The sequence below is a fragment of the Rhinolophus ferrumequinum genome, chromosome 21 (genome assembly GCF_004115265.2).
Source record: "Rhinolophus ferrumequinum isolate MPI-CBG mRhiFer1 chromosome 21, mRhiFer1_v1.p, whole genome shotgun sequence".
In the NCBI taxonomy this organism is placed as follows: domain Eukaryota; kingdom Metazoa; phylum Chordata; class Mammalia; order Chiroptera; family Rhinolophidae; genus Rhinolophus; species Rhinolophus ferrumequinum.
Genome location: NC_046304.1, coordinates 512,414 through 756,206, shown reverse-complemented (window position 1 = coordinate 756,206; position 243,793 = coordinate 512,414). Strand labels below are relative to the sequence as shown.

The window sequence follows — 243,793 nt, the reverse complement described above, 5'->3', positions numbered from 1 at the left end:
AGCCAGCACCTTTCCACGTGAGGCCGAGAGCCTGGAAACTGCACTCCTGGCTCTGTCCCCACACTCCACCCCTACAGGCTCTTGCCTCACAATCTATGTGACAAGCGTCTTCCGCGAGGGGCCCTGTGTGAGGAGCCTGGAGGTGAATGCAATATCCTAGACACAGCCAGGCTCTCTGGACACAGCCAGGGTTTCTCAGGGCACCACCAGTGCTTCTGGGCACAGCCTGTCTTCCTGGACACAGCCAGGGCCTCTCAGGGCACTACCACTCTCTCTGGACACAGCCAGACTTCCTGGACTCAGCCAGGGCCTCTCAGGGCACTACAACTCTCTCTGGACACAGCCAGACTTCCTGGACTCAGCCAGGGCTTCTCAGGGCACTGCCACTCTCTCTGGACACAGCCAGACTTCCTGGACTCAGCCAGGGCCTCTCACGTGTTCTCGATGGCGACCACTCGAGACATAAAAGCAAACATCCGCCAGTTCCACTACATGGTGGTAAGTTCCCAAGCAAACAGTCAAGCAGTCCATTAAATTAGGGATGGAAGGCAATTCCCCATAGTCCATAGTCATTCTCCAGGGCTGTCCTGGGGGTGAGGGACGACCTCGACCTCACCTGCATCTCCCACGGAGGACTCAGCAAGCGTTTCCTCCTGGGACTACAAGTCCTGTATCCGGGCTGCCTCAGCAAGCACTTCCCAGCTCACAGAGCCGCAACGACCTTCACTTTCTCCAGCCTGGGCTGGTTGGGGAACTGTCCATGTCTTCCCACCCCTCCACAGGGGTCCAGCTCTCCGGCAGCTGCTCCTCCTGGTCTTCCTGGGACTGAGTGTTCGTACCCACAAACTGCTCCACTGCCCTTCAGAGAGCTTTGGCCGGCACCATACCCTGCTCGCTGAGCCATGTGTTGTGCGGAGTGGCAGATGGGGTCTCCTGTCCCGCTCCCCACATAGTAATGCAGGACATGGTGAGGCCAAAAAGGAACACCCACGGAGCCATAGATAGGGGAGTCACACCACTATAGTCTCGCTGGCGGCTGGGTTGGAGACACAGGAAGCAGGAGCCACACTATCCACAACCTGCTGTCCACTTCTCTCTGCCAACCCACCTCACTTGCTAGCTGCAATCCGCGCTTGCTAGCTCAGCCACCATCTTCCTGCCAGCCTGCATTTGCTGCTAGTGAAGCCACAGCAGTTATATTAGTGCCCAATGGCTCCCTGGTTACAGCTGACGGCCAACTAGCCACAGCTGATGGCCATCCAATCACAGTTGATGGCCATTTACCACCCGAGTGAGCACCTTTCCACGTGAGGCCGAGAGCCTGGAAATGGCACTCTTGGCTCTGTCCCCACACACACACAGTCACAAATGTCAATTTTAAACATATAGTATAATTTTCAAGGACCTACTCCCCCTTGAACATTTTTTTTTAAAGATTTTATTGGGAAAGGGGAACAGGACTTTATTGGGGAACAACGTGTATTTCCATGACTTTTTATTGGGGAACAGTGGTGTATTTTTCCCAGGACTCTCATCAGCTCCACCCAAGTCAAGTTGCCCTTGTAATTTTAGCTGTGGACGGCGCAGCTCAGCTTCAGGTCCAGTTGCCGTTACTAGTTGCAGGGGGCGCAGCCCACCATCCCTTGCAGGAATTGAACCAGCAACCTTGTGGTTGAGAGCCTGGGCTCCAACCAACTGAGCCATCTGGCCACCTGGGAGCTCAGCGGCAGCTCATTGACTTCATTCGAGTTGCGGAGGGCGCAGCTCGCTGACCCCTGTGGGAATCGAACCGGCAGTCCTGTTGCCCAGAGCCCGTGCAGAGCCCGCGCTCTAACCAACTGAGCCACCCGTCTGCCCCGCCTTCAACTTTTTATTAAAAACATATAGAAGAGTTGAAAGAATAATTCAATACATATCCACATACCCCTCCTCCAGGTTCAACAACTGTGAACATATTGCTACATTTACTTTAGCTTGCTTTCTCCAAATGTATATATACTATTTTGAACTAATTGAAAGTAAGACATAGACATCATGAACTTTCTTTCACTCCCTTTATGGACTGAATATTTGTGTCTCCCCTCCACCCAAATTCCTATATTGAAGCCGTAACTCCCAATGTGACCGTATCTGGAGCTGGGTCTTTGAGGGTCAGATGAGGTCGTGGGGTAGTGTTCTCATAATGGGACCAGTACCCTTACAAGAAGGGACACCAGAGATTCTCTTTCTCTGTCTCTCTCTTCCTGCACACACTCACAGGGGGAAGGCCACGGAAGGACATGCAGTAAGAAAGTGGCAGTCTGCAAGCCAGGAAGAGAGCTCCCACCAGAACCCAACCACACCAAGCACCTCCATCTTGGGCTTCTAGCCTCTAGAACTGTGAGAATATTATTGGTGTTGTTTAAGCCACCCACTGCGTGGCGTTTTATCATGGCAGACTAAGACAACCTCTAAATACGGCAGCATGCATCTGCTAAGAATAAAGACATTCTCCTACATCACCCTCCCAGGAAAATTAGCAATTACTCCATAATACCTAATACTCTATCCAAAGTCAAATTTTCACCAATTATCCTAAGAATATCTTTTTACAGCTGCTTTAAATTTTTCAGCCAGAATCTAAGCAAGGTCCACCCATTATATTTAACACCTTTTTATCTAGAACAGTCCCCTTGCTTCCCCCCCCCCCAGCCCATTTACAATTTTGAAGAGCCCAGGCCATTTGTCTTATAAAATGTACTACTTTCTAGATTTCTCCTCGTGTCTAAACTCAGATACAGTATTTTGGGGCAAGACTTGCTCATAAGAGATGTTGTCTCCTTTACACTGCCTCCTATCAGGAAGTATCTGAGGGCAGAGAGTAAAATTTAAACTGGAACACTCGGTGAATGCGGTAATGGGGACCCGCTTTTAACCTCTACACAAAGAAGAGCCACCAAGCTCAGCGCCTTCTCCTCACGCCCGCAAAGTCAACTACGCTCTCGACCCGCAGTTCAGGGTCCATCACCTAGGATTCCCTGGCTGCCTCGTACGCCCTACTCCTGCCATCTGAGCCTCGATCCAGCGTAGCTCCACCCCGCCCCAGCCCCGCCTGCCCACAGGCAGGAACCAATTGTGTCGGGCACTCCGCTCGGCGTCTCCCGCCCGGACTCTGAATGCCGGAGCGCTAGGCGCCCGGGGACGCTATTATCCGTGGGCTTCCGGACGCAGGTTGTTCCGCCGCCGCCGACAGGCCGGAACTCCTGGGGCTCTCGTGTCTGTCGGTGCGCCGAGCTCAGTCGCGACCATGGGGATCCTGGAGAAGATATCCGAGATCGAGAAGGAGATCGCTCGGACGCAGAAGAACAAGGGTGAGGGCCGGCTCGGCGGGGCCTTCCTTTGTGCCCGCCTCAGTTTTCCTGTCTGTTAAATGGGTGATGTTCTGCAGCGGTAGAGCGAGCCGGCTCGAAAGCCGCAGAGTCGTGCCCTATTAGTTGTGCCGAGGCAGGCAGGACCGGGCAGGATCCCGGTCCCATGTCCCTGTCTGATGGCAAACGACCCCTGAGACATCTGATGGGTGCCAGATCAGGCGACCGAATAGAGAAATCCCAGCTCACAGCGCAAGCATCAGACCCAGAGAAAGGCAGGGTCAGGGCTCGAACGCGGGTCTCCTGGTGGCCAGGCTTGAGGAGCTGGTGCCCTCCCTTTGTGTGTCCGGGCGGAGACTTCTCACAGATACAGCCTCGCTCAGCAGCCGGGGAGACTGGGGGAGCAGTGGAGGCAGTCAGGACTCTGGCGGCTGGCGGACCCAACTTTGAACCCCAACTCCACCACTTACCTGCTGTGAAACCTTGGAAAGTCACTTTACCTCTCTGAGCCTCATTGTCCTCATCTGCAAATGGGGTTACTACCCCCCTGCCCCATCTTAGCTCACAGCTAAGTTAACCTAGATGTCATATGCAGAGCGCTAGGCACATAGCGAACACTCGGTGTTTAAAGTAAACCTCCCAGCGTACATAGCACATAAGAGTAATGAAGCATCAAATCAGGACGTCGGCTTGTAAGGGCTGGAAGAGATCAGGGGAGAGGAGAGGAGAGAAGAATGGTGACACCTAAGAAGGCTTCCAGGAGGAGGTGGGACTTGAGCTGGTAGAGAGTATTCCAGGTGAGGGGCACTGCTGAGGCAAAGACATGGGAGTCGAGGTGAGCATGCTGTGTTCATGGGACAGTGAGGAGAACAATCTAGATCAGATGGAGGGTCTGGAGTAATGGCGGATGCGATTGGCCAAGGTGGGTGAGGCCCCGTGCTTGGTCAGACCTGCTGTGGGCTTATAGGAGCAAGAAGCAAGGAATGCTAGATGTCCGGTCTCAGTGTCTGTTCTGCTTGCCTCCGTTCAGTTCTGAAAGCTGAGGTGTTGAGGGGCTTCTATCATTCACGCATTCCGTAAATCTTTATTGAGCCCTTACTATGTGCTAGGCTCAGTGGTTAAAGCAGCGTACACAGCAGGCACATCCCTGCTCCAATGGAGCTGACCTTCCAGTGGACAGTCTGTAAATTAGTAACCAAATAAACAAGAGAGCAAAAACTTCTGTGAAGACAAACCAGGGTGATACAGCAGAGTGTTAGGGGTGGGGCTGGACCCACTAAGGTGCAATGATCGTAAGAGACCTCCATTTGAGCCGAGATCAGAAGAAGATGGAACCAGCCATGCAAAAATCTGGGGGAAGACCGTTCCTGGCAGAAGGAACAGCTGGTGCAAAGGCCCTGAGGCAGGAACAAACTTGGTATGTTTAAGGATCAAAAGGTCTAGGCCTGGAGTGCAGTGATAGGAAAGGAGAGGACCAATCATGTAGGACCTTGTAGGTTATGGGAAAGAGTCTGAGTCGTGTTCTAAGGGCAGTAGGAGCTAGTAGTGGAGGGTGTTAAGCAGAAGAGATGTAGTCTGATTTCTGTTTTATAAGTTCCCTCTGGCTGCCCTGTGGAGTGTCATCTGCAGGACTCAAGGAAAGTAGTAGGGAGGCTTAGGGGAGGCTAGAGCTGCTGCCACTTCGACAGTGGCAGAAGAGGTGATTAAGATGTAGTCCTTCCTTTCAGAGAAGCTCAGAATCTCCTGAGCTGGGATGACAGGAAGCACCATGCGAACCTGACTGTTGCTGAATCCATTCCTGACAATTTCTCACTGCCACCAATCCACTCATTCACTTGCCCAAACATTTCCTGAGCACCTGCCCTGTGCCGGAAGCTGGGGAGTACAAGTATGACAGTCCCAGGTCCTACCCTATGAGAGGGAGGGGACTAAAGAAACAAGATAGATTCACATAGTGATAAGAACCCTGAAAACAAAACTCAGGACCGTGATGCAGAGAAGGGCCTCGGGAGGGTCGCGCTGACTGTAGAGAGCAATAACAACCAGCCTTGTTGGGTGCTTACTGTGTGCCCGTCGTTATTTTTAGTGCTTTCCTTAAGCCTCACAGAAATCCAGTGAAGTAGTTAATGTTGTTAACGTCCCTATTTTGCAGGTTAAGAAACTGACGCACAAGAAAATTAAGTACCTTACCCAAAGTGAAACGGCCAGTGATGGCAGGGTGGGATTCCAACACGGGCTCTTAACCTCTGCATGATGCTGTCCCCCAAGGACAGTCAGGGGAGGCCTCTTGGAAGAGGGTATGGTTGAGTTGAGCCTCAAGTGTTGAGAAGGAGCGAGCCCTGGGAAGATAAGATCGAAACGGAAGGAATAGCAAACGCAAAGTTTCTGAGGCAGGAATGGGGTCAGCATGTTCTGAAGAAACAAAAAGAAAGCCACTGTAGCTGGAATGTAGTAAAGAAAAGCAAAAGTGGTAAGAGATATTGTCGGGGAAGTAGCCAGGGTCCAGGTCACCTAGGGCCTTCTCACGCCTTTTATAGCGAAGATTCTGTGATACCCTCTTTACTGTCCTGAAATACAATCCCCCATCAATAGTATAACTGTTGTACACATAGAATTTGAAAAATATCAATAGAATGCCCTAACAGTAATATAAAGGTGGAGAAAAAGGAAAGTAATTTGTAATAAAAATAGTGTGTATTTCAATATGCAAATGTGGGGCCACAGCCAAGATAGAATGAAGTTACAGGGAAGCAGTGAGGTGCTTGTAGCTCTGGGTAGAATCACAGCGGAGTGGCAGCCACCATGAACACCAGTGTGCGTGTACTGCGCTGGTGCCTCGGGCACTGCTCAAGGGGTATCACTGTTGTCGGCCTGGGATCCCAAGACGGTCAGCAGCTCTGGGGAGTTTCAAACAGAACATGCTATAGTCTTCCCTGAACATACACAGGAGTTGCATTCCTAGGAATTTCAGCATTTATTCACACTGCAAAAAATACCCTGCATGTTTATGTGGAACAGATTCTCAGCCCCCGCGATCCTAACCCAGGTTTCCCCTCTGGGTGTCTCAGGGATGTGAAAAGTCAGGTGGGACATCGGACGATTCCAGCCTGTGCAGGATGACGGTACCTTGTGGGGCAGTTGGCTTCCCTGGCCCCTGCCTACAAATGCCAATGCGGCCTTCACAGTCAGAGGGACAGTGGAAAACATCCCTGGGAATTTCCAGAATGCCCCCCGGGAGTGGTGCTGCCCCCGCTGAGAACCACTGACTTGGGGTCTCGAGGTCTCTCAGTAAGGAGACTCGCTTTTATTCTAGACGAAATGAGAAGCCAATGGGACATTTTAAGCAGAGGGCTGGTCATTTCTTTCCTGACCTTGACAATGATTGCCGTCTAGTTCTGATAGTCCCGGCCAGCATCTGGTTGTATGTGGGGCCCCACCTGACCCATGAGCTTGGATACTTTGGACACTGACCTTCCATCTTGCTTTTTGTCCTTTAGCCACTGAGTATCACCTGGGCTTGCTGAAAGCAAAACTCGCCAAGTATCGGGCCCAGCTCCTGGAACCATCCAAGTCGGCCTCATCCAAAGGAGAGGGCTTCGATGTCATGAAGTCAGGCGATGCCCGTGTGGCACTGATTGGATTTCCCTCTGTGGGTAAGGTCAGTGATGGTCGGTGTGGGCCTGGGGAGGAAGGCAGCTTGTCTCCTTTCAAACACGACTGCGCACTGGCCCTCTGGCTTAGCTCCAGGAATGGAGAAGACGGCGGGCCAAGTCCCACTCCTGCATCATCCTAACAGAACATTCTGCTCCAGCAGAATTAGCACCACTCAGTCTCAGGCTCATCCACATCTATTGCATGTGCACCATGTGCCCTGCAGGTGCTGGAGCTACGGCAGGGAATGAGTCAGTTCTGTCCCTGCCCACACAGAACCCCATTCTCGGGGGACAAAAGACAGTAATGGAGTATCAGGTGTATCCAGTGGTGAGGACCGCTATGCAGGGGTGTGCAGGGTGGGGGCTGACGTCACGCCATTAACATCGGGAGTCGGGGGAGGCTGCTCAGGTGAGCAGATAATTGAGCAGAGGCCTGAAGAAAGTGTGGAAGCTTGCCGAGCCCCGGGAAGGCACAGCCCAGGCCGAGGGGACAGTGAGTGCAAGGGCCCATAGATGGGAGTTGGCTTGGCGCGTTCAAGGGGGCCATGGGGGCCGGGACTGAATGAGCAGCAGTGGGAGACGAATTTTAGAGCGCCATGACCTTGGGGTGGGGGAGGGGGGCACCACACAGCTTTGGCCTTGAGTGAAGAAAAGTGAATTGAGAACCACTGCAGAGTTTTCTAGAAGGCTTCCTCTGTAAGCTTCTTAGTTTAGTGTAAAAACCATATTTAATTTTTATGGGGGGAGCAAGATACATATCATTGAAGGGTTTTGAGCTGAAAAGGGACTGAGCTGACTGGCTTTTCTTTTTTATAATAAATTTTAAATTTTAGAAGTCTTGCATTTACAGAAAAATTAGCAAGCCAGTACCGAGAATTCCTGTATACCTCACTCCCGCTTTGCCCTGTTATAAGCATCTTGCACTAGGACGGACACTCGGCACACTAATGACAATAGTGATCTGTTATTATTAACTACAGTCCATAGGTTGCAGATTTCCTTAGTTTTTCCTGTCTCAGGAGAGCACGTTATACTCAGTTGTCATGTATCCTCAGGTTCCTCTTACTAGACTTGCCTTGATTTGATGACATTGATAGATTTGAGAAGTGCGAGTCAGGTAACATGTAGAAAGGCCCTCAGTGGGGGTTTGTCGGACGTTTTTCTCATGATTAGACTGGAGTTGGGGGGTTTGGGGGAGGAAGGCCGCAGAGGTAAACCGCCATTCTGATCACATCATGTCCTGGGTACATACGATCAGCGTGACTAATGACAGTGGGTGCTGGCTTTGGCCACCTGGCTAAGGCAGCGTTTGTCAGGTTTCTTCGCTGTAAACTCAGTTTCCTCCCCTGTTCACACTGTCCTCTGAGGGGGAAGTGTAGCCACACAAATTATTCAGAATTCTTCTGCATAGGGAGATTTGTGTCTGCACTTTATTTTAATCATTTGTTCGTATCAGTAACGACTCATGGGAATTTATTTTTTACTTTGGCTTCTAATCCCATACTGTCTTACTTTGTTACTCAGATTGTTCTACCTTTGGAGCTATTTCATTTGGCTCTTTGACATACTGTCGTGTTTCTTCAGCACTTCCATACTTTCTGACACAGCAAGGTGCTTCAGGCTCATCGTGGATGTTGTCTGCCCGAGCCCTGTTATCGGTCATTTTTCCACGGGGCCTTGGCTCCTCTCATTGAAGAGGGGTGTTTGGAAGCACGGTCTGGGCGCTGACTGACTGTAACAGAATCACTGGCTGGGGGCTGGTGAACAGGCTTCTCAGATAAAGGCCAAGGGAGCAATTGCCAGGTGGCTTGGGCCTGGTGCTGTGGAGAAGAATTTTAAATCAATTCAGCTAAAAAATGTGCCGAACCCATCACTCTCGGCCAGCCATAGGGGGAGTTGGTAACAGCTGCCATTTCTCGAGTGCTTGCTACAGACCAGGGAGTATACTCTGTGCTTATATGATTTCGTTTTGTTTATTTTTCACTCTGCCTGTACAATGGGGATGTGTGTGTCATGGGGGGCAGAGTTTGATCTGCTCTCTGACCACACACACACAGACACACACACACACACACACACACACACACACACTGCCAATGGGAGCATACCTCCATTTGCCACTGGCGTTTTCACTTCACTGTGGACATCTGTCATGCTCATACATTAGAGTTACCTTATGTCCTAACAGCTGCCTAGAAGGCCATGCTGTGGTCACAGGAACATCCACAGTCCGTTACGTCCCCTCCCCCACCTCCCGATGGTACTAGGTTGTCCAGGCGACGACCACGCTGCAGGTGCTTGGAGCTCTGCGCACTGGAGCTTGTGTGTCTCGGGGAAGCTTCCTAGACACAGGCACAGTGGCTCGGGGGCTTTTGGGTTTTTTAAGTGGCCATCAACCCTGCAATTACCCACCAAATAAGCTCTAGCTGACTCCATCTGGGGACAGTTGGGGACGTTTCCTTGTGCACCCCCTGCACACAGTGCCGTGTCGGCTGGGTTGTGTGTGCTGGGGCAGGTGCAGATTGGACTGAAACTGGGCTCCTTCCTGATGGCATCTAAGTGCTTCTTTGTCTTCAGGAACATTCTCATCCTGTTTTATTGTAAGTAGCCAACTGCATTTATTTTCTCCTTGTTCTCCAGCGTTGCGGGCTCGGGAAGTACAGTGTCATTTTCATAATCATTGCATCCACGTCGGATGAGGCGGGGAAGTTCATGTAGATGAAAGTTGTAAAATACGCGGGAAAGCAGCTGCTGAGGCCCCTGCTGCTCCTACCCTCCCAGCCCTTTGCAGTTCGTCCAAGATACCCCTTTCAGCTCGCCCATAAAAGGCTAGCCCCCCTTTTACATATAGTTTTCTGGTCTGTGCTCAAATTCCTTTAGAGACAGGGTGCTCATGACTCCCCAACTTCACAAAAGCTAGTCATGGAGTGGCTCAGCGGCCTCCTGCTTCAGCTCCTCAGAAGGAGCCGCCCCGCCCGCCCCCCCCCCCCATCCCTCCAGCTGAAGCGGGTGGGCCCGTTCCCAAGTGGGCGGGCCTCCCCCCAAGTGTGCCCTCTGGCGGCTGAATACCCTCACAGTCTTCAATCCTGCCATGGTTTCCAAGTCCCTCTGTTTTTTTGGTCCTTTCTCATTTTTCCCAATTTTGTATAATAAAAATTTCCAAACATGCAGAAAAGGTGAAAGGACAGGTACAATATGGCCTCTTATCTAGCTGCATCGCTGACTGACGTTTTGCCATACTGCTCTATCTCTGTATTTATGTGAATGTGTGTGTGTGGTTTTGTTTTTTGGGGTTTTTTTGTTTGTTTTTTTTGAAGGGGAACAGGACTTTATTGGGGAACAGTGTGTACTTCCAGGACTTTTTTCCAAGTCCACTTGTTGTCCTTTCAATCTTAGTTGTGGAGGGTGCCGTTCAGCTTCAAGTTGTTGTCCTTTCAGTCTTAGTTGTGGAGGGTACGGCTCAGCTCCAGGTCCAGTCGCCGTTTCTAGTTGCAGGGGACGCAGCCCACCATCCCTTGTGGGACTCAAGGAATTGAACCTGCAACCTTGTGGTTGAGAACCACTGGCCCATGTGGAAATCGAACCAGCAGCCTTCGGAGTTAGGAGCATGGAGCTCTAACCACCTGAGCCACCGGGCCGCCCCTGGTTTTGGTTTTGTTTTGACTGAACCATTTGGGAGTAAATTACAGGTGTCTTGCTTCATGACCTGATACAAATTGTTAAGCTTGTACCTCCAAAGAATAAGGACATTTTCCTACTCAGCCACACGCTGTTACATCGCAGCAAACAAATGAGCAGTAATCCAGTGTTCATGCCCAGACTGTTCTGATTTCAGTGGTTACCCTCACATGGCCTTTGCAGCTAGTCTGTCCAAACCAGGGTCCATTGTGGGACCACATGTAGCCCCTGTGTGTGTGGTCCCTACATCTGCTTTAATCTGGAACAGTCCCTTTTGTCATAACCCTGACTTGTCATTGTCCTACAGAAAGTTCGTGCTCTGTCTGACATGGTCTGCTTGCTTCCTCGTGCTGTGCTTTAGCTTATTGGTCTATTCACTGTATTTCTGTGACCTGGAAGCTGGGATTGGTTGGCCAGGTTCCATGTGGGAGAGGGTGTGTACCTCATTTTGACCCATTCCAGAAAATCCCTGAGCATTGCCAAGACTAGTGGGTTAAGGAGGGGTGTCCCCTCCTTATAGTTACAGTCCCCCGTGCAGACACACTGGCAAGTCACTGCGGGTCACTACTGAGGTTGTCAGGCCCTGTCAACATCCTTTCAGTGGCTTTGGCACCACTGAATTGTCCTTGCCAGGGGATTTCTATTAGTGGTTGTAAAACGGCAGTTTTCTGGTTCTCTCACTCCTTCCTCACTTACTAGCTGACGTTCCCCAGTGAAGTAGGACTTCCTGTCATCGGTGTGGGCTGTTTGACTATTCTGAAAAGTCCTACCTGGAAAGGCAGAACAAATGCTGACCTGTTGGCCTTAAATGGTCAGGGAAGATATTGGGCTCACAGCTGCCCCACGGGTGACAGGTGACGATTTCCAGGCTTTCACTCTTCGGGTGTTATTATGGGCTCATTAGTTTTAGTCTTTTCATTTGATTTGCCAAGGACTTCTTTCCCAGGTGAGAAGCCCAGGCTGGAAGAAGCCACTCTAGTTCCCAAGGTCTGTGCCCCTTGGGGTCCGGGCCCTGTGGCTGGCCTGCTCCCACCGCCCTGTTGGGAATCCAGGCTCCAGCCACGGGAGAGCCCAGGCCTCTCCAGCAACCACTGCTCAGGGTCTCGGCAGCCTTTGTTTCCACCCACCCTGCCTTCCAAGAGGTCCCCAAGGCGGAGTATTTCTGGTTTTGAGCCTGTGTTTCCTTCACATGCTCCATTCTGGGTTTCAGAAGCCTGAGGGTACGTGAGTGAGGTCTCCCCAGCCTTCCAGCCCACCCACCAGGGAGGGGCAGGGTCTCTGCAGCACCGTCCATGTCGCAAGTACACCGCAGGCTTCTTATTCCAGGTGCCCTGCTGAGTAGACGGCGCAGGAGGCCAGGGCGGTGCTATGCTCACCCTCTGGGCCACAGCCTCCAGCACTGGGGGCTTGCCGTGCCCGGCCTCGGTGTGCCACGTGCCGTAGCGTCTCCGTTAATCCCTACGCAGCCCGTCAGGGTAGAGACTAGATGGATGGCCACCCCACGCTGAGGACTCTGAAGCTGAGAGGATGAAGCGTCTTGCCCAGAGCCCCCAGCAGAGGCAGGAATCCAGGACCAGATCTCTCTGTCTCCTAGCCCAGCCGCAGCCCCATTCCTACAGCGAAGCGTGACATTAGTGTCCCCATGTGGGTCCTTCCTGTCCCATGCCTCCCTTCCTCTCAGCACCGCTCCCACCATCTGGCTTTGTCTCAGATCAGAAGGTCGTATCCCCTTGCACATCTCACCTCTCCTGAGTGAGCAGCAACTTCAGGTGCCACGTGGCTGTCGCCCGTTTGAAGTTCTCTGGGGCCTGGGAGCGTCCGCAGGAAAGGGCCCCTGATTAAGTGGGGAACCCACTTAGAAACCAGGTCCCTGTGTCCACCGGAGACAGGCCTTAAGGCCTCCGGAATGGAAGGGTCCTCTGGTGCCCCACACCTCCTGGCGGGGCCGGAAGCAGCTTTTCCAGCTGTTGTCCTCTTCCCCCCCCCCACCCCTATCACCAAGCTGAGGGTAAGTAGGGGACCCCCTCTGCCTGACCCCACTGGGACTCTGAGGAGGCCAGGACAAGACTTCTCAGTGTAATGACTCCCTTTTCCTCCTAGTCGACCTTCCTGAGCCTAATGACCTCCACCGCCAGTGAAGCTGCATCCTACGAATTCACAACCCTGACGTGCATCCCCGGCGTCATTGAAGTAAGTTGGGGTTTGCTGGAACCCAGGAGGGGAAAGGTGTGTGCTTGTGTTTGCGATTGTGTGTATGTGTGTCATGCACGTCTGTGTGTGTGTCTGAGGGGTGGGTGGGGCTTCTGGCCGCTAAGACCCCAGAGATGCCTGGCCCGTCCTGCAGTCCTGACTGGTTTCAGGAGTCAGGCCAGTAAATGGCGCATCTCCTGGTACTCTTTGTGCCCCCCACACACACCATGCCAGCGCAGGTCGCTCATTGCTACTTGGCTGGGTGCTGCTTCCTGTGAAGCTTCAGAGCCGTGGGCAGCCAGTCCTATGGCCTGAGCCTCTCACGGTGAAGCTGTTACCGTGAGCGATGAATGTTGTGAGATTGTAAAACCTGTAGCGCCCTCCCCAGTGGCGTGTCAGCTCACAGTGAGTGACGGCTCAGACTGGCCGTGGAGGCTGAGCCCGGTTTCCTCCAGCCCCTCGCTGCAGGCCAGTGTCGGTGTCCTGGCTTCGGGCGGGCTCTGCGCAGTGGTGGCGCCTCCTCACCTGCCTGTCTTCTCTTCTGCATCCTAGTACAAAGGGGCCAACATCCAGCTCCTGGACCTTCCTGGAATCATTGAAGGCGCAGCACAAGGTACGAGCCTTCTCCCTCGAGAGGCAGGAAGCCTCACTGCTGAGATTGGCTGTGGCTGGTGAGGGTTGGCCGTGGGGCTCACAACACCTCACGCTGCTCAGTGCTCTCCTCCGAAGGGACTCTGGCCAAGTCTGCGAAAGCCATCTTAAAGTTGAGGAAACTGAGGCAGTGAAATGACTTGCCAAAGGTTGCCCAGCTCACCAGACAGGCTTGAGTCCCCCCTTCCAGTCCGTGTGTTCCACTCGTGCCCTGTGAGGAGTGGGCACTTGTTAGCTGGCGAGCTCAGACCACGGCCTAGAGCCCTGTCCCTTGTTCTGGGCTGTGGTTTTGTTTTGTTGTTTTGAGATAGGAACATGCCTGTGACTTCTGGTGGCAGGTGGCTGCGTCCAGCACTTGCAGAGATGGTGCCCAACTGCTAGTTACCCAGCGCTTGCTAAGTGCCGGCTCTGTGCGGAGCATTGCTTCACCGAATCCTCAGGTCGCCCTGTGACTTAGGGAGTGGCGTCATTTCCTTTTCAGAGCCAGGAGGAACCCTGGGGACACTCAGGTGAAGGGTCTTCCTTAAGACTGTTCAGCTGTTAAGTGGCAGAGCTAGGACGGGAGCTGCCTCTCTAGCTCTATGGCCACCCTGTCCAGGCAGCGAGACCTCCTCTCGAGGTGCCCAGTGCCCTCACTGCCAGGCACCCTCCCACGCCCCACCGCCCTCCTTGTAGCCTATGAATTGGGTGAGGGCAGTGGTGATGGTTTCCCTGCCATCCCAGCCAGCGTATTGGGCCTGGAGCTGGTGTGGCCACCTGTGGGAAAGTGCACAGACCGGAGGCTGGAGGCAGCGGCCGTGCGGATCAGCTTGTCCAGCCCCTCGTTAGAAGAGGACACAGGTCATAGTTGGAACGCACACTATATGGATCCTGGTGCTGCGATTTCGGGCCCCGACTTTGTGTGACGTTGGCCAGGTGCCTGACTTCTCTGGTCGTCTGACAATAGTGGTCTGGCCTTTGTATGATGGTCCCTAAAGCACCTTCTTCGCCTGTGTCATCTCCGGTGCTCCTTCTGTAGCCCCATATGTGTTCTATCAGCCTGTTTTCTAGAAAGGCCAGACAAGTTCAAATCCTGGCTCCACACTAGCTTTGTGTTCATGGGCAAGTAATTAAGTATCTCTATGCCAAGCCTCAGTTTTCTCATCTGTAAGGTGCACGTGGTAACACTGACCTCGTGGGATAGTTCCAAGCATTACGTGAGGAAATGTTCATGAAGCACTTAGCACAGGGCCCTCCGCACGGTGGGGGGAGGGGGCGGACGTCACTGCTCCGAAGGTGATGTCGGAAACCTTCCTAAAACAAGTCTCCACGAGTAAGACAGCATCTGGATTAAAGAAGTCACAGCCCGACAAGCGGCACGTGGCAGACAGCAGCATAGCGGGTCTGTAAAGGACCCGAGTCCGGGCGCTCTGGGCTGGGTGGGGTCGCACGGGTCTTACCTATGTCACTGTGTCACATGCCTTCTGTTATACCTGTCCAGGGAAAGGCCGTGGCCGGCAGGTGATCGCTGTGGCACGCACAGCTGATGTCGTCATCATGATGCTGGACGCCACCAAGGGAGAGGTGCAGAGGTCTGCATGGTGGGGTAGGGGCAGGCTGACACGTCTGGGGAGGCCCCCCAGGGCATGGCACTGGGACACCTTGGCTCCAGCAGATGTGTCCCGGAGCTCACGGAGGGCGGTCTGAGGGATGCATGGCCCTGTCACATGGCAGTAGTGGCAGGACCATCCACAGGCCAAGCCCAGTGCACTTGGCCTAGTGTGTTCTCTCCACGAAGCTTGCGTGAAGCACAGAGGCTGGCCGACGCTCGTAGCCCGAGCCCCCTGGCAGCGCAGGCTGGCCAGGGCCCAAGGACGCGGCCTGGCTCCGGTTCCTACCTGTGGGGACCTAGTGCCCCAGTCCCTGCCCAGAACCTGCTAGGAGCTCAGCCCCAAGCGACAGACGCCTGTTCATGGCCCAGCCTGCCGGCCAAGGGGCACAGCAGGCCTGCCTATGCCTGCTGACCACAGACCCGGCCGGTCTGCCCTGGCCTCGGCGGAGGGTGCAGACACTCCTCTGTAGCTCTGGGTTGTTGGGAAGGGACGTCCCAGGTTGCCGGGGGGAGTAGAGGAGGGTGACGGTCCGGGTGGGCGAGGGCTTCTGTGTAAGATGGACACCGCGCAGCCTGCCTCCGGGCTCCTGTGAAGGCTTGTGGGGGCTCTGCCAGGTCTCTGCTGGAGAAGGAGCTGGAGTCGGTGGGCATCCGCCTCAACAAGCACAAGCCCAACATCTACTTCAAGGTGAGGCTGCCGTGCGGGAGGTGTGGCACTGCGCCAGCCAGTGGCCGAGGCGCAGGGGGCAGTCGCGGCTGCCCCTCCTCGGCAGCTGTCTTCCCCTTCTGCCTCCAGCCCAAGAAAGGCGGTGGCATCTCCTTTAACTCGACAGTCACGCTGACCCAGTGCTCAGAAAAGCTGGTGCAACTGATCCTGCACGAGTACAGTATCCTTCCCAAAGGGCAGGGGCGGGCCAGCCGGGCCAGGAGGCCCCGTGGCCAGGGTGACAGCACCACCGCAAGCAGGCCCCAGGAGAGCTGCAGCCACGGACGCAAGGCGCTTCCTGTCTCCTTTGCCTCTGTGTTCACTGAGTTCCAGCCGGCTGAGTCACAGCCATGCGGTCAGTGGTGGCTTCCTTGTTCCTCGCTGACTACGAGGTGTTATGGCAGCCAGTCCCATCTGGAAGGAAGACGAGGTGTTGAGGGAAACTGCCCCTGAGGACCAGGGCCTCGGCCTAGAGAGGCCTCGGAGAGAACCAGAGGCCTGGGCCCACACCGCTTAAGTATTGTTGGGGGGAGCTGCGTGGGTGCTGGAGCTCCGGGGGACAGGGCAGGGCCCCAGAGGCAGAATGGAGCTCAGCGTAGGGAGAACTTAGGTGGGGCAGGCCACTGAGCAAGGGGGGAGGCCCTCATCACTGGAGGTATACAAGTAGAGGAGAGTTCTGCATGGGGGGAGCTGAGCCAGACCAGAGCTTGCAGATGGCGCTCCCAGCCCTGAAACCTGGGTTTCCACTGACGTGCTTTGAGGATTCTGACCAGTAGGTTTTCTTGCCTAACAGCAAAGATGTAAATTATTGGTCAAAACTTTTACATATTGTGGTTCCTTTTGAAAAGAAAAGTGAGGGGCTCCCCACACTTGAAAATCTTGTAAAACCTTGCAAGCAGATGACCACGCAGGTCCCTGTCAGCCGGCTCTTCAGGCCCTCATCTGACTGGGCACGAGAGGCTCTGGCACAGTTTGCCCTTAATCTGAGCTCCTCAGAGATCTTCAATGCAGAGGTGCTCTTCCGGGAGGACTGTTCCCCAGATGAGTTCATCGACGTGATCGTGGGCAACCGAGTGTACATGCCCTGCTTGTATGTAAGTGGCACCAGACCCCTGCCCCCGGGTGTCCTGGGGGAGGGGAGCCCTTGTCCCAGGCCACGTTTCCTGAGCCCCCTTGACCCTGATAGGAGACAGGCTTCTGCAAGGAGCAGAAAGAGCCCGGAGCTGTCTCCACCCTCAGTGGCTCCCGCTACCCTGGTGGCTCCTTGAGTCTTGCACACACCTGCATGTCTAGCCCAGGCTGGCCCAGGCCCCTTCAGCCGTTCCCCGTTGTTGAGACAACAGGGGAGAAGGACACTTAGCGTCAGCATCCTGTGCAACCGCGTGCAGAAGGAACCACAGGCAGCACTGTGGCTGCTTGAGGGCCCTTGTCCTGTGATCCTTTGTTCCTTTCCTTCCCCAACACTCACCTCCACCTTTCAATCCCAGGTTTATAACAAAATTGACCAGATCTCGATGGAGGAAGTAGACCGCCTGGCCCGGAAACCCAACAGTGTGGTCATCAGGTGAGTCTCTGCCGTCATTTCTGTGAGCCCATCAAGGAGGCCTCCCAGGCGCCTCGGGGCAGAGGAGACCCTCCCAGGTGCTGCTGACCTTGCTCAGTCCCGCGCTGAATTGACATGGACAGTTTGGGTGATGTGGGGTGGGCTCTGGTAAGAAAACAGAAGGATTTTGTCCATCCAGGTAAATGGTGAGGAATAGTTACAAGGCTTCACGACTTAGTAGTTAACTCCGGTCCCCCAGAAAGCGCCATGGTGTGCGCCAGTGTTCTCGATATTCTGGAAGATGTGGCTCTGTCACCACAAAGCAGGGGGAAAAGGGAACTGAAGGCCTTGGACTGGCAGAGCCATCCTTGGCCCCATGGTCTCTGCCCTTCGGGGGTAGGGCCTGGGGGTGCTCCCTGCACCCTGAATGATAGCTGTTCATCCACTTCCCGTCATCGCTGCGGGCTTCCTCCTTTAGGGCAGACTGACTTGTGTGCTCCATCTTGCTGGTTTCCCAGTTCAGACAAGGTGCCCTGGAGCTTCTGAGGTGTGGCTTATAGGGAAGGAGATGCTCAGGGACCACGTGGGGGTGACAGGTGCAGATGATGCGTGAGGGGCCTGGATCGAAGCATGAGGACCGTTTCACAGTCGGGGGGCAGCAGACAGCCAGCACCCCTTCCTCAGCCCCTCGCCTCCTGCTGCATCCCAGGCTCCCTTCAGGGGCGGCCTGAGGACATGCCTGCGTGCAGGGTGTGAGAGCACCTTTACCTGCTCGTGCTGACAACAGCTCCGTGGAGGTCAGGCCACCCGCTCGGTTCCCCCATCGATGATACCCTGCTGGGCAGCCCCTCACCTCGCAGGAGGGGTGAGCTCTAGATTGCCATCCTCTGGCCACATCCAGTCACAGCCTGCCCCCCCGCAGCCTCCACGCAGCAGGTACCAGGAGGAAAGCCAAACTCCCAGGCACCCGTGTCAATTACAGATGCCATGTGCCCTCCACAGGGAGCTCCTGGGACCCACAGGAGAGAAGGCTGAGCTCTATTGGGCATGACGTGATTACTGACTGAGGCATTGGCAGCTGAGGCTGTCATCAGACCCCCACAGGTGCCAGCCGGGCCATACGGGCCTGGGTACCTGTGCCCAGCCAGATGGAGGTTGTCCTCTGCACCAGTGAGGAAGCAGGAACCCCTGGCCTCTGAGCCCTTGGGCTTCCTCTGACTGGCCACCTCCCTTCCCTGCAGCTGTGGCATGAAGCTAAACCTGGACTACTTGCTTGAAATGCTTTGGGAGTACTTGGCCCTGACCTGCATCTACACCAAGAAGAGAGGACGTGAGTCGGGCAGCATGCAGCCCTAGAAACAGCCGAGCTTCACCCTCCCTCAGCTGCCACGCTGTGCAGGCGACACCCAGAGGGCCCAGTGCCCCTGGCCCAGCTGTGCACACGTCCGCTTTTCTCCCACCTCAGAACCGGCACCGCCCCTACCCCAGGCTGCTAGAGACCTCAGCCTGCGCCCTTACGGCAAAGACTGCCAAGGGCTCGAGGGTACCCTGGCGGGGTGGGGGGCAGTGAATTCAAGACTGCTCTGGAGTCCCCACTGCCTTCAGCAGTCACCATCCCCCCGCCCCCCGTCTACCCCAGCAGTGGCAGGCCCCACGTCAGGACGTTAGGCAGCTGAATGCACAAGAGCCTTTTCCGTGTACACGCACCTTACAGACTCGGGGACCTAGCCACTGGGTTGTGGCAGTTTCATTGACCTTGACCTTGTAAGCAAGGGAGAGCCATGGACGCCCGGAGCTACCACATCTTGCCAGTTTGGTCCGGATGCTCCCAGGCTCGTCTCGTCAGGCCTCATGGCTGACTGGGTTGCATGCAGTTTGAATCCTGGACTTGGATTTATTTTGATTTTTCTGTGTTAAGGTCAAGGTTGTAGAAGACCTCATGGAGGGGGGGACCTGTAGTGAGGGTGTGCCAAGTAAGGGGGGAAACGGTCAGCCCGAGGCTGGAGACGGGAAGGGCCTCTGTTTCCTGTGGGGCCCTGACTGGGGCTGACCTCCGCCCCCAATCTTTACCTGTGCAGAGAGGCCAGACTTCACAGATGCCATAATCCTCCGGAAAGGGGCCTCCGTGGAGCATGTGGTGAGTTAACGAGACCTGCCTACACGAGGGGCTCGGGGAACTCGCCGTCTACTTTGAGGGTGTGTGTAGGGGGGTGCGGGGGTCCTGCCTTAAGTTCTCCCGGCCCTCGGCTGACTCCTGGATGTCACATGCTGCCGTGGCAGAGTTGGCGTTAGACCTGGGATGTGTCCTGACCACGCTTCCTAGCTGAACGTCGAGCCTCCATCCTTCTGTAAGCAGGAATGGTGCTGCCCACCCACTGTAGTTAGGGGTGGATGAGGCCAAGCGTCTGAGGCATCCAGCACGCTGCCTGGTACGTGGCAGATGTCCAGGAAGCAGTGATCCCCGCTGTCCTGTCACAGCCCAGCACTGCGGGCTCCCCAGGGCCATTGAGGTGTTCTGTCAAGGAGACTCCTGTCCAGGAGATGCCTCTGTCCCTGCCAGTGCCGGCCTAGCGTTCGGAGATGCTACTTCCCTTGCCCCGGGCCGGCCCCTGCCTGCTCCCAAATCCCACCCCAGCCTGGGGATGGCTTTGAATGTTTCCCGCACTTCTCTGAGCATTGACAAAGTAGCCCCAGTTCCCACCAGAACTAGGGTCCTTTGGGGTCAACAGATGCCAGACCCCCAATCCCAGAGTTAAGCAGTCGCACATAAAAGTGAGTGCAGGGAAGGAGGACAGTGGGTAGGGGGCGGGTGTCAACAAGTACACAGAGAGGCCAGGAGTCTCGGAGGAGGTGACCTTAGTGGCCTGGAGACCAAGCAAGACCTGACTGAAGAGTTGGGGGGACGGGGAGCCCTCCAGGCAGGGGAACCAGGGGAGCAAAGGCCCTGAGCCGGGGGCTCTGGGCTGAGCTGGGGGAGGAAGGTGCACTTCTGTGTCTGGAGCTCTGTCAGAGGCACGGGTTCCCCTTTCCCCTGAATGTGTCCTGCGCCATCTGCAGAAGGCGCCTTGGGCCCTGCAGGAGCAGTGACAGCCCGAGAGCCCAGGACGATGCTCCAGCTCATGCAGCCGTCTTCTTGGGCTTTTGTTTTCCTCTGGCTCACTCCTCAGGGTCTGTACTGTCAGCAGGGGTGGGTCTCAGGCGTTCCTCCGTTCGTTCAGTTGCCCAGCCTGAGGCCTCTGCCAGCCTGGAGATGTTGATACAAACAGGGCAAGGCTTGGCCTGCTGACCGTGTAGAAGCCAAGGAAACCGGAGATTACCCTTCCACGTCCCTTAACTCACTCCAGAGAGCTCTGCGTGAGTCCCTGGCCCCTCGGGACCGCAGTGTCTCCTGGGGGGTCCAGCAGGCTGTAACACAGGTGCCCACATATGCTGGCCCTCCCTAGGGTTACCCTGCACCTTTTGTGGGGTTTCAGCACTCAGACCCTCTGCTGCTTACCCAAGAGGTGTGGGGCTTCAGCCACACGTGGGAAGAAGAGCAGGAGATGCCAGGGGCAGGAGGGTACTCCAGGCACTGGGATAACGTGCATAGGCCCAGAGGCGGGAGCAAATGTGAGGCGTGCTGGCTGCTTGCTCTCAGCTGGCAGAGGGGGCCACAAGCAGGAAGTGAGGAGAGGCTGGCAGGGTGGAGAGGAGCTTCGCAGGCCTCGTTCCAGAGCCTGGACTCTGTCCCAGGGAGACCTACTCTTCAGAGCCCTCCCCATGAGCCCTCCCTCCCAGGGTGCCCACCTGTCCCAGGTGGCACGGAATGGATGTAAAGGCCTGCCTGGATGCTGACAACAGACCCAAAGTCGAGAAACCAGGTAGACGCTGGAGCCAGGCAGACCTGGGGTAATACCCTAGCTGCCCATACTGTCAGCCTCCCCCTACCTTAGGGTTCTTATCTGGGGTAACCCACCTCCCAAGGCCATTGCGATACACCCAGCCCACGCCCTGGTACGTCTTCAGTCAGAGCTAACACAGGCTTTGCCTGCAAGAGGGTCAGGGGCCATGAGCCCCAGGGGCAGAGAGGACCATTCAGGGATCTCAGGAGTGAGAGCACAGTGTTCTCTGGGGAGCAGGCGGCTCCCACCCCCAAACAATATGCTCTCCCATATTGAAAAGATGGCATTGGATGCCCTTCCATTCTCCCCGTTGCTAGAGACACAAGTACAGAGAACGACTCTCGCGTGAGAAGCACAGAGCACGCTCAGTCAGTGGTAAATGACCACTGATAACACGGGGGGGGGAGTGCTGTGATGAAGGGAGAGCACGTGCTCAGTCTGCCTTAAGGCTGTGAGCGCCAGCCCACTGCTCCCAAAGTGCTCCATCCCAGGAGAATCCCAGAGACTGAGTGACCCTGCTTTGCAACTTTGCCAGTGGGTTTAATTTTTTTAAAAAACACTTTGTTAAAAAAATTTTATTGGGGAATAGTGTTTCTCCAGGGCCCATCAACTCTAAGTAATTGTCCTTCAGTCTAGTTGTGGAGGGTGCAGCTCAGCTCCAAGTCCAGTTGCCATTTTCAATCTTTAGTTGCAGGGGGTGCAGCCCACCATCCCATGCGGGAATTGAACCGGCAATGTTATTATTGAGAGCTCGTGCTCTAACCAGCTGAGCCATCCGGCCGCCCCTCTGGCAGCTCAGGTTTAATTTTGTTGTTGGGCATGCTGAATAAAACTTAAAGCCCATTTGCAGGCCAGAGCTGACCTCTGGGCCATCAGATTCCGTTCTCTGGTCTGGAAGACAGCGCGTGTGGGAACCGATTGTGTGGGTGTGCGCTTGTCACTGGCAGCACCCTCTGCCACGGCTCTGGCGTCCTTGGTCGCCCCCAGGAGGTTCACATCAAGTTGGCTCCTCGGGAAATGTTCTTGCAGGCCCGACATCTGTCTCTGTCCCCACAGGAGCTGAGCCATCTGGTCTCTGAAAGGGGAGGAGAGGCACCACTGCACCGTCTTCTCCCTGCCCCACGTCTGCTGTGCCTATGCAGCGCCGTGCACCCAGGGTCCCCGTCCTCGGGGGAAGAGCTGGCTGTCCCTCCAGGACTGCCCCCTCTGGCTCCCGACAGCACGGGGATCCCATGATCTCCAGCCCCACGCAGGAGTGCTAAAGCATATAGGCTGTCCTGGGGTGGGGGGTGGACCATGTGAAGCGTGGGAGGCTCCAGGTCACAGCCGGGAACAGGTGTGGGAGACGGTGACCACGCATGGTGACTCCAGCGGAGGCGGTGTCCATCTGAAGGAGCATCTGTCAGGGCCGTTACTCAGGCACGGTGGGCAGAGGGCTGCCGACAGCCAGGGGCCAGACCCTCCTCCCGTGGCTGTGGGAACCTTCCTAACGGCCCCACCGCCCTTGGGCAGCCCCGGAAGTGGGAGCGCCCGGACAACCTGCAGCCGTGACCGTGAGGCTGTGTGGCTTGCGTAGATGGCATTCTTTGACAAGAGGCCCTGCTGTTTGAGCACCCTCCTCGGGAGTTACTGCTTGGCATGTGCCCAGGGCTTGGTGGTGTGGGTGGCTGGAGCCTCAGCTCACTTTCTCACTCTCTCCCGTTAGTGCCACCGCATCCACCGGTCGCTCGCCAGCCAGTTCAAGTACGCACTGGTGTGGGTGAGTCTGGGCGGGAGGCGGGCCGAGGTCATACCCAACAGCCCCTGGGTTAGGCAGGAGGGAGGCGTCTGCACTGCGCTGGGTGGTGTCCCTGTCCTTCCATAGGGGGCCTGGAGTGTGTCCCGCTGCACACGGCATGCATACTGCCCTTAACTGGGCACAGGCCTCCATCTGTGGGATCCAGGCATGGTCAGAACGCTGGGGAGTCCTGCCGTCTGAGGCCTGTGGGGTTTGCCGGCGCTGGGACCCCCACTTTAGACTGTGGCCTTCACACCCCCCCACCTTGCTCCAGTGATAGCTCCATCAGCCTCGGCCCTGCTCAGTGCTGAGACTGAAGCGGCCCCTCTGCCCTATTTCCCCCCCAGGGCACCAGCACCAAGTACAGCCCTCAGCGGGTGGGCCTGACCCACACCATGGAGCACGAGGACGTCATCCAGATCGTTAAGAAGTAGTGGCCTGGGCCCGGCCACCACCCACCCACCCTGTCTCCATGCGGAGTTGAAGCCAGTGGGACACACTAAAGCCCAAACGGGAAAAATACAAATACACGTACTCCAGGAAGGGGTCTCTCAAGTCTGCTTTTTCCAGAAGTTTCTTCAGTAGGCAAATGATGAAGAGTTTATAGGACAGAGGGACACGGTTGGGGGATTTGGGCTGTGCTGAGAGCATTTCCCATGAGACTGGAACCCGGGGCCTGTACCCTACCTCCAACCCCCTTCGGGCATTGAGGGAGCAAGTTGCCCCCTTCCTCCCCAGCCAGGCCCAGGTGCAGTTGGCTTGCTTGGTGCTGTGGTGGGGAGCTGGGCCAGCTGGCGTCCCTGGGGGTGGTAGTTAACTGCTGGGGCATGTTGGCTCAGTTCCTGCAGCTTCTAGGTACTCAGGGGCCTCCCGGAACAAAAACCCCTACCCCCCTCCCTGCCCAGGGCTGCCTGTAGTGGCCCAGCTCATGCCCTCCACAGCCTGACGGGTCCTGGAGTGCCACCCCTCCCAGGGCAGCCCCTGCCCAGCTTACAGCCCCCCCCCCCCAGGGCCCTGTGCAGACTCTGGGGTCGGGACTTTGGAGTTTGGGTTCTATATTTTCTCTTTAAGTCCCCCATCTCAGCTCTCTCTGAAATAAAGAATGAAAACAATTCCTGTTCAAACTGAGGTCAATTTTGTAAATTTGCTGAATTTTGTTGGCAGGTTTGGTCAGGAGGCAGCAATGAGCCTGGTGACGAGTCGCTGGAGCCTGGGCTGTAGGGGACGAGGTCCAAGCCTGGGGTGCAACAGAGAGTGGGGACGTTCAGGAAGGGCTCTGCCTTGTAGATCCCAGACAGGACACATCCTGAGACCGGGCCTGGCTGCCACAATGGGCAGCCTCACGAGAAGGCCCCTGTACAGGAGTGGTAGAGAGGCTCCCCCATGAGAGCAGGGCAACCAGTACATTCCCTGGGGCCTCAGAAGGGCATAGGGGAGGGGCCGAGCAGTGGTGCCTACTGCGTGCCAGGGGCAGAGTGGGGCCACCTCCACAGCAGCCTGTTCTCCAGGGGCAGCGACTTGTCCTGGGCTACACGGCTTGGAAGTGCAGACCTGTGTTTGAACCCCAGCCTGCAATGTCCGAGCCATAGTGAAGGCTTCCCAGAGGAAGTGTGCCTTTTGGGGGTGAATGTTAACAGGTGTGAGGCTGGCAAGCACTGGGCGGGCAGGAGGGGTAGAGAGTTCCCCTGGGGGGGGTTCTCTGGGCCAGGCTGGAGTGTGGAGCAGGCCCACTGCACACCTCTCCACGCTGTTCTTGGCTCCTCTGTCAGCTGCTCAGGCCGCTTTCCAGAGACAAAACAGGAATAATAGACATCATTAAATATAGATGGGGCCCCAGGCGGTTAGCGTGGTGGGCTGGGCCTCCCTTCCCTGCAACACTGAGCTGTTACGCTGGGCCAGCCTTGCTTCTGGGGCCAGCCACAGGACCCCCATTAGGCGGCATGCAGGCAGGGAGCAGACCACGGGACCCAGGTAAGGAGACCCTGGTCCTGGGCCCTGGGGGTCTGCCACCGACGCTCCCCAGGTTGCAGGTGGGAAGAGGGGAGGGCGCAGAGCTGGGGGCTTGCCCCTAACAGAGTGAGGTCCTTCTCTGGGTCTCGCTTTCTTTATAAGGTGGGTAAGACGATGCGCACGCGGGTCCCCTCTTAGCATCACAGCCATGCGCCCAGGGGCTTAGCTCAGCCCCGTCCCAGCTGCCACAGGCCTAGGCACGAGGTCCTACATGCGGGTGTTTGCGGTAATGGTCACGGCCACTTCCTGCCTACAGGTAGGGAGGGCCCTGGGTTCACAGGGCAGCAGATCCTGTCCCCCAAGCTGGGACAGAGGGCGATGACGCCAAGCGGTCTGGGCATCCTCGGACACTGGGCTTGTGGCCCGGAGTGTCAGTGGCTCTGGCCACTGGGCCACCATGTTCCTCACCGTGGATGGGCTTGTTTCCTGGGCAGGGTCTGTGTGCCGTGGATCGGGGCCATCACTGCATCTCTGTGTCAAGTCCTTGGCCTTGGATCTGAGGCCAGCATGGCTATGCCATCTTAGCCTCAGTGACAGCCACAGGCTCTGCATGCTGTGCTCACCCAGGCTGGTGCGAGCTGGCAGCTCCCAGGCCCTTGTGCTCGGGGAGGCATCCTTAGGCCTGGAGAAGCCTCTCCTGACACCTCCCAAGTGTTCCCCGTCCCACCAGCATCAACTGCAAGGGTCGGGCCCTGCGCTAGGCAGCCACCCTGTTCCATCCCTCACCAGAAAGGGTCCTGTGGGCAGGCCCTGCTGCCCGCAGCCACCCAGATCACCTTCCCAGAGCAGAGGGCAGCAACGGCCGGCAGTACTGCGATCAGCAATAAGGACAGCACTTTGTGCCTGGCTCCCTACTTCTCTCTGAATGCTTCCGTCAGCCCCAGGAGTAGGAGGCTCTATTAGCACTCACACGTACAGATGACAACCAAGTGTAGAGGCTGTATGACTTGCTGCGGTCAGATCCAGGACAGGAACTGGACCTGACCCAGAGCTCTGAGACACCCGGCCCCACATCCCCTGGGCTCCACTCCCACAGCTGGGCTCGCCTCTCTGAGCTTCAGTCTCTTCATCTGTACAGTGGTGCTTCGGGACCCAGGGACCTGCTTGAAGTTTGCTGTAGGCCCTGGTCAAGCCTGCTGGCCTCTCAGTTCTCCTGGGCAAACTCCAGGAGGCCAAGGAGCCCCGAGTGGGGGCGCAGAGGGCGTGGCTGTGGGAGGTGTCCTGGAGCCCAAATAGCCCTGCCCCTCTCCCCTCCTGTTTCCTCAAATGTCACATGGAACCGAGGGGTGGCGTTGGACACTGTAGCCCTGACGTTCTTCTGGGAGCTCCTCTGAAGGGCTGTTTCTACTCCGTGTCCAACTCCTTTTTTCCCCATTTTCAGTTTTTCTCTTTTTAAATGTTATTTGTTTGTTCGTTTGAATTAGAAATGTATCCACGTTTTGAAACTCAAACCACAAAAATGATTACAGTGAGATAACCACTGTCATCAATTTCTTGTGTATCTTTTCCAATATTTCTACATGTAAATAAAAGCAAATGGGAAATCATATTCTTACACACTTCTTACAAAAAGACAGCCCTCGCTATATATTACAGACAACACACTGTTTCCGCACCATGCTCCACTCATCAGCAGATCTGGAGATGTCCCTTCGCACACAAAATCGTCTGCATTTTTATTACAGCTGTGCAGTCATCCCTGTGGGATGTACACGGCGTATTGTAGAAAAGAGTAGTTCGGTACGCAGGCTATTCCGTGCGCAGGAGCCTCTGTAGGACGCATACCCAGCAATGGCCTCTTCCTCCCTCCTTCCCTCCTTTTTTTTTTGAGATGTAATCCACACACCACACAATTCACGCACTAAAGCGTGTACGATGGCGTGGGTTTTGGTGTGTTCACAGGGACACACCCTGCGACCACCACAGGCCTTTCTTCCTTGAACCTTTTGTCGTCAGACTGTAAACCCCTTGCCCCCACCATTCCACTGGGACCACCCTTGTCACTCTGTATAGCTGCTTCCAGTGGTTGGCTCTCTGTCCTCAACTAACCTGACCCATGTGCCCATTTGCCACAGCAGCTGCCCTGCCCTCCGTTTCAGCCACTCACCACTTCTTTGGCCCCAAACAGTGCAGCTCCAGGACTCGTTCCTTGGGCCTCTACTCCACCCGCACTCATGCCCTACTGTCATCCTCCAGAGCTGTGGCTTCGACACCACTAGGTGCCAGTGACTCCCTAAGTGATGTTATCAGCCCTGAGCTCTGTGATGCCCCCCACCTCCTTGGCAGTGCCCAGCAGACATCTGAAACCAACAGGTCCAAAGCTGACGTCCGGTCTTTCCTCCTCTACCTGCTCTGCCTATAGCCTTCCTCCTCCAGCTGTGGCCTCTCCATCCTCCCTTTGTTGAGTAAGGAAGTCTCGGCAGGTACTGTGACTCCCCTGTAAATCCTGTTGGCTCTCTTTGCAAGATACACCAGCATCCCACCACTTCTCTCCACCCCCACCGCCCGCAGACTGTTCCAGTCCCCCTGCAGCAGCCAGGGGAATCCTGTGAAGACCGAGGCCCAATTCCATGCCTTCTCTGCCAAGTCCTTCCTGTGGCCTGCAGGGCCCTGCACACCTAGCCCCAGCCTCTGGCCTCATCTCCCATCTGTGCCTGACTGCACTGCTGTCACCCTGACCTCGCTGTTCCTCCATCACATCAGGAGCATTGTGCATCCCCCAGAGCCCCTTCCCTCTCCTCCTGTAGCTCTTGGCCCGTGTCACTTCCCAGACGGGCCATCCCCCACCCCCAGACAATGTTGCACACACACACACTTCTGCATGCCCCTTCCCTGCTTAGCACATTTCAATTCCAGCATTTATTAACCACCTGACCAATCACATCTTTTGCTTATGGTTCCTTGTTTGTTGATAACTCCCTATATGTTAATTCCACGAGGGTAGGGTTTTTATCTGTTTTGTTCTCAGCTGTATCCCCAGCGCTTATACAGAGCCTGGTGCATAGCAGGCTTTCAACAGATACTTCTGAATGAACAAATGAACAACCAAGCAAATGTGTGCTGGCTACAGGACCCTGAGGGTCAGGGTCTAGGCTGACTGGGGAGTCCAGCTCCCATTCCACATGATGGCCCAAGTACCCACCCGGTCCTAGGTCCGAGCCCGGGTCTACCCTCCCAAGCGCGGTGACCTTGAACAAGTCACTTTCTCTCTCTGAGACAGTTTTCTTATCTGGAGAATAGAGATGATAGTTCTCATCCCAGGTGCCTGTGAGAATCTCATAAGATAATAGTGACTGGGGCCTCAATTTGGAAACTCGTTCCAGGAGGGACAAGATGTTAGCATCTTGGCTCAGATAGAACGATTCCCCCATCCCCCAATTTTTCCTCAAGTGGGCAGCAGCCACAGCCCAAGAGGCAGAATAGGCAGCATAGGAGGTGATGGGAAGAGTGGATGCCCCCTCAAAATCCCACAATGCAGGAGGCCCAGTTCTTACATGAGCCCCACCCGCACCCCGGAAGCTGCCTAATTGCTCGCGTTTCCTTCAAGTTCCCTTTCTGCTACCTGGGGGTTGCCTGTAGCAGGCACCACCAGCACCTGGCACGACCCCCTCCTGAATTGCTGGGCACCTGACTATCTCTCAGTGAATCTTGGGGGAGAAACAACAGAGATAAGAGGAGAAAAGTGAAAAGGCAGAGGAAGTGAGGAGATGGGGAGAAAGAGACCTTGCTCGCTTGCAGATTCACCTCTCAGTTCCTCCCCCCTTGTCTGAGAAGGGCTTCTCACTGTCCCCATTTTATAGCTGAGCAAGCTGAGGCTCCGAAGCCACCTGAAGGCATGGAGTCAGCAAGTGACAGAACCAGGGCCAGAACCTCTCTGCTCTGGGGTCTCCTACACAAAACCTTAAAGGACCAATTTGCTTTGGGACTAAACAGAAGTTCAGTGAGTAGGGAGCCTGATATTAGCTGGTGGTCTGTCTTCAGACACGCTGTGCCCTGTATGTCCTGATCCTTGATCCTTGGGAAAAGAGAGGAAGAAGGGGAGTGGGGAGGAACGAAGCCTCGGGTCCCAGAGTTGCCACCCAAGTTCTCCTCCCCACCCCCGTCATCTAACAAGCCACAGCTCCTACCTCTTATAGTGCAGATTCTCAAAAGTGGACTGGTCACCAGCCAGACAGTGGGCATATGGCCTTGGGTCAAGTGTCCAGTCTGGAACAATCAGCTGCACCCAGAGAGGGTAGGAGTCAAATGGCCACTGCCTTCTCAGCAAGGGCAGTGACTGAGAGACCAGGGACCTCAGATATGAACGACACATGTGGCATCCCCAGCCATTTATGCTACCCAGCAGCTCCAGCAGGTCTTGCTTCCTCCTCGTGAAAAAGGCAGGGCATGACTTATCACTCCCATTCGACAGATGAAGAAACTGAGGCCCAGAGAGGGCAAAGGGCTTTCCTTAGACCACATAGCCAGTCAGTGGCAGAACTGGGGATCAGGGCCAGGCTTGACCCATCCCCAGGTTCTGCTCCTCCAGCTCCCTGGCATGTGGCCTCACAAGGCTCTGCCGGAGTTGTACTGAGATGGTCTCGCTTTGCCCTGCCTTCTGAGCTGGCAGCCGAGTTCTCCCCAATGCATTATTTACACTCCCAAGAGCCAGCCAGCTCCTATTACACTGACCGCAGCCCTGGGCACTTGCCCTGCCCACTCCCTCCTCCTTTTCCCAGAACCTGGAGGGTCCAAGGTTCCCCTCCAAGGCACCTTGGTGGGTTTTGAACATCCCACCCTGGCTCAGGAGACACAGCTCCACTTCCAGCCCAGCACACATGTACTGGGCAGTTTAGGGCAGGTGGCTTCCCCCTCTCGGTGCTGTGTCTTCTTCCGAAAAGTGGCAGTGACCCAAGCACTCACTTTGGTGGGCTGAATGGGCTGAGGCACTGGGAGGGCTTGACCCCATCAGTACAGTGGTCCTGAAGGCCAAGATGGTCGGCCCCAGCACGGGCCTCTCAGCCAGGCTTCCCCTGCTCTGGGGTAAACAACACCCACGCACTTTCCACCACCGCTTGAAGGTGAAACCCAAGGCGGCGTTTGGAGGAAATAAATTATGGATCCGCCCTCTCGGAATCCAGGTCCTGGCCAGAAGCAGCTTAGCTGTCCCTCCCCAGGCCACCCACGCCAGTCCTGGCGACTCAGAACCAGAGGCCGCCTGTGCAGCTACAAGCAGGAGACCCAGCAGGTCCCCTTGTCTCCAAGTCCCTAACCTCGTGACACCGGCCCCAACCCGGTGGGGAGCAGACAGCCACCATGGCGGAGGAAGAGAAGAAACCCAAGAAGAAGAAGGGGAAGAAGCAGGAGCCGGAGAAGCCCAAACGGAGCCTGAAGGGGACGTCGCGGCTGTTCATGGGCTTCCGAGACCGCACGCCCAAGATCTCCAAGAAGGGTCAGTTCCGGAGTGCGTCAGCCTTCTTCTGGGGCCTCCACACCGGCCCCCAGAAGACCAAACGCAAGAAGAAGGCGCGCACCGTGCTGCAGTCGACGTCGAAGCTCATGACACAGATGCGCATGGGTAAGAAGAAGCGCGCGATGAAGGGCAAGAAGCCGTCCTTCATGGTTATCCGCTTTCCCGGCCGGCGTGGTTACGGCCGCCTCCGGCCGCGCGCCCAGTCCATCAGCAAGGCGTCCACAGCCATCAACTGGCTCACCAAAAGGTTCCTCATCAAGAAGGCCGAGGAGTCCGGCAGCGAACACACCACAATGGACGCCTGGCTCCATCGCTCCGGCTCCCACGTGGGCTCCCGCAAGCTGCCCTTTCCGTCGGGCGCCGAGATCCTGCAGCCCGGAGGCCGCCTGCGGAGGTTTCCCCGTAGCCGCAGCATCTACGCATCAGGCGAGCCGGTGGGCTTCCTGCCCTTCGAGGACGAGGCGCCCTTCCGGCACTCGGGCTCCCGCAAGTCCTTGTACGGGCTAGAAGGCTTCCAAGACCTCGGCGAGTACTACGACTACCACCGCGAGGGCGACGACTATTACGACCAGCAGTCGTTCTACCAGTATGAGGAGCAAGACCCCTACCTGGCCGCCTATGGCGCCTACGGCCCAGCCTGGCCACCCTACGGAGACCAACCCTACGGGTACCCTCCCGAGGACCCCTACGACTACTACCACCCTGACTATTACGGTGGCTCCTACTACCCCACGTCCGGCTACGGCTACGGCTATGGCTACGACGATTACGAGCCCCCCTACGCGCCCCCAGGAGGGTACGCGTCTCCCTACAGCTACTACGATGCCTACGAGGGCGAGCTGTACCCACACGGCTACTACCTGGACCCCTTCGCACCTTACCAGGCACCATACCCGCCCTACGACCTCCCGTACGACCTCCCGTACGATGTCCCTGCCTTTGATCCCTACGCGCTGCCCTATGCTGCGCCCTACGGTGTCCCCTACACCGAAGGCATCTACGGTGGTGGGAACCAGGCCATCTACGCCCCCGATGTGCCCTACCTCTACCCGGAGGAGTCAGCCTTCGCATACCCGTGGGTGCCGCCGCCCTTCCTGTCACCAGTCCACAACCCTTACGCCCACCCCATGGACGACATTTCGGAGCTAGAGGAGCTGGAGGAACCCGAGGAGGCGGCCCGGGAGCGGCAGGGCACCTCTTTCCGCCTGCCCAGCTCAGCCTTCTTCGAGCAGCAGGGCATGGACAAGCCCGCCAGGTCCAAGCTCTCCCTTATCCGCAGGTTCCGCCTCTTCCCGCGGCCCCAGGTGAAGCTGTTTGGGAAGGAGAAGCTGGAGGTGCCCCTGCCCCCCTCCCTGGACATCCCCCTGCCCTTGGGAGATGCGGATGAGGACGAGGAAGAGGTGCCTCCGATGCCCACGCGGCCCTACACGCACCCCTTCTGGGGCTTCCTCACGCCGCGCCAGCGCAACTTCCAGCGCGCTCTGTCGGCCTTCGGCGCCCACCGCATCCACCACGGCCTGGGCTTCGGCCCTCAGTTCGGCCTCCCCCAACCGCGCCCGACCACTTCGGCCACTTCGCTGGCGCGCTTCCTCAAAAAGACACTGTCGGAGAAGAAGCCGGTCCAGCGGCTCAGGGGCAGCCAGAAGGCCCGGCTGGGAAGCCCGGTAGTCAGGGAGGCGGCCTACAAGCGCTTCGGCTACAAGCTGGCGGGTATGGACCCCGACCGGCCCAACACGCCCATCATGCTGAGGAGGGCCGAGGCGCGCACGCGCAACAACAACAACTCGCACCACGTGCCCGCGCCCGCGCCGCCCGCCCACTGGAGCGCGCTGCTCCCGCCGCCGGCGCCCCAGCGGCCCCCCAGCCCCGCGCCCCCGCCCGACGCCCCCTTCTCCCCGGCCCTCTCGGGCCTGCCGCGGCCAGTGTCACCCTATGGCTCGCTCCGCCGCCACCCGCCGCCCTGGGCTGCCCCGGCCCATGTGCCGCTCACACCGCAGGCCAACTGGTGGGCGTTCCTGGAGCCCCCGAGCGTGAGCCCCGAGGTGCCCCCCGACCTGCTGGCCTTTCCCGTACCCCGACCTTCCTTCCGTGGCTCCCGCCGGCGAGGGGCAGCCTTTGACTTCCCCAGCCCGTCCCCACGGGCCTCGCAGAGGCAGGCCTGGCCGCCCCTGCCCTCGCCCCAGCCCTCGCTGAGGAGCCTGCCGGGCCTGGGCTACCGTTCGCCCGTGGGGCCGGCGTCCCCTCAGCCTTCCATCCGCGCCGGCCCCTTCCAGCCGCCCTTGTCCCCGCCGCCCCGCCGTCCCCACTCGTTGCGGGAGCCCTTGTTCCCACGCCACCGAGTCTCTGGGCGCCGGGGCCCACCCCGCTCGCCCACGCTGGGCTCGCGGCGGCAGCCCTCCCCGCCCCCTCTGCTGGGCCCTAGCCCGCGGCGCTACTCGCTCAACCTGCCCTCGCGCCTCCCACACACGTGGCGCCGCCTCAGCGCGCCGCCCACCAGGGCCGTGAAGCCCCGGGTGCGCCAATCCTTCCACCGGCCAAAGAGTCCTGGGTCTTGGCGGGCAGCAGTGGCTGAGGCTGCGGCTACCCCGGAGCTCTCGGAGAGCCAGCGCGAGTCCGAGGACTCGGGAATGCCCTGGACTGTGCCCCCACTGGCCCCCAGCTGGGACGTGGACATGCCTCCCACCCAGCGCCCATCCTCACCCTGGTCAGGAGGTGCTAGGAGCCGCAAGGGCTTTTCCAGGCCACCCCCTATACCTGAAAACCCCTTCCTCCAGCATGTGGGCCCTGTGCCGTCCCCTGACTCCCAGCCCGAAGACTCAGCGACTGACTTGACCGGTGTCTTCCTGAGTAGACACCATGACCTGGGGCCTGGACAGCTGGCCCAGTCGGCTGGCCCCAGCCCTGAGAAACCCGACGAAGAGGCCCCCCCAGGGGATCCCCAGCCACCAACAGAGGCTGAACCCCCCACCTCAATGCCTCCCAAGGACTCCCCCCCAGAGCGGAAGGCACTAAAGCTAAGCTTCTCCCACCCACTGTCTGCACGTGACCAGATGAGGGCCACGTGGCCACCATGGCGCCGCTGGGGGACGCTGCCCAGTGTCCCAGCCCCCGTGGCGCCCACTGGGGTGCTGGGGCCCCTATCCAAGGTGGGTGGGCAGCACCAGGCAGGTCCGGGGCGTTTTGCGGTGGTCATGCCTCAGCAAAAGCTGAGCTCTTCCCAGACAGTTGGTCCTGCCACTCTGCAGCCCCCCACCCAGCTGACCCAGGACCCAAAACCGGGTCCCAAACCAAGAGCGTGGAGTCTGGTCTGGTCCTGCTTCTGGCTGTCAGCGCAGACCCACCAACCCTGGCCACAAGCACAGGACCGCCCCCCATCCTGCCGCCTGGACCCTGGAGCTGCCTGTCTATCCCATGGGGGCCCCTGGGAAGAGGTTGGCCCCAAGAGCTGGTGGAACAAGGTATGGGGGCACAGCTCAGAGGGAGGGCTTGGGGGTTCTGTCCTGGGACACAGGGCAGGAGACAGCCTCAGGAGCCGGGTGGACTGCTGCCTGCTCGGGCCTCACAGTCTTCCCGTCTGTAACTTGGGAAGACCAGCCCCAGGCTCCCCAAGCCTCTCTCTGGAGGGTGGAACAAGGGGATGGCCCGCCCAGACAGGCACTGGACAGAGGCACCAGAAACTCCTCTCAGGTCACTTTGGGAAAGGGATCTTGTCCCAGCTGGGCTCTGAGCAGCTTTGTCCTGGTCCAGTCTGGACGGCACGTCCATCCTGTCGCCCTTCAGAGATGCTGGCTGAGTACAGAACTGCAGTACTTGCCTGTCTACCCTGTCCCACCCCCACGTTTATATCCATGCTGTTTCTCTTGCCTCCTCCTGACCCTCCCCCCCAGTTGGAGCCTTCTCTCTCTCTGAGGTTCCTGCTTAAGGGCAGTTCCCTGGGCTGCAGGATTCTGAACTACCTGAGGGATGGGCTTCAGGAACCAAACTTTCAGCCTCTTCATTGAACAGTGGGGAAACTGAAGCCCAGAAGGTCACACAGTAGATCAGAGCTGAGCCAGGAGTCTGGCCACCTGTGGAATGCAGGGCAAGCAACTTGCCTGAGGGGTGCCAAGCCCGTGCCTGGCTGCCACGCGGGTGGTGGAATGCGAGTCGGACTCCGAGTGGCCTGGCCGTCAGGGAAGGGGGGTGGTCACCGGAGCCTCCCCCGGGACGCCTGGGGTGGGCGGGGCATGCAGGGGCGGCAGGAGTTTCTCAGCCTTATGCAGACGGTGCCGGTGCCCCGTGGAGCGGGCAGCCAGCTGGCCCCACGATGGCGACGGGGGCAGCCTGGCTGTTGGGGGGCCCCTGGCCTCGGCGGCGGGTGCCCCAGGCTGTGTGGGCCGCAGCGTTGCGGGAGCGGGCCACGGGGCGCCCTGGGGTGAGGGGCAAGGATGCCTGGGCCCTCCTCACCCTGGAATACGTGAGTGGCTGAATTATTCAGGGTTTGTGGCCACTGGTGCACTGGGGCAGGCGGGTGGGCGGGAGGCCAGGGCCTCAGGGTGATACTTGCCGTGGCCTCCTTAGCACGCAGTAGTATCCCCTTTCCTCACCTGCTCGGGGAGGGTTCAGGACGGATCTGAGAGGCTGGAAAGGTGAAGCTCACACGTGTGCTCAGTCGTGTACATCACATGCCGGCCTGCGTGCCTGGGGTGTGTGCTCGGGTGTACCAGAGCCAAACAAGGAGAGTGTGTGTGTGCACGCTCAAGGTCTGAGCAGCTGTGACATCTGGGGGGTTATGTATGTACATAGTGAGGCACAGAGGAGAGCCTGTAGCCCAAAGGTGGAATCGGGACTTTCGTCGTAAGATCCCCAAAGGTGAGGACAGCTCCAGGTATCCGTGCACGTGAGAACATGTCACATGGACGCTGGGATCATGTGCCTCCAGCACCACAGGCCTTCACCCATGTCCTCAGGCGTCTTGCAAGACACAGCTGTGCATGGGAGTGGGATGAGCTACAAACGCCATTGCCTGAGGGTCTGTGCGTGTGGGCCTGCACGTTTGTCCCACAGGGGTATGGCATGCAGTGGGACAGTGTCAGTCTTGGCCTTTCTGGAGGCCCCATGCACCAAGATACGAATGTTCATCAAGTTGTCACATAAACAAAGACTTGGAGCCCACCCTGGAGAAGGGTGTCAGCACTGGGAAAGCATGAGGTTAGGAGGGCTTCCAGCAAGGCTCTGGGAGCAGTGCCCATGTGCAGTGCTCACCCCCCGCGGCAGGACACGTAGAGCACATGGGAACACACGGGCAGCGGGCAGCTGTGTGTCCCTGTGAGGGCCGCATGCAGGCTCCACCGGCCATGTCACTTCAAGGCCAGGAGGCCCACCGGACCCACCTGGCCTGGACTTAGGGTTCCCTCTTCTACAACAGGAGCAGGTCCCAAGCCAGGGGCCATGCGTGGGTGCCCTCCAACTAGGTGACCACAGACTCTCTCTTTGACAGATGCACTCCATCCGCAACCTGCCATCCACGCGGTTCCGTGAGCAGCAGCGGGAGGATGGTGTGGAGGACATGACACAGCTGGAGTGAGTGGGCAGGATGGCAGGGTCAGTGCGGGGTCACAGTGCAGGTGCCACACTCCCAGCCAGAGCGCCTTCTCCCACCAGGGTGCCTCTCACCTCCTGGAACATTTTCAGAGTCTCAGTTTCCTTATCTGCGAACTGAGGCTCATGTGATATCGCAAACGCCACACGTGTGCACAGAATAGCTCTGCGAGTCAGACAGGCCTGGGCTCAGCCAGCCCCACCACTTACCCGCTGGGGAATCTCGGGCAAATCACTTGGCCTCTATGTACCTCAGTTTCTCATCTCCAAGATGGGAGTCACATGACTGTCGTGACGGTGCTGGCACGTTGGAGGTACCTGAAATGTGAGCGTTGTGCTGCTCAACATTGTTATTCCTCTGTCCTCACATCCACAACCCAGTGAGGAAGGGACAGTGATTGTATCCACGGGACAGATAAAGAAACTGAGGCACAGAGAGGTTAAGTAACTTCCCAAGGCCTCATGGTTTGTTGGGGTCAGAGACAGGACTTGAACTCAGGCCCTTCTGACCAGGGCCCTGCACTGAGGGAACGCTGGCCCTGACTGCCCTTCTCCCTGCCCTCCCAGGGACCTCCAGGAGACCACCGTGCTGTCCAACCTCAAGACCAGATTTGAACGGAACCTTATCTACGTGAGTCATGGGGCTGGCCCTGCCCTGGGCTCAGGTGTGGCACGCATCTGTCTCCTTGCCTCCCGGGGCTCCAGTGGGAAGCATGGTTCTCCTGCTGGAACCCAGACTGGAGACCTCTGGTTTCAACTCTGGGGTTTCTACTATTTGAGCACAACACACTAGAGCTTGGAGCTCTGAAATCCACTTTTCTGAACATAGAGTCTTAGAGTGGTGGATGCCAGGGGCAGAGCCCTACAGATAGGGAACCCCTTGGGTAAAGCTTCCGGAGTCCTAGAATCCACAGATGTGGGTCCCAGGAGTGGGGCGGCTGGGAGAGGAAGGGTGCTGTTGTCCCCAGAATGGCAGAGCGGAGGCCCAGAACCACGTGGGGGGGGGCAGGGCCACCGAGAAAGGCTCCGGCTGCCTCTGAATCCCCTGCGACCCCGCCCCCCACCCGCTCTGGGCAGTACAGGTTTGACTTCACTATGAGGCAGAAGCTGCTGGAGCCTGGCCCTGACTATGAATAAATGAAGTAGGTAGCAGCTGACACAGCCACCTTTGCAGAATCATGGCTGCGCGGCATTGCTCACTCCAAACTCCTCCCAGCCTCAGCCTGGCCCGGTACCTGAAATCCCACTACCAGAACAGAGGACCCATCAAGCTGTTAGAGGGCCCAAGGTTCAAACACCAAGGCCAGGCAGCCAGATGTGTGTCCCCATGGAAACAGGGATCCAGGCTCCCAGGAGAGGGAGAGGGAGGGGCACACAGGGCTGCAAGGAGCCATGGGCACTGAGGCCACTGTCTGCCCAGCAGACATATATCGGTAGCATCCTGGTGTCGGTGAACCCGTACCGAATGTTTGGAATCTATGGGCCGGAGCAGGTGCAGCAGTACAGTGGGCGGGCCCTGGGAGAGAATCCCCCGTGAGTGTTTCTCAGGCTGGGGGAGGGAACTGTCCTGGGCTCTCCTGGGTCCCTGTCTGAACTTGGTGAGTCCCTGGCTGCCTGTCAGCCGTGACTCAGGGCTGATGGTGGTGGGCAGCCCTCCTGCTCAGCCCGACGGTCTTTCCCCAAGCCTGGCCACAGCCCCTACTGGGTGGGAGGCCATTGTGGCTCAGACCACGGTGGGGAGCATTGGAGGGAGCATTGCCCCAAGGGTTGGGGGGGTAAGAGCAGAATTGGCTGGACAGAGATGCCCCCCACCCACCCCCTGGGAGGTTTGGAAGCATGAAGACAGGCCCTCCCCAGTGCCCCCTGTGGCCTGTCTCTCCAGGCATCTCTTTGCAATTGCAAATCTTGCCTTCGCCAAAATGCTCGATGCCAAACAGAACCAGTGCATAATCATCAGGTGAGCAGCCGCTCAGGCTGGGGACCTTGGTGCATGGGGGAGGGGATAGATGGGGGGACCTCAGGCAACGGGTTTTCATCGGGACAGACCTGCTGTGGGACCTGGGGCAATCACTCGACATCTCTGGGCCAGCCTGCCTGCTCATGTCTTCTTGCATTATGGTGTGGTTGGGGGAGCCCAGAAGAGGCAGTGAACTGGTTGAAGCTCACTCTGCCCCTTTGCTCGGTCAGTGGAGAGAGCGGCTCTGGAAAAACTGAGGCCACAAAGCTGATTCTACGCTACCTGGCTGCCATGAACCAGAAACGGGGCATCATGCAGCAGGTAAGTCTGTCTGTCCCCAGGGCCCTCAGCACCCCTTGTGCTCCCCAAGAGGCAAGACTTCTAATGGCTCACTTGGGTGGGAAGGCTGAGCCCAGGGTTGCACCAAGAGGGCTCTTAGGACTTGGGACTCTCTCTGCCAGCCCTCCCAGGGAGCGTCTCCCAGGGTTCCCTCCGCCTGTGTCTGTGCAGCTCTGGGTTCCAGCTCTCATGGGCCTGGCCAGAGTAGAGGCGACATGAGCAAGGGGAGTCACTCCACTTCTCCCACCTGGCCTCACCTTTCTTGTTATGGCCCTATTAGTCGTCAAAGAAGCAGGACAAGCCTGAATGTGGGGGAGGCCCATGGAAGGGGGGGTCAGTAGATGCCGGGGCACTGAGGAGGCCAGGCCAGGGTCTGCAGGATTGAGGTCTGCTGAGAATCCTCTGAATCTGAGAACGTTAGAGGTTTCCCAAGAACCTATTGTGTGCTGGGCCTGGGCTAGGCTCTGGGAAGGCAGGCAACAGCAATGCAGACCGACTAATGTTCCCACCCTTATGGGAATTCCATTCTAGTAGAGGAGAAAGAAAGAAAAATAATACCCAAGTAAATTATGTCTATGTGAAAGGGTGGTAAGTTGTGGAGAAAAAAAAGTAGGGAGGAGGATGGGGAGTGTCAGGGGTTGTAATTTGAAATGTGGTGGTCAGGGTATGCCCTACGGAGAGGCGAGGGCATGGGCCCTGAGGGCGTCTGGGGGAAGAGCAGGCAGGCAAAGGGAAGAGCACACGCAAAAGCCCTGGGGTGCAAACAGGTCTGGTGTGCTCGGTGCAGAGTGGCAGCATGGAGTCCAGGTGAGGGAGGACGGTGGCTCCGGCCAAGGAGCTGGACCCCAGTGCGGTTCAGAGGACAGCCAGCGACTTGTTGAGGGACCAGAGAGGGTTATAAAAGAGAGCCAGTCCAGGAGGCATTGAGCCTAGGCCACAGGCAGCACGAAGCTGCCACCAGCTGGGCGAGAAGAGCTGCAGAGAGAAGACAGATGCCCTTGAGGTGTCTTCTGGGCATCCACACAGAGATGGTGGGGAGGTGTGGATGCACCACGAGCCTGGAGCTCAGGGAAGGTGGGGCTGGAGGCAAAGGCCCATCAGCTCAGAACCTGACTCTCAGAATCCCCGCCCTGGGCCCACAAAGGTTTACAAGGGGCCACAGTGACCCAGCCAATGGCAATCTCAGCAGGTGATCTTGGGGGCATTTGGTGGGGGCTGCTCAGCCCTCAGTGGGGAGTGGGTCAGCCCAGGCTTTGCAGTCAGCAGGGTTACTTCCTGGCAGGCACCTTGGCCTGGCAGCCCCTCCCATCCGCCTGAGTCTCCTGGCAGGCAGCCAACCAGACCACCCCTTGGCTCCAGGCAGGGTTTTTAAATCCTCCAAGGTTAGACTTCTGGAGGGACTGGCTAGGTAGGCAGTAAAAGTGTGCATGGAGCCCTTCCTTGCAAGTGTGGAGGTGCCTTCAGTCACATCACTCCAGAGCCTCACAGCAGCCTGGGGCAGGGACGTTGGTGTCCATTCACGGATGGCGAAACTGAGCACGTGATGACTTACGCAGGGTCCCAGAGTGAGCAGGTGAGGAGATGGGACATGAAGCTCACAGCAGAGCACTGTCTGGCAGGGGTGAGGGAGGACGGTTGGAGCTGCGGGACATGGCAGGTGTGCAAGTTTCTGTGCCAGGCACACGGTAGGTGTGAGAATGTGCCAGCCAGCTAGGATAACCATGGGCTCATTTCCTAGCTGCTCTCCGCCCTGCTCATGTACGAGGTGTGATCAAAAAGCATGGTGAATGTTTAAATTGAAAAAACTTATTACAGGAAAAGACACACTGCCATTAGTCCCCCTCAAAACACCCCCCCTCGCTTCAAGCACACTGATCCCATCGTTCTGGCCACTTTCTGAAGCAGTTCTGGAAGTCCTCTTTTGTGAGTGTCTTAGTTGCGCTGTCGTGGCTGCCTCCATGTCCTGAATCATTTTGACTTTGGGAAGAGGCAGAAGTCGCATGGTGCCAGATCCGGTGAATAAGGTGGATGAGGACACACCGTAATGTTTTTATTTGATAGAAATTGCCATACACCAGAAGCGATGTGTGACATGGAACCTTTCCATTGTGATCACAAAATACAGTGAATGCTGCTGCCGAGTGCCATCCAACGGAAAGGCAGGGATCTTCAATACGGGAAGTGGTGCATCGAACATTAGTAACAGTGTGTGACAAGTTTCAGCTTGTTCGGTGCAGTCAGTCGGGTGTGAGCTACGGTTGAGAGAAGATGTATTTTAAAGTGTGCTGTAAATCCTCCTCCATCGTGACAGTGCTCCGTGTCACACATCGCTTCTGGTATACGGCATTTTCTGTCAAATAACGACATTAGGGTGTGTCCTCATCTACCTTAGTCACCGGATCTGGCACTGTGCGACTTCTGGCTCTTCCCCAAAGTCAAAATGATTCAGGACATGGAGGCAGCCACGATCGCACAACTAAGACACTCCCAGAACTGCTTCAGAAAGTGGCCAGAACAGTGGGATCAGTGTGTTCGAGGCGAGGGGGGGTGTTTTGAGGGGGACTAATGGCAGTATGTCTTTCACTGTAATAAGTTTTCATTTAAGCATTCACCGTATGTTTTGATCGCACCTCATACGGACAGGCCAGATCTAGGACCCCTGTCAGGCAGGTCTGGATTCAGTGTTGTAAACAGTGTCCCTCATCTTGGCCCCTCCCTCCCCAGGTATGGGCACCATCCCCAACCAGTCTCCCATTGGTCAGCAAGATGGTGCCACTAACGCACAATGAGCACCTCCCAACGTGCCAGAAAAAGTCTCAGGGCTCCCTCTCGTTGAACTGGTTTTGGCCACGTGTCCTCACTGGACCCAGTCATGCCTTGACTACCTGAGGCTTGGGCCACTGAGCTGGGAATGTGACAAGGGCTCCCCAGGGGGTGGATGCTGTTCACCCCAAACCACAGGCACCACCCCACCTGGGGTCTGGGCTGATGGCCCCACAGGGCCAGATGTTCACCTGCCTGGCTCGTCTGTCCTTGCCCCAGCCCTGCGGTGGGCACTAGGCCCAGACAGCAGCTGATCCACCCTCAGGGAACTCCCAGACTAAGGGATAGTATAGGCCACACCAGGCAGACCCCGACTCACTGAGCAGCCCCAGGCTAGCCCCTGCTCCTCTCTAGGCCTCAGTCTGTCCCTCTGTACAATGGACACAGGATTTCCTGATAAACAGGACTGTGGGGTGACCAGATGGAGGAAACTGGCACTGTCCCCAAGGTAACAGGTATTATTTCTGCAGAGACCAGGCCTCCAGGCCTCCCCTGCTGCTCCCCTCAGAATTTATCCTGAGGAAATGAAGTCAGCCAGCGAGAACACTGCACACCCAGCTACGCACATGGTGTTGTGCTCTCACTCTTACAGACGCTGGCGTCCAGGGCACATTACCTCACCTCTCCGAGCCTCAGTCTCCTAATCTGTAAAATAAGGGCGATATTAGTGCCTGCTTCATAGGATTGTCCACTATGATATAATTAGGCCAAAGAGTCCGGCGCATAGTAGGTGCTTAATAACTGCAAGCTGTGATTAGCTGTGCTCTGGGTGGCTCCGCTCTCATAAAATACTATTCCTCATTTCTTCTGTTTAGCAGATGTTTGTTCAGGGTCCTAGGCACCAGGTCCTATGTAGCTGCTGGGGATCCAGAGGTGGGCAGACAGATTCCTGCCTGTGGAGGCTGACATTCCAGAGGAGAGACAAGATACAAAGAAATGAGAGCATTTGCCAGTGGTACTGAGGGCTACAGAGGGAGAGAATTCTGAGGCTCACAGACAGGCGGTGCCTGAGGGTCCCGGGCACAGCCGAGAGGCCACGGTGCCGGGCGGAGTGAGGGAGACAAGCAGGCGGTGAGGCCAGCAGGGGCGGGGCTGAGCAGGGCCTTGGACGTCGCTGGAAGGACTTGGCTTTGAGCCTGAGTGCAGTGGGAGAACATGACCTGGAGGGAGCACGGGCAGGATCAGGCAGGAGGCTCCTGCAGGAGCCCAGGTGAGCCGTGTGGAGGGGAGAGGATGTCCCCAGAACCTGTGGCAGGTGGACCCGGCACTCCCACACCTAGGGCCTCACTGCAGTCCCCAAGCTCGTGCACCTGGGGTCTCTGAGGCTAGTGGCTTTCCTCTCACCTGGTGGCTCTCTGCCCACCTCAGGACCCCAAGGGGTCAGCCAGTCCCCCTCCGTGGTCGGAGGCCCCTGGTGTTGTGGGGGACAGGGGGCAGTCCTACAGGTGACCTGCTTCTGTTCTGTGCTTCTCTCCTTCTCTCTCCTGGCTGCTCATGAAGATAAAGGTACGTGGAGTGTGTGAGTGCGTGTACGTGTGCATGCTCGTGCCCCTGTGAAATGCATGTCTGGGTGTGCATGTGTGCGCACACTCGTGTGTGACAGCAGATGGACAGGAAGCAGTGTCTAAAGGCCTGTCCTGACGTGGCTGCCTTGTGAAGGGCCCGAGCTGGGAGAGGGGGGGCAGGGGTCTGCGTGTAGGGATTGAGCAGCATGATGTCAGGGCATTGGGGGACACTATGGAGACCTGGGGTTCTATAGGGAGCCCACTTCTGGTTGCCCCTCACAAACGGGGTCCTTGGGGAGGTCTGTGTCTGGGGAAGCCTGGGGTGGCCCTAGTCACGCTCCCCACTCTAGGCTCCCAGAATAATTCCCACGTCTTCTGGGGTCCAGATCCTGGAGGCAACACCCTTGCTGGAGTCCTTCGGGAATGCCAAAACGGTCAGGAACGACAACTCCAGCCGCTTCGGGAAGTTTGTGGAAATCTTTCTGGAAGGGTGAGTGGGGCCGTGGAGGAACCCCCAAAGTCCCTGCAGCACACTCCATGTCCTGGCACAGCCCCCGGAGCAACATCGGCCATCATCACCCCCACCCTGCCCACTGGCTGCCCAGGCCAGTAACTGTGCTCCCCCATTTCCAGGGGTGTGATCTCTGGTGCCATAACCTCCCAGTACCTGCTTGAGAAATCCAGGATTGTGTTTCAGGTGGGCCAGGCTCTCCCAGGCCGTTGTGTGCTGGGACGTGGGATGGGTCGGGGGTGTCTCTGTGTGTGTGTGTCTGTGTGTGTGTGTGTGTGTGTGTGTGTGGATACACAGAGAGCCTGGACCCCCCGGGGGGGGCGGCGGTAAATGTTGAATTAATGAACAAATGTATTGTGAGCATGTGACTGAGCCCCCTCCCCGCCTCCACGCCCTGCAGCCGCGTTGGCTCTTCCCTGTCCCTGAAGCACACCAGGCACGATCCTGCCTCAGGGCCTTTGCACCTACTAGTCCTTCTACCTGGAGCGCTCTTCCCGTAGACACCCGCATGGCCAAACCCCTCACCTCCGGCAGGTCTCCCCTGACACGTCATCTACCCAGGGGAGCTATCCCATTAAAAATGCTGCCCCTCTGCCCCACGCGGGAACTCCCCACCTCCTTTACTGCTTTATTTCTTACCACCTGACATGTTTTGTGTTTTCACCGGTGATTTGCTGTCTGTCTCCGCAGCTAGGAGGTGGGCTCCCTGAGGCCAGGGGCTTCTGTCTGCCTCATTCCCCATTATGTCCCGAGGGCCTAGAACAGGGCCCTGCCCACAGTGGGTGCTTAGCCACCCTGGCTGAGCCATGAGGAGGCCTGCGTGTGGTGTCTGCTCTGTGGGCTCCCGTAGATGTCGGTGTGTGTAGCTGGTACACGTGCGAGAAGGGCCACTTTTATTTCTCCAAACAAATTAAATCCTGCCCAGAGCCCCCTCCCCACCATATCAGGGCTTCTCCATTCCCTGCCACTGTCCCCCCAACGGGTGCCAGGCTGGGAGCTCACTCCGCACAGAGCTGCCCAGTCTCATTTGCAGGCCCATGTGTGTATTTATATTTGTGGCCACACCTGGGCCTATATGTGTGTCGGGGGGTCACCTAGGTGGGCGGCTCTCTCTCTGCACCCCCCCCCACCCACTCTGCAGGCCAAAAATGAGAGGAACTACCACATCTTCTACGAGCTACTGGCCGGGCTGCCCGCGCAGCTCCGGCAGGCCTTCAGCCTGCAGGAAGCTGAGACCTACTACTACCTGAACCAGGTAAGCACCAGCAAGGATCTGAGGGTCTCCAGCCCTGGCCCCCTGTCCCATCACCCCAGTGGGCTGAGAGAGCCAAGTCATGGTGTCCTGATGACAGCGAAGGCGATGGAGGTTTGGAAGGGCAAATTGGGATTTGAGGTGTCTCATTACAGCAAGCAGACAAAGCTGGGGCAGGGGAGGCCCACCTGACTCTTCATTTTTCTGGAGCCTAGAACAGAATTAAGCGGCCTTGAGCTACTACACATCCCCTCTAGTGCCTCAGCTTCCACATCTGTAAAGTGGGGATAGCACAGTACCACTTTCCAGGAATGTGTGAGGATTAGACGAAGGAAATGTATGTAAAACACTTACCACAGTACCTGCTCAGAGCCTCCCGGCCTATGGGAACGGAGCGAGAGCTGAGTGACCAGCTCTGGCCACACAGTGGGGTTGGGGCAGAGCAGAGGCCTGGAGGGCTCCCGGCCCTCATGCAGGGTCCCTGACCCCTCGCCCTGCCCTTGCCCAGGGTGGGAATTGTGAGATTTCGGGGAAGAGTGACGCGGACGACTTCCGCCGGCTCCTGGCTGCCATGGAGGTGCTGGGTTTCAGCCGGGAAGACCAGGACAGTATTTTCCGCATCCTGGCCTCCATCCTGCACCTGGGCAATGTCTACTTTGAGAAGTATGAGGTGAGAGAACGCCACAGCCTGCCGTGGGACTGCAGCACTCTCAGGACACAGGCGCCTTCTCAGAGGCATAGAATTATTTATATTTGCCTCTCAGGTTACACCATGCACACACGTATCATTAGTTCTCCCCCACCCTCTTTGGGGTTGTGCGTGGTTTTCTTATTGATATATGAGAGCTCTTCATATATGTTAAGGAAATCAGCCCTGTGTCTCTGATATGAATTGCAAATATGTTTCTTGGTTTATCATTTCTATTTTGACTTTAGAGGGTGTTTGGTGTTTGGGTTTGGTTTTTTGTTTTAGCCTTGCAGGCTTTTAAAATTATTTTCAGGCATTTCATTTATCAAGCTTTCCTTGCATAAATTTTAGACGTTTTATCATTTTTTAGAGAGATTTATCCCTCTAAAATTATAGCAGCCTTCTCCCATAATTTTTCAAGACCTTTAATGATTTTTGTGTCCCTTTTTTAACATTTAAATCTTTGGTTCATCAGAAATGTGCTCTAGTGAGGTGTGAGGTAGGGATCCAATTCCTTTATTTCCAGGCAGTGACTCAGTTATGCTAATCCTCCGTCTTGAGAAATACATATTTATCATATATTAAATTCCTATGTACATTTACGTCTAATTCCAGAATTTCATTGTGCATCATTAATCTATTTGCAAGCTCTGTCTTTCCCCATACTGTTTTAATTATTTTACCTTTATGTTTTACCATCTCGTAGGACTCCCTGCACACCTATTTCAGAATTTTCCTGGCTCTTTCTTCTAGCTAGTTTATATTTTTTATATGAACTTTAAAGTCAGCTTCTCTAGCTGAAAACACACTCCTGTTGGTATTTTGCATAGACGGATGCACAGGAGGTGGCCTCGGTGGTGAGCGCCCGGGAGATCCAGGCTGTGGCCGAGCTGCTGCGGATCTCGCCCGAGGGCCTGCAGAAAGCCATCACCTTCAAAGTGACCGTGAGTCACTGGGCGCTGGACTCTTGCAGAGCCTCCTGCCAGTGTCTGCACAGAGCTGCTTTGTGGGGGCCCTCTGTCCCCCTTCCGTCTCCTCCTGTCCCATCCATCTTCTGGGTCGGGCCCAGAGCGGGGTAACCTCAGACCCCAAAGGCGTTAGGCACCCAATCTCTAGGCCTTTGCATAGGCTGTTCCCTCTGGCTGAAATGCTCTTCTCTTTTCATACCTACTCCTCCTTCAAGAGCCCACATAGGCATTCCCACCTGCAGGGAGCTGTCCCTGCCCTTCCTCCCTTCCCAGGGCTCATCTCGTTGTGTTAGTCTGCTATGCCTCTGTCTCCCTGTTAGACCGGCAGCCCCCACCCCCACCAGCATAGCCAGGCAGAGGAGGGGACAAGGCTGTCCTGTTCCAGTCCTGGCTGACTGTGTACCTGAGACCTAAGTCTTAGGTGGACCGAAGTCACCCCGTCTCCTCGCCCCCCCACCACACACACGCACCTCCATCCCCTGGGGAGGTGGTGGTCAGCCTACTGCCACTCAGGGCCACGTCCTTCCCCAGGAGACAATGCGAGAGAAGATCTTTAGCCCCCTGACTGTGGAAAGTGCCGTGGATGCCAGGTGAGCGCACACGCCTGTCTGCCCACGCCTCCAGATGCCTGGCCCCCACTGTGCACACCCACCCCCACGCCACCTCTTCTCCAGGGATGCCATCGCCAAGGTCTTGTACGCGCTGCTGTTCAGCTGGCTCATCAACAGGGTCAACGCGCTGGTCTCCCCACGTCAGGACACACTGTCTATCGCCATCCTGGACATCTATGGCTTCGAGGTGGGCTTCCGGGGTGGCTGAGGGTGGGGCACGGAAGGCTTCGTCTCTGCCTGCAGCAGAACCATTATCTATCGGCTTCCCTCCCTTACTGTTCCCCCGTTGTCGTCCACCGGTTCCCTCACTCCCCACGGGCACTCCCTGAGGCCTCTGCATGCCGGGCCCTGTGCTGGGCCACATAGGGGACCCTGGAAAGGACCAGACCTGGGCCCTGCCCTGGGGGGGATGGGGGACAGACACTGACAAACACATATGGTCAGAGCCATGACAGAGGCAGCCTGGTGCTAGAGGAGCCTAGAGAAAGCCCTTCGCCAGGCAGGGAGCAGGGAGCCTTTCTAGAAGGGGAGGAGACACCCCTGAGCTAATTCCTTAAGAACTAGGAAAGGTGGAGGGAATGGCATGCGCAAAGGCTGCATGTGTGGCGGGACATGGCATGTGGGGAGCTGGAAGTCGGGGGGTGGGGTGCAACTACTGTGTTGAGGCCACGACGGAGCGGGGGAACGGTGAGAGACACAGCAAGATCGTCATAGTAAAGAGTAGCTAAGACTCACGGCACCTGTCATGTGCCAGGTACTATTCTAAGTACTTTGTTTATGAATTTACTAATCCTAACAGGCACCTTGTGAAGTGGTATTGTCATCCCTGTTTTATAGATGGAGAAACAGGCACAGAAGGGTTGTCCAAGGTCATATAGTTAGAAACATTGGAACCCTGGAAGAAGGTTCCAGAGCCTGGGCCTTTAAGCAATGCCTAAGCTGCCTCTCACTGGGACCTAGGCTGTCAGGCTCAGGGTGTGTAGTGGGAGCCACAGAGCGTTCTGAGCGGGGGTCTGTGGTCAGGACTCCAGCTTTCTGCAGCTGCGGCCATGGAAGGCGGGGGGCACTGAGCCTGAGCTGGGGTGTCGGGGGTGGGCGGGGGCTGATGGGCTGCTGCCAAGGAGGGACCAGGCTCAGCCTCACCACCTGCCTGGCAGGACCTGAGTTTCAACAGTTTCGAGCAGCTGTGCATCAACTATGCAAACGAAAACCTTCAATACCTTTTCAATAAGATCATCTTCCAGGAGGAACAGGTGTGCACCCCCACCCCGTCCTCACTGACCATAGGACCTCTTTGGTGACAGACGGGATATGCTGGTCCTTTCAGGGCAAATCAGAGGTTGTCAGTAGGCCAAATGGAGGGAAAGGCATTGTAAGCTGGGGACCAGCACATGTCAAGGCCTGTGTTCTGGGGGGGAAGGTGCTTGGGTGCTGAGCCCAGAGAAGAGCCCTCTTGGAGGGCTGTCCCAGGCGGAGAGAGGAGCAGGGCCCAGAGATGCTTTATGTTGCCCTGCTAGGGAGTGAGCTCCCTGTGCTAGGAGGCATGCAAGCAGAGGTGCCCCTGGCGAAGTCCCTTCAGAAGGATTCAGCCTGGGAGGCCAGGTGGGTGGGACCTGGGCAGGGCTAGAAGGCTGAGCTTCTGCTGCCTGCAGGAGGAGTACATCCGTGAACAGATCAACTGGCGGGAGATCACCTTCGCTGACAATCAGCCCTGCATCAACCTCATCTCACTGAAGCCCTATGGCATTCTGCGCATCCTCGACGACCAGTGTTGCTTTCCCCAGGTGGGCCATGGGTGCTGTGTGAGCCTAGTCAGGTTGCTCAACGTCTCTGAGCCTCATTTCCTCATCAGGCCTGAGTCCTGCCTTCCTCTCTGCTCTGGCCAGGAGGTGGGGCCTCAGGACACCCAACATGCCATTCACAACCTGGGGTGATTGAGGCTGGATAGGGGGCTGCAGGTGTCCAGAGGAGGAGCTACACCAGCCTAGGAAGTCATAGAAGGCTTCCTGGAGGAGGTGACCTTGGAGTTGCGCCTCAAATTCTGATTGGAAAACACAAGGGTAGGATGGGTGCTCTAGGCAGTGGGACTAAAAAGTGCAAAGGCAGCTGGGAGCTAATCAGACACACTTATGTGCAGAGGTCCACTTGGGCCTCCTCACCTAGGGCAATGGGCAACCAGGGGAAGCTGTGACTTGTTCTCCTGCCCAGTGCTCACTGGGAACCAGTCAGGGCTGGAGAATTTGCTACTAGGCCAGGAACAGGGTGCCCAGGCTCCCTGCCCACCCACCGACCCCCACCTGCCCCCAGGCCACAGACCACACCTTTCTGCAGAAGTGCCATTACCACCACGGCGCCAACCCACTCTACTCCAAACCCAAGATGCCACTGCCCGAGTTCACCATCAAGCACTACGCAGGCAAAGTCACCTACCAGGTGAGACCCAAGACGGCCCGCGCGGCCTCCAGTGCCACAGCTCTTGGCTGTTGGAGGCATAGAAGCACAACACGGGCTCCAGACACTCCCACCTGATGCCCGTTCTGGTCCTGCTGATCCTCAGCTGTGTGACCTTGGACAAATCGCTTTACCTCTGTGAGCCTCAGTTTCCTCATCTGGAGAATGGGGATAATAATAGTGCCCATCTCCTGGGTGAGTGTGAGAAATCTAGGGCTGAGAGTGGTTTTGATAAAGAGTAGCTATTATCAGTAGTGATACTGTATCGCTGTGCTCACTCTCATCACTTATCTCAGACACATTCCTGCCCTGGAGTGGTCTCAGGCCAGGAGTCTAAGCCTCCGTCGCCATCTGCGCCTCATTTGTACCATGGGCACAGGATAATGTCCTCCACTGAAGATGGGGCCGAGACCCAGACTGGTCGTGTGAAGGGGGCTAGTGCCGCCTCTCCTGGGAGCGGGCAGGATAGTAGGGCAGGAGGAGAGGGGACCATAGCAGGGGCAAGGGTCCAGTCCTTCCTAGGACAGACAGGGAGACAGGCCTGGCGGGCAGGACCAAGATCACCCAAGGGCTGCAGAGAGGAAGGGAAGAGGAGGGCAGCAGGCAGGCTGAGGTGCACTGGGGCGGGTTAACCCTCTACCCTGTCCCCGGACTGCATGGGGCGGGGGTGGGGGCCAGTCCAAGCTGCCCCACATCCCCCTTTCAGGTGCACAAGTTCTTGGACAAGAACCACGACCAGGTGCGCCAGGACGTGCTGGATCTATTCGTTCGGAGCCGGACACGGGTGAACAAGCCTGACCTCCTCCTGCTCTGCCCCTGTCCCTGAGCACCCAGCCCACCCGCAGGCCACTCTCCCAGTCCGAGAAATGGGGTCCTGCCTGGTCCTGCCTCTGGCTCACCCTAGCCCTGGCCAGGCCCTGGCTCCATCCCGACCCTAACCCCATACCCATCCAGCTTTGCCTTGCTCTGTACTTTCTCCCATCCCTGGACCCGCCCCTGGCTGGCCCCAGTGAATTGCCCTGTCTCTCCGCTGGCCCATCATGGCCACGCCTACCCAGCCCATCCCCTCATCGAGTGGTTCTCCATCCCGCCCCATATTTCATCCACCTGCCTCTCTTTCCTCCTCTGGGAGGAAAAGGGCCTCCATTTCCTCCTCTGTGAAATGGGCACCCTCCTCCTGCGAATATTGCCAGAGTTCATGACCATGTCTGCAATAGGCTACCTCGGGCCCAGGCACAGTCAGTGCCTGTGTGTCCCCCAGACTGAAGAAAAAAGTCATGCCAACCACGGGACGGATCCCTTGGAAGGTGCTGAGCACCCTGACTTGAAATATATGCAAGCAAGGAGGACAGTGACCTTGTAGAGGGGCGAGGGTTCAGTCGGTTAGTTTTCTGGTCCCTCTGGCCTGGAGCTGATTCCTTTTGTTCTCTCTCTCTCTCTCTCTCTCTCTCTCTCTCTCTCTCTCTCTCTCTCTCTCCCCTGTCTCTGTCTCTCCGTGCCTTGACCACTGCCCTGGGCCTGCTATCCACCCTTGTCCAGGTGGTGGCACACCTCTTCTCCAGCCAAGCCCCGCAGGCTGCCCCTCAGCGTCTGGGCAAGACCAGCTCCGTCACCCGGCTCTACAAGGCACACACAGTGGCAGCTAAGTTCCAGCAGTCGCTCCTAGATCTGGTGGAAAAGATGGAGAGGTGGGCGTGGCAGGTGTGCGGGATGTAGCCTCACCTATGACTCCGAGGGGTAACCACCATCCTTCTCTGGGGCCTCACACCGCCCTCCTCCCCGCTGCCTAGGTGTAACCCCTTGTTCGTGCGCTGCCTGAAGCCCAATCATAAGAAGGTATGTGGTGGCTGCGGTCCCTGGGAGAGCCAAATGCTCTTCCCCATGCTGTGTGACCTTGGGTACATGGCTTTGCCTCTCTGGACCTCCATTGGCCCAGGCTACTGTGGGGACTGTTTGCCGTAGATAGTGCCCTTTGCCATGGGTGGGCCCATGTGCAGACTCCCTTTTGTGCCCTCCCCACAGGAGCCAGGCCTCTTTGAGCCGGATGTGGTAATGGCACAGTTACGCTATTCGGGAGTGCTGGAGACGGTGCGGATCCGCAAGGAGGGCTTTCCAGTGCGGCTGCCTTTCCAGGTGTTCATCGACAGGTACCTCCGTCAGCATGGGTCCTGAGCTCCACAGACCCCTACGCAGCCCCCCCGTGGTCCCAGAAATACACAACCCAGATAGAACAGAGCTGTGCAGTTGCTCGGGTTGTACACTACACAAGACTACCACATGCTGGCTGTTATATGGCAGATATACTTATTGTTTTGCATTTTTTCATAGTTCTTTGTGTTGATTCCAAAGAGGAATATTTTTAATAGCTATTATGACGTTTCCAGCAGATGGCAGTAAGGTTTCTTATTCTACTGAAACCATTTTTCCAATTATCTGACTCCAAGAAGTAGTCTTGTGGATGGAGTGGCTTTTTCTGATTAGAAGACACTGAGTAGAGCCACTCCTGGGACCCAGGCCTCCTGGAGACGGGGATAGAGGTGGTGACTCTGACCTGGTGGGCAACTGGGGTAGGTTCCCTAGCCCCAGGCTGAGTTGGACCCTGCAGGTACCGCTGTCTGGTGGACCTCCAGCACGACCTGCCGGCGAGTGGAGACATGTGTGTGTCGGTGCTGAGCCGCCTGTGCACGGTCATGCCAAATATGTACCGCGTTGGCGTCAGCAAGGTGAGTGCCACCCCACACTCAGGCCCTAGAGGCCCAAGTTCAAGGGCCCCGGAACTGGAGCCTGAATCAGAAATGCCCAAGCTAAAGCTTCCTGTCCCAGAGGCGGTCCAGCTGAGCTTGGTAAATGGATCACTAATTAGACCTCCAGACCTTTGCTCAGGCAATTCCCCCTGCCTAATGGACCTTCCCCCTTTCTTCCACCTCTCCAAACACAACCCATCCTTCAGCCTCTCCAGGAGGCTGCCCTGTCTCTTCTGTCTCCATGGACTTCTGGAGAGGGAGGGGTCCCCAGTCCAGTCACATGGCCCTTCCCTCCCTCAGTCCTTGTCTCCTGTCCTCAGCTGTTCCTTAAAGAACACCTCCACCAGCTGCTGGAGAGCATGCGGGAGCATGTCCTGAATATGGCAGCCCTCACTCTGCAGCGCTGCCTCCGAGGCTACATCATCCAGCGGCGTTTCCGCTCCTTGCGCAGAAAGGTCATCCTGCTTCAAAGCCGGGCTCGAGGCTACCTGGCCAGGTGCAGCCCAGATAGGGCAGGACTCCCTGGGGCCCTATGGCTAGGTTTGGGAGAGGCCATGCCTGAACTTGGGTAGTAAGCTCCCTGTCCCTGGGGGCATGCAAGCGGAGAGTAGGGGCCTCTGCAGGAAGGATGATCAGGTTCTCTGCGTCTCTGCTTTTGGATGTCCTTCTGTCCCAACCCCTGTCCCTCGCGACTGGTGGGTGGGAATCCATCCAGCCAAGAGGGACCCTGGGAGTCCGACCTGACGGGAAATACATGGTTCAGGCTGTTTAATCCAGGCCCTGCCACTTAATTTGCTATGTGACCTTAGCTAAGTGCTTCCCTCCTCTGAGCTCCAGTTTTTGTTTGTGCCAAAGGGTCCCAGAGTAAAGTGTGGGCACTGGCACCCAGGCCAAGCTAGCATGGGCATCTCTGATCCTTGTTCCCCTGTGACCCCAACCCCTAAGCTCCCACCGAGACATTGCTTTCCCCTCCACCCCCAGGCAGCGGTATCAGCAGATGAGGAGGAGGATGGTGAAGTTCCGGTCCCTGGTGCACACGTACATGAGCCATCGGCGTCACCTCAAGGTGCAGGCCTCCCCCTTGCCCTGTCCCAGGAGCCAGACCTGCCCGTCTGGGTCCAGGGCGCGGCAGGGATGGGGAAGAGGCACTTAGCTCCTAGGAGGAGACTGTCTTGGGTTCGAATCCCCACTCTGCCACTCACTAGCTGTGTGACCTCAGCCCCTCTCTTGCCTTGCTTCCCCATCTTCCCCTTGGGGTTGGAGAGGGTTAAATGAATATCACACGTGGAGGATTTGGCCTGGTGCTGGGTTCACAGTGGGGTCTTCAGTAAGTGGGTACGATTAGAATTTGGCAACTGGACCAGCACTGGATATGGTTTTGCTCTTACCTTGACGCCAGTTTTGGCCTACTGTCATATAAACCAACACCAGCAAGACAAATGTCATCCCCAAATCATTGGAAAACTCTGTGGCTTTTACTGAAGGTTTTGTGGAGCGCCGGGAGAGGGTTCCGTCACACGTCTCTCAGCTACTTCCCAGAATTCCTCTTGTGCCTCTGTCTCCCTTTTCCCACAGTGTTACTCCATCTGCCCGCTACACCGACCTCTCTCTCTTGCTCTTTCTCCCTTCTCCTCCCTGTTTCTCTGGCCACACCTCTACCTCCCTCGTCTGTGAGGTGGGGGAGTCATCTCCAGACATCAGGCAAACTGACCCCTTGTTTCTTGTGCTGGCCACCTTGTGTGAGCTGGCTTGGCCTGCCCGGGCCTGTGGCCTGCCATCGCCTCTGCCTGCCATTCTCCGCCTTGACCATCTGCTCTCCTGCAGCTGAGGGCAGAGCGGAGGCTCCAGGTGGAGGAGGTGCGGCTCCGGGAGCAGGAGGTGGGTGCGGGGGTCTGGGTGGCAGCAGGGGACAGGAAGGGAGGCCTGTCCCCTCACCATGCACTGTCCCTGCAGGAGCTGAGCAAGCGGGAGGTGGTAGCTGTGGGACACCTGGAGGTCCCAGCAGAGCTGGCTGGGCTCTTGCGAGCAGCGGCAGGTATGTCAGCACTGGACGGTGGGGTGGGGTGGGCACGGGCAAGGGAGCTAGGCCCGTCATGCCCTTCTCTCTCCACAGGCCTCAGGCCCGCCCAGCTGCCCCGGGTGGCCCCCGTGCGGGCTCCCCGGCTCCAGGCTGAGCCCCGTGTCACACTGCCCCTGGATATCAACAACTACCCCATGGCTAAGTTTGTCCGGTGCCACTTCAAGGTAAGGGCTGGCATGGGCCCTGGCCAATGGGCACTGGCCAATTAAAATTGCTGCTGTCCTCAGCCTGGGCAGGCTCCTGGCTGTACCCTGCAGGATCTGGTCTGAGCCCTTTAGTTGCTGGATTATAAGGAGTCTAAGAGCTCCACAGGGGGGCTGCATAGCAGTGGAGGGCCCGCAGGGACTCATGAAGTAGCTGTTTGCCAACCAGTCTGGAAATATTTGAGAAAGTTTACAATAAGTGGAGCCATGGCTGCTAATTTCCTGCCCTCCAGAAAGAGCCCAGATGGGGGCTCAGACTGTCTCTACCACTGACTCACTGAAAGCCAGTGTCTGCCCCTCTCCAAGCCCCAGGTTCCCCATTACACATTGGGGAGAGGAGCCCTTGCTTCCTAGGCTGTTGTGCCCCCAGCTGGCACAGAGCGGTGGCTCCAGATGTGCCTGTCAGTCCCGGCTCTGTCCCCATGGGTCTGCCCTGTGCCCGCAGGAACCTGCCTTTGGGATGCTGACAGTACCCCTGAGGATGCCCCTCACGCGGCTGCCAGTAGAGCACCACGCAGAAGCCGTGAGCATCTTCAAGCTGGTACGGGACTGTCCAGACGACCTTTGAATATGTAGCCCCTGCCCCTAAGGCCAGGCCACTAGGCCCCTCGGTCCTGCCTCCTGGACCCTCCAGTAGCCAAAGCCATGAGCCCAGACCTCTTCCTTGGAGGAGAGACTTCCGTTGGGGGTCGGGGTGGGGGTCTGGCCTTTTTTCTGGGCTGGAATCTGGGGATTAGGGGTTTTTCTTCTCCCAGCCTGCTCCCTGGCAGTGAGGCTCCCTCTCTGGGTTTCCATGGACACCAAGAATAGACCCAGGTCCTTCCCTCCAGAACTTCCTAAGAAAAGCAGAGCATGCCTGACTAGTGAGCAGCAGCATGGACAGAGCAGGGCACAGAGGCTGCTAATCCAGCCCTGGGCAGGGTTCCAGAGGGCTTCCTGGAGGAGGGGGCATTTGAACTAGGGTAGAAGGAGGTGTCAGAATCTCCCAGCCAAGGCAAGGCACAGAGAGAAGAGGAAATTGATGTGGTTAGAACAGAGAATCAAGAGAGCAAAGGCGAGAGGGGGCACGAGTCCTTGATTGACAGACTGGGAGCTCAGATTTCATCCCAAGAGCCCTAGGGAGCCAAGGAATGTGCCTCCTCTGGGGCCAGAATGGAGCAGGAGGTGCGGAGCAGGCTGGAAGCCAGGGGTGCAGAGCAGGGCTGAGGCTGCATGGGAGCTATGGAAGGTTCATGAGCACAAGAGAAAAAGCATGGATGTTGGATCTTGACTTTTCTCATGGTTGGGTGAACTGCTGTTCGTTTGACATTGGATATGGCTATTATATTGTAATGTAGGGGACTTCTTTATGGGCAGGGGGACACATGGGAAGGACACATTGAGGGTGGGGACCTGGCAGGAACCACTTTTCGAGAGGCTCAGGAGAGTGTTTGTGGCCCAGATCCTGCGTTTCATGGGTGACCCCCACCTGCATGGTACCCAGGAGAATGTCTTCGGGAACTACGTTGTGCACAAAGGGCTGGCAGTGCCTGAACTGCGGGATGAGATTCTGGCACAACTGGCCAACCAGGTGTGGCGCAACCCCAGCGCCCACAACGCCGAGCGGGGCTGGCTCTTGCTGGCCGCCTGCCTCAGCGGCTTTGCACCTTCCTCGCGCCTCAACAAGTACCTGCTCAAGTGAGTGGAACCGGGTGGGACTGGGGTGAGGACGGTGACACTGGCACAGGCCCAGGCCCAGGGTGCCATGCGAAAGGTCAGGCCAGGAGTGAGGTCTCTGAGCGGAAGCTCAGGCACAGAGGTCAGCCAGGGGCTGCTCTCTGTTTCCACTGGACTCACTGCGGGGCCTAGGAGTCGGGTGAGACTGGATAAAGGACTTCCAGAACTCAGCAGGAGGCAAGAGCAGCGTGTGGGGAATTTGGAATTGAGGCATTGACATCATGGGGGTATAGCAGAGTGGTTAGGAGTGTAGACTCTAACAGTCTGTGTTCAAGTCCCAGCTCAACCCCATTGGAGCTGTGTGACCTTGGGCAAGTTACTTAACCTTGCTGAGCCTCAGTTTCCTCAATCTAAAATGAAAATAATAAGAGTGCCATCTCTTACTGAACCCTCTGAACCCTCACACTGAACCCTCACAGCCATCTCTTGTATAGGTGAGAACTTGGTGGCAGGCTCAGAGAGGGCAGACAAGCACTCAGGTTGCCTGGTAAAAGAATGGAGGGCAGTCCTCCAGAGTCCAGGCTCGTATTCACACCGTGTCGCAGACCCCACTCTGCCAATGACGTTTTGCTCCAACAAGCTTAGGTGGGTCAGCCTGGAACCTCTTTGGCCTATCCTGGGAGCTTCATGCTTCACGCTGCCTTGAAATACTTCTAGGCTAGCTTGGGACCCTTTCAGTTTAGCCCTGGAACTCTAGGCTCGTCTGAGATCTTTTGTAGCCTAGCCTCAGAACTCTGGGGCTTTTTCAGCCTTACCTTAAAGCTCTGGGCTGGCCTGGGCCTCCCTTAAACTAGCCTCCGAATCTTTCCCCACCCTGAGCTAGCCTCTTCATCCTGGCTCCAACTCCTACCTATTAGGTTTGTGTCTGATTACGGGCGGAATGGCTTCCAGGCCGTGTGTCAACATCGCCTCATGCAGGCCATGAGCCGAGCCCAACAGCAGGGCCCTGGGGCTGCCCGCACCTTCCCTCCAACCCACCTCGAGTGGATAGCAACCCAGGAGAGGGCTGGCATGGCGCTGGACGTGGGCTGCTTCAATGGTGAGCCACCCTCCCCCACTGTGCACTGCCTCTTCTCCCTCCCTCCCTCATGGAGGGGCAGCTGGAGTCAGCAAGCCCCAGCATGCCCTGGGGTCAGGAGAAGCCAGAGCTGGTTCTAGAGCTGGAGAAGGACCTGCTGGATATGGCCCTGGAAAGAGGGCTTCGTGTGGCTGTGGGGCTGGACCTGGATTGGGGACGGGGACCGGGGGAGAAGATGCAGACCCAGGGTCCTGGACGAGAAGGGCAGGCCTCGGTGCAGGAAGCGGGTGGGGAAGCCGCAGAACTGGGCTGTCGGCAGATGCCCCACACTGAGCCCAGCACCTGCTGTCGTCCCAGGTGACCAGTTCTCCTGCCCGGTGCACTCCTGGAGCACGGGGGAAGAGGTGGCTGGAGACATTCTGAGGCACAGGTTGGCTCCTGGAATGCCCTGCCCAGCACGCCCCTGTGCCCATGGGAAGGAGGGAAGGAGGGGAAGAGGCCAGATCCCTCGAAGGGCCCCATGGGGTCCACTCTGGTCATGTTGGGGTCTGGCTCACCCCAGAGGTCTTCCTAGGCAGTTCCTCTTGGCTCCGTCCCTCATTTCTGTCTCTTCACATGCTGTCCCCAGGGGACTGGCAGAAGGCTGGCGAGGCTGGACAGTTGCCATGAAGAATGGGGTCCAGTGGGCAGAGCTGGCAGGCCACGACTACGTGCTGGACCTGGTGTCAGACCTAGAGCTGCTCAGGGACTTCCCACGACAGAAGTCCTACTTCGTTGTGGGTGCAGAAGGACCCATGGCCAGCAGGGGAGGCCCAAGAGCGTAGGTGGCTACCTGGGCCCCTCACACAGATGGCCTTCCCAGCACGAGGCTCCCTCTCCCAGCTGCTGGGAGAGGCTGAGTTTTGAACTTAAGTCTCAAGGAGGTGGGGCTCACCAAAAGGTTCTTCCTCTAAAGGGAGAGAGTCACCCAATTCCAGGGTACAGAGGAAATGGGGAAGTGGTTTGGGAGGGCCGTGCATCTCTTGGTCTCTTCGGGAGTCAGCTGCTCCATGTTGCCCTCCCCCACAGGGTGTTTGGGAACAGCTGGGACTCGGACGACGATGCACCCACGAGGCCCCAGCCGCACGGGCACGTGCCCAAAGCAGCTAACTCTGATGGGTACTGCAGCCACAATGAGGACAGTACAAATGGGGAGACTGAGGCCCAGAGAGGGACAGCGACCCACCAAGGTCAAACAGCAGTGGCCGCTGTCTCTGGTGGGGAGGGAGCTTGGGGGCTATGGGAGGTGGCAGCAGGAGAACAGAAGTTGACTTTTGTGTGTTCCCCCACTGCCAGACTCGGACAGCCTTGGGGAGCCCACTGCACCACACAAGGGACTGGACTGCTACCTGGACAGCCTCTTTGACCCTGTGTTGTCCTACGGGGATGCGGTAAGGATGGCTGGGGCGTTTGCAGACCGCAGGTACAACACATACATACCAGAGCCATCGGGTGGTGTGACTCCTGGGTGTCGGCTGGGGACGGGGCAGAGGATGAGGGTATCCTTGCAGCTAGAGATGCAACTAGCTGCCTCTAGAAGGAGCCACAGCTACAGGCCCACCTCCTGTGGGAGCCAGCAAGGCACCCTTGCTCACTCTGGGAACTCCCACGAGACCCTCCAGGGCACGATAAGCAGCCCTGAGCAGGGCACAGCCCCTCTCTGAGCCTCAGTTTACTCCTCTGTGAATGGAGGGGGTGAGTTGGAAGCTCGCACGATTGTAGGAGGACCAAATGGAATGCACGGGGACAGAGGCTGGGCGTACAGCAGCCACTTGGCGGGTGGGACGCCCCTGGATGGAGGAGGTGGCTGGTGTCAGGTGCCCGTTGCCTTGGAACCTCGGGAGGACAGCATTGAGGAGGTCACTCGAGCCACTGCTGCCCCCAGGACCTGGAGAAGCCAACAGCCATTGCCTACCGCATGAAAGGGGGGGGCCAGCCTGGTGGAGGCGGTACCGAAGACACCCCCAGGAGACCTCCAGAGCCAAAGCCGAGTCAGTGCCTGCCCCCAGGTTGGTTTCAAGGTTGGGCAAGGCCGGGGCTGCCGCTGGTTGTTTGGGCTCCTTCACGTGCAGAATGGAGGCAGCTATGAGCATGGCGGGGGTGAGATGACTGGGAGGGCCGTGGTAGGGAAGTCCTGTTACCCTCAGCTTCTGCACCTTGGGATGCACGTCCTCTGACCCGGCTTTCCTTAGTCCCAGGTCTGGATGCCTCCACGTTGGCTCTGCAGCAAGCCTTCATCCACAAACAGGCTGTGCTTCTGGTAAGTGCCAGACAGGCTACGGGGCGTCCCACGAGCATGGGCCTGCCTGCTCACCACCACCACCTCTCCCCAGGCCAGGGAGATGACCCTGCAGGCCATGGCGCTCCAGCATCATCCCCTGAGCCCCACCCCAAGGCCCTTGCCCCCAGAGGTGAGCCTGGCCCGCCCAGGTGAGTGCTGTGCTGCTCCAAAGCATCATTGCACCTCTCTGAGCCACGACCCTACAGCCCATCCTGGGCAGACACAGGGTCCCTGAAGGCAAGCTGCTGTGTCCCAAGAAACCCACCTCACACTCTGCTCTCCACAGAAACCCCTAGTACCAGAGGCACGGCCGAAGTTGGTAGGCACTGGACCCCCGGCCAAGCCCGTGCTCCTGCGCTCCACACCGAAACCCTTGACCCCAGCCCCTGTGGCCAAGGCCCCACGGCCTCCCACCAAGCCCGTGGCTGCCCCCATTCTAGCTCAGGACCGGGCTTCTCCAGAAACCAGTGAGTGTCGTGTCCCAGCTGAGGGGGGCTTCCCAGCACAGGACTGGGAGCGTGGCCTCACCCTGTCCCCCACTCTCACCCCTTGCCCACAGCTTCGCCGTCCCCAGAGCTGGTCCGGTACTCGACCCTCAACTCGGAGCACTTCCCACAGCCCACGCAGCAGATCAAGAACATCGTGAGGCAGTACCAGCAGCCACCGGGCGGAGGACGGTCTGAGGCCCTCAGGTCAGCTCTGCCCCCTCACCGGTCCTCCAGACAGGTGGCCTCCTCACCAGGTCTCAGTGCTCAGCGACATTTAGGGAGTGAGTCTGTTTATGCAGATGGTCCCCGAGGCAGATGGGAGCCCAGGCTGCTCTCTAGGTTGTGCTGTGTGACCTCAGGCCAGTCTCTGATCCTCTCTGGGTTCTCATTTATGATGGGGGGGCGGAGGAAGAGGTTCCCTGTTGTAGGAATTTGTGGCTGGGAAGAGGAGACTCAGTGTCCAACCCACCAGGAAGGACGGCGGGAGGGTGTTTGTGAAGCGGCCGGACCCCCACGAGGAGGCCCTGCTGATCCTGAAGGGGCAGATGAGCCAGGCGGTAGCAGCACCCGGGACCCAGGTAAGGCCCAGGTAGAAGGGCAGACAAAGTGGGGCCTCCAGGGGAGCCTTAGAAGCCATGGCCCTGCTGCTGCCCCCCTCCACGGGGCCCACTTGTTACCCCCTGAGCACTCTCTTTGGGGTGGGGACAGGTACCCAGAGAGGCCGTGGCCCTGGTGAAGCCAGTGACCAGCGCACCGAGGCCATCCACAGGGCCCACTCCAGGTGAGGGGCCAGGAGAGAGGGAGGGCGGGGCAAGAGAGCAGGCGACCCAGGGTATGAGTAAGTGTCTGTGAGCACAGATGAGTCTCGGTCTGTGTGTCCGTGCCCTGAGCCTGTGTGAAGCTGCTGTGTACACATTGTGTAATTACATCAGCACTTAAGTACCTGACTTCCGGTCAGGCCCACCCTGGACTCTGAAACCTTTTGACACAGTACCATTTGTACCTGTAGATGTTACAGATGGGAAACAGGCACAGAGAGGTTAAATGACTTACTCAAGATCACACAGCTCAAAAGTGTCAGGCCAGAGATCTAAATCTAGGCCTCCTGACATCCCAATCGGAGCTCTAATCTCTATGTCCTTTGCCTCATGGCAGCCACAGTCATTTGAAGCGACATAAATAAGCCCCCATTATGTCCCTGGCAAAAACGCTCCAATGGCCCCTACTGGGTACAGGCCATACTCCTCACTGTCGCCCACGAGACCCTGCATGGCCGGCCCGCCTCCCCAATCTTGTCTCCTCCCCTTGTCCCCTCGGCACACTGTTCCTCAGGGTTCCTGGAACACACCAAGCCCACTCCTGATCTTTGCATGCCTGGCCCCTTCTTACCAGTCAGGTCTCAAGTGTCACCTCCTCAGAGAGGTCTGCCAGACCGCCCAGACTGAAGGACCCTTACAAACCAGCCCCCACCCTAGACTCTGTCTAAATCATCCAGTTTTATTTCCACCCCATAGCTCCTAGCGCTGAGCTTTGGCACTTTCGAATAATCTGTTCCACCCACACCTGCCAGGAAACTTTGAACTCAAGGCAGGTGCCTTGTCTGTTTACCGTGGCATCCCCTGCCCCCAGAATTAGCCCGCATCCACTAGGTGCTCTCTGTATGTGTCGTATGAAGAAGGGTCGGGCTGTATAAGCGTTCGTGGCGCACAGGATCAGATGTGTCTGCAGCCAAGGATGTGGGTGGGAGACCAGTCTGCCCCAGCCCCTGCCCCAATATGGGGTCGCTCCAGTCACCTCCTCGACCGACCCTGCCTCCCCTGACTCATGCCCCTCCGACTCGCTGCGCTCCCCAGCGCAGCCTTCCAGGTCGCTGGAACCTGCGGAGGAACCGGTGCAGACGCGGCTACACCGCCTCCTCAACCCTAACTTCTACGGCTACCAGGACGCCCCCTGGCGGATCTTCCTGCGCAAAGAGGTGCCTGAAACCAGGGGCGGGGCTGAATGGGGCCGGGGTGACCTACCCGGATCGGATCAGAGGGGTGGGGCCAGGAGAACTGGGTCTGAGCAGAGCTGAGCTAGGGGACCAGCGGCTCGTGTAGAGCGGGGTGGGGCAGGGTGTGAAGCAAGGTGAGGGAGCCTTCAGGGTCCTCATGGAAGCCCCGCCCCCCATAGGTGTTCTACCCTAAAGACAGCTACAGCCACCCTGTACAACTAGACCTCCTGTTCCGGCAGGTAAAGTCCTGTCTTCCCTCTCTGCCTCCGTGTGTACTCGGCGGGGTAGTGGGCACAAACACTGGCAGTCTGCAGATTCTGCTTCTGCTTCTTGGAGTTGGGTCCTTGACCATGTTAAGGATGGGAAGCTGTTCTCCTGCATCCCCCACCCCAGAGACAGGGTCAAGAAGCCCACGGTCCCATCTAACCAGACTCACAGTTTGTATGAGCCAGACAGGGCCCAGAGGGCAAATCCAGGTCCCACTGCATAGATTAGGAAACCAACCTGGGATGGGTGCTCTGGCTTGCGGAGGTGAGGAGAAAGGAGAGGGTCCTTGTAAGTGGGATCTGTTTACCGAGATGACCCCACTGCTGCGTATATGGAACCCCCCACACACATCCCCACTGGTCCTGCAGCAGCCCAGCCTGGGCTCTCTGTGGGGGAAGTCCCACGGGCTGCCTGCATCACGACTTATTCCCACAGATCCTGCATGACACCCTCTCCAAGGCCTGCCTGCGCATCTCTGAGGATGAGAGGCTCAAGATGAAAGCCCTATTTGGTACCACAGTGGGAGGGAAGGGAAGGGATAGGCCTAGTCCTCCTTGCCTCCCAGACACCTCCTTGCTCTGCTTGCTGCTGGTCTCTCCCATGGCCAGGTGACAAGTTCGAGGTTAGCTCTGCCTAACAGGCTGGGTGGTCCCAGCCATCCCATCTGTGTCTGGATATCATTTCCCAGTCTGGACACTGAGAATACAATGGCCCCGTACCTTCTTGCTGAGTGTCAGCCTCCCTCCCTGCAATGTGGGCCAGCAGGGGAGGGAGGAGAGGGCCCTGACCCCACCTGGTTTCCCCTTAGCCCAGAACCAGCTGGACACACAGCGGCCCTTGGTGACGGAGAGTGTGAAGCGGGCTGTGGTCAGCACTGCGCGTGACAGCTGGGAGGTCTACTTCTCCCGCCTCTTCCCCGCCACGGTCTGAGCCCCTGCTGCCCCCCTCCCACCTAGGGGCTTTAGGGATGGGGCGAGAGGACCCTCACATGCCCTTATCCCCACCGCAGGGCAGCGTGGGCACTGGCGTGCAGATCCTAGCCGTGTCTCACACGGGCATCAAACTCTTGCGGATGGACAGGGGCAGCAGGGAGGCTGGCGGGCAGCTGCGGGTCCTGCGCACCTACAGGTGACTGGGAGGTGGGCGAGAATGGCGCTATCTGGACATTGGGGCACAGACTGGCATCAGCATTTCCTCACTGACTTTCCACCGCCAATTACTGAGCACTTACAATGTGCCAGGCTTTGTGCCAAGCTGTTTGGTCCAGCCCGTTTTAGAGCTGGGGAAACGGGTTCAGGGAGAGGGTGCTCGTCTCAGGACACACAACCCGGAAGTGGAGGAGCCAGGAACGCGTTCTGCCGGCCCGCCTCGCAGACCACAACCCAGCCCTGCCCTCCCGGAGCGCTCTGCAGTGGGGCGACAGTGTGGCCAACAGCCCAGCCCAGAAGGGACAGGGAGCTGTAGCATGAGACCTTACTGACTCCTCTGGCCCCTGGCTGGCATCAGCCCCGTTTGTCTATCTCACAGGACAGGGGCAGAGCCTGGCTCACTGGGTGGGGGAAAGCTCCTTGCTTGGAAAGATGGAGAGAATTTGGTCAATGAAAGAAAGATAGATGTGTGTGGGCAAAACCTGGGAGATTGGCTCAAGGGGCAAATAGATAGATAGATGATAGATAGATGATAGGTAGATAGATGATAAATGGCAGAGGGTGGGGAGGACTGGAAGGTTGGTGGTAGGCAATGAGCTGGAGCCACGTTGGGACCAGGGAAGGACATGCCGGGGAAGTTCCTGGGCCCTTGCGTGGGGGCTGGTGTAATGGAGCTGAGTGTGGCTGGGCTTCAGGAATGGGACAGGGCAGGGGCAGAAGGAGCAGGATGGGTGGGGTAGAGGGTGTCTCTCTGGTCACGGGGTCCTGTCCTCATGCCACCATCCCATCCTCCAGCTTTGCAGACATCCTGTTTGTGACCATCCCCTCCCAGAACATGTTGGAATTCAACTTAGCCAGCGAGAAGGTCATCCTCTTCTCAGCCCGAGCTCATCAGGTCAAGACGCTGGTGGACGACTTCATCCTGGAGCTGAAGAAGGTCAGATGGCCCCCCGCCAGCGGTCGGGGCCTAAAAACAGGCATCTCCCACCCCAGATACATACCAGCCACGCCTGCCTGGGAAGTACCCATGTGTATGTGGGGAGGGGGCGGGGGGGCAGTAGCTGTGTCCGTCGACTTTCGTAGGCCTTCAGGCCTTTGCACAGGCTGTGCCTTCCACCTGTGACGCCCTTTCGCCTCTTGCCTACTCCTTCAAAAACGTTTTCTTACAACCTCAGCTGCTCTGAGTCGCACAGCAATTGCATCCCTCACCCTCCTGCAGTGACTGTACTGCCCAGCACTGCTCACTGCAATGGCACTGTCCACCCCCCACCTTCCCTCCAGACTGGGCATCCCCCAGGCTAAGAGCAGGTCATCTCTGCCTCAGGCTCAGCAGCTGGCCTCAATGGGGCAGCTTTGGGAAGGGGTGGAGGGTGAGACATGCACGTGCGTTCCTCAGACTCAGGCCTCTCGCCCTCTGCAAAGCCGTCCCTTCTGCCTGGAATGCCCCACCCTCCTTCACCTAGAAAAGGTTCCCTGATGGCTGGGGAGGAATGCCGTGGATGTGAGGAGCAGGGGAGTGGCCCCTGGGAGGAGGGGGATGGGCCTGTGACCCCTCACCCTGGCCGGCTGTCGCAGGACTCTGACTACGTGGTTGCCGTGAGGAATTTCCTGCCTGAGGACCCCTCCCTGCTGGCCTTCCACAAGGGCGACATCATCCACCTGCAGCGCTTGGAGCCACCTCGGATGGGTCAGCTGCCTTGGGAGGGGGAGGCTGGGCGAGGGGGCCTCCCTGGCGGGGGCTGACAGAAGCCTGGGCCACAGGCTACAGCGCCGGCTGTGTCGTCCGCAAGAAGGTCGTGTACCTGGAGGAGCTGCGACCGAGAGGCCCAGACTTCGGTGGGTACCCAGGGGTCCTGCGTCCAGACTCCAGTGCTCCAAAACCTGGAAACCCCAAATAGCTCACCCTGGTTTCATGCACTCACACAGCAGATGCATGATGGGGGTTTCCCAGTGCCCCAAAGGGGTCTGCCCTGGCTGGGTCTGCTAGTGAGTCCTGGTGGCCGTCCAGCCCAGCCCTCTGCCCACATAACTGGCTGAGGGGTCTCTGTGGGCATTAGTGTTGCCATGTTTGTAGCGAGTCTCTCTGTGCCACACGTGCTGCTCCACCTCCCACTGAGGGAATGCGTTGCCTTCCAGAGCCTCCAGTTTCCTCATCTGTAAATAGGCTCCCAGGCAGGAGGGGCCAAGCTACTAACTCGATCCCTAGAAGGCCCCTTAGTTCCAAGAGGAGACACTCCTTTTTGCCTCAGACCCCTTCCCCGCCCTCTAGGCTGGAGGTTCGGGACCATCCACGGGCGCGTGGGACGCTTCCCTTCCGAACTGGTGCAGCCCGCGGCTGCCCCCGACTTCCTGCAGCTGCCCGCCGAGCCGGGCAGGGGTCGCGCCGCTGCCGTGGCCGCCGCCGTGGCCTCCACCGCAGCTGCACGGGAAGTGGGCCGCAGGAGGGAGGTGAGACTGGTGGGGCGAGGCCAGTGGGGCGAAGACAACAAGGGGGTCAGGTCAGCCTGGTTGTGGACATGGATGAGAGCAAGGTTAGCCTAGGTTGTGGCCGGTTCTGGGAGAGGGCGAAGCTGGCAGGGCTGGCCAGACGTGTGACCCGTGGGATGTGCCCAGAGATGGTAGGACATGGGGCCAAATAGGGTAGAAAAGAGTGGAGTCCGCGGAAGGGTTGTAACCAGATCGATAGGGCAGGACTAGCCCTGGGATGGGGTGTGGCCAAGTGAGTGGGCGGGGCGGGCGCGTGAAGTGGTGAGAGCAAGGGGTGGAGTGAGCCAACACTAAGTGGTAGTGAGGGCCAAGGTCCGCTCGACCACGCCGCGGAAATGGGGCGTGGCCTCGTGGGGCAGGGGCGGGATCAGCTGGGCGTGTGGAGGGTGTGACTGAGCCGAGGGGCAAGGCCAACTGCACCGGGGTGGGTCTACGGGGGGTGGGGGGAGGGGCAACCTGGAACAGGGGGCAGGGTCAGCCGCGGGATGCCTTGTCGGCTTTCGTAGTGGGTGCGGGGTGTGGCGGCGGGTGTGGTGGACAGGCCCTCCCAGTTCCTGCCCCCCTGCAGGGTCCCCCAGTCAGGACTGGCTCAGCTGACCGTGGAGAGGATGGCCTGGCTCTCCCACCTTACACAATGCTGGAGTTTGCCCAGAAGTATTTCCGAGACCCTCGGAGGAGACCCCAGTGAGTGGTGGCCCCACCCCTCATCCCGACCATGAGGAGGGTCCTTCTGGGACTTCTTGGAGCTGTCCAAGTGGGAAGGCCCCACTTCTGGTGGAGGGCTGAGAAATCATCCAAGTGTGAGGCCCACCTACAGCCTCAGCTCCTGGGAGCCTTCCAGCCTGGTGGACTGACATTGGATCAAGAATATTCCTGTGTGGGAAAAGGATGTAGCCACAGGCTGGGAGGCAAGACTGGTCAGCAGTGTCCACTTCCTTTTGCAGGGATGGCCTCAGGCTGAAATCCAAGGAGGGCCGGGAGTCCAGAACCTTGGAGGACATGCTTTGCTTCACCAAGGTGTGCAGCCCTGGACCTCAGTTTCCCCATCTGTAAAATGGTGATGCAGGAGCCTTCTCCCAGGCCCCTGGAGCAAACAGCCTTGTTCCCAGAGGAACCCCAGCTCTCACACCCTGAGGGCCTGAGTCTTCCCAGGGGTGGTATCTGTCTGTAGTGTCTACCTGGTGCCCTTCTCATGAATTGGATCCTCCTGTCATGAGACAGGACATACCGTGTGGCCCTCCTCTCTTCTGACTTGTCCCTCCCCCATCATGACACAGCGCCCCCCTCCCTTCACAGACCCCACTCCAGGAATCACTCATCGAACTCAGCGACAGCAGCCTCAACAAGATGGCCACTGACATGTTCCTAGGTGTGGGGGGTGGGACTGTGCCCAGGGCCCTGGGCCAGGGGGGATCTAGCAGTGTGTGACCCCTGCTCATCACCACTCCTCTGGTCCTCACGTACTTCCCCTCCCCTAACTCAGACTTGGGCCCTTTAAGAGGAGAAAAGCCCCCAGCTGCCCTGACCACCCTCTCAGGGAGGGGCCTGATGCTGGGGTCCCCTGAGGTGGGTGGGCAGCTGGGGGTCTGGTGGCCTGAGTGGTGTTCCCCACAGCTGTGATGCGGTTCATGGGCGACGCCCCCCTGAAGGGCCAGAGTGAGCTGGACGTGCTTTGCACCCTCTTGAAGGTCAGTCCAGCTGGCTGCCAGATGCTCTCTTCCCTGCCCTGTGGCTCACTTTCCCCTCTGCCAGGCAGAGTGGCAGGACTTTGGGGTGGGCAGTTTCTTGCATGGCCCAAAGAGGAGTGCATCCCACTGGTGGGAAGGGATTGGGGACAGGCCATCAGGCCTGTCTCCAAGTGCCCACTCTGTTCTTATGTGCCTGGTATGTGGCGTGTGACCTGGCCTGCCCTCCTACAGCTGTGTGGGGACCATGAGGTCATGCGGGACGAGTGTTACTGCCAAGTTGTGAAGCAGATCACAGATAACACCAGCACCAAGCAGTGAGTGAGCTGGGCCTTTACTTCTGTCGCTTCCCCCGCCGTGTCCATGTCTAGGAGGGGCAGTCGAGCCTCCCACTTCCGGATTCTTTCCTCAGTCCTCTTCCTCAGTCAATAGAGCACATGTGTTTGGAATTGCTTGGTCTGAGCAATCCTGCTCTCAGGGCTTCAGTTTCCTTATCTGTAAAATGGCCGTGGTAATATATGAGTCCACTTGGTGGCAAGTGACGAAACCCAATTCAAGCTGGTTTAAGCAAAAGAGGGTTTCGCTAACTGGAAAGTCCAGCACATGACTTTAGGCATCGCTAGATCCAGGTGTCACCAGGAAGCAGGCTTTCTCTGTATCCCGGCCTTGCTTTCCTCTGTGTTGATATTCCCACGCGACACCTTCCATCGATTGGCAAAATGGTTGCTCTGGGGACACATTTCCCAGCTCAGCAATCCCAGGGAAAGCAAGATTGACCAATATTTGCAGCAAAAATTCCCAAATCCAGTCTTATTGGCCTGACTTGGTCACATGCCCATCCCTGAACCAACTACAATGGCTGGAGGATACAGAGCTGTGATTGGCTAGACCTGGGTCACATTCTGCCGCTCTCCACACCTCACAGATCTAGGGAAGGGTGGGTGGTTTCCCAAGCGCTGTCCCAGACACTAGGTCCCCACAAGTGAAATTCTCACACCAGGGCAGTGTAAAGGTGAACTGCTGTGTCTCACGCAGGAGCAGCACACAGCAGGTGCCCCAAGTGTGCGCTGCTCTTGTTACCACTGGGCCCACTGTCCTGTCCCCAGCTCCTCCACTTCCTCCTCTTGCTCTCCACCCCCCTGGGAATTTTAGAACCACTCAGCCCGTCCTCCGGCCCCCATCCCCACCCTAGGCCTCACCTGCCTTTACCTTTGCACAGCCCCAGCAGGTTCCCCTTGCCTTGCTTCAAGGACCTTCACCCAGAAGCCTCTCCAGAGAGATTCTAGCCAGGGAAGGCTTGTTTCTTTGTGCATGTCGGGGCCTCATCCCCTCCTTCCTTGCCTCCCACCCTGGCTTCCCAAGCAGAACATACCTTCTGCAGCACTTTGGGGCCACCCTCCCTGCTCTCACCAGGCAGGGAGGCATGTCCTCAGAACACAGGAGCTGCCTGAGAACGAGAGACCTCCAGCGCTATCCCAGGAGACTCCTAGCATGGCTCTCTAGTGATGTGGCCCTATGTGTGTGTCCTCGCAGGGACAGCTGCCAGCGAGGCTGGAGGCTGCTGTACATTGTAGCTGCCTACCACAGCTGCTCTGAGGTCCTCCAGCCACACCTCATTCGCTTCCTCCAAGATGTGAGTCGGACCCGAGGCCTGCCCTTCCATGGTGAGGGACCAGCAAGTGGGAACCCAGGGCTGAGGGCCTGTCTGCATGGGGACGGGCTGGGCTGCCAGCAGGAGAGGAAACCCAGAGGGCCTGGCCCTCTACAGGTGCCCAGGCAGTGTTTACTAAAATTAATTCACTCCCCAGACACTTGTGGAGGTCCCACAGGGGCTGATGCAAGGGGTTTGCTGATCTAATGGGAGGGTGGCATATCAGGGAAAGCTTCCCAGAGGAGGCAGTACTCTGGTAGAGCACATGGGAGGGGTTTGTAGGTGGACTGAGTGGTGGAAGCAAAGGCTTGGAGGTGGAAAAGTGTGGCATCTGTAAGAAGAAGAGAAGGAGGTGGCAAAGCCTGGAGTCCTGGGGGGAGGTCTTGCTCCTCTGGCGTTTGGCAAGGGTCTTGAGTGGGTCCAGGTGGGGGTGGGCCCAAGGCTGCCTGCAGGGTCTCAGCCTTTCCCCCCTTGGAGTATGGATAAAAAGGGTCATTCCTCAGCCTCACCTCCAGTCTATTTCCATGGCAACTCCTGGGTCCCCGGAAGAAGGAGGCCAGGGCCCCTGTGGTCACCACAGCAGCCATGAAAGAGATAGGGTGCTCCCTGTCTCTGCCTCTGAATCCTCCTTTCTGATTCGATTACCAAACACTCCCAGGCTCAGAGGTGAATAGGCCCAGCTCTGGGGAAGGGCTCCCAGAGTCCTGCTACTCTGGATCGGACCCCTCCCCTGAGCAGGGTGAGAGCACTGCTTACCCAGAGAAATGGAGAGGCAGACAGTGGGTGGGGTCTTCTGCACTGGGACTCTGGGTGAGAGAGGGTGGTTGGCAAGGGGGTCCCAGCCGGCAGGGGCGTAGCTGCATCACCTGTCACAGCCTGTCGGGGGCAAGCTCCCTAGTCAACAGCTCAAGGTGACAGCTATTTCCAGGTCTCATAGGTAGCCCAGGGGACTGTGGTCTAGACAAAAGGCCTTAACCACGTGGGATGTGCGTGCGTTCAAAATCAGCTCCTATACTCCAGCCCTTGAACTTGGGCAAATCACTGCTCCTCTCTGAACTGTTTACTCAACTATCCAATCAGAGAGTAAAAGCCCGTCCCACAGGTTGTGGGGGGAACCCAGCAGGCTGGTGGCTGGTGGCACGGGGAGCCCCTTGCTCTTCCTGCTTAACCTGAGCAAGCCCTTACTCCTGTGTCTGTAGGGATTGCCAAGGCCTGTGAGCAGAACCTGCAGAAAACCCTGCGCTTCGGTGGTCGTCTGGAGCTCCCTAGCAGCATGGAGCTTCGGGCCATGTTGGTGCGTGTACAGCGGGCGGGGGTCAGGATGAGCGAGAGAACGTGAGCCCTGCCCAGTGACCTGTCGTGTGCTCAGATACATGCAGATGGGCCCTGTCAGGCCCAGGTGCACAAGTGTCGCTGCGTGTGCCTGCCCAGAACCTCTGGGCTGGGGGTGCCCCTGGTGTGGACAGTGGCCGGTCCAGATCCCAGGACGCAGCCTCTCCATCTTCTTACCCTTCCTTGTCCCAGGCGGGCCGCAGTTCCAAGAGGCAGCTCTTTCTTCTCCCCGGAGGCCTCGAACGCCATCTCAAAATCAAAACGTGTACTGTAAGTGAGGGAATGTCTCTAGCAGGCAGCCGTTGGAGGGGCAGGGACACCCCAGTCTTCGGAGTGGGTTCCCAAGGGTACTGAGCCCCTCCCAGGCTCTTGCACAGCCCCACAAGGCAGGACTTAGTTCTCAGAAGAGCAGACTGAGCCTTGGAGAGGTGGAACCTCCAGCTCAGGATCATACTACAGATAAGGGACCAGCCTGTCAGACTCCAAAAGCTGTGCTCCTCCTCAGTGAAGCTGAATCTCAGAGACCTTAGAGGACCGTCGCCACTATGCAAAGGGCCTGAGCAATGCTGCACTTGGCCTCCTACGGCCTGGGCAGCTGGAAGGACACAGGTCAGCCTGGCTGGCACAGCCTGACTCTTACCTCCCCCAGGTGGCCCTGGACGTGGTGGAGGAGATCTGTGCTGAGATGGCTCTGACACGCCCTGAGGCCTTCCATGAGTACGTCATCTTTGTTGTCACCAACCAAGGTGAGTATCCAGGAAGACCGAGCATGCTGGGCTCATGCCTGCCACCCTGGCCTGTAGGGTCCAGGTCACATGCCACGTCCTCCCTGGACCCCCTGAACCCCCATGTGGAAGGACCTCTCTGTGCCCTGAGCATCCCTTCTGCCCTTTGTCCTCATCTGCTCCATGGGGGTTCATGGCGGGCAGGGCCCTCTCTGATTCCTTCCTCTGCCCTCAGGGCTTGCTCAATGGGCAGGTTTCCTTTCATGGGTCCCCACTCCTAGAACCCACAAGTGCAAGCATTTTTCCTGCCACTTACGCCTTAATGTTGGCCATACAGCCCCCACCCTCGGTCTCACCAGGCCCTTTTCATGTGGCCCAAAGCCCTTCCAGCTACTGTCCACCCACTCTAGACCATGGTCTGGCCTGCCACCAGTGGGTCGGCTCCATCTACTTCAACGAGCTCTCCCTACTGCCTCTACGTTGCTGAACCATGCCTGTGTCTGTCCTCAGCCCTGCTTGCCCCAAGTCAGGCCAAACATGTGGGGGAGGGGAAGGCGGTAACAAAACGTTCCTAATAACTGACATTTATGGAGCAGATACTATATCCCAGGCATAGTTCAAAGCATTTAATTCTATCAGCTTTTTAAATTCCCACAATAACCCTATGAAATGAAAACTGTTGTCATCCCCATTTACAGATGGGGAAACCGAGGCCCACAGAGGCTATAGTAGTTTCCTATTGCTGCTGTAACAAATCACCACATACTTAGGGGCTTAAAACAACACTCATTTATTATCTTATTCTGAAGGTCAGAAGTCCTGAAATCAGAGTGTCATCTGAGCTGGTTCCTTCTGGGGGTTCTAGGGGAGAAACTGTTTTCTTGCCTTTTCCAGCTTGTAGAGGCTGCCCGCATTCCTTGGCTCCCGGCCCTCCCTCCATCTTCAAAGCCAGCAGTGTAGCATCTTCATATGTCTCTTTCTCTCTCGCTCATCCTCCCACCTCCTCCTTATAAGGATCCTTGAGATTACAGCGGGTCCACTTGGGTGACGCAGGATAATTTCCCCATCCCAAGGTCCTTACCTTAATCACATTTGCAAAATCCCTTTTGCCATGAAGGTAACATATTCACAGGTTCCAGGGATTAAAATATGGACGTCTTCGGGGCAGGGTCATTATTCAGCCTGCCACGGAGGTTAAGGGACTTACCCAAGGTCACATAGTTGGGATTTGAACCCAGGCAGTCGGGGCTCAAGAGTCTGGACTTTATAATCATGGCACACCCTGTCTCTTTGGTAAAATTTTACTGAAGATGTGGGACAGGGAGCAGAAATGACAGTGTGGGGAAGAGAAACGTAAGCTTCTCCTACAGGCTCAGACCCACTCAGGGGCAGACCCCAGTCCTCCCACCCCCACGCGTCCAGGAGCCCGGCAGGGGTCTCTCTTAAAGGAGCTCTGCAGACAGGCAGCCCCTGGTCTCATGACCTGAGACCCGCTGTGCTTCTTGTCTGCAGCCTCCTCTGGAAAGGGACGAGGCTTTCTCTGAGCCTAACCCGAGACACTTTCCTAGACCTCGGGGGGCTGTAGCTTTGAATTGGAGGTATTCCCATCTCCGGGCATCAACGGTCCACAAACACAGGGCACCCTGTTGCATAACATGCTCTCCTTTACTAAGGACATTGTGTCCCAAAGTAGGGAGGGGACCTTGCCCGAGGTGATGCCTCGCCTGGGTGGCAGGTTGGGGTCTGCACGTGTGCCTTGCACGGCACCCATGTGCCCATGAATGCCCCCACCCAGCTGCCCTGGCTCTCTGCAGGCCAGCACGTGTGCCCGCTCAGCCGCAGCGCTTACATCCTGGATGTGGCCTCAGAGATGGAGCAGGTGGACGGCGGCTACATGCTCTGGTTCCGGCGCGTGCTCTGGGATCAGCCACTCAAGTTTGAGAATGAGCTATACGTGACCATGCACTACAACCAGGTCAGCACATACGGGCCACTCTGATGCTCTGGAAACGTCCAGGCTCCCCCAGGCCTGTGAGACCAGACTCCATGGTCAAACGCCTTGGCGTTTGGGGCCTTCATGCTTTGAGTGGGTCCTGCTGGTGTTTCTAGCCCTGGTGCCTCTACTCCCATGTGTGGTCTTCTCAGAGCAGTCAAATGACCTCACCCTCACTGCCCAATTCTCAGGGTTTTGCAGGCGCCGTCACTCCGCCTGGCCTGCTCTTCCTGCGTCTCTGCTTTTCTAAGCCTACCCAGCAAGGCTGCCTCACACAGCACCTCTTCCACGAGGATCCCTCTGACTTCACCTTTCCTCCTGACTTTCTCCTTCTCCAAGCGCTTGGCCTGGTTCTTGCTCAAAGGCCTGCGCAGGCTTTGGCTGGCATTGTTATTTTTATCTTTGTGTTATTCCCCTTTGATACTTGGTCCTCTAAGTCAGGATCCTGGAATTTACAAAATCTGGTTCTCCCCTCCTGTGCTAACATTTGTGGAAGTGCTTGGACAGAGCATGCGTGTTTTTGTGGAACGGCTGCCAAAGCTTCCGCAATTCCGAGTACAAAATACGGTCACTGGGCTTTTGTGGCCACGTGGGGTCGCTGTTGCCAACTACCCAGAGCAGTCCCGAACAGTGTTGGTCAAGGTGTGGCCTGGAGGCCAGCAGCATCCCTTGGGAACTTGTTAAAATGCAAATCCTCAAGTCCTGCCCCACATCGAGTGAATCAGATTCTGGGGGTGCAGCGCATGGGTCTGTTTTAGTGACTCGAGCATGTTCAGCTTTCAGTAACCCCAGCCCAGCAGACACTCCCACACACTGCAGTGTGGATGCCCACACGCTTCCCAGGTCACTGTGGAGACTGCCACGTGGGCTTCAAGGCCACAGCCCTCACAGCTCACCCTCCATGCCTGTCATCTTTCCCCAAAACCCAGGAAAGGGACACGCCCCCCACCCCCAGAAGCGAATGAGATTGGAACCATTAGAATGTGTCTGCACAGCCCTGTGATTGGATGCCCGAGTGCGTGCGTGCGAGCGTGCGAGCGTGCGTGCGTGCCCCTCAGCGGAGTGCTCTCCTACAGGCCCTGCCCGACTATCTGAAGGGCCTCTTCAGCAGCGTGCCGGCCAGCCGACCCAGCGAGCAGGAGCTGCAGCAAGTGTCCAAGCTGGCTTCCCTGCAGCACCGGGTCAAGGACCACTTCTACCTGCCCAGCCTGTGAGCACCTGCCCACCTGGTAGCCCTTCCCCCACCCCCGCGCTCCCCAGGCTGGCCTCCCTGGGCCCCCATGTGGCCCTCTTGCGCCAGCAGGCAGACTGGAAAGGGGCTGTGTGGCCATGGGCCTGAAGTCCTCCAACTCCCCATGTGAGCCCGGACCCGCCTCCTCCCATAACAGGTTGCTTCCATTTGGTGCTCAGAGCTCAGAGCAAATTTAATGATTCGAAGGCTTTCGGGACACACACACCCTGTGGTCCAGGAAATATACATGGCCATGCACAAAGATTTGGCCACAGAAACGTTCACCGGCTGTCACCTACAGCAGCAACCCTTGTCCAACAACAGGGGGTTCCTTAAATTAATCCTGGGTGCTCCGCAGCCTTTAAACTGATGTTCCCAAAGGGGTGATAAAACAGTCCTTCTCAGACTTGGTCCAGGACCTTTTTACTCTCTAAAAGTAGAACCCCAAAGAGCTTTTGTTTATGTGGGTTATAGCTATATAACTATATATATGAATATATAGAGAGATATATAAATATATCTCTCTATATATATCTATATATGTTTACCATATTCAAAATGAAAACGAAGAAACGGGTGGCCGGTTGGCTCAGCTGTTTAGAGCATGGTGCTGTTAACACCAAAGGTGCTGGTTTAATCCCCGCATGGGACGCTGGGAGCTGCGCCCTCCTTAAAAACAAACAAACAAACAAAAAACTGAAAAACAACATAAAATATTGATTTGTTAGTTAATTTAAGGATAATATGTTACAAGTTAATGGAAATAACTAATAATTTAAAATATATAAGGAATAATTATAATACAAATAATATAAATTAATATTACATGTTAATATAAATAACTTATGAAAAAAACAACTGTAGTTTCCCAAAAAATTTAGTGAGAAGAGTGGCACTGTTTTACATTTTACAAGTCTTTTTACCGTCTGGCTCAATAGAAGAGAGCTGGATTCTGAGCTGCTTCTGCAGTCAGTCTGTTGTAACAGCCTTGGGCAAACTCCACTGTCCACTCGTGGGAGTAAGCGGGAAAAAAGCAAATAACATCTCGGTGTCATTATGGAAGTGGCTTTGACCTCCCAGACCCTCGGCCATACTTTGAGAATCACTGGTGTGATGAATAGTAAGATAATGTATGTACACCGTATGTCCTAGTGCTTGTAATGCAGTAAGGGCTCGATATGTGAAGCTCTTTTATGTTATAGTTTTATGCAAAAAGCACAGGAAGCACATAAAGGTATAATCCTAATCCTGGATAAAAATAATCACTGAGTTCTTAATTTTTGCAAGGCACTCTTACTTTTTGCATTGTCTTACCATATTTCCACGAAAATAACAGCCAGACCATCAGCTCTAACGTGTCTTTTGGAGCAAAAATTAATACAACACCTGGTCTTATTTTACTGTAATATAAGACCGGGTCTTATAATACAATAATATAATATAATAAATATAATACCGGGGTTTGTATTAATTTTTGCTCCAAAAGATACATTAGAGCTGATGGTCTGTCTGGCATGGTCTTATTTTTGGGGAAACATGGCAGCTAATCTTCCCAAATGCACTTTATTTTCAACCTCATACGGATGAGGCAACTGAGGCCCTGAGAGGTTACATAGGTCACTGAAGCTTAGCCAGCTAATAGGTGTGTGTGGGGGGACCAGGATGCAGATCGGGGGGGCCGGGTCCAGATGCCAAGCTCTTACCCCAGCAGTGCAAAGAAGAAAAGATATGCCTGGACAGGGGCAGCTCTTGGGGCAAGGGTGCTTCCCTGATTTTCTCCCAATCCTTTCCCAATTCTCAGCCCAGGGCAGCTGGGACAGACTAGAGCTGTTGGTATTTTCTAGCTATCCTGAGAGGAGGAGGAGGAGTTGCCCTGAGCTAGCCAACATGTGTCAGAGAGAAGGGACTGGAGTGGGGTGGGGGGCTGGTGGCCCCTCGAGGGGCAAGAGGGGTCGCAGCATTCCTCTCCCGTGCTCTGACCAGCGATGGTGGTGGCTCTGCCTGCCCCGGTATTCGCCCCCCACCCCGAGTGCTGCTCACGCTCTGGCCTGGGCTTCTCCTTGGGGGCAGGGGCTACAAGGCTCAGCCCTCACTTGGTGACTGTGTGACTTGGACTAGCCAGTGAACTTCTCCGAGCCTCAGGCCCCTTGTCTTCAAACAGGGAGCCGCGTGGTGTCGGCATGCCGTTATTCAGCACCTATTGTGTGCCAGACTACTGTATGGGCACTTTACACCCACCTTCACGCCTTCCAGCGAGGTGCGAAGATCGCGTCCATTTGGCACAACACGGGCATTGAAGTGCGGCTTGAATGAGCCATTGTGCAGAGCTCCTGTGGTGATGGTGACAAGCATTCAGGACCGTTTTTCCCCCCATCTAGGCGGGAGGTCCAGGAGTACATCCCGGCCCTGCTCTACCACACCATGGCCGGCTCGGCCTGGCTCAACCTGGTCAGCCAGCACCGGCAGCAGACACAGGCGCTCAGCCCCCACCAGGCCCGTGCCCAGTTTCTGGGTAAGAGTCCGAGGCTGGGAGAGATAGTCATGGGGGGCCTTCTAAGGAGGGGATCCTGGACGGTGAGCATGGAGGCGCCGTTTTCTTTGTACAAAGGCATTCGGTGCTAGCCAAGCTGAGCTGCCTCAAGAGAACACCTTTCTAAAATTTTCCCCGTGGCACCACCTGGGCTATGGGTGGCCCTGGGCAGAGAGAGCTGGCAATTGGGGAGAATTGCTGGGAGTGGGGGGAGAGGAAAGTGCCGAGACAGGAGGCTGAAGAGGCAGCGGGAGACCCAGGCATGGGCAGCAGGTGGCCGTGTGGTTGAGGGATGTCGCTGCGGAGCCCCCACGCTGACCACCCCTCTCCCGCTCCAGGCCTCCTCAGCGCCGCCCCCATGTTCGGCTCCTCCTTCTTCTTCATCCAGAGCTGCAGCAATGTGGCTGTGCTGGCCCCCTGCATCCTTGCCGTCAACCAGAATGGCCTCAACTTCCTCAGCATTGAGACCCACGTGAGTGGCCTCAGCCTGGCACTGCCTCTCGCCCCCTCTCCTCTGAGCCACACCCTCGGAGGGGCTGAGATCTCCAGCTGGGAAGCCTCGCTCTACCACTTACACCTGTGTGACCCTGGGCGCGTCTTCACCCCTCTCTGAGTCTCATTTCCTCACCGGGAACATGGGGATAAGAGAACCCCCCCCCCCATGAGGTAAAATACGTGCCAAGTCCTCACACAGTGTCTTAGTCAGCTCTGCTGCCCTAACACAGCACCAGACGGGGGCTTCGGGGCAGAAGTTTATTTCTCACAGTTCTGGAGGCTGGACGTCCAAGACCCCGCTGCCTGGGGGTTGGTTTGCTCTGAGGCCGCTCTCCTTGGCTGGTAGACGGCCGCCTCCTCCCTGTGTCCTCATGTGGCCTGTTCTCTGCATGCACATTCCGGTGTCTCTGTCCGAATGTCCTCTTCTCATGAGGACACCAGTCAGATTGCATTCAAGCCCACGTTTACCGGCTCATTTTAACTCAATCACCTCTTTAAACGCCTATTCTCCAAATAGAGTCCCATTCTGATATGGGAGATTAGGGCTTCAACATATGGAGGGCGGGGGGGGGGCACGATTCCGTAACTAATAGGACCTGTTGTCTCCGTTTTTACTTCTTCTTCCAGAAGTGGACTCTGAGATGAGTTACCTAGGGCCAGTGGTTTATTTAGAGGTGATTCTAGGAAACACTGAGTGAGGAAGTGAGCCCAGGAAGGGACGTGTCACACACCTTGGAAAGGTATTCCCCAGCAAGGCAAGCAAGCTGGTGCTGTGGCAACTGGCGCTCAGTCCAGCTGGAGCCTGGGAGACAGCATGAAACACACCCTTCAGATGTCCCCTAGCCTGGGAGGATGGAGCTAAGTGTCTGGCATCAGCTCTCATTGCTCTGGTTTTCCGTGCACGTGCTCCGAGTTTGCTCCTGGGGCTAAGACCGAGGCGTAGGTGTGAAGGGGCAGCTTTGCTGTGAAGGTCAGGGCACCACTGGCGTCTCCAGCACCCCTGGGTCCCAAGCACTGAGCAGACATGTGCATCATTATTCGTTGAATCAGTTTCATAAGTGAGGCCAGAGAGGTAAAGCGATGACTTGCTCCGGATCACACAGCAAGTCACTGGGGAACAGGTACTCACACTGGGGTATCTGCATTCTACTGATCTAGTCTGCAGGGGAGGGGTAAGGGTGAGTGAGGCTGTCCCACCTGTCCCACCTGTCCCGCCTGTCTGCTCCCCTCCCCCGCCCTCCAGGAGCTGATGGTGAAGTTCCCCCTGAAAGAGATCCAGTCCACGCGGACCCAGCGGCCCACGGCCAGCTCTAGCTACCCGTATGTGGAGCTCACACTGGGGGACGTGGCGGCCCAGTGTACCATGCAGCTACAGCTGGAGCAGGTGGGTCCCACCCTGGCCCCCAGCCTTGTCACCCAGCCCATCTCTCCATTATTCCGCTCACCAGCCTCTTCTCTGGGCCTGGCTCCAAGACAGGTGAGCTCCCGGCCCCGCCCCAGGGAGCATCCAGCCCCGTGCAGGGGACAGAACTAACCCAACACGGCACAGAATTGCAGGTCATTCGCGTGGTCTCCCAGGGAAGCATCTTGGTGGTGGGGTCATGGGAAAGGGCCCAGGCTGTTCGCAGAATGGTGAAGACTTTGATGGGGAACAGCAGGGGGGAGAGCTCTTGAAGGTCCTTGAATGTCAAGCTAAGAATCGGGGACTTTTGTCCTGAGGGCACTAGGAAGCCATAGAGGTTGGTGAGAGGACAGGGACACACCAAGTCGAGGGCATTCATCTGGGCTGAGGCTTGGAAGATGGATTGTAGGGCCTGGGATTGAGGGTGGGGAGAATGAGTCCCCACGTGACAGACAGGGAAACCGAGGCCCACCTGCCCTGTCCCTTCTCATATTTGTAGCAACTGTGGCCGCCCCTTAAAAGGCGTGGCAGACCTCTAGGCTCCTGTCCAAGTATCACAGCCCCTTGGGGGTGGGGCAGGACCAGAGTTCTCGCCCCACTGGGAAGAGGATTGAGGCTCACAGAAGGGGCAGAATTGGGCCCTTGCCAGCCTACCACATCCCTCCTGAAGACGTGGGTCCAGGACCACCCCTCCATGACGGGCTCTGCTTTGAATTTCTCCAATGAACCATAATCAGTGCAGAGAAGGTGTATTTGAGCTATCTGGGAGGTAATCAGGAAGGCTTCCAGGAAGAACTGCTATCTGAGTACAGCAGCGTATGCAGCCAACAGATATGGGTCGCTATCCCACCTACCTCTGACAGGCTGTGTGGTAGGATCTCGAGGCAACCCCACTTCCACACCTGTCAAATGGGGCAATAATCCCAGTGAGGCCTGGAGCACTGCAGCATGTGGGTGGGAGGATTGGCTGGGGGGGAGAACCCCCATCGTGCACTCTGATCTCATGAGCTGAGGTGGCAACCAGGGCAGGGCAGCCACGGCTAACCTCAGCAGAGCACTTCAGAGTGTGCCCTTGGGCCTCCTAACCGGTTCCCCGAAACTAAGACCTAGCGGGACCATCAGCTTGTGTCTTTTGAAGCAAAAGTTAATATAAAAAGTGGTATTATATTATATTATGTTACATTATGTTATGTTATATCATATTATATATATATCATATATCATATATTATTACTATTATTATAGTAAAGTAAGACCGGGTCTTATATTAATTTTTGCTCCAAAAGATGCATTAGAGCTGATGGTCTGGCTAGGTCTTATTTTCAGGGAAACACGGTACCAACTGTGAGGTCTGGGGCAAGTGGCTTCTGGGCTCTGGCCTCAGTTTCCTCACCTGTGGAATGGGATCTAAGAGCATCTGCCTCATGGGAACACCGCCTGACTGTAAACTGAGGGTCCAGTCAGTCCTTAGTGTGGGCACTGGAAGGGGTAGGACACAGGAAGCTCTCAGGACAATGCCAGGCACATAGTTGCCACTCAGTAAGTGCTGCCCTCATTATTTCTACCCTCTCTCCGAGCAGTCCTGCTGGCCCTCCGGACATTCCCGGGGATTCCAATTGGCTGTGGTCTGAGAACCACACTCACACATGCATCCTCCACAGTTCTCTGCTTCCTCCCTGCGTCAGTTGGGAGCCCTGAGGCTGTGGGTGCCAGGTGGTAACCATGGCAACATAGTTAGAAATGGTTACCATTTATTGACTGGACTAGTATGTTTAAGATCTAAAGGATTCACACATAATAAAATCCCATGAACTCCTCACCATAGCCCTGTGAGGCAAGCCCTGGTAATCTGACACCCTGCAGATGAGGCCACTGAGGCTCAGAGAGGTGAAGTAACTGGCCCCAGGTCACACAGTTCACATGCAGCAAAGCTGACATGATCTTTAAACCCCTTCCAGCCTGTAGCCCAGCATTCCCCCTTCCCCTTCTTCCTCTCCTCCCAGGGGCCTGGGAAAGGTGTGGAGGCTGGCCTCTGCCTCACTCCCAACTCACCTCGCGGTACCAAGGTGAGAGCTGGGGAAGTGTTGGGTGGGCACGGACTCTCACTGTCTCTCCTGCAGGGCCTGGAGCTGTGTCGTGTGGTGGCTGTGCACGTGGAGAACCTGCTCAGTGCCCGGGAGAAGCGGCTGACACTGCCCCCCAGTGAGATAACGCTGCTCTGACCCAGCCCCCAGCCCTGAAGCTGTCCTCTGCCAGAAGGCTTGCTGTGTGGCCCCAGGGGAGTTACTCGGCCTCTCTGGGCCAGTGATTCCTGTAAGGAGCCGGAATTTTAAAGGAGACCAAGAGGTGGTAGGAGGAGTGACCCAAGTCCCCAAGAACCCTAGAAGACCCATCCAGAGTTTGGATAGAATCACAGAATGTAATCCTGGAGGAGATAGCAGGAGGAACTTCCGAAGGCTGGCTCCTGGGGCCTCCTGCCACGTACCCGATGCTGACCCTGCCCGACTCCCACCTGTGGCAGGAAAGCCCCACACCAGTGGCCTGGATGGATGAGACTTCGCCTTTGGGCTACCTTGGGTCTGACGTTCGAATCTGCTGCACATCCCAGCCCCTCACGTGTACTCCTCCTTGGGTGCCTCCCCACCCCGCACTGCCGCTCAGCTTGGATTCATGACCCTTGGTTATTTCTGTGCAAATAAAAGGTGCGCCTGGCAGCCACCATTCCTCCATGGAGTGGCTGAGTGGCTGGAAAACAAATCTGAGGGAGGAGGCAGGAGTTGAAAGCCTACTTGTGCCCCTGACTCACTGTCCATGCACAGAGCTTCCCGAAGAGACATCTGTCCTTACCTCTCCCTGCAGACGTCTCCCTGCACTCCGTGCTGCTTGGGCAGCCTCAGCCCCCATCACTGGATGGCCCACACAAGGTTCAAGAGTGGTACAGCTGAGGGAGAAAGAAGTTTCACGGTAGGGGCTGGCGCAGGAGAGGTCTGGGGAAGAGCTTCCCAGAGAATAGTACTTCGTGGTTAGGTTTCGAAGGATGAGTAGGAGTTTACTAGGCAGAGACGGAGGGGAGCGGAATGAACATTCCCGAGAAAATGGTGTTTGTTCCTTACGATATCCACCAGAGCCGAGGACAATGCCTAACAAAGCAGGCGCTCAAAAAATACTTGTCACATGAATAAAAGAATAAATGAATGAATGTTTTGTTTTGTTTTATTGGGGAATATTGCGGAACAGTGTGTTTCTTCCGGGCCCATCAGCTCCAAGTCGTTGTCCTTCAATGTAGTTGTGGAGGGCACAGCTCAGCTCGAAGTCCAGTCGCCGTTTTTTCAACCTTTAGTTGCAGGGGGCGCAGCCCACCATCCCATGTGGGAATTGAACCGGCAACCTTGTTGTTGAGAGCTTGCGCTCTAACCAACTGAGCCATCTAGCTACCTCAATAAATGAATGAATGTTCGTGGAAAGTGCTAGTGCTTTGGGGGGAGCCGTGAGGGAGGGGAGCAGTAGGCTTGGGAAAGGAAATCTGGATAGACATGTGGGGTCACAATCGGCTGGAACCATGGTGTCAGAGAAGAAATTTACTTATTCAGTATCTATTAAGCACCTACTGTGTGCTGGCCACTGCCAGGCACTGGGAGTTGCTCAGTTAAGGTATAAACCAGGACAAGGCCTGTAAAGGAATTAGCTAGGTGGAGAGGGGAGGAAAACAGCACGTGGGAGCCCAGAAGTGGACCTTACTAGTGCAAGGTCTTGAGACTGAAGAGGCTGGCAGAGGTGGACTGGGTATGGCTTTGCAGGCTGCACTATGGATTTAGGATTTCATCCCAAGAGCCATGAAGAACCTTCAAAAGGTTTTCCAGTGGGGGAGGGACAATCTGCTCAGATTGTACTTTGGAAAGGTCATTCTAACCCCAAAGCAGAGTGCATTGTAGGAGGCAGGGAGACCAGAGAGGAGGCTGCTGCAGCATCAGCTGGGAAACTGTGGCGTGAACACTGGTGGTGGAGCCAAGGGTGGGGAGAGATTTAGGAGGGCCAATGGGCAGGATTGGGGGATCAGTCACTGTCCTGAGACAGGGAGGGAAGAGATGCCACAGGGCTGTTCCGTTTTCACCACTGCCTTGGGCTGGCTTCCCCCAGAAGCAGCCCTGAGAGGAGTCCAATGCATTAGCAGATTTAGGAGGTGAGGGATCTGGGGAAAGAGCTACAAAGAGCTACGCCTGCTGCAGTAGCTCTGCCCGGGTGAGAGGTGAGAAGCCTTCTGGGTTTCAGAATAGGAGCAGGCCGTGTGAGTGAGGCCACGTGAAGGTGAGGCTTCCAGGTGGGCCGTCCAGCTGATGCACACGGAACTGAGAAGAGCCTCCTGGGCACACTCTGGCCAGACTGCAGACTTGTGAACTGGGTAAGTGACTGAGGTCTCAGTTTTGGGGTGCTTTGTTACAGAGGATTGCGTAACCCAAACACCAGGGTTTTTGGATTTCAGGACCTGGTCCTCAAGGCATAAGGCTCATGTTTTAACAGCTATTCTGGTGACTGGTGGCGTCAGTGCGTTGAGCCCTCAGAAGAGGACGTAATAATCTCCACGAGGCCGGATGGAAAGAGAGGTGGCAGGAGAGTCAGACCCTGCCTTGTCCCCCAGACACCCTAGGGGTACCACACTGGGTCCCCCTACCTGGGCCAAGGCCCAGAAAGAACTGCAGATAGATGTGGGGAGATCCAGAGCAGAGGGGACCAAGCCCCAGGGTTTCCAGTCTAGCATGGGGTGAGAACAAATACAGGAGAAATGTCTGGGTGGCTTGGGAACCTGAGATAGTCAACTAGTAAAGGCTTGTAATCCCAGATGGGTGTAACAGGATGCGCCGGATTTGCACTCTGCAAAGGAATCGGAAGGACCTCAGTGCTGCCTGTGTGGGACCGGGGACCGGACTTGGCCAGGTTCCAGTGCCCACATCTTCACAGCTCTGGTCTCCCTCTGCCCAGGGGTGCCTCCTCCTGCCCAGGACCCACAGTACTGTTCCGAAAATCTTGGCTTGGTAATTAAAGGCCAGACTATGGAGCCAGGAAGGCCTGTGTTCAAATTCCATATCTGTACGCTGATTAGATGTGGGGCCTTTTGCAAGTTGCTCGCCCTCTCAGAGCCTCTGCTTCCTTCTTTGTAAACTGGAAGCACTGACAGCTTTAGGGCAAGTGCTTTCTAAGTGGCCATTATGTCCCCCCATTATGGGGTGGGGAAGACTTCTTTCAAAGAAAGCTAATTCTTACCAAGTTTTTACTTTGCAATAACAGGCACTGTACTAACCCATTTAATCCTCAAAATACCCCAACAAGATGGGTACTATTATTATCGCCATTTTGTCATATGGGGAAACTGAGGCCCACAGAAGTGAGGCAAATGACCACCAAGTGGCCTAGCCAAGATTCAATGCAGGCAGCTGGTTTCAGTCTGTGCTGTCTCACTGAGGCTCGGGGCCGGGGGGGGGGGGGCGGGGGGGGGCCCTGGCTCCAGAAGAGTCACACAGGCGGGAGGACATGGATGCTTCCAATGGGGTGTCTGGGGTGGGAGCTGTTGAGATCTAGAGAAGAGGCGATTCACATTTTTGCCCGAGTGAGCAGAGCCGGGCTCCACTGGGGAGTCTCTAAGACGACTTTCTGATTGCTCCCTGTCAAGCAGGTGTGTGAGCAGTCCAATGCCCCCGTTGGAGGGCAGTACAGAGGTGGGCGCCAGGCTTCTGATGGGCCTGAGCCCTCCCAGCCAAACTTCCCAGCATGCAGACAAGGGGGCCCTGCCCAGGTGTTCACACAGTGAGGCCCAGGGAGGACTGGGCCACCCCAGAGGCTGCACTGCCCACTGGCCACCTTCTCACTACCTGCGGCTGCCTTCCTACCAGCAGCAGCAGCACCCCTCCACTAGGCTGTGTCAAAAAAAGGCAGGAGCCAAATTTACTAAAAGCTTCATGCCTGCTCCGTTTTTCCCCCTGCACCTGCTGCTTCTGGGGAAGGCGAGCTGGCAGGAAGCTTGGGGACAGTGTTCAGGGGCCCAAGTGTCCAGGGTACCCCATCCTACAGACCCTACTGCGTGGCCTTGCCAAATCACTACACAACCCCCACCTCCCAACAGGGACTGACAGGACCCTCAGTTTACAGATGCAGAAACTAAAGGCCACATTCAAGGTCAGCAATCCCGTGCTTAACATACATAGCTTCATTCCATGCTCACAAGTACCATATGAAGTGGACACGAATATTATTCCCATTTTACAGACCAGAAGACTGAGGGTCAGAAAGGGGAAGTCACTTGCCCAGGGTTATAACAGCCATACAGTCTGTCAGGAGGTCAAGATTCAAACCCATGTCTGTCAGATTCTAGAGTCCAGTGCTCGCGCCCTGACAAGCTGCGGGGTAAGGCGGCGGTGGAGAGGGCGCAGAGACACACTGGCAGGGAGCAATGGCCAGGGAGTTGAGTCTGACGGCAGACGCCGGGGCCAGATCGTGAAACCTGAGACCCATTTCATTTCAGTGAGAATCTAGGAAGGTTGCTAGAAAGAAGTGAGCTGAGCGTCAAAATATCAAAATGAAGATGGATGGAAGGGAACTGGTATTCCAGGTGGAAGAAACAGCGTGGATAACGGCCAGGATGTGTAACAGGTGATGTATGCAGGCCAGGCAGTGTCAGCGCGAGGCTGGGGCTGTGCTCACGGAGAACGGTAGGAAGGGTCTTCAACAGAGGCCTTGGACGCCGAGCAAAGCAGATGACCTTTGTCCTGGGAGGTTGAGCAGAAACCCCTATCTGTGGACCCGCCTCTGCGCACCCCGAATCGCCACGACTCTGTTCACGCCGACCATCCCGTCCGACCGCACTGCTGCAAAACTTTCGAACTGTCTCTAGTAATCATCCGTGAGCCTACTCGTTTTCTTCTGTCGTTCCCGGAAGAGGTGCTCCATACCCACTTCCAAGCAAATGCTAAGCCGAGCCCCGCGCGTCCCGCGGCTGAGCATGCGCCCGCCGCCACCCGGACGTGACTCTTGGAACGTCCGCTCCGGGCGGCGGCGGCGGCCACGGCCGCGGCGGCGGCGGCGGCGGCGGGGTGGAGGAAAGGTGGGCAGGGAGATGCCTCCTCAGTGCGTCCAGGTTCTGCGAACGTCGCCATCTGGGTTTGGAGCTGGGATGCGCGGTGCTCTCGGCCTCCCAATTTCAGAAGTTTCCGCTGGTTTCAGAAGTTTCCTTAAGCGCCTGAGGGCTTTCTTCCTGTGGGTTCTACATTCAGGCACTTACTTGGCCACCCATTCACCATTCAAGGGTCCTCGCCGCCCTCCCGCCGCTAATTAAGTGACGGACGCAGTAGCCAAGGCGACCTCCTGATTGACAGGAATAATTACCAACCAACTCCCGGGAGCTTCCGTCCGGACCCGCCCGGCGCGTGGCCGGTGGCCCAATGAAAGAAGTGAAAGCGCCAAAGGGGACGGTAGCGGAGCAGCCTAGGTTGTGGCGGTTTCTCGGTGATTGCGCGCTGTGGGCTGAGGCGTTTACAGTGGTCGGACGAGGCTGTGACATAACATAGCGACAGCGTTGGCAGTCTGAGCGCACCCCTGTGGAGGGAGCCCTTGGTCACGGAGGTGTCGCGGCGCGGAGACAGGTTGCTATTTGAGGGCGCTCCCTCGGAGCCCTTCACGAGTGGGGGAGGGGCAGCGGACGACGAGCGTCCCCGGTCTGCGCTTGCGCCGGCACCCCTGCTGAGCCGGCCCGCACGCACGCGCATGCCCGCTGCGCGCGGAGCCGCGGTGACCGGCAGCACTGCGCGTGCGCAGTGAGGAGCCCGCTGAGGAGTGGCGCTGGCGGACGTCGGGCGGGCGGCGCGTGACGTCGTGAGGAGCGCTTTAAAGTGCGGGTCGGGCCGGGCATCCGGAGGTCTGGCCCGGAGTCAGACGGATCCTCCGCAGCGGCCCTCCGCGGCATGAGGCGCTGCCGGCGCCCCTGCCCCCTGGGACGCGGAGAAGGTGGAGGAGGAGGAAGCCCGGTTGCCGCCACCGCTGCATGACCCGCTGCCCCTGAGGTTCGATCCTGCCTAGCCCCTCGACTGCCCCCGCCAGCCCCTCCGGCCTCGCATGGGGGCCTGGCGTTGAGGACCTTCTTTCCTCCGGGGGCCCCGGGGCACGTCCCCCGAGAGCCATGCCCGGCCGCCCTGCCCGCCCCGGAGGACCCTAGAACAGCGTCGCCGGGCCATGGCGGCCGCCAGCGGTTACACGGACCTGCGTGAAAAGCTCAAGTCCATGACGTCCCGGGACAATTATAAGGCGGGCAGCCGGGAGGCAGCGGCGGCCGCGGCCGCCGCTGTGGCCGCCGCCGCCGCCGCCGCCGCGGCCGCCGAGCCTTACCCGATGTCCGGGGCCAAGCGCAAGTACCAGGAAGATTCGGACCCCGAGCGCAGCGACTACGAGGAGCAGCAGCTGCAGAAGGAGGAGGAGGCGCGCAAGGTGAAGAGCGGCATCCGCCAGATGCGCCTGTTTAGCCAGGACGAGTGCGCCAAGATCGAGGCCCGCATCGACGAGGTGGTGGCCCGCGCCGAGAAGGGTCTGTACAACGAGCACACGGTGGACCGGGCCCCACTGCGCAACAAGTACTTCTTCGGCGAGGGCTACACGTACGGCGCCCAGCTGCAGAAGCGCGGGCCCGGCCAGGAGCGCCTCTACCCGCCGGGCGACGTGGACGAGATCCCCGAGTGGGTGCACCAGCTTGTGATCCAGAAGCTGGTGGAGCACCGCGTCATCCCCGAGGGCTTCGTCAACAGCGCCGTAATCAACGACTACCAGCCCGGCGGCTGCATCGTGTCCCACGTGGACCCCATCCACATCTTTGAGCGCCCCATCGTGTCTGTGTCCTTCTTTAGCGATTCCGCGCTCTGCTTCGGCTGCAAGTTCCAGTTCAAGCCTATCCGGGTGTCGGAACCTGTGCTTTCCCTGCCAGTGCGCAGGGGGAGCGTGACTGTGCTCAGGTAACCACCTGGGAGGTGGGGACGGCCCTGCTGCTTTAGCTGCCCACCCCGACCCGGGAGGCAGCAGCGAATAGGAGCCTGCGCTTTACGGTTCTGACCCGTTCTTCTGTTTTGAGGGTGTGGTGAGGGGAACGGAAAGGATCTGCCTTTAAAACATGTACCAAGAAAGCAGGCAGGGACGGCTCTAGAATTTGTATCGGGAGGGTAGGTTTGACAAGATTAGGGACCTGACTGAGAATTAATCTAAAGGCATTTTTCCAGAAGGCTAAGATTTTAGGAGTCTGCCCCTTTGTGGTTTTTAGCAAGTCTCTTCTCTATTCTTGGCCTCCATTTTCAAATTCATGTTTTTAAAAAAAAAAAAGTTGAATTTACTATTTTAAAGTGTTTCCAACTCTGCCATTCATGGTTGCCTTAACAAGAGAAAGTGTTCATGGATTCCCTAACAGAGAAAATACTCACAGAGGAAGGCCCCTGACCATATTGAATTGGTAGACATTCTCCATTCCCAAGAGGGGGAGTGACTTCCCTGGAATTGAACAGAGTTGTGGCTGGGCCAGGAATCCAGTGCAGCGCACTCTTAAAACCCAGCCCCTGCTGGCTGTACAAGAGCCCATTGGTCCTTTGTAAGAATGTGTTATCTGTTATCAGGACTAAGTGAAACAAAGTAAAGCTGGTTTCTTTGCCTGGAGTTTGGTCTAGTAGTTATGTCAGCAGCAGAACTTAGGTTCTTGGCCTATTTTGTATCCCAGACCCTGCTGAGAATTAGTCAGTACCCTGGTTTCTAGAGACTTCCTGCTGGAACACCTTTGCTGTTTATATGAAGCAGAACATTTACTTGGAAGCTAAGCTGCCTCCTTCTAGCCCCGAAACAAGTACAGCTAGCAATGGATTCAGTAATCCGCAAACCTCTTCATGAGGTCTAGACTCCAGTTGTTGTGAGTGGCTCGGTTGACCCCCAAATTCTAGTACGGGATCAGGGCACACTGATTTTGTTGTGAGTAGTCTAACCTCTGAAGTGCAGTCATGCCATAGCCTGTGGTTATGGGGAGAAGCAGGGTCCCTGGAGCCCTCTTAATAGCATGAGCAGGTCATCTAATTTGAGTTGAACAGCTGAGGCTGCTCTCATATCTGGGGATGGCTGCAGATAGCCAAGGTCTCCTGATGGGGAGGTGTGGGAAGTCAGAGCAGAAGCAGGACTTTGGCTTCCGTACGCATCACTTGCCGCTCTGTCATTTGGGCTTTGGAGCTTCCCTCAGACCTGGACGTGGTGCTCCTAGATTGATGGATTAGCGAAGCCCTTTAAGGTGGGATTTCTAGGGCAGATCCTCCCAAGTGGCGTGGAGACAGCTTGGTGTGTGGACTTGGTGGAAGGGCGCTAGGTGCTGACAGGAACTAACGCACGGCCGTTTGGCCTCTTCCAGGGTTGTTACTTTGCCCCAGTCACAGGCCTTCCGGGTGGTGCTTAGGTCTAACAGTAGTCAGGAGTGGAACGGGGAGATCACGAGAGGCAGCTTGTGACTGAGACACCCTCCACCCTGTATGGAAGAGCAGAAGTTTCACGTTCTGAAAATGCAGGTCTGTTAGTGATCAGCAACAGGATTGCGTCACCAGGAAAATTCTCCTCATCTTTTCCTTAGAAGAGTCCTAACGCTCCCCCAGTCCCTCCAACCCCTCCTGGACCCTGGCTTGGCTGTGGAGCTTGTGTGGGAGGCTCAGCCATGTCCTGAAAAGTGCTGCCCCGAGCGTCAAAGCCTCCCGTTTGCTTTGGGATTTTGTGGGTGTTCTCTGAGCTGGCTTTCCCGGCTGTAAAGTGGGGCTGAGGCCAACTGCAAAGCCTGTGAGAATTCAGTGTGATGTGGTGTGTGATACGGGGCCTGGCATAGGGTGGGTGGCTGCTTTCGGGCACAGCCATTTAATGGTTCCCTGCTCGCTCTCTGGGGAAGGGGCCAGGGCTGTGGTGGAGCCTAAAACAGGGCTCTTCCCTTCGTGGAATTCATAGCGCAGTGAGGGCCGCAGACAGTTACAGCCCAGGAGGGTAACTGCAGGAGTACATTGAGGGGGCACATCTTAACCCGTTCTGGAATGCTGGCAGTTTCGGGGAGGAAGTAAGCTGGAACTTGAAGGGTAGCGAGGCGTCAGCCAAGCAAAGAAGGCGTTGGCAGCTGTGGCAGGGAATAGCCTCGCAAGGGGCCGGGGGGTGGCAACTCGAGGCAGACGAAGTTCATTGTTAGTGCTCACATCCGCCCTGGACCTGAAGTGGAGACTTGGGTGAGCCTGCCTTGGGGAAGCCCTCCTAGATCAGAGCCTCTCAGCTGTGCTGTGGACGTTTTGGGGTGGCTCATTCTTTGCCGCACGAGGGCTGTCCTGTGCATTGCAGGATGTTTGCAGTATCCTGGTCTCTATGCGTGAGATGCCAGGAATACCTTCTGCGACAACCACAAGTCTCCAGACGTTGCCAGGCGTGCCTTGCGGGGCAAAATCCCCGTAGTTGAGAGCCACGGCTCCAGGGTTCTAACACCCCACTAATTTGAATCTTCCAGCACCTGCTAACTCAGCACTGCCAGCTGACTTGGTGTACAGGTGAGTGAGCACCTGCCTGTTAGCGGCGCTTCCCTTCAAAGCGCGCTTGGGCTCTTCCCCACGCCGGTCCCAGGGAACCCTGGTTTTCAGTCCCTGGTGGTACGGACCCCAGCCCAGGGCTGAGCGCTGGGGTGCGAGGCTGCGTTTCGGAAGGGCGCGCTGGGGAGCGCGCTGGGGATTCTCCTGACTCCGGCTCCAGTTGTCGGTGGCGGTGGTGTGTGCAGCCTCCCACGGCACCGTGGCAGGACTACAGTGTTACATTTCCTGGCTGTCAGCGTGACGGCGGTGTGTGGCACACGTGGACTCAGCCGTGTGCAGGCGCGGGCCTTGAGAGCAAGGCCTCACGCCTCCCCCTGGAAGTGCTGCAGACTTCTCGCCAAACCCACTTGGCAGGTGTTTTTCTTTTTTGTCACCTTCCCATCTCAGGCCTGGTTCGATCCCCTGTTAATGCTGTTTTCTAGGAAAATAAGTATATTTTACCACCTCTTCATACCAATTCATCCCCCATTCTTTCTCCTGTTCCCTGTGGGGTGAATGGGCAGATTAAAACAGATTTCAACTGCATTAATTAGAATAATTACCTCAAGGCTAATTGCTTACTTGCTGCTACCTTTCATCATTGCTGAGTGGTCTGTGCTTGTGGTGGCCATGTACCAAGACCCAGGCCTTAGCCACCTGTCTGGAAATTTCTGTGTCACCGGCCGTGGGATACACAGAGGCGAGCTCAGCCTGTGAGTCCGAGTTAGCAGTTGATACTGGGTGCAGTGCGCGCCCCTGTTAGTTCTGGGCGAAGGGCTGATCTTCTTCGGCTGCTGAAAGGAAAATTTAGCTTTCTGGCTTAAAATAGTTGGGAAAGTAGGGCAGATAGGTCTGGGCCACATCTCCTGTGTGGAATCTTCTGGTTCCATGGGAGGGGGAGGAACTCGAGGATGAAGTCAGGGCTGTGCATTTTCAGGAGCAGCTCTGGGCCGGGGGGTTGGCTGACCTTGGTTCTGCCGGACCTGACCAGCGGGCAGGCGGCGGCAGAGGAAAGGAGCTAGCAGGCGAGCCACGTCTCACTCATGCAGCTCCGCGCAAGCGGGAAGTGAATAGGGTGGCCGTTTCCGGCTGGGCAGTGGGTGTGCAGCCGTCGCTGAGGTGCGCTGCTTGCTCTTGGGGGCCTCTTTGCAGACTTCTTCCGTGGGAGCGGGTGCTCTGTGTGTGTCCTCTGCTGAGGTCTGTGAAGCTCCCAGGACAGAGTGGATCTTGTCACTGGGAAACACAGATGGGCTTTTCTTCCTACCCCTCATTACCTACTCCCCCACCCAAAACCAAAAAACAACCACCAGTGTAGCACCGACACTGAAACCAACAGTTAAATTGGAGTTCCAGTGTCACCACTTTAGGTGTTTGACCTTGGGCAAGTTATATAATCTCTCTGGGCCTTAGTTTTGCTCTGCAAAATGGAGCTATGAGTATCCTAGAGTTGTTCCTGAAGATTGAATCTCTCACGCTCCTGAAGTTCAGGTGAAGGGTCTCGAGATCAGCTGCCTTCCGGACTCAGCTGCTCTCTCTCTACCTCAGTGTGTACAGAACTGGGACTTGCAGCAGGTTTACCTTGTTCCTTCTGCATTCAGAAAGCCTCAGGACTCTTACAGAGTTAGGCCATGTGCCTTGGAGGTGTGGTCTGGTTACAACTTGAACCTGAGCTCACGGTTGCAGCCCTGTGTACGAGTGGTTGGCCTGCTGCCTCCAAAAGCCTGAGCTGCTCAGTAGTGCAGGCCTGTCCCTGATGACAGGCTTGGGGGGCTGCCCAGAGCAGGTCGCCCCTGCCGGAGGGGGGCTGTCACAGGCTGGTGTGTTCGCCAGTCCTTCCATCTCGGTTCTGCCCTGTGCCCCGTAGGGCAGAGTCGAGTCGATGGGAACCGGTGGCCATCGGGAGATGCGCCTTAACAGCTCAAGTCCCCCAGACTGTCCCCTGCAGGAGAGACGCACATCCCTGTACTGAGTTCTCAGGTTCCTCATTGAACCTGCACCCAAGCCTCCGAGGAATGACTCGTCGGGATTTCTGTTTTACAGGTGTAGACGTGGAGGCTTCACAGCAGTAGAGCAGTTGAGCTCAACACGTATTTCATTGTGTCCACCGTGTGCATAGATGAGTAAGAGCTTTGCAGAGCTTTGTCTTGTAGGGAAGACAGTCTCCACCAGGCCAGATGTAGTAGTAGAGAGGCGTGGGTGGGCAGCGTGGGGAAACCCAGCCCCGGGAATTGAGGAAAGCTTCCCAGGGGAGGAGACTCAAGAGTCGAAGGCGCAGAGCTCGTGGCTGACGGAGCCAGGTGCTGTCCGTCGTGATGCTTGCGGCATACTAGTCACTGGTGCGTGCGGTGCGGGGGCTCGGGGGCTCAGCCAGGCAGGCTGACCAGCTCCAGATATTTCCTCCTTTCCTTTCCCTGTGAAAACAAAAGAGCAGGAAGCGCTGGAACTTTTCATCATGCTAAAGGTAAGGCTGGACCCAGGGCGTATTAAGTTTCAAGCTGGCAGACTGGGACTTGTAGCAAGTAGGTTCCTTAGCAGTAAATAAGCCTCTGCTGGACACTTTCTGCTGAAGCTTGGCCAGAAGAGGGTTCCTGGGTCAGGACATTGAGCCTCCCGCCCCAGAGGAGCCTGATACTTTGAGGAGGGTTCAGTAGGCTGTGGCACAGCTGCCAGGGAGGCTAAGAAGACCGTGCTCATGAACGCGTCAGGTGGAGCCAGTGCCACGGGCACCTCCGTGGGCTCCTGCAGTCCTCCCTCCTCATGAGTTCTTCTGCGGCCTGGGCTCTGGCAGGAACCTGGCAGGGCTTGGTGTTTGTTCTAGAGCCCTTTGGGGGTGAGAACAGTTAAGGTTTGACAAACACCTGGGTTTGCTCCAGAACAGCGTTAAGGGCAGAGGTTCCTTGTTGGAGATGGGAAGGCAGGCCCCTTGGTAGTCGAGTGAGGCCAATGGGTACCACTTGCTAACAGTGGGGAAGATGCCCGCATCTAGCGCTGCACACCTGGCTTTAGGAAGGTGCCTCGCAGCACCTTTGGGGAATTGGACTCAACATTTGAGGAAGTCCTGTGTGTGTATGGCTCTGTCTTGCAGCCCAGACCTGACCCCTCGATGTGGAGTGACGAGAGCATAGGAGAGCTAGAGCCCCTAACCCTGGGCATAGGGCCCAGGTGGCCTCTGCTGCTGGCAGGTGTCCGCGGGGGGCGGGGGGGTCTGGAGCGCATCTCTTGGGCAGGTGCTGAACCCAAGGCTCTGGCTTGTGTCAGGTGTCTAGAGAGTGGGAGGGGGGTACCAGGCACCCTGCATTGTCTAACTTAATTCTCCCACTGCCCCCTTCCAGGGGTGTCAACCATGTTGTCATATAACTCTGTAATCCTGCCTGGAAGGGAGGAGGCAGTGTCCCCCTTTAAAAATTTTATAATCATTAATGGCCACAAAAGAATACCTAAGTTACAAAGTACAACAAAATGCATGCCCAAGAACCTACTGTTGTCCATATTACAGATGAAGAAACTGAGGTGTAGGCCCAGCCTATGACTTAACCAAGGTCACAAAGCTAGCAGGTGACAAAGCTCAGGTGCAAACCCAGGTCTGCTCAGCGCCTCAGTCCCTGTGTGGCGTTGCTCACTGAGGGCCTCCAGGTAGTGAGAGGGGTAACTTAAGAGCAAGTCTTCGGTCACTGCTCAGTGAAGGGCAGTGGGTTCATCTGCTATCGTTACTCTAACGTCCTTTAACATACTAATGCTCTTTTAAACTCTTCAGTATTTTCCAAATTGATTTGGAAATTAATTTTCGTGTGACTGATGTTCACAGAGAAAACTGAAAAACTCTGATCTAGGAGCAACTCGGAGGGGAAATTTCTAAGACAAAGGTTCTTTCCTCTACCCCTAGTATGGCCTCGAATCAGATCCCAAACCAGAGCGCTTCCCTCTCAGACTCAGTTTCCATTGGGTCAGGGGAGCCGGGCCATTTTAAGGAGAACTTGCCTGGCCTAGTTTCCCTGACAGTTAAGCGTGTGTCTTTAAACATGTGTCCCTTGAGAAGGGAGCCGAGTAGCAGCCAGGTGGAGGCAGATTTGTGGTGGAGGGTGGTCCGTGGAATCCTGAGCAGGAACAGGAGGTTGAGCAAGGCCTGTGGCCAAGTGTGGTTCAAGTGTGTAGCACGGCCTCAGCTCAGTGGAGGAACTTGGGGCTGGGGTGATCCTGGGGTACAAAGCTCCCATGCATGTGAAGGGGCTCGGGAAGCTGAGTTTGCTTCCACAGTTTCAAATTGAAAAGACATTAGCTGTGAACAGTCATCTACATTCAGTGGCCTGGGAGCACTTTTAAAAATCATATAACTTGATGAAAATAGGTATTTGTGATGGAAATTCTTAAAATATCCCAAACACAGCTGTCTTGAAGATTTTGGATTCCCCCCGAATCCAAACCCCCCAAATGGAGGTTTTTGAAAGCTTTTTTCCAAGTAGACAAATTCTCTTTTCTAACATTGCAGTCTTCGTTCTCTTAAGTGACAGTGCGGTCAGCGTCTGCCTGGGTTTCTTCAGCAAGGCCAAGGGTGGGGACAGGGAGGGGAGTGTTACCAAGCTCTGGCCTCAGTCACTCCAGCCGCCTCCACAGTGACTGAAAGTGTGCCCTGCTGGAGGTCCTTTAAAAGAAGGGCTCCTGGCCTGTGCAGGGACATGCCTGCTTCCGCTTGTGTCCCAAGCCCTCCTCTGCCCAGCCCAGGTCTTCCTTGCATAGTTTCGGGGTACCAGTGTGGTGGAGCTTCACGCGTTATCTCTCTTCCATGGAGATCTCTGAACCTCTGAAATAATGGGGCAGAGGGTGGCCATAGGACCTGGGCTGTATTTTTTCTCTGTCCCCCCCGCCCCGCCCCCGGAACTTGGGTTGTCCGCCTACTCTCCGTGCTCACAGGCTCTGTGTTTCCTTTCAGTGGATATGCTGCTGACGAAATCACTCACTGCATACGGCCTCAGGACATCAAGGAGCGCAGAGCCGTCATCATCCTCCGAAAGTAAGTGTCCTGGTGCCGGCAGACAGGCCTGTCGGAGGCGCGCTGAGAACTGCGCTGCTCTGTGTCAGCCGCGTGGCCGCGTGAAGCCTGCAAGGGGACAACGGTGGGAAGGGCTCTTTGCTTTGAATTCTGTGAGGGTAAAGCTGTTTTATCTTTTCTTCATCAGAAACTGAGGTTCTGTGGCTGTTTAACCAGGAAGTTTAAGACTGAACCAAAGCATGTGCTCCCGGTGTTTATGGGAACAAACAGCCTTAAAACAAGATTTGGGGAACAGTTTTCCAAACCCCCCCTCCCCTTTTTCCACCTTCTTGATTCTTATTTGTCACGTGCTGTTGCTGATTATTTTTAAACTGTGCCTTAGCGGCCTGCTTTACAAATGCCTGGCTTTCTGCTTGTGGGAGGAGCAGGGAGTGAGAAGAGGCAAGGAGGGCGGCAGGTTACGCTGCCGTGCTCAGCAGGCACGTAGCTCGTGTCTGTCCCTCCTCCTGGCCAGGGAGTCGGGAAGGACTGCCTGCCAAAGCCGGCCGCTCTCTTCTTTCTGCTCATGGGGTGAATGGACTGACCTAAGCAGACTCAGGGTCAGGACAAGTCCGCCTTCCGAGGGGACTCCTTAGAGGTGGGGCGATCGCCCGGGTGGGAACCTCTGTGAGGAGGGCGCGGGGTCTGTCCCGGAGCTTGCCTTTTCTTCTTCTTTTTTTTAATTTAAATAAACTTTGTTTATTAGAACAGTTTTAGATGTGCAGAAAATGGTGAAGATGGTACCGGGAATTCCCGTGTGCCCCACACCCGTGTCCCCTGGTAACACCGTGTGTCGCTTTGGCATGTTTGTCACTATCAAGAGCCGGTATTGATCCATGAGTGTTAAGTAAAGTCCACACTTGACTCAGATTTGTACACAAGTGCGTTAGTTTTTTCCTGATGTACTGGTTTTGTTTCAGGATCTCACGTTTAGTTCTCATGCCCCCTTAGTCTCCTCGTGGCTGGAACAGTCTCACAGACGTGCTTTATTTATGTTGACACCGACTGGGCCGGTATTTTGTAGAACTTCTCTCAGGTGGGCTGTGTCGTGTCTGTCTCACGATTAGACGGGGGTGGAGGTTTGGTGAGGAAACCCACAGAGGGTGCAGCACCCTTTTTATGTCCTGACCTGTCCGGGGCCTGGGACTCACCTGTGTTGACGTTGACCTTGATCGCCCGGCTGAGGCTCGTGCATCAGACCGCTGCCCCCTACAGTTACCCTGTTTCTCCCTCCTGTGCTCCTCTTGGGGGGGAAGTCATTGTGTGCGGCCCACACGCGAGGACTGGGGAGCGAGCTCCACCTCTTCAGGGGGAGGAGCCGCACAAATTACGTGGGATTCTACACAGGAATCGTTCTTCTCCCCCATTTGTGTATTTCTTATTCAGCCATTTCTTTACAGCAGCGTGGACTCGGGGGTTATTCAGGCTCTCCTGTTCCAGGTGTGGCTCTCTTTAAGTAGTCCTCATTTTCTGGCGTGGGTGTCTTTGTAACTTCGGTCGCTAACTTGGGTCCTTGGCCCTTTGGGCCTTGAACCCCAGAATAATGTGGTGGTAAAAAGTCTCTTTGGCATGGCTCTGCCATTTGGTCAAGTCAAAACTTGAAGTCTCTGTTTTATCACCTGTAGCCTGGAGGTGATTCAAACCTGTGGGACGGCACCATGGTGCAGGCAGAGCGCTGGGCACATCTGAGGGCTCCACACACGCACGGGCCAGCGTCTCTCTTCTAGCCTACGTGTGTTCCCAGAATTCATCGGAGAAGGGTTTTTATCTGCCTTTCCCCTTTCTTTTCCTGTGATTCCCCTCACAGGCCAAAACCCAGAACCTGGAAGTGGTGAAGCCCAGGGTGTAGCTCCCTACTGGACATCCTGCCCACCCATTTCTTCTCGGGCTCTACTGGCACCTCCAGCCACAGCCAGGGACAGCTGGCCCACCCAGGCCAGGAGCCTGGCAAGGAACTCCCAGGGGGACCGAGAACCAGAGCAGCACCTTCCAGGTGTTGCCTCCAAGCCTCTCCCAGTAGGTGATGTCAGGGAGGTCGGCACTGCAGGTGCAGATGGAGGTCGGCTGCTCTCCCCGCGCTTTCCTTGCCCTGGAATGGCAGCTCCCCAGCCTGGCCGCCTGGCCTGGTGGGCTCAGATGCTCCTGGTAGCGCTGAGTATCTACAGTTGATGAGCTCCCCCGAGAGGCTCTTCAGCCACCTGGGCCCCTGACAGTGGTCTGACCTCAGAATGGCAGTTGTGGGTGCCGGAGGCTCTTTGACCTTCTGACTTGAGTGGTCCCAGGAGCCAGCCAGGGACTAGGCTGGAGGGCAGACACGCAGCTTCGGTGTGAGAGGGCTGAAGAGGTGCGTGGGAAGGCCCCCCAACCCCCGCAACAGCTGGGGCACAGGCTGTTGCGTCATATCCAAGCCACTTGTTGGGCTCTGCCTGTTCATCCAGCCTTGTCTCTTCTCACTTACGTTAAAGTACGTGCAGTCCCTAGTGTGCTCCGTGGGCTTGGGTCCTGGGCTCTTGGAACAGTGTGGACTGTTTGGAATTCTTTCCCATCTTAGGATGTCCATGTCGGATCCACAGCCTACCCCCCGGATGACCCACGTACACACACTGAAAGCTGGTTAACCTAGCCATCCTTCAAAGCTCAGGGGTTGACTGTTTTTTTTAAACTTTTTTTTTTTTAAAGTGTGTTTTTCCAGGACCCATCAGCTCCAAGCCAAGTAGTAGTTTCACACTAGTTGTGGAGGGCACAGCGACAGTGGCCCATGTGGGGATCCAACCGGCAACCTTATTGTTAAGAGCACCGCGCTCTGACCAACTGAGCTAACCGGCCGCCCCGGGTGTTGACTGCCATGCAGGGGCATCCTATACATGCCTGTGGTCCTCTCAGCACAGCGCCCCCCATACACTTGCCATTGTGAGTTTCCAAATCTGCATTCTGGGGGCAGAGAGGTCCTTTTTCATCTAGGGCTCAGCACGAGGCCTGGCCCAGAGGAGGAGCAGCTCCAGAGTAGCTTAGGGGCTGGTCTTAGAAAAGGACAAGCTGGTGATGGGATGAAAAGGGGAGCATCCTGGCCCAGATGTTGCCCAGGTATCGGGTATGGCCTTGGGGGCTACCTGGCTGATTTGATGTCTTCTGGTGAAGTCGTGTGCAGATGGGTGGAATTTGGGCATTGAGCCTGGCCCTGCTCGTCATAGGCAGAGGGGTACAGCCAGTCCGTCTTCCCTTAAACAGGCTGCTGAGGGCGGGCCTTGCGCTGTCACTGTCTCAGGTCTGGCAGAGCTGGGATGGTCTTTCTCCGTGTCATGGGGGGAAGTGGGTGGGTGGCTGGCAAGTGCTGTCTGGCTCAGCACAGTGCAGCTCCGCTGACTGTGGCTAATGCTGTCGTCGTGCGTGTGGTGCTGTCACTTCTCACAGGGAGGCCGGGGAGACTGGGGGTGACGTGAGCGCTTCTGGAGGAGTGGGATCCTCGGGTTGCCGCTTAGCGTAACAAGCTCTGGGGGGGCATGACCAGTGAGGGCGGAATGAGGTCTAAACCCGGGGGCGCCTGGCACTGGGTATTGTGGTCCCTTGGTGGTTGGCACAGAGGCACACTCCAGGCACCTGCTGCTGCCCGTGTCACTGGTGTGGGTGCTGAGCTCAAGAAACAAAGCGACATCCACAGGGCTTTCTAGCCCCTGCTGTGCACGTTGAGAGCTGGTGAGCTAGAGCGTTTTCAGGGGCAAGGGGGCTACTCTGGAGAGCGGGGTGAGGCAGTAGCTGCAGGCTGGTCACCCCTCGGCGCCCTTCAGCGTCCCTGAATGTCACTCCCCGCCCACCGAGGGCAGGCTGCGCAGCATGCCTCTCCGTTAGTCCTTGGTTCTCTGGCGGGGAAGCTGGGCCTAAGCTTTTTGAAGATGTGCTTAAAGTTTTAAATTACTGGTTAGAGAAGGCAGGGCCTGACCAGTTTCTGGGGTGTAGCAGTTCATCGGGCAGGGGGTGGGGACGTCTGTGTTTTCCACAGTCCCTGATGTGCGGCCTTCTGAAGGCCCTTGCGAGCTGCCCCATGCCTAACACTCAGCTGCTGGGCGCTGCGCGCTGGGCGCAGTGCTGCGTGCACGTGAATCCTCAGAGCAGGCAGTGTGAACTCGGGGAAGGGGCTTCGGTGGGAGGGGAGCTGCCTCAGGGGACCGGGCTGGTTTGGAATGATCTGTGAGCAGTGATTCCTGAATTGGAACATGAAGCATGGACCGTGCACAAGCACCGGAGGCAGGCCTGCAGGGAACGCGGCTCCCGTGGTACTTGGTGTGCGATAGGTGGGCGACACAAGCAGAGGGAGCACTTCCGAGAAGCACGGTGTGTTCCCTGGGGCCCAGCAGAAAAGAAACAAAAACAAAAAGTTACGTCCAGCTTGTGGGGGCACATGTGTAAGTTAGGGTGCGCTGTCTGGCTCCCGAGCCCGGCCTGGCTGCGAGGCGGGACCGGTCAGCACAACGGCCGGAGGCAGGAGGTGGGGAGGACCTCTGTGGTTGAGGGGTGACGGGGAAGGGGGCCTGGGGTCGGCATTTGATCGTTAGGAGACGGCTCTGGCCCTCGGAGCCGTCTAGTTGGTGGCCACGCACCCAGTCCCAGGGTCTTCAGGAGGCCCCCGGCTGCACCGGGTCCGCGTACACTATTTCGGCACGGTTAGCCTCTCCGGTTACGTCGCTGGAGTGGTCCAGGTGGTGTGAGTACACTTCCTGGTCAGCTGAGGCCCAGCTCACAGGAGGCGGACGCTGGCACAAGCAGCGGAGGTTCATTTGCCGAGTGTTAACCACGGCTGGTGTGAACTGGACTCTGCTCATGCCAGGGACGTGGCTAGTGTGGTCTCTTACTCCCTTCGTCCTCTGGGGGAAGGGCAGACAGCTCCTCGCCAGGGAGGGCTCTCCAGAGAAGTGCCACCTGAAGTGAGTCAATATGTGGGCTCCAGGCAGGCACAGAAGAGGCTTAGGGGCAGACAGTTCAGGCAGAAGAGAGGCTCTTTATAGAGGCTTGCAGTCTGGGGACTCTTAGGTAGTCCTTTCTAGAACACAGTAGAGATGGGGTGGAGCAAGCTATACATTCAAAGCGAGTCAGAAAAGACTTTGTGCTGTGCCAGCAAAACCTGCTCGGCGCTGGGGAGGCAGTGGCGTGAGAGCTGTGCAGGGAAGAGACTGTACGAGAAGCTAAGTGGCTGGTGTGGTCATTCAGCCCAAGGGGAGCCCCTGCCTGAAAGCAGGGCAGCGCAGATGCGAGGCTGTGCGTGTGGATGAGCCGAGGGTGGGAATGGAGGCTGTGCTCTGGCCTCCGTCCCTCAGGGGTGGCCAGCTCTTGGTGTCCCTGACCCTGGCCACGCCTGAGACATCACCCTCACGGAGACCCCAGCCACTGCTTCTGTTTGCACGATTCTTCTCCCTGTGCCAAGGGGTCGCCCACCTTCGTGTGCTGGTCCGGTGAGTGTGCCCACGTGCATGTACCCTGCCCACGTGGCAGCCTGACCAGCCTGTCGTGTCCACACCTGTATAAGGAATAAGGGAGCAGTGAGACCATCGGGGTGTGACTGGCTCGGGCTCCTGGCCTGGCTCTGCCCCTTTCTCGCTGACTACAGGTCAGTTACCTGCGCCCTGTGCTCTCACCTGTGACTGGGGCAGTTGTGCCGGGGATGATCCCACTGAAGAGCGCCGAGCGAGTGTCTCCTGCCCCTTCCTCCCCACAGCCCCGTGGGCCTGCTCAGCGAGGGGTTGAGGAAGGCTGTCCGGTCCACACCCAGCGTGAGCAGATGCATGTGCCGCGGGAGGAGAGGGACACCGGTGGCCCAGGTGGGGGGGAAGCAAGCCTGGTGTCGGGCCTCCTGCTTCTTAGACCCTACCAAGCCCGAACTAGGGGATCCCTGGGCACTCCTGACGCGGGCCCTGTTACCTGGCTGGCATTAGTGGAACCCGGGCTCTTGGAGCTCTGCCTTATGCCTGTGTGTACGACGTGCTGCCAACCAGGCTGAATGATTCGGAAAGGCTGTCCTTGGGGCCTGGGTTTCTTTCAGGCCGCGTATAGGAGGAGGTCTGGACCGTGTGCTTGGACCTCCCTTTGGGTAACGCCTTCCTGTGCCTTTCAGGTCTGCTGACCACAGCAGGCTTCTGCACCTGCCAGAACAGCCTCGTGGGGCGCAGGGTGATGTTGGAGGAAGATGGGGGTGGGACAGAGTGGCCCAGCTCTGGCCTTTGGGGAGTCTGATACTCAGGGGTGCTGGACCTTAGACCTAGGGGCCCAGGTCAGTCAGACAAGGGGTTGCTCAGAGGTGCCTGCCACCCCACCTCCTGCCTCCTCACGCCCTTGGGAAAGGCAGGCTTCGTAGTGCAAGGCTGCGGGGTGGGGGTGGGGGTGGGGCCAGAAGTTGGGAGAGTGGTTGGCAGCGGGGCCTGAAGTGCAGACTGGGTCGCCGTTCCCAGCGGCGGTCGTGGGCCCGGGCAGCAAGCCCGCCTGGGCTTCCGACACCATCGTCAGGTCGCAGCTGTGTGGCTTAGGCCAGCGACTTGCTCTCTGAGTTGGCATTGCTTCTCAGCAGCTTCTCTGGAGGACTCCATGGGTGATAAAGCAGACGAAGGGGGCACCTGGGGCAGAGTCAACTGCCTCCTTCCCCTCAGGTCCCAGGGTAACGTGTTACATTAGTGCCGGCTGGCGCATCGTCCCTTTATTGTGGCTTCCCCCGTACCTTGGCCCAATCCCTGCTCAGTCCTGGGGGCTGTCCTGCCACCCTGGGTGGCCTTCCTGGGTATGGCAGTCTGCCTGGGTCGCCCTCACCTCCCCTGCCTGGCAGCCTCGCTGTGACCCCTGGCTCACAGGTAACTCAGGTCTGGAACGCTGCTCTTCGTTCCTGTTGCCACTCGAGGAGGCCCAGGCCCGGCCCAGGCCGCCGCTGGAACGGGGCATCCGTACTCCAGACTCGGGGCTGTGTGCACCGAACCTCGACACGCCTGGCCTGTACCCTGGGAAGGCCGCGCTCTGACGTTAAGCTGCCGGTGGGCTCTGGGCCGGGGACCCGGCTCCAGCCTGGCTGCCTGCGGCTCGGTGGCCGTTTGGAAGTGGAAGGAGGGCAGGAGCTTCTCCTGCTGTCTGAGATGTGCGTCTGACAGCCCTGGGGGATGTGTCAGGAGCCCTTTGGGGCCCCAGAGCTTATACTGTCCCCAAAGGAGGCTGCAGGGCCACTTCTGATCCTTCCTCCTCTGAGAGCTGCCCCTTGACGGCCACAGAGCTGTCATGTGGGGAGGGGGCGCCAACCCCCTTAGGCAGGCAGAGAGCAGCAGAGCCAGCCCGTGTCCCTGGCCTGTCCCCCCAGCCTCTCCAGCAGTCCTGGACCCATAACGAGGGGCTTGCCACCACGGCCCCCTGGCTGCCCAGGCAGGCCGCCGAGCAGTAAGTAACTCAGGAAGGGCAGGGCTTGGCCCGGCAGCTGTGCCTGTGTGGCAGGATGTGCTTGTGTCTTCCAGCCCCAGCCCAGAGGTGTGTAGGCCTGGCTTGGAGTCTCACCTGGGCTTAAACCTTTCTCCCATGACTTCCAGCACATGTGACTTCCTGTCTTTCTGACCGTTTCCCCCGTCTGTGTATCGCAGGCCAAGCCAGTAGGGGTGGGGGCGCTGGGAGGACTGCTCGCGGCTGTTACCAAGAACGCCAGGGGGCCTAGGGCAAGGCGGCGCTCGGATTCCCCACCATTCTCTTCCCTAGTGTGCCTCTGAGGGTGTCCTTTGAGTCCTGCCCTGACCCCAGACCCTTTTTCCTCAGAAGCAAATTGCTGCTTTGTGCCCAGCAGCCTGTGGGAAAGGTGCCTTCAGGCCTTCTGCCAGCTGTGCCCCCAGCACCCTCATCGTAGGCCTCTGTCCTGCCCTTGCTGTACTGGCCCGACTTGCCCGCCTTCTCTATACCGTACAACGTACTTCGGGTTTCTTTGAGGTTTCCCTGGCTGGGCTCAGGTCACGGCCCTCACACCGTCCTGCCCAGCTTCTTCAGCCCCTCTCCCCTGTCCACAGTTGCGTGTTCTCTCTTCACTGGGCAGTGTATTCCTTGAAACGCACAGCCGGTGATAGGTGGAGACTGTGCCTTCAAGAGCCCAGGCCTCGGTCAGTGTCGTGGAATGGGCAGGAGCCGCCAGGTGGCTGTGGTGGGACCAGAGCCCGGGGCGTAAGTGTGGAGCTGGGTGTGGGCTCTCGTGCTGACACAGCCTCGTCCCCTGTGTGAGGCAGCGGGGCAGCTCTTCACAGGCCTGGGCCAGGGCAAGCTTCTGTCTTGGGGTTGCAGGCCAGGAGGCGGTCCGCTGGAGTGTGTGGTGCCCACCAGTGGGCCTTCAGTCCTCTGGCAGGTGGACTGGACGCCCCTGGACAACCTCGCCTGAGTGGGGGGAGGTGGGGCTGCCTCATCCGGCCGAAGGAGTGCCCTGGGGTCTTTCCCCTGGGGCGGCAGATCCTTGTGGAAGTCTCCAAACACTAGTATTCTCGATCCCTGCCCTTGAGCCTGAATCTAAGAAGCGTCTGGAAGTCAGCCGTGCCACTCGCTACGCAGCACCAGGAGATGGGGGCACGAGCGGAGCTGCCGGCCTCCCGTTCAGCCTGGCTACAGAGAGCCTGGGTCTGCAGGGTGCGCACCCCACGAGAGTCCCCCTGCTGATCCCACGCCTGTTTCCTTTGCAGGACGAGATTAGATGCGCCCCGGTTGGAAACAAAGTCCCTGAGCAGCTCCGTGTTGCCACCCAGCTACGCTTCAGATCGCCTGTCGGGAAGCATCAGGGACCCCGCTCTGAAACCCAAGCGGTCCCACCGCAAGGCAGCCCCGGATGCTGCCCACAGGTACAGCTTAGGAGCCGCAGGGCGACGTGGGAGTGGTTAGGGGCCTGGCATTGCCCACCTCTCGGGAGCCTTGTGTGTGGTTCCCTGGGTTGGGGGCATTCACACGTCACCCCTGACTCATTGCCTGTATCCCCAGAGAGAAGGGGTGGGGCCGAGACTGGTAAGTGGGAACGCTTCGTGGGCTGCCCATGGTTCCCCTTTTTTCAGTCCACTCCGCCGACAAACGCTCCTGTGGGTTGTACGTAAATGTTAGGAGGGAAACGCGAACTTGGAAGGTAGCGGCCTAGGGACCCCTTTCAGGGGCTGGGACGGTTTCTGAGGACGTGCTGTCCCGGAGGAAGCCCTGTGGGGCGGGCAGCGCAGGCAGGAGGTCCCGTGTGGCCTGCAAGTCGGAGGAGGCAGGAGGGGCGAGCTGGTTTCAGGGCTGGAGGGCTGGGGGCAGAGAAGCCTGCGCGGTAGGGGCTGCCGTGGGACCGCGCAGGGCCCGGAGGCTGTCATGGGGCAGGTCTGTGTCCGGCGGCCGTGGAGCCCAGCCGGCCCCACGTGCGCGGTCACGGCTCAAAGCCTGGGGGCCGCGGGCACTCGGGACAGGCACCGCGCTGCCCGCCGCTGCCGGCACCACCCCGCGAGGGCTGCGGGCGGGACTGAGCAGGCCGCCCGCCGACCTGGGCGGCCCTCAGCCTCTCGGGCGCCCCCACAGGCCCCGCGTCCTGGAGATGGACAAGGAGGAGAACCGGCGCTCCGTGCTGCTGCCCGCCCCGCGGCGCAGGGGCGGCCTCCGCGCCGACAGCTACTGGCGCCAGTCGGACGAGGCGGGCGAGGACTGCTCGGCGGCGGCAGGCGGCCCCGCTCGCAAGGTGAAGATGCGGAGGCACTGAGGCCCCTCCGGGACCACCTCCTTCCTCCTCACCCAGCGCACGCCCTCCTCTGCCTCGTTTGGAGCGGGTGGTTGGTTGGTTTCTTTGTTTTGATCCTTACATTATTTTCCTCGATTCGTTGCCTGGTAAGGCTGAAGAGCAGAATTGGCTGGGACCTGGTTCTCATGATCTTGGTATTCCTGCTGGATGGAAAGGCTGCCAGATGCTTATGCTGGAGTGGCCAGAAGAGCACGGGGGCAGCCGACCTCACGTGGGGCTGTGTCAGGCTGGTTTTATTTAAAAGCATCAAAATGTTTCGGTTAAGAAAATTCTTGTTTTGCTTTCAGTGTAAATCTTTGTTGTAAATGAAATTCACTCTTCTGCCCACCTGCCCTGTGTCTGCTGGGTTGAGGTCTCCTGGCCTTGCTGGCCCCACAGGGGTCCTGCTGTCGTCCCACCTCCCACCTGTTCTCCAGGCCCCGGAAACTCACGCAAACACCCTCTTCTTCCTGTGGCGGAGTCATTCATTCAGGATGACAGGGCAGGGGCTTACCCAGTGCCAGCCCCTGCAGCCACCCAGAGCTATTGGCGGCGCTCTGGCAGCTTCCATGCCACGGACCGCTCTGCCCACAGGCCCCTGGCTGCGGCCGTCCTGACCTCTTACCAAGAGCATATGCGTGTGATTGTATGGGGCAGTTAGACTTACCATGTTGGGGCAGTTTTAGGAATTGTTTCTAGCTACAGGGACTGGTGTCCTTCCAAGTCTAGCATTTGGGGTATGGAAAATTGTGGCGTGTGGTAGGGTTTTTGTTTCGTTTTGAGTTTTTATTTTTTCCTTTGGTCTCTCGGCTTTTTCCTTTCCCTTTCCTTTCTCCTGCATTGGCCAATTTGGGCCGCCTTCCCACGTCATCCCCGTAGGAAGGGGCCTGCCTCCTGTGTCCGCCTGCAGCACACATCCAAGGCCGGGGCTCAGGCCTGCAGACTGTCCTCTGCCTCGGGTGTGAGAGCAGGGGAAGGGGCTCATAAAAAATAGTAATGAAAGGGGGGAAAAAGTGAAGTCTTTGGCAGTTTCTGCCTACTCAGATCCTCAAAGGTTGCAAGGTTTTGCTGATCTAGATTCATTAGAAATGTCTCCTTGCCAGCCAGGGCCAAAGCCAGGCCTGCTGAGAGCAGAGGCCCGCCCAGTCCCCAGGCTGCCACCACCCCAGGGGGACCTTGTCTTACAGAAGCCCAGGGCCAAGGCTGCAGAAATCTGGGGCAGCCACCACCCAGGAGCCCCTCTCAGGGGCCAGGACTCCTTTGCCGGTGTGGATTCCTCAAGTTGGAACTGCGTAACTAAAACAGTTGCAGTTTTATTTTTTTTTTACAGCTTTTTTCCCAAAAATGATTTGTAGTTGTGTGTGTCCAGCACTTTGCCCTGATGTGTGTGCTCTACAATAAAAACCAAATCTAATATATTTTGAAACAGTTGTCTGATGTTATTCGTAAGCGAGGGCTTGCCGTGGTGCCTCCTTCCTCCCAGGATTTGCTCCTCACACTGAGCGGGTTGCGAGTGGGCAGAGCGCACTGCCCACTAGGGCTCCGGAGGGACCAGTCGCTGACGCAGGGCTGAGGCCTGAAGGGGGACCTGCTCCTGCCTGCTGCCTTCTCTCGTGCTCCAGGAGCATGGACTTCACAAACCGTGTGTCCACGTGCTGGGCCCACAGGGGCCAGGACTTCTGGAAGGGTGACCAGAGGGCCTGTGTGCCAGTGAAGGAGGGACAGCAGGAGCAAAGCAGAGGAGAAGATACGCAAGTGGTTTTGCACACGAAACAAACTCTTGAGTTCTTAGTATCTGCCATCCAAGTCCACACTGGCCCCAGTAGTGAGCCAAGCACTGGTGGTCCCTGCTTTCCACGTGTGTGCGGTAGACCTGTGGCATACGGATCCACACATGAGGCAGACGTTCTGGGGTGGTCTGGGATCGGGTCCCAAGGGCTTCTGGTCCTTCCACATTCCGGACCTGGCTCTCGGCTTCCGGGCAAGGCCTTTGGTCTAGAGTCTCCCTCAGTCGCTTGCCCAGAGCCAGTCTGCTTGGCCAAATTCTTGCTGTGGAAACCTCGTAAGCCCATTTAACAGAGGAGAACAGAGTCTAGAGGAAGCAAGTGAGTGACAGGGGCTCAGTCCTGCAAATTGGTGACATGACATAAAGGGGGGACCAGAGCCTCCGTCTGGCCAGACTGGGCCCTGGATGCCACAGACAGCAGACATCGGAGCTGAGAGGCAGAGTGACTTGCAAAAGGTCATGCAGATTGTGTGGTAGAGGTGGGCACCCCACCCTGTGCCTGGGCCCCTGCCGAGCGGGGAGCTGGGGAGGGACTCTTGCGTAGCGGGGACAAAGCCAGACGGGACCTCTTCCTAGTCCCTGGGTGAGAGGCCCTTTGCCCTACAGGATGACGGACGGGAGAGGCGAGAGGGAGGGGCTCCAGCCCTAGCAGGTCTTGTTGTGTCGTTGGCTTCACTGGCTGCACCCCATCTCTGCACCCCATCTCTGCGGCTGTGATAATCTGAGCCGTCCTCAAGCCTGTGGCGGCCTCAAAGAAATGGGTCCCCTAACTGACTCCCAGAATCTGACTTCCCAGCCATTGCCTGGGGCCCAGCTCTTTGGGCCAGGTGCTGAGTCTCATCAGTCTCTGACCCCAGTCCAGTCTTGCACATAGTAGGTGCTCTAACAACATCCAGTCCCAGTATGTCCATCTGGAAGCCTATTCCTCCAAGCCTGTGTTGTGGTGGGGGGAACTTCGGTCCAAAGTCGTGTTCATTCATTCAAAAACTACTTGTCCTGTGTGCCAAGCTCTGAGCTGCGTGCCGAGGATGCAAGACCTGGTATATAATACACACACACACATACAAGCTTATAAATTGTACTGCTATAAAAGATGCGTAGCACATAAATGGCAGATAATAAAATATACAACATTATAAATTCTGTATCGACAATTGTTCCTCATAGGATGCTTTTGTTGATTTGTTTGCTCAGTTCTTGTACTTGTAGCTTAACCTGTGGTTGTAAATGAAGCACGATATGGCAAATGGAGTTGCATCCCATCAGCTTGTATTACTTTCCTGTGGCCGCTGTAATAAATTACCACAGACATGGTTTAAAAGAACAGAAGTTTATTTTCTCACAGTTACAGAGGTCAGAAATCCAAAACCGCTACTATCACTGGGCTGAAATGGTGTCGGCAGGGCTGTGCTCCTTCCGGAGGCTCTAGTCCTGGCGCTCGGTGGCTGTTGACATTCTTGGACCTGTGACCACGTGGCCTTTTGTGTGTATCCAGTCTCCCTCTGCCTCTCTCGTTAGGACACCTGGGCCCAGCTGGATAATCAGACGATCTCCTCATGTAAAGATCTTTAATCACATCTACAAGGGTAAAAAAAGTATAAATAAGTTCCAGGGATTAGGACCTATTATCTTTGGGGGCCACTGTTCATCCTACCAACTGCTTTTTTACCGGTAAATTTATTGTCATTAATTCTGTTACATGACATTGATTTCTCATCGTTGAACCAACTGCGTATGTTTATTGGATTAGAATTTCTCAGCCTCAGCACTACTTTTAAATTTAATCTGCATCGTTAATATTTTCTCCATCTGTTTCTTAAATCTAGACCTGTGCTGTCCAATACAGCAGCCACTGGACAATTTGGCTGTTGAGCACTTGAAATGTGGCTGGTTTGCATTGAGATGTGATTTATGTGTAAAATATACACCAGAATTTGAAGAATTAGTATGAAAAAAGAATGTAAAAAAGTTACTTTATATTGATTACATGTTGAAATAATATTTTGGAGTTAAATAAAATGCTATTTAAGTAAATTTCACCTGTTTCCTGTTACTGTTTTCAATCTGGCTACTCAAGTATTAAAATTACATGTGTGGCTTGCTTTATATTTCTATTGGATGGCACTGGTCTAGAAAATCAACAATTAATCAAATCTGATTTGTAGTGTCTGCCAATTTCCATGGTGTAAATACTCTCATCATGGCTGATTTCAAGCTACTCATGCAATATAACTGGAGTGGTGAAGAGATAGCAGAAGCATACCATTATACAGTGTTTCCACCATACAGATACAACAGAAAAAGAGCACAGACAATAGTAAAATATGGTAAAAAAGGAAGTGCTTAGTTTTGAACATTACCTTTGTTTTTAATATAATTAAATTTCATATAATTTAATTTTTAATAATGGCTGTGTTTTAACAACTGACTCAAAATTCTTAAAATTTGACAGTTGATTCTTGCGAGTGGCTTCTCGTGAAGAACAGAGGAGGTCATGATCAGACTTAGAATCCCTCGTGCTGCTGTGTCAAGGACAGCCAATCGTCAATAAGGAAGCCATTGCACCGAAAGGACGGGCTGGGGGCCAGGCTGGGCGGGGTTGGAGCCAGTGTTGGGCACTGTGGGGCTGGTGTCCCCCTGTTAGGTTCCAGGGTGCTCATTGGTGCAGTTCTCCCCGGTGCCCACAGGGGGGCAGCAGAATCGGAGCGATGGTGCTTCCGAATGGTGCAGGGGACCCCTGTCCTTTGGTTTAAATGGGGAGCTGAGGCCCCAGAAGCAAGAATTTAGGTCCCCCACTGCCTCTGCCCTGCTTATCCAGGACCCTCAGGGTTAGTTAGGCAGAGGGGCCACCGCTCCCCGGGACATTCTCGCCTCATCCTTGAGCGTGCCAGTGCCTTCTGCCTTAGGCTCCTGCTGGAAGCCACCTCGGTTCACCCAGTTTCCTCAGGGCTGCCTTGATGCTTCCCAAACCCCAGCTTCCCTCAGCACAGAATGTACTGCGTGGTCCCAGTGCTTCTCCAGGCTGAGCTACTAGGACCTAAGCCCCACCCTCTCCTGGACTCGCATTGTGAGGGAGGCCCTTTACAAATGGTCTCATTGAATTCTCTCTGCACCCTCTAATACCGTTCCTCACTTTGGGGCTTGGGTTCAAATCCTGACTCTGCCACATACTAGCTGTGTGACTTGGGACAAATTACTTAACCTCTCTGACCTTGGTTTCTTCCGTGGTAAAATGGGCATAGGATTAAAGGAATGACCAGGTGCCTGGCACCGACTAAGTGCTTAGTGTCGTTAAATGGTAGCAATTACTATTCACCCCCTTTTTGCAGATGAGTAAACTGAGGCCCTGAAAGATGAAGTGGCAGAGGCAGGATTAGAACTTGAGACCACGGAGAGGAATGAAGCCCAGAACCCCACCTTCCAACAGGCTTGTGACAATGCCCACCTGCTCAGCCCCTGTAGCCTCAAACCTGACACTCCCTGTGGGGGGCAGGTGCACCCGAATCCCCAGGTCCTTGTGCCAGCGTGAGCCAAGGAAAGCACAGCACAGATCCCAGCTCAGGGCGAGTGTCAGGGGTGAGACTCCTGGCACCCAGAGAAGGACCACTGGGCTGGAGGTCTAGAGACCGTTGTATTATCCCCCATGTCACTTCTCTCTGAGCCTCAGTTTCCTCCCTTATAACATGAGGACAGGCGGTATCTGCCAAACACTCCTGCTACCTGTTTGGCTTTTCTTTCACTGAGGCCAGCACACTGTTCACCCTGTGGACTGAGGGCCCCAGGTCCACTGCCACCTCCCCTCTCTGGGCCCTAAAGAGCGCCCTTAGATCCAGCTTCACTTAGCACACCACACAGGATGAGGGGCTCACCCCTTGCCACTGGCTCGGGCTCCCTAGTGGTCTTCCAGCCAGTCCCCAAACACCCCGCTTCTTTCTGCCTCATTTCCTCCCATCCCAGGCTCTGCCTGCTCCCGCCCTGCCTCCAGTCTGCCAGGCCCCTGGGGAGGCACCCGGAAGAAGCTGCTTGTGTGGTTCGGGCATCAGAGGAGGGCTGCGGCCTCAGCGCGGATCTGGGCCAGGTCCTGGGAGGCAGGGCCCAGCTTCCTCAGCCAGGCTCTCCTGGTTCTTGCACTCCCTTGCTGCCCCCACTCTGCCTCCATTTGGGGCTTTCCCCTTGTCTCCCCTTCTCCTCTCCTTCCCTTCACAGGTGACTTTGGGCAAGTCACTTCTCTGCTCTTAGCTTCCATTTACTGTCTGTAAAGTGGGATCATCCTTGTATCTACTTCCAGTGCCGTTGCAAGGACTCAGAGAGAAAGCACAGATACCACATTTCCTGGGGTGCCTGCCTCTGAGGTTACCCTCGATGCATGCCAGCCTGGCTCAGGGACACCCCTACTCACCCACCTGCTCCCTGCCACATCCCTTCAACCACCACTTCCTGTGGACTTGTTTCCTAAACTGTGTGGATTATTTGTGTGTGTATGGGGTGGGGGGGGCAGTTAATGAAATACTTCAAAGGCACTGAAAAATACTTAAAGTAACATAGAAGCCACCAAGCACTCACCATCTGCCCACATTAACATTTTATCATATTTGCTTCAGATGTTTTTTAAAAATTCTATATGTATATTTTTTCAAACTGTGTTGAGTACCTACTATGTCCCAGACACTGTTCTAAGCACTGGGACACTGCAATGAACAGTATTAAAAACCTAAACCCAGGGAGTTCATTCTCAGGCTGGAGAAAAAAGAGGAAGTCAGAGAGAACCAGGCAGAGGAGAGCATCCAGAATGGGGGAAATAGGTCAGGGAGGCTTCTGGGAGCAAGTGTCATTTAAGCCAGGACCAAAAGGGATTCGGCTATGTGAAAACCTGGGGACAAAGCGTTCCAGGGAAGGGAACGGCATGTGCAAAGGTCCTGAGGCAGAAGAAGCTTATCTGGTACATTTGAAGAATGATGAGGCAGCCTGCATGTCCTAGAGCAAGAGTCCTGAAAGTTGGCTTACTAGGTACAGACCCTGCAGGGCCCTGTGCTCAACTCCTGTTTTGAATCATCTCCTTTAGTTCTTACTACATTTTACAGATGAGAAAACTGAGGCCCACGGTGGACAACTGGCTTAGCTGAAGTCACCCAGCCAGCATGGGGATGTCTTGGGATTTGAAGTCAGACCTGGTCCCACCTCAGAGCTAGGTGAGGACGCTGGGGTGGCCTAGGAGGAAGGGGGAGGGAGAGGCCATCCCAGCCAGGAAATGCTGAAAAGGCAGCAGTTCCTCCCTGGCCCAAGGTTGACCTGAGTCTGAAGGAGGGACCAGCTTTCCTTCCAGTGCTACTGACTCAGGTGCCCTCCTGTCTGACTCCATCTCCCAGGATAGGTGTGGGGCGCCTGAAAGCACTGAAGACCCTGCGTCCACACCCTTGCTTGGGCTCCCCTGAGCCTTAGTGTCCTGCTTCGAGCAATGAGCAGACTTGGCTTGGCGGTCTGACCCTGCTGCCTTGGGCTACCCTAGTAATCATAGGCCTGGGCTGCCCCAGCTCCAGGGCAAGGGGAGGCGGTCATTAGTGCCCCAGACCCTCCAGGCTGGGAGACGGTCCCCTCCCCAGTGCCATTCCTAAACCCTGCCTGGCTGTGTGGATGGGCTGGGCCTGTCTGCCCAGGTCTCAGGTTACCCATTGGTGCCTCAGTGTACCCGTTTAGCCCCCTTCAGTTGGACTGGGTTGGGGCAAGCTGGGCCTCAGAGTCACCTGGGAAATGCCTGGTTTAAAATCCAGATTCTGGGGCTCCACAGGCATTCACATTTGGTGAACGTAGAACTATCTTGTTAACAAGTGTGTGGGTTGGGGGGTGGAGTTCTGCCAATTTGAGAACGCCTGCCTGCCAGGGACCCTTGTCTGTCTGCCTTCCAGCCCTCTCTACCTGTTACAGCCTAGCTTGAATTGTGCCCTCTCCCTGCAGGACACCTGCCCGGGGTCAGATGCCTCTGCTGGGCTCCCACAGCCCCCATACGTTGCCCCATCACAGCACAGTGCACCCCTGGTGCTTGTGGTCTCCACCCAGCTCTGTCTCACCCCCTAGACTGTGCGCTGGGTGTACATGGGTTGGGGGTGGGGTGGGGATGGCATGGTTGCTTACTGACTGATGACTAAGTCCCATTTCAAAGAATGGAGACTGGGGAAAGGCTGGGACTGGCCCCGGATGATAGAGGAGAAGAACTCAAATAGCGAGTAGTAAGAACTCTAATAACAGCTAACACGTAGCTCTTCCTGTTTGCCCGACACATTCTGAGGGCTTTACAAGTAGTAATTAATTTCATCTTCACAATAACCCTTTGAGGTAGGTACTAGTATTATCCACATTTTTACAGATGAGGCACAGAGAGCTTAAGTAACTTGCTCCAGGCTGCACAGCTTCTAAGTGGTGAATTGGGATATGAATTAACAAATTCCTAACGCTTCTCTGTGTGAGGCCGTCATTTTGTGGAAGAAGCAACTGGGGCTCAGGCCTTGTCACTCAGCCAGTGGATGTCAGGACAGGGACCAGAACCCAGGTGTCAGAGCTGCCTGAGCTGCCGGTGCTGGGTGTGGGATGGGCACTGGCCCAAGGAGTTTGACGCCGCTGTCCAGCCAGCTCTGCCCACAACTCAGGTCAAAGCTGCTCTTGCTTTTGCCCATTTATCTCAGCTTCCTCATCTGTAGCACTGGGATAATATTGTTTCCCTCACAGAACTGTTGAGAGCATTAAATCAGTTGAAATCAGGAAAGGGTTTTGAATAGTGCCTGCCACACATTAGGCACTCAAGCTTTGTTGTTTCTAACATTTTCCCCTCCTCTCACCATCCTTACCCCCACCCACCCCTCTTCCAGATCCAGCTCCAATCGGGGAGGGGCTGAGCAGGGCTGACGTGGGTGGAGAGGGCAGCCAGGCCCCTGTTGGTTGGCAGCTGTCTCTGGGAGTCAAAAATCAGGCTTGCCTCCCTTGACACAGCTGGTTGGGTTGGGGACGGGTCCACCTGCCCCACCTAAGCTTCTGGGACCACAGACTTGCCCAGCCCTGAGCCCAGGGCAGCTTATCCTCATCCTGGAAGGAAAGGTTCAGCCTGGAGGCCATTGTCCAGATGAGAAAAGGAGGTCTGAGAGATGGGTGGGGACAAGTTGATTCTCCCTCAGAGAGGGGAGGCCGAGTACAGCTTTGTTTATACACTGTTCCCTGCACAGGAGAGGCCCTTCCCCTTTCTTGGAAAAGGCACAATCCAATCTCAGGACCTTTCCAACTGCCACCTCCTGAGTAAGGGCCTCTCCTCTCTGCTGGGTCTCTGTACCTCACTTTGGCTGATGGCACTCCCAAGAACCCCCTGTGCGGCCACACAGAGCCTTTTATGTCGGGTCCTGAAGGCTGTGTAGGAGTTCCCCAGGGGCTGGGGGCTGAGAAGGGCCTTCCCGGGGGCTGACCACACAGCCAGGGCAAAAAACATGTCAAAAACATGTCGGTGAAGGAGTTTTGGCACACTGGGGAACAGTCAAAGTGTTGTCCCACGAAACTGGTAAAATATTGAGCCAATGGCATCTATGGGGAAAACTGAGGCTGAAGGACCAGAAAGTTGCACCAGTCAGAACTCTCGTGGCTTTCGAGACAGAGCTGTCTCATTACCTGAATATGCACGTCGCTCGCTCGTTGGAGGAGGGAAGAAACGTCCTCCAAATTCGGGAACGCGCGGGGACCCGCTCCAAACTCGTCCCCCAGTTGCCCGCGCTGGAGCCCTGGCTCGCAGACTACAAGTCCCGGCAGGCTCCGCGCCTCAGCGCATGCTCAGCGGGTGTTCCTTCGCGAGTTTGGAGGAGCACCGGGGCCCTGTCTTCCCCCATTGTCTGGCCCGCAGGGGCGGGGCGGGAGGCTCTCGGACGCGCCCATTGGTCGGGCAGTGCGTCAATTGCGACCGGCGCCCACCCCCGTGAAGGCCCCGCCCCGCTCCCGAGCCTGGGCCGCCTGGCGCCCCGCCCGCGCCCCAGGACCGGCGGGGCCGCGCGGCGCATCCTGCAGGCGGCAGCGGCGGCGGCGGGCGCGGCGCCGGCAGCTGGACGCAAGATGATGAAGTTTAGGTTCCGGCGGCAGGGCGCCGACCCGCAGCGCGAGAAGCTCAAACAGGAGCTCTTCGCCTTCAACAAGGTGCGGCGGCGGCGGCGCCCGGGGCTGGGCGGGAGGGGGCGGGCCGGGGACTGGGGCTGGGGGCCCGGGAGCCGGAGCCACGTCGGGCCCGGGGGGAGGGGGCGCCGGGCTGGGGCGCGGCGCGGGGGCCCGGCGCCCCCTCGACTGGCCCCACTTCCCGCCTCCGCCCCTGCTCCGCTCACTGGGTGGGTCTGGGTCTCTCGCCGACTTTCCGTGTCTGCGTCTCCGGGTCTCTGGGCCTCGGTGGCCCTGTCTCTGCGTCTCTCTCTGTGCTCTGACTCTGCATGTCTCCGGGTTTCTGCCCCTGACTGTGGCCGCCTTCCTGTCCTCAGTGTATGCCCGTGTGTCTGCCTCTGTCCCTGTGTGTCTCCTCTGTTTCCCTTCACCTCTCTGCCTCTGCATTTCTGTCTTAGCATCTTTGAGTCTTTGCCTGTCTTTTCCTGCCGGCCTCTCTCCCCCTCGATATGTCTGTGGGGTCTCTGGAACTCTCACTCTGTCTCACCCTCTGTCTCTTTATCCCTCTTTCTTTGGGGGTTCTTCCATAGCCCTGGCAGCCCTTGGGGCAGCCAGGTTCAGGGTTTGTTTTGCTTTCGCACCCGGGCGGGGCAGGAGGGATGAGGAGAGGAGGCAGAGGTTGGGGGTGGGGTGGGGCTGGGAAATCCCTTCCATGCTCCTCTCCTCCCTCCCCCACAGCTTTAGACTCTGCCCTGCCCTGCCGAGGCCTGTGTGCCCAACTGCACTGCAAATCATGGGGCCTCGGTTTCCCTTACTGTGAAATGGGGCCATTTTCCTCCCTGCTGTGAGCCTTGGCTCTGTGTCACATGGGCCCGGGTAGGAGCAGCGGGTCAGTCCCTGCCGCCCTCTGCACTGATGTGCGGCAGCGTGAACCCCCAGCCTGCCCCTGGCTAACTCCTCCCAGAGTGCCGGATCTGGTCTCGAAGCCCTCTGATTGCACAGGTCCTCACTGCTCTTGGGGATCTGAGTTGTTCTCCCCATCATGCAGGTGAGGAAACTGAGGCTCAGAGAGGGGTGATGACTTGCCCAAAGTCCCAGATGGAGCTGGGGCACTTTTTCCTTATGTCCTTTTGTTGGTTGGTTTGGACTTTAACTTTGAGGGGCTGCTGTGGTCCCCGAGGAGACCTGTCCAGGAGGGAGCTCTGGGACAGCTGGACCTGGAGTGGCTGAGGCACCCGGACATCTCTTGGGGCAGGTGGGGGGCTCCTAGGAGCCTCAGACTTGGTGGCCGAGAACCTGTCAGAGGCCTCCGGGGCCGAGAGGGAGGGCCGGTGCCCAGGTGCTCCCAGACGCCCCCCTTCCTGTGCCGGGTGGCCATGAGGGTGAGCCCCTGCGAGGTGAGAGAAGAGTGATGGGGCAGGCACTGAGCTAAGGTGTCACTTCCTCGGCCAGTGAGTGGGGGTGTGAAGTGGGGACCTGAGACAGATGGTGGGGAGGTTCTGTCTCCCTGGCTGGCCCTGGGTTGGCAGAAGGCGAGGGTTCCCCCTAAGGAGAGTGAGGTCCCAATCTGAGTGGGCAGCAGTGCTGGGAGAGGGTGGTCTGGGCAAGGGGCTTGCTCGCCAGAGGGGGTGGTGGGAGACCACTAGAGAATAGGCCCCAGGTTCCCTAGTGGGGGAGGCAGGTCAGGGGCAAGCGTGGACTTTGTCCACACCCAGCCCTGCCTACAAATCGTCTGTGGGACGTCCACAAATACTGTTCCTACCGGGTGTGAGTTCTTCTAGGTGCTGGGGACACCAAAGTGACCAAAAGGGACACATACCTCTTCACTCAGGGGGCTGATGTCCTAGTGGGGGAGACAGAGAAAAGGCAAAACCACAGAGTAAAAGATGCAGCAGTTTGGATGGTAGCCAGTGCTATGGATAAAATAAAGTAGGGTGATGGCCTGGAGCATGTGGATGCGGACGGTGCTGTGGCCAGGGTGGCTTCTGGGGGCCTCTGAGGAGTTGAGTGAACTCGGACCTGAGTGATGGGCAGAAGCCTGCCATGGGGAGTGCGGGTGAAGTGCGTTCCAGGTAGAGGGACAGTAGATGCAAAGGCCCTGAGGCAGGGGCCTGCCTAGTAAATTGGAGGAGAGCCAAAGGCCAGTGAGCCTGGAGTCGTGAGCTGGAGGAGAGTGGCGGGAGGGAAGGGTCAGATGTGAGAGCCCAAGGCCAAGCCAGCTGTCCAGAGGGCTCAGTCCCTGCCTGGATGGGCTGAGGCAGGAGGGAGGCTGGGGCCACAGGCCCAGGAAGCAGGGTTTCTTACAAAATGTGCGTCTTGGTGAGGCAGTGGTCGGGAGGTTCCAGTGGTCCACAGGTGGTACCCCACATTGGCATTCAGAATGGGGCTGGGGGTGCAGACTTCCCATGGAGGGGCCCCCCCAGCTTGGCTTCAGGGCATGAGTGGGAGCACCTTGGGTGGGTGGGCAACGGAGGAAAGCCTACGTCAGGTTGGTGGGTCAGGGCCGGTCTGTGCTGGGACTGGCCCAGCCGGGAGCAGAGGACGGGTGGGAGCTGTTCCACTGACACCCCCAGTGCTCAGGCCCCCTTCACACTCTTCCCACCACAGACGGGGTGGGGATCATGTTCCTCAGTCCCTGCTGTGGAACCCAAGTCTTGGAGGTGGGTGACACCTTCCGGGTCCGGGCAGGACGCTCCCTGGTCCTCAGTCTCCCTGTTGCTGAGTCTGAGGGCTGGGGTGGCTTCTGGACGTTGTCTAGAACCTCTGTCTAGATGACTTTAGGGGTTGGCCTCTGACCTCCACACAGGGCCGCTGTTTGGGGAGCACCACGGACTTCACGGGGGACCCCAGGCAGCATGGGGCCTCACCAAGCTTCAGTCTGTGCCTGTAGGAATGGGGTGCAGAACCCCACCTCCTGAGGCAGATGGGGTCCTCTTCTGTGCCTGCACCTCCTTGAACCTTGTCTTTCCTTTTTGTTGCCAGGGCCCTGTGCACAGTGGGGTGGAAACAGGTGTTGAGAGGGACGGCGGCTTGGCCTGGGGTGGGGCCCAGGGGCTCGGACCCTCCATACCAGCTGGAGGGTGACTGCCCGTTTCGGGGTTCACGACGCAGGCACAGCACAGGTGGACCCGGCTTGAGTCCCAGTGTGCAGCCGCGGCAGAACCTGAGGCTGCCGTGGGTGGGCTGGGCCAGGCCGGGGCGCAGCGGTGCCTGGACAGATGCCCTCCCCTCTCCCGCAGACTGTGGAGCATGGCTTCCCTAACCAGCCCAGCGCCCTGGCCTTTGACCCCGAGCTTCGCATCATGGCCATTGGCACCAGGTCTGGGGCCGTCAAGATGTATCCTTTGCGGACCGTGCCTTCGGGCTGTAAGGACCCCCTGCCTGCAGCTCCCTGGGTGCTGTTTAGGGCCCAGGCTGGGAGGCTGTGGTAGGTGCCTGGATCCTGGTAGAGGCTGCCAGAGCTTCTGCCCTGGGGTACCTCCTCCCAGAGATGGAGGGGGCAGCTTGCAGTGGCCACAGCTGTCCCTTGCTGCATTTCAGCCAGCCAGTTTCCTCGGCGACCCTGTGATCCATCGTCCCAGCAACTGACTAGGGAGGCCAGGCCTGGGCTAGCTGATCACGGCACCTGTTGAGGGTGGTGGGTGGGCCAGGGTCACACAGCCAGCCTTGCCCTGAGGACGGTACTCGTACGTGTGTGACTGTGAAGGCACGTGTGTTCATCAGAGGGGCTGGGGGCAGTGCCAGGCTCTGCATGGTGAGCGCAGCTCAGCCCCCACCTGGATGCTGGCGGCCGCACAATGGGCCATGTGAGCTGCACAAAGCGGGCATTTTCCCTGCGAGCGCAGGGTGGGGGTGGGGTGGGGGCACGCAGACAGCTGATGCCTCCCTGCCTGCCACGCAGCATCCCACCCCCACTGCCCGAAGCGAAGCCTCTCACTCAGGGCAGCCGGGTGCGGTGTGTCTGGCGGCTCCCTGGACAGGGACGGCCACCTCCACCCCTCCCTGTGTGACCGACCCTCTGGGTCTCAGTGTCCCCGTTGGGGGTATCAGTTGACACAAAGTGAGTCAATGCCTATAAAGCGGAGGGGCGGGGGAGGGGTGGGGGTCTCCCCACCCCTGTCTGGGGGCACTGGCCAGGCAGAAGTGGGCATCTGGGCCTGCAGGTGCTGACCTTACCTGCTTTAGGGGCTGTGGCTTGGCCGGATGCCCCCTTCTCCCGTGGGCACCCACTTCCTGGCCTGCTGCTCCTGCCCCTCGAGGTGCTGTTCTGCCCACACGTGTGTCGTGTCCTTGCAGTCGGTGTGTCACTGTGCCCCAGGCCACGCGTCTCAGCCTCTTGAGCTGGCCCTCCTGGTGTGCTGGTCTGTCTTGGGCACTGGCGGCTCGCGCTCACAAAGAGCCTCTTGTACAGACTGGGAGACAGCTTCCGAGGAGGCCAGAGCTCTCCCAGCCCTTCCCTCCTTCCCCCAAACCACCGCGGCCTGGAGCCATGGGTTGGGAAACTGAGGCTGAAGAAGAAGGCCCTGGACACAGAAGCCACCCCTCCCCCTTGAGGCTAGCCTGTCTCCTAGGTGACCCTGGTTCCCGCCCAGCCATCTTGCCCTCTCTTTTGTCCCCTCTTCTGTGTTCTCCCAGCTCCTGCAGGGAATCCCAGCTCCATCTCCAGGCAACGGCTTGGCTCCTGCGTTATCCCCAGGCAGCACCGCTGACCCCTCCCTGCCCTCCCTTCTGGGGCCCCATAGGCCCCGCCCGTCCCCTGTCAGACCTGGAGTTGCCGGGACCCGGGCAGTGACGCCAGGCACTTGAAGCGGGTTACCCAACCTCGACAAGCCTCTGTGTGCCGGCGTGTTTCATGGGCCTGCTCTGGACGGAAGTAGGTTCCTCACCGATGGCTGCAGTTGGGCCTGGAGCTGTGGGAAGCGGCACCTGCACCCTGCTCGGCCTTGGGCTCCCCTGCCCAGGCCTGGCCTGGCATCCGTGCCTGTGTGATACGGCCTGCAGGGCTGACCCTCGTGCGCACAGACACCTGTGAGGCTGACAGAGCGGAGCCCTGGCCGTGTGCCAGGCCTGGGCCAAGCGAGCTGGCCACGTTTTCATTCTCACGCGCCCCATGTCAGCCCTACGAGGTAGACGTCAGTGCCCCTCTCCCAGATGAGGAAGTGACGGTTGTACTGCAGCACGGCTCGTAGGAGCGGAGTGGAGCCTGCACTCTGAGCCTGGGGATGGATACCTTGGTGCAGGATGGTGCTTCTTCAAAGAGGGGGCCCACCTGGACTTTGGAGGGCTCCTGGTGACGCAGGCCTGGCTGGGGCCCAGCGGAATGGTCCTAGAAAAGGAGGAGGCTTGGGTACCTGCTTCTTTCTGCCCTTAACCCATCACCCTCAGCTACGGGGCTCCCGGCGTGGAGTTCACGGGCCTGCACCGAGACATGGCCACGGTCACCCAGATGCACTTCCTGCCTGGCCAGGTAAAGCTCCACCCCCGCCAGCTGGCTCGTGGCCCCCAGGTGCCCCCTCCCAGTGGCCACCAGCCCGGTCTTGGTCTCTGCTCACCCACCAGGGCCGCCTGCTGACGCTGCTGGATGACAGCAGCCTGCATCTCTGGGAGATCATTCACCATAATGGCTGCGCCCACCTGGAGGAAGCACTCAGCTTCCAGCCGCCCAGTCGGCTGGGCTTGGACGGTGCCAGGTACGAGTGAACTTGGCCGGGGACCAGCCGCGGGCATGGTGGAGATGGGAAGCTGCCTGGGGGCTGGGCTTTAGGGTGGTGGGGTGCGGTGAGCTGAGCCTGGGTCCCGGAAGGCAGCATTTGGACTCCTTTTCACTGAGTTGTGCTAATGGACTTGGCGGGTCTCAGAAGGGGCGTTCCGGCTGAGCCCGAGGTGAGTAGGTGGGGTCCATGGTGCGAGACCGCTGGAGCACCAGGAGATGCAGGGGGACAGGGTGTGCATTGGGTCCCAGACGTCTCTCACCTGGTACACGGGCTGCACAGTGATGGAGGCGTCTGGGGCGGGGGCAGGTCTAAGCTGAGCTGACATCAGCAGGGATCCCCTGCTGTCGCAAGTTGGGGGTGAGGCGACAGGTCATAGTGTACACAGGTGAAAGGGCAGGTTGGTGGCATGCAGGGTCCTGTTGGGCTGTGCTGTTGGAGGTGCTGACAGGATGCCCAGCAGGGCGCCCGGAACGGCCTGGACCCCGTACATGAGACAGTAAGGGCCTCCCAGCCCCTGGTCCTGCGGGCCTCGCTAAAATGGCCAGAGTGGGTGAGTGCTTCACGCTGCCAAACGTGAGGCGTGGACTGCTCCTGCTGGGGGCCGCGTGGCAGCCTCATCCAGCCCTAGCCCGGGGTGGATTCCTGGGGTCTTCCGGCCTCTTCAGGTGTGGGTGACCTGGGGCCTGCCTGCAAAGTCAGGGGCTACCCAGAGGGCTGGTGACGGGGTTCTGGGTGGGTCTCAGGAGAGCAGTGTGTCCTGGATCTCCTGGTCCTGGCCCAGGCGGTGGCCTGCTTCCTGCCTTTGCCTCCTGGTGGGTGGGAGGAGTTCAGGAGCCCGTCTCCAAGACCTGGGGAACCTATTTTTATCCCTTCCCTGCCGACAGTGATGAATAATTGAGTGAGCGAATGATGGCCACAGCCACCACCGTTGCCTTCCTGGCTCAGCAGCCACTCCATGGTCAGGCCCTAGTGAGCACGGAGGGGCCATCGTGGACTGACCGTAGTGGCTCAGCACCCCCTGCGCCCTCCTCGGCAGGGCGCTGGGCCAACACCCTCACCCCCGCCCCTCGTCTCCTGCAGCGGCCCCCCCAGCCTCGCCCGCATCACAGTGGTCCTGCTAGTGGGTGCTGGTGACATGGCAGCCCTGGGCACCGAGGGTGGCAGCGTCTTCTTCCTGGATGTTCCCACCCTGATGCTGCTTGAGGGGCAGACCCTTGGCCCTGAGGAGGTCCTGCGAAGGTGAGAGGCAGGTGGATTCCCACGGCTGCTCTTGCCTGGGCCGTGCTGCTGGCTCACCTGTGCTCCCTCTGCAGTGTGCCAGATGACTACCGGTGCGGGAAGGCGCTCGGCCCCGTGGAGTCCCTCCAGGGACACGTGCGGGACCCCACCAAGATCCTCATTGGCTACAGCCGGGGCCTGCTGGTCATCTGGAACCAGGCTGCGCAGTGCGCCGACCGCATCTTCCTGGGGACACAGGTGTGTGCGGGGGGCCGGCGCCCGCGGCGGGGCCCTCTGCTCGAGCCGCCTTGCTCACGCCCGTCCGCCTTGCCCTATAGCAGCTGGAGAGCCTGTGCTGGGAGCGCACTGGCAGCACGCTGGTCAGCTCACACAGCGATGGCAGCTATGCCATCTGGTCTGTGGACACTGGCAGCTCCCCGGTAACGCAGCCTGTGGTAGCCACCATGCCGTACGGTGAGTGCTGGGCGGGCCGAGGCCAGCCCCGCCGCCTGAGCACAAGGTCAGGCATGCGGGGACATCCAGGAGGGCTTGTGCGAAGCGGCAAGCCAAGCCACATCCGCGAAGGCGAGAGCCCCGGGCTGGGGCGCAGTCAGGGGCGGTGGGCCTTCCCCTCGGGGTGGCAGGAAGCAGCTTCCAGGCCGGGAGTGATAGGGGCAGCGTGGGAATGGGAGAACGGGGGAGAGTGTGACCTGAAGCTCTCTGTTGCGGGCAAGCAAGTGCGCCTGACACTGTCTCATTCCTCCAGGCCCCTTCCCCTGCAAAGCCATCAATAAGATTCTGTGGCGAAACTGTGAATCTGGGTAGGTGGGGAGCCGATCTCGGGTGGGTCGGGGGCTGCATTGGCTGGGTGGGGGGCGCTCGGGCACCGGATGTCCTGTAACGCTCTCTCCGGGGCGAGCAGTGTGTGCACCGGGCCCAGGTGGCTCATGTGGCTCCCCTGCCCCTATGTAGGGGCCACTTTATCATTTTCAGTGGTGGCATGCCCCGTGCCAGCTACGGTGACCGCCACTGTGTGAGCGTGCTCCGGGCCGAGACCCTGGTGACGCTGGACTTCACCTCCCGCATCATTGACTTCTTCACGGTGCACAGCACACGGCCTGAGGACGGTGTGTGCCCTGCCCTTCCCGACCCTGTGCCCGCACCGCCCGTGGCCGCGCTCACCCGCCCTGTCCCGCAGAGTTCGACGAGCCCCAGGCCCTGGCCGTGCTGCTGGAGGAGGAGCTGGTGGTGCTGGATCTGCAGGCGCCTGGCTGGCCAGCTGTGCCCGCCCCGTACCTGGCCCCACTGCACTCGTCCGCCATCACTTGCTCGGCCCACGTCGCCAACGTGCCTGCCAAACTGTGGTCCCGCATCGTGAGTGCTGGCGAGCAGCAGAGCCCTCCACCTGCCTCCAGTGCCTCGGTGGGTACCTGGGCATCCTGCGGCGTGCGGTCCTGGGGAGGGAAGGTGTTCCTGGGGAAGGGCACTGCCCAGGCCTCGGCCTGGAGCTGGGAATGTGACAGGTGTATCCAGTCCTGAGGCCAAAGCTCAGGGTGAGGGCGGAAGGCATCTGTCCTGACCTTCCACTGACATCTCCGCTTCCTTCTCCCAGAGCTGGCCCATCACCGGGGGCCGGAACCTGGCCCAGGAGCCGTTGCAGCGAGGGCTGCTGCTGACCGGGTAGGGCAGACCAAGTCCCATGGCCAAACACAGTTGTGACGTGTGTGTGTGTGTGGGGGGGCAAGTGGGGCCCGTGCAGCCCACGCAGGTGTGGGAGAGCGCAGCCTAGGACAGGCAGGCGCTGACCTGCCCAGTGACTCAGGCCTGGCTCTTGGTGGGACCTGGTCACCCTCTCTAGCAGAGTGGGTTGGGATGTAGCTTCCTAGACCTTGGTTCAAGCCCGTCCCTGCCCTGCCTTTTGGCCTGGATCTGAGCTCCACCTACCCAGCCTGCCCTGGGACCGGAAAATCTGGGCCGGCCCACGCTGAGCTGCCCAGGGCAGGTGCTGGAGAGCCTGGCTGGGCCTGGCGGGCACTGGCGTGCCAGGTGACTCAGGCCCCAACTTCCTGCCCTGCCCCTGCTGCCTGCCTGTGCTGGGACCCTTGGGCCTCTGAGTCCTGCATCCCCTCCCCTGCTACAAAACTCTTACCTGTGGCTTTCAGGGCTGCAGGGGGTTTCCCAGCCAGCAACACAGACTCAGGTTCTCACGCCAGGGGTTCCCACCTGAGGCTACACCCAGATTTGCCTGCTCCTCCCCTCACTTCCTCTCTGCTTCCTCCCGGCCTCCCAGGCTTCCTGCAGGCAGCCTGCATGGCTGCCTCGTGCCCGGCTGAGCCCTCTGCTCTGTGACCGGCTAACTGCTGATCACCTTTTCTGGATGTCCCCGTGGGGGCAGAACCTCCTAGTCCTTTGTTCCCTGGATTACCCCCTCTCCCATTTCCTGCTCTTCACACTGGTGATTACGTCCACACCTTCTCACCACGTGTGAAGGGCCCAGGTGCACGTGGCCTGGCACGCAGTAGGCACACAGAATGTGTTTGCCATTGGTCCTTCCTGTTCGTTGTATGCAGTAGGAATCTCGCCAGTGTTGGGCATACACAGTGGGTGCTCACTGAGTGTCGCTGAGGAGTGAGTGGGTGGGGGAGTATGCAGGGACCTGGCGTGGGCCTGATATGCCCTTCCCTGCAGCCACGAGGACGGCACCGTGCGGTTCTGGGACGCTTCGGGCGTGGCACTGCGGCCACTGTACAAGCTGAGCACAGCTGGCCTCTTCCAGACAGACTGCGAGCACGCCGACAGCCTGGCCCAGGCTGCTGAGGACGACTGGCCACCCTTCCGAAAGGTGGGCCCCTCCCCGGCCCCGCGGAGCCTGCTGCTGGCTCTGCCTTCTCATCGCTCCATCCCATTTCCCAGGTGGGCTGCTTTGACCCCTACAGCGATGACCCTCGGCTCGGCGTGCAGAAGATGGCGCTCTGCAAGTACACAGCCCAGATGGTGGTGGCTGGCACTGCAGGCCAGGTACGCCGGGGGTGTCCCCAGCCTTTCTGGGAGAGGGGGCCCTGAACTGCAGCGTCTGGTGAAGTGGTGGAGAGACCAGCGGGGGCAGAAGTGCAGGGGTGGGAAGGGGGCCTTAGGTAGGGCTGGCTGGGCCCAGGTGGGCCTGTTGTTGGGCCTTACGTCCAAGCACTGGCTGTAGGGAAACACGGAGGGTTGGGACCGGGGCGGGAGCATAGCCGTTAGGTGAACCCCGGGAGGGCAGGGACCTGTGGGTCTCCGTCACTGCTGTGCCGCCAGCACTCCCCAGTGTACAGAAGGTACTCAGTGTGTGCTTCTTGCTAAATGGGAGACAGGTGTGGTGCTGGTGGGGTCCTTTGCTCCAGGAAGACAGGGACCAAATGGGTCTTGGTCATCACTGTGTTCTCGGTGCTCAGTGAGGTACCTGGTATACAGTCGGCATTCAGTAAGTGCTTACTCAGTGGATGAACTAGAGATAATCTTAGAACCTGCCCCCCGGTAGTGGCTTTGCAGGCTCAGGTGGGGCACAGGTGGCCCCTTCCTCCATGTTGACACCACCCCCCTCCCATCCCCCGGCTTCGGGCTCAGGTGCTGGTGCTGGAGCTCAGCGACTTGCCGTCCGAGCAGGCAGTCAGCATGGCCAGTGTGGACCTCCTCCAGGACCGCGAGGGCTTCACGTGGAAGGGCCACGAGCGGCTGAGCCCACGCACGGGGCCTCTGCCCTGGCCCGCCGGCTTCCAGCCCCGGGTGCTGGTTCAGTGCCTGCCGCCAGCCGCCGTCACTGCTGTCACGCTGCACACCGAGTGGAGCCTTGTGGCCTTTGGCACCAGTCACGGCTTTGGCCTCTTTGACTACCAGCGCAAGAGCCCTGTGCTGGCCAGGTGTGTGGGGGCAGGCCCAGAGCCGCTGAGATAGGGTCTGCACCTCCACCTGGCCCGGCCTCCTGTGGGACCCCTGGTGTTTCCTCACCCACCTACGCCTCAGTTGCCCCTTGTATGACTTGGTGAGGCGAAGCTGGCTCCGTTGCCTCTGGCAGCTGCGTCCTTATGTGCGGTGCAGCTGGAGTTCTGAGCCCACCGGCTGCTGGGCTGGCGGGGCAACAGGAGGGGCTTGGGCATCCTGCCCTGGGACCCTTCACACCTGGCCGGTGGGCCAGTAGCAGCACAGTGGCTGCTCCAGGGGGCTGCTCCGTAGCACAGCTGGCACCTGTCTGCCCCCAGGTGCACCCTTCACCCCAATGACTCCTTGGCCATGGAAGGGCCTCTCTCCCGGGTGAAGTCGCTCAAGAAGTCCCTGCGCCAGTCTTTCAGGCGCATCCGCAAGAGCCGAGTCTCAGGCAAGAAGCGGGCCGCTAATGCCAACAGCAAGGTGAGATGGGGCCAGGCCGCTGGACGCTGCCTCCCCAGGCCTGGGCCCTGGCCCGGAGCCCGCTGTCTGCTCAGCTGCTGCTGCCCACCCCTCAGCAGCCCCCAGCCCCCGGGTGGTCAGGGTGAGCGGGGCAGGGTGACGGGATGTTGGGTGGCAGGCGCTGTGGGAGAAGATGGAGCCCCGCGGCCTCCAGTTGCAGGAGGCCAATGCGCAGCTGGCAGAGCAGGCCTGCCCCCACGACGTGGAGGTGACCCCCGTGCAGCGCCGCATCGAGCCCCGCTCGGCCGACGACTCTCTCTCGGGGGTGGTGCGCTGCCTCTACTTCGCTGACACGTTCCTTCGAGATGGTGAGGCCAGGGGAGGCACGGGTTGCCATCTAGGGAACGGGCAGTGGTGGGGGAGTGGGTGGGACCACATCTTCCAGGGGCTGGAAAGCATTACTGGGCTGGCGACAGGGCGCCTCGGCCACCCAAACTGTCCCGTGGAATTCCTGTTGGCGCGGGGTTGATGAGTGAGCCAGCAGAGCCGCTGGGACTTGAGAGCCCAAGATCTGGGGGAAGAGAGCTCGGGGTCCACCAGTGCCAAGGCCCTGGGGTGGCACGTGCTGGGAGACTGCCCGCGAGTGTGTCTGCAGTGGAGGGAGAGGCGCTGGTGCTGGCCGCTGTGACCCGAGTGCTTGAAGCCCCGAGAGGGTCCTGCACAGAGAAGTGAGGTGCTCAGGTTTATTGAGTGATTCACAGATTGATTTTTAACTTGCATAATGGAGACTTAAAACCATACAGAAAAACAGACAGAATGAGGGCACCCCACCTGTGTCACCTGGTGCTGCTGCCAGTGCCACACATGTTGTCCTTGCTGGAGTATTTTAACTGAAACCCAGTGTGAGTACTTCAGTGTGTGTCTAACGGAGGTCACCTGCAGCCTGGTGCCCGTGTCACACCCCACGGAGCTAACACTGGTCCCGGAGTCCCCTGTCACACTTGGTCCATGGGCAGCTCTCTGTGTTCATGTCAAAAATTCGTTTTATGGTCGGTGTCCCGTTAGTCTGAACGTGGCGTTTCACTGATGTGTCTTTGTCTCTTGGTTCTGAGAGAGGGTCCCCCTCTGGTGTTGTCAAGGGTCCTTTGTGCTGTGGATTTTCCCACTGTTTGGATGTGGCAGCCTCGGGGGTCTTTACCTTGTTCCGCTCCTTGTGAGGAGGCCCAGGCGGCTCAGTTCCCAGCCAGCTGGGCAGTGGGGTGTCGGCTGCACAGTGACTCGCTCACTAACTTGTCGCTGGGGTTTGGCTCCCCCTGATGGTTGCTGACATCCATCCATGCCAGGTCCACAGCCGGACCGCTCGGGCCCACCCTGGTCCTGGGCTTTTAGCTCTGATTCTTCACTAAAGGACCTTCCTCAGAGGTTCGGTTTGCAGGGGGAAAGCAGGCGAGACGGCCTCAGTTCATTTAAGCCCAGGCCTGGGATTTCCTGTCTGGCTGCTGTGTGGAGGACACAACTGAAAGTTGTGGGGGTGAATGAAGCAGGGGGCACAGCCAGGACCCTGATGCACCTTTGGGGTGAGGGCCCTATTCTGAGGTGTCAGCGGGACTAGTGATGGGATGTGGCGGGTGGGGAGAGTTGGGGCTTTGTGGTGGGGCTGAGGGTGCAGCAGGATGGCATTGGAGAGAGCAGGTTCAGTGCGTGCTGCTGACATCTGCGTGGAGGTACCTGAGAGGCTGTTTCAGCCTCTGCGGGAGGTGCATCTGGGGCTCTGATTGTGGTCAGGACAGAGGTGTCCAAGGCCATGAGGCGGGCTGAGGTCACTGGGGAGAACCGGTCAGGAGAGGAGGGAGGAGCCTGTGGCACGCGGGCAGAAGCCCCGCCTCACCCGCCTGTTGCCCTGCAGCCGCCCACCACGGACCCACCATGTGGGCAGGCACCAACTCGGGCTCTGTGTTTGCCTACGCGCTGGAGGTACCAGCAGCAGCGGCGGGCAGCGAGAAGTGGCCTGAGCGGGTGGTGGAGGCCGTGCTGGGCAAGGAGGTGCAGCTGATGCACCGCGCGCCCGTGGTGGCCATCGCCGTGCTGGACGGGCGTGGCCGCCCGCTGCCCGAGCCCTATGAGGCCTCGCGGGACCTGGCGCAGGCGCCGGACATGCAGGGTGGCCACGCGGTGCTCATCGCGTCTGAGGAGCAGTTCAAGGTGAGCTGCCGCAGAGACCCCGCCACGCCCCTGCCGCCCCGGAACCCTTGCCCTACCTGTACCTCTAGCTGCCAACCCCCCCCACCCCCCGAGACCCTCCCTGGCCGGCAGAGTTATCCGTGAAGAACCTCGATGAACCCTCAGCTTGCTGCATTCCTGCAGGACCCTCCTTTCTCGCCGAGCCCCTACCAGGACCCCTTGACTGCTCCCCAGGGCTCTGCCTGGCAGGAAGCCATGGTTTGGGGGGATACCAGCCATCTAACCCTCATAACCCATCGTGACTGGTTGCCAGGTTCTCCCAGGAGGGGCCCTGGGAGGTTTCTAGGAACATGTGAAGCAGGCAGAGGTGGTACAAGCTTGAGTGGCGTGTTGGGCTCCAGGTGGGGGCTGCTGCTGGCACCTGGGAGGGAGGGGCCCGGGGGCGTGGACAGGGCCAGGGTCTGCTCACTCGCCACCTGCCCGCTGTCAGGTGTTTACACTGCCCAAGGTGAGCGCCAAGACCAAGTTCAAGCTGACAGCTCACGAGGGTTGTCGCGTACGCAAGGTGGCCCTGGCCACGTTTGCCAGCGTGGCCTGCGAGGAGTATGCCGAGACCTGCCTGGCCTGCCTCACCAACCTGGGGGACGTGCACGTCTTCTCGGTGCCTGGCCTGCGGCCCCAGGTGCATTACTCCTGTATCCGGAAGGAGGACATCAGCGGCATCGCCTCCTGTGTCTTCACTCGCCACGGCCAGGGTGAGGCGAAGGCTTCCTGGGGCAGGGGTCCCGAGTGGGTACAGAATGGCCAGGGAGTGTCAGCAGAACAGGTGATGCAGGTCGGGGGGCAGGGCCAGCCAGCACGTGCAGGGCAGACGAGCTGAGGGGCTGTGGGTGGAGTCATGTCTGCTAACTGCACTCTTTGCTTCTCCCACCCCACGCAGGGTTCTACCTGATTTCCCCGTCCGAGTTTGAACGCTTCTCGCTAAGTGCTCGGAACATCACAGAGCCGCTCTGCTCTCTGGATATCAGCTGGCCCCGCAATGCCGCCTCTGCCAGGTGTGTGGAGGGGTAGCCCCTCGCCTGCGAGCAAGGCTGGTCTCATCCCCATCCCCGGATTCTGCATGGAGCAAAGGCGGCCTTCCCTGGTGTCACCCCTCTCTGGTTCTAGGGCTCAGGAATGGGAGGGCGGGTCTGGCCCTTGAGCCTTGAGGTACCTGCCTGTGACCACCTCCTCCCCCATCACGGCCCTGTCTCTGCAGCTACAGGCTCCAGGAATCACCCAAGCTGAGCCAGGCTAACGGGACCCCAGGCATTGTCCTGGCCCCACGGAGCCACGATGGAAGCCCAAATCCTGTCCACAGCAAGGGAACGGGTGAGGGGCTGGGTGTGAAATAGGGGTGGCGGGACCCCAATCAGGCCAGGCCCTGCAGGAGGCAGCAGCTGAGCCAAGGCTGGAAGCCTGGGGGGGGCGTGCGTGCCAGGCAGGAGAGGCGTAGGGGGGCCTGTCATTGCCACGTACCACCATGTGCTGGGTTTGATACCGGGTCCCCAAGTACAGAAGGGTACCCCAGGGCCCTGGCAGAGGCCTGATCACTTTTTCCCTACAGACACCCCAGAGCCGCCTGAGGCCACACTCTCTCCTATGTCCATTGACTCGGCTACCAGTGCTGACACCACACTGGACACGACAGGGGACGTCACAGTGGAGGACGTGAAGGATTTCCTGGGGTGAGGTGGGCGGGATCCACAGGAGGGGCTGCCCTGGCTCCCCCACCCTCAGCCAACCTGACGGGTGAGGAGGGGCCCGGCCCCGTCTTGATCCATGCCCTCTCCTTGCAGCTCTTCGGAGGAGTCTGAGAAGAATCTGAGGAACCTGGTGGAAGACGAGGCTCGAGCCTGTGCCATCCTGATTAAATGAGGTGATGTGGGTGTGGGGGACCCTGGGTCTACCTGGTCTCAGTGGGCCAGATGTGATCAGTGCTCAGTGGCTTGGCCAGCCCCCTTCAGGCTGTCACTGCAAGGCCCTTGCCCTTAGGGGGGTGGGGCGGCCCTTTTGCTTGCTCTGAAGAGGCTGGTGGCACCTGTGTGGCCAGGCCACCTGCCCGTTGGCTCCCTGGCTTTCTGCTGACTCTTCTCTTCTGCTACCAGGAAGGCCTAAACTACCTGGGCACCAACGGCCCTGTTCGGGAGCTGGGATCCAGGGCCCTGGCTCGTGCCTGGCCCTTCGCAGAGACCTGTTTGCGTTTAACCTGCGGGCTCCAGTGGCACCTGCCCACCTGGCCCCTGGGCAGCCCAGGGTGTGGTCCTGGAACTTGGCTCAGCGCCTCGGGGGTGGATTTGGACTGGCCCCTCCTGTAGGCAGTTGGCTACCCTGGAGTGCAGATGCCACAGGGGAGGACAGCTGGGGCTGGCAGCTCCTGCCACCTCCCACGCCATACACCATCCTTCCCCCATCTCTTTACAAAGAATATTTTTCTAATGCCTGGCCTGGGTAGTGCCAGGCTGGACAGTCATTTCTAAAACTATTTTGGTACTTGTTCTTCAGCAGGCCCCCACCCCCGAACCTGTGAATTGTGTGTGTGTGTGTGTGTGTGTGTGTGTGTGTGAGAGAGAGAGAGAGAGAGAGAGAGAGAGAGAGAGAGAGAGAGAGAGACGGAGGGAGCTCCCTGAGCACCCAGGACTGAGGCCAGATGTGTGGGCGGGTGTGGGGGGGGCAGGATGGGTTTCCCTGTAGATTGTATCTTGGGTTCTTCTTTTGTCATTTTTGTTAAAATTAGCGGTTTTAATATTGAAAATACTGATTTTTTTAATATTGAAAATAAAAGCATTTAATATCTCTTAAATGGCAACCATGTCTCTTTTATCCCTGGCAGGGGAGGGAGTGTCACATGTGAGCTGACTCCAGAGAGGCCTAACTCCCCAGAGCCCTGTGAACTTCTGCTAGGGTGACCCCCATTGGTACTGGCTGGACTGTGCTGCTGGGGCCCGAGGCACTGGGGCGGGGAGGGGGACGGAGCGGGGGCTGCACCTGCACACAGCCTCTGCTGGCTCCATGGATGCGGGTGGTAGACGGCCAGAGAGAGGCCCTTCCACTCCCTCACCCAGAGCTTGGCGTTGCGATGGGAGCACTGCAGGCGGGGCTGGTTGCCCTAGGCCAGGGCCTTTCGGAAGGTGCTCCAGGCGTGGAAGCATCGGGTAAAGGCGTGCTGCTCGTTGCCCTTGCGGACCAGGCGCAGGCGGCGGGGATGCTCGTGCTCTTTGGCGCGCATGTGCTGGATGTACACCTGGCAGCAGGACAGGTGTGAGCCCCGGGCAGGCCTTGCAGTGCTCCGGCGCCAGCCTCGGCCCTCCCCTCCACCCGGCTCACCTGGCAGGCCTTCAGACTCAGCTTGATCTCCACCTGGCTTGTCTGGGTCCCCACCCACATATAGACCTGTGTGGAGGGCATGGGAGGGAATGTCAGGAGGGACCCAGGACTGCTGTCCTCTGGCCTCGGAATTCCCATTGACAAACGGGGGGGCTCCTTCAATGGGCAGGGTCAGCAGGGGGTCTCACCTCTCGGCCATTGTCCAACAACATGATGTCGTCATCGGCCAGGTCATCTTGGCAGAAGTCGGAGCATTTCTCAGTCACTGCGAAGTAGCCCTTCTCGTTGGAGCACCTGGGGGTCAAGGGTTAGGGAGCGGCTAAGGGTCATGAGCAGCAGCGCCAGCACTCAGGAGGGAGCCGGGGCAGGGGTCTGGGCGCAGCCTCACCGGAAGAGCCGGGTGTGCTTCATGTATTCGGCGTCGTCGTCATAAGGCTTCTGTGCCCCAATGCCCACCCAGAAGAAGTTCTCAGGCTCCTCACCTTCGTTGATGACCTGTGGGGAAGAGGGTGGTCCAGCCCAGGGGCCCTGTGTCCCGCGCTCACCTGCCCGCGCACCGCACACCCTGGTCACCTGCTTGCTGTAGGAGGCATCAAACATGGTGTTGAGTATATCCTCCGCCAGCTTGGCCTCGTCGGGGTCTGAGGCCCGGCCCACCCACGCGTACACGATGCCCTGGTTGTCCTCACTCTCAAAGGGAACCTGGGGAGTGTGCAGGGGGCTCAGTGAGGTCCAGCCTACAAGCCCCCACCCACACCCACAGGCCCCGTCAGGCCCACGCGCGCACCTTGAGGATGAAGCAGAACTCAGAGTTGAGGAGGCTGGAGTCGGTATTGACCTGGATGCACCTGGGGGAAGGGCGTGTCAGCAAGCAGTGGGCTGGCTCAGTGACCTCAGCCGCCCACCTGTGCCCCTTCCCCAGCCAGGCACCGGGTGCAGAGGGCGCTGCCATTGGTGCGAATCTGGTAGAGGCTCGGCTGCAGGGTGCCCTGGGCCGCCTTCCTCTTGCCCCGGTGGATGATGAACTTCCTCTTAAAATGGGACAGGAACTTGGGGTTCTCCTGCTGCTGTGTCATGCGCACCACCTGGGGGAGTGGAAGAGTCAGGGGCAGCTCCCCAGCTGCCTCCCTGTCCCTCCCGGGCCAAGCCTTCCCTAGGTCTCAGTCCCACTCCAAAGCACCCCCTCCAGAGGCTACGGAGGCGTGGCTCTGAGGGGGCGCATGGCAGGCGCACCTCTAGCTTGCCCGGGAAGAGGCTCTCAAACTTCTTTTGCAGGCTGAAGGTGAAGGTGAGCCAGCCCATGTTGGAGGCCTCGCGGCCCTGCCAGAAGTACACGATGCACTGGAAGTCCTCCTCGGGCTGCTTCTCCTCCGCCTCGGCTGCTGCCTCCTCCGCTTCTTTGCCCTCAGCCCCCGCCTTCTCCTCCTTCTCCTCCTTCTTCTCCTCCTCCTCGTACTCCACGGGGACCCAGTACCTGCAGCGTCAGAGGGAGGTGAGTAGGGACACCCCCAGCACCAGGGGCCCCAGGAGTGAGCGAGATGTGCTGGGACCGCACCTGCAGAGGAAGACGTAGCAGTCCTGCGTGTAGAAGTGGCCGAACTCCTCCTCCGGCAGCCGCGCGAACTTCTTGCCCTCGAGCACGAAGCCCTCCATGCCATCCAGGTCCTCGTTCCACTCCTCCATCAGCTGCTCCGCCTGCATGTGACCGTCGCTGGTGGGCTGGGGCTGGCCCCTCCTCACCGGCCAGAGACCCAGAGACCCTCCCAAGACAGGCGGCACCGCTGTCAGGGGACCCAGTCCTCTCGGCCCGCCCCGCCCCATCACCCGAGGCCCGCCCCCACCTCAGCGAGCGCCATGGGCGGCTGTCGGGGCAGGAACAGCGCCGTGAGGTCAGCCTTCATCTGATCTTTCTTCTCCGCGTCGCGCTTCACCTTCCCGGCGAGTCCCGGGCCCTGCAGCACGGCTTCTGCGTTGCGTGTGTAATCCACCGTCAACACGTCGTCCCAATTCTTGAACTTGGCCTTGAACACCTGCCAAGGCGGGTAAAATACGAGCTGGAGTAGGTTGAGGTGGGAGGAGATCAAGCGAGGCTCGGGAGGCGGAGCCCAGGGATATGGGGACCCAATTAGAAAGGGGGGAGGGGCACGTTACAGAGGGGGCGGGGCCTAGGCAGCAGAGGGGAAGTGATGGGCTTGGGCCGGATTCCGTAGGGTGGTAACCAATCCACAGAAGGTTCAGGGCTTCAACGGGTCCGCGGGATCTTGGCGAGGCCTCGGGAGAGGCGCTAGGCCGCAAAGCGCACCTGTGCCTCAGTGCCCTCCAGGCTGCGGCTGACCGTGGCGTGGCGTGGCCTGTGCAGCATCCCGCACAGCTCCTGGCCCAGCTTGAGGGCGGCGGCACGCACCAGCCGTGGGGACTTGCGGCCGAGCCAGATGAACACGTCGGACCAACAGTCCAGGATGTACACGCAGCGCGTGTCCAACAGGCTCTGCAGCTGCGGGGCCAGAGGCTAGAGGTCAACCAGCACCCGGCTACCTGCGCAGGGTCCCACCTCCTCGCCTCCTCCCCGGGTGTCTCACCAGCCGCATCCCCGGCATCAGTTCCACCTTGGGCCGCGTCTTATGTTCCACAGACAGCTTGTAGTTGATCTGTGGCAGCTCCAGGTAGCCCAGGCCCAGGCCCACCTGGCAGGAGAAAGGTGAGTGTTGCAGGGGCGGGGTCTGGGAGCACGAGCCCCACCCACAACAGGCCCTGAGTTGGAGCCTGGCCCTACCCTGCTGTGTGCAGTCAGGCCCACTGCCTCTTCCTCTGTGGGCCTTAGTTTCCTCCCTCTACCCCAAGGTCATTTGAAGGATATACTATCAGTGGAAAGACTTTGTAGTGGTGCTTCCCCTGCCTGCCTTCCCTAGTCCTTACTGTCGTTTCTAATTCTCTAACTTGTCGTTTTCCTGCTCACAACACCCCATGGCTTACTGTCACCTATAAAATTAAGGCCAGGTTCTTAGGCCAGGCACCTGGGCACTTCTCAGCCTCCCTCTCCAGCTCTAGCTTCCAGGAAACACACAGCCAGCCTCCGACCTCTGCTCAGGCTCCTGCCTGTCCACAAGGTGGCACCCTCTCCACACCAAAGTCCAGATGGAGCCCACAGTCACCACAATTGTGGGGCCCATTCCCCCCACCTGACCACCTGCACCCAGCTCACCTTATACAGCTTGGGCTGGGGTGGCCAGAAGTCATCAGGAACGTGCTTCTTGATCTCAGAGGGCTCACCACCCAGTACCTCCCAGAACTCTGGGGGCTCTTGGCCCTGCACAAGCAGTGTGATCTCTGCGTTCCCTTTCCGCTCGTTCTTGTTTATTTTTTCTGCAAAGAGCCTGAGGGCAGGTGCGAAGCCCTTAGTAAGGCCCATACCCCTTCTTAGGTGGCAATTTTTCTTCGCACGAAACCCCCCACCATGTCTGAGAAAGGCGCAGTCCTCGTACCTGGCTTTGGTGGTGTTACTCAGTGTGGCCTGGGCCCCGCGCCACACGTAGATGTCCAGCCCTCGGTCCAGCAGGAAAACAAACCTGGACAGGAGGTGCAAGAGGGGCTGTGGTGGGTACACGCAACGACTGCCTCCAGGCCCCCACCCCACCCTGGGGTTTAGCCCCCGTGCTGGTCCTGCTGAGCTCTGTGGAACGGGTTAAAGACTTGCTGGAAGACCTTCTCTTCTAGAGCCCACACCTGCCCCTCACTGGTGGGGAGGAGGTTCAGGGTCAAGCACCCCCACCTCACATCATGGGGGCTTACCTCGGGTCCAGGGAGGCCCCCTTGAGCGGCACGGGCTCCAACTTGATGTTCTTTTTCCCATATATGCGGTACATTCTGGGGGCCAGAGCAAAAGTAGTGTGGAGGGAGTACCAAGGGACCCGTTTACCCTCACGGCCTGCCCGTCCTTCCCAGTGAGTGCAGGTCACACCGCCCTCACCTGGTGACGTAGTGTGTGTCCTCCACGGTGTAGAACCCACTGGCTGTTCCGCCTTCAATGTAGGCAATGTCGTTGTCAAACACCTGTGTGTGAGCGGACAGTCCATCCTTGAGCGCCCCCACCCCTCACCAAACACCACCTTGCGTACAGGTGTGTCAGGTGCTAGAAATCCATCAGGAAGTTACAACGGAAGAGTAAGATTTGTGTCTAAACATAGACACGTATTGGAGTGTTAAGATGTACACAAACGTGAACGTGCTTATATTTGCGTTTATGAGCCACTTTAGATATACATAGCACATTTAGGTATGCAAACAGGTTTACGGAGGAGGGCAGACTTGGGTGAATCTGGGTAAAATCTCCTGTGTGTGGTCCCATCTACACGTAACCAGCTGGTAGGTGGGCCTCCACAGCTCACTAACCCTGCTCACCAGTCTCAGTCCCCACCTTGGCCTTGCCTCCCTGGTGCCCAGCTGGTGGCCCCGCCCCCTGGCCGCTACTGGTCCCACCTCCCCATCTCTCTCCTGGCCTCTGCTGACCAAGGCTCCCCACCTTTGTCCTCCTGCCCCCCTGAGCTTACCCTATTTGTCCTTGCCTTTTGCTTTAGGTCTCAACCCAATACCCTTTGGTTTCGGCTCCCTGCCCCCTATCAGCCGTGCTGCCCACCCTCGCCCTGTCCCGCTGCCCCCGCGGCCTCAAGGCCCTTGCAGCCCACGGGTACCTGCAGGAACTCCTCGCTCTCGTCGCCCATCTCCTCCCGCACAGTGCGGCATTCTGCACCCAGGTAGTTGCGCAGGTTCACGGCGTGGATGGCGGAGCAAGCCTTCTTGTCGAGTGTGGCTTCACCACCGATCCAGTAGTAGATCTCCCAGTTCAGAGAGCCGCTGTCATCCAGAAAGGTCTGGGGGCCGTGACACAGCGTGTCAGCCCTCAGTGGGCAGTCCCGGTTTCCCAGCTCACCCCGGAGAGGCTGCTCTGAGGGCACCGGCTCCCCGTCCCAGAATACCTGGGGGGATGGGTCGCAGTGCCGCACCTCTGCCTGGGCAATCAGCACCTGGGCTCCTTTGCCAAGCCTTGCCCTCCCCCCTTGAACAAAACTGTGGAGCTGAGGATTCTGAGCGATCTGAGATGATGGCACTGGGGGTCACATTGCTCCCGACTGAGCACCCTCGTCTCACCTTGAGCACGATGTAGCAGTCAGCCTCATAGAACTTGCCATGTAAGGCTTCCTCCACCAGCGTGGGCACGAAGTTCTCGATCTGCCAGATGGTCAGGCCGGGCAGCTGGCCCACGTCCTCCGTGAAGAACTCTGAGTAGTCGAGGCGAGGCTTCTCCAGGCCCTGGTCCCAGCGCCGCACCTTGCCCCCGGGGGCTCGGGCATCAGTGCTGTCCTGGGGTCAGAGTCACAGCGCACGGACTGACTGTGCAGCCACGCAGGCTGGTCTCACCACCCACCGTGGGGTGTTTGCTCAGGGTTCTCTCTCTCTCTCTCTCTCTCTCTCTCTCTCTCTCTCTCTCTCTCTCAGCCTGGGTCACAATGTGTCCTGAGCAGAGCCCAGGGCCACCTGCCCTGTCCCAGCCCCTGGCGTGACTTACCTCCCGCTTTTTGTTCTTTTCCTGGGCCACGTCCGACATGCCCTTCAGCACCTGCTTGGCCTGATCGTCCTGAGCTGAGTCCTTACGCCTCCGTAGTCGCATCTTTCGAGCAAGGGGGTCTTTGGGCCCACCCCCTGCTTGGGGGAGGGACAAACAACTGAGCTCTGCTGGGCCTACCCCCTGAGGCATCCAGCCACCCGGGGACCAATGCCATCCACCAGGGTCCAGAGAGCTGGGTGCCACCCAACTTACAGATGGGTATGTTGGGTGCCACCCAACTTACAGAGCCCCAGAGAAGAACACCCCCTCTCAGGCCAGACCTTTCCCTGCTCACCAGCCACTGCTGCAGCCACTGCGGCAGGGGAGGCACCCGCCAACCGCAGCTGGTTCTGCAGCGAGAAGTCGATGTTGTACCACTCGGCGGCGCGGTCAGCGGGCTTGGGCGGCATCACCAGGCTGGGGTTCTCCCGCACGTCCAGGACCTGCTCGTGCGATGAGCGGAGGTGGCGCTGAGCCTGAGCCCCACCTCCTATCCCAGCCACACCGCACTCAGCTTCTTGCTCTCTGCAGCCGCCAGGGCTGAGAGGCCCAGGGCTGGGGCCAGGGGCCTGGGTTCTCATCCCAGCTCTGTGGCTGCCTCTCATGTGCTTTGGTTTTACTGTCTCTGAAATGTGACCTTGCAAATTGGCTGTGGGACCTAAATGACATGGTCCAGCACGATATGGATATAAGGACGTGGCTCACCTTCTCCCAAAAAGCACCCTGGCACTGGCCACCCCCAGGAAGCCTCTGCTGGGTCCAGCGATACCCGTGCTTGGTCTTTCCTGAGGGTCTGTCAGTACCTGTCTTCCCCACTCTCCCCCCTCACATCCCTGGGCCTGCGCTGACCTCGATCTCTGTCAGGAAGTGGATGGCCTCTGGGAGCGTCACCAGGCGGTTTTTGTTCAGGACGAGTTTCTTCAGCTTTGTGCACCTGTGAAGACAGAGCCGAGGCCTCAGGGGGTGAACAGACGAGGGGCAGGGAAGGCAGGCAGGGCCAGAGGACGAGTAGCCGGCTAGTTAAGAAACCAGCGGGCTCTACCACGCTGGAAAGGCAGGGAGGCTGGAGCGCGTGGAACTGGAGTCTCCTCACACTACATGACTGGGAAGTTCTTTTTGTGACTTTGATGGAGCAGAATTTTTCCAAGTGGCCTTCTACAGATTAGGGGCCCCTGGACACAAGAGGGCACCAAAAAAATGTTTGGTCCTCAAATTAGTTTGGAAGCTGCTGCCGGTGGGGGTGGGAGAGGGGCAGCCTGAAGAACTGCCGAGAGCCGGAGACCACATTAGTGGACACTGTGACCTCCAGAGGGGATGGAAGCAGCGCCAGGTCCCAAATTCACGTGGCAGTGGAACCCGTATGACATCATCCCTGTCAGTGTCCCCCCAAAGGTGCTCCGGGGAACCCAACTAGGGAATTGCTAGCACAGGACTGTGGGATCTTCATCCCCAAAGCCAGCTGAACCCATCCATTTTGTATGGTGGAGGACCGCAGGGTGGGTTCCGGCCATGCTTCTGGGCTTTCAGCGCCGTCAGCCCCCGCCCCTCTCCCAGCCTCGCCCCAGCACCTGCAAAGGCTTTCCGGGATCAGCTCCAGATTGTTGTTGGCGGCCATGAACTCCTCCAGGCTGGCCAGCTTGCCAATGCCTGACGGCAGCCCATCAAAGTCCAGCTTGTTGGAGTTCAGGTACAGCTTCTTCAGCTTGGTCAGCTTGCAAATGGCTGACTGGAGGGGAAGCGGGCAGGGGCGGGAGTCAGGGGAGCCGCGAGGGGGCCAGCCGCCTGCCCGTCCCCCTCCCTAGGCCTCGACGCACAGGCAGTGAGGTGAGCAGATTGCGGGACAGGTTCAAGGTCTCCACGTGCACCCACTGGTCAATGCACAGGGAGAGCTCCGCGATCTCGTTGCTGCTCAGGTTGAGGCGGCGCAGGCTGGGGAGCGTGTACAGGCACTCGGGCACCCGCGTCAGGCCATTGCAGGACAGGTCCACATCTAGGGCACAGTGGCGTGCGTCAGCCAGGCCCTCACAGCCAGCCCCAGCTCTGCCACCTCCGGGCTCTGTGGACTTCAGCAAGGGACTTAACCTCTCTGAGCCTCCATTTCCCCACTTGGAGAAACTTCCTCACACCAGTGGGTCTAGGCATAAAGTCGGTTCTCATAACTTGGTGTTATTACTAGTCATCGTGACAATGACAGAGAGTCACAACCACATCCTTTCCTTCTGGGAGGCAGGCAGAGCAGCAGGGTTCAGTCCCTCCATAGGAAGCGAGGGATCGGAGGGGACGAGAGTCTGAGGGGTCACCCAAGGGCTGCCGACCTGTGAGGTTGCTCAGGCCCTCCAGGCTCGTGGGGAGGTTGCCCTGGGTGCGCTGGGTGTTCCTTAGGTGCAGGGTCTGGAGAGCCGTCAGAGCCGGGAGCTGCCTGCAGGGAGAGGTCGGTGGTCAGGCCAGGGGCAGGCCCAAGGGCACAGGCCAAGAGCCACTGGGGAGCCGAGGGACCAGGCCAGACCCCCCCGGGGTGGGCTCTGGAGGGGTGTGGCCCGAGCAGTGCTGACCGCAGCTGCGCATGCAGCAGGGGGTTCCCGTTGAGCACGAGTGTCTGCAGGTGCACCAGGCGACGCATCTGGGGGGGCAAACTCTCCAGGTGGTTCTCACTGAGGTCCAGGTACAGCAGGTCCGTGAGGTTGATGAAGAGCTGGTTGGGGATGGTGTCAATACTGCGGGCGGGAGGGAGGGAGGGGCGAGGCGGGCAGGGCCACCCAGTCAGTGCCACATGCCCACCTCCAGGACCCACCTGGCCTCCCCTGTGTGTGGCCCTGCCCAGCTCCCACTCCCGGCCTGACGGGCACCTGTTGTGGCTGAGGTTCAACACCAGCATGTTCTTGGCATTCTCCAGCTCCCGCGGGCACTCTGTCAGCTGGTTGTAGCTCAAGTCCTGGGTAGGAGGGGTGAAGCCAGGTCAGAGGTGTCAGCGCTGGTGCCACCTTGCCAGTCCTCTGCCAGGCTGGGGCATCAGCCAGGGCATAGAGAGGGGAGCACATGAGGGGGTTCAGGGCCAAAGGGAGACAGCAGGACCCTGGGAGGAAGGGTGCCCAGGATAACGATGTGACTCCATGAGCAACCTTGGACAAGGCACTGTCTACTCTAAGCCTCAGTTTCCCCTTCTATAAAATGGGATAACAATGGCCCAGGGGCCATAATAGTGCATGAGTAACCACTGACCAGGACTGAGAGGTCATCCAGCTTGAAGATGTCATCGGGAACTCCAGAATTCTTCAGGCAGTTGGCTCGAGCCACAATGGCCTGGGGAAAAACTGTGTGAGTGCGTGATTCCTGGCTTCCGCCCCCAGGAGAAGCAGAGGGATCAGGGAGGGACATCTCCTTAGGAAGCTCACTGGAGGCCAGGCCTCAATGCTCTCCCATCCTAGTCTTTACACATAGTTCCTCCACCTGGTGAGCTCTTCCTAGCCTCCCTATGAGCTCCTGTTCACACCTCAAAGCCCAGATCAAATGTGCCCCACAGCCCAGCACAGGGTCCTCAGGGAACCTTTTCCGATTGAACAATCTCTCCTCAATTCCAGAGGGCAAGATGGGGATGTAGCTCTGAATCAGGTCTTCTAGAACAGAGAGGGTTGGCCCACAGGGAAATGAGAGTATGGGCTGAGCACGACTGTTTCCTCTCCTCTTAGAGCTGAAACCTCCTCATGCTACAGACCTCTAGAAAGTTCAAGGGGGAGAGAAGACAGGTTGGGTAATGGTGCCGGGATGGCAAATAACAGCAGGGTTCAGGGCAGCCGCTGCCTCTCCTTTGGCCCTAACGTCTGTGGTGCCACGCTGCTTCACAGCGGTCCCCCACTGAACCCTCCCCAGAAAGTAGAAGGGACTTGTCTGAGGTCATGCAGCCAGGAAGTGGCAGAGCTGGTGTGAACTCAGGCAGCCTGAATCCAGAGGCTGTGCCCTTAACATCTCAGGGCTCCAGCCATGGACAGGACGACCTTTGCTGAGGCCAGAAGGGTCTGGCCGAGAGCCGGGTGTTCTGGGATGTCAGAGGCTCTGTGAAAAGCAGAAGGGTGAGCAGGCACCCTGACTACCTCCCCTCCCGGCTAAACCCCATCCTACACCAGCTCTGCCAATGTGTGGCTGTGTGACCTCCGGCAAGTGACCTGCCTCTGCGGCCAAGTGTCCTCATCTGTGAAATTGGGAGAAGTCAGGATTGTAAGAAAAAACCCACGTGGAAATAGTCGGAGCAGTGCTTAGCCACTATTAGTTGTTGTTATTGTAGTTGTCCAAAAAGGGTGGGATTTTGGATTTTTTTACGTTTTGCCCCATGGGTTACTTAACACAGGGCATCATTATATCCTCTCCCCTTTAGGGACAGGCCCCTGGGCCTGACACAGGGATAGGCAGAGGTGCTAGTCCAGCTTGGGTCTGGCTCTGTCCTCACACCTCTGGCTGGACTCGAATCCCCACCTCCAAGCATGGTGGCCTCCAGCAGCACTCACCCGAAGCGATGGCAGACTGGACAGCTCCCCATGAAGCGTGGTCAGGTGGTTGTGGCTCACAGACAAGTGCTCCTGGGCCAGGACAAGGGAGCAGAGGCTCAGCGGAGGCCCCATCTGCCACCACAGTCTTGCACCATCCGGGGTGGCCCTCAGCCACACATGGCGCAGTCCACCCGTGCAGCCTCCCTCCCTCTCTGCCAGCTCTACTCGTGGTTATCAGCATCTTCCTCCGCGGCTTTCTGCACAGGCTCCGCCCACCTGGCCCAGCCCCACCCACAGGGACCCACCCTGCCTGCTGAAAGCCCCTTACCAGTTTCTGCAGAGCAGCCAATTCCTCTGGCAGGTAGCAGAGGCCAGTGCGGTTCAGCTTCAGCCATCGCAGACTGGTCATGGCCTTGACATTCTCAGGGAAGTAGCCTCCCTGGGGGGTATGCCATGGTGAGGCTGGTCTGGGACAGGAACGTCCCTGCTCTACCACCCTCTATCGTCCCCAACTGCCCATGGAAGCCTTTGGGGAGCAACAGAGCCAACTCTCACCAGCTGTGTGACCCTGGACAAATCATTTTGCCACTCTGTGCCTCCATTTCCTCATCCATAAAATAGGGCTAATAAAAGCCCTCTGAGGACAAAAGTGTTGTGAGGACCAAGTAGTTATCAGCATGGCTGTTGGCCTAAGATCTGTCTCTCTTGCTGGATTCTGAGTCCCAGGAGGGTCGGGATGAAACTGGCTTGTTCCAGGTAACACCTCCAGTGTCCAGCTGTGTGGCTCACATGCCTTTGCCCAGCATTCCAGGCTCTGCCTGGGCCACCAGAAGTGAGGGTACCCCCTGAGGCTGTGCCAAGGTCCCACCTGTGCCCCCACCCTGCCATCAGCATACAAGCCGTTTATGGCAAGGCCCAACCCCCGGTGCAAGGCCCCAGCTCCCCACCCTGCACAGGCACTGCCTTGTTCATTTGTTTACCCATTCATTCCCCACATTCAAATGCCCACCCCAGTACCCCCAGCCCTTGTGGCAGGGAGCCTGGGATAGCATGTGCCTTTAGTGCCCTTGGCTGTGTCCCCTTCCCCCTATAGCCACGTTCCCCGCCAGTGACTCAGACTCCGCGTCTGAAGAGGACACAAGGAGACCCCAGGTGAGATTAGTGCGAATGGAGGCATTGAAAGTGGTGTGGCCACCGGTGCATGGGGTCAAAGGTGTGTGCACATGTGGGTAAGTGCAGGAAGAACCAGCCTCCCCTCAGTCCTGGCCCCACGACCCCAGCCGAAGCCTGGGCTCCCTTACGCTAAACTGACTCGGGCCTGAGTCTGCCCACTCACCCACCCTGCAGCAGGGGCTGCCCCTCTTGGTACTACTCCAGGCAGCTCTCACCTCCACTCTTGCCCTGACTCCTCTGGTCACCGGCACTGCTCACCTCATCCTTGCCTCTAGAGCCACCTCGCCCACTAACTGGCTGGAAGGCTGGGCTCAGGCTCCTTGTGGCCCTGGTCTTGTCAGTCCATAAGCTGCTCAAACAACGGCTACCCAGGGCCTCGCACAAATGTCTGACACACTCTCCACACCAACTAATCCATGCTTCCAAGAGGACTACTTTTAAGCCCCTTTACTGGATGAGAAGACCGAGGCTGTGAGACAGGAAGTGATTTGCCCAAGACCACACAGGACGGGTATGGCGGTGGCAGGGACAAAGCAGTGGCCGTGAAGAGTTCCAGACCCGCCCGGGGACAGCCCAACAACCTGCAGCGCGACAGTGAGTCAGGGCCTGGCTTGGGCGTGTGACCTCAGCGGGACGGGGAAGGGGGGCTGGGGAGGTGGGAGCAGAGCTCAACGACCCCGCTCCACTCTCCGGCCCCGGCGGGGCCCAGATGCCAGGACGATGACACGGGGTGGGGGCTCTCAGCCCATCCCTAGCGTGACTCCGAACCCAAGCGTCCACGCCGGCCCGACCCGGCCTCGGTCTTCCCGTAAGGGCACCGAAAGGAGATCTTGGGGATCCGTTCCGGGCGGGGAACCCGAGCCCCGGGAGAGCCCCACCCGGCCCCGCCCGCAGTCCCGAGCGGTACTGGGCCCGGGGGCGGACGGGACAGGAAGCAGAGACCGGTGCGGGCTGGAGCGGAAGAGACGGCCTAGAGCGGGGCCCGGCCCGCCGCCGGGTCGCCTCACCTTGAAGTCGTTGCCGCTGAGGTCCACACCGCGCACGAACGGCAGCACTCCAGTGGCCTCCATGGCGCTGCTCTTGCTGCCGGGCCGGGCCAGACGCTGGGGGCGGCTGGGAGAGCCGCGGGCTGGGCCAGCGCCGACCCCGCCCCTTTAACTCGCCCCCGCCCGGGCCGGCGGGAAGGCGGAGTCAGGCCCCACCCCTCTAGCCCCGGCCCCCTCCCCTGGCGTCTTTAGGCCTCCCCGGGCCTCAGTTTCCCTGTCTGTCCGAGTACTGGAGGGACCTCGAGGAGTCCGGGCGTCCCGGTGCTCCCCGCAGGTGGCTTCATAACCTCCAGGCTAAGTCCGTGAGCCCCAGGGCCGGGGCTGTGTCACGGGCGCTGTCCGCTGCACTGCAGCCGCAACTGAAGTTGGCTGTGGCCGGGGAGGTTCTGGACCCAGGTCGGGGGGCGCAGAAGGCCCGGGAGTCTCTGTTCACCCCCTGGGCCCTGTGTGGCTACCAGCGGTAGTGGGACGCAGAGGCCCTAGCGTCCCGGAGCTGTGGGCAAGCCCAGACCTCCTCCTGGCCTGTTTCTCCTCATCTGTGAAGTGCTTCCTAAGGTTGTCGCCAGAAACAAATGAACAAACGCAGCTGCAGCTCACGGCATACAGAAAGCACTCGGTAAGTGGCGCGTTATTTCTGCTTAGAGTCAGCAGCCCCTCACGTCCATTCATTTGCTTGCTCGCTCCCCTTGACCCGCACATAGTCGCTCCCCAATAAACAAATGAACCACAGGTCATATGCACAACCATCCTTCGCAAGGGTGGAGGGGGCCTGGCGTTTCCATTTCACGGGAGAGAAAACTGAGGCTCGGGTGGAGAAGTGGCCGGCACAAGGTCACACGGAGCTGGTGGCAGGGGTAGTTCTGGGTCACGCTGTGTGCCCCGCAGGCCAACAGATAATAACGAGGCCACCAAGGCACTCTCGCAGAAGTGACCTAAAGGGTCAGACCTGCGCGCCTCTGGGCCAAGTGCCGACTGTCTGCCCTGCCCCTAGAAGGAACGGGGGCGCTGATAATTTTCTCCAAACCAGAAGCTCATATTACAATCACACACACGTCACAAGGGGCCCGGAAGGCCAGCCAGCTCATTCCGCAACCCCCGGCTGTGCCACCACACCGCTGGGCGGGAGGCTCGGAACACAACTCTGCGCCTTTAAATCCGGGATGCGTCAGAAAGTCCCACCTCCGCAGAGCGCGGAACGCGGTTAGGGGGCGTGGCCTGGTCACCATTGGCTGAACCGCATAGTATTTTGGAACGAGGGAGCGGGCCTTGAGCACTCCGATTGGGGCTAGGACCTGCTCGTCTGCTTGCGTTCCGGGGTCAGCGACCGCCCCCGGAGCCTTAGCGTTCGGTTCCCAGGTCCTTCCCATTCCATTCCCGGGCGGGTCGGGGTCCGGGGCCCAAGAAGACCCGCTACCTCCGACAGTTGGTGCGCTGAAGCAGCGACGCAGGTACGGCCCGAGCGGGGCGGCCCGGGTCACCCAGCCCCGGCGTGGAGAGTCGGGGGCGGGGCCACCGCTGCGGCCGGCGGTCACCGCCAGAGAAGGAGGGAATGGCTTTGGGCCCTCAGGCTGGAGTTCGAATCCCGTTTCGGGTACATCACTTAGTTTCTCAGGGCCTCGGTGAGGTCCCCTGTGAGCCGGGCCTTGACAGGTCTTCAGGGGCTGCTCCGCGGCCCGCTCAGCCCCCGTCCTGGGTTTGGCGGAGGAGGGGAGGACAAGCGGCATCCCAGGGCTCTACCCCGCCAGGCTGCGCAGTCAGGTTATTTTTAACCCCCGCGCCCTCCTCCCTTTCCTCGAGTGGGCAGGCTGCGTGTTGGGGCCTGCGCGACCCTGCCAGGGTTTGGGCTGAGTCCTAGCTTAGACAGGTGTGGGGTATTGAAAGCACTTTACTGTTTGCAAAGTGGCTTCCCCGTCCCTCTGGAGGCAGGTGGCCATACCGGTCACCTGTGAGAGAACTGACTGCTGTGCTGTAGTGGGCACCCTGCCAGCCTTTCACCAACCCAGGCCCCGGAGCCGGTTTTTATTTTTAGTCTGGGCGAATGGGGGGGCGGGGCGGGTGTTGTCCTGGCATCTCGTAACCTGGCAACAGCCCTAAGTGCCCACAGCCCCAGGCAGGGAGGGTGGAAGTCCTTGGTGCCCTAGCCGGCTCCGAGCTCAGGGTCATCTGCTCAGGTGTCCTCAGTGAGCCAGTGCTGCCTGGTGTCTGACTGGTCGGTCCCCTGAGCGTCCCTCTTGATCACACACTCTCAGCTCCCAGGGCCTGACGGCAGGAGTCCCCCTAGAGGAACCTGCCGCTGGGGCGTGGTGGATGGGGCCGTGGGAGAGGTCTCTGCCTCTGCCTCCCGAGTGCCTGACCCACCCAGCCCCACTGTTCTGGGCTCCTCTCCCTAACCCTGTCTGTGCCACTTTACAGGTGAGCAGATAGCTGAGGCTTCCGGCGCTCAGCTTACCTTCTCTGTTCTTTGGGCTCCGTGCAGCTGAGGGCAGCTCCCCACCTCCCCATTGTCCCAAGCCCAAGAGGCCAAGAGAGGTCCCTGGCCCCTGGGCCCGTCCTCTGCTTGGAGTCTTCGTGTTTACTTTGCCCTCTGTCCCCGCAGCGGGGCCTTTGGCTTTGACCAGCACATGTCCATTGACAGGCAGCTCGTGCGCGCTCCTCCCCCCACAGCCTGGGCCATCTCACTGGATAGCTCTGCCTCTGGCGGCTACCTTGTCAAGATTTGGGGGTGACTGGCCTCACTGAGGTCTGAGACGCGCTCCAGGGCAGGCTGTCTGGGACCCCACGTTGTGGTTTCTCTGGGCCTTGTTTCCTCCTGCTGTGCCAGGGGTGAGGAAGCAGGGTGAGGCAGCCTCTAGGACCTGACCGCAGACGGGGTCTGATGGGACTCGGGGGGTGGGCAAGAGTCTGGAGGCTTGGCGGTCGTGGATCCAAGAACCCACTACTTACGTATGGTTCAGCAGCCCGTTTCTCTGTAAAATTGGGGTGATGGTAAGACCTTCCTCATGAGTCTTTGGTGACATCAGGAGTCCTGGGTGGGAGGGTCAGGGAGATGGGCCCCCTTCTCTGACCTATCCAGGGCCTTTCTGTGTGAGCCCCCCTGTCCAGGGGGTGGGTGGGTTGTTGACAGGTTTGGGGAAGGGGGCTCAGGCAGTTCCCCATCTCCTCACAAGAAACCCCTTGAGTGGCCCCTTTCTTCTGAAACTCGGGAATCCACCTTGTGGGCTTGACTCAGAGACCCCAGCGTGATGGCAGCCAGAGTGCCTACCCACACCTGCCGCACTGCCAGCCTGGCTGCCCCCACACTCAGTGGTCCCTGCACCCTGGCTCTCTTACAGGCAGACAGACATGGTACTGTTCTTCCAGAAGCGGGGGAAGCGGCATGACGACGACGTGCTGGGCAATGCTGTGGACTTCCTCCTGGCCAATGCCCGCCTGGTGCTGGGCGTGGGCGGGGCTGCCGTGCTGGGTATTGCCACCCTGGCTGTGAAGCGGGTAAGGCCTGGGGCTCACAGGGGAGGATGCCAGGGCCGGGGCCTGCCCAGGACTGGCACCTGCTTCTCTACCCAGCAGCCTGCTTTGCTTTGCCCCTGGGCTTTGCCGTGGCTGCCCAGGATTTGGACGCTCTGATCTCTGTCACTCTGCCCGCAGCTGATTGACAGGGCCACCAGCCCTCGGGATGAAGATGACACCAAGGGGGACAGCACATGCCTGGAGGACAGTTGGAAGGAACTGAGCCTGCTCAAGACCGCTCCACGCCTACAGTCCCGGTCCCCACCTGCTGCCCTTAGCCAGCCTGTGCTGCTCCCCGCCCGCTTGCCCTCTGCCCACGGTGAATGGCACCCCTTCCCCGCTGACCGGGGTGGGTCCCCCTTTGGTGGTCACATTCAGGAGATGCAGCCCAGGACCTGCCACTGACTGACTGCTGCAGGCTCCTTGCATGTTTAATGGTTCTGTTTCTCTGCCCTCCAACTACTGAGGCTCCAACTGCTGGGACATGTGGCGGAGGGGGTGGTAGCGGAGCAGGGCAGCAGACTTATGACAGTGGGGGGGCCTCAGATGGGGAAACTGAGGCTCAGGACCTGTCTCCCCACTCTGCATGAAGCTTTTTCGGCCCCAGAGTGTTGGGGTCTGGGCAATGGGAATTTGTCGTCAAAGTGCTCTTTGTACGTGAGGACCAAAGTCCTTTCTCGGGGTCATTTTACAGGTGAGGAAAAAGGCCCAGGGCTGGCACAGTCAGTAACCGGGGTGGAGTTCTCGGCTTGTCCCAGGGCCTGCTGACCGGCTCTCTGGCCTTTCACTCTGCTGCAGGGCCCGCAGACGCTAACCCGCCGCCGCCGCCGCCTCAGCGTGGCCTCCCAGCACCGCTGTGCCTGACGTTCCAGGAGAAGCTGCTGCTGTTCGAGCGGGACCACGTGACCACCGCAATGTCCCACGTGGCTCTGGCCAAACAGTTGGCCGGCGACATTGCCCTGGAGCTCCAGGCCTACTTGCAGAGCAAGTTCCCTGAACTGCCCTTTGGGGCGCTTGTCCCCGGGGGGCCGCTCTATGATGGCCTGCAGGTGGGGGCTTGCTCCGACCATGTGCGCCTCCTGGCACCCCTGATGCTGGAGCCGGGCCTGTGGAGCCTGGTGCCAGGCGTGGACACTGTGGCCAGGGACCCTCGCTGCTGGGCTGTGCGCAGGACACAGCTTGAGTTCCGCCCCCGGGGAAGCAGCCCCTGGGACCGCTTCCTGGTGGGCGGCTACCTCTCTTCCCGCGTCCTGCTGGGGCTGCTCCGCAAGGCACTGACGGCCTCCGTCAACTGGCCAGCGATTGGCAGCCTGCTCGGGTGCCTGATCCTGCCCAGTGTGGCCTCGGAGGAGCTGCTACTCGAGGTGCAGCACGAGCACCTGGAGCTCACCATCGCTGTGCTGCTGGCAGTCCCCGGCGACGCCGAACACTGCCTCCTGGTGGCCTGGCCCCTGGAAGGGCTGGCCGGGAACCTCTGGCTGCAGGATTTGTACCCGGCAGAGGCTGCCCGGCTGCAGGCCCTGGATAACCGTGACGCTGGGGCCCGCCGGCGGCTGCTGCTGCTGCTGTGTCGTGTCTGCCAGGGCCACCCCGCCCTGAGGCGGCTGGGCCGGGCCCACCTGACCCAGGTGGTCCTGCATCTCGGGGAAGAGGAGGTGGGCTGGGCTGAGGAGGCCTTGGGGGGGCGCTTCCTGCAGGCCTTGGAGCTGCTCGTCAGCAGCCTGGAGCGGGCGCACCTGCCCTGCCATTGCAACCCCAGCATCAACCTCTTTGACGGCCTGCGTGAGGAGGACATTGACGACATTGGCTACGCGCTGTACCTCGGCCTTCAGGCCCCAGAGGGGCTGCTGTAGGCGGGTGGGATGGGGTGGCGGCATGTGTTCTGATGCTGGTAAGCTGCAGTCTCCTCCCTTCCAGGGATTTGGAGAGCATTTCTCTTACTTTTAGCCAGAAGCAAAGAGGGTGCATTATGTAAGCCCACGGGGTTAGCACGTGCATAGGCGACAGTCACTTGGAACCCTCTGAGCCCAGAGTGCTTGGGTTGCTGTCACGTGAGTGTGGCTGGACTGCCCAGGCAGCCCAGAGTGCCACCACACACATGCACCCCGTCAGCCTCTGGGCCGGACCCCAGGACCTTGGGCTTGCTCCATCACCAGCAGTGAATCTGGCTTCTGCCGTCCTAGGTGGGCAGTAAGGCCAGCTCCGTTTTTCTGTTGAGGGTGAGTTGGTGCTTTCCTCAGGTGCCGCAGCTCCAGGCATGTCGAAGCTTCTGGTGCTGAATGGTAAACACTATGTGTTTGTTCATCCCCAGGGGCCGGAGTCACCTGGTCCGCACGGAATGCTGCTTTTTGGCTGGTGTTTGCAGTGTCCTCGGTCTAGTTTGCTTGTTGAGCTCTCTCCTCCAGCCTGGAGTGGGAGCTGAGCCTGATGTGCTGCCCATCTCACACCTCTGGGGCAGGCCCTTTTCCCTCCAAGTAGGCGAGTTTTCCCTTCGCGCAGTGGAGGCCCCGGGGCGGTTGGCCGAGGTTCTGGGCTACCTGCCTTGCCCAGAGCCAAAGGAATCCTGATAGCTGCTACTGGACCCTCCTGGAGGGGCCTCCCAGTGGCCACACGAACTGTTCTCAGCCTCCGCCTGTGTTCTCACTGCAGCGTGGGGGGGGGCTGAGGAAGGGGGGCCTGCCTCCCCCCTAGGCGGCCCTCCTCATCTTGGTGTCCTTCCTGCTGTAGCAGAGCTGTGCCTCAAGGAATGTGAACAACAATAAAAGGACAAATTCAGATGCCTGTGTGACTTGTGCTAGGCTGTCACAAGCAGCTGTCTGGAGTCCTGGAAGCTTGGCCAGAGGCGCTGGGGATCAAGCTGGAGGGGGTATGATTGACTCGAAAGGAGGTTAGATGGGGAATATTACAAGAGTGCTGGTGTGATGTCTTGCTTTGGGAATGGGAACCCACTGGTTAGGGTTTTGTTTCTTGCCAAAGCCTGAACTCTTGAGCCTCCCTGTGTGTTCTGGGACAGCTGAAGTTGCTCCGAAGCCCTTCAGCCAGCATCAGACAAATGTGATTTCTCCACCTCCGTCGTTTCTCCTTATGGCCCCACGAGTGGGGGAGGGCAACCTTTCCCACTGTGACTACAAAACCAGGATGGGGGACAGGACCCGAGGGGCTGTCACATGAGGACAGATGAAAAGCACTGGGGCCCTGTGCGACATTCAGACAGATGGCTGGATGGCTGCGTGCGCACGGAGGCTGTGGTGTGGGCCAGAGTGAGGGCCATTCAGGCACGCTGGCCCAGGAGCGGGTGCAGAGCGCGCCTTAAGCAGCTGTAATGGCAGCTGAGATCAGCAAGGGAACAGGCTGCAGACAGAGGCTGTGCCTTGGTATTTTCATCCAGAAATTGGGAATGATATAATACACTTCGTAGGGCTGCTGGAAGGAATGACTGCTGGCAGGAGTGTTAACACAGAGCCTGGCACAAAGTGAACCGTCCCCAAACCAGACTGCTGGGTCTTGCTGCCTCCCTCACCGACCAACATCACAGAGCCCAGCACACAGAGCCCCCGCCGCCGGGCCGGCATCTGAGCACGGCCGCCTCCACAGGCCCAGCGTGGCGTGCCCAGGGCGGCCGTCCAGGAAGTGAGTCTGGTCTACAGTCCTCCTCCTTAGATGACCAAACCCTCACATGTGGTCCCCTCTGGGAAGGCCTCATGCTTTAGGAAACTCTGAATTTCCCCACACCGTAATTTCAGTAAGAAAAAAAACAGGAGGAAATAAGGGAGAGAAATGAGGTGTTTGCGGTTACATCACCGATGCAAGCTTAACATCTAGGACTTCAGTTTCTAGCCGGAGATTGGAAACCAACCACCATCCTGCTTCAGAGCCTTTGCAGGGGCTTGTCCTGGGCTGGCTGGCTGGCCTGGGCCGTGCTCGCTGCATGGCCAGCTGCTGCTAAGGACCATCCCAACTCCGAGCTAGGTGTGGTCGCAGCTCAGGGTCTAAACAGCCTAATATTTAGACCTTTCAGCCATGGTGGCAAAGCCGGGCAATCTGCATCCTTGGTTTAACTTTTCCAAGCGACTCAAGGCCTGGCGTGAGGACTGTGAGGCAGCAGATGCCACCTGCTCAGAAAGAAAGGGTTGCCAGAGCAGATAAAAATAACACAAAAATGGCAAACAGAAACTTACTAATTCCAAATGTCACCCGTACCTCTTTACTGTAACAACTCAAGAATAAATCTTACCATAAAACAGCGCATCCTTTTTATAAATTCACTTGTAAGCATGTCTCCTCAGGAATACTTAGCTGCAGAATATTCTATCAAGTGGGGGTACCTGTCCAGCTGTTTCAGTCTTTGCTATTAAAAAAAAAAAAAAAGCCCTGAAAGAACCTTTGTGCACATGGATTTTCTCATTGCGACTCCTGGGAATGGAAAGCGTTCAAACATCGTTCAGACCCTGTAGGATCTTGCCGAACTGTTCTGACAGGATTTCAGCCTGCAGGTCAGAGAACCACCCCTAAGGTGCTGAGCTGGGATGGCGGGACTGGGGCAGAAGGGAAATGCCGCATTTAGGAGACAGCAGGTGGCCCACCCTCCACCCACCACTGAGCTTCACCACCACGTCGCTGCAGTCTCCAAACCTCCTCTCCCAAGATCTTACTACTTAAAGAGTGCAAAGCGGAAGTGCAATTCCTGCTCCTGCCAGTGACACCGTGTCCATGGTTCCCAGCGTCTGCCCCCTGTACGCTGAGGAAAAAGGAAGTCAGTCCAGTGTCAGTTGAATCAGCTGGCTTGGAAACCTTAATGGGCCAGACTCTACCTCTAGAATAACTGCCCCTGAGCTAGTGTACGGAGCCACACAAGGAAAGCACTTCCTGCCTTTTGGTTCCAAACAGGCCTGCCCCTTAAGACCCCAGGAACTTAGCGGGCCACGAGGCCAGGCACGGAGCCCCAGGGAGCAGACAGGAATCCTGCAGGGGCTGTAGAGCAGGTGTGCACCTCCTCTGGGTACAAGAAGGGCGCTGGGCCCAAGGTCAGGGTCTGGAACAGCTCACCCTGAAGCCCCTCATCCAGGGTCACTGCTCCACCTCTGTCCTGTTCTCCAAAACGAGGGGTCTTCAACCTGCCACATCACACATTTGCATTTTCCAAAAGTACACTTTTCTTCTCTAATCAAAACAAGTCTTAACCCCCCCATAGCCTCAGTAACATTACAATTTGCTTGTACTTAATTCAGTGAGGAAGCGTGGGTGTAGCAGATGAAAACCAGTGTATTCCAAAGGCCAACACAAGTGCTGTTTTGGGCCATCTTTGCACAGCTGCCCATTTCCTGAGACAACAGTTTCACTGGCTGGGGCCTCAGGCCTCACAGGCTCTTTCACTTGTGTGATTTCACAACACACTTTCCGGCTGCCCCAGCACCACCCCGCAGCGTGAACGCAGGGGGTCTAAGGCAGGCATAGGGTGCACATGTACCCCCCCAGTGCCCGCACCACCTTTGTACTCTAGCCCAGGGATCCTTGGGTCTGAACAGCTGAAGTTGTGGGCTGTAATGGCCCTGAAAGGAAAGGTGGCTGTGAATTCACCCCAAAGGGCAGCGGGGTCTCAGTGCCTAAGCTGGGGCTGCTGGGCACACTGGGCCTGGTGCTGTGAGCGTGAAGCTATTTTTAGCTTCCAGCTGCTCCAAGAGGAGTAAGCATCAGTTTCCTCAAATACTAGCAACTGTGGGGGTGGCCACTCGTGCTGTTTCTCAGACGGGGGCAGGCAGAAGTGCCGTGGGGGAAGTTCAAGAGATGCCAGCCAGGTTTCCTCTTTTCCGAGGAACGGAAGGTGGCTCTTCCCCTGCCACGCAGGTTCTCACCTCGGGATGGAGAACAGGGGCTATGAGGTGTAGACATGGAGGCAGACTGGTTCAAGTCCCACTCCGCTGCTTGTAGAGGCGTTAACCCACCAGAGCCTCCACTGCCCTTGCAGGGGAGCTGGGAGGCTGAGAATGGCGCATAACCACCTGGCCTGGTTCCTAATCTCGGCCGGGCTCATAAACGGGGGGCAGCTTCTCTCCAATCCTGCACTGTCAAGCTGTATGAGACGGGGCTCAAACCTTTCCAGTCACCGTCGGAGGGGGAAGGATCAATTTCTCAGTGCACTACATGCTGCTGGCCTGAGTGGGCGTCTGAGAGACGTGGAAAACCCCCTCACAGGTTGTACTGGTGAAGTTCTCACTGTGTGTGCCTGTCACCATCCACCAAAGAGCCTCCAGTTGACTAACGCGTTACAGATGAGGCGGCTCGGGCGCCGTGGGGGAAGGCACAGGCCCAGGGAGGCACAGCAGGTCGAGGGAGCGTCAGGACTGGAGCTGGGTCTGTCCTTGGTGGTCCGATCCAGCAGTTCTTGGCCTTGGCACACACGGGTTACCTGTGGAAGACTAAAACCCACAAACGCATCTAGCATCCAAAATCTATAAAGATCCACAACTCAACAACAAAAAGACAAACAACCCAATTGAAAAATTGGAAACGGCGGGATGGCTCGGTCGGTTAGAGCGCGAGCTCTTAACAAGGTTGCCGGTTCAATTCCCGCATGTGATGGCGGGCCGCGCCCCCTGCAACTGAAGATTGAAAACGGCAACTGGAGTTGGAGCCGAGCTGTGCCCTCCACTAGGTTGAAGGACGACTTGGAGCTGATGGGCCCTGGAAAATGAACATACTGTTCCCCAATAAAAAAAAAAAAATTAAAAAGAAAAATGGGCAAAAGACTTGAGTAGACATTTCTCCAAAGATACACAAATGGCTGACAAGCCCGTGAAAAAATGTTCAACATCAGTGGTTATTAGGAAAATGCAAGTCAAAACCACAATGAGCTATCACTTCACACACCAGGGTGGCCACACACACACAAAAAGGTATTGGTGAGATAGTGGAGAAATAGGACCCTAGTGCATTGTGGGAATAGAAAACGGTGCAGCTGCTGCAGAAAATCGTATGGTTATTAAACACAGAATTTCCCTATGACCCAGCAACTCCACTCCTACATACATACCCCAAAGAATTGAAAGCAGGTGTCCGAATACTTGCACGTTTATAGCAGGACTATTCCCAACAGCCAAAAGGTAGTAAGAACCCAAACATCCATCAGCCGGTAAATGGATGAACATAATGTGGTCTATGCAATGGAGCATCGATCAGTCACAAAAGGGAATAAAGACTGAAGTCTGCTGCAAAGTGGATGAAACTGGCAAACCCCATGCGAAGTGAAAGCAGCCAGACACAGGTCACATTCTGTATGGTTCCAGCTATGTGAGACGCTGTTCAGAACAGGTAGAACCAGAGCCAGAAGAGTGGACTGGTGGTTGCCAGGGTTGGGAGGGGAGGTGGGGGATGGGACGTAAATGCAGGGCCGTGACCCACACTCACCGATCAGGTTCTCCAGGAGCAACTGCAGGCATCTACCTGCACTTACAAAAATTCTCCAGGGGCGGCCGGAGGCCTCAGGGGGTCAGAGCGTGAGCTCTCAAGGTTTCCGGTTCAATTCCCACATGGGATGGTGGGCTGTGCCCCTGCAACTGGACTTGGAGCTGAGCTGCGCCCTCCACAACTAGACTGAAGGACGGCTTGGAGCTGATGGGCCCTGGAGAAACACTGTTCCCCACCAGTCCCCAATAAAATAAAAACATAAACAAAATAAAATTCTCCACCTGGGCAGACCTATTGGTCTGAAGGGCACAGGGGCAGGAGTCCCAACACCTGAAGACAGTTCATTTCTTCACCAGCTAGCGCTAGCAACGCAGCTGGGCAACCCACACCGCATTTCTGCTTGTCTTCTAAGCATAAAATAAAGCCAATACGGTTACATAACATTCACAAGCTTTTCGTAAAGGCAAACAAGGAAATGTGGCAACCTCCAGAGGTATGGAAGATGAAGAGTATTCGGAATCTTGGATCTGCTCTGCTCTGCGGAGCAAGCAGCTTGTGGGGCTGCCAGAAGGTAAGTTTCCCACTTAGCATGCGGACAGGGAGGGGGAGGGTTGGGAGGGGAGGCCACGGGGCCAGAGGCCGCCGAGCGGCCCCTCGAGCACTGGCTGGTGTATTTGCTGCTCCTGCCACCATTCACCAGACACTGCACCATACCCACCAGAGTAAAGGGGTAGAATTCTTTATTAAGGCACATGAGCTGGGAGTGTCCCAGGTACAGCGGCTTTCAGGTAAAGGAATAAAGCCTCTTCTATAGACACAATTTTAGGACAAGACCATTTCCTTGAATTGTACACCCTCCTTTCTCAGGACGTCTGCGGAGAGAAGCCCCTTCCGGGCTGCCCAGAGCCTGCTCTGGGAGCGCTGGTTCCTCAGGGTGCTTTCTGAGCCAAAGGTAGCCCTGTGGCCACAGCCACGGCGTGCATGGAGCCCAGGGCTCAACGCTCCAGCTCCCAGCTTCTCTGTAGTGCTCCCAGGAACAATCCAAGCGGTAGAAACAATCCCAGGAACAGGTAGAAGCTGCAGTGACTTCTCCGCAGTGGCCCGGGCAGGGGCCACTGTCCCACAGATGGACTCCTTGAGGGAGCAGTCTGGATCTTGCCTCGTTCACACCGGCAGGCCAGACTCCAATGGCACTACTTTCCTCAGCACCGCCAGGGCCGCGAAGGGCCACCTGGTCCTAGTGAAAACAACTCATTTCTGAGACCAAAGGGGCAGATCTGAGGAAGTGGTCCTTTCTCCCCGCCCTGCCCTCATCTGTACTGAGGACAGAAGGGGCGGGTGTGTCCAGGCTGGTGGCAAAGGCTGCATTTCCGGGGTTTCTTGGCCGTGGACCCTGTGTCTGAGGAGCTGGACTGGGCTCTCTTGCTTCTGGACTCCGGTCCCTGGATTCTTCCTCTGCCTCCTGGCCAGGGCGGGGCTCCAAAAGTCCCTGTGGGAAGAGTCAGGGGAAGGCTGAGTACACACTGAAGGGGACAGAAATACAGGTTAGTGTTGGGTGGAGGTGCCCTCCCCACCTTTATGCAGTCACACCTACCGCACCGGCCAGGCCCCCTCCACTCTGCCAACGCACGTCACTACCTGGGCCTTAAGCTCCTCAAGGCCTCGGCCCACTCACCGTCCTGGTGAAGGGGCACCAATGTCACTTCACCACGCCCTTTTCACTGAAGTGACACCAGGCAAGCAGCTGGCCTGACGCCGTGCGGTGAGGCAGCAAAGTGGACCCGTGACCAACGACCTGCTCCCTACCTTCCGTGCAAGGAACCCGAGTTCCGGCTGCTTCCAGTCCTTACACCGGCCTCTTAGTACTGACCCCTGACTATCCAGGACAACGAGCTGGGCCGCTGTCCCGGAGGTCAGACAACCCTCCTCCAGCGGGGACAGGAGTGGCCCTCGCATGTCTGAGCTACTTCTCACACACTTCAAATGTGGGTCCGTCCCGGCAGTGGTGCCAGGTATCACATACACACTTTTGGAGTGTCAGACCCAAACTGTGTAACCTTGGGTAGGTTCCGAGACGGGAGGGTCCGTTTCTTCACCTGATTAATTGAGACTGACGATACCCATTTCCAAGGTTCACAAAGGCTACAAGAGTACAGGACTGTGGGGGCAGGTCACCTCCACTCAGATCTGGGGCTGTGTCACTGTGACCCTGAGCAAAATCACTCCGTTTGTCGGGGCCTCACCTTCCTGATTGGTAAAGCTGTGATCATGTGCTTACCTGGTGAGGCTCCTCAGCTCATGGTGGCACCCTCTGGTTTGCAATGAAGACAGTGCCGTTCACTGCCTTGCTGAACGCGGTCCGTGAGGAGACGGAAGAGCGAGGCGACCCACTCCCCGTCCTGCTCCCACCACCGCCCCCCTGCCTTCTCCGGCTCCTGCAGTCTGAGGCCGGGAGCTGCACACCCCGCCCCAGCCCCGCTCTGGAACTGCTCCTCACCTGGGGCCATGTTCTCGTCCACCCACTCAAAGAAGCCACACTGCCGCTCTCTGGGCTTGGTGCACGTGTGGAACTGACGCCCCTTGTTGGGCCCATCCTTCTGCACAGTCAGTCTGACAGCGGGCTGGCCGCACAGGCAGGATGTGCCACCATCACGGTCAGCACCAGGTCTGCCAAACCCACTTGGGTGGTTCCCTGAGCCCAGTGGGCGCCCCAGTGAGCCACCTGGGGGCCCTGATGTGGAGGAAGGAGTCCTTCCTGCTTCTGGATGGCTGCTGTCGGACCACAGGAAGAAGTTGCAGCTGCCACCATGGCACTTATAGAACTGCCGGCCCTGGTTGGGACCCTCCTTGCGGACAGTGAGCAGCAGGGCATCCTGGCCACAGTTGCAGGTCACGGAGTTGCTTTCACCAGCAGCAGCGGGCGGTGGTAGGTTCTGGGCCGGAGCTGTCGAGGGCCTGGCCTGCTTGGTGCCAGGAGGCCGGGGGTGGCTGTGCTGGCCGTCTGTTCTGTTCAAGGACTGGCTAGCCTGCAGGTAGCCAGAGGGCTGGGTGGCTGGCTGGCAAGCTCTGGGGGGGCCCTGTGAAAACCTTAGGTCCAAGATCTCCCTCAGGGTCTCATCACATCCACCAATGCAGCCAACAAATTCCAGAGGCATGGTCGGCGGAAGGCTACCACGTTTAAACTTCAACTTCAACCTGGTGAGACCAGAAGACGAGAAAAAGCATTTACTACAAGGTACAAAAGGCTTCTCCTTGGTCCCCAGAAGTGCACCCGTCCTAGGTCTCCCCTCAGTATCCCCTTGCCTCAGGAAGCGCCCCCAAGGCACCAGCCCACCACCAGAGTCCTCCAGTCTCCCCAGGAGTGCAGAGTGGGGGGCACATGAGCCTAAGGCCCAGGTGAAGCGTGGCAATACAGAAGCTCATCCCTGTAGCAGGGTTCTCACTGTGCTCCAGCAGCCTCTGGGGGCTTCGAGCTGAGGTCAAAAGTATTTTGTAACAACACTATGAAGTTAAATGTGTTGTGCTCTCATTCTTCCAAGTGTTGGCAGTAGTTTCCCAGAGACTACAACAACACAACACATGCAGTAAATTCAGCAGACTGCGGAAGCAGATGAGAACCCAACTGTCGCCTATTAAGCCAGATAGAAGACTTACAAAAATGGAAAACCATACATCCTTATTTCTGAGGGGTTGGAAAATAGGCATGTTAGCCTAAAAACATGTTATTTATGTTAGCATGCAGTGCACTTGTTATAAACAATAAACTAAATTTTGGAAGACATCTCCACTTTAATTTAGAAAAAGGTAAATCTTGATACACATAACCCACAACAAAGGCTCTTTGGGTTCCTCAATGATTTTCACAAGTGACCGAAAGGTGGGAGGATCCGTTCTCCATGAGGACTCTGGGCTTGAGGTCAACTTGGAAATGACATTCAATACACGCGTCCTCTCCTCAGCTCTGCGCAGTGCGGCCTCGCAGGAAGCGCGGGCCTTCGCGCATCCTGGGCAGCCCCCGCCCCGGGCCCAGGCCTGACTGCCCGCCTCCGCAGCCTTTCATGGCACCGGAGGCCACGAGGCCTGCTGAGCCGGCTGCTGCTGAGCACAGCGGACACCCTCTCCAGGTCCTAGGAATTCCAGTCCCAGCTGACTCAGCACCCAGCTCACCTGTAGACAGGGTGTGGCTGACACACTGGACACACACTCCCATCCCTGCTGGCCTCCAGCACCGACTCAGGGAACCATACGGCCGATCGACATTCCGGGAAACCCGTGCAGCTGAGGTAGAACCTGCAGATCACGGGGACCAGGGGGAGGCAGGAGCCAACATCAGGCCACGGGAAGCAGGGGCAACAGTCCTAGGCTGTCGCCCATCTGGCAAAGCAAGTTTTCTTCAGCTGATTAAAGACATTCATTTTTCTGGAGGACACTTAAATGGATCCAGTCACAGTAATGAATGACTTAGAAGAACTGGCCTGCATTTATTTCTCACCTCCCTAAGAAAGTGAAACGGCTACAGCTGACTCTGCTCTCTGCTTAGAAACAGCCAACCCACTACCAACACCCGGAACATGCACTGCCGAGTCCCGAGGGTTCTGCTCAGGCCCCGTGCTGAGAGCTGCCTCACCTCTTCCTCGTGGCATCCTCCGCTTACACTGGAGCAAACTGAGGCTTGGAGCAGTCTGGAAACCTGCTCCAGGATGCACAGGAACTAGAACCTGTGCCAGGACTAGAACCTGGGCGCCAGGACTAGAACCCTGTCTGTGATGAAAGAGCCTTTACTCTCAGCACCTGCAGCACACCTGTCTTGGCCAGCGTTTCCGGACGCCTCTCAGGCATGAACCTTTAGGACTGGACTAGCCAACACGCACACAGTTTACAATGCCCTTTGAGCGCGCCTGCGTGATGACTGGACCAGGAAAGACAAATCCCAAATCCCAATGATTCAAACAGCAAATCCAAAACCCCACAAATTCAGATAAACCCTGGAGTGGTAAATCTCACAAGACAGACCTAAGACCCACCTGCGTGACTCAAGAATGTAGAGAACTCAGAGCTAACACAAAAGCAAGTAGTCCCCATCCATCCCAGTGGTTACTAGTCCACTTACCCACTGGTGGCAGAGAAAAACCCACCGATAGCATTTACTACGCACCGATACGGCATCAGCACTGGCTAAGCCACATGTTTGTGGGCCCTGACACGGATGCCAGCTTGGGGCCATTAGCCCTGCTTTCTGAGAGCCAGGAGACAGCCTGTGACGTCGCCACACGGGGTGAGCAATGCTGCCGCCTGAGGGGCCAGCACACTGCTGTGAAGACCGGGGTTTAAACTGCCCCTTTCCTGCTCCCCGGGACTTCCTGCTATGGACAAACTGCCTCAGCCCCCTAAGCCTTTGTTTTCACTCCTTAGAAACACCTGCCCTGAAGGGTCGCGATGGAGTCAAATGACATAATGCCTGGCGAGCACCTTGCATCACGCCAGCCACAGGATGACTAGCAAGCAACGATGACTGCCACCCCACGCCACACTCCTGCCGCGGACTTCCCCCGGCCCTGGGCCGCGCTGCACAGCCAGGCCAGGCCGGGCACCCCGAGCTCCGGGCGAACTGCCCACTCTGAACTCTTGCACTAAACGGGAAGAGGGGTTCGACACGTTCAGACCCAATTCAGCAAAACCAGGAGAGAAGCAAAGCAGTATTACCGAGTATTTCTAATGTACGCGGCTCTGTGCTATATCCCTGCCCCTTTCACGGAATCCTCACCTTTCCACAGCACCACCGCCCTGAGTATATGAAAGAGAAAATTGGGGCTCAGAGTAGTAAGTACCCCACTTTGAGGCACAAAAGCTTATTATGTGCCAGAAGTGGGATTTGAACCCAGACCCCCCGGGTCTGAAGCTCCTGCTTCTCCACCATTCTCCACACACTGGATGAGTGAGTGCTTTCCACAGGGGACAGAAGCCCCACCACCAGCCGGGCGCCCCTCTCCTCAGAATCCCATAGCACTTCACGCCTCCAAGACCAGCTCCCAGGAGGCTACCAGTGTAGCTCCAGCCCAGTCTGGGGGCTGCCCACAGCAGGCTGCCTTTAAATAACGACCCAGAAATGAAACAATGGGGCCTGGCCGTGCTGGGTGAGCAACGGGGCGGGGAGGGGGGGCGGAGGGGGGTGGGGGAGGCGGGAGGGGGGCGCAGGCCGGCACTGACCCGCCGCTCTTCTTCGTCTTGAGGACCATGTCCTTGTTGCATTGGGGGCACTTCTTGATAGGCTCCGGCACCGACGGGTAGATGGCTTCTTGCTGGGCCACCTCTGCCCCTTCCCCAAAGTACTGGGACAAGGCGTCGTCCAACCTGAAGAAACAGCAAAGCATTTGCAACATTCTTCTGTGCACACAACATGTGTGTGACCTGGGGAACCGGCTGCTTGGGCAGCCACAGGACGGAGGCAGACAGAGAACTGTGCTGGCCAACCCCCCTGGCTCCTCTGAGCCCAGGCAGCTCCCAGGAGGGATCCAGCCACAGGGCAGGTACTGGCTTCACATCACACAAAACCACACAAGGTCCATGCACACACTCCAGAAGTGTCTGTCTGGGTTTAAGTATAAACCAGAGCATGCATTTTTCAAAACTGCCATAGGGTAGGAAATATTTATAACAAAACGCACACATGCTGCTTGCTACATGGCCACCTCCAAATACGCCCCAGAACAGACGGTCGCACACCAGCACCTGGGTTTTCTATGAGTGTGCTGTCTACTAATTCAAGACAATCAAAATCAAGAGAATGGCACTCTAAAGCCAAGGGCTCAGAACAGCAGGTCCCAGTCGTTTCGGTTTCTTGTCTCTACCTGGGCAAGGCTCTATGGAAAGGAACCAACAAAACTCAGGAGGAAAACCTGAAGTGGAAGAAGAACTATATGTGGACAGCCCTGCCAGGTAACAGGGCCACTCGTGAAGATGAGCTGGCCTGGTGGGGATTTAACAGCCTAAAGGGCGGGGCTTATGAGGACGAGAATGTCCACAGCTTATCTCCATGTCTACACCACGTTTCTGCTGAATGACCGCAAACTCCCACTTAGGGAAATGTCAGGGCCGAGGCCGCAGAACTGACCACCACGTGTGCAGGGCAGAGGGCTTGGCACTCACTTCTTAGCTTTAGCCACTGCTTCAATGAAAACCTGCTTGTATTTCTGGATCTGCTGCCTTAAAACCACAGATTTATCCTTCTTCCCCTCACAGATCAGCTTCAGATCGGCTTCCAGCTCAGCCCGGAGGTCAGGCTTAGACATCTCGTAGCCCATGGAGTCATAACCTACAGGGAAGACCAACGTGCTGTGAGGCCCCAGACAGCACCGCCCCGGGCTCCGGCCACGTGGCTCCCGCAGCCGCCCGCCGCCAGCTCCCTCCTCCTCACCTTCCACGAGTCCCATGCCCAGATGCCCAGGGAGAAACCGCCTGTCTGGCGTAAGCCCCACGTACATCCGGGCTTTGATGGTCTCGATGTGCTCCGCGTGGGTGGCGTCAGTACCTGGAGGCCACTGCCGGTTACTCAGGGTCATCCAGACCTCCTCCCACCTGTCCCGCAGGCCCCTTCCCCCGCCTGCGTTTCCCATTCTCGGTCAGACACCCCCATTCTCTCCCAGCCCATGCAGAAACCACCACGGCCCCTCCGCTCTCCCTCACATCTGCTTGCTCACTAAGGCTGCCGACCTCAGCTCTGAGGTCGTCTTTCTCCTCAGTTCCGTGAGTCAGAGCCACGGCCAGAGCCCACAGCGTCTCATCTCATCGTTACGTCCTCAGCCTCCCAGTTTCTGCTCGTCCTCCACCCACCCCGATCTTTATGGTGTGGCCATAGGGATCTTTTCAAACAGCTCTGCCATCAAGGAAACGCGCACCAAAACCACAAGGAAATATCATTTCATGCCCACTCGGATGGGTGTAATAAAAAGGACGGATAATAACAAATGTTGGCAAGGATACGGAGAAACTGGGACCCTCATAGGCTGCTGGACGAATGCAAAATGGAGCAACTGCTGTGGAAAAGTCTGGCGGTTCCTCAAAAGATTAAACAGAGTCACCATGTGATCCAGCAATTCTACTCCTAGGTATCTACTCACGAGAACCGAAAACATGTCTACACAAAAAATTGTACACAAAGGTTACGGAAGCATACTCATGATAGCCCCAAAACGGAAACAACCCAAACGTCCACCAATGAGAAGACAACAACTGATAAACAAGATGTGGACCAGTATCCGGTAATAAAAAGGAACAAAGTGCTGACCATGCTACAGCACAGATACATGTTACAGCTCAGCTTGAAAACGTGCTGAGTGAAACCAGTTAGTTACAAAAGGCCACATGTTGCACAACTCCCTCATACATTTATAGGAAATGTCGACAACGGGCAAATCAATGGAGTCAGGAAGGTCAGTGGCCGCCCGCCCATGGCTGGCGGAGACCAGAGAGAAGGGCGATGGGGAGGGACTGCGGTGGGCATGGGGTTCTTTCGGACGTGATGAGAATGTTCTAAACCTGAGTTGTAGTGATGGCTGCACAATTTTGTGAACACACTAAACACGGACTTGTCCGTCTTAAGCAATGAATTCTGTATGTGAATTACGTGCCAATAAACCCATGAACATTTTGTAAAAATGTGTCTCTCTGTCATTCCTTTCCTCAGGAATCTTAGAAATGGCTCTCTGCTGACCACAGGCCAATGCCCATGCCTGGCATGGCTCAAATCATCTTTCTGGCCTCATTTCTGTGAGTCCCCCAGGCCGGGCGGCACGTGCTTTCCTGCCCGCGCCCTTCCTCAGGCCCTGCCTGCACTGCTGGGCTTGCCTCCATTCATTAGGAGTTCTTACGATGAGGTTTTCAGGCCCCTCCCTGCCTGACCCCGCAGAACCCATCGCATCGCAGCTAATGGTCTGCTTTGACTCTCCCGCTAGACAAGCCCTGGAAGGGAAGGCCTAGGCCCTCTCCTCTCTGGGTCGCCAGGGCCTAGGCCTCACACATTCTTAATGAGCAAATCACGGAACGAAAACTACCTGTAATTTCACCTAAATGTACGGGCTTTCTGGAGGTCCAGCTGGGAGAACGTCTTCCTAGGTTACAGAACTACAAACCTCACTTGGTAGCGAGGCAGATGCGCAGGGAGCTGACCGCCCCCTTCAGCCACTTCCCTCACCATCGTGCACGGTCCTACTGGACTAGGCTCACCACAGACAATCCTCAGAGTTGTGGTGACAAATGACAAGGGGCAGCAGGTTAGGCACAAGAGAGCCACCTGGAAAGCTTGGGATATGGGACTTAGTGAGCAAAACAATTCTGGTCTAGCTTAAAAAAAACACAGACACAAAAAACCCCACCTAATTTCTATTTCTTAAACAATTATGGGAAATGCTTTAACAAAAATCTAAGAACATCGCCACCCATGGCTAATAGCGGGTGGCAAACTGAGACCCCACACGGCCCTGGCATGTAGGGAGTAAGTCAGGGCAGCCCAGGGGGAGCCATCTCGACAGGAGGTGGCTGCCGCTCCAATCCAAATAACTGTCGATGTGGGAGTGAAGGCCCAAGTGCCAGAACGCCAGATAGTTTAAAAAGTGAAAAGGCAGATTTTTATGTGGAATCGCTCGTTTTAAATGTTGGTACCTTATTCAAAATAAAACAAGAACAGCAATTCCCTGTGTGGGCCAAAAATATCGACTCTGCTGACAGCGCCTGCTCCCGGTTAAGACCTCTGAGTTATGGGAAATGTCTGTTTTTACATGTATCCCTCGTTTTATTGGCTTCACAGATACTGCATTTTCATCAACATCAAGGCAAGACCCCCACCAGTAAAAACATTACGACTTTCTGGAGGCTCAGAGGTGGTTTGCATTTTTTAGCAATAAAGTATTTTTAAATTAAGGTACGTACACTGTTTTTGTCCAACATAATGCTACCGCATGCGTAACAGACTATAGTACAAACATACTTTTCTACATGCTGGGAAACCCAAAGTCTGCGTGACTCACTTCATGGCCCTGGTCTGGAACCACACCCACGGTACCTCGGAGCTGTGCCTGCACGTGGATGGTGCAGAGCCGTGGTTCAGAGCATTGAGTGCGGAGTTATTGTGACCTAGCTTGTAGTAACTTGCACACTTTGTGATCTTAGGTTAAGTTCTTAACTTCTCTAAGCCTCACTTCAGCTATAAAGTGGGAATGAAACCCACATTAGAGGTGCTGTGCTCCAGAGCCGCCAGTTACCATGACAACGAGCTACTGACCAATGCCATGCTTTTCCATGAGGGCAATGAGGTCGGCTTCGGTGAGCAGCTGGGGGGGACTGGTCTCCCCATCCACCATCTCCACAGTGCTGGGCTGAAAGCGGGAGCCTCTCTCATACACAGGAAGGGTCTACAGAGAGCAGCAGAAGCGTCAGTCAAATCCCTGTGCCATGGCGCTCGGGCAAAAGACAACTTCCAGTTCAGAGAACATGCCCTGCTCCATCCGATGGCACTCGGGTTGGGAACACGACTGTGTTCCCCTCGCCCTGGGGCCCACGGGATGAGACATGGACTCTGACCTCTGACTGCACCTACGATTCATCACCTTGTCACCCCAGCGGTCGTATGGGTACACGTCCAGATAATTCCGGGCCAGAATCACGAGGCCATGGGCCACAAAGCGTTCCTGAGCGATGTCAATCTCCACGGTGGTCTCCTGCCCCTGAGCATCCTGGGAGCAGCAAGCCAGGAAATGGCGAACGATAAACTCGTAGAGTCGCTGCTCATCTCCCTGTGAAGAAAAGAAGAGTCTGAAACTCCCGCCAGAGCATCACCACTCCAGGATCCCAGCAGCATCGGTAGGTGAACCTGGTTTAGGCCGCCTTTCAGCCTAAAGTTGTGCAGAGCAGGGCACATTGCTCCTGGAGCCCCCGCACTGGAGTGGGGTGCCAGGCAAATCCATTGCGTGCGTATGGGTCCAGGCTAAGAAACATCCCAAGTCCAATCAGGCAAAGGGAAGCAAGGGAGTACTCTTGCCCTGAAGAGTGATTCTTTGGACATAACCCCACCTACGCAGAAAACAAGGCGAGCGCAGGAGAAGTGAAGACCCCCTTGCGTGTAAGACACACAGTGACGATGCCCCTGGCAGCCTTACACCAGCTCCCTGAGCACAGGGTTCACAGCGATTTCCTACCAATTCAGACATCAAGCACTTGGTGAGGCTCAACCCATCAAAAGCCCGGAAGATGTTCATACTTATACCCACTCATTCTCCTTCGAGAATGTATTCAAAGGAAGTACTGAGAGATCCGCACTGATATTTATGTATATAAATGTTAACTTTAGTACATCAAGTATCAAAAAGTTGCAAACAATCCTTCAAAAAGGGATTTGGCAAAACAAATTCTGGCACATCTATGCAATCCTTAAGTACCACACTTTAAAATAGTTCAGCATATGGGGAAACACTCATGATGTAAAATGGAAAAAGTAGTTTACGAAACTAAAGTTATAATTTTATTGTAAGAATTGTATATACATACATAGAAAAAAAGGTGGTTTTCAGTAGGAGGTGAGATTACAGGCAATTTTTATCTTCCTTACAATCTTTTACATTTTCTAAATTGTCTAAAATAAACATGTATTACTTTCAAAATCAGAAATAATAACATACATAATTAAAAGAAGGAAAAAAAGACCAAAATTTACTTAGCTTTGCAATAAGCCTGCAGATGTCAAAAAAGGCATAACTAGCTTGGGCCTCACTGAACTTATTCCCCAGCTGAGAAAAGTACTGAGACGTGGGACATGCTGAAGCACAGCTGAGTGTGACAGTCCTGCCGTGACAGGAGGATGATGTGGAAGTTTGGGGAAGGTGATGGAAACTGATCTTAAGAGGATGAATAGGGTTTTTCTAGTCGACAAGGGATGGAGAAGGTGGTTGTGTGGGGGCCGTGGAAGGGCGCCTAGTTAGGGTGTGCAGGAAGCGGCGAGGCAGCAGCGGGAGCTGACAGAGTAGGGACTTGGGTGGGGCTGGGGAGAGAGCAGAGCCCACCCTGGGCGTCTTTCATGGAAGCCAAGCAGAAGATTGCGAAATAGGAGAATTTCGACCCTGACACCTCTTTTCTGAAATGGAAGAGATATTTCAAAATCACTTAGTTCCTACAATAAGAGCCCACGGAGAACATTCAAATCCCACTACTGACCCCTCACTTCCCTCTGGGTTCCAGCAGGCAGCAGAGTCAGGGAAACCAACCTGTAAGCTGCTGGTGTATTTGGTGGGGTGGATGGGAGGGTGAGCTTGGTCAGACTTGTGCCCGTTACGAGGCGTGGGGGCACCCCGCTCTAGGATGCTCCGCGCAAAGGCCCCCCAACGTGGATCTGAGGTCTGCTGTTCCACCAGTGCTGTCAGGTTTAAGTCTTTGGGGAAAATGTTTGTTTCAGTTCTTGGATAGCTGATGTACCTAAAAGGCAGGCAAACAAACAGAGCAAGAAATTGGTCGATAAACAACCGAATTAGATTGAAAACCCCCAGTCACACCTGCAATAACCCATCTGATCCAGCCAACTCAACCGAAGACAACCTGGGTGACCTACGTTGAGAAAAGTTCTGAGCTGTGCCCCCCTCCCCTGCACACACACCCAAGGGGGTGAGAAGCAGCGGGATCTCCTGCTGGGACACGCAGAGAAGCCGAAGGACAAATGACAGGCAGCCGATAGTAGGGCACGCTCACTATAGCTCAGCTCTGCCGGCAGCTGCGCGGCCGCGCACACCCGGTGCTCGAGCGTCAGTCTGACAGTAACCCCAGGAGGAGCCCCACGGCCCTGACACCTGCAACAGTCTGTGCTTCTTCAAATACAGAAACAACAATGCTGCCCAGTAACCTAGAATGTGGTCCCTATGCCTAAGTGATCACTTTGTTAGCCCCTTAAACATGCTGAGACTGTCTGCATCCTGTTTGTCAGGCAAGTCTCTGAAACCCCGTATGTAGTTCACTTCCAGCACGTTCCAATGTGGACATTCCATAGGAAGCTGTGGTGTGTGGCCGCACACTGGTCCCTGGATGGCCCTGGGGTGATCCTGGCCCTCAAGGCTGATGTCTGACAGGCAAACAACTCGGATGGGTGCTGCCTGTCACCTGCCAGGGCCCCCGGGGGAGCTGCTGAGGGCTCAGGAGTGGGACTGGAGTGTACTCTATGGGCTCGGATTTTAGGAAAAAGTTTGAAATGCCTTTTCCATTATCAGAAAAAAGAAGTCAGTGTTAACATTTTCCTACTTCAGAGCTTGGGTGACATCTACCTAGACAGTTTGTATTTCCCCATAAGGTCTATTCTATAACATTTCAGGCTGATAAAGATGCACCAAATTCTATTCCCAAATGTGGAATATTTACCCTTGAGTGTAGAGCTTTTCAGCAATCCTCATGGTTTCTTTAGCATTTATTCTCAACTTTCGAGAAGCCAGCTTCTCAAGCTCCTGTGAAATGTGTCGACAGGCATGTCAGGGTACAGTGTGGGGGTCAGAGGGCTCCACACAACCACACCACCCATCGTCAGAACTGTCTGGCCCGTCACAGAGGGAGAAAGACTGTGCTGCAGACAGATTGCTGGGCCTGCCGGGCAGGGTCACATTCTACTCCAGTGCTTCTGACTGACCTGCAGAAGCAAGAATTACCCAGGATGCACGCAGATTCCTGGGCCCTGAGCACTAGGGATTCTGCCAGAGGAGGGCAGGCAAGGAGGCCGGAAAGCTGTCTTTTTTAACAGGCATCTGATACACTGCTTCTAACCCAGGCGGTCTGACAGCTACACCTCGGGAACACCATCTGGGCCCACCACTCCCTCTGGATATTGAATCCCATTCTTCCAGGCCTCCTGGGAGATAACTGCTATCCTTTCCCCTTGGTGACAAAAACCCTGGCGTTGGCTACATGTGAAAGCACATTTAACCAGGAGGAATAAAACACAGACGCCTTCTACAGGAATCCTTAACTCGCCCCTCCCCCACCCCACACACGTCACACTCAAGACTGCATGGCCCACCGGTGCCCGACTGCGTCTCAGCCTGCCGTTCTGCAGGGTCAACCGCCAGAGTTAGCCCCGACACGAATTATACCCTGGATTTTCCTGCAAAGCGGTGACTGGGAAGGGACATTCCTAATGTGGCTTACTCAGATGTGTCCCATGAGGGTGGCTCTTCTTGAGGTCAAAAAATTTGAGAAGCCCTGTTCTAGGGGAGGCTCATACAGCAGGTATTTAAAACGATGCTTACACAGATGATACAGAAACACTGAAAAAAAATACTTGGGTGGAAAAAACAAACTACTCCAATTATAACGCTGTAAAAAATAGGCATATGAAAAAAATAGGAAGAGAAAACACCAAGATTACATAAGTGTTGTCACGCAGTAGCCTAGCCGACTGTCCCCCCGTGTTTTTCGTTAAAGAAAGAAGAGTCTGTGAGACTGTGCCTTTTTGGGACTTTGTTTTATCATGATGTTTACACCTCATGTCTCTCTGTCTGGTCCCCAAAAGATGGTTTGCAGCCAAGGACGGGTAAGATTTCTCACGTGAGGAACAACCTAAGACAGATGGAACCGTGTGGGGTCTCCCAATGAGCTGCCTTGGAAGATCTGGGAGGGGGCCTTGCCTCCCCTTCCCCCTGCCTGGGAGAAGCCACTGCTGACTCTGGCTTTCCTCTCTCACCTGATTGTGAGAGAAGTCACGAGCGCGATAAAGATCACCTCTCTCCGCTTAGCTCAGCGGAACAGTTTCAACATGAGAGACTTGTACCCGGGGAGGTGCACACCTCACCTAAGTCACCATAGGGCTTTCTGCTCTGGCTGCTTGGGGACAGGGGTCACTGGCTTGATTCACTTCTGTGACATGATGGGTGAGTCTCACAGGCCGTGTGAGACACAACGCCACTTCCTCGTATGATTATCAATAAAAGCCACCCGGCGGTCCGATTCGGGGCTCCAGTCTCGTGTCAGGCTGTGAGAGTCCCTGGCTCTCTGAGATTTAACTGCATCAAGTCTCTGCTTCTTTCTTTCTTAAATTTTAACCTAACGCTGCCCCTTCTCGCTCCCTCACTGCCCATGTTGTGTTGGACGCAACACATAAGGATGGTGAGACGATGGGTGATTTATCTTCCTTTTTCTGCTTCTGAAACTCCACATAAAGCACTTACATTGCATTTATTAACTTAAAAAAAAAAATTCTGGGGCCAGCCCAGTGGCTCAGGCGGTTAGAGCTCCGTGCTCCTAACTCTGAAGGCTGCCGGTTCGATTCCCACATGGGCCAGTGGGCTCTCAACCACAAGGTTGCCAGTTCAACTCCTCGAGTCCTGCAAGGGATGGTGGGCTCCGCCCTCTGCAACTAAGATTGAACACGGCACCTTGGGCTGAGCTGCCGCTGAGCTCCCAGATGGCTCAGTTGGTTGGAGTGCATCCTCTCAACCACAAGGTTGCCGGTTCAACTCCCACAAGGGATGGTGGGCTGCGCCCCCTGCAACTAGAAATGGCAACTGAACCTAGAGCTGAGCTGCGCCCTCCACAGCTAAGACTGAAAGGACAACAACTTGAAGCTGAACTGCACCCTCCACAACTAAGATTGAAAGGACAACAACTTGACTTGGAAAAAAAGTCCTGGAAGTACACACTGTTCCTCAATAAAGTCCTGTTTCCTTTCCCCAATAAAATCTTTAAAAAAAAAAAAAAAAAAGAAAAAATCCTGAGGCCAAGCAGGCCATGTTCTGGGCTTTCTGTGTTTCCCAAACACATTCCTGTGTGGCCCTGTGAAGGGTTACACTTCCTGTCACTGAGCCAACATCCACGGCAGGGCCCTGGTGCGTAAAACAGGAAGTCAGGGGCTGGCACAATCCTTCCCACACATACCACAGTGTCCAAAGCTTGAGGCCTCCACTTGCTCTTTGCTTTACAGCTGACCTCCACCACGGTTGCCCTGGGATCCTAGAAAGCCAAGAAAAGCAGAGGCCACTTTCACCTGCTCTTCGTCTTCCCGCTTTCCGGCCTCCACTCCCCATTCCCAATCACACGCCCGCCAGCACAGGCCCCGCTGCAGCCGTGAGCGCCCCATGTAATGTTGGCCTGTAGCCCACAGTGGGGTGGACACCATCGCCACCTTCCCACGCAAACCAACTTCACGAGCCCTACGGTGCCTCCTCCGGAGCCTACGAAATGCCACAGCCTGTGTGTCTCCTTAGTGTCCTATCTTGCACGCTCAGTGTTACTATTTTTCTAAAATTCTTGATAATACAGAGTTAGAAACAGGAGAAATTATAGAATACGTGCTGGAGAACTCTAACCTTAAGACCAACTTCATACTTTTAAGAGACTTCAAATGCACGAAGAACTCAAGTGATTTGTTAATGAGAATATTTGTGTATCAAAATCCAAATTTCTTTCTCCAAATAGACTGGGACCAGGTGCTCAGAGTATCCCACCTACCACATCCTAGTCAAGCAACAAAAGGGGCAGGTCGTTCTGACTGAACAAATACATGCGCAGTATCACAGAGCTGCCAGCTAGTTCTGTGACCTTCAGGGTCAAAGGGTAGAGCAGTGGACAGATAGGGTAACTCCTGGGAGGCGGCGTGGTCTGCAGGAGCTGAAGTCAGACACACGGGACCCAGTCCATGACCTGTCCCTATGAGCTCTGCTGTGGCTGTGCAGTTCCCTCCCTCTCTAGCTTCCTCATCTGTAAAATGGGGAGAGCATCACCACCCACACAGGTACCATACGGACTAAGGGAAACGACATGTACACATAGACACATAGTGTCTAGTATGCAGCAGGTGCTCTATAGTCATTACTCTCCCTTAGCAAATGGACACTAAACCTGCCAGTGGACACAGCTGACTCATCAAACCCAGAGCACTGAGTTTTATTTAGGCTCCACTGTGTGCAGCTGCCACTGAGCCCCTGAGTGGCCAGACGGCTCAGTTGGTTGGAGCGCGTGCTCTCAACCACAAGGTTGCTGGTTCGACTCCCGCAAGGGATGATGGGCTGCGCCCCTTGAAACTAAGACTGAACATGGCATCTTGAGCTGAGCTGCTGTTGAGCTCCCGGATGGATGTCCTGGAAGTACACACTGTTCCCCAATAAAGTCCTGTTCCCATTCCCCAATAAAAATCTTAAAAAAGAAAAAAAAAATTTCTTACCTCCATGCATAGCTGATAGAGGACAAGACAAGCTGTGTGGTTAAAGAGACGATGCCTTTTCCAGTTAAATTCTACAATGCCATCTCTGTGGTCATGGGTTACTATTGGGAAACACAAACAGGAAGGACACGACTCAGAGGACCACATGGTACGACAGACATTAGAGACATTACAGTGAAAACCAAAGGAATAGGAAACAGAGAAGATCGCCGAGGAAACTTGGGTGGGTTCTGAGTGTTACAGTGGAGTAGGGTGAAGGGCAGCCAGACCAACAAAACCCCACACATTTAATTAGAGCCACTGAGGCCCCATGGTGCCCTCGCTTATTGCGGGGCCGTTAGGTTCCATATTATAAACAACTCCCCCAGCCCTACCTTTAATTTTGTGGAAGATTTCTGGTACAAAAGCCTGAATGGCTTTAAATCTCTCCACCACAAACCCCAGTGTTGGGAACTGGCAGCTGCCGTAACTGATCAGCTGCTCTGCCAACACCTCGGGGAAAATCTTTTGCAGCCTCAGAGTCTGGAACCTAGTGAAGGCAGCTCCTGGAAAGTGAGGACGGAAGGAAAGACGGAACAAGGAAATGAAGGTCAAAGCTAGCCACACATGTTGACACACAAACCTCAGTGTTGGGTCTAAGCCCACAATGGCCACGTGGGCCACCACAGGAGTCAGTCCGTGGGATCCTTACCGATCCTCAGATCCAGCTCCCGCCTCACGTCCACAGCGTCGCTCACTCTCTGATCAGGCTCAGTCAGGTTTTCACAGGCTGTCTTAACGGCTCGGGGTGTGATCTCAGAGAAACGGGCTCTCAGCACCTGCAGGGTGGGCTTTACTGTGGAACAGAAAGTGGCACCGAGGTCAAGCCCAAGTTACACTGCCCTGCCATCATCACTACCCTGCCTTTTCTTAAACCTTGAACGAAAGGTAAACCAGTTCAAGAAGTGCTCAGGTGTCTAATTTTACTGATTAGGTTAAATTAACAGTATGTTGTCTAAACGGGAAACTTCACTCTAACCACCACACTCAGTGTTGTCAGAAATGATGGTGGAGTAAATAAATAAATAAGTAATGGTGGAATAAATTTTTAGCTATCAACTAAAACTCTCTTGGTGAACATTTCCAGACATTAATCTCACTTGATCTCTTAGACCTTTTGGGAAAAGAAAACTGTTAATTAAAAGGTCCTACGGGGGAACTTCATGTCCTGTCATGGAAATAACAGACATATACACTATCCCTGAAAGTGAATGTATTTAAATTCTAGGAGTCATTATAGCTTCAGACACAAAAACACTTAGGGAAAATAGAAACCCCACACTGCGAAGCCCGAGACTGGCCTGCACGTTGCTTTGTCTACGTTACCTGAAATCATTAACCCTGTGAAGAGGCATTTCAGTTCAGTTCAAAAACCATGTACTAATATTGAGGCATTGTATAAAGAATATGCGATTAAAAAACAAATGGAATTTTGCACACCTGAAAATTATATACTGTTATTAACCAATGTTACCTAAATAAATTAATTTGGGGCAGCCGGTTAGCTCAGTTGGTTAGAGCGTGGTGCTCTTAACAACAAGGTTGCCGGTTCAATGCCCACATGGGCCACTGTGAGCTACACCCTCTACAACTAGATTGAAACAACTACTTGGCTTGAAGCTGATGGGTCCTGGAAATCCACACTTAAAATAAATAAAAAGTTAAAAAAAAAGTTTTTTTAATTTAAAAAAAGAGACAGTAAAAACAAAAAAACAAAACACATGGAACATTCTAGGATTATTCTTCATACTTTACACATGGTGTATACATTCTTTTGTATACATATCATTTTTAAAACCATCCAGTCCGTGTTCTGGAGGAGCTGCCAGTCTACTAGGACCTAACACCTATCAAGCCCTGGGCTACAGCATCTATGCCACTTGTCAGCTCATTTAGTTCTCACGCAGCCTCGGAACTGTGCCAGACGGGCCTGACTTTCCAGATGAGGAAGCCGAGATACCCCAGGGTTCAGTGACTCGCTCCAGGACACACAGCCAGTGAGACTGGCAGGTGGGTTCAGGAGGCAGAGCATACAGGGAGGAAGTCAGGCATAGCCACTCGTGCACAGGTGCAGGAGAACCATGTATTTTTGTGGACCCAAAGTACAGAAACGCAGAAGCGGCATCACTTACCAGCCTTGCACACGTGGATAACCTCAAACCCGATATTTTCACCTTCTCTGTCACAGTCGGTCCAGATCACCAGGACCTGGCACTGCCGACTCTCTCGTTCCAGAGTTTTCTGAAGTTCCCAGTGAGGAAAGAGCAGTGAGAACACGATTAGCAGAGCAATTACTTTATACCGCTACACTAAACAGATCTGACTGAACATTAACAATGTTCTTGAAATACGCTAATTTGGTGAGAAAGAGAACAGAGAAAACTTTTTTTTACCAGTCCTAAGGATGGTGAAGAAACTAGTACAATCCTCCAGCTTAGAATGACAAACCCATTTAATGAGCTTCTAGAAGACTCATTTAATAAAACTACACTAGCATGAAGGAACCTAAAACTCAGCTCCAACATATATGCATAATTCTAGTGGTTCTGGTTATGTTCTGGTTTAAAAAACTGAACCCTTGAGTTTCATGCCAACGTTTCCAGTTAGCAGGGAACTAACACAGGCCCAGACGGCGTGAGAACCCACAATTTCCTATCAAATGATCACGTGTACTTTGTAGTCTTCTCATCCTAACGAGGGGTGGGGTGCCAGTTACAATTAATAATTTAACAACACTTATTCTTAAAGTTCATTTCAACAACTACTATTCATAAAAAGGCTTACTTCAGTCCCTTGGCCACTTAGTTTAAATGGCTTCATTTATATAATGGGTGGGAATAATTTTTAAAATCATGGTACTTAGTTTGGTGGAAAACCTTATCTCTAAATTCCAATGCATTACAGAAATCATTCAGTTCAATTATTTTGTGGTTTTTCAACTCCAGTGCTATATGTCTCCCAAAAGAGCCTACCTTGATGTCTACAAAGTTCTCTGGGCAGTACTTTTCAATTTCTGCTTCAAAGAGGGCAAGGGGATTGCAGCTCTGCCTAAAAAAGAAATGAAAACAAAAAAAATCCCACCTCAGCCCATGATGGCAAGTCCTCCATTAATTAACGAGAAAAATTCACTCCTGAACACTCATGGATGGATCCCCAACAGCAATAGTCCCACATGAAAATGCCAGAGAATTAAAAGCAAGCCTCTGACCCTCTGCACAATGTACTTTCCACTTTCCATGACAATTAATAGAAACTGCTAAGGAGAAATTCTAGAACCCTTTCATGCATATACTGTTTCCCCGAAAATAAGACCTAGCCGGACAAGCAGTTCTAATGCATCTTTTGGAGCAAAACTTAATATAAGACCTGGTATTATATTATATTACATTACATTATATAAGACCCAGTTTTTTATATTATATTATATTATATTATATTATATTATATTATATTATATTATATTATATTATATTATATTATACCTGGTCTTATAATATAGTAAAATAAGACTGGGTCTTATATTAATTTTTGCTCCAAAAGACGCATTAGAGCTGATTATCCTTTTAGGTCTTATTTTCGGGGAAACATAGTATCTGCAATAGGATAAATGCAATCCAATGATTGCACGAAAAGTTCTGGCTATTTTGGGGAACACGACTAAAAGTAGCTGTTTATTCTAAACATATGGTAAAAATTCATGATGTCTTGGTCATTGCTAGGTCTGTATGGTTCGGATCCTCCAGAATTCACACGTTGGAATCCTAACAGCAAAGTGACGGTGTTAGAAGGTGGGACGTTTGGGAGGTGATGAGGTTATGGGGGTGGAGCCTCAGGAACGGGATGAGTGTGCTTATAAAAGAGACCCCACACAGCTCTCTCGACCCCCACCAGGTGAGGACGCAGCGGGAGGTCAGCAGTGTGCAATGGAAGGAGGCCATCACCCAGCTGCTGGCACTCTGATCTCCTGCCAGCCTTCAGAACTGCGAGAAATACAGTTGTTTAGAAACCACCCAGGCTATGGTATTTTGTTACAGCAGGATAAGTCATACGGTAAGACCAGCATGCCTCAAAATCCCTGTAATGTTTTATAACTTGCTGTAATAAATCTCAAAGTCCCTCCCCAAGGACTTGTACTGACCATTTGCGAAACCGCATCTGGAAATCATCAGCCAGCAAATGTCCAGAAACTGAAGTCATTATCATGGTAACATTCTGAATGATAACAAAATTCGAGTTAGTCTTTTAGCAATTAGCTTTTGCCCAATTGTTCAAATAAAAGGGAAAAACTTCTATTAAAGAAAAAAAAAGCAGTTGCAGGGGAAGGAGGAGGGAGGAACAGGTGGAGCACAGAGCGTTTTCAGGGCAGTGAAACGACTCTGTATGGTATTATCATGACGGATATGTTTATATACACATCTGTCCAAACCCACATATAGAACAACATGGAGCGAATCCTTATAAAACTACGGACTCTGGGTGATTATGATGTGTCAAGGTCAGTTCGTCAATTACAGCAAACGTACCCCTGTGCTGAGGGACGCTGGTAATGGGAGAGGCTGAGTGTGTGGGGCGGAGCGTATGTGGGAACTCTGTGTACCTTCCCTCAATTTTGCTGTGAACCTAAAATTGTTCTAAAAAATAAAGTTTATAAAAAAGAAAATAAAACAAAAACCAGTTGATTGGGAAGAAACAAACATAAATAAAACTCTTTGAAGCCAAAAGTCATAGTAAGACAATCACCATTCTAATTCTAGTCCCATGATGCTTTCTATAGCATTTCAAACTTCTTCAAATTATTGTACATTAGCTTCTTTCCTGTTATAAAGAGCTGAGATGGGACCACATGTTATTAAGAAGAGACTTCCTTATGAATGATAAAATGATTGCCTGTGACCAGGGATCTTTTGGTCACAACAACAGTTCTTAAAACACAGCGACATGTTCTACAATGGTCAGGCTAATTCTTCTTGATTCAACATTTCTAAAATACAGCAATTTACGGATGGTTTGTAGTAGTCGTCAGCTGCTCTTTTTTAGCCGTAACTAAAATCCCAGGGAACATACACCAAAATGGCACATGGGTCTAAAAGTACACTTCAGTTGCACGATGGAAATATTGTAGTACCTACCTGGCCGTACAGATGATAATCAAATTCATAGATCTTATTGAATTTAGAAAGTCCTTCCCTCTAGAAAACAAAAATAAAGGAAACACATAAATTTCATTAAAAAAAAAGATTCCTTAGCATAAAGATCAAGCAAAACCCTGCTAAGTGGGAATATTGAAACTGCAACAGTATTTCCTGTAGATAAAAACTACGGTAAATTTGAGGGACCAATAACACCATTAAGTGGTCCCTCAAAACAGTTTCAAGGATGTACTTGATAGTGTCCATGGAGTTCTCATGCTGGAAGGAAACCTCGAGATCAGCTAACACAACATCTTTTTGTAGATGAGAATGGACTTGTCTAAGGTCACATGATAAATTAATGGCTGAGGAAGGGTTAGGGCATAACTCCTTTGATGGTTTTCTCCTTCCCTGTCACACACTCCTGGCTATACAATTCTCCTTCCTGGCTATACAATTGCACCAGTAAACTGGCGACCATGGGCAAACCATTCATTTTCTGAACCTGTTTCTTCTTGAATAAAGTTATTTCTAACGTCCCTCTGGCTCTGAAGTACAGTAACACATGAAACCCAGTCAGGGCTGGAATCCAGTCTACACAGCACTACTTCAGCTGCACTCAGGGATGAATAAGATCCTCTCTAAGCAGGTAACACCTTCTTCCACAAAGGGGTTCAAGTATAGTTGACCCCTGGATAACGTAAGGGTTGGGGTGCTGAGCCCCCACAGTCAACAATCTGCGTATTACTTCTGACTCCCCCCGAACTTGACTACTAGTAGCTTACTGTTGACCAGTAGGCTTACTGATAACATAAACAGTTGATTAACATTTTGTATGTTATATATACAGAGGGTGCCAAAAAAATGTATACACGTTTTAAGAAAGGAAAAAGCTATTAAAATTACGCTGAATGGTAACCACTTTGAGCACCTCTTGTAACTGCAGAAGTCAAACATGACTTGTATTCACCTTTTGTTATCGGTATATATTGAGTATTACAATTTTAATACAGTTTTTTTCTTTCTTAAAATGTATATTTTTTTTGGCACCCTCTGTATATTATACACTACATTCTTACAGTAAAGCAAGCTAGAGGAAAGAAAATCCTATTAAGAAAACTGTAAGGACAATACATTTACAGTACAGTATGTATTTATTGAAAAAAAAACCCACGTGCTCGCGTGGACCCATGAAGTTCAAGCCTGTGTTGTTCACGGGTTAACTGCAGTTTGCATGTGAGTTTCCCACGAACACTGCGCCGACGTCAAGAGAAAGGCAAACTGGGAACTGGGGCCAAGAAAGACCAGTGTTGGCGAGATTCTCCCTCAGCCTCACAAACACAACTTTTCTGTGTGGAAGAACGTTGAATGAGGTTCTTTGAGGCATAATGGCAAATGTGAAAAGGGAATTTACTTTTAGTATCTGCTACTTTAGAGTTCACTGTTCTGATGATGCCAAGAAGAGAAACTCCCCTCTATAATCTCCAATTACTAGTGAAGCCCTTTTAGTACAGCAGCCCCCCCTTATGTTTGGGGAATACATTTTAAGACTCCCAGTGGATTCCGGAAACTTCAGATAATACTGAACCCTATACACACTGTTTTTTTCTTTACATACATACCTTTTCACTTAAAGGAAGCACTTTACAGCTTCTCTCCGGCATGTCCGAATTGCCCCATCACTACTCTTGCACTTTGGGGCCATTATGAAGCAACATAAGGGTGACCTGCACACGAGCACCGCGAGACCGTGACAGCACAGCTGCTAAGGAGACGCTGCTGAGCGGGAAGCCTATACAGCATGGTATGCTGGGCGAAGAAATGAGTCACGTCCCAGGCGGGATAGAGGGACAGCGCGAGATTTCACCATGCTACCAAAACAGTGCGCGATTTGAAACTTACGAATTGTTTATTTCTGGAATTTTCCATTTAATATTTTCAGACCATGGTTGACCACAGGTAAATGAAAACACTGAAAGCGAAACCTCGGATAAGCGAAGACTACTATAATGGAGAATAGAAATTGTCTTATCAATGGTTTCTACTTTTTTCCCTACTTCCTTTAAAGAAAGCATTGAGGGCTTCCCAAACAGAATCTTACATGGGGCCTGACACAACAAGGCTGAGGTGCCCTGGCTGCACAAGGCCGAGTCCGGCTAACATGACCTTGCCCCAGTCCAGCCCCAAGCGGCTCCTGAGGTGCATATCCACGGCCCCTTGGGTCTCTCGGGAACACAGTCTGAAAAACACTGTTCTAATCCTCTCTGGGTAAAGATTTGTCTAATAACGTGTGCAACCCCCGGTTCCGGCTCTCCCAGTCAGCCTCCTCTACCAATGGATAGTCTGGAGGATGTAAAATGTTTTTCCTGCTATTCCAAACTTTCCTCCCTGTAATTCCTGTCAGAGGACTGGATGCGATTGTGTGTGGTTCCACTGCTTGGGGGAGGTGCTCAGGTGCTCTGGGCTGCTCCCAAATTACAGCGGCGTTTTGGAGCCTAGAGAAAGAATAATCTAGTAGGTAGACCAAGAATGTAACTTCTGTGATCTCTGTTGCAGTGCTGGCCACTCTATTAAAAAAGGAAAAAAAAAGAGCCTAAGTCCCATCTTCTTTAAGCACTCTGGAGAAATTGATCCTATTGCTGCCACTGAACCTATAGCAGGGTTTCTTTTTTTAAGATTTCTCCTTCTGAATATAAAAATAAAACCATGAAAAAATTGTGCACACAGAGAAAAGTTCTCAAGGATCTGTGAGTTATCAGCGGTGGTTACTGCGGGTGGTGGGGATTACTTGATATACATATGTATTCTCTGACCTGTTCAAGTACTACGGTTTAAAAAAAAAAGAAAGATTCTATCACTTATTATTGAATTTCTTTCAAATATATACGTATATTACTTAAAATGTTTAAAAGTCTTTTCTATAATAGATGTCTAATAAATCTGCCATAAGAACATACAATTTATTTAACCCCTCTATTTCCATTGCTAGTTCTGGTTATTTCACTTCCTTGCTATTATAAAGCTGCAATGATCATCATTTGATTCTGACTTGTGTGTGTCTATGTGTCTTAGCACCTCTATCAGAATTTAAGTCCCTTAAAGGTAGGGATTACGACATTTGATGCGTATTTACCATTTGATTTTCATGAAGCAGGCTCTGTTTGGGGGATAAATAAGTGACTGGAACTGTCACTGTTGTTAGGGAGGTGACACACCATGGGAGAGATGGACAAACAGCTCGATACCTTGACCCATGAGGACCGCTATTAACAAGAGAGATGAAAATGAATCTGGAAACAGAAAAGGAAACAGACAGACACTTAGGAAAGACTTCACAAAAGAGGTTACATTTTAGGTTGTCTTTTGTTTTTCTTTCAAAAGATGAAGAGCTCATCAGGAGAAAAGAAGGAAATTATCATTCCAGGAAGAAGGGCCAAGATTTGTAAAAGCATGGTGAACTTTACCGCTTACACTCTCATTGTTTCACCATTCCTTTCCTTGCCATTCCCTCTGCTCCTACCCAAACCATCCCAAGGGTCTCGAGTTCAGGCCTCTGATCTCTCACAAGGGAAACTCCAACAGATGCCACCTTGACTCTAGGTTTCCACTCTCTTGAAATCCTCTGCTGCCAAAATGATTTATAAAATACAAATAGGACCTTGGTACTCCTCCACTTAAAACCTACATTGCTCATCTCAATTAACACATAAAAAGCATTTAATAAAAATCGAACACCCGTCATGATAAAAAGCATTTATCCCCCCGCCCCCGTTAACATCATACTCAATGGTAGAAGACTGAAAGCTTCTCCTCTAAGATCAGGAACAAGACACGGATATTCATTTCCACCATTGCTAGTCAAGATGACTAGATTCTAACCAGAGCAATTAGGCAAGAAAAATAAATAAAAACATTCAAATCAGAAAGGAAGAAGTAGAACTATCTCTATTCACAGATGACATGATCTTATAGATAGAAATCCTAAAGAAGCCATCAACTATTAGTTATTAATAAGCAAATTCAGCAAAGTTGCAGGATATAAGATCAACACACAAAAACCAGCAGCAGTGAAGGATCTGAAAAGGAAATTTAGAAAACAACTGCATTCATTACAGCATCCAAAAGCACAATGAAAATGACAACACAGTGCTGAAAGAAATTAAAGAAGACTTAAATAAATGGAAAGACGACCTGAGTTCACAGATTGGAAGTCAGTATTAAGATGGTAATACTTTCCAAAGTGATCTATAGATTCAATGCAATCCTTATGAAAATCCCAAGTCTTTTTTGCAGAAATGGAAAGCCGATCCTAAATTTCAAATAGAATCGCAAGGGGCCCCAAACAGCCAAAACAAGGCTGAAAGAGAAGAACAAAGCTGGAGGACTCACACTGCCTAATTTCACAACTTACTGCCACGCTATGGTACTCAAACCCGTGTGCCACTGACATAGGACAGCTATAAAGAACAACGGAACAGAACTGAGAATCCAGAAATAAACCCAAACATCTACAGTCAATTGATTTTTGACAAGGGTGACAAAACCATCCAAGGGGAAAAGGACAGTCTTCAACAAATAGTGCTGGGAAAACTGGATATCCACATGGAAAAGAATGAAGTTAGATTCTTCTTTACACTATATAGAAAAATTGACTCAAAATGGATCGATGAACTAAATATAAGAGTGAAAACTCTTAGAAGAAAACATAGGCAAATTTTCATGACCTTGGATTTGGCAACGACACTAAAAGCATAACCCACAAAAGGAGAAAAAATAGATAAAACTGGACTTCATCAAAATTAAAATCTTTTGTGCATCAAACAACACTATCAAGAAAGTGAAAAGACAACCCATAGAATGGGATAAAATGTTTGCAAGTCATATATCTAACAAGGATCTAGCATCCTGACTATATAAAGAACTCTTATAAACACAACAAAAAGACAAACAACTCAATTCAAAAATGGGAAAAGACATTTCTCCAAAGATACACAATGCCCAATAAGCACATGAAAAGACGCTCAACGTCACTGGTCACTTGGGAAATGCAAATCAAAACCACGAGATACTTCACACCCAGTAGGATGGTGATACTCAAAAAAAGGAAAAAATAGTAAGTGTTGCTGAGGATATGGAGAAATTGGGAACATGGCTGGTGAGAATGTAAAATATCCCAGCCATTGTGGAAAACAGTTTGGAAGTTCCTCAAAAAGTTAAACATAGAGTTAACTATGACGCAGCAATTCCACTCCTAGGAATTTACCCCAAAGAACCAAAAACAGGTAATTCAAACAAAAATTTGAAAATGAATGTTTACAGCAACTCTATTCACAATAGCCAAAGCTGGAATAAACTCAAATGTCCACCAACTAATGAATGAATAAATGAAATGTGATATATCTACACAATGGAATAGTATTCAGCCATTAAAAAGGGAAAGGTACAACATAGATGGATTTCAAAAACATCATGCTAAATGAAAGAAGCCTTACACAGAAGGCCACAGATATGATTCTTTTTATATGAACATCCGGAATCAGCAAATTCTTGGGGGACAGAAAGCCGATTAGTAGTTGCCAGGGGCCGGGGGAAGTGGAGTAGGGAGACACTGCTTAATGGTTATGGCATTCCCTTTCGGTGTGATAAAAATCTGGAACTAGAGAGAAGCGATGGTTGCACTACACTGTGTATATACTAAATGCTAGTGAATTGTATACGTCAAAATAGTTTAAATGGTAAATTCTGTACTGTAACATTCATGCATAAAATACATGGCTAACACCCTCATGATCTGCCTTCAACTGTCTCTTGCTTAACTCACTGGTTCCTCCATCTCACACTCCTAACTTCTCAGCTTTTCAACATGCTGAGCTGTTTCAAGCCAGTTTGTTTTTTTTTTTTTTTTTTTTTATGAAAAGGTATTGCTTGCCCTTCCTTCCTTCCTGTGAGTATTTTATTTTTATTTTTTAATTACTGTTGACATATAATATTGTATTAGTTTCAGGTACACACACGGTGACTACACATTTATGTAACTCACACAGTGATCACCCCGGTAAACCCAGTACCCATCTGACACCATACACAGCTATTATAATGCTACTGACTATATTCTATGTACCCAAGACTATTTTGTAACTACCAATTTGTACCTCTTATCCCCTCCCCCCTTCACCCATCCCCTACCCCAGTCTCGCAACCCTCAAAATGCTCTCTATGAGCTTGTTTCTGTTTTGTTTGTTCATTTATCCTGCTCTCTAGAGCCTACATGTAAGTGAATCACAGGCATTTGGTTTTCTCTGTCTGACTTATTCCACTCAGCACAATACCCTCTAGGTCTATTCATGTTGTTGCAGATGGCAAGATCTCATTCTTTTTTATGGCTGAGGGGCTGTTCTTTATACATACTGTTTCCACTTCCTGCTAAAACTTTCAAGACTCAGCTCCAACATTCTTCCAAAAAATATTTACTGAAAGTCTCCTGTATTCCAGACACTGTATTAGGCACTGGAATATAGCAATGAACAAAACAGAAATAGCCCCTTTCCTTTGGAGCTTAGAGTCCAAGGAGGGAAGGTGAGGGACATCAAATGAATAATTTCATAGTGCACTACTTACCTGTAGTTGGTAGGTGCCTTCCAAATAGAACAGGGTACCATGACAGCTTATCACAAAGCGTACTTGACCCCGTTGGGGGGAGAGCAATGTGAGGAAAAGGTTCCTTGAAGGAGAGATTTAAACAGAACCCTGAACGACACGTAAGTTAGGTGTAGACGGGCCATTGCCAAGAGGCCTAGGGCCATAGAAGTAGGCGAACCTTGAGGCTGGTCAGCAGGACTCTGCAGCATCCACACAACCTGGGCTCCTGCTCCACCAGCCACATGCTGGAAACAGGTCTAAGAACCCCGGGATTTGAAAGAAAAAGGAGCAGGGAACTTCCACTCCATGCTCTTAGACATGTTCTCCAGAAAACCATTTCAGGATTCATTTTTGTTGTTTCAGATTTTCCTGAACAGCTCTTAAGGCCTCCATGTGACCTCCTTTACAAAACCCCTTCTTACCGTCCCCTTCCTTTGTTCCCTCAGTGTGTCTAGAACATATCTTATCCCTTAGTTGCCTGCCCCTCAGAATTAGTTTTGTACGAATAGGAATAAGGCTGACAGCGCCTCTAATCCCCAAACACTTACACAGTGTTGCTCTGTCACTACGCACTTACAGGCCGTAAGAACACATGACGTGTGGCAGAAGACAGGAAAGCTAGGTTAGCTGGGAATGGTCCGGCAGGGCTTGAAGGCCAAGCTGAAGGAGTTTGGTCAGTGGTTCCCAGCTTGACTGAGTTTTAGAATCAGGAGGGAAGAATGTTCAAATACAGATTTCCCCAGTCTCATCCCGGGACCACAGAATAGCCAGTGCCCCAGGGGGTTCCGAAAACCAGACAAGTTTGGCAATCACTGTTGTCGGCAAGAAGGATCCAAGGTTTTCAAGTAAATGAGTAAAACGTCTTAACTACATTTTTAAATGCCTGTCAGTCCGAAGGGAAGACAGGAGGCTACTGCAATGGTCCGGACGAGACGTTAAAGACCCAGAAGTGGGGGAAGTCACCCTCATCTCTATTCCCGGGGCCCACCAGTCTGTTCCGCTCCGTGGACCTCCACAGCCAAGCACAGCTGATCGCAAATGCGCCTCCTTACCCGCCTCATGCGACCGTTGGAAAGCAAGTCGGCGATCCCCTTGGCCGCGTCGTTTTTCTCCGCCACACAGAGTACTTTCCGCACGCCTCGGAAGGCCACCTCCATGGCGGACGGGGGCAGGGTCTGGCCTCCGGGCCGATGCAGCCACCGGACTGCGTAGCGGGCGACCGGGAAGATCATCCCTAGGCCCGGCGCCCGCAGCTGCTCCCCGGGTGCCCGCACATGCTGGGGAAGCCAGAGGTGAGGGCCACCCGACGCCTACCCTAAGGGCACTAGAACCTCTGGGAGCCGCCAGCGCCGCTGCCCGACTGCGGGTCACCACCCAACAGCCCAGCGGGCTTCGGAGGTGCAGCCTTCTCACCACCGCCGCCTCTGCAGGGAATCCCGCACCTCGGCGTCCGGCTTCCGCCCGCCTTCTCCCGCCACTTCCGCCAGGAGCGAGTCCACGGGGCCGCGAACTACAACTCCCACACTGCCCCGCGCTCCCGGACCGCTCGTCCCATCACGTTTCCGCTCCTTCGCCTCACTTCCTTGCCTTGATCGATTCGTCCTTGGGATAAGCCGCTCTACAGTCCTGTCCAAGCCTCTCACCGGAAGTCTACGCAGACGCTTCCGGGTTACGTGGCGCCGACACGACGAGTCATGTGACACCAAGATGGCGGCGCCGCGGTAGCTGGCTCTGGGTTGTGGCGTCCGAGGAGCCGCGACGGTTTCTGCTCTCGGGTCGTAGGGGCGGCAGCGCTTGGCTGGTCCCTACAGCGGCCCGTGGCCCCACGTTAGGCATCTGTTCAGGTCGGGGCTGTTGCTGTCACGGTGGGTTCGGGGGAATCCCGGTGATCTCGCTGCAGGTGTTCTGCGTCGGCCGCCAGAAGAGGAGGAGGAGGGCATCCGGCCTCCCCGGTCTTCTGTACCTGCGGAGTTCGGGAGGCCTCCGAGCGCCCTGGAGGAGCTACACCTGTGAGGGGCTGCGGGAGTTCGAGTTCTCGGAAGTGTGAGAGGCAGCCTGCGACCCCTGCGGGCGCAGAGAAGATCGCAGGGACTTTCTTCCTCTTCCCGGGGCCTGGCTTCCCCGCGTCGATTACCCCAGCATTCTTCCCTACTTCCTTTCAATGTTGTCTCAATATATCTGGAAATATGATCAGCGCCCCTGACGTGGTGGCCTTCACCAAAGAGGACGAGTACGAGGAGGAGCCCTACAATGAGCCGGCCCTGCCCGAGGAGTACTCGGTGCCGCTCTTCCCCTTCGCGAGCCAAGGAGCTAACCCATGGTCCAAACTGTCCGGAGCCAAGTTCTCTCGGGACTTCATCCTTATTTCCGAGTTTTCGGAGCAGGTGGGACCCCAGCCCTTGCTGACCATCCCCAATGACACCAAAGTTTTCGGTACTTTTGATCTTAATTACTTCTCCTTGCGGATCATGTCTGTGGATTACCAGGCTTCCTTTGTGGGCCATCCCCCTGGTTCTGCCTACCCCAAGCTGAACTTCGTGGAGGACTCCAAGGTGGTTCTGGGAGACTCCAAGGAGGGAGCCTTTGCATATGTGCACCACCTTACCCTGTACGACCTGGAGGCCCGTGGCTTCGTGAGGCCCTTTTGCATGGCTTATATCTCCGCAGACCAGCACAAAATCATGCAGCAGTTTCAGGAGCTTTCAGCTGAATTTTCCAAAGCTTCTGAGTGCTTGAAGACAGGCAACAGGAAGTCCTTTGCTGGGGAACTTGAAAAAAAACTAAAAGACTTGGATTATACCAGGACAGTGCTGCATACTGAGACGGAGATCCAGAAGAAAGCCAACGACAAAGGTTTTTACTCATCTCAGGCAATTGAGAAAGCCAATGAACTGGCTAGTGTAGAGAAATCCATCATTGAACACCAAGACCTGCTGAAGCAGATCCGCTCGTACCCTCATCGGAAGTTGAAGGGGTCTGATTTGTCTTCTGGGGAGATGGAGCATACCCAGGATCAGCCTGACCAGGCAGCCACTACCTCTAATCCTGACGAGTGTGCTGACACAGACCTATACACCTGCAGACCCGCCTACACCCCAAAACTCATCAAAGCAAAGTCCGCCAAGTGTTTTGACAAGAAGTTGAAGACCTTGGAAGAGCTCTGTGACACTGAGTATTTCACCCAGACCCTGGCTCAGCTCAGACACATTGAGCACACATTCAGAGGAGACCTGTGCTATCTCCTGACCAGCCAGATTGACAAAGCGTTACTAAAGCAACAGCACATAACAAATTTCCTCTTTGAAGACTTTGTGGAGGTCGATGAGAGGGTGGTAGAGAAACAAGCAAGCACACCCCCTCCGTCCAGTCAAGACAGGCCGCCTTCCAGGTCCCTAGGAGAATGTCCAATTCCTCAAGTGTTAATTAGCGTTGGCTCCTACAAGTCCAGCGTGGAGTCTGTGCTCATCAAGATGGAGCAGGAACTTGGAGAGGAGGAGTACAGGGAAGTGGAGGGGACAGGACTGAGCAGCTTTGACCCCCAGGAAAACTTGGACTACCTGGATATGGACATGAAAGGGAGCGTCAGCAGTGGGGAAAGCATCGAGGTTCTAGGCACGGAGAAGCCCACCTGTGTGCTGGCCACATCTGACAGCCAGGCCAGCCTCACGGTGTCACTGAGCCCCCAGGTGGTCCGGAGCAAAGCGGTCAGCCACAGGACTGTCAGTGAGGACAGCATCGAGGTCCTCAGCACCTGCCCTTCCGAGGCCCTCATCCCTGAGGACTTCAAGGCCAGCTACCCAAGTGCCATTAACGAAGAAGAGTCATATGCAGACGACAGTGAGGGAGCCATCCACTTCCAGGTAGGCGTCAGCCTGCCGGAGCTGGGGGAAGCCGAGGAAGGGAGCCTAGAAAACGCCACCTCACAGACAGACTCCTGCTGCATCGGGAAGGAGAGCGACAGTCTGCAGGGGCCGCTGTCCACTCCAGTCCCCACACTATCTGACAAGAATGGAGTAGTGAGCACCCCCCCGCAGCGCTACAGGCAGACGGACCAGGGCTTCCATGTGGACTTCACGGTGGAAAACGCCAGCCCTTCTTCCCGAGACAACAGTTCCGAAGGCTGCCCTGCCTATGAGCTGGACCCGAGTCACCTGCTGGCTAGCCGGGACGTCAGTAAGACCAGCCTGGACAACTACTCAGACACCACCAGCTACGTGAGCAGTGTCGCCTCCAGCAGCTGGGACAGGACCCCCTCCTGTGCTCATCCCGCCGGCCCCTCTTCTGAGAGGCATAAAAAGAGGGCTGGCCAGAATGCCTTAAAATTCATCCGCCAGTATCCCTTTGCCCACCCAGCCATCTACTCCCTGCTCAGCGGAAGGACACTCGTGGTCCTGGGGGAGGACGAGGCCATAGTCAGGAAGCTTGTGACAGCGTTGTCCATCTTCATCCCCAACTACAGCCGCTATGCCAAACCTGTGAAGCACTGGGTTTCCTCCCCTTTGCACATTATGGATTTTCAAAAGTGGAAGCTTATTGGCCTGCAGAGGTAATTGGTTACGGGTGGGGAAGGGCCCTGTCCGGTTAGAAATGAGGCTTCAAATGTACACCCCCTAATTAAGGTTAACAAGTTGGTGTGGTGGACCCCGAATCAGGAGGTCTAGCTTCCAGACGGCACCAACTCATTGTTACTTTGGGCAACTCGTTCCCTTTCCTGGCCTCTGGTCCTTGTCTGTCACATGAGGGCGTCATAGTTCCTAGGTGGTTGCCAACCTGCTCTGCTCCCTGCTGTGTCAGAATTATTAGAGAATTGTAAAAATCACGATTCCTGGGCCCCGCCTGCAGAGATTCTGGTTCAGTTGGTCTTGGGTGAGACATGGACTTCCTGTGATGTACAGCAAGGTTTGGGCAGGAGTGGGCTTTGAGATCTCGGGTCCTTGCCGAATCTCAAAGGAGCGTTATGGTGTAAGTGACCCGGGAGAGAGCTGCCTCCGAGAAAGGCCTGCGGTAGTAATAGGAGAGGGCAGCCGTCACCAATGAGGGACCGCGGCCCCAGCGGCTCTCACTCGCTGTCCTGTTTGCCCTAGAAGGCTTTCTTCATAAGGAAATGCAAAGCCAATTCCTTCTCCCTCTCGTTGAGTGTTTTCTGTTTCATTTCCCGTGTTACTCTCTTGTGCTTCGGTAGATTCTTTTTGTTTTCCCAAACTGCTTGACAGGTGGTCTGGCCCAAGCATGTGCACTGTGTTCAGTCTCCGCATTCCCTTCTCTGCAGCCTACTTAGCTCGTGTGTAAGGTGAAGGTGTGGAGCGAGGTGAGCCTTGGAGTCCCTGCTGACACAGTCTCCCTCTCGCACCACACAGGAAGGCAAAGGAATGTCTTCCACGCTGCAGTCAGCGCCGTTTCTCATTTTCTGGCTTCCCCTTTACACGGGTCTCTGATATCAGTGAAGTCACCATCCGAGTCTCCTTGTGAGTCACCTGGATTCACTCCAACGCTTGCGGCATTAAGCTTTCCCCAGGGTTATGGGGGGGATTCAGGCAGGTGCCACTTCTGTAGTCAGACGCGTGTCCATTGCGCCACTGGCCCCGTTCTAGGTGCCACTCCCATGTCATGCTGGACTCACTTGTTGAGAGTCTACCCCAGGCCATGGTGGCGGGTGCTGGGGTACCAGCCAGGCCACTGCTCTGGAAGGATGTGTAGTTTAGGAAAGGGGACCCGGGGCCAGAGCCTTGCCATGCAGGGAGATGAGAGTTCTGACAGTCAGTGCTTTGTGTGTGCTAAGGAAACAACGCGAGTAATTTAGTGACAGGTGGGAGGGAGGGAGCCTGAAGAAGGTCTGGGGTCTTTGGCTTGAGCCACCTGGAAGATGGGGTTGCCCTTGTTGGGGTTAGAGGGACAACATGGGGAATTGGTGTGACAGACTGAGACACCTGGACAAGCCCATTCCTTGGGCATCATGGGAAACTGTCGAGTGCTTGTTTACAGATGCAGAATCTGAGGCTCAGCAGGTTAGGTGACGGCACCGAGTGGCCTTGCAGCTTTGTCCTTCCTCCCAGGGTCCTGACCCTCTGCTGACGCCACCTCTGTGTGCTTGGGTTTAACCGTTCTGTCCGGGGAAGGGAAGGGTTTTTCAGGGATTATGTTTTGTTACCGTTCTTGGTGGAATGATAGGTTGGTATCCCTTTCTCTCTCTCTCTCTCCCTCCCTCCGTCCCTCCCTCCTTCCTTCCTGTCCCCCTCTCCCTCTCTCTCTCCCTTTTCCTCTTCCCCCACCTCCAACTCAATTCCCTCACCCCAACCCCTTGACATTTGACTTTACCTCAAAAGAGGATCTAAAACGCACATCAATCTGTGGACATTATCTGGCTTATCGAGGACCAGGTTCAGTACGGCCCTGCCCTTTCCAGAGGCTTTCCCTGAACATCCCTCCTTAGGTTGTGCCGAGTGGCAAAAGGGTGATCTCTTACGCCAGCTGCACTCTACCAGGTACCTGACTGGAGGCAGTGTTGAGAAGGGTTCTGAGGCCGCGGTCGGCTGCACGGAAATCCCGCTGTGATTACCTAACGACGTGTCCGTGGGTGCAGGAGAGGGCAGCTGGCAGGTTGGCTGTGTTTGGCACCCAGGAGTGCAGGAGGACATGTGAGCTGGGGGGCACCTGGGCGAGGCTTTGTTCCCTCCTGAGAAAATGAGGGTTGGATCACCAAATGATCATTTGCCAAATAGTTATTGAGGGCTGTGTGCCAGCCACGGTGCCAGTGCCAGCATTATCAGGTAAGTCAGCAGCCATGGCGCGTCCCATGACAGGGCAGCCCTCACTCCAGCTCCAGCTGTCACCACTGTGAGCCTGACCTCTCGGAGGCTTTTCCACGTGCAGAGGGAGCTGACAAGACCTGCCCCTTGAGAGCAGCGGTTGGAGTGCCGTGCTGTGCACGACGAGAGCTATGGGGAGCGAGGAGGGCGGCGCAGGGTTAAGGAAGACAGTAGCCAAGAATAGAGTGCAAGCAGGGCCAAGGGACCCACGCCTCAAGGACTGCGCCCCGAGTCGGCCCAACACACAGCTTTTATTGATTAACAAATGAGGAAGTAACGCTTGTTAATCTCAAGATCTGTGAATTTCATGCATTATACTAGGAAACTGATTCAAACCAATCACCCTTGCCTGCAGGCAGCCGGAACCGAAAGTCCCAGGATGTCTTAGTAATTGCTGTATGTACCTCCTCAAGGGGCAAAAGTTTTATGCCGAACTTACTGATATGAACAGATGGAGAACTGATGTTATCACATCATTGAAACTCTTCCCAAACAGGCTGTGGGAAGGAATGTAGCCACAGAGGCAGAAGCTCTCCTTAGCCGGGGGAAGGTGGGGGTCTGTGCCCACCTCTATCAACCCCGTGAGTTCTCCAGATGGCCCCATGTGACTGTGCCTGGCTTAGGTTGTTCCTGCCTTGAGGAATCTTAACCGGTCATTGACTAACCATCCATCCTTTGGGGCCAAACAGGGAGACATAAGGTGTAAGCACAAAGGTGAGGCAAAGTCCCTGAAAGGATCCGTCTCACAGACTCTCCTTTGTTTAGGGGCAGGTACGAGGGGACAGACGGGTAGGCTGCTGCGTGACAACAGGGCCCATCACGTCTGATCCCCGAGCATTCTGCAAGGAGGGCAGGCCTGGGTGGCGGGGCTGATGCAGCCTTCCCCGCAGGACTTGGAGCCTGGAAGCAGCCCTCCACAAAAGCGAGACCTGTCAGAAGTGATTGCTGAGGTCTTGCCAAGAGTCCCACGTGGGAAGTGAGTGATTACTTCTCTCTCAGAGCTCTTCTGCTCAGACCTCCTGTGTACACATGCTGGGAATTGGGACAGCTGCCTCCAGGGGTTCCGTTCAGGCATGAGGAGGTTCCAGGGGGTCGGAGGCCTTGTTCCCCTGGGGACCTGTCAGTGAAGGGTCAGCTGAGGGGCTAGAATCCTGGGGGGTGAATGGTAGACGGGATATGAAAGGGTCACAAGATGGAAACCTGTGGCGCGTAGTCTGTGGCTGTTAGAGGGAGGCAGTGGATGTTCTGAGACCAAGTCCTGTGCTAGCTCTACGAGCTGTGAATTTGGACCAGCCATCGCATTCGTTCACGCAGCAAGCTCGTCGGCCCATCGGTGAGGGGCTTGTAGTAGCAGCCCCATGCAGGGCTGGATGTGTGGACAGCCCCAGTGCCAGTCCTGGCCCTCGGAAGTGCCCGGAGTTGTGGACGGACGGCGAGTCAGCCCCACAGCCAGACCCAGCACTGAAACAGGGAGGCAGAGAATCAGCATTAAAGAGAATGAGCAGAAAAGGGAGCTTTGTGTGGTCATGAACTTCCCTTCCCGTTCGCTGGGGTGCTCAGCAATGGAGGGGGCTGGTCTCGTGTGCTAGGTTAATCTGGAATCAGAGAATTGTGACTCAGGAGGGTCGCGTCCCCCTCAGGTGCTTTGACTTCAGCTAAAACCAGCTCAGATGAACTGCTTTTACGGGCTCCCACCCAGCACTGCCAGTGTCATCGGCCCTTGATTGTTTATTTTTTCACTAAAGTAGGCCCTCTGCCCCAAAGTGGGTACAGGACATGGATAAACAAGCAGGTCAGTTTCCCATTATTTTAAGTCAAAACCAGAGATTATTTTATAACTTAACTAAGCAGCAGTAACAAGCCCTGGACTGTTAGAAAAACAGCTCAGTTCTGGGGGGAAACGTGTTAGAGGCCCTGGGTTGAGTCCTGGCTCAACCACTTTCTAGCTGGGTGACCTTGGACACGCTGCGGCCCCTCTCTGGGCCTCAGTGTTCTCCTCTGTGCAGAGGCTGCCGCCATGGCTTTGGGATGAGCTGAAAGGAATCTAAACAGGTGTGGCAGGTGAAGGATGAGGCTCACAGATGCCCCAGACCTGCTGTGCAGCCGAGGGACAGGCCTGGGGCTTGCCTCTTCCTTCCCATGTTATCTGGCCTCCTGATGAGGCGCTTTGAGGGAAACAAATGGAGGAAGAGGTAGAAGGTGCGACATCTCAGAGAACATGTGCTGCCACAGGTAGGAGGGTGGGGGTGTCAGAGCAGCCCCAACGAGGCAGGGCCTGAGGCCACTGTGTTCCGGCGGGACAGGTGGCTGGGATGGAGGGGCAGCAAGATAAGGCGGGGCTTGGCTGTGCTGCGGCCGCGGTGCCTCGGTGAGCTGGGAGGTGAGGGTGCCTCAGGCGTGGGCCTGGCGCACTGGGATGTGTGGGGAAAGGCCCGCCTCCCCGAGAAGCCAGTGAGCTGCCTGCACGCCTGACTTCCTTCCCTTCCCTTGGGATGCGGGCCACAGCCCACTGCTCTCCTTACGGTTCTCAGAATGGGTGGCTCTCTGCTTTCCCATCTCGCCCACCTCGCTCGCTGCCGTCTGGGTGCCTTCTACGTCGCACGGCCCACCTTTCTTTCACGGCCCAGCTCCTCTGGGGCCACTCCTCTGGGAGCCTCCAGCCCGGGCCTCCTGTGGACAGACTGCACCCCCTCACGCGGGACACCTGCGTGCATGTTTTCCTCCCCGCACAGCAGGCTCATCCGTCGTTGCTCAGCACGAGTCACTGCCCGAATATAGTAGATGCTCAGTGAATGATTGTTAACTACGTAAGATAACACTCGGGAAGGGAAAACTAGGACATTACCTTGGTCCCAAGCGACTGTCAGTCCTTTTTACACACCACCTTGGGTCTAACACAAGCCGTCAATTCCAGAGGTGTGTCAGTCTGTGAGATCTCTGGTCAGCCAGCCATTTACTGGACTGCAGGGTTGTCCCAGCCCCTCTGGGAAAACTGATGCCGAGGGGGGTTTTGAGGAGCTGCTTACCAAGACCGACCGCCAACCTCCTTCCCTTGCTGAGCGAACCCTGCAGCCAGCCTCCGATGTGCCGGGCACAGCCCCGGGCAGCAGGGGTAGGAGGCCAAACTAGGGCCAGTCCTGGGTCTGCAGAAACTCGTCCACTGAGCAAGGCAAGACTGACAGCTGTCACCACACTGCTTAGTGCCAGGCTGGTGGTGCTTAGTGCCAGGCTGGTGGTGCTGAGGGCCAGGCGCTCTCCTAAGCACAGCTCATTTTGTCTCCATAGTGACTCGTGATGTAGAACTAGGAGGTCTGTCTTACAGATGAGGTTCAGAAAGGTTAAGGAATTTGACCAAGGTCACACAGCAAGAAAGCAAAAGGGGATCAGGGGTGGTTGGAGAAGGTTTAAACTGGCATAAGCTGAGTATAAAAGGGAGTGGAGGGGATCCCATGCAGAGCAGATAGGCCATGAGTTTGAGGCCCCGCCAAAAGCTTGGCATGGCTACAAGGGAGAGTCACTGGGGAAGTGACAGACGAGGCCTTAGAGGCCAGCAGGAAGCAGGGTGTGCAGGGCCTTGTGGGCCATGCCAAGGCACGTGAACTTGGTCATGAGGGTGGTAAGGAGCCCTACGGAGATCATGACGATCAGATTTGCCTTCCAGAAAGCCAGTGAGTGTCAGCCGGGTGGGCGCTGGCCAGAGACAGGAGGCCACACTCCCACCCGTGCCTGCGTCACCTACCTGCTGACCTTGCCTGTGTGTTTCAGATTGGCGTCCCCTGCCAGTGCTGGCACTCTCCACGCGCTGAGCCGCTACAGCCGCTACGCGAGCGTCCTGGACCTGGACAACAAGACACTGCGCTGCCCTCTGTACAGGGGCACCCTTGTGCCTCGGCTGGCAGACCACCGTACGCAGATCAAGCGGGGCAGCACCTACTACCTGCACGTCCAGAGCATGCTCGCCCAGCTCTGCTCCAAGGCCTTCCTCTACACCTTCTGCCACCACCTGCACCTGCCAGCCCACGACAAGGACACACAGGAGCTGCTGGCCAGCCGGCAGGCGAGCTTCTTGAAGCTGAATCTCGGTCTCGTGAATGAAGACGTGAAGGTGGTCCAGTACCTGGCTGAGCTGCTGAAGCTGCACTATATGCAGGAGTCTCCTGGGACCAGCCACCCCATGCTCAGGTTTGACTATGTCCCCAGTTTTCTGTACAAAATCTGAGGTCAGTCCCAGCCACTGTGACTCGGCACGGGGAAGGGAAGGGTTGGCGTGACCAGCTGCCCTCGGAGCTGTTGAGACTTGTGGTGTCGTAGGTGAGAAGGAAACCAGGGTGGCAGCTGGGGTTCTCAGGCGGCTCCAGGCAGCTTGCAAGTTGGAATTGGGCAGAGGGGGGCCTGGCTCTTTGAAGGCGTCTGGAAGGACAGTACCAGCTCCGTCTCCCTGGCGAGTGGCCCCAGGCTTGGGAAGGGGTGCTTGGCTTCCTGAGGACTGCAGCCAGAGCAGCGGAAAGCCTCCGTGGGGCAGGATGAGGGGCAGAAGGCAAAACCCGGATGGGACGGCCATGGGGGCCACATGCAGCTGCGCTGGACACTGAGCGGCAGAAGTAAAGCAGCGCTGAGTGCACCGATTTGGTGGAAAACAGGACGCCGGAACATCCATTGTCTCACTCAGACTCCAGCTGAATGGCCTGCTACAGCGATCATCCCAGGGGAGGCCCGACAGGTGAGGTGGAGGGGAGGAAGCCGTGCCCCCGCTGGGGCAGAAGACCACCCCGGTTCCAGTGCTGCCGCGAGCGTGAGCGGCACCATCCCCATGCTCACACCCTCACCAGGCGCAGAAATGCCTGTGGGTGGGCCCTGGGAATTGGGCCCACAGGACAGCAGGAGTCACTGGGCGTGTCACTGAGACACGTGTCAGTGTGAACGCTCGCGGAGATGCTGGAAAAACGCGGAGCCAGGCAGGGCCATGGGGCCATGAGGCCACCAGTGTGCGCGTGATGGAGAGCCGGCAGGCTCGGGGGCTGGCCCAGCCGATCTGCAGAGCGAGGGAGCACGGTCCTCTTCAGGAAGGTCTGCAGATGCGTGTTGGAACTTGGCAGAGGTCACACCCCCGTCCTCTCACCCAAAGCAAACCTTTGCAACTACTTCACTACCTCTCATGGGGTCTTGTGGGCACACGGTGGCAGCAGAGTTCTGTTCAGCTGGCTGGTCTGGGTGGGCAGCCCGGCTGGTGATAACTCATGGCAGGGATTTCCTCCAGGAAAGAAGAAAGCTTTTCTTGTGTGGCTGACTTCATGTATCTGCCCTGGGAGGCTGTGCAGGCCCAGAGTGTGCTCACCTCCCCGCAGCTCGCTCCCGCCCCCATGCAGCCCACCAAGGACTCACCTCCCCACAGCTCCCGCCCCCCAGGGACCCACCAATACTCACCTCCCCACAGCTCCCGCCCCCAGGGACCCCCCAATACTCACCTCCCCACAGCTCCCGCCCCCCAGGGACCCCCCAATACTCACCTCCCCACAGCTCCCTCCCCCCAGGGACCCCCAATACTCACCTCCCCACAGCTCCCTCCCCCAGGGACCCCCCAATACTCACCTCCCCACAGCTCCCGCCCCCAGGGACCCCCAATACTCACCTCCCCACAGCTCCCTCCCCCCAGGGACCCCCCAATACTCACCTCCCCACAGCTCCTGACCCCCCAGGGACCCCCAATACTCACCTCCCCACAGCTCCCGCCCCCCCAGGGACCCCCCAATACTCACCTCCCCACAGCTCCCGCCCCCCCAGGGACCCCCAATACTCACCTCCTCACAGCTCCCGCCCCCTCAGGGGCCCCCCCAAATAGGCCCCCCTCACTGCAGCAGCTCACTTCTACCCTCATGAGCCCCCCGACGTTCTCAGGAGATGCTCCCTGGTTCAACCAACACGACCTCCCTGAAGCTTCTTAAACAAATGCCACTGGTATATAGATGGAGGGTTTCTTGCAATCTTGAAAATTTTATACTATTTTAAGCTGTTTTTCCCACTAAGTAGGGAGAACTCTCGGTATTTGCTTTTCCTTTGTTCCCAGAAAATTGTGATAAGACACACCTGAGCGAGCCACCAGTGCTGAGCACGCGCGTGTCTCCGGGTGCCGTGTTGTGTCGTTGGGCGACCGGTCCACCTGTCAGCTTTGTGGCATGTCATGGAGGTCCCAGAGGCAGAGCCCCCGTGACTAAGGAGGCTTGCATAACGTCACTCCTGTGGTCCCTTCTTTGCCCAGGCTCCACACAAGGACACGACCATTGGCTCGTACCCCCAGCTTCCGGTCAGGGTCCCATTCCTGTCATGGCAGAAATTGCCTCCAGGAAAGGCGAAAGCCTTCTGCTGTGGCTGTCTGTCGTCATGGATGTGTGATTTTGTTTCTGTGACCGAGAGCCGTTTGTGGCAAGTGTACTGCTTACGTCTCATCGTGCTCCTTGTACCTGTGCCTGTTGCATATGTTCACACACACGTGTTTCCAGGAACATCTTGGCAGCTTTGAAATGGGAAGGGTGTGCCAGTGGGGAAAGCTGCATCGAATCCTGCTGCTCTCAGCTCCCATCTGTCACCTTGTCCCCTCCCTCGTGTTCAGATGCCGCTTGGTTTTCTAACGGGGTGGCTACCTGCTGTGTACGAGGCCTCCAGGGGCGTGAGTCGGATCCCAGTGACGAGGTGGAAAGGGATCAGTGGCACGACCTTGGCTGTTTCATTGCTGTTTCACACCGACGTGGACTCCGCCGTGTATACTGTTCTCACCCGGGAGACCGACACGGGCCCGGCAGTCAGACTTGGCCTGTGGAGGTGCAGGCCACACACTCCCACAGACGTCTGCCTCGGAGGGTTTGCTCGGAAGCTCAGCCTGCACGACGGTCCCGAAGGCAGGCCAGGCGGGTGCGAGCAGAACACGGCCCTGCCGCGCCCACCACAGAAAGAGCAAACGGAGCGGCTCCCTGGGGCTGCTGCTTCACGAAGAAGGCAAGTCCCCTCACTGACCAGGAGGTGAACGCCAGGACTGTAATTTGTGGTTAAAATCTAACTTTTCACTGCGGCCATTTGAAAGGATTGCTTGATGCCAAGTATGTTTCTTTTCAGAGGGATCTTAAAGTAGTACTTGGACTGAGCCAGTTTGGGGAGAGGCAATTGAGACGGTGAAGCTGCCCTTCCCCAGCCCCCTCCGCTTTGGAGAACTGGAACCTACTGGAAGTCTCAGATGCATCTGCAAATCTTAATGGTGGGGAGCCCTATGCAATGGGACTGATCTCTTCTAGAATTTTCATTTGAGGTTTTCTTCTAGTAATAGGTCAATATAAGTGTTAATAAAACATTGAAAAACTCTTCCCAGAAAATAAAGGACATCAGAGCCCCTTATTCTTCAGTCCTGTCACTTTGAAGGACCAGGCACTGAACTTTGAGGTTTCTTTCAACTTCCAATTACCTGCCTCCCCTCCCCCCCACCTTTTTAAAAGCAGTCCAGGCTAGCAATTATGCAGTAGTGATTTCCAGAAGCTCCATTTTAGAGAATCAGCCGAAGTCTTGCACAGCATCTGGCGCTTAGATGGCTCCAGCCTGAGCTGCTGCCTCACGCCTTCCTCTTTCCCCAGGGACCTTGCTCCTTTAGTGGAATCTTTGGATTTTAGAAGTAACTTTTCCATAATTAACTGCAATGGCTGAAGTGACTCATTGCCCCAGAATTTGGATATGAGCCGTGATAGCTCACCTGTCATTTCCCGTCTAGCTTTTAACTTCATTTCCGATCAGTTACTACATGCAGAGTATAGTAGACTCCAACACCAAATAAACAACATCCCATTTCAAAATCCAAGGCAGGCGACCCGTTCTACTCCAAAGGCCAGGGCTGCTGCAGCTCAGAGCCGTGGTTCTGGAGGCCTGGAACAGTCCTGAAGACCGAGCACACACACTGACCAGCTGCGTCTGCCAGTGCTGCGAGCCTCCGCCCCCGGGACCTGCTGTTGCAAGGTGGGTCAGCATCTCCTGCTGTTGCTATGTCATCTTTGCACAGGTGGCAGCACTCAGCTGGTGGGGACCCATCAGGTGTAAATGGCCGTCAGAGGCACTGAGCCCCGCAGCCAGCAATCCGATTTTACCTGCCATCTCCCTGGACAGCTCAGAAGAAAGTGCCTTGGTTCGCACTTTGAATCAAACCAGCCAGCTTTCTAGCTTTTGTCCAGTACTGTCATAGGGACTAGAGGTACTGTGTTAACAGACTGCAGAAAGGAAAAAGTATCAAATTTCTACTTCTGGCTGGAAAGCGAAACCAGTCTCGGCTGATAAGGTTTGAGCATGCCAAGTTTTCCCGAGCCCTTTTCCCATTGAGCACTGACCCAGTCGGGCCCTACCTGTGAAGGTCTGGTCATGGCCGTGGGAAGGAGGAAGTACCTTGCAGTGAACTAAGCTGCTGGCAGTGAGCCCTGGCTTCCTGGGACTGATGGTTCAGCTCCAACATGGAGGCTACACAGAGGTCTTGGAGATGTCTGTTCCTAGCTGGGGAGGAGTCAAGCCCCAGAAGACTTGGCAGCATAAGAACTCCCAAATTGGGCAGATGGGGGGGGTGTCACCTCCACCCCAGGGGACTGCAGCAGCCGTCCCCCACATGCTGGAGTAAATGCCAACAACATGCCAGACTCCAGACTGCAGGGGCACCTTCCAGGACCCAGAGCGCCCCTCCCACCGACGGCCGACACTGGCTGTCTACACAGGTTGGGCCAAGAGCAGTGCCGCCCTTAGGGTTGCAGTGAAAAGCATAGTCTGTGAGGAAGTCATATTTATTATTTTTTGAAAAGTATTTTATTACTGCATGTTCTTCTGTCTGTGCGTGAATGTGACCGACCGCTATGTGCGCTGCGGTCATCCTCCCTGGCGAGGGCAAGAGTACAACAGACGTGTGACAGCAGCTCGTAGGTAGGGCTGTACCAGACTTCAACCAGAGTAAATGCCAAACAAACAGTATGAGAAATGTACTTTCTAAGAAACTAATTTATTTGCGTTATTTTTGAAATACAAAAATTGGTTGTATTTTTTAAAGCTATAATTCTTGTAGACATTCTGTGGTTAAAAATTTGATTGCTTATTACAAATGGTCATTTATGTTTTGCACTTCAGCTTTGTGAAAAATAAACTCCCTTTGGGAAGATGACCTTTGGTTTCCTGATTGCAGGAGGGAGCTGGTTCTCAAGCAGGGGAGAGGGACCCCTGGCCTGATGCTGACACCAGGAGAGGACCAGGTACCCCAGGCGCTCCCACCTGCCCAGGGATGGCGGGTGAAGGAGACCATTTCCACAGCTGCTAACAGAGAAACCATATTGGGGGGCACCTTGCATAGGTTTGTCTAACTTAGAATTCTGATTGAAAGCACACAGCCAAAACTTGAGAATTTCCCTCTTCAGTTGTAATGTCATAATTCTGGTCTCCTTTGGCGTCCTACCTGGTAACAAAATGTTAAGAATGGGCAGCTTTTATAAGCTATAAACTTGGGTGTTTTTTATCTGCTGCATTGATTGGGGGAAGCCCAGTAACTGAGAAGGGTGAGTAAACTTACTGAATCTTTCTAATAGCTTTGCCCTGTCCCCCTATCTAAGTTAATTAAGGCTAAAGAGGTGTTTCATTTTTCCAGAGTAACTATATAGCTGTGTAGCAACTGAGATTCAGATTTAAACTCCTTAATAACTTGTCCCAGAATTACTAACAATGGGCCTTAAACAGATTTTGATTTGTGAAGAAGGTAACGTGAGAAAAGTCCCCACAGCAAGCCTCCGAGAGCACACAGGTGACAGGTCCCCTATGGCGGTGCTTCTCCCTATCCTCAGAAGGGCCAGGGTCGTCGGGCAGGCACTCCTGGACAGGCCCAATGCTCTGGCCCTGAGGCGCTGTGGCCGGTGGCTCCTCTAGAAGTCGGGCAGGCCAGGCAGAGGGAAGAGAGACGCGAAGCTCTCCACCTCCTCCCTGAGAGCCCTGATGGCACTGCGGTGCTTCTCGTCCCCTGCCAGCTTCTCCTTGAACTCCTTCAGGGTGGCTCTGGCACCGACGTCGCTCTGAAGCTGCAGAGTCAGTTCTATCCCTGTGCAACAGAGACAATGAGGCCACTGGGCCAGCAAGACACACCCGAGGCCCAACTGCCCAAGCGCCCCAGCCGCTGGGGGCGTGGCAGCCCTCAGGAGCAGTGTTCACCCCAGAAATGATTCTTGTATGCACCCTTCCTTGAGCAGGACAAGTTTATAAACCTCAGACCAGGTGGTCTGCTAAGTGACTACTGTCTCCTGTCCCCAGTACTCAGCCTTGACACAGAAATGTCCTTCAGTGGCGAGGTCCCAATCACGCAGTCAGAGACTCCATGTACACAACATGATGTGGCAAACTTCCAAACCTATATCCTTACCTCTGTGAATAAAGTGGGCTACTTTTTGGAACTCTTTTTCCAGAAGTCCTCGGGACGTCAGTGCTGGGGTCCCCAGTCGCAGCCCGCTGGGTCGCAGTGCACTTTTGTCACCTTTAACATAAAGAAGCTCTGTACTTGGGCTGCACTCAATTCACCACTGACCACTGTGTACTAAAAAGGGACACGTGGGCAAAAGGAATAGCTTGCTTATGCCAGCTCGGTCTAGCGGAGCGAGCATGGCTGACTTCCACACTAGAAGTGAAGCAAAAGCACAGGCAGTGGGCACGTTCTGACCATTCTACGTCAAATAGTAAGGAAGTGGCCTTGTGAAAAGGAAAAAAAAAAAGGTGGCCTTCTGTGACATGGCCTTTGCACTGTTAGCATCTGTCTGGCTTTGAGAAGTGTTGCCCACGTCTTATTAACAACCCACTGAGAAATCCAGCCTGCTTTCCAGAGGCCCCTCCTCCCTCATCCAAACGCCTCCTCACCTCCAAGCACTCCACCTTTCACCTCAGTCCCCCGTCCCTGCCAGGGTGACAGCCTGTCAAGGAGCGGCCCAGAGAGAGCCATGCTGAGCTCCCAAACAGCATGGTGTATCTACCCCCCAAATCATTCGAGGTGTCCCCAGAGCCAATTCCCATCAGCTTTAACTCCAGCCCTCAGTGCAGAGGTGTGGAAGAGGAGACCAAGGAGGACTCTCACCTGGGCAGGTGTTCTTGTTGCAGGCAATAGAACAGGCTTCTAGCACCTTCTCAGCCCTGCCACCATCTGTGCCTTTGGAACGGAGATCCACGAGGATCAAATGGTTGTCAGAACCACCTGGAAACCAAGTTGGACATGAAGGAATGCCTTAGAAGGCCGATTCCATGCCAAGCGAAGGAACTGCTCTCCTCCTGCGATGAGGGTGGTGGAGGAAGGGGGCTAAAGCCGGCGAGGCCAGGACGGCGTGTTCTGGGGGGTTCAATTGGGGCCTGAGAGTTTGACAGAAAGGACGGAGTAGGGTAAAAGCGCGCCTGGGGATGAGGGGGCTGCAAGCTGACAGGACAGGGAACAGAGTGCCCGCTGCAGCGACCTGGTGTGCCAGGTGCTGGTGAAGGGCCTGGCAGCGTATCCAGGGAGTGACAGCCCACTCAGGGCCCTTCACGGCTTCCGTTTCCTCTGACAAAGCACTTGGGAAACTGCCTCCCATTCAGCGTCTCTGAAGTTAGTCTTCAAGGCTCCCTCCAAGGCAGCACGGAGTAGCAGGCAGTGCTTCCCTTATGGTAACTGGGTCACCACGGCCTCCCCTGAGCACTGTTAGCCTGTCAGACATTTTATCCCTAATCCTGTGAGGGTGACAGTATGATCAGAGGGGGCAGATGAAGATATCAAGGCTGAAAGAACTTTCTGGAGCTGGTCCAAGGCCACCCAGGAGTCTCCCAAGTACCTGGATCTCTCCGCTTTGAACTCTCTTTCATCCCAGGTCATTGACTCGGGCAAGCAACGACTGCACAGGTGTCAGCACCCAGCTCTGGACCCCACACCCCAGAACTTACTAACTGTGCGGCTGCAGTCAGGCAGCTCAACATTTTGGAACCTCAGACCCCCCTGTGTAAACTAAGTCCAACAATATACAAGGCTCGTGAGGTTGAAATACGGGGCTGTATATAGAGCTCGGCCAGTGCCAGGCATGAGGCACCTTTCCACAAATGCTGGCTGCAGTATGGTCACCATTATCTGCTTCGGCTGCCTGCACCGTGTCCTGAGAGCAGCGTGAGCAAGGGGTGAGGAAGGGCCCTGGGAGGCTTCGAGCAGCCGGCCCAGCAGGGCTGACGTGGGCGCCGGGAGCCAGAGGGAGTTTGGCCTAAACCCTTGCGACGCCTGGTTCCCGGACCAGCACCACCTGAGAGCTGGGCAGAAAGGCAGATCCCACCCCGGCCTGCATTTAACGGGGTGCCCAGGGATTTGTATGCACATCCAAGTTTGAGAAACAGTGACCTAAGGAACCTTGAGGGTCACAGTCCACACTGAGATTTCTGGGGCTTTCTTACTAGATGTGGAGGGTGGAGAGAGCAAAAATAGGAAGTGAAGGAAAACACAAAAGAGGTGCTAGCCAGGACTGCTGAGAAGACGGTTTGCCCCAGCCCTACTGCTCACAGGATTTGGTGGGGAGCCCACTCCTCAGACGGGCCTGCAACCTCTGTGAAGGACAGTGGCCAGGGAGTGGGCCCTGCACACAGGAGACCAGGACCGCTAGCATGCACGGCAGCCTTGGGAGAAGAATAAAGCTGCCTTTCCTCGAAATAAAGCACGCGCTCTGCCAGAAAAACTGTGCCAACCTAATTGTGGACCCCGGGCGGGGCCTCCCCGGGGAAGTCCCTCTCACTCAGGGTCACTGAGCACCACTATCTTTGCATTAAAGCACGTGGACATAGCAAACTCCCACGCACTCCCGCAGGACAGCCGGTTCCACCTTGACTCTTGGTGAGTGGGGACATACCCGGAGGACAGCGCAGGCATTGCTGCGGAGAAGTCCCTGGGCTCACGTCCTGGATCTGCCACCCACCCGCCGTGTGACCACCGGGACATAACTTCTCTCAGGTGAGCCTCGGGTACTCCTTTCAGAAAGCTGTTCTGAGGACTTAAGGCCTCATCCGCCAGGTGACAAACAGCAGGTGATACTACCACCATCTCTGGCCTAGCCACGGAGGCAGCTGCCATTGAGGGGCAGGCAGAAGCCATGGGGGGCGCACCTCCTCTGCAGGCAGTCCCGACTCAGACCCCAGCTGCAGCCGCAGCGCCAGGGCCACTGCCTACAGCCCTAGCCTGGCTGGCTGAACCGTGGTGTGAGCTTCGTGCAAGCTTAAGGGGCAGCCTTGTGTCCCGGGCTGGCAGGGGCCGCCAAGTGTCTGGTGGTACCTGTCACGACCGTGTAGCCCAGCTCCATCAAGGTCGCAGCCAGAGCCCTGCTGTTGGCCACCACCTGGCGCTGATAGATTCTGAACTCTGGCGTCATGGCTTGCTTCAGGGCCACAGCAACACCTGGCAGGAAGAGACGGTGGGTCCCGAAGGAAGGAGGGGATCAAAAGACAGGCTGGGAGTCAGAAAATAGCCCTTGCCCCTACTCAGGCTTCCTCGCTTCTCAGTGTCACCAAAGCGGGTGGATCACATTCCGCCCCCCCAAATGACATATATTTTTAACCCTACAATTACCTGGCTAAACTGCCAGACCTCTTCTGTTTGAGCAAGTGCTTTTGAGGTCGCTTTGATCCAGGCATGGAAGTCCCATGCTAACAAGATTACCACCGGAAAACTGTTCTTGGGCAAGATGGACTTTACAGTCCCTTTGAAGCTCGATATGTGAAAACACTTACTCAGCTGCACTAAACGCTGATGCTTTGATGCCGAATTCTGCAGAACTTTCAGAGTCCAGGTGAGAGGTGCAGGCCTGTTCTACCCTGCACATCCAGACTTACCTGGCCGGCACCCTGTGTTGAATCCCAAAGGCTGCTTACAGGGCACAGAAAATACAGGAGAATGCAAAGTGCATGTGGCTTACTCCCAGCACACAAGCCTCCAGTGTGTGTGGCAGTGACTAGAAAAGGCCGCGAGTGGCTGGAGGCTGAGCCATGCCATCATCCAAGGGTTAAGAAACTGCAGACAAAGGGGGGCATGAAGCCACCCTGGTGGACGCCCAGCCCTGCCCCAGCCTGCTGCTGCCTAGATGCCCCATTCACTGCTTCCTCCTTTCCCCTGCTTGGAAACACCAGTGCTTCTTTTGATGGAGAAGTTACAACCTTCGTCCTGGGCTCTTTCACCAGCTGCTTTTTTGCAAAGAAGACAGTGAAATAACTGAGATCATCACACATTTTCTAAGCCCTTTGTACAAACAGAGGAGGAATCGTTCCCTGAATGCTTGCCAGAGGGTCATGGGATCAGACAGACCCAGGAGCTCCTGGTGCGACCCCGAGGTCGACGGCGTGCTGGTCAGACACAGGTGCCTCCGCCCCACGGGAGGTCAGCATGTCTGCGAAGAGGCAGCTCGTCCTTGCTAATCACACTCCCTTCGCTGTGCTGTTTTCTACTTGTCAGATTCCTCCCTTGTTTCTTAAAGAGGCTACACACAGAACCGGGGCTGATTCAGTGCGCCCAGGGCAGCACCACTGCCTCGTGTCCCTTCCTTATACCGGTCACCACTGTTTCCGCTGTCCTCCTCGCTAGCCTCTCCTAGACAGACAGATTCCTCTACTTTCTCCCCAGTGTGAAGTCCTGGCACACACTGTGGTGGTCAGGTGAGACGGGAGCTCGGGGCCACGGGATGAGCAAAAGCGGGAAGCCCCCAGGCTGACTGCATGGGGGCCACCCTGGGTAAAAGCGCTCCCTCCAAGGGCTTGCAGGTGGGTTTGGTGGTATTTTACCAGCAATGGCGTGGTTGTGGGGACCTCCCTGCAGGCCTGGGAACACAGCAGAGTTGATGAGCGACTCCAGGTTGTACAGAATCTCTTTGCCGGTTTTGGGATCCACGCTGCGTACTCCTGGATGAAGGAAAACATCAGATAGGCTTTCCCGTTTTCTCCCTGCCTGGGCTCAAACCCAGACTAGCCATGGGGGCACTAAGCTCAAGCCTGGGCCGTACTCCTGCTGGGCAGAGAGGGCGGTTGCTTCCAGAGGGGGCGGACCACCCTTTCAGATGAAAGGAAAAGATGAACATTTTCCCTCCACTGAGATTGTAACAAGTATGCCTTGGGCATATTTCCTTAAAGTACCAGGGAACGGTCTTCCAAGGTGATTACTTGGAGGGAGACAAGACTCATGTGGGAATAGGGTTCCTTTCAGAGAAAAAGTTAATAATCAGTAATAACTACTGTCTCCACAGAGCTTTTTCCGAGCCAGAACTGCTCTAAGCACTTTACCTAAACTCATTCATTAATCCTCACAACAGCAATCCAAACGGACTGGTACTGTTAAAATCACGATGGAGTTAAGAAAATGAGGTACAGGGCCGGCCTGGTGGCTCAGGCGGTTAGAGCTCCGTGCTCCTAACTCCAAAGGCTGACGGTTCGATTCCCACATGGGCCAGTGGGCTCTCGACCACAAGGTTGCCAGTTCAATCCCTCGACTCCCTCAAGGGATGGTGGGCTCCGCCCCCTGCAACTAAGATTGAACACGGCACCTTGAGCTGAATTGCCGCTGAGCTCCTGGATGGCTCAGTTGGTTGGAGTGCATCCTCTCAACCACAAGGTTGCCGGTTCGACTCCCGCAAGGGATGGTGGGCTGTGCCCCCTGCAACTAGCAACGGCAAGTGTACCTGGAGCTGAGCTGAGCCCAACACAACTAAGATTGAAAGGACAACAACTTGACTTGGAAAAACAGGCCTGGAAGTACACACTGTTCCCCAATAAAGTCCTGTTTCCCGTCCCCAATAAAATCTTTAAAAAAAAAGTGTATTTAAAAAAAAAAAAAGAAAATGAGGTACAGAGAGCTTGCACAATTAGCCCAAGATCACACAGCAAGTACAGGGCCGAGCCAGGATGCGTGGCAGCTGACTGGGTCAAACAAATCACACCAACATACAGTGGGAAAAACAAATGTCTTCCAGGCAGGTGGGAATGGCCACCTGCCTCAAAAATGTTAAAACACAACTGAAGAAAGACCTCAGGGGAGTGTGGAGGCTTAGAGCAGGCACATGGTGTGTGTAGCCTGCTCAGGGGCTGGGAAAGCCAGTCAGCAGAGGGCTGCTTTCCCTGCCGATGCCGGCTTCATGCTCCAGGTCCCAGGTGCTGAGTGATAGCCTGGTTGCTGCTCTGGCTTTCTCCGGAGTGGGAACTGCAGAACGAGGGGAGCCCCTCATGTGGGCGCTAAGCATCCCACTACGAGAACGAGAAATTCCTTACTAAAATGACGAAACGGGGGCTTGGATTTACACATCAGCATCTTACAGTTTAATCACTGTGGGTCTTTCTCCAGGAGGCACACCTCGACTACAGTAAGTTCACCAAAACACTGCTACACCGTGAGGTCTCCTGACAGCCCTGGCCAGACACGCACATCTTCCTTTCCCTCAACACCTACCTCGAGAAAAGGATGAGTTGAGCCAAGGGGTGCTAGCACCCGGAACAATACTTCTCCTTTCCCAGGACCTGGCTAGCTATGTATGCTCAGGGCTTTTTTCGAGTCCCTTCTCTAAGGCCTGTCACTGTCCCCTCCCATGGAACTCTTTAATGGACCCTAATATCTTCAAGGGATCCCAGCTCAGTTTTCCCCAGCTTCCTAAGCCGAATGCAAACGCCCCGAGAAAGGCAGACCCAGCAGCACCCGGACCCCACGCGCAGAGCACACCTCTCCTGTAGAAGATCATGCCGGCTCGGCAGCCTCTCAGCGTTTTGTGGGTGGTGGTGGACACCACGTGGCAGTGTTCGAAGGGCGAGGGCACCACGCCCGCCGCTACCAGCCCACTGATGTGCGCCATGTCCGCCATGAGATACGCTCCATTGTCATCGGCAATCCTCCGCAGTCGAGCATAGTCCAGGTTTCGGGAGTAGCAGCTGGTTCCTAAGATGGCCAAGGTGACACCATAGAGTCAGAGAGATACCCACGGCCAGCTGAGAGTCGGCTGCAAAGTGGCCTCTGGATATGCATATTTGAAAGCTTGGAGATTTCTCCTTCTAAAATCTGAGAACAGAAATGAAGAATGTTCTCGAAAAACATCTTTGTGCTAAAGGCAACCACTCTGATCTCTGCCTCTTCAATGTCATGGTGGTTGGGGTGGCCCCCGACTGTTATTACTGCCCCCAATCAGGCAGGGATTATCTCTAGATGCTTCTCTGAGAACAGCCTCAGATCTTATTCTACCTAGTAGAATTACTCTACCTAATGGTGGCAAACATGGACATTTGTCCTGAAAGAAAAGAATATACTTAGACCCAAGAAGCTCAGCCATCCAAGGCAGAAGCTAGCAGGGAGCAAGGGCAAGCTGGGGAGCTGTCACTTCTTTGCTTTGGAAGAGGCCGGGAATCGGCTAATGCAGTTGCCGTCTGCCCAGCTCATCACCTGCGATAATCAGCTTCGGGTGGAACAGGCGGGCGTTTTCCTCCAGTTGGTCATAGTTGATGTAGCCAGTCTCCGGGTTCACCTGTGGAGTGTCATGGAGATAGCGGGCTCGCACTGCTCCCTCCAGCCTGCCCTCCCGCCCAAACTGGCGCCAGCTGTCAAGGACAAGATGACTTTCTCCACCTGCCCACAGATGTTAGCTCCCCTCTGCCGTGAAAACCAGGAAGGTGTCCCAGGCCAGGACTTAAGGGAGAGGTGGCCTACCAAGTATTCGGCCCGCGCAAATGGTACAGACCACCAAGTATGGCTATGCATACACGGCGATGCCCTGCGGTCCCGGGGGAAACTGGGCTCTCCTGCCATGAGAAGGAACCAAAGGCCGCTGCAGAACGAGAGGAGTGACACACATGCACCGCAGCGTGCAGGCGCAGAGACAGTTCCCTTCAGGAATGACACACAGTGTCTGTCAGCACCCTTTCTAATCCAGGTACAATGAGGCCAGAAAGAGAAATAAAGGCATAAGGATTAGAAAACACAGAAGCTGACATTACTCAGAGATGCCACGATTATGGACCTAGAAAATCCAAACTCTAGAGGCAAGCTATTAGAATTAGTAATTGAATTTAGCAAGGTCACTGGATATAGTGTTGGAAACCAAAACTCAATTACAGTCATATATATAAGCAGCAAAATATAGAAAATGAAATTTTAATAATTATATCATTACTTTCAAAAGCCATACAATCTCTAACAAAAAATGTATAAGACTTCTACACAAAACATTATTGAGAGAAATTGAAAAACACTTAAGCAGTTACACTAACGAAGGCAGTGTGTGCTTGTGGACGGACAAGCTAACAGATCAGAAGAGAGCCAGCAAACAGAACCCCAAGTGACAGGTGGTCAGCGGATCGATGACAGCAGTGGTACTGCAGGGAACGTTTAATCTTCCAGTAAATGGCACTAGGTCAACTAGATATCCACATGGAAACACCGTCATCCAGACGCCTCCCTCCACCACACACAGAAATCAATTCCATTGTGGATCCATCTACACATAAAGAAACTTTTTTTCTTTTGTAGCAACACATTTCTTACTAAGTTCAGTTTATTCAAGTTGTGTTAAAGCATTTCTGCTAAAGGTAAGTAAAAATAATCAAAGGGAGTTACTGGAGGAAAGATTTAGGTGTGTGGGGCGTGGGAGCCCTCTAGGGAGGAGGTGGTGAGAAACTTCCTGTGCTGAAGCCCCCAGCCCCCAGACCTGACTGGCCTCCTGCAGCAGCCCCTCCGCTGCCCACCGGGCTGCCTCCCTGCCCAGCCTTTCCGGCCCCTGCCCTCCGCGGGACTTCTTCCACCTTCCGGTAACATCGCCACACAGAGCTAGGATTTCCTCTCTCTGGAGAAACAGCAATGTGAACTCTCTGTCGCTCGCCCTCCGCTGGTTCTAAGCGCCCCTAAGAGGGGAGGCTGCTTCCTTCCTGGCCAAATAAAAAAAGCGCTTTTAATTCAACATAATTACAGAAGCTCATGTGCAAGCTTATGGGAACTGAGACATCATCTGAAAAGACAGGCTGAAGGACAATTTGTGGTTTTAAGTATGTAGCTGATTCTTTCTCAGTCACCTGAACTCAGGAAAGAAACTCTTATCTTAATGAAAAATCAACAGCTGATCCCACGGTGAAAAAGTGGACATAATTCTAAAAAAAAATTTTTGAAGACATAATTACCCAAAAAATCTGTTACTGCTCTCTCCCTCCACATTTTGCTTTTGAAACTTGTGGGTTTTTATTTTTTTTATTTTTTCCTTTTTTTAATCTTGAAAATTCAACGATAAAGTAGCACCTGGGAGAATTCATAGGCATGTGTGAGAAACTGTGCTGGGTCCACAGGGGTGCAGAGGCCCTGGCCAGGAAGGAAGCAGCCTCCCCTCTTAGGGGCGCTTAGAACCAGCGGAGGGCGAGCGACAGAGTTCACATTGCTGTTTCTCCAGAGAGAGGAAATCCTAGCTCTGTGTGGCGATGTTACCGGAAGGTGGAAGAAGTCCCACAGAGGGCAGGGGCCAGAAAGGCTGGGCAGGGAGGCAGCCCGGTGGGCAGCGGAGGGGCTGCTGCTGGAGGTCAGTCAGGTCTCTGTCTCCCTCCCTGCCCGTAAAGGCTGGTGCCCGCAGCAGTCCCTCCATCGGCTGAGCTGTGCCTCCTGCTGCCCACGCTGGCCAGGGTCCCAGTCCCCGCCATCCTGCACCGCTGCAGGCCCACCGCTGCGTGGGCCTTCCTACTGTGCCCACAGGGCTGCAGCCTGCACAGTGCGTGTCAAGCAGGGGGTGGCTGGCGGGGCCGGGGGTGCAGTTCCGGGCTTGCTAATGCCTGGAAGACACTTCAGTAACAGCAGACATTGGGCTAAAAAGCATGAGGCTCCCCGAGACCTCATCTAACGTCAGAAAACAAGTCGGTGATTACTCTGCCACCATTCTTTCCATGGTGAAAGAAACTGTGGTAACCGGCTTGTGTTCTAAGTGCAAAGACAGAAAACACTGCTACTACTGCTGTGTTTCAAAATCCAGCTACAAGGTCAGCGCGGACCAAGGCGGATACCTGTGACTAGAAGTACAAAGGCTTTCCATGAAAAGCAATGCACTTCCATTTGCACAAAAAGTATATGTGTAATTACCAGAACTGAGACAAAGGCTAATAATAAATAAAAACAGCAAACAATCCAGGATATGCGACAATGACTACAGAATGCCAAGAGAGAGCACTGGCTTGATTTTCTCAAAGGAATCAAACTATGTGTCTGATATTCAACCCAGCATAGTGATGCATGGCTCCCTTTGCTCGTGGTAGGACATCTGAAACGAGGAGTGGCCCATGTGACAGTAAACACCACGAGATGGTTCCTGGATACGAGGAAGAATCACAGTCTGCACCAAAAGAAGTATGCAAGTTACCTCTTTTCCACCCATCCCTCTAATCATCTTTATAGATAAGTCACTATGCCCCCCGTGAGCTCATGAATCTCACATGAGTCTTTTTATTGTTTATAATGACAAGGGTCCCCATAAATACGTGCTGATCCATGATGGGCTCGTGGCCTGGCTGACTGGACTGTGGGGCTGACCAGGTGCTGATGGTGCTGGCATCAGCGCTGGATCCAGGGATGCAGTGGTTGTCACTAGGGGTCTGTCCATGGTAGACCTGGTTGCTAGAAGCCGTCATCCCAGCTGTCGCTGCCCCTAGTTCTGGAGCAGCCAGCACCCCAGCTGCAGCTGGAACCTCCTCCAGCCTCCTCCACCCACCTCCCTGTTCCTCACCTCAGCCCTTTGGTCTCCATTCCAACTGTCCCCGGCCTGCCCTGTAAGCCTGAGGAGTCCCCAGGCAGGGAAATGACAGATGGTGAAAGGTGGGGACTTCCTCTAGTGCCATGTGAACAAGATTTATTTCTATAGGTGTAGCCAAACACTGGAGCTATGGAGAAAAGAGGCACTCTTACCTTATAGGGCATAGATTCAAAAAAGATGGATGTAGCCGAGATTTTCTTCTTTTCTGTCATGAAGCCATGGGTCAGGTGGCCTCCATCGGGCAGGTCCAGACCCATGATGCGCCCGTGGGGTTCCACCAGGGCGGTGTACACTGCGAAGTTGGCAGGGGAGCCTGGACCGGACAGGCCAGAGGAGACACCATTGCTTCTGTCCATGAGGCACCAAGCAGGACCGCGAGCTTGGGCACTAAGCCTCAACCAGATGTGGCCAGAACAGGCCTGGCTGCCATTATGCATCCCCCAGCCCCCAGGGGATCCCCTGCACCAGTCCCCTTGGGGAGAAGGGAGGGGTTGTTCAGAGATAGGGCACCGCCGGGCGAGCACAGCTGAGAGCCACGGGCGATGGGGAACACACACCTGGAGGGTTTAGCTATTTGTAACTTTTGTTAGGGGCCGTCCTTTTTTAGGGCCCTTCTCTGGGAATGTCAGCCCCAGGAGACGGCTCCAGGCCTGTCTGGAAGTGGTCATTACCTGAATATGGCTGGACGTTGACCCCCCAGCACTGGGGGTCCAGATCATAGACCTGCAGCGCTCGTTTCTGACAGAGGATCTCCAGCTCATCGACAAACTCAGTCCCGCCATAATACCTGTGGTAAGGAAAGCAGGAGATTTAGGCCCAAACCTCTGTGCTTAGCACAGAGGCCAAAGAGCTCGGGGGTGGGACAGAAGAACAGAAGTGGAGACCTGGTGAGAGCCCAGCACCACTCATCTTCCATCGGTGCCAAGCTGTGTTACATGAAGCAAGTGTCTCCTCATCTATAAGGACATTCTGACCTAAGCAACATGGATACACCCTGAGGACACCAGCATCATGCTAAGTGAAATAAGCCATTTACAACTGTATGATTCCCCTTATGTAAGGGACCGTGTTTCCCCGAAAATAAGACTGGGTCTTATATTAATTTTTGTTCCAAAAGACGCATTAGGGCTTATTTTCAGAGGATGTATTAGTTTTTCATGTACAACAATCTACATTTATTCAAATACAGTCATGTCATCTTCTTCTGGAACATCGTCATAATGTGCTAAATGCGCCCGTCTGGCTGACAATCTTAACGGGGGCTTATTTTCGGGGTAGGTCTTATTTTCGGGGAAACACGGTACCTAGAATTGTAAGATTCATGGAGACAGAATGTGGAATGGTGGTTACCAGGGGCTCGGGAGGGAGAGGGAGAGAGTTACTGGTTTTTTTTCATATTTCTAATAAAAAATTTTTTCATTTAATATCAAAATTGATCATATATTTGTTTTTTATTATCTGTATACATACTAATAATCATAGTAACTCAATCCAGAAGAAATTTTTAAACACTTAGACCTTGTAATCACAAAAAACTTTAGAAATTTTAAATGAAATTTACATATATATTTTTTATTATAGTAAAAACACGTAACCTAAAGTTTACCATCTTATTAACCATTTTTAAGTGTACAGTTCAGTGGTGTTAAGTACCTCACATTGATAAGTGCACTCACACTGCATGCTACAGATCTCCAGAACTTTTCCACCTTTCAAAACTGAATCTCCATACCCATCAAACAACTCCCATTTCTTCCGCCCCCAGCCCCTAGTAACCATCATTCTACTTTCCGTTTCTATGATTTTGACTAGATACTTCATATAAGTGGAATCATATAGTATTTGTCTTTTTGTGACTGATTTATTTCATTTAGCATCATGCCCTCAAGGTTCACCCTTGCTGTAGCATGTCACAGGATTTCCCTCTTTTATAGGGCCAAAGGACCTTCTATGGTATGGATACATATGGATACACCACATTTTGCTTATCCATTCGTCCATCAATGGACACTCGGGTTGCTCTCACCTGTTGGCCATTGCGAATAATGCTGCTATGAACACGGTGTACAAATAATCTGTCTGACTCCCCGCTCTGAAATCTATTGGCTATATACCCAGAAGTGGAATTGCTAGGTCACATGGTAATTGTAGTTTTACTTTTTTGAGGAACGTCCGTCCGTACTGTTTTCCACAGGGCCTGCACCACTTTACATTCCTACCAACAGGAGGGGTTGCACAGGGGTTACAGTTTTTCCATATCCTCACCGACACTTGCTTTCTGTTTTTTCTTTCTTACTGTAGCCATTCTAATGGGTGTGAGGTGATAGCTCATTGTGGTTTTAATTTGCAGTTCCTTAATTATTAGTGGTGTTGAGCACCTTTTCATGTGCTTGTTGGCTGGAGTTATGATTTAATGGGTACAGACCTTTGTTTCTAAAAAATGAAAAAATTCTGGAGATGGATGGTGGTGATGCTTGTACCATATTGTGAATGTACTTAATGCCACTGAACTGTACATTTAGAATGGTTAAAATGATAAACTTTGTTATGCATATTTACCACAATAAAGAGGGGGGATGAGAGGTTTTTACTCACAACACTTCTGATGCCAAATGTGTGGGGTGTTTTTCTCCTCACACCAACCAATTCTGACACCAATCAATTGTCCTACAATTAAATTCAATTCTGACCTGACTATCCAGAGTTAGCATCAGACCCCTCAGGTTACGTGCTCAGTGCCACAGGACGCCCTCTCTTCAGAGGCCAGTCACAAATATTGGGTTCCCAGGTCACCCACACTTCTGTCTGACAAACACAGGGATTCCCACAACACTCCCTCAGGTTTGATAATTCACTAGAATGACTCACAGAACTCAGGAGAGTACTTTACTTACTATTACTGGTTTATTATAGAGGATACAACTCAGAAACAGCCAAATGGAAGCGGTACATGGGGCAGGCGTAGGGAAAAGGTTCGGAGCTTCCATGCTCTCTCCAGAGTGCCACCCTTCCAGCACCTCGATTGTTCACCAACTGGGGAGCTCTCCAAACCTCACGGCTTAGGGTTAACGGAGGTTTTATGATGAGGTGTCGTGAGCACCGATTGACTCGACTCCAGCACTCCAATCATGCCTTGCTCGTTCAAGCCACTAGCTCCCAACATGCAGCTACCGAGGGAGCCACCTCTTTTAACACAAGCTCAGGTACGCTCAAAAGGGCTCATTGTGACCAATAAAAGATATTCCTATCACCATAGATGCGAAGGGTTTTAGGAGCTCCAGTGAAAGAAACCAGGGACAAAGACCAGATATTTATTTTTTTATCCTACCGCAGTTTGAAAATATCTGGATTTGAGTCCTAGCTCTGCTACTTGTGTGTAAATTTAAGAAGTCACTGAATTTTAGTGAGTCTCAGCTCCTCATCTTTAAAATGTGGAACATAGCGCCACTTTCCCTATAGGGCTACCACGAGGATCAAATGAGATGTTAGCTGTGAAAACACCCAATAAACTCTCCCAAGCACAACACACAAGTTAGTTATTCACAGCAGGAGAAAGACAATGCCCTTCAACAAAGAGCTTCAGGGTATCTCAGGACAGAATGTCAGTTCAACTCCAAGGTGACCCTTCTTGCTCTGTGTTCTCTGGGACATAAACGTACACACGTGAGAAAAAACATACGTCAGATTCTGCAATCATCACCTTGGGTTGAGGATGACTGCAAAAAACAGAAATGAATATAACTCCTCATAGTTCTCAGGGTGAGAGTCGACTGAAATCGTTGCACATGTAAGCCCAGCACTCCTATGGCAGAAACGGCTGCCGGGGCAACAGATTCCGTTGTCACGTCCAGGTGACTCCTGATCCAGATCTGACTACTCCCACAGCAACAGCCTCCTTCTGTGGCATCGGAGCACTTACTGACTTTTACCTAGAGGCTTGCTGACTGTCCAGCAGCTCCACATTCCTTATGGACTGGCCTGTTATTCTAGAAAGCCTCCAAAGGCACTGTTAACGTGACCCTGAGTGTACCTGCTCCTAAATCACAGGAGCTATCTGTCACACACTGGGCACTGGAAGAGTGTCAGAGCAGGAGCGGAATAGAAATCCCCACGTGGTTTGGATTCTATCCTGACTCAGGACCTCCCATCACTATGTCAGAAGCAGGCCTTGACAACATTCACATACCTCTGGCCTGGGTACCCCTCAGAGTACTTGTTATTTAAGCAAGAGCCTAGGGCCTCCAAAACTGCCCGGCTGGCGAAATTCTCGGAGGCGATCAGCTCCAATCCAACCCTCTGCCGGTTACTCTCCTTCTTAATGATGTTGTAAACCTGATGAGAAGAAAGCAAATGCTAAACATTTGGGCCTTTCACTTTAACATTTTGCTCTGATCAAAGCAATAACTCAGGAAAGAGAAGGGCCACTAGTATACAGCCGTACTTTGCCCTCAGAAGCCGACCATAACTCAAATAACCAAACTCACAAGACTCCCACAGCTCTTAAGGAATAGAGGAAATCTTCCTCAAAGATTTTAGCATCTGGGAAGGAATTAATAGAAGACAACGACTTAAGGAAAACTAAATAATTAGAGAGAAAATGAGCTTTAAAATAAGTATCTCACCTAATTTTTAATTCTACACCATCTTGTTATTTTTATCCCTACATTTCACCAAGTTTTCCCCTCCCTGAACCTTATTCCTTGCTTCTCTTCCTTAAGATCAAAGATGCTTAGGTAAACCACAGAGGCAGTAAGTAGACCAGAGGTTGCCTAGGGTTGGGGAGTCGGGCAGGGCCTGGGGTAACTGCTAATGGGTTTGAGGTTTCCTTTTGGGAGGACAAAAATGTTCTAAAATTGACTGTGAAAACACTAAAAACCAATGAATTGTGCCCTTTAAATAAATGATTTGTATGGTTAGTGAATGATACCTCATGTATAACGCTGCTATAAAGATACATAAATAAAAGCTGCATCTCAGTGTCTAGATGTACTCCTCTGAACTGTAAGGGTTAAATCTCAGTGACCCGTCTCCCTCCCCTTTCCTCTGGAGCAGACAGCACAGTGCTCTGCACTTTGTAGAAATTCAGATATATTTAAAATTTACCCTGGAAGGCCTTCTGGAACTTTGTCAGCTACTGTCTCTCAAATCCGCACTCTTATACTAATTGCAAGGCTGTTCCGCATAAAGTTCATTTATGATTCTAACTAGAGAGTAAGCAAGAGACTCCAGTTTAAGAAGACCTATGACGACCCCACACCCCTCACCTCAACGTCGCTGTCTTTCAGGGGCTGTGCCATCATTTTCTCATGCGAGGGCCACAGGTCGGCATCCTTGTGAGACCCGCTGACTGGAGTCGCCATTGCACTGCTTCAAAAGTTGCCTGAAAGAGGAAGAACTTCCAACATTAAATTTAGTCAAAGCTCATTTGCAACCTGTTTGTTCTCTGAGTTGCTAAAGTACTGACATTATTTTTTTAGCATTTCCCTCAGAACGGCTTGGTAAACACGAAGATGATCTTCTGCAAAACCACTGTGTGGAACTTCTGGGTCCTTTCTGAACTAGGATGTCAGCTTGTTATCCTGTTAGTAACAAGAACTACCCTGGTTCCCTTTGAAGCCTGACTCAGCAGACAGAAAGCCCTGCGCAGCGTCTTCCCAACTAACCTTTTCCTGGTTATGGCTTTTCTCCCCAAACTTCCTTGAAGACAAAGCCTATGTTCTTTTAATTTTTTTGAATCCACAGAATCCAGCGTGGCCATACACGAAGTAATATTTGCCAAATGACTGAACAAATGAATTGCTGAATTAAGTGTTATTTTTTCCATTTTTCAAGTAATGAAAATGAGGCTTAGAGAAGTAAAGCATCTTAACCCGTGGTTGCACAGCAAGTTGGCCATGAAGGTCAGACTGGAAACTCCAAATCCCATGCTCTAGGTAGCCCTTAGGGTTCCTGTAGAAACTGCAAGTTAAAGCATTCCCTTGCCTCAACACAAATCCCACTGTAAGAATTACAAGGTCGGTTTCTCCAAAGAGGACATACAAATGGCAAATAGACATATGACAAAATGCTCAACATCACTAATCATCAGAGAAATGCAAATAAAAACCACAATGAGATATCACCTCACCCCAGTCAGAATGGCTATCATCAACAAGACAAATAGTAGCAAGTGTTGGAGAGGCTGTGGAGAAAAAGGAACCCTCATACACTGTTGGTGGGAATGCAGACTGGTGCAGCCGTTATGGAAGGCAGTGTAGAGGTTCCTCAAAAAATTAAGAATAGAATTACCATATGACCCAGCAATCCCTCCCCTGGGTATCTACCCAAAAAATCTGAAAACATGTATCCATAAAGACACGTGTGCTCCAATGTTCACTGCAGCTTTGTTTACGGTGGCCAAGACATGGAAACAACCAAAATGTCCTTCGATAGATGAATGGATAAAGAAGTTGTGGTATATATACACCATGGAATACTATTCGGCGGTAAGAAAAGATGAAATAGTACCATTTGTGACAATAGATGGATCTTGAGATTATAATGCTAAGCGAAATAAGTCAGACAGAAAAAGTAGAGAACCATATGATTTCACTGACATGTGGTATATAAAATTGAAAACAATAAAAGAACAAGACAAACGAATGAAGAAACAAAAACTCACAGACACAGACAATAGTTTAGTGGTTACCAGAGGCTAAGGCGGGAGGGGAAGTTCTAGAAGAGGGTAAATGGGGTTAAATATATGGTGATGGAAGGAGAACTGACTCTGGGTGGTGAACATACAATGTGCTACATAGATGATGTGATACAGAATTGTATACCTGAAATCTATGTACCTTTACTAACAATTGTCACCCCAATAAACTTTAATTAAAAAAAAAAAGAATTACAAGGTCAGATTTGTGTCTATATTTTTCATCAGAAAATTGCATCCCATTAAAATCCTGGAAAATCCTTCCCATGTTTCTACGAAGAACCAGAGTTTGTGCTCAGTGGCATGTTCCACGGTGCAAAGTTTAAACACTGACAGGAACTAACCTCCCTTAGTCAACAGTTGGCAGCTTTTCAGTACTTTTCCATTAATTTGGTAAATTTTCAGCTAAAATTCATTCATTCGACAACTATTTATTGAGGACCTTCTCTGTGGCGGCCATGGCATTGAAGCTGGAAATGCAGCGGTGACCGTCACAGACTGCGGCCTGCCTTCCCGGGATTCCCTCACAGGGAAGATGAGCAGCAAACAAACAAGTGCGCTAAATGCAGAAGGCCAAAACGAGGAAAGTGATGAGACGGGGGATTGTAACGGTGGCACTAACTCTTCTATTTTGAGATTTAGATCTCTGGCATAATTCAACTTAACAAGTGTAATTTAGCTTGGGACTTTTTAAAAGTTTTTTTCTCTTTTCTTGGCCTCCTTTCTGCCAGATCCTTAATGACCGTTTACTATACGTTTACTACCATATTTCCCCGAAAATAACACCTACCCGGACCATCAGATCTAATGCGCCTTTTCGAGCAAAAAATAATATAAGACCCGGTCTTATTTTAATATAAGACCAGGTATAATATAATATAATATGATATGATATGATATGATATGATATAATATAATATAATATGATATAATATAATACCAGGTCTTATATTAATTTTTGCTCCAAAAGACGCATTAGAGCTGATGGTCCAGCTAGGCTAGGTTTTATTTTTGTGGAAACACGGTATGCATATTAATTTCAAAGGTTCTGTTTACTTCAGCCCAGTGCTGGCCTGTGACTTGGGAGAGGTTTTGAACCCTATGGGATCCACTCCTGGCTCCAACTTAGATCTACAGAGCATGTGCAAAGGCTGCTATGACAAGTTTAACTGCACCTTCTCCCACCACAACGGGCAAAGCTGAACTCAACAGAAAATTCCACCATAGGCCAAAGCAATTTACATCCTGGTTAGAAAATATAAAACTTCAGACAAAACAATTCTCGACATAGTAGTTTCCAGCAGACTTTGCCCAGCCGATCCTTCTCTTACTTTAATAAATCTTCCTTCTGTATTTCTATCTCCCTCATGAATTCTTTCACAACCCACAAGCAAGCAGCCATGACATTTGGTGGCCCGTATGGGGACCGGCTGTCTCCTGTCCCCACCAGGGTTCTTCCTCGGTGGCTCTATCCCCTCCGAGACCTACTCTGCAACGTGTGGCGCTGTTGGCAGTGGCAGCTCATCCAGGGCAAACCCACGCACACTCGTAGGTCTCCTTCCTCTCCCTTTCACGAGTCTCTCTCGGATCCCCCATTGGTCAGGCGGGAACTGACGGTTCCTGGAGGGGGCTGCTCTCCAGTGGAATGGAAAGCCCGACCTGTTCTCCAAAGGGGACTCCCAAGGCTGGTGGTGTGAGACTCCCATTCCTCTCTTGCTCCCTATCTCTTCTACTTTCGCCTTTTATCCGATCTCTCAGGGAAGCACCTCCAGTGAGTCCTCGGAACGTCAGTCGGTAAGTGGATACACCTGGGGACGGCCGTGGGGCGCCGGGCCAGGTCCACCACCCACGACTTTAGTGCTGCAGGGGACGCCCTTGTAGCCAATGGTCAGTCAGTTTCTCTGGTTCACTCCCTGTTGGGTGCACGGTAAAGCACCAGCTAAGTCCATAACTGAGTTGGAGGAACCCTTCGGAGACTGGAGGTGTGGGGTGGTGGGCAATGCCCCCCGAGCTCCTGCCCAGCTATCACAAACTACCGGCCCTTCATTCATGGGAGGTAGCCCCTCTATTTCCCAAGACTCTCCTCTCTGCTGACTTCTTAAGAATTGGACAAAATTTGACCTGTCTTCTCTAATAGTTTTTTTTCTGTAATGGTGCCTGGCCACAATATAAGCTACTGTGTTTCCCCAAAAATAAGACCTAGACAGACCATCAGCTCTAATGCGTCTTTTGAAGCAAAAATTAATATAAGACCCGGCCTTATTTTACTATAAGACCAGGTCTTTAATATAATATAATATAACATAACATAATACTGGGTCTTACATTAATTTTTGCTACAAAAGACGCATTGGAGCTGATGGTCCGGCTAGGTCTTATTTTCGGGGAAACATGGTAGATAATCAGGAAGTCTGGCCAGCCAACAGAACTCTTAACTTTAACACCATGCAACTAGACCTCTTCTGCCTGTGGCTACAAAAATGGTCTGAGGCCCCCTATGAACAAGCCTTAATGGCTCTAAGTCAAGATCCGGACCGCCAGAAACAATGCCGCATGTGCTTGTCTAAGTTTCCGCAGTCTGCCTCCCCCGACCTCCTTGATGGTCCTCTCTTGTCCTGTGCCCCCCCATGGCGGAGACAACCGTTGGACTTTCCTCCTTCCCAGGCTTCTGCACCTCCTCTTCCTCTCCCGCCCATTCTTCCGCCCCATCCCTTCCCCTGTCTCCTGTGACCCCTCCTCCTTACTCCACTGGTCCAGTTCTAAGTCCTGCAGGGACCACCCACAGTGGGACTCATCATAAGGGAGATGGCCTTTGGCCAGGAGTCCGCCATCCTCCCAGAGTGCCGGCATTCTGCATTACTTTTAAAATAAATTCATGTTACCTCTGTTACAAAATTTGTCAAGAAAATAACTTGGACAATTAACTTTAAAATCTCATAGAATTAAGAACTAATAAGAAGTAACTCAAATAAGGTTTTAAATGAAACTTTTCAGTATTAATTACATAATGTGGATGCTTGGATGTGATTTCTCAGCATTTGTTGGTAACGTAAGACTTTAGTTTGCTAAGTTGTGTTAAATGATAACAATGAAATGCTGATATAATTAGATACGTCTGAGTTCCTCTATTTCTGGCTTCTTGTTACAGGAACATTAAAAGATAAATTGAGATGTTAGTAAATATATCTTGTATTTTATTACAAAAGCCTATGCTTCTGAAGGTTGCCAAATATATTCCTGGATTTGCCAATGGAAGTGCTAATTGCTTGCTTTTGATTGGCAGTAAAAATTAAGGTTCTGAAGGTTATGGATTCTAATTAATATGAAAAGAAATTATGTTTTTTCAAGGAAGGTATAAAGTATTGAAATTCATTTTTGAGGGAACTGAAAGCAAGTAGTTTGTTCTAAAGATAGTTATTTCTGAATGAGTGAGAAGAGACAAACTAAGAGGGACTGGGAAAGTTGTAGAAGGTTTGTAAAAAGTCTTGAGAGAATTTTATGTATAGTTAAGCTACATAAATATGATTAAGTAAATTTGAATATCAAAAGTAAGCTAGTAGAGTTTTTTTTTCTCTCTCTGCTAAACAAGACAAATTTCTTAGACTATTGGTCTGCTACTAATATTATAAAATAGTTTCCTGCCTAAAAAGCAAAGATTTTATGTGTCATCAGAATAATTTTGTTTTATATTGTCCTAATCAGTTCCTTAGTTACTAAAGAAAAGTAAATCTTCACAATAGTAAGAACTAAGCTTTGCTAATAATTGTGTAAGCTTCTGTATTCTAGGACTACATGTGTCCGTCTCACGTCAGATATAAGCCAGAGTAAGGAACGATTTAAGTGTTTTTACTAAAAACCTAAATAATTTTAGAGTAAATTCATTAAGTTTGGCCTAATGTTTTCCCTCACCTGGCAAGATAGTATAGTAATTCTGCATCCCGTTGTTGCATCTTAATGAAAAGGTACAGATCTTACAAAAGGCCAGGAAATTTGTTTAAATGTCTGTCACAACCGAGACAGAGAAGACGAGGAAAGAAAGGACTAGCGAGACCAGACGAGGCCAGAGATAGGCCAGACGTTTTGCTGCAGTTAACAGACAAGCCAACGCCACCTCAGAGCACCCCGGAAACCCCAGAAGAGACACTCCAGGAAAGGAGCCTGCTTTGGATGTGGAAGCCCAGACCACTGCAGTAAGGAGTGTCCTAGTCCTCCAGAGCAGCTGTGCCCCTTGTGCAAAATAAAAGGGCACTGGACGAGGGATTTGTCCCCTGCTCTGAAGGGAGTTGGGACCAACTCCTTCCCCACAAAGGGCTGTGATTAATTAATGGGACTGAAGTTCCCAGCAGCTCCCAAGCTGTTCTTACCACAGAGGCAACACTGCAGGTGACCCTTGACGTAGCAGGTAAGCCTGCTAATTAGCCATTTATTCTGTCTCTATCTCGACTGCTCACTCTGGACCTATTTTCTCTGAAACATGCTCAGTTGTAAAGGTCAACAGAGCCCCTTGAAAACGACTGTGGGAAAGCTTGGTCAGGAGCCCTCTAAGCCCCAGCTCTCATTGCTGCCCATTGCTTTATGCTTGTAGATTCTGACCTCCATTCTCTTATTTCCTATATTATTAACTTGAGAGGTTCAGCGGGCTCTCAGGAAATATAGGGACCGGCACCTCCCCCAGGCCAACCTCTCTACACATCGCAGCCCCCTGAAGTCGGGACCAAGTATTGTTAGAAGCCTAGAAGGGGAAAGGGTCCTTGACAGTCCAGTTAATTCCTAAATAGAAGGGACCTTATGCAGTTCTCCTGAGCACCCCAACTGCTGCCGAGCTGCAGAAAGTCAGCAGCTGGGTCCCCTTCCCTCCAATCAAACCTGTTTCATTTAAGTTTCCACAGGCCTCCCCCAGAAGGAAGACTACTGCTTCTGCTCCTGTGAGCCAGCTGAAGACCTAAAGCGCCCCTGCAAACAAGGAAGTCACTCTCCCTCGTTAAGGGCTGATGAGTGCTAATAACTGCTCTCAGATTCCTGGAGCTGCTCTTTATTACTGTTCTCTTAACAGCTCTTGTCTTCCTCCTTACTTGCACCCCACCTGGGACCCCCTTTTCACTCTTAGGGATCCTAGGTGAGGTCTCCTCTCTCACCTTTTCCAGTTCCCCTCCTTATTATTTTTAGGTTACTTCTATTTGGATTACGCCTCTTTGACCTGCTGGTTACACTGGTCTCTTTCAGCATCGAGTCCATTATAGTGCACGTGGTTCTCAGGCAAGGCTCCCAGCCCCTCCCTGCGGATGACCCCGGAGTGGCCTTTGGCCCCAGAGATCAGAGCTCCAATGCCCAGTTTGGAGCCCCCAACTCAGTCTAGTTTCTAGATAGAGCTGTCTGATTTTCCAGGGCCCGGTCATTCCACCTTCTTTGCCCACCAATCTTGTAGGTGGGACAACTCTACGCCCCTGCCCAGCTCTGAAACAGAAGATGGATCCTCGTCCCAATTTCCAAAGAATTTTCATCTATAACGGCACTAAATCTTCTATTTTGAGATTGGAACCTCTGATCTAATTCGATTTAACAAGTGTAACTTAGCTTGGGACTTTTAAAAAGCTTTTTTCTCTTTTCTTGGCCTCCTTTCTGCCAAACCTTAATGACTGTTCACTATAGGTTTACTGTGCATACCAGTTTCAGTGGTTCTGTTTACTTTGGCATGCTGGCCTGTGACTGGGAGAGGGTTTGCATCCTATGGGATCCACTCCTGGCTCCAACTTAGATCTACAGAGCATGTGCAAAGGCTGTTATGACAAGTTTAACTGCTTCCCCCACCCCAACGGGCAAAGCTGAACTCAACAGAAAATTCCACTATAGGCCAAAGCAATTTACTTCCTGGTTAGAAAATATAAAACTTCAGATTAAACTAAGACTCGACATAGTAGTCTCCAGCAGACTGCTCGGCCGACCCTTCTCTTCCTTAAGTAAGTCTTCCTTCTTTATTTCTACTTGCCTCGTGAATTCTTTCACAACTCGCCTGTGAGCAGCCATGACATCAAGTGCTGCTAAGGACCAGAGCTGGGGGGCTGGGGCAAGCAGGGCTCACTGGAGACCGCTGGGCTGGGGCGTATCTGGGGAGAGGACCTCTGTGCTGAGAAAGACCCAGCCATGAGGAGACAGCCCATTTCCCAAGAGTGCTATGAAGTAATAAGAAACACGTATCGGTCTCTACTCCTAAAATCCTTGTGGTTTCCTCAGTGATAAGAGGACTAGGAATTAGGCCGTGGCTGCGTAACAAGTTGGCCATGAAGGTCAGACCTGAAACTCCAAATCACATGCTCTAGTAAGAGAACTAGCATCTCTTGTTCAACGAAGTGACTCTGGGTGGGGGCTGGTCACCAGGAAACCAAGCCATGATTAGAAGCTGGAATTGTCAGCCCCAGGCCCCACGGGACCCCCCAGACGTCACCCCGTGTATCTCTTCATCTGGCTGTTCATCTGTGTCCTTTACCACAGCCTTTCTAACCATCTGGTAATAGTAAGTATTTCCCTGAGTTCCTGGAGCTGCTCTAGCAAATGAAGGGAACCCTAGGAGGGGGTCATGGGAACCTCTGATTTGTAGCTGAGTCGGACAGAAGTTGTGGGTAACCTGGGGACCTACTACTTGTGATTGGCATCTGAAGTGGGGGACAGTCATGTGGGGCTAGTTACCTCTGGTTAGTATCAGAATGGAATAGAATTGTAGGGCACCCAGCTGGTGTCACAGAACTGCTGGCGTGTGGGAAACCCCCGCACACTTGGTGTCAGAAGTATGAGTGTGGCAGTGGTGTAAGAGTAAAGGGGAAACAGCAGGAAGGTTGTAGTTTCTACTATACAAATACGCAGTATCATTTGCTAGACAGACAGACCCATTCAATAAAATAGTCTAATGGTCCCAAACCACAGTGATCGTCCTTAAACTCTGGCAGAGCTACTACTGGAAAGAAACTACCAATAACCTTTAACCAGGAAATGCCTCACTGGAGCTCTCAAAGCACCCATTATTTTACCATAAGCACAACATGATTAGAAATGCAGCCATGCCTGCAAAACGCAAAGCTCAGGTGAAGCACTTGCACTTGAATGCAATGGACACTGGTGGCAACAGCAGTGTCACCTTGCCAAGGTCAGGTAGGGAGCCTTGCATGTGGCCGGCCACATCCCCATTCCCATCAGAGCTGGAGGGAGACACGTGTAACTGGTTTGGGCACTATGCCCATGGCTTCTCCACGCTGATCTCTGCACTCCAGCATGGCCAGTGCAACCCACGGACCTCTGCCTGGGCCAACTCTCACGCCCTCAGCAGGGGGTAAGCCCATAAAAAAAAAAAGCTGCAGAGGCAAAATGGGCTTCCTAGTCCTAGGATCTCAAAGAGAAAAGCTTCTTTTAAATATTGACTCGTCGAGGTTAAAAAGGATTTGAAGGTGGCAAGCAACACAGCAACCAACAAATAACTAATGTCCATTTGGAACCTTTTTCTTCTGAAGACAGTCAGACAGATGTACAGTCACCGCAGGAAAGGCATTTGGTTCCACTCTGCTCAGCGACAAGAAGAGTCTCTGTCTCCATGTGTGGTCTCACTCATTTCACTTCAGCAAACAACCTACTGCCCTTTGGCCTCCTTGCAAATCTTTCCCTTGGTTCTGAGTCACAGTCACTTCTTAACCCGGGGGAGCGAGTATGTACGTGTGGCGTCTCCCCCCCAGGCCAGCATCCTGCTCTCACCGTCCACCCACTTGGAGGAGTTTTCTCTCCTGCATCCTGTTACCACTCAGGATCAGGTCATCCCCCAAATGGAGGACTTAATGTTTCCCTCATTAAATCCACACCCTCCTGGAGTCCAAATTAAGCTTTTTTTTTTTTTTTTTTTAACCATTTTTGTTTTAACCATGAAGAAATTTGAATTCTTCATTCAAAGAATTCAAGATTCTTTGTCTTGTTTCAATTAAATCAATTATATCTATTATAGATGTAATCTATCATATCTAGTAAGTCAATTTAATCTATTATATCCCCAGTCATTCTGTATTACAGTAAGAAAGCCAAAGATCCTGAGACTGTACTCTTTCAGGTGCAGTGAGAGCGTCACCATTTTTAGCTAATACTATATTTACGGAAGTCACACTTCGCATCTCTTCTTAAGGACTGGTGGTTGCCTGAAAAACAATATACCTTTAACTTCTCTCACTTTTTTAAAAACTGTAATAAAATATACACAAAACTTATCATTTTAACTATTTTTAAGTGCATAATTCGGTGGCATTAAACACTTTCACATTGTTGTGCAAACTATCCCCACCATCCAGCTCCAGAACTTTTTCATCTTCCCAAAATGAAACTCTGTCCCCATTAAACAACTCTCCACCCCTCTCTGCCCCAGCCCATGGGGGCAACTGTCCTGCTTTCTAGCCCTATGAATTTTATTATTTCAGGTACCTCAAACGTAAATGAAATCACACAATATTTGTCCTTTTGCATCTGGCTTATGTCACTTAGCATCATGTCTTCAAAGTTCATCCATGTTGTAGCACGTGTCAGAATTTCCGTCCTTTTTAAGGCTTGATAATATTCCACTAGATGTATATGCCACATTTTATTTACCCCTTCATCCACTGCTGACATTGGGTTGCCTCCACCTTTGGCTATTGTGAGTAATGCTGCTACGAACATGGGTGTACAAATATCTAGTCCCTGCTTTCAATTCTTTGGGGTATATACCCAGAAGTAGAATTGCTGGATCATATAGTTATTCTATGTTTGATATGATCACGTAGTAATTCTATGTTTAATTGAAAATAAGCCTTTGATATTTACAAGCTCTACTCCACAATCAGCCTACATCAAATTCATTCATTCCTCCAACAAATATTTATTGAGCAACTCCTATGTCCCAGGCACTGAATGAGGAACTAAGACTATTAGGGCCAACAAGACAGAGGTCCTGCTCTTATGAAAAACAGACTATAAACAGGCAAACAAGAAATACACAAGATAATGTCAGGCAATGATGATTGCTATGAGGACAATACACGACGGGGGCGCTCTTCAGATGGGGCCTGGATTGTGCCTGAGCTGGGAGCTGAACAGTGGAAAGGAGCCAAGCTTATGAGATCTGGGGTAGGAGAGAGCAAACAGCAGGCAGAGCAAACACAAAGTGCAAAGACTCTGACACTGAAAGTTCAATTTGTCAAGGGTCAGAAATCACGCCTCTGTGGCTAAGCCTGGGGACTAAAGCACAGGCACAGGAGATGAGACTCACCGGCCGAGGGTCAGAGCAGGGCTGGGAGAACAGATTTTCACCTTGACAGTACATATTTTACAAGTTTCAAACTGTGTTCTAGAAACCTCAGTCTTAGGCTGCTTCTCAATCCATCTGTGAAATCGTTTCACAGATGCTCCCGTTTCCCAACCATGCAGGTCACACCTAGGGAAACAGTGCTGGGGCTCAGCACAGAGCCAGCCTTCTGGGTTCCAAGGCCTCTCTCCACTTTCTAAAAAGCAACCCCAATTACCGACACCTCTATGTCTCAGTCCCCTCAATGTAACATAAGGATGATGACAATTCTGAAGCTGGGTATGAGAATTAAATGAGGTACCAGACAAAGAACGCTCAGAACAGTGCCAGGCAGAGTAGTACTCCAAAATTATCAGCTACGATAGTTACTAAAGAAACAGGTGACCTTAGGGCCATCTTCGTTACCACTCAGTAACCCGTGCTGAGCACCCCAGGGGAACACAGCTCACTGGAGCCTTAACAGCCATTGCAGTGTTGGATAGCTCTGTTGGGGAAATGTCACTCATCTGTGGCATGACCCTCACCTCAACCCCAGGGAGACAGACCTAGTAAAGTGAATTCACTCGCCAAGGTCACCAGCCTCCCCATACCTCCAAATCTTCCCTGGGCTTTTGTCACACAAGTGGAACCAGCCAGGGGTCTGCTGAGGAAAGTACCCTGTTGAATGCCTGTCTCACACACAGATTTTGTGATCTCTACTTTACCGTGGAGGAAACTGAGACTCAGAGCGCTAACTGGTCTAAGGTCCTATAATAAGAGTCAGAATCTGAACTACGGCTTACTTCTAGTTCCGAAGTCCTTTTTCATGACACTGTTCTAAATAAAAGCACAATTACCCACTTCCACCGCATGTTCCCTAAACGGCTGTTTCCAGTGCAGCAGCTGCCTGATTGATTGTACAAGTTTGTGCTGGCCTGAACTGATTGAGGTTCTCTTAACTTCCAGGACCTCAAAGCACAGGGCACTGGGCCAAGAACCCTACAGTGCAACATTTGTCTCCTAGAACAGGGGGTGACAGATTGCAGACAACAGGCGTAACCCCTCCCGCAGCCTATCCCGGGCAGGGATCTGGTCGTATATTCTAAAAGGCGTAGAGACCACATCCGCAGCCCAGGCTTCTGAGAGCCTTGGTTCAATTCTGGGCTGTTGCCGTTTTGCCTGCTGCAAGGTCGCGCCTAAGGCAGCGGTTCTCTCCCAGCCTCACCTTCCTCATCTGTAAAATGGGCTACCTGATAGCACACGACTTGCAGCTTCATTGTGAGGATACTGTAGCGAGGTGAAGAGCTGCAATTAAAATTAAAATGCTCAGCGAGAAAAGTGCTCAGTAGACAGCGGTAACTTGTATCAGCACTCAGCCTCCGCAGCTGTGTTACGGTGAGGCCATCACCCCGACTGCACCGATCTGTGTGCAGGAAACGGTCGCTCCCGGCTCGCCGCCGTCCGACCCTCACCCCAGGCACCAACAAGGTGCTCAACTCCTCCGGCTTCTCAGAGCCGGGGTGGGGGTGGGGAGTACCGCCCGAAGGCGCTGACACCCACGCGCCCGGCGCGCGCCGCTGACACCGAGGCCCTGGGACCCGAAGCCGCCCACCTACCGAAACGGGGTCCCGTGCACCAGCCTAGAGACACCTCTGCCCCACGTTGCCGCCGGCTCGACCAGAGTCGGAGATCTGTCGACCCGCGCCCAGCCGCGCACCCGCCACGTGACTGCCGCGCTAGCCTCGAACAGTGAATTTGCCGCTCGGAGGCTGGCGTTACACTCGGTACCCGGCGGGCGCCGCCCTGGGCCTGGCCCCGCCTCTGGAGGCGCCCAATCAGACTGCGCCAGCGCCATTGGCCACCCGGAGCGGTGGGCGTGTCTGGGCCCGGTCCCTGAGAGGCCCGCGAAAGTGGCTGCTCGCCTAGGCCTGAGGACTGTGGGGCGGGCCGGTTTGGTTGCTCCGGAGGGTAGGGGAGGCGGGAATTTCTGGCAAGACTGCTGAGGGCTGGGATTGGGGGTGAATTTTGTTTCTTATATTTAACTTGTGCATTGTCTTACTTACAGTTTAGCGCAGTGATCACTTAAATAGGACAAACGTGGGTTCGAACTTCGAAACTGTTATTCTGTATATGTGGAATCCTATCCCAGTGACTTAACTTTTTGAGTTTCATATTTCTCATCTTTGAATTGGAGATAATTATAACTGCTTGGCAGGGCTGTCGGAAGGATTAACAGACATATCTAAAACACTTAACATTGTGCCCGACGCATAATAAGGGCTCAATAAATATTAGCCATTGATAAGAATAATAAAAACCAAGGGGGTGCACAATATAGGGAAAAGAGCTGACAAAGACCAAATTCTACTTAGACTCCCCTGAACTCTTTTTTAAATTTAGCCTGCCTTTTAGACTTTCGTGGCTGTCTCTGCATTGTCCAATTTTAGCAAAGACGCGGCTAAATTAGTTTGCTTAGAGGCCCCCCCCACCTCCCCATCCATATCTGGGTGGATTCTTCATCCTCCACCATCTGGGTGATGTCTGATCACCCTGGCCTAATCAGTTTAGCCAGAATTCCCCTAATCTCTGACATTTCCTCCTAGTACTTTTGCATACACCGACCCCCCCAATTTGTTCCTTGGCTATAAATTCCAACTTGCCCATGCCCTATTCATACTTGACCCTAATCTCTTGCCCCCCACTGAAAGATTCTATGGCAGTAGTCCCTATACCTATTGAAATAGTCTCCCCTTGAATATGTCTTCCTTACCATGTTATTAGATAATTTGTCCTTCAAATCTTTCAGTCCTTCGGTGTATTTACAACACTTAACCTTTTACAAGGTCAAGCAGAAACTGTAGGGCAACCGATTCCAGGGCTTGTCAGCCTGCGCCGCTCAACCAATAGAGCGACACAGGAGTTGGGCTATAGGATAAGTGTTTATTGTCAGAGCACTGGTGGTCTGAGAAGGCAGCGGGTTAACACCTTCAAAACCTGCCTTGCCATGTGGGAATCCAACCGGCAAACCTGCTGTTCAGAGCTCGCTCTCTAACCAACTGAGCCATCCGGCCGCCCTGCAACTAAAGATTCAAAATGGCCACTGACCAACTATATTGAAAGACAACAACTTGGAACTTGTGGGGACTGAGAGCAGTTTCCAGGCTCTCCACCTCGCATGGGGGGGATGGTGGGGTGCGGTGCTGGCTCGGATAGCGGATGGCCGTAGGCTGTGATTGGTTGGCCGTCGGCTATAACCTGTTAGCCAATTGGCTGCTGATGTAACTGCCGATTGTGTTGGTTGGTTGTTGGTTGGCAGGCAGAAAAAGCGGACGGTGGATTGTGGATTGGGTGGATCCTAGTTTTGTGTGTCTTGGCCGGCCGCCAGCGAGAATATAGTGGTATGACTCCCCTACCTATGGCTCCGTGGGTGTTCCTTTTTGGCCTCGCCATATCCTGCGTTCTTATGTGGGGAGCGGGACCTGAGACCCCGCATGACACCCTGCATGACAAATGGCGCAGCGAGCAGGGTTTGGTGTCGCCGAAACTCTCCGTACGGTAATGGAGCAGTTTACACGTATGAAAGCTCAGTTTCAGAAGGCCCGTGAGGAGCTGTACCGGGAACGGAGGCGCGGTCTGCCTGGGAGACTTGAGCTTCCAGATGGCACACCACCCTCTTGGCCATAGAAGGCATCGCCTTCCTTTTGGTAACCTGCTGCCGCCGTAGGCTCCGAGGGTTGCGGACATCTTGCAATGAGGTCTCCACCCAATCGGACGCCTGGCGCGGCGAGCGATTCCAGCCAGCTAGGAATGGTGTCTGACTTCTGGGCAGGAGGACATGTGGCCCCCACACACTCTGTGGTACCCGGTAGCCACTGTTCTCAGGAGTTGGACCCCCTAGGAGCGGGGGTGGGGGAACATGGACTCCAGCCAGCGTGGAGAGGGCCCTGCAGGTTCTGGCTGAGCGGTTGCCCGAGGAGGCGAAGGGTACAGCTGGTCGTGTGGGCGCGATGTTTCTCACCGCGCTCCATAACATGGAGGACGCGCTTAATGAAATAGTTCAGGTGCGGGATCAGCAGCCGCGGGGGGAGGCGCTGGGAGCTCGGCACCCTCGGTTGGAGGAGGTTCTCACCACGGTGCATCATAGCTCGGAGGAAGCGCTTGCTGGAATCGCCCAGGTGCGGGACCAGGTATCCCGGTGGGAGGTGCTGGAAGCTCGGGTCCGCCTGTTAGAGGATGAGCCCCCCACAGTGGAGACTCTGAGGCAGAGGCCGATGACTCAAGTAGAGACAATGTAGCTCCCAACCCCCACGCTTGTCCCATCTTGAAGCAAAAGGTAAACCGTGAGCAACCTTTTGGCCCCGGGGGGAATTCCTGCCAGCAACCCAGCTGTGACTGAGTTCATGACCTATACCCCTTACACTCCCACTGAGCTGCAGGAGCTGGGGAGGCGGTACCGACAGAGCCCTGGAGAGCCAGTCTCGGCTTGGCTACTACGTTTATGGGATGAGGGGGCAGACAGCATTCTCTGCTCCCCAGGCGAGATGGAAAAGCTAGCCTTCGTGACAGTGCATCCGTTCCTGTGGCAAAGGTTACAGAATTGCCATAGGTTGGCCCACGACCAGGGCAACCACACTCTAATGGAGTGGCTCACTGCTGCGGTACGCACAGTATGGGGACAGGCTGGCGAGCTGCCAGACACCGTGAGTCATTGGCAGTCATATACGGAACTTACGCAAATCATCCGTGAAATGGGTATGAGACATGCTATGTTCACCCCTAATATGCGGGGCCCAAATGACAAACATTTTACAACTAGCATGAGAGATCTGGTTTTGGATACTACCCCTATCAGTGCTTTTGGATCCTTGGTTGCCATTCTTACACCCTATGTGTGGTGGAAGATCCCTGAAGTTACAATTGCCATGGCCACCCTAGGGCATGTTGAAAGCTGGCAGCAAAGAAAGTTAAGACAGGAGGTTTGAGAAGTTAAGGCCTGGAAGCCCAAGTCAAGAGTAAAGGGGAGAGGTCGATGGGCGTGATCTCGTGGCATCAGGGGTTGATGGGGAAAAAATAGACCAACGACCCAATGCACTCTTGTTGGAACTTTGGAAACAGTTGTGTCCGGAACAGCAATTCCGGCAAAGCCTAAAGGAGAAGTCCAGGAAAGCGCGACCCGTGTCCTTCCAGGACTTCATGGGGCCACTTGAGGTCTACTCCTTTCAGCTTGATTAGGGGTGGGGCCAAGGTACCCGGTCAGAGGGGACGAGCAGGGACCGGAGGCCCCATGTGGAACTGTCCATACATTGGTCACCTTTTCATGTGCAGAGGGTTTTGGCCCTAATTGATACTGGCACAGACTGCAGTCTTGTTTATGAGAAACCCTGGCTGTGCCCAGAAAAACTGGTGGTACCCTGAGAGCCCTGGCTTTGCCCAGGAAGTCTGGCTGTGCCTAGAAGGACTGGTGGTGCTCTGGGAGCTCTGGCTGTGCCCAGAAAGTAGGTGGACATCAAGGGACACCCCGTGGGACATTACTGGAACTGGACTGGGACCTTTTATTTTTATGTGAGCTGGGTTCCTGACACAGAGCCGCTCGCGGAAGACGCTTGTTGCATAGATTGTGAGGAAAGACCCTCGAGGGGTGGAGTGTGGGGACAGAGTCCCAGAGAGCAGTTTCCAGGTTCTCAGCCTTGCATGGAGTGGTGGGGGCGGGTGCAGATTCAGGTAGTGGATGGCCGTAGGCTGTGATTGGTTGGCCGTCGGCTATAACCTGTTAGCCAATTGGCTGCTGATGTAACTGCTGTGACTGTGTTGGTTGGTTGTTGGTTGGCAGGCAGAAAAGGGAACGGCGGATTGCAGACCGTGTGAATCCTACTTCGTGTGGATCCTAGTTTGTGTGTCTTGGCCGGCTGCCAGCAAGAATATAGTGGTAAGACTCCTCTATGGCTTCGTGGGTATTCCTTTTTGGCCTCACCATATCCTGCGGAGAGCGGGAGGTGAGACCCCGCATGACACCCTGCATGACAGAGCTGATGGGCCCTGGAAAAACACACTGTCCCCCAATATTCCCTAATTTAAAAAAATTTTGTTAAACTAAACAAACAAAAATACTGCCTTAACATTCTCAGACCGGTTTAGAGTTTTTAAGGGAAAATCTGGGAGTTCTTCTAAAGGCTACATGATGGTTCTGGGATTCTGTGTGGAGCCTTAGTCGTGCGGGAGACCCTGCTCACTGTGTCATTTGCTGCACCATTTGTCGTGTGAGGCGGGGTCTCTGGTCCCACTCCCCACATGAGAACACAGGATATGGCTATGCCAAAAAGGAACACCCATGGAGCCATAGGTAGGGGAGTCATACCACTATAGTCTCACTGGAGGCTGGAGCCACACGACCTGCAACCTGCTGTCCGCTTCTCTGCCTGCCGACCGACCGACTCACCAACCAACGCAGCCGTGGCAGTTATATCAGTGGCTAATTGGCTAACTGGTTACAGCTGATGGCCAATTAGCCACAGCTGACGGCCATCTACTACCCAAGCCAGCACCTTTCCACGTGAGGCCGAGAGCCTGGAAACTGCTCTCTGGGACTCTGTCCCCACAGCCTTCCTTCTGGCAACGTGGTTCTCTGGTGGTGTCAGCATTGTTCTCTGGGAACAATGATGGGAGTAGCCTGGAAAGAATTCTAGACCACTGAAATTGTGATCAATAAGCCTAAGGGTATTGATCATAAGTTTCAGGGTAATTTTCTAAAACAGGGAACTGGGACTGGGGACATTCTGAGCTCAAGCTGCAGGGGGACAATCTATGACTAAGTTATAGGTCAAGAAAAGGTGAGGCCAGAGATGCAGCAAGGCCTCTGCTATCAGGCCCTGCTTCAAAGTGATTTCCAAAATGTTGTAACAAATGTGACTAATGTGACAATTAATAAAGGAATTCAAAACTGATTCAGAAAAGTCCAGGGAAAAACAGTGAGAGAGCAAGGATCCCTAAGAAGTCGGAGGGGAAGCATTGTTATTTATAAGAGAGTCAAGCACTACAACACATACCATATTTTGCCCTGTATGATGTGCACCCATGTTTTTGGCCCAAAATTTCAGTGGAAAAAAATCTTTCGTTTTAATTTTTTAATTCAAATTTGTATTTGTTTATATTTAGGTCCTTATTTTTTGTATTACAAAGGAATTTTAGCATTTATTATTACACTTTTAACTCATAAGCATAAATAAAAGAATTAAAAACATTTATATAGATATGGAATTAATACCACCCATGTATAATGCACATCCTTATTTTTCCCTCACAAATTTGGGCAAAAAAGTGTGCATTACACACAGCAAAATATGGTAGTCTCAGAATGATCTTGTCAAATAGCTTTTTTTCCTAGTGTCTCCCTTCTCTAGCTTCCCTGCACCCCACTCCCCACCACCATGGATTTTGGGAATTTAGAGCATCAAGCAGGTAGCAGATTGTAAAGACAAACACAAATGAAAAATAAGAGGTTTAATTTTCCCAGTTTAAAATAAGAGAAGAGATTTCCCTCTTCTCTGTTTTCTTTGGCCATGTCACCATAAGAGTGTCCAAACCTGCGGAGAATTTTTATAAGCATTTATTTGAGCCAAAACTGATGGCAACGCAAGGAAGCACGATCTCAAATGCTCCAGAGAAGGACAGTTTGCCGTTTCTTTCATGTATTTAGAATTAAGGAGGGAACATAAAGAAGATTAAATGAAGGTGGAGAAAACAAGGTGCAGATTGGAATATAGGAGAAATAACAAGATTCTATGTTCCCTGGAGGGTGGTTAGCCTCCAAGGGGTCTGAACTGTTGTGAGTGTGGCAGTGGTGTGAGAGAAAAACAACCAAATTTAATGCATACATACACATGGGACCCCCACATACATGAGTGAGTCAGAGACCCCACGTGCATGAGCCGTTCAAAGAGAAAGGAAAAGTGTGGTATGTCTGACATTCTCAGCTAAGGATGAGGTGAGGCACCCTTGGAGGCTTCAAAGCGTCTTTGCAGGGTGATAGGAAGAGCAGATATTTAGTAATTAGAAGTTTGCCCTGCCCTATGGGCAGGTAAAATAGGTTCTCTCCGATAATCTCTTATTGCGGGCAAGGCCCCTAATTCAAGTTCTTCTCGGTAGTTAAGGGGGGGCAGAAGTTTCTCTTGAGCCAACAGGGTCCTGGTTGACTCTAGCTCAAAACAATCCACATACCACAGAGGCACGTCTTGGGGTGACTCGTTCTGAGCCCCCACAGCTGTATAAGGGGGTGAAATTTCTTTCTGTCTTTACACTCACTGTCTTGTGAACCAAAAACAGAAACAAAAACAACAGGTTCTTACGGAAAGTAACCGCACAGGGTGGTCTGACCACCCATTCCTAGCTGGGCAGGTCGTGGTGGGTAGGGATACCCAGGCATATAACTTCTCTAGTGAAAGGCTTATCTGTGCTTTAAATAAGCCCTGTCCATGGTTTTTGTGCATCTGTGTTAATATACCTTTGAAATAAGAGTTAAGCACCTGCAAGAGAGCACATAATCGAAACTATTATGTAATTCAATCTTGCCTCACTTTCGCCCACCTTCGTGTAATCTTCCTTAAATTTCCTCCTTAATTTCAAATGCATAAAAGAAACTTACAAACTCTCATTCTCCAGAGTATGAGAAATTGCTCCCCAGCATTGTCATCAGTTTTGGCCCAAACAAACTCTTATAAAAATTCTCTATCGGGGCAGCCGGTTGGCTCAGTGGTTGGAGCGCAGTGCTCATAACACCAAGATCACCCGTTCGATTCCCACGTGGGCAGTGAGCTGCGCCCCCCACAACTAGATTGAAAACAATGACTTGACATGGAGCTGATGGGTCCTGGAAAAACACTGTCTCTCAATATTCCCCAGTAAAGATTAAAAAAAAAAAAAAAAACTCTATCGATTTGGATGTTCTTATGCTGACAAAGGCCCCAGTCCTAGGCTTCTTTGGCTTGCCTTTCCCAGCTCGGAACCCCAGTCCCACGGACAAGGGCAGGGGTTATGGGTGCCTCGGTAGAGCCTTGGTCTCACAAGGAAGGCCCCACTCTTGTTTGCACTAGCCCAGAGCTTAGCCTAAGCAACTGGGAGTTAAGGGCAGGCTGAGAAATGATGACGTCCTGCCTCTTCTGAGAGGGTAGCCCAGGGGCTTGGAACTGGGCAGAGAGGAAGTCCTATTATTCTGACTGGGAGTCTGTGGTGGCATTTTCTCTCTGAGCTGGGAGGAGGGAAGAAGAACATTGTCATGTCGATGTCCAAGTGGGTGGTGTCCCGGGGGGAAGGTGTCTGCGACTCTGGGAGCTAGAAGAAAATGTGTGGAGCCAAAGGCAGAGCAGACATGTTTTAGTCACAGGCTTTCTTGACACAGCCAGAGTTTCTCACTCTGTACACAGCTGGACATTTTCAGGTTACAGCCTGCGGCCGGCAGCAGCCTCATAACTCAGAAGCCTGTTTCTCAGCAGCCCTTGGGCACGGCCCCCACAGGCCCATTTCTCCACAGCCTGGTACAATACAGCCCATGGTCTCCATCTCAGCAGTCCCCTAAAATAGTCGGACCTTCAGATCATATAGAGACAAAAGTGGCACACAGCCAAGGTGTTTACATAAGCGTATACACAAACAACAGTTCAGGATGGACAGATGCTGTGCGACTTCTATCTTATCAGACCAGTGGACTGCCAGTCAGGGTCAGCAGCGGGGCGGGGGAGGGAGCCTGACTAACTCCTTCGTCCCTACAGCGTCTTGGTTCAAACATCACAGACTTACTTTTCTCTCTGTATTTTAGTAGATTTTCTTGAATAAATGTTTCTTCATTTGCTGTGTGCCCTTAGGACCATTTCCAGAGACTTTTTTTTTTTTTTTTTTAATAAGTTTCACCAGTTTCTCTGTGGAGCAGATCCACAGAGCTATTTATACTGTCATGCCAGAAGTGGAACTCAACATAGATGAATTTTAAATGCATTTTACTTTGTGAAAGAAGTCACATACAAAATGCTATGTTTTTAAAATTCCATTTATATGGCATACTAAAAAACGGAAAATTATAGGGATGAATAACAGATGAATGGTTGCCAGGCATTTGGTGGTGTTGATTACAAAGGGAAATTTTGGGGGTGTTAACACTATTTTATATGGCATCAATGTCGGGAATACATGACTTTAAACATTTATCAAAACCTGTTGAGTTGTATACCACAAAGATAAACATTATGAATGCAAGTTTTAAAAAATCAGATTATGGAGGCAACCCAAAATAGCATGTGCAGTGTGACAAACAAATGTAATTGTATTACAAATGAATCACATAACCGCTCTGAAGAGAATGGGCACAAGAAAGGAGCTGACATAACTAAGTTTGGAAAATGATTTTTTGACTGTATCCTGTAATGCTAAAGACAAAAAGAACTACAGGAAAACATACTCAGTCAGTAAGTTTGTTTCTCAGTGGGTTATGGGTTAGCAATTCTGAAATTACTTTTTTATTTTTTATAAAGATTTTTATTAAAATATACTTACCACACAATATTATATTAGTTTCAAGTGTACACCATAGTTATTCAACAGTACCCACCTGGAACGATACAGAGTTATTAGCACATTATTGATTATATTCCCTGTGCTAAAGAAGTGATCACCATGATAAGTCCAGCAACCATCTGACACTATTTATCACTATATTATTAACTATATTCCCCATGCTGTATATTACATCCCAAGACTTATTTGTTTTATATCTGGAAATTTGAACCCATTGTTCTTCTTTATCTTCCCCCCCTTTTTAAGTTTTTCAATTAGAGTTGACATTCAATATTATTTTATATTAGTTTCAGGTGTACAGCATCGTGGTTAGACATTTATATAATTTAGGAACTAGTACCCACCTGGCACTATACATCGTTATTACGATATTATTCATTATAATCCCTGTACTTTATATCTCCCCATAGATCTAGTACCCATCTGACACCATACAGAGTTATTACAATATTATTGACTATATTCCTTATGCTGCACCCTACATCCCCATGACTACATCCCCATGAGATTGTTTGCTACTGTGTAACAAACAATTTGTACTTCATAATGCCTTCCTCTTTCCAATCACTTCCAACCCCCCTCCCATCTGGCAACCATCAAAATGTTCTTTGTTTCTATGAATTTGTTTCTGTTTTGTTTGTTTATTTTGTTCTTTAGATTCAACTTATAAGTGAAATCATATAACATTTGTCTTTTGCTGTCTGACTTACTACACTCAGCACAATATTCTCTAGGTCCATCCATGTTGTCGCAGATGGCAAGATTTCCTTCTTTTTTAAGACTCAGTAATATTCCATTGTATATATGGACCACCTCTTCTTTATCCATTCATTCATCCAGGGTCACCCAGGCTGCCTCCACATCTTGGCCCTTGTAAACAATGCGGCAATGAACATATGGATGCACATGTCCCCTCGAAGTAGCATTTTGGGTTTATTTGGATAAATACCCAGAAGTGGGATTACTAGGTTCTTCTTTGTCTCTTGTTATAGTCTTTGTTTTAAAGTCTATTTTGTCTGGCATAAGTATTGCTACTTCAGCTTTTGTTTGTTTGTTTGTTTTCATTTTCATGAAATCTTTTCCATCCCTTTACCTTCAGTTTGTGTGTGTCTTTCGATCTGAAGTGCATCTCTTATAGGCAGCATATGTAATGGTCTTGTTTTCTTATCCATTCAGCTCCCCTATCTTTTGATTGGAGTACTTACTCCATTTATATTGAAAATAATTGTTGATAGGTATGTAGATATTGCCATTTATTTTCATAATTTTTATTTTATTTTTTCATCTTAAAGAAGTCCCTCTAAGATTCCTTGTAATACTGGTTTGGTAGTAATGAACTCCTTTAGCTTTTTCTTGTCTGGGAAGCTCTTTATCTGTCCTTTGATTCCAAATGATAGCCTTGCTGGGTAGAGTAATCTTGGTTTTAGGTCCTTGCTTTTCATCACTTTGAATATTTCCTGCCAATCCCATGTGGCCTGCAAAGTTTCTGTTGAGAAATCAGCTGATAGTCTCATGGGAGCTCCTTGTAGGTAACTAACTGCTTTTCTCTTGCTGCTTTTAAGATTCTCTTTGTCTTTAACCTTTGGCATTTTAAATATGTGTCTTGGTGTGAGCCTGTTTGGGTTCATCTTGTTTGGGACTCTGTGCTTCCTGGTTTTGTATATCTATTTGCTTCGCCAGATTAGGGAAGTTTTCTGTCATTTCTTGAAATAGGTTTTCAATTCCTTGCTCTCTCTTCTCCTTAGGTTCCCCTATAATGAGAATGTTGGTGCACATGATGTTGTCCCAGAGGCCTCTTTAACTCCCCTCAATCTTTTGGATTCTTTTTTCTTTTTACCATTCTGATTGTTGCCGTTTTCTGCTACCTTAGCTTTCAAATTGTTGATTTGATCCTCTGCTTCATCTCATCTACTGTTGATTCCCTGTAATGCATTCTTCATTTCCATTATTTTATTCTTTATTTCTGACTTTTTTTATGTTTTCTTTTCTTTTTTTTTTTTCCTTTTTAAGATTTTTTATTGGGGAAGGGGAACAGGACTTTATTGGGGAACAGTGTGTACTTCCAGGTTTTTTTCCAAGTCAAGTTGTTGTCCTTTCAGTCTTAGTTGTGGAGGGTGCCATTCAGCTTCCAGTTGTTGTCATTTCAGTCTTAGTTGTGGAGGGCGCAGCTAAGTTCCAGGTCCAGTTGCCAGTTGTTAGTTGCAGGGGATGCAGCCCGCCATCCCTTGCGGGAGTCGAACTGGCAACCTTGTGGTTGAGAGGACGCACTCCAACCAACTGAGCCATCCGGGAGGCAGTTCAGCTCAAGGTGCCGTGTTCAATCTTAGTTGCAGGGGGCGGAGCCCACCATCCCTTGCAGGACTCAAGGAGTTAAACCGGCAGCCTTGTGGTTGAGAGCCCACTGGCCCATGTGGGAATTGAACTGGCAGCCTTCAGAGTTAGCATGGAGCTCTAACCGCCTGAGCCACCGGGCCAGCCCTTTTTTTAATTTTTTCTATCTCCATTTTTATGTTTCCTATTCCTTTGTTGAAGTTCTCTCTGAGATCATTGAGCATACTTATAACCAATGTTTGGAATTTGACGTCTGGTAGATTACTTGTCTCCATTTTGTATAGTTCTTTTTGTGGAGCTCTGTTCTGTTCTTTTATTTTGGTTCATGTTTCTTTGTCTCCTCATTTTGGCTGCCTCCCTGTGTTTGTTCATGTGTATCAGGTAGGGCTGCAATGACTCCTGGTCTCAGTGAAGTGGCCTTATATAGTAGGGGTGTGGGGGACTCAGTGGCACGTCTTCCTGGCCACCTGAGCCACACACTCAATGTGTGTTCCTTGTGTGGGTTGCATGTGCCCTCCTCTTGTAGTTGAGCCTTTGTTTGAGATTGCACATCAGTTGGAGGGACTGACCCTGGGGATCACTGGTTGTGAGGACTGGCCTTGACTATAGTGAAGGAGTTGTTGTGCAGGGACTGACCCTAAAGCGGGATCTGCCTCAGCGGGGCGCTGGTGCCTGCCCAATCTGCCCCTTGGTGTGTCGTCCTTGAAGGTGGCTGGGTGATGCTCCAGCTCATTTTGAAGCTGGCTGTTGCGTCCAGTGTAACAAGGGCAGTGAGGGTGCGAGAAGGGGCGGTTTGGGTTAAGTTTTTAAGAAAAAAGCAAACAGAGACTTAATGCAGTTAAATCTCTCAGAAGGCCAGGGGTCTCTCAGTCTCAGAGGACTGGAGCCCAGAATAAGGCCGACTGAAGGTTTTTATTGATAGCTATACAAATACAAGAAAGTAACATTGTTTCCTACACGGTCTGTGAGACTCATACATCATAGCAGAAAAATGTTTATTCCAATCACCCTTTATCTATAAACAGCCGCAGCACAAGGTCCCATGATGTCTAACCTAAGGTATGTACCTTTTCAGGGTCAAGTCTCTCATATTGTAACAGCTCCGTTGAGATAAGTGGAGAGAACTGATCTTTGTTGTCCTCATGACTTCTGTCACAAACAGGTGCAAGGGAAAAGCCAGGGCCGGCAACAGACTTTCCCAGGCAGGGGGAAGGGGAGGCAAGGCCCCTTTCCATATTTCTCTAAGGCAGCTCATTAGGGGTCCCCACTCGGTTCCGCCTAGCTTAGGTTGTATCTCCCGTGAGATACCTTACTCGTCTTTGGCTGCAAACCATCTTTTGGGGACCAGACAGAGAGACATAAGGTGTAAACACAAGGATGGAAGAGAGTCCCAGAAAGACACAATCTTACAGACTCTTCTCTCCTTAAGGAAAGACACGGGGGGACAGTTAGCTAAGCTGCTGTGTGACTACATCTCCCCCTTTTTTGTTTCTGAAGTATGAGAGACACAGACCGTGCCGCTTCTTCATTTATAGCCCATCGGAGGGCTATTTGTCCACATCTGAGGACTAAACAAAATGAACAGAGAATAATAAGCAGAATAGCAATAGCCCCAGCAAACCCTCCACCCAGAGTCTTTGTCCATTTAACAGGGTTTAAATTGGAAAGTCCTTCTGCAACCGCAGAAAGTGTCTCTTCTCCAGGGAGGAGCCGAGGCTTGGCACTGGACATCTGATCAACTTCTTGTTGTAATTGTATAATGTCCACAGTGAGATTAGGCATATGTCCCAGGAGATGGGCTCGCACCTTAGACCAAGGGGTACGAGTTTGATTATAAGAAAATGGGGTTACACAATAAGTGGATACATTCCAAGCAGATTTTAAGGTAATCATAGTGCGAAGATTTTTTACTTGATCACCAAGAAATACAACAGTGGTTTCTAAATCTGTTACTCTAACATTAATTTCTTGATCTATTTTGATTTGTTGATTCCAATATTTACTAGCATTTTTATGTCATTTTTGTACAAATTCTGTAGTTTGAACAGTTTGATGCAGAGCAACACCAGAAACAGCAGTGACAGTGGTTACAGCAATTATTCCCATAATAGCAGTAATCAGCAATCCTACAAATCTTTTAGTTCTATGTAAAATCTTATGAAACAATTGAAGGACAATATGAACAGTGGGAGAGCCCTCCCACACCCCAGGGTCTTGGACAGGAATCCATAGACCCCGTCTTTTCCTCAAGATCATTATCTGATCTTGGGAGGAATTATAAATTGAAGAATCTATGCAAGTGAACAAACGACGCTGATGGCATTCAACTATTTTTAAGGATGAATCAATTGTGAACTTTCCCATCAGAAAAACAAAAGGAGTTTTAAGACATACTTGTAAATTAAACATCTGGGTTTTTTCAAACTTAAAGGTATATTGATTACCAATATCTTTAGTGTAATTTCCATTCCAAATCTGATTTTGACCTAAACCTAAAGCTACTTTCCATAGGGTCTTTTGTACAGGACCTGAATAGGAGTAATCATTTTTAACTGAGGTGGTGTTAAAACCTTATCTTTCCAAAAAATAGAAATAGTATACGGTGATTTAATGATCTTTGGGAAATTGAGTTCTGACATTTGATCTCTTAGGGATTGAGGTTCAGAGCATTTTACCCCGGAACACACATGAATAGCAATCCCATAAGGTCCCCAATCAACTACAGTACCAAGGGAGTTGCTAAATAACACTCGATCTAAGCTTCCTCTACATTCTTCCCAATGAATGTGAGAGTGTGTGTCAACCATTTATCTTGAGGACACGGATGAAGAGAAGGAGAAAAAAGATGAGTACTTAACTCTTGAGTCTGAAATAATTGTCATTTCCTTCTCCCTTGGGAATTACCCAAGCTTGATCAGAGAGAGGAAGACATGGAGGAATAGGGCTAACGCAGACAGGTAGATGTTCAAAACCTAAGGCAGTGTGACCAGAGAGTATAAACTCTCGGCCTTCTTCATCAGGGAACTCTGGACCTGTTTGATCGTCAGGTCCTGGTTGGAAACCCATCTGATTCATCATATTTTGGCTCTGAGAGCTATATTGTCCTGGGGGTATCCAGATTTCTGCTCCCCATTTGAGAAAGCAGATCTCGACCCCACAAACTGATTGGAATATCAGCGATATAAGGCTGTAAAAATCCTTTTTGTCCTTCTGGCCCAAGGCAAGGAAGAATGCAGGTGCTCTGAAGCAATCCTGAAGCCTCGCCTATCCCTACAACATTAATGTTAGATGGTTGTACTTGCCAATTAGCCGGCCAATCTTAAGAATTTATTATAGAGATGTCCGCACCAGTGTCCATTAATCCTAAGAATTTTTTATTATGAATCTTAATTTGACAGTCTGG

General features: G+C 54.7%; 9 protein-coding genes across 18 annotated transcripts; 6 read left to right on the top strand and 3 right to left on the bottom strand.

Annotated features, from left to right (window-relative positions):
* Nucleotides 1–3,206: 3,206 nt before the first annotated feature.
* On the top strand, nt 3,207–24,129 carry DRG2 (developmentally regulated GTP binding protein 2). Of its 3 annotated transcripts, none has more exons than XR_004421346.1 (13): nt 3,207–3,350; nt 6,845–7,005; nt 12,779–12,868; nt 13,421–13,481; nt 15,000–15,090; nt 15,726–15,798; nt 15,907–15,997; nt 16,813–16,910; nt 17,304–17,380; nt 18,601–18,689; nt 19,438–19,496; nt 22,297–22,999; nt 23,365–23,459. XR_004421346.1 is itself a non-coding variant. In XM_033090818.1 (13 exons), exons 1-13 carry the CDS (start codon nt 3,287–3,289, stop codon nt 23,449–23,451), a joined length of 1,095 nt encoding a protein of 364 aa, XP_032946709.1. In that variant the 5' UTR covers nt 3,207–3,286; the 3' UTR covers nt 23,452–24,129. The 3 variants fall into 3 exon arrangements, 1 of the variants encoding a protein (XP_032946709.1); XM_033090818.1 differs by having other exon boundaries at nt 22,946–22,999; nt 23,365–24,129; XR_004421347.1 differs by lacking the exon at nt 3,207–3,350 and having other exon boundaries at nt 6,863–7,000.
* A 6,193-nt stretch (nt 24,130–30,322) lies between these two features.
* Nucleotides 30,323–81,823, top strand: MYO15A (myosin XVA). Its single transcript, XM_033089247.1, has 65 exons — nt 30,323–33,937; nt 35,959–36,041; nt 36,627–36,690; nt 37,483–37,592; nt 37,942–38,016; nt 38,247–38,337; nt 42,679–42,684; nt 43,070–43,173; nt 43,317–43,380; nt 44,336–44,449; nt 44,955–45,116; nt 45,965–46,078; nt 46,634–46,692; nt 46,777–46,900; nt 47,871–47,966; nt 48,366–48,497; nt 49,021–49,146; nt 49,871–49,948; nt 50,704–50,852; nt 50,955–51,000; nt 51,187–51,311; nt 51,770–51,887; nt 52,229–52,404; nt 52,890–52,974; nt 53,733–53,786; nt 53,862–53,943; nt 54,022–54,152; nt 54,637–54,732; nt 55,633–55,868; nt 56,765–56,946; nt 57,283–57,355; nt 57,554–57,745; nt 57,994–58,154; nt 58,261–58,355; nt 58,850–58,955; nt 59,157–59,224; nt 59,298–59,375; nt 59,532–59,712; nt 59,805–59,937; nt 60,206–60,311; nt 60,442–60,514; nt 61,587–61,708; nt 61,906–61,965; nt 62,429–62,504; nt 62,802–62,917; nt 63,003–63,121; nt 63,937–64,078; nt 64,717–64,828; nt 64,903–64,977; nt 65,411–65,589; nt 66,197–66,312; nt 66,573–66,645; nt 66,925–66,997; nt 67,243–67,316; nt 67,548–67,630; nt 68,847–68,977; nt 70,164–70,258; nt 70,489–70,566; nt 70,946–71,042; nt 72,836–72,996; nt 74,091–74,224; nt 76,624–76,757; nt 77,114–77,247; nt 78,514–78,654; nt 80,793–81,823. The coding sequence occupies exons 1-65, from the start codon at nt 30,323–30,325 to the stop codon at nt 80,892–80,894; spliced, it is 10,590 nt and encodes a 3,529-aa protein (XP_032945138.1). The 3' UTR covers nt 80,895–81,823.
* Nucleotides 81,824–84,190: 2,367 nt separating this feature from the next.
* ALKBH5 (alkB homolog 5, RNA demethylase) lies at nt 84,191–106,430 on the top strand. Its single transcript, XM_033089498.1, has 4 exons — nt 84,191–87,659; nt 95,185–95,265; nt 103,953–104,108; nt 104,809–106,430. The coding sequence occupies exons 1-4, from the start codon at nt 86,890–86,892 to the stop codon at nt 104,984–104,986; spliced, it is 1,185 nt and encodes a 394-aa protein (XP_032945389.1). The 5' UTR covers nt 84,191–86,889; the 3' UTR covers nt 104,987–106,430.
* An 8,372-nt stretch (nt 106,431–114,802) lies between these two features.
* On the top strand, nt 114,803–131,017 carry LLGL1 (LLGL scribble cell polarity complex component 1). 3 transcript variants are annotated; one of them, XM_033089251.1, is made up of 23 exons: nt 114,803–114,950; nt 118,145–118,242; nt 120,291–120,372; nt 120,465–120,595; nt 121,700–121,858; nt 121,933–122,095; nt 122,179–122,311; nt 122,604–122,658; nt 122,810–122,964; nt 123,036–123,259; nt 123,450–123,517; nt 124,526–124,679; nt 124,751–124,855; nt 125,441–125,733; nt 126,073–126,220; nt 126,414–126,567; nt 128,106–128,401; nt 128,871–129,135; nt 129,321–129,435; nt 129,639–129,751; nt 129,987–130,107; nt 130,219–130,298; nt 130,528–131,017. In XM_033089251.1, exons 1-22 carry the CDS (start codon nt 114,870–114,872, stop codon nt 130,295–130,297), a joined length of 3,192 nt encoding a protein of 1,063 aa, XP_032945142.1. In that variant the 5' UTR covers nt 114,803–114,869; the 3' UTR covers nt 130,298; nt 130,528–131,017. The 3 variants fall into 3 exon arrangements, with proteins under 3 accessions (XP_032945142.1, XP_032945143.1, XP_032945141.1); XM_033089252.1 differs by having other exon boundaries at nt 122,176–122,311; nt 122,831–122,964; XM_033089250.1 differs by having other exon boundaries at nt 122,176–122,311.
* Nucleotides 131,018–131,200: 183 nt separating this feature from the next.
* FLII (FLII actin remodeling protein) lies at nt 131,201–144,433 on the bottom strand. 2 transcript variants are annotated; one of them, XM_033089248.1, is made up of 30 exons: nt 144,010–144,433; nt 142,158–142,268; nt 141,848–141,919; nt 140,568–140,648; nt 140,195–140,280; nt 139,901–140,062; nt 139,664–139,767; nt 139,163–139,338; nt 138,917–139,074; nt 138,198–138,282; nt 137,644–137,791; nt 137,310–137,446; nt 136,892–137,104; nt 136,435–136,614; nt 135,714–135,796; nt 135,536–135,610; nt 135,229–135,312; nt 134,949–135,120; nt 134,326–134,430; nt 134,049–134,240; nt 133,588–133,776; nt 133,302–133,441; nt 132,980–133,220; nt 132,677–132,831; nt 132,534–132,594; nt 132,320–132,448; nt 132,135–132,241; nt 131,935–132,040; nt 131,747–131,812; nt 131,201–131,663 (listed from the first exon to the last, which is right to left on the bottom strand). In XM_033089248.1, exons 1-30 carry the CDS (start codon nt 144,070–144,072, stop codon nt 131,529–131,531), a joined length of 3,816 nt encoding a protein of 1,271 aa, XP_032945139.1. In that variant the 5' UTR covers nt 144,073–144,433; the 3' UTR covers nt 131,201–131,528. The 2 variants fall into 2 exon arrangements, with proteins under 2 accessions (XP_032945139.1, XP_032945140.1); XM_033089249.1 differs by having other exon boundaries at nt 137,310–137,443.
* Nucleotides 144,434–144,503: 70 nt separating this feature from the next.
* On the top strand, nt 144,504–150,330 carry MIEF2 (mitochondrial elongation factor 2). Of its 3 annotated transcripts, none has more exons than XM_033089254.1 (4): nt 144,504–144,664; nt 147,381–147,537; nt 147,694–147,874; nt 148,354–150,330. In XM_033089254.1, exons 1-4 carry the CDS (start codon nt 144,621–144,623, stop codon nt 149,406–149,408), a joined length of 1,437 nt encoding a protein of 478 aa, XP_032945145.1. In that variant the 5' UTR covers nt 144,504–144,620; the 3' UTR covers nt 149,409–150,330. The 3 variants fall into 3 exon arrangements, with proteins under 3 accessions (XP_032945145.1, XP_032945146.1, XP_032945147.1); XM_033089255.1 differs by lacking the exon at nt 144,504–144,664 and adding an exon at nt 145,371–145,496; XM_033089256.1 differs by lacking the exon at nt 144,504–144,664 and adding an exon at nt 145,396–145,496 and having other exon boundaries at nt 147,385–147,537.
* Nucleotides 150,331–156,031: 5,701 nt separating this feature from the next.
* TOP3A (DNA topoisomerase III alpha) lies at nt 156,032–185,391 on the bottom strand. 3 transcript variants are annotated; one of them, XM_033089276.1, is made up of 20 exons: nt 184,995–185,118; nt 178,478–178,652; nt 177,304–177,363; nt 176,313–176,386; nt 175,147–175,222; nt 174,307–174,415; nt 172,827–172,970; nt 172,510–172,680; nt 172,136–172,236; nt 170,851–170,925; nt 168,349–168,431; nt 167,211–167,418; nt 165,561–165,746; nt 165,236–165,365; nt 162,374–162,487; nt 162,106–162,271; nt 161,167–161,310; nt 159,127–159,249; nt 157,457–158,154; nt 156,032–156,448 (listed from the first exon to the last, which is right to left on the bottom strand). In XM_033089276.1, the coding sequence occupies exons 2-20, from the start codon at nt 178,493–178,495 to the stop codon at nt 156,270–156,272; spliced, it is 2,859 nt and encodes a 952-aa protein (XP_032945167.1). In that variant the 5' UTR covers nt 178,496–178,652; nt 184,995–185,118; the 3' UTR covers nt 156,032–156,269. The 3 variants fall into 3 exon arrangements, with proteins under 3 accessions (XP_032945167.1, XP_032945166.1, XP_032945168.1); XM_033089275.1 differs by lacking the exon at nt 178,478–178,652 and having other exon boundaries at nt 184,995–185,391; XM_033089277.1 differs by lacking the exons at nt 172,510–172,680; nt 178,478–178,652 and having other exon boundaries at nt 184,995–185,391.
* Nucleotides 185,392–185,643: 252 nt separating this feature from the next.
* Nucleotides 185,644–194,979, top strand: SMCR8 (SMCR8-C9orf72 complex subunit). Its single transcript, XM_033089279.1, has 2 exons — nt 185,644–188,488; nt 194,514–194,979. The coding sequence occupies exons 1-2, from the start codon at nt 186,129–186,131 to the stop codon at nt 194,965–194,967; spliced, it is 2,814 nt and encodes a 937-aa protein (XP_032945170.1). The 5' UTR covers nt 185,644–186,128; the 3' UTR covers nt 194,968–194,979.
* Nucleotides 194,980–199,739: 4,760 nt separating this feature from the next.
* On the bottom strand, nt 199,740–229,292 carry SHMT1 (serine hydroxymethyltransferase 1). Its single transcript, XM_033089667.1, has 12 exons — nt 229,116–229,292; nt 216,784–216,899; nt 215,706–215,851; nt 212,191–212,306; nt 211,672–211,832; nt 208,186–208,267; nt 207,475–207,687; nt 205,554–205,670; nt 204,055–204,177; nt 201,859–201,975; nt 201,157–201,267; nt 199,740–200,838 (listed from the first exon to the last, which is right to left on the bottom strand). The coding sequence occupies exons 2-12, from the start codon at nt 216,877–216,879 to the stop codon at nt 200,666–200,668; spliced, it is 1,455 nt and encodes a 484-aa protein (XP_032945558.1). The 5' UTR covers nt 216,880–216,899; nt 229,116–229,292; the 3' UTR covers nt 199,740–200,665.
* Between the last annotated feature and the right edge of the window lie 14,501 nt (nt 229,293–243,793).

Coding starts and splice junctions, on each gene's coding strand:
- SMCR8 (XM_033089279.1), top strand. CDS start 186,129: ATGATCAGCGCCCCTGACGTGGTGGCCTTCACCAAAGAGGACGAGTAC. Junction 188,489..194,513: donor AAGCTTATTGGCCTGCAGAG/GTAATTGGTTAC, acceptor TGTGTGTTTCAG/ATTGGCGTCCCCTGCCAGTG.
- ALKBH5 (XM_033089498.1), top strand. CDS start 86,890: ATGGCGGCCGCCAGCGGTTACACGGACCTGCGTGAAAAGCTCAAGTCC. Junction 87,660..95,184: donor GGGAGCGTGACTGTGCTCAG/GTAACCACCTGG, acceptor GTTTCCTTTCAG/TGGATATGCTGCTGACGAAA. Junction 104,109..104,808: donor GCCCCGGATGCTGCCCACAG/GTACAGCTTAGG, acceptor GCGCCCCCACAG/GCCCCGCGTCCTGGAGATGG.
- LLGL1 (XM_033089250.1), top strand. CDS start 114,870: ATGATGAAGTTTAGGTTCCGGCGGCAGGGCGCCGACCCGCAGCGCGAG. Junction 123,260..123,449: donor CACCTGCCTCCAGTGCCTCG/GTGGGTACCTGG, acceptor TCCTTCTCCCAG/AGCTGGCCCATCACCGGGGG. Junction 125,734..126,072: donor AAGAGCCCTGTGCTGGCCAG/GTGTGTGGGGGC, acceptor GTCTGCCCCCAG/GTGCACCCTTCACCCCAATG.
- DRG2 (XM_033090818.1), top strand. CDS start 3,287: ATGGGGATCCTGGAGAAGATATCCGAGATCGAGAAGGAGATCGCTCGG. Junction 15,799..15,906: donor AGCCCAACATCTACTTCAAG/GTGAGGCTGCCG, acceptor TTCTGCCTCCAG/CCCAAGAAAGGCGGTGGCAT. Junction 17,381..18,600: donor CCCAACAGTGTGGTCATCAG/GTGAGTCTCTGC, acceptor CCTTCCCTGCAG/CTGTGGCATGAAGCTAAACC.
- MIEF2 (XM_033089254.1), top strand. CDS start 144,621: ATGAACAAACGCAGCTGCAGCTCACGGCATACAGAAAGCACTCG. Junction 144,665..147,380: donor CGGCATACAGAAAGCACTCG/GTAAGTGGCGCG, acceptor GCTCTCTTACAG/GCAGACAGACATGGTACTGT. Junction 147,538..147,693: donor CCACCCTGGCTGTGAAGCGG/GTAAGGCCTGGG, acceptor CTCTGCCCGCAG/CTGATTGACAGGGCCACCAG.
- TOP3A (XM_033089275.1), bottom strand. CDS start 185,174: ATGATCTTCCCGGTCGCCCGCTACGCAGTCCGGTGGCTGCATCGGCCC. Junction 172,681..172,826: donor GGAGCTGGATCTGAGGATCG/GTAAGGATCCCA, acceptor CTCACTTTCCAG/GAGCTGCCTTCACTAGGTTC. Junction 161,311..162,105: donor GCAGTGGCTAAAGCTAAGAA/GTGAGTGCCAAG, acceptor CTGTTTCTTCAG/GTTGGACGACGCCTTGTCCC.
- SHMT1 (XM_033089667.1), bottom strand. CDS start 216,879: ATGGCGACTCCAGTCAGCGGGTCTCACAAGGATGCCGACCTGTGGCCC. Junction 211,833..212,190: donor CAACGTCCAGCCATATTCAG/GTAATGACCACT, acceptor TGTCCGGTCCAG/GCTCCCCTGCCAACTTCGCA. Junction 205,671..207,474: donor CATGATCTTCTACAGGAGAG/GTGTGCTCTGCG, acceptor TCCTTCATCCAG/GAGTACGCAGCGTGGATCCC.
- MYO15A (XM_033089247.1), top strand. CDS start 30,323: ATGGCGGAGGAAGAGAAGAAACCCAAGAAGAAGAAGGGGAAGAAGCAG. Junction 56,947..57,282: donor GGACGTGGGCTGCTTCAATG/GTGAGCCACCCT, acceptor CTGTCGTCCCAG/GTGACCAGTTCTCCTGCCCG. Junction 62,918..63,002: donor CCCGCCTCTTCCCCGCCACG/GTCTGAGCCCCT, acceptor TCCCCACCGCAG/GGCAGCGTGGGCACTGGCGT.
- FLII (XM_033089248.1), bottom strand. CDS start 144,072: ATGGAGGCCACTGGAGTGCTGCCGTTCGTGCGCGGTGTGGACCTCAGC. Junction 132,449..132,533: donor AGTTCTGCTTCATCCTCAAG/GTGCGCGCGTGG, acceptor CACACTCCCCAG/GTTCCCTTTGAGAGTGAGGA. Junction 131,664..131,746: donor TGAGTCTGAAGGCCTGCCAG/GTGAGCCGGGTG, acceptor TCCTGCTGCCAG/GTGTACATCCAGCACATGCG.